The 288,358-nt window shown below is 39.9% G+C and overlaps 2 protein-coding genes, 1 long non-coding RNA gene and 2 pseudogenes across 36 annotated transcripts; 2 read left to right on the top strand and 3 right to left on the bottom strand.

Annotated features, from left to right (window-relative positions):
* Positions 1-71,969: 71,969 nt before the first annotated feature.
* On the top strand, positions 71,970-166,889 carry MET (MET proto-oncogene, receptor tyrosine kinase). 2 transcript variants are annotated; one of them, XM_023544579.2, is made up of 20 exons: positions 71,970-73,182; positions 103,053-103,244; positions 118,372-118,506; positions 119,266-119,439; positions 124,191-124,351; positions 125,975-126,077; positions 126,193-126,329; positions 126,986-127,147; positions 127,931-128,030; positions 131,744-131,962; positions 140,478-140,624; positions 142,605-142,761; positions 142,962-143,102; positions 146,256-146,486; positions 149,867-149,947; positions 151,830-152,011; positions 155,014-155,123; positions 156,541-156,706; positions 166,433-166,569; positions 166,679-166,889. In XM_023544579.2, exons 1-20 carry the CDS (start codon positions 71,980-71,982, stop codon positions 166,887-166,889), a joined length of 4,149 nt encoding a protein of 1,382 aa, XP_023400347.1. In that variant the 5' UTR covers positions 71,970-71,979. The 2 variants fall into 2 exon arrangements, with proteins under 2 accessions (XP_023400347.1, XP_023400348.1); XM_023544580.2 differs by having other exon boundaries at positions 126,986-127,157; positions 127,887-128,030.
* Positions 119,435-240,551, bottom strand: LOC111749740 (uncharacterized). 33 transcript variants are annotated; one of them, XR_010322611.1, is made up of 8 exons: positions 212,162-240,452; positions 198,756-199,821; positions 191,791-196,825; positions 183,717-183,773; positions 166,812-166,906; positions 154,771-154,855; positions 125,853-154,338; positions 119,435-121,217 (listed from the first exon to the last, which is right to left on the bottom strand). It is a non-coding gene; the product is annotated as an uncharacterized LOC111749740 (long non-coding RNA). The 33 variants fall into 33 exon arrangements; XR_010322612.1 differs by having other exon boundaries at positions 154,221-154,338; XR_010322617.1 differs by lacking the exon at positions 125,853-154,338.
* CAPZA2 (capping actin protein of muscle Z-line subunit alpha 2) lies at positions 240,440-286,977 on the top strand. Its single transcript, XM_023544660.2, has 10 exons — positions 240,440-240,549; positions 254,997-255,060; positions 262,990-263,041; positions 266,493-266,556; positions 273,317-273,523; positions 275,082-275,161; positions 279,511-279,589; positions 281,598-281,669; positions 285,022-285,084; positions 286,053-286,977. The coding sequence occupies exons 1-10, from the start codon at positions 240,511-240,513 to the stop codon at positions 286,191-286,193; spliced, it is 861 nt and encodes a 286-aa protein (XP_023400428.2). The 5' UTR covers positions 240,440-240,510; the 3' UTR covers positions 286,194-286,977.
* Positions 248,087-249,483, bottom strand: LOC135232276 (RAB11-binding protein RELCH-like; annotated as a pseudogene).
* Positions 249,950-250,630, bottom strand: LOC135232275 (RAB11-binding protein RELCH-like; annotated as a pseudogene).
* Positions 286,978-288,358: the final 1,381 nt, after the last annotated feature.

Below are 288,358 nucleotides of genomic sequence, written 5' to 3'. Positions count from 1 at the left end.
TCAAGCAACCTTTTCACATCTCAATTTTACATTTTCCAGAGGAATAACTGGAAATATTAAGAATGTCCAGGAATCTTTTCCTGCCTCCCGCGCACCGGGCGTGGTACCTCGTGCCGGAGGCTCCCGAATGGCGCGGCTCGGGACAGGAGCGCGCGGCCGCCCTGAGCCTGGTGAGGCGGCCCGGCCCAGAACACGAGGACAGCGCCCTGGGTTTTCTCGGCCGCGTTCTCCATATGATCTCTGGAGGCCCGGGGCCGGCCTCCAGACTGCGTTTCCTTACCAGGAAAATGGGGACGTTCGTTTCCTGTGCTTTAAGTTAACTGATCATCGACTGCATGCCAGGGAGTTTGTAATATAAGCAGGGATGTTTTCGTGAATGAGAAGGGCCTTACTCCAATGTGAAATCAGTTACTGTAGAAGTAAAATGTGCCATTTAGGGTTTAGATCATTACGGCTTCCTACCATAGGTGCGGAACTTAACCGACAGTGAATGAGTTATCGTGGAATTCAGGAGGAAAATGGATGTTTGAAAACGGCTGCTGCTAATACCATTTGCACAAAAATGACTTAAGGATGACCTTTGTGGTGATTTTGAGTTTTTGATCTTCAGAGAAGTTACTTGGATCATATAAAATTTCAGGAATCTGAGGAGTACTGAAATAATTGCCTTTGGACAGCCCATAATTAGGTGTTTAAAGCAATGGGGAATAAAAATAGTTTACTGTGGAAAAAAAAAAAAATGTCCAGGAAAGGACCAAAGGAGAATGAAGAACACCAAAGACACAAGGTAATTATGAGCCCAGGAGACAGAAAGGGCCACATAAATCAGGGACTACATCAGCCTGAGACCAGAAGAACTGGATGATGCCTGGCTATAACCGATGACTGCCCTGACAGGGAACACAACAAAGAACCACTGAGGAAGCAGAAGAGCAGTAGAATGCAGACCTTAAATTCTCGTAAAAAGACCAGACTTAATGGTCTGACTGAGACTAGAAAGACCCCAGAGGTCATGGTCCCCAGACCTTCTGTTAGCCCAAGACAGGAACCATTCCCAAAGCCAACTCTTCAGTCAGGGATTGGACTGGACTATGGGATAGAAAATGATACTGGTGAAGAATGAGCTTCTTGGATCAAGTAGACACATGAGACTATATGGACAGCTCTTGTCTAGAGAAGAGATGAGAGGGCAGGGGGGAGGTCAGAAGCTGGCCAAATAGACACGAAAACAGAGAGTGGAGAGAAGGAGTGTGCTGTCTCATTGGGGGGGAGAACAATTAGGAGTATATAGCAAGGTGTATATACGTTTTTGTACAAGAGACTAACTTGATTTGTAAACTTTCACTTAAAAAAAAAGGAATGTCCAGGAAAGACTTCCTGTAATTACCTTCTCCAATGAATGCAAGAAGTTGGGACCCTGCAACAACACATTCAACCCTCTCCATGACGACGCTGTTAGGGGACTAGGAGGGAGGAAGGGAGAGGGGAAGAGAAAGAATAAATATGAATGAATGAAGAAGACAAGAGGAGAAAGAAATAGACTCTACACCTTGCTTCAAATACCCTGAAAACAAAGCAGAGAGAGGAAGGCAATATAGCAGAAGTACAAACATCCAATCCCCACATTTATTTGCTGTGCAATGCTGGGCATTATTCACGTCCCTTAAACCTCTTCATCTGTAAAATTGGAATAACAGTCCCTACTTTATATGGGTATAATGGTGATTAAAAGACCTAATGGATATAGAAAACATTTTCTAAAGTGTCTGGCAATAAAAAATAAAAAAAAAAATTGCAATTGAGTCTATTCCAACTCATAATGACCCTACAGGACAGAGTAGAACTGCCCCATTGGGTTTCCAAGGAGCACCTGGTGGATTAGAACTGTCGACCTTTTTGCTTAGTGGCCATAGCTCTTAACCACTACGCCACCACGGTTTCCTGTCTGACAATAGTACTCAGTAAACATGAAGTGCTATTATTATAAGTAAATCAAACAGCCCGTCTCTATCCACTGCCTAATGGATGGCCATTACATTTGTTGTAATCTACAAAATGCGTTCTTCCTTAAAGGGACTTACTCTTTTATAATTGTTTGGAGTCAATTTTTCCACCCATCGCTTATACAATGTTTACCACCCTGTTCATTCATAGGGTACTCTTTCACAGTTTCCGCCTCCCCATGCCTGCCTCTCTCTGACCTGAACTTGCTCTGCCACAAAGGAGGTGGTGCCACTCCACCTGGCCCTCTGCAGCCCCCTGCAGCCCTTGGTTCAGCATCGCTGCTTTCACGGGTTCATTGAAGGTGCAGGGGCCAGTTCAGCCAGCGAGTCTGTCAGCCAAGTGAGGGTCACAGCCTCGGCCTGCTGGACATGCCCCTTCCTTCCTTCCGGTGACTCACGAGTCACAAGCCTACAATGTGCCCACTTACGGAAAGGAGAAGCCCCCTGAACTGGGTTCATCCACAAACCTCTTCCTTCCCCTCCAGCCATATCAGAGTCCCGTGCTTACAAGTTTCTCCTCAGGCAAAGAAAAGTTGTCCTGTCCTGGGATGAATTTGCTACCTCACGGGTCTCCTCCCAGTGAAGATCCAAACAAATTTTGAGCCTATGAATGTCACCTCTCCGAATCGTAATATTTTAGCATTTTAGAGCTGAAAAAAGGCTTTGCTGTTGTGAGCTGCTGTCAAGTTCCCTCCCCGCTGCACTCCTGGCCACAATGGAACAAAACACTGCCAGGTCTTGTACCATCTTCATGATCAGTTGCAGATCAGACCATTGTGTTCCATAGGGTTTTCATTGGCTGATTTGCAGAAGTAGATTGCCAGGCCTTTCTTCCTAGCCTTAATTAGGAAGCTCTGCTGAAACCGGTTCAGCATCATAGCAACATGCAGGCTTCCAGTGGTCAGGAATCTAACCCAGGTCTCCCATATGGAAGACAAGAATTCTACCACTGAACTACCACTGCCCCCGAAAAGTGCTTAAAGAGGCTGATGGCTTGTCTGAGGTCCTCTTTCCATTAAAAAAAAAAAAAATCCAAAGCCATTGCCATGGAGTCGATTCCAACTCCTAGTGACCTTACAGGACAGAGTAGAACTGCCCAATTGGGTTTCCAAGGAGTGACTGGTGGATTCAAACTGCCAACCTTTGGTTAGCAGCTAAACACTTAACCACTGTGCCACCAGGGCCCCTATCCTTCCACTAGGTCCTACTATTTTCTTCCTGTTTGACCCAGGAGTGAAAAGAGAGTGTTGGATTAGGTCACGCAGGCAGGCCACTTTAAATAATACAGTCCAAGTAATTGTCATATTGTAGGCATTGTTGACAAAAGGAGGGAACACCCTCCCTCCATGAGATGGATGAATATTACAATAAGCAAATGTTTTACATTTAACTTGTCATTGCTGTTGTTAGGTGCCATTGAGTCAGTTCCAACTCATAGTGACTCAGTCCTGCAGCATTTAACTTGTCTAAAAATTGGGTTATGTAACTAGAAACATATCCAAAATTATGACGGGAATAATACACACCGAAAAGCATGACTCTTATCTATAAAACTTACTTTTTGGATCCTGAAGAAAGTCAAGAAAAATTCCAATATGTTCAACTCTCACTCACCTGGGGGGTGTGGAAGGTGTTTATCCTGACAATGTATGACAGGTCAAAATTGTCAATTGGTGAAGTTTCCTGTGAACAAGGAAATGGCTGGCCCTGTTGTGAGTCTGCCTTAATGACTGACTGCTCCTTTCTCTCCAGCTGGAACTAAATCCAGTAACATGGGGCCCTAAAGTTGATGTTGCTTAGGCCTAAAACAAACTATCGGGACATAGCACTTATCTAAACATAATATACAAACCAAAACTCATTTACCTCAAGTTGACTCTGGTTCATAACAACCCCATAGGACAGGGTAGAACGGCCCCAAAAGGTTTCCAAGGCTGTAATCTTTATGGAAGCAGACTGCCACATCTTCCTCCACGGAGCTGCTGGTGGGTTCCAACTGCTGACCTTTCAGTTAGCAACTGAGTGCTTAAACACAAGAGTTGTAATAAAGAGGAAGGCTATATCATGTCAGGTCTGGTCAAATCTAATTCAGCTCTAACCTACTCAGCATATATATTCTAAACTGTGAACATTAGCTGACTAATGATTGCTCATTTTCAACACTGAGTAAATAATAGAACAGAGTTACTGTGAGACCTGGAGTGGAAAATCTTTAATTCATTCCCCTAAAACAATTTGATGCAGGGTAGAAATAGGCGCAAAGATGGTTCAGGGGCAGAATGCTCCCCTTTCAAGTGGGAAGCCCAGGTTCAATTCCTAGACAGTGCACTTCATACGGAGCCACAACTCATCTGTCAGTGGAGGCCTGCGTGTTGCTATGAGGCTGAACAGGTCTCAGCAGGGCTTCCGGACTAAGACAGACTAGGAAGGAAATCCTGGAGATTTACTTTTGAAAATCACCCAATGGACACCCTATGGATCACGAATGCTCCAATCCAAAATCCATCACAGGGGTAGTGCAGGACCAGGCAATGCTCCACTACGTGTGGGGTCATCATACATTAGGTGCAACTTGGCTGCAGCCAACAACAACAGAATAGAGAAACATATATAAAGTATAAAAGAAGGCTATAAAATAAATGTCACCAAAGTTGGTGAGGGGAAGAAAAGGAGACTGATGATTTTATCAAACACTTCATATGAGATGCTTGCCATAACTGAACACTACTCTGGACTTCCTAGCTACAAATACTATTGGCTAAACTAAATGTTTTACTTTTATATATTTACTCTTCCATAAACAGCAATTTGCTTATCTTATTTAATTCCTTTTGGTTCACATATTTCGAACCAAAAGGAATTATATATGTAAAGGGCCTCTGAGTTGCATGGTTTTAAGCCAACACTGTCTAATTTAATGTAATGAAATTACATAATGGACAAATAACAAGGTTACAATCCCTTATTCAAAACTCTTGGGACCAGAGTTCAGAATTTTTCAGGGTTTGAAAATGTAATAAATTATACACAGCATGGGCTTTGTAACATCCCCAACTGAGTCTGGGGCAGCACCCGGTAATCAAACATATCACCATTACGAAAGTGAAATACACGCAGAGTTATACTTGTCAGAATACATGAAGTCTGAAAATAGCCTCTCATCATCAGTTCAGACCAGATTTTTCTGCCAACGGAGTTTGTCACAAATTTTCAAAAAAAAAAAAAAAGCCTTTCAGTTCTCAGAGCTTTTTGGATATGGGAATAATAGTTGAGGGACTGTGCACACACACTCACGTGTACACACATGCACACACACATAACAACTACACATGTGAAGTATGAGTAGTAAAAAGCTTTGTCTTGTTCCTTAATACCTGTTTGACCTGTGGCAAAGCACACCACTCTGGGCTATTTTTGCACCCACACAAATAGGAATAAATGTTGAAGTAACCAAAACATACACTCCGATTCAAAATTGTAAACACTGTTTGAAGCATTCTCATTGAATGAGCAGGGTTGGGTGGTTAGGAAGCCTGAGTGCCATCACAGCTCTGCCATTGGCTTTCCATGTGACCCCACAAAAGTCACTTTGTTTCCCTGATCCTCAAATTTCTCCCTCAGCAAATGAAAAGATTGGAAATGATGGTCTCTAAGGCTCTTTTCAGTTCCACAAGCTATGACCCTAAGCGTGTTCATTTTGCTCACATCAACAGGTTTAATTTTTTTTAAATATCCAACAATATGTATTAAATCAACTCTTGATGTAATGTATCTATTTTTACACAATTGTATATGTCAATCACCCTTTATTCATTCAATTACAAGACTTTGAGGCCAATCATTTCCCTCACCATTTCAAAATACATTGTTTTACATTTCAAGCAACATGGATCAACTGAGCATAACTTAAAAGCAGGATGCTCCAACCCTACTCAGCTGCAGTCTGCAAAGTTCTCTGTTATTACTTTACATGCCTGGTGTCCTTAAAATAAGAACAGAAAGTGCCACAAGATTATTCCTCAACTCTGAAAATATTTGTGAATAATTTTGCCAAAGTCTTAGTCAGAAATGCTAATTGAAAACTCCAGATGGCAGTATCGCGGTTACCTTGCTTTGCTAATTTACCTCTTTGAAATCTTGCCCTCCTAAGAAAACACGTTGAAAAGAAATCTCTTTGAAACATTATCTTCAGCATGGAAATTAGTGTCTCCAGGGTTTTAAAAAGCCCATTTATACTTAGGCCTCTTCGTACCATGTCATTTTTGTAAAGTCACTGTTTTCAATTTACAAAGAGTGAACTTTAGAATAACCCAATGGTAGGAAACAGTAAATTTGAGTTTCTATAAAAAAATATTTATTACTTTTGAATCTTACTAAACTTCTGGCACTCAGGGAGACAATTACTATGTTATCCTATGTTCTCCTGGAGTCAATCCAAGTTCAAAGTTTCCAGTGACCTTGAATGGGACTTTATGCTCATGTCAGCTACATGGTTATAAAGAATAAAATAAGAATCTGGGTCAGTATTGCTTGTGCTATCACAACACTTTTTAAATTCCTGTCATATGTATTTCTCCACAATCAATATAGTCTTACTGATAGATACTTTCCCCCTTATCTGCAAAACAGGTCTCTAATAGTCAATAGCCACTCCATCCTGTCCTCAAAACTGGCAACTTACATCATTACAATTACTTAGTTCATGGATTAAAATGCTAAAGAGCCTAAATATCTTAATTCATTTTATTTTATTTAATAGTTTAGGACCAAGTCCTCTAAATCTTAGCTTGACTTCTCATCTTCTAACATGCATACTTCCTGCCCTATTCTTATTTCCTCTATAGGTTCACAGTAAAGATTGGAAAGAAAGTATAAACGTTAGAACGTTTTATCTTTTCACCCCTTTTTGCTATCATTGAAAGCCTTGCCCTACACTCTTACTGTGTCCTGAACAGTGACATAAAATTAATATATCAGTATATTTTAGTACATATTTAGGACTACAGAGACACACTTTGATATACAGTATATCCAAATACATATTATTGTGGGAATCTACTTGTAATTCTTCTCATCTTTCCCCAATTAATTAATGTGTCCCTTAATATATGTAAGAAATTATTTTATGGCTCTTTTTTATATTTTTGCACATTGCAACTCATTTCCTAATTCAGTTTATCTAAGCTTTAAAAAACAAAAAAATGCCATCACTGTTTCTCTCCTTTTTGGAGCCATAGTCCAACTTTGTTAATTTCTTTTAAAGTTTAGTGACCAAAGTTTTTGTATAATTTCTCCACCTTTTCTTCTAAGTGTGGCTTTGAAAATACAAGCAAATTTATATATACATAGGATGACTATAATGAAAATACATGAAGAAACATTTTGATAAGTTCAGAGTTTTAAACGGGGGGGGGGGGAAGCTCCACTCTCAGCAATACATACCACTCAGATAGCTCTCACCTACCTCCCAACACTTGCCACTTCTGCCTGCCACTGTGGGGGTAAGGGAGAATCAGGGAATTGCCGCTAAGCAGACATGCTCCTTGGAAGCAAGGATGGCAAGGCTGCATCTTACATACTTTGAACGTGTCGTCCGGAGGGATCAGTCCCTGGAGAGGGACATCATGTTTGGCAAAGTACAGGGCCAGTGGAAAAGAGGAAGACCCTCAACAAGGTGGACTGACACAGTGGCTGCAACGAGCTCAAGCATAACAAGGATTGTAAGGATGGCGCAGGACCAGGCAGTGTTTTGTTCTGCTGTGCATAGGGTCGCTATGAGTCAGAACCGACTCGATGGCACCTAACAACAACAACAACAGACATGGAAAAGGGGGTAAAATAGAAAAGGAGCTAGAAGAGTGAGGTTTGGGTGGAAAGCATGTGAGTGCTTGAGTTGATATGATACTTAACTAAAAAGTAGTGTACAGCAGTAAGGAAGGAAAACCAAAGAAGAGCACTTTCCAGCCTCTGCTAGTCCTTCCCCAACAATGGCCTCCCCTTCCCTACTGTCTTAGTCATCTAGTGCTGCTATAACAGAAATACCACAAGTGGATGGCTTTAACAAAAAGAAATTCATCCTCTCACAGTCTAGTAGGCTAGAAGCCTGAATTCAGGCTCTGGGGGAAGGTCCTTACCATCAATCTTCCCCAGTCAAGGAGATTCTCAGCACAGGGACCCCCGGTCCAAAGGATGTCCTCTGCTCCTGGTGCTGATTTCTTGGTGGTATGAGGTCCCCCCGTCTCTCTGCTTGCTTCTCTCTTTTATATCTCAAAAGAGATGGACTCAAGATACAATCTAATCTTGTAGATTGAGTCCTGCCTCAGTAACATAACTGCCTCTAATTCTACCCCATTAATATCATAGAGGTAGGATTTACAACATATAAGAAAATCACATCAGATGACAAAATGGTGGACAATCACACAATACTGGGAATCATAGCCTAGCCAAGTTGATACACATTTTGGGGGGATACAATTGAACCCATAATACCCACCAAACTTAAAACACTCAATTTTTTATATAAACTTTCCAGATAAGTAGCCAGGAATAAGATCTAACTGGACTACCTGTCTTTATGAGTTAGGCTTATAGATCTACCCAGGCTTGGCTGCAGCTGTAGATTTTGATGGAAGAAATTGTGTCTTGCTAATAATTTACAGTCTCTCTAGTATATTTTTTTTCCTAGTATATACCTAATAATAACAGCTAACACTTAAGTGTAGTTCTACGTGCCATGCACTTTCATGTATTCTAAATACATACATTAAATCAACTTAATAGGCACAAAAACAAAACAAAAAAAAAAACTCATTCCCATCAAATCGATTCTGACTCACAGCCATCCTATCGACAGAGTAGAATTGCCCCATAAGGTTTCCAAGGAGCAGCTGGTGGATTCGAACTGCCAACCTTTTGGTTAGCAGCCAAGCTCTTAACCATTAAAAAAAAAATCCAAACCTGTTGCCATCGAGTCGATTCCAGTTCATAGTGACCTATAGGACAGAGTAGAACTGTCCCATAGAGTTTCCGAGAAGTGCCTGGTGGATTTGAACTACTGACCTTCTGGTTAGCAGCCATAGCTTTTAACTGCTATGCCACCAGGTTTCCTCTTAACCATTAATGCCCCTATTTTGCAGATAAGAAAAGAGACAGAAAAAGGTTAAATATCTTCTGTAGCTCCTAAGTGGCAGACACAGCTCAGGAGTGGCAGATCCAAGTTCACACACGTACAAGAGAAATTTTCACTAACACGAGAGACCCATGAATACAGATAATTATGCAACCAGAAAGATAAGCAGCAATATATTTCATTCATTGGCAACTGGTTTCACATCCCATATTTAAAATTAACCCCATTGGAACTGCTGGGAGGAAAAGCAGACAGTAATCAAAAGAAAAAAGAAACTTCAACCATATAATAAAATAAACAGTCATGGAACAACCATTTTGTGTCAGAATTATCCTAAGGAGTGAAATATTTACACGATTTCCTTAAACTGAGACAATAATATTAGCTGAATTTCTTAATGCTTCGCCAAAGATGCAAAAAAAAAGTGTGAGCATTATATTTAAAACTGAAGCTATATTATGTCTTAGGATACTGAAAACATGTATTAGGAATGCACATTAATGCTCAGGTGTCCCTTGTCAGTAGTATAATAAAATTACAGCCCTTCATGGTTTTATATTGAGAATTAAAACTACACGTGCTAATCCCACCACCTCAGATGTTGTGTTTGTAAAGTTATACCTCCTGGTTCGTTTTATAGGGTGCAATTAAATGGATAGCTGCTAAAGGCTGTGACCCAGTAGTATATTTTAGCATGGTAGTTTGATTTAAAGCTATTGACATGTTTGTTCAAAGGCCTGAAGACTGAGCGTTTTGCTCGATGTGAAAAGTGGGGGGAGGGGTTACCAGAAAATCAGTTTGCAAAAAGTACAATGGTCTATATGTCTATCATAAATGCTCAGCCTTACTGTTTATTCTGAAGAGCTAAAATAACTGGCAGAAGACTTGACAGTATCATTCTCCCTGCAAAGCCAAACTGTACTAAAACAAACCTTTGATTAACATTTTAAGCACAATATTGGAGTTTAAACTCCTAAACAGAAGCACTGCGATGAAGATATAAAAAACACCTTTTAGGAATATTTCAAAGGATTTAAGAAAATAATATAAATACAATACATAAGAACAAAATGTATCCCACAAAACACTAAAAGACTGTTACAAAAAAAAATTATTTTGCAATCAAATTATTTGGTGAGATGCAAAGTTTCTTCACATAGATTTTCTTTTCTGTAACTCACCTTGGTAACTTTTACATGCTCATTGCATTATGACTCTACAAGAAGAGGATATGGCAGACAGTAATTCCTAACATATTTTACTATAAAACCCATTTTACAAAATATCTTGGGGAACTTGAATTTCACAGAAATAATTTTGAAATTTTTTGATTCAAAAACAAGGGACTCTTACACAAGGATATTTGTTGTTCTCTAATGGAAAGACAAGGAGCCCTGGGGGTGCACTGGTTAAGCACTAGGCTGCTAACCAAAAGGTGAGTGGTTCAAACCTACCCAGTGGCTTCATAGGAGACAGACCTGGTGATCTGCTCCCATAAAGGTTAAACAAAAAAACCCAAACTCATTGCCATCAAGCTGAGTCAATTCGATTATGACTCATAATGACCCTACACGACAGAGTAGAACTACCCCATAGGGTTCCCAAGGGGTGGCTGGTGGATTCAAACTGCGAACCTTTTGGTTAACAGCCAAACACTTAACCACTGCACCACCAGCGTTCTCCCACAAAGATTACAGCGTAGAAAACCCTATGGGGCAGTTCTACTCTGTCACATGGGGTTGCTATGAGTTGAAATCAACTCCACAGCACCTAACAACAACGATGGAAAGATGCTTCCCAGTCCTTTATGTTCTCCTCTCTCAAGATTTCCACTTTACTCTCAGCTCCTTGAAGGTAGGGACAGCATCATTTATTATTGACTCCCCAACCTAGCCCATTGCTTCATGCATATTAAGGACTCAATGAGTATTTGTTGAACGTCTCTATTCAAGATGTTGCTATTAAGCTCTTGTCTCATTATCCTTTCCCCTTTTTTTTCCCACTCAGCTCTCTGAAGTTAGATCCACTGATTTGCTATAGGTCTCAGCCTTCCTGGTCCTTGATTCACATGTTCCCAGAGCCAGGATCTGAATAGGGGCCCTCCAAAGCTTCCAGATACCCACAATCTCCTTGATAGACCACCAGATCTATGTGCCAGAAGCCAGAAGTGTGTACGTATAAGAACCTCAGTAGTGTCTTCCCAGTCTCCTTCTCTGTTGGTACAACCCAGACATATGGTCTTCTTCCTTGAAATCTTTTTTTCTTTTATATAAAATGTTTAAAATATACAGAAAAATTAAGAGAATGATATTTTCTTAAGCTGTACCCAATACATGGCTTAACAGAATGTTAACATCGTGCCATACTGAAAAAAAAAAAAAAACAGATACACCTGAAGCCCCATTAGTATCCCTCATGATCCTGTTCTTATTCCTCCATTCTAAAAGGTAACCACTATCCCAACAAAGTCGGCATGAATCCACGTTTTAATACCTTTACCACTGTTGTGGATTGAATTGTATCTCCAAAAAATGTGTGTCAACTTGGCTGGGCCATGATTCCCAGTATTGTGTGGTTGTCCTCCTTTTGTGATCTGATACAATTTTCCTGTGTGTTATAAATCCTTATAATCTCTGCCTGTGATTAATGAGGCAAGATTAAGTTATGTTAAAGAGGATTAGGGTGGGATGCAACACCCTTACTCAGGTCACAGCCCTAATGTGAAGTAAGGTGAGTTTCCCTGGGGTGTAGCCTGTACCACCTTTTATCTTAGATGAAAGGAGAGAGAAGCAAGCAGAGGTATAGGGACCTCATACCACTAAGCAAGAACCTGGAGCAGTGCACGTCCTTTGGACCCAGGGTCCCTGCCCTGAGAAGCTCCTAGGCCAGGAGAAGATTGATGCAAGGACTTTCCCCAGAAGTGACAGAGAGAGAAAGCCTTGCCCAGGAGCTGGTGCCCTGAATTTGGACTTCTAGCCTCGTAGACTGTGAGTGAATAAATTTGTTTGTTAAAGCCAACCACTTGTAGTATTTCTATTATGCAGCATTAGATAACTAAGACAACTATATATTATGCAACCATAAAAAAAGCAACACATAAATATTGTTTTGTGTGTTAATATGCACAAATGATACCATATTATACACACCACTCTTCAGCTTGCATTTTTCACCGTTAAGTTTTTAAGATTTATCCCTATAATATACGTAGATCGAGCTCATTCATTTTAACTTTATGTACAATTCCACTGTATGCACATGCCACGCATTTTTACACTTTCTTCTACCGATGAGTACTAGCTTTTGTTGTGGACCCTCAGTGGCTCAGTGGTTAAGCACTCACTTGCTAACCAAGAGGTCAGCAGTTCGAATCCACCAGTCACTCCTTGGAAACCTTATGGGGCAGTTCTACTCTGTCCTATAGGGTCGCTAGGAGTCTGAATCGACTTGACGGCAATGGGTTTGGTTTTGGTTTTGTTGCATTGCCCTTCCTACAGTAATCATAATGCCTCACTCAAATTCCTTTTATCACGGCAGTGGATCCACTTACAGTGATTCTGAGTGTTGGCTGCTGGCGGCTCACAGTTGCTCTTTTATCAAGGGGTTTCCCTTGTCTAACAGAAGTTGCCTTGCCCTGAAAGTGATACCTCCTCACCCCACACATACAGCTGTGAGTTGTGAGTAACTGACTGATATGTGGTATAAAACACGCCCTTACCTCAAGGGGGCAACCCAACCCATTGATTTCTGTACCAGGCATCCTCATGGATCAAGCCAAAACTAGAATTCTTTACCTGAGACCACTCGCTTGGCACCTCTGCATCCCTAGCCTTCCTTACAGGTTCCCCTGAAGAGCACACCCTCAATAAATGGTGTACATCCTCATCTCTGTCACAGGCTCTGCTCCCAGGGAACCCGACCTAAGACAGGGTCACTATTATAAACCATGCTATGCCCATCTTTGCCCGTCTCCATGTACAAATTTACCAAGGGGTTGCTAAAAAAACCAAAACCAAATCTGTTGCTGTTCATTCGATTCCAACTCAAAGTGACCCTATAGGACAAAGGAGAACTGCCCCATAGGGTCTTCAAGGAGTAGCTGGTGGATTCAAACTGCCAACCTTTTGGTTAGCAGCCGAGCTCTTAACCACTGCACCTCCAGGGCACTAGGAGGTTGCTAGTGTACGTAAATTGCTGCCTGGTTGAACAGACTTATCATCTTCAATTCAATTAGGTGTTGCCAAGTTCCTTTAGAAAGTAGCTGTGTCGAGTTACATAACTGCTCCCACTATATGAGAATTCCCATTTCCTAGCAATATCTTCCCCACTTTTTGTTGTCAGAAATTTTACAGTTTGCAAATCGGTTGGGAGTGAAATGATCCATCTCTCCCACTCCTTCCTTCTGGATTGTTTCCTTTTTGATTTTATTATTTTAAGAACATTTATATAGCACTTTCTATGTGATCCGTAAATGCCCTAAGCACTTCACAAATACTAATTCATTTTATCCTCATGAGAATCCCATGAGGTCAGTACAATCTTAGTTATTATCATTTTACAGATGAGGAAACAGCCATAGAGAGGTAAGTAGCTTGCCCAAGGTCGCACAGATAGTGAACCAAGGCAGTCAGGCTAAAAAAATCCATGTGCTTACATCAGTCACTATGTGAATGCTATGCACTAACTACAACCTTTAGTAGTTCTTCTAGGAAGTCTGTTGGATTTTGAGTCTCTAAAAACAGTTCTTGCTAATAAAAATAAAACCCTACATAATAATTGTGGCAGGCTGAGTAATGAGCTCCCCCAAGATGCCCATGTCCTAATCCTCAGAACTTGTGAATTTTACCTTACACAGTAAAAGGAACTTGGCAGATATGATGAAGGTAAGGATCTTGAGATAGAGAGCTTATCCTGGATTACCTGGGTGGGCTCTAAATATAATCACAGTTGTCTTTGTTATCCAGTGCTGCTATAACAGAAATACCACAAGCGGATGGCTTTAACAAATAAATTTATTCTCTCACAGTCTAGAAGCCTAGAAGTCTGAATTCAAGGTGCCAGCTCAAGGGGAAGGCTTTCTCTGTCAGCTCTGGGGGAAGGTCCTTGTCAATCAAATCTTCCCGGGTTGAGGAGCTTCTCAGGGCAGGGACCCTGGTCCAAAGGACATGCTATTCTCCTGGATCTTGTTTCTTGATGGTCTCAGGTCCCTGTCTCTCTGCTTCCGTTTCTCTTTTACATCTCAAAAGAGATTGACTTAAAACACAACCTAATCTTGTAGATTAAGTCCTGCCTTATTAACATAACTGCCGATAATTCCATCTCATTAACATCGTAGAAGAAGAATTTACAACATATAGGAAAATCACATCAGATTGAAAAATGGTAGACAATCACACAATACTGGGAATCATGGGCTAGCCAAGTTGACAAACATTTTGGGGGGACACAATTCAATCCATGCCAACAAGTGTCCTTATAAGCAAGACATAGAGAGAGATTTAACTAGAAAAGTACATATGACAATGGAAAACAAGAAGTTGGAATGATGCAAGGAAAAGGTTATGAAACAAGAATGCAGGCAGCCTCTAGAAGCTGAGAAAGGCAAGGAGATAGCTTCTCTCCTAGAGCCTCCAGAAAGAACCAGCTCTGCCAATGCTATGACTTTAGCCCCATAAACTCATTTCAGATTTTGACCTCCCAAACTGTAAGAATAAATGTCCATTGTTTTAAGCCATTAAATTTGTGGTAATTTGTTACAGCACCAATAGGAAACTAATAATCCACCCTAAAACTCAGTGACTTAAAGAACAATGGCTTATTCTTATGCAAATGTGGGTCAGCTGATCTACCCCACACTCAATTCAGGAGACCACTTTTCATGTCCCAGCATGAAGTAGCCTGGTATATTCCTAGGCAATGGCATATGCACAGGAGAGCAAGCAACTGAGGCATAGGTTTGAAAATGGCACGTTGTGGTTTCTACCTCATTCTGTTGGCTAAAGCAAGTCACATGGCAGAACCCAGAGTCAAGAGGTGGGAAAATATATCCCAGCCCTTTTGTGGGAGTTACAGCATGTGACTTTGCAGTTCTCCAGCAAAGGGGTTGGAGAATTGGGGGCTAAAAATGCAATCAACCACAATTTGTACCTATTGAATACAGTTTAACTGGCTATAGAACTCTAAATTGGTGGGGGCAGCCCTTCAAGGCTCTTGTTTACGCAGGAGACTCTGTCCCACCTCTGCCTCACACAGTTGAGGCCTCATCGCCTGTCTCTGAACTGGACTGTTGTCCCAGCCCTCAAATCCCAGTCTGGTTTAGAAACGGCTGTGAGCCTCCATGGCTTTACCTTCTGCTTGCAGATCTGGCTTTATAATCTGTCTTCATTTCTGGTATCAGGAATATTTACTTTTTTTCTTTCAAGTTTTGCTATGTATTATTAAAAATAGGCATATTTTCCAGTATTTCTACAACTAGCTGCAGGAAGAAACTGCTTCCTTCATCATCTACTTTGACCATGTTTACAGAAGCTTCTTCTGTCTCATCTACATCTTGTGATCCTATTCCGTTTCCCAGTCCCCCTTTAAGACTAGGAAACTCTTCTAAATCCAGCTAATACCTATAGACCCTAATGCCTCCTTCTAGACTTCCTTTCCCAGGTTGAATACTCTACTCACAAGCACCACTATGCAAACATCTTCCAAAGGCATCCAATCACTAACCACTCAGTTAGAGTTCCTGGTTGTAGCAGCCCCACCACATTTGAACTCCTAGTTCCAAAATCAAGCCAGAGATTGTAACAGTGTTTGGACACTAAACAGACTACCCTCAATCAAGGCCCATCTCTACATCCAGGTTACTTCCTCCTATCCATCCCCCAATTGTGACCTACACTCTGGTGAGTCAATCATTGCCAGCTAGTGGAACAGGCCTCAGCAGACCACCTCCCATCCTCACTGAAGTCCAGTCACCAATACAGTAAAAACCTATTCTAACAAACATCTAACTAAATAGAGCCCTCAATCAATCATTTCCATTCCCAAACCACTGCTAGAACTCTATTTTGAGGGAAAGGAAACAGAGGCACATTTTGAGTAAGTAAGTTTATACCAAGGATGGATAGGAGGAAGTAACCTGGATGTAGAGATGGGCCTTGATTGAGGGTAGTCTGTTTAGTGTCCAATACTTTAGCTATGTGCTAAAGTCATGCTCATTCATTCTAATCCCTTACTGTACAGTGATTGTTGGCATTCAGAAAGATCAATCCCATACACTGGAAATTCTCAGTGGCCAAAAGAAAGATTGATGCACTTTTTGTATTTATCATGACAGAAGAGACTATAAATACACTTTTAAAAGATTTTCAGTAAGAATTGAAAATGAAACATTCAATCTTCAGTTAAACAGAAGAAAGCGATTAAACAAAACAGCATGTTATCAAAATGTTTCCATTAATTGAGGTATTTCTGTATGCTATATCTATCAAAATGTCATTATTTAATGAAAATTTTCAGTTTCCTATAGATATCTTTAAATTAGATTATAGATTTAATTCACCTTGTGAAAACTTGCAGTAAATATTGTCTTTGGACATGGTAAAAAAAAATCAACAATGCAATTTTGAAGTTGACTCTTTAAGAATATTGTGACCTACATCCGGATAGGTACTATTGAAAAATCTTTGGGAATTATAAAAAAGAAGACTATAAGTAAATCCTAATAACATTCTTCTTGCATGTAACAGTTTTTGAAAAACGAAAGCTTACCTGCCTAATAATAATTAACACACACGAATAACCTATTCTTTAGCTTTTTCTCCTAGACTGCATTAGAAACTTTTGCTTGCTTTTGTATCACTAGTCATTTCAGCTATATCTCTTCTGGGAATTTTGTGTGAAATTTTTATTAAAACTCCCAAAGTAACTTTATAATAAAGAAGCCCCTTAGGTGTTACATGCTATGTTTTCTATTTGACAATTTTCATAAAGTTATTCTGTGAGATTTTCTAGGGAAAATTTTCCATAATTAGAACTAAAAGATTTTCAGTATTAAAAACAAAAATAAATAAATCCCTCTGTATTTTTTTTATGTCTTATAGATGATTTGTCTAATGTTAAATATTTCTGTCTGCAGCTTAAGGTGGCTAAAAACATGATTTGATACATGATATAACTAAACCATGAAGTGTTAAAAAAACTTTTAAATAGAGATCTATGTTATTCTGAAAGATATGTGAAGAATATCCCTGGGTGGCACGAATGTTAAAGTGCTCAACTGGTAGTCAAAAAGTTGATGGTTCAACCCACCCAGAGACAGGTCTGGTGATTTGCTTCTGAAAGGTCACACCCTTGAAAACCCTAAGGAGCAGTTCTACTGTGTACACAGGGGGTCGCCATGAGTTGGAATTGACTTGATGGCAGGAAACAACATTACTCTCAAAGAAATTGGAAGGAGAATATCATCTTAATATAGGTACAGTAATTAATGAGGCACCTGTTATAATATGCCTAAATTAATTAAAATTCAGCTACCTAACTATCCTAATTTCTAGTCTTTCTAGATTGGAAAACATCTAATATAACTCATTCTTATTATAGAATAAACTATGTTTGCAGATCATGAATATTAATGAACCAAAAAAAAAAAAAAAGACTGTAAAGCATACCTAGATATGCTTTGCTTTTAACGGCAACATTTCTAATGCTAAAATAGGACGGGATTTGTTTAGGAAAATCTAGAGGTTGATTTGGATTGACACAGTGGTTGCAACAATGGGCTCAAACATAGCAATGATTGTAAGGATGGCACAGGACTGGGCAACAGTTCATTCATTTGTACGTAAGGTCGCTATGAGTTGGAATCGACTTAATGGTACTATCTTAGTTATCTAGTGCTGCTATATCAGAAATACCACAAGTGGATGGCTTTAACAAACAGAAGTTATTCTCTCACAGTCTAGTAGGCTACAAGTACAAATTCAGGGCACCACCTCCAGGGCAAGGCTTTCTCTCTCTGTTGGCTCCGGAGGAATGTCCTCGTCACCAATCTTTCCCTGGCCTAGGAGCATCTTAGTGCAGGAACCTCAGGACCAAAGGATGAGCTCTGCTCCTGACACTGTTTTCTTGGTGGTATGATGTTCCCCACGTCTCTCTGCTCCTCTCTTTTATGTCTCAAAAGAGACTGGCTTAAAACACAACCTAATCTTGTAGATTGAGTCCTGCCTCTTCAACGTAACTACTGCTAATCCCATCTCATTAACATCATAGAGAAAGGATTTACAACACATAGGAAAATCGCATCAGATGACAAAATGGTGGACAAGCACACAATATTGGGAATCATGGACTAGACAAATTGACAGATATTTGGCAGGGATACAATTCAATCCATGACAGGTACCTAACAACAGAGATTGGTCAGGTGTTTCCTTCTGGGGCAGTTTATTGTAGAAATTTCCATTAATGTTAGCATTTATTTGTGATTCATTAAATTCGATTCCAAGAGTTTAAGTTGCTTGCAGCAATAGTGCTGCCCCTCAGACTATTCAGACCTCTGGAAGTCAAGACATCAGGATTCTCCCCTTAAATTGAACTCAGAGTTCCCTCATTCATTTTCATATTCTAGTGGATGTTCACATTACATAAAAAGACATTTCTGTAGCTGGACTTTGCATTTTACAATGTGACGTTCTGTCAAAAACAAAATACTTTTTAAGGAAGTTTTGCCCTTTTTTATTCTCTAAATACAATCAATGTTCCAACAGATAGTACCAAATAATTTTAAACAATTTCACTGATATCATTTTGCTTTTTAAGTGTTTTCTGAACTTCCAAATCAAGTACACGTTAATTTTAGAGTGATCAAGGGTAGGTTTCTCAGAAAGATAACTCCATGAAGGTTCTCTTGTCATTCATGAGTGGTCACTCTGTAAAAATAATCAGAGGGCATTTGACATAGAAAAACAACTCAGGCTTGGAGCCAGAAAAACTTGACTTCAAATCCATACTTATAAGTTGCTTGACTCTCTCAGACTCATTTCCCTCATCTATCAATTGGGGACAATAATTATTAGCTCTTATAATTAAAGGGGACAAGAAAGGTAAGGCTGTCATTAGTTATTTTCTCTCTTAGAATCTAAGGATGACCATATTTTTTTGCTTCTGACAAGAAATAATAATTGACATATCATATATGACCAGTATGTCTTCTAAAGCAGTAGCATTTTATTTTGGCAAGCTACTTCTAGCAACAGGAGTCATCAGGAGCAGATGGAGACAGTTTATAACATAAACCGAAGAGAAAGCAGACCTTTTTCAGCCTTATCTTAAATTAATCCATGTCAGTTACCAAGTGCTGGCCAAGCCCTTAGATCCATGTTGTGCCCCCCGAAAGGTGTCCGCACCTCAAAGAACACGATGGAAATAAGAACCCAAAGAAGAAAGAAAGCTTTAAGAGAACCCTGGTCTGCTTTGGTTCTACACTGCCATCTCTTTGATAGGAATCCATCTAGCTCACTGAGATTTTTCCAGGAGATGAGGAAGTTTTTTTTTCTTTAAAATTCTCACAGTTTGCCAGGTTTAGGGAATTGCTGCCCTTCATCAGCCACACAGAAGGTCTCTGGCTTTCACAGCATGTCTTAAGTTGGCTATGCTGAGACTTATTTTTGCAATGCTTCCAATGATCTTAGCCAAAGCTAACCCATTCCACATCCTCATAATTATTATTATCCCTATACTGTTTAAGCCATAGCCCTCTTATACCCCAATACCTCATTTTCAACCTGGACCTCATCCCAATAAGCCACAGGTAAATATTTTAGTAACTGTGATGCCACTGTATGTCAGAGGTTATCACCATCCCACTTACCACCAAAAATAGGGTCCCTATTTTTTTCAGATAGGATAATTCAACCCCAAAATTTCATCCTGGGGTTCTTCTGACACCATCTTAGCCCCGGTTCTTCGGGAGGTAGACTCTGAGCTTTTGCTGTATGCTGCTACTTTACTAGGGAGTAAATCCCAGGGACATAGAAGTTAAAGAAAACAGGGACCAACTAATACAAGGGCATGTTCCCAAGCTAACCACCACTTGGTATCAGGTACAACTGGTTACTCAATCCTGTAAGACCATCTTCCAAAAATTGATATGAATGATTGTATCTCAAGACAGTAAGAGAGTGATTCAGGGAAGCAGCGGATATTTTATTTGCTGGCTTCCATCTTCCATTGGTCAAAGGATAACCCCATAGGGTGTTAGCTTCTTCTCACTTCTAGGTTGCACATACGTGGGCAGCTGGCACTTCCCATACTGTCTCCTTCCTCACCCTCACCAACAGGGAAGCTCCAGGGTAGAGGGTGAGTGGTGCATGGTGCAGGCATGAGGAGAGATGCTGTTGAGTTGTACTCTCTTAAAGTCAGTTGAAGCCTTCACTGAGCTGGTCAGTGTAGTGGCAGCCGGAGTGGAACAAGTGACCAAAAACCCTTAGAGACAAATGACGTCAAAAGGATCTAAAAATGGTACAGAAGTGTCTAACACTTCCAGAAAATAAGGTGGTAAGAGTCCAATTTTTTCTTAATTTTCATTCTTAATCTAAAAATAGTCTGATCACTGAGTTATTTTTCTTTCCTCACAAAGTAGGAATGAGTAGGGTAGGTGGACCACAGAGCCTTTTGCCTTAACTAAGTAGTTGGAGATGGTGGTCAAAACATTGCACTCTATTGTCTCAGATGACTCCCGTGATGGTTAAGGTTGTGTGTCAACTTGGCTGGGCTGTAAGTCTCAGTGACAGTTATGCAATGATGTAATTTGGCAGTTATCTAATGATGTAATCAGCTCTGTGATGAGATCAGTTGAAAGGGAGTTTCCTTGGGGGTGTGGCCTGCCTCCAGTCTATAAATGGATGTTCCACCAAGGCTCTTGCTCTGGATCCTGTATCTGATTCATCATCATCTGATCTCCAGTTCTTGGGACTTGAACTAGCAGCTTACATGCTGATCTTGGGATTCACCAGCCTCCTCAGCCCGTGAGCCAGGAGCCTTCTGTCTGACCTGCTAATCTTGGTTTGTCAGCCCCTGCAGCTATGTGAGTCAGGAGAAGCTTCCAGCCTGATGCTTGACCCACAGACTTGGGACTTGCCAGCCTCTACAACCACGTAAGCCATTTCCTTGAAATATATATATATATATATATATATATATATATATACACACACACACATATATGTATATATTTCATTGGTTTTCCTTCTCTAGAGAGCCCAGCCTAAGACAACCCATGAAAAGCTTATTTACCTAACTTATTTTTGCCTTGACTCTTCTTAAAAGTATTTGAAATGGCTTATACCAAAAAGCAGACCAATATGATAGACATAAAACTGGGCCCAAGGAAAAGTGGAAAATACAAAAAAGTTAACCATAATTGTACTGATAGAGCTGTGAATTTGGCTTGAGTTATATGGTTCAGAAAACATGATAAGTTGCACAGCTCTTGTTATCAGAAAGTAGGAAACACGTTTTAGGAGAAGCAAAGTTTTTTCTGGCAATGAAATCTAAAAGAAATTTCTGATGTGGGGCTTCATACAGAGGAAAATGGGTGATGTAATGGGCAATGTCCTCAACAACATTTTACAACAAATGCAGAAGCTGATTTCATTTTATAATGAGGTATGGGAAACTATTATATCGACAGCTGGCACTAGAATTCTTTTTAGGGAGAAAATAACTTTTTCTGGGAATAACACTTTGGGCAGAAGGGGAACCCACTAAGGGTCTGATTTGGGTGTGAAGTCTTGAGAAGAACAGGCAAACAGATCTGCATAACAGAGGAAAAGGAATTTGGAGGCCCATGGGACAATTTGGGAATGAGTGGTTAAAGAGTTAAGCAGGAATGGAAAAACAAGGGAGAGTAAAAGCTACTGAGAAAGTACATGACTTTGTGAACAAGTGATCTCTCATAACAAACCACCATCCCCCCAGTCTTCAGTTAAGTTTGCTGAACGATGCTTGCTTTGAACTCATGTTCCTTCTTTGGTATATATATCTATGGAGCTCTGGTGGTACAATGGTTACATGCTTGGCTGCTAACTGAAAAGCTGGCAGTTCAAACCCACACATTGGCTCTGCAGGAGAAAGACCTGGTGATCTGGCCCCATAAAGATTGCCTAGAAAACCCTTTGGGCAGTTCTAGGTTGTCACATGGGGTCGCTGTGAGTCAAAATCAAGGCAACGGCACCTAATAAAAACATATACCAAATCAAAGAAATTCTGAGTTTAGGTCAAGATGGTAAGACGTTGATCAAATATGAAGAATCCAGAAGCCAAGAAGCAGAGGAAGTCAGGAGATTGTAATCAATCTGGTATTGATTAGAACTGGACAGCAAAAAAAAACAGTACTTATTGAGGACAGGTCTACATGCTTTCAAGACCAAATGAACAATTTTTCAGTTTGATAGCCCTTTATAAAAGCCAAGAAGCCTAACAGCAACAACATTATAGACCATCCCTACTCTGACTGTGGATGAGATACCCATTATGTAAGAGGCAGCCGACTGTCATCCCACATCCATTTCCCCCTTAATTTTAGTAATAGAATCTCACCATTTTGAATTGGGCACATTGGATTCCAACTGAGCATTTCCTAATAGACCGTTCACCTGGCTGTAACTTATTAACAAGTGGCCACTGGGATGTAAAATGTGGGCAATTTCTGGATTACACTCTTATGGCCTATTTGCCCTTTGCTTCTTATTTCCCCATACCTGCAACCTAGAATGTGGACACAGTGGTAGTGAGCCAGCTTTGACCATGTGGATGAGGACAACACTCTAGTCTAGGAGACAGCCTAGCAATGACAGAATATACCTAGATTTCCTAGTTGAATAGAGCTACCTATCTCCTCTCACCCTCATCTCTAGACTATCAACTCAGACTTCTACAGGAGAGAAAAAGAAACTTTCTATTATGTTTAAGTCATTGTTGTCTGGTCTCTACTAAAGAAACCGAACTAATATTTTTTACTTCAGATATATTGATACCATCTATTGATACTGTGATATTGAACTCTGGTACTGGCAAAGAATACTAAATATATCATGGACTGCCAAAAGAACAAACAAATCAATCTTAGATGAAATACAACCAGAAAGCTCCTTAGAAGTGAAGCTGGCGAGACTCTGACTCACTTACTGTGAGCATGTTATTCGGAAAGGCCAGTTCCTACAGAAGGACATCATGTTTGGTAAAGTGGATGGTCACCAAAATGAAGGGAAATGCTCAATGAGATGGACTAATAGCTATAACAATGGACTCATACCAATGATTATGAAGATATCACAGGACTGGGCAACATTTTGTTCTGTTATACATAAGGTTACCATGAGTCAGAGTCAACTCGATGGCAACTAACAACAATTGAAACCACTCTTTGGGTATAGCCCTTAAAAATGTGTAGTATACAAATTTCTCCCAAATTTAGCCAAAAATACACCTCATGGATTATAACAGTTGTTCCCTCACTCACTGATACTCTGTAAGCATTTCATGGGTGAGCTGTCCCATTTTGAGGAAAATTTATTTTTGCTATAACCGAGTGCAATACTGTCTGTCAGATGGAATACTGAGCTAAGTGGACCTGCTGCCCATTACAGAGCAGGGTTCAATAAGCTGCAAGCAAGAGGTAAGAGGCATGTTATAATGTCATGCAAACACAAAGAGCCCACACTTATTGGACATGCCAAACCTTTGTCTCACGTGTATAGGAGACAGGATGGTCAGGGCAGAAACAGCTCTACTCTTACATCGACACAATGAACAAAGGAGAATCTGTGGATGCTTCTACAGATCCTGTGATCCATTGTTAGTATCTAGTAGTGATTGTGTTATAATTACTACTGACTTTTGCAAAGCAGTAATTCAGTTAAAAAGTGGACTGGACTTTATGTGGCAAAAACTCAAATTACTATGGTTTATCCACATAGAGGAGCATTGATGTCATGTTTCAAGAATTCTAGAGTAGATAGTATAAGGTTTCTATGGCGATTCCAAAAGGTCATCAAGGACCCAGACTTCCACCTTTCCTCTCATTGATCCTTAACATTTAGACTTCCTTCCTGTGATCTTAAGTTGGCTGTTGCACCTCTAGACATCACATCCACAATCCAGACAAGCAGATGAGAGAAGAATGAAGAACAAAGAAAAACCTGAACACGGCCTTTTAAAGCATTTTCCTAGAATTCCTACCTAATTACTTCTGTTTACACTGAATTGGCCAGAACTGTGTCCCATGGCAATTCTTAACTGCAGGAGAGGCTAGTGAAGTGAGAACGTTTAATTGGGTACGTTGCTGACATAAACAAATTCAGTAATCTCTTAGTAAGGAATAAGGAGAGAGTGGATACTTGGGAGGCAACCTTCAGTGTCTGCCACATATTGTCACTAAAAGTTCTACTACTCGACTGGATATCATGAGTCCTAAAAGACTAAAGCCACTAGAATAGAAGGTTCCAAACATTTCTGAAACACTCATAAATTCACTCTATTACCTCGTTCTTTTCAGGGATTTCTGTCACTTTTTCATAGGAAGGATAACTCCTGTTGCTCATTATCTTAACTCTTTGTTTTTCTTTCTATTACTGTGGCTTCATTATTAGTTGGACAGTGTTTCATACTGGAGAAGATTAAAGATGGTCATACATTTTTTGACATTCCTCTCATTAGGAGGTGGGATTTTTGTCCCCTCTTCTTGAATCTGGGTGGGCTCTGTGACTGCTTGACCAGAACAACATGGTGGATGCTGTGCCAGTTTCCACGTCCAGATCATAAGAGACTAACAGCTTCCTCTTCCTGCGTCTTTGAATACTTATTCTTGGAAAATAGTCACCATGTTGGGAGGAAGCTCAAGCAGCATCATGGAGAGGCCAACAGGAAAAAGAACATAGACCCTTAGCTTATAGTCTTGGCTGATCTCCCGGCTCAGAGATTGCACTAACTCAACGGCCACATTAGTGAGTCATTTAGCAGTGGATCTCCCAGCCCCAGTAGGGCTTGCCCAGCTGATGCTTCATGAAGCAGAAATGAGTTGTCCCCTCTGAGCACTGCCCAAATTTCAGATATGTGAGCAAAATAAATGGCTGTTATGGTTTTAAGTCATTAAGTTTCCTGACACTTGTTGCACAGAAATAGATAGCCAAAATGATTACTTTCATTGAAAGAAATTAATAATGCCTTAATTAAATGTAAATATAGCTGAATTTCTAGTGATCAAAAACTGAATATAAATATCATGAACATACCACTTGTCTTTATTTAGTACAATAAGTCAGTGATATACTTATTATTAATACTTGCATTTGCAATTTATCGGGTGTATACACAGAACCATTAACCTAAATATTTGATCCAAAATTGGGGAGGGTGTGTCCTCTGTTTCCATGAAAACAAAAAGTATTTTAAGAAGTAAATGAAAACTATACTTGAAAAGCACCTCATATAGTGGTACCAACTCCCTGAGCTCTGAATAAATTGTGGACCCTGCAGGAATTTAGAGTAGAGAGATCTCCCTTGTCTTTTTTTTAAACAAAACACCAAAAAAAAAAAAAAAAACCTGCTGCCGTCCAGTCGATTCCAACTCATAGTGGCCCTATAGGACAGGGTTTCCAAGGAGTGGCTGGTGGATTTCAACTGCTGACCTTTTTGGTTAGCGGGCAAGCTCGTAACCACTAAGCCACGAGGGCTCCATTTAGAGAAATTCATTTCCTGCCATTAAGCCTCTCAGCTAATAAGCACAAGAACGAATTAGGGTAGGGCACAGTGCATTGGTCAATCAGATGGTTTATCTAGCTAGAATATGCAAATTTAATTATTTTAGTTATAACATATTCTTTTCAGTTTTTCTACTTTCAGAATGTTTATGGCTTTCAAGAGGATTAAGTGGTTCCCAAGTAGAGGTCCCCAATCTGTTAGGAGGTACAACTAAAGAAATTTTTCTTTATCCATTTTAAGATGGAGTCACAACCCAAAGTTAAAATATTTTAATGTACCCAGCACACAAAGAAAATTTACAGTTGATTTTTAATGAGACCTGGTCCATAAGCAGGCAATTTGGTATAAGATCTGAAAAAGGAATCATCTCTTCTTCTTGCTTTCTGTAGAGATAACAATCTTGGGATATAGTCAGTGGCTTATAACCAAGACTCAAAATAACAGTGGTTTAAATATACTCATAGGTAGGCAGTACACGACTGGTATGGCAGCTCTGCCCTTGAGTTCCTTAGGGACCTAGGATCCTTTTGTCTTGTTGCTCTTCCATCTTTAGGTTGCTTCCTTCACCCACATATGCAAGATGGCTTGTTACCACACCTGTATTTCAGGCAGCAAAATGGGAAAAAAGGGGGGAAAGAAGGGCTCACTTCTCCCTTTAAGGATGCAATCTATAAGGTTCACCAGTCAATTCCTCTTACATATCACTGGCCAGAACTTAAGTTACCACAGGGCCACATCTAGCTGCAAGAAAAGAAGAAAACGTAGTTTTCATTTGGGATGGCCAGGTGCCCAGAAAAAAGTAGGTATACTATTGCTATGAAGAGAAATGGAGATTAGATGTGGAGGAACAGCTGGAGCACCTATCACAAGATGCACTCACTCAGGAGCAATAATGAATCATCAGACTAACGTTTTACTTTGAATGAGATCCTTGATTCGAACGTTCTGCCCTCATGAGCACCAGACAAATGCTTTACCTAAGGCCCTTTGGCCAAAATTTCATAAAGAATTCTGCACTACAGAGAGATGATGTATCTTTAAGTCATCATTATGCACCAGCCAGAAAATACTACAATGAATTAAAGAAACCAGAAGTCATTCATTCAGGCACAGCTAATAGATAGCCAGGACACTTTCATCTCTTCCAAGCAACAATTTCTAGAGTGCTCTACACGTTTGCTTTTTATACAATTTTAATTCATGTAGTATCTTTCAGCAGACAATCTCAAGAAGCTTTTATAAACATTAATTAACTGAACTTCACAACTCTCTCGAGAACTAAGTATTAATACATTCATTTTACATGGCAGGGAGCCAGACGAATATTACAATTCAGCAATATGGAGTTTACTTGGTTTCAGCCATGTAAGTACATCAAACAGGCAGCACAGAAAAGTCAATGTTAATCTGAAAATTAGGTATTTCGCTACTTCTAGATTGGTTACTGATTATTATCCCATGTTCAATGCCAGCAAAGTCATATTACTCAAACAAACATGAAAAGAAAGCCTTTATTTCGAAATGCTACTTCAATTTAAAAGTGACGGCTGTGCAATCTTCTATCTATAAATCTAAAGATAATAATAAAATTGGAATCATTTTCATCAGATAGACTTTCAACACCAAGCTTGATGCAATGTTTCTAGATTAAATTTGAAAATGCAGCTGCTAAAAAAGTCATTCAATTCATGTGTCAGGAAAGGATAACACATATCAGATTTCTTTGAATAAAATAATCAAATTACATGTGAATGTATATGATGTGTATTTTCTGAACCATCTTAGGGCTGCTGTGATGAATAATAAAAGCAATGGCAGAATATATGATCACTATGAATGCTCTGTCAAAAGAGCTAACTTCTTTCATACAGCATGAAACTTATCTTCATAATATTTTAAATCCCAAGGTTTTTTTTAATATTGTTGTTATTCATCACAGAAATCCATTATATATGTTTCATATGTTCTAAGGAATTTTTCAAATATACAAGGGGATATAACTATAGGCCCTTACAGAGACACATAAACTTATTTCAGTTGCTAAATAAGAGTTTTAATATTCTACTTCTTTCAGTAATCTGATCTGTGTCTGAAGAAACAATGAGGTCAAGCTTCAGCTTAATGGAAGCTAAAACACAGGAATAATTAAAGGCTAGAGTGTCATATTCACAGAAACGGACAAGTGTCCAGTGCAAAGTTTATGAATAACAAACAGCACGGGGACTAATGAAATACGAACCAATGACTTTTAGCTCAAACTTTCATCAGATTTTTTTCAAAAAGCTCCTTAAGTACATTTTTTTAAACCTTCACGTAGGGGTGATCTAAAGTTTCAACACAGGACAATATCCTGAAAGACCTTTTGAAGTTGCTGCATTTTCAAATTATAAGACACTTAAAATACATCTTTGGAAAACATTCTCCTAAGACATTTATCCTGGCTAGGTTAACAAAGAAGGGAAATCTGCTTCCTTTCTACCTGGCTCACCCTTTTTGGTGGACTGATGCACTCAGAACGTTACAAAGCATCTTAAAACTTATCGAAGCCAATACAAAGCTAATAATCTAACCTCAGGGGTTTCTGTTGTTATTGGGTTGGGGTGGAAGTCAAGGAGGGTTCCAAAGAGATGTCAAATTTAACTTTACTTACCCAATAAAGAGAATTCTGGTCATCAAACATGCTAAACATGGGAAGTCTCTTGGCTACTAATGAAGGTGGAATAAAAAGATAATAGTCATTTATGGTCGAATGGGAAACGACTTTATTCAGGGATACAACTCTTATTAAGAACACGTACATGCATCAACTCAATGGCAACCTATTTTTTTAATGTTGTTATATGAAATCCATTTCAACGACAGTTGTTGAGTCTTCTACTAAGTATAGTAAGAGGTATACGGAGGAATGGGACATGATCCCTGCCCTCAAGAAGCTTACAATGTAAAAGGAAGATTAAAAAAAACAGATCTGTTGCCGTTAAGTCGATTCTGACTCATGGTGACCCCTTTTGTTACAGAGGATAACTGTTCCATAAGGCTTTCTTGTGTGTAATCTTTACGGAACCAGATCGCCATGTCTTTCTTCCATGGTGCCACTAGGTGGGTCTGAATTGCAGCCAGGGCTCCTTTAGGTTAGTAGTCCAGTGCAAGCTGTTAAAAAAAACCTGTTGCCATAGAGTCCATTCCAACTCATAGCAGCCCTATAAGCCACAGTAAAATTGCCCTATAGGGTTTCTAAAGTTGTAATCTTTACAGAAGCAGACTGCTTTCATCTGTGGAGCGGCTGGCTGGTAGGTTCAAACTGCTGACCTTTTGGTAGGCAGCCAAGCATTTAACTGCTGCACCACCTGGGTTCCTTTGCAAACCATTAGGGAGGTATATCTCCAAGAGCTGCCATAACAGTGTACCATAAAGTGGGTGGTTTAAATAACAGAAATGTATTTTCTCACAGTTCTGGAGGCTAGAAGACTGGATTCAGGGTGTCTCTAGGACTATGGGAAACCTTGGTGGCACAGTGGTTAAGAGCTATGGCTGCTAACCAAAAGATTGGCAGTTCAAGTCCACCATGCATTCCTTGGAAACCATATGGGGCAGTTCTACTCTGTCCTATAGGGTTGCAATGAGTCAGAATCGACTCAACAGCAACAGGCTTTTTTTGTTTGTTTGTTTGTGTTTGTTTCCAGGACTATGTTCCCTCCAAAGTCTCTAGAGGAAAAATATTCCTTATCTCTTCCAACTTTCTGGTAGCCCTAGGCGTTCCCTAGCTTGTGGTACCACAACTCCAATCTCTGCCCCCATCTTCTCTTGCCATAGTCTCTCTGTCTCTTCTTCTTCTAAGGACACCAGTCATACTGGCTTAGGACCCACACTACGCAGTATGACCTCATCTTCACTCCACTAATTACTGTGAAGACCTAAATTTATGATTCAAAACCTATTTGTGGCTACAACCTGTTCAAGATTTATTTAAGGGCTTAAAACAACACTCATATATGAACTTACATACTAAGTATCATGAGGGCATGGAATTTGACCCTTTCGTTCACTGCAGTGTCTTCAAGACCTAAAACAATTACATGAATGAATGAATGATTTGTAATCAAGACTTGTGAAATTCAAACATACTCATAAAAAGCAAATACACACTCATTGGTAGTTGTCAATAATGCAAGAACAAGAGTGAGGCTAGAAGATAACAGAATTCTATGTCCACCCAAACTACTAATCAAGTAATAAGGGTAAAATAAAAACACTTTCAGGCTTACAAAGTCTCAAAACATTTCCATCACATGCACTATTCTTCAGGAAGCTACGGGAGGTGGAATTCCACCAAAAAGAAAGGAGTAAACCAAGAAAGGAGACCACAGAGGATCTGGGAAACAGGTGAGAGGTGACAGAAATGTCAATCATCCTAGCTTCATACTGTGGCTGTGCCTCATCCCTCAGCTCTGACACAGAGTGCTGATTCTTGACTTTGACCTTTTACTTCCCCTATCACCCTAATTCCGATACTCTGGCTATGCTACCATGCTATCATGAGTAAATGATAAACCTTTCATTTGCACTGTCCTAGTGGTTAAGATTTGATGTTCACCCAAGCCCTTGTGGGTTGGCCTCTGTTGGGGTTACTTTGGCTCAGTGATCCAGCCCCAGACAAGATCCATGGGACTTGGCCTCACATGGAACTCATACAACCATAGAAGACTTTGCAGCAATCATGCATTAGCACTCCTCCAGAGGAATTACGCTGTCTTTCTAAAACCGAGGCCTTGCTATGTGGTTTAGAATACTACTAAAATTAGGGATCTTTCCTAGGTCAGGTTTCATTTCACTTCCTTTAATTATGACAAAGCAGTTCCAGGAGTCCAAGAAACAAACTCAGGCTGACAGATGTGTAGTCTGATCTGCCAGAGCAGTCCCAGAACTCTAGCTGGCATGGCTCACTTGATCTTAGGGTGGCAGTGAGATGCTCCCCAGCCTAGAGTCAAGGTCATAGGCATGGTCACCAAGTGCTTCCAAGGGGAGAGGTGAACTATGAACCCTGGGTAACACCCAGGCACAACCCTCCTTCCTCAGGTACATGAGAATCAGGCCAACTGGTACTCTCGAGTCACACATTGTACCTCACTTGTGTGTGACAGGTTTCATGGATACATCCAATCCCAACTTTCTTGCTTTATTTGAGGACTAAGCAGTGGGTATCTTTTGATTATTTAATAGGAAACAGCTAGCAAACATGCTGTCTGGACAAGGAAAATCTGTTCGCAAGAATTGTGTACATATTACATGGTCTCTTCCTTTGTGTAATACGTAGAACACATTCTTTAGGGAAAAGACAGAGATCTCGGTGTGACTTAATAATAGACATTGTCACAGTTTGTTAATCTTATTTGTTTCCCATGAGTAAGGCCAGATTATTGATTACACAGTAAAGGTCAGGGGTTATCAGGTCCATAAAGTGAGTTCAACGAAGACTACCTCAGGACACTAGCCAATCGGAAGCTGAAGCAGAGCTACTGGCCCTGAAAGCTCTGCCCCTGATTCAAGTTCTGCCCCAGAACACGATCCCTAGCTCCTGATGTACCTGCAGAGCAGTTTGTAGAGGACACTGCCCAATTCCCAGACTTGCTTATGAATTTTTAAAACTTTCAAGTACACAGATATCAAAAGTTTTCAGGCAAACTGATTGAAAGGGTGGTATTGCTGGTGCCTTGCCTAACCAAGCAAATGGAGAGCTGGGTCATCCTGTATTTGCAGCAAGGTAGCCCCTTCTGAATATACAACACCCTAAAATAGATGTAAGATCTCCTTCCTTTCCCTGCCCACCCCCTCACCCTCACCCCGTGGCAGCTTTTCTCCTTTTCTTTGCCTTCATGTTTTCTGATTCACAAAGTAGAAGACAGAAAAAAAAAAAAAAATTATGTATCATTGAGTTTTTTCTAACACAAAAAAGCTAATTGTAATAAGGTGTGAGATATGCTAAATGAGAGGTATGAAGTGCCACAGGAAAACAGATGAAGTAACTTGTCAGCCTGCTCAGGATGTAGGACAGGATGAGCTGGGAGAAGACCAGTCATGGAAATCTTAAAGGACGGGTTAGAGTTTGTTGTGCACATACAAGAAGGAAGGCCATCCCCATCGGATGAAATACGCAACGCAAGGCCATTGCCTTTTCCCGCAAGGTGGCCAACACTGCCTCTCTTCTCTGCATGGGAGAGAGCCTCCTCTGCTGGCATTGGAGGAAAGGCAAAAAGCAAAATGAAAACAACAAAGAACTCCCCAGGGCACACACTTCTCTAGGTCAAATCTCATTTCTCAGTACTGAGAATCAAGTCAGTGTTACCAACCTTGGACTTAAACTCCACCCTCTCCCCCAAGCGGGAGCGGACTGAGAAGAGCAACCCAATTGTTTATTTTAGAGTTCTGTATAGTATCCCCTCTCACATCTGTCCTTGACCTGCTCATTAGGGGATCCTCATCAAGCCAGTAGCATCAGGACCTCTGTTCTACAGCTGCACTTTCAACAAAAGGCCCACACTTCACCCAAGAATGACCTCAAGAATAACTCCACCTTCAAGCAGGAGGGAAATCTCACTCCCTGCCACAATCCACTCTTGTTCTCCCCTCCTGTCTTGAAGGCACCTGAGATCTTTCATGCTTGACTTCTCTATGGCCTGGATAGTTCTGATGCACTAGATTACATGGAAATACTCACACACACACAAAATAGACGATGATTCTGTTCAACAGCATAAGAACCCAAAATTGAATTTTCTTGAAATTCCTTTTAGCCATTCTGAAAATGTCTCCTATTTGGACACACTAAGATCATCATTCTACATCAGTGATCACTATCAGGAAGTCAAGAAAGAACCAGACTCTCAAAATGAAAACCGTTTCAAGATAAAAGTTTTTTAGCGTAAAATACATTATTCTTAAGAGATTCTATTCAAAAATCCACTTCAGTTGTGTCTGTCATGATTCAGTGACAGAACAGAGTAAGTGATAAAAGTAATTTATTATAGAAATTAAAGTTTACACAATTGTGGCAAGCGCAGGGAAGGCAAAGATCTGACAGATGGAGTTGAAGGACCAAAGAAAAGTCACCAATGACTCAGAACTCGTAGGGAGCTCTAGAAGCCAGCCTGTCCAGCTGCTGGAGTGGACCACAAGGTCAATGGAAGATTGTTGGTTCTTCCTGGCTACCACCTCTGAGTTCTCAGCAAAGTAGCCAGTGGAGGACACGGGGTTACCATTGGTGAGCAACGACAGCATCAGTAAGGAGGGAACAGAGAGGACAAACTGGAATCTGCCAGCACCTCTGTGTCTGTCTCTTACCACCTCTAGGTGGTAACCTTCAGAGCATAACTTACTCCAGAGCATTTAACTTCTGCCTCCCAGAACTCACACAGCTTCCTTTTTGGCCAACTCCAGTCTGGAACTGTATGGGAAAGAGGATTCTGGAAAATGTAGTTACCGACATAACCCAATAGTCAACAGAACAATCTGGCACATTGGCATTTTGACTTAACTTCCAGACCTCCAACTGCCTATTGTGCGTTGGTGGTGGTGGTGGTGGTGGCTGACGTCGAGTCAATTCCAACTCATAGCGACCCCGTGTGTTGAAGAGTAGAACTCCACAGGCTTTTCTTGGCTGTAATTTTAATGGAGGCAGATTGCCAGGCCCTTTCTAACACGGTGCTCCTAGGTGGTTCCAACTGCCAACCTTTAGGTTAGCAGTTGAGCGCAAATCATTTGCACCACCTAGGGACCTTCCAGACCTCCAACTGCTTATTGTGTAGGTCCATATATGTAAATATTCTATCTCAAACTCTATAGTTCCAGAATGAGCTCATCATTGTATCCTGGGTTTCCATTAAACAAAACAAACCAAAAAAAAATCTGTGTCCTGTTTCGGTAAATGTCTTTGCAATTCACCTAATCAACTAAAACAGATATTTCGGAGTATCCATCACTCAATTCCTACTCTAAGTGGTCCTGTGTATTCTACGTCCTACGTATGTATCAAACTTTCCTCCCAGCCCTCCATCCCAACAGTCACTGCCTTATATCCAGCTCTCACCATTGCTCCCCAGCATTAAAGGAATACCCTTCTCTCATGTCATGCTGCCTCCAATCTCATCCTGCTCCAAGCCACCTTCCATTGAACCAGTGAGATCTTTCTAAAATGCAACATTTTAGTTATTCCACTTAAAAATATTTTAGTGACTCCTTATCACTTACCATATATATATTTTCTTTTTCGCTGGGGTATTACAAGTCTCCTCCCTCCATGTTCTAATCCCAAGCATTGTGCACCCCGGCTATTCTGAGTGACTTGCAGAACCCTAAATATATTATCGTTTAATTCCTCTGTGCCTACTTCCTCTGCTAAGAATTCATTTCCTCACCTCTATCTCCCTGCAAATACAGTTGCCTGGCAAACTCCTGCTCTTCCTTTAAGATGTGGTTCAACTGTAGGCTCCCTTGCAGTGTCTTCCTTGTCTCGTCACCTCCTCCCAATCCCATAACAGTGCTCAGCATTTGCCACATTGTACCTGGTCTGCTTACTTACGTGTTGGTCTTCCACGCTACACCTCAGCTCCTCAATGGCAGGGACCACATCTCATTTATCTTCTTAGTCCCAGACACTAACACTCTCCTGGCACATGGTAAGGGCTCAATAAACATTTGATTAAGAAATTAATTGATGGATAACAACATATGACATGTTTAAATATTTTACTCTGGATTTATAGCTGCTTACATACAAATGATGATGCCCATAATAGGTTTTACAAAAAATTGATTAATTTGGGGGTAATCTGATAAATGTAGATGGTCAAATCCAAAACTCAGTTTAAATCTTGAAGTGGTCCTAAATCCTATGACCTCACTGATCAGATTAATAAGATTATTTCTAAATCTCAATTTCACTTGGTGCTGTTTAAACATGCTCTTGATCCGCCCTTCAAATACAGAACAACAAAGGAAACATCTGGTTTTCCTTAACTTGTGGGTGACAAATCCATTTGTTAACAGTAGCAATGGCAGAACCAACAGAACTCGATAACAGCTCTAACATGGGGAGCTCGGGCCAAAACAGATGGACCACACACTCCAGGGAAAGCTTTAAAAAGATGTCTTCTCTAATTCAGGTTACGCTCCTGGAACTTCCCTTCAACATAAGCACAAAGTTTACAGATGATTTTATTAGATCTTACAGTTCTGTCTAGAGGTTCATATGCAATTGCCTCTAGAGGATAGTTTGGTTTGGATTTTGTTTTTCAAAGTAAAGGCAGGAATGTTTATAACAGGCACTGGGTAGGGAGTCCTAAGCAGTCTGCATCACCACTAACCTTCTGAGCGTGACCTTTGGCTGGTCACAGTCTGTCTTTGCTGTCATTATTTTCATTCCTCATCAGCAAACCAAGGCTAATTCAGAATTATTGCCATTTCTTCTACATGCTTTGAAGATAGGGTAATAGCAATTATGTTTAGACTCTAAGGTCTAAACACAACATCAATAAAATTTCGAGATGTGACCAATTCAAAAGTGTTGAAATGCATAACCATCTTTATCATATTTCAGAACATATTGTCATTGTTGGTATTGTGTTGTCGATTTGATTCCGACTCATAGTGACTCCACAGGATACAGCAGAACTGCCCCATAGGATTTCCTAGGCTGTAATCTTTACCCGAGCAGATTGCCAGGTCTTTTCTCCTGCGGAGCCGCTGGTGGGTTCGAACCACCGATCTTTTGGTGAGCAGCCAAATGTTCAACTATTTTGCCACCAGGGCTCCTTCAGAATATATTAATCACATATAATAAGTACAGCGGGAGCCCTGGTGGCACAATGGTTAAGCACTGGGCTGCTAACCAAAAAGTCAGTGGTTTGAACCCACCCAGCAGCTCCATGGGAGAAAGACCTGGTGATCTGCTCCCATAAAGATTACAGACAAGAACACCCTGTGGTGGTCTATGCTGTCATATGGGGTCGCTATGAGTGGGAGCTGACTCCATGGCTCCCAACAATAAGCACAGTAACTCAAATAAAGCTTTTCAAACATTCTATCATTTTTCAATACCTCTAGAATCTATATATCCCCTCTTAACTGTTCGATCTTGTTAGCTAACTTAACACTTCATGCTTTATATTTAGGAAGTCCAGCCCCAAGTTAATGACCAATATAAATCAACATAAAAACCGTTATATTTAAAATGCCCAGTTGGAACACTCTGATGCTGGCATTTCCATTCTTTAAGGAAAGTACATTATCAGTAAAACTAATTTTAAATTGCTTAATTTATTTTTGGACTCACCATTATATCACCCCTCAGTTGATTATTAAATCATCCTTCCTGGGATAGAAAAATTTGTAATGATATTTGGACAAGGCAGTAGTTAATAAGAACCATGTACTGGAATACATTCTTTCTAAGAGATTGTTTCCTAAAACAATGCAGTTAGGAAATTGCCTGGAATATTTGTTCCAAAATGGACTGGTTTCAGTAAAACTCTGGTTGGTAGTTTATATTTTCTAATCATTTTCATCAGACTTTGGAACTGCTTTTATGGCAAAGAAACTGATCCCTGAGAGATTAAATGCCAAGTTACTCAAGTTAGAGGTAAAGCCCAAAATGGCAGTTCTCTCTCTCTCTCACAAAGACACACACACATACACGCGCGCACACACACACACACCTTTTAAGGGCCATTCATAAAGAAACGCTGATCAATGAAGAAAGCGCACCATCTTTGTTAGGCAAATCCTCTTGTATTAGTGCCAAACATTCCTAACTGGAATGGATAAGCTCGCCATGAATAATGCTATTCTATACTGTACAAAAATCAAAGATTTCCCCCGTTTTCTTTCTCAGAATACATGCTTTCCCATCTACAAGGTAAAAGACACTTCTTTGTTAGCTACTGTCCAGTCCATTTCAACTCATGGCGACCCCATGTGTGCAGGGTAGAAACCAGAGGGTTTTTCAAGGCTGTGAACTTTTGGAAGCAGATAGCCAGGCCTGTTTTCCGGGACACCTCTGGGTGGGTTCGAACCATTTGGCTAATAACCCAGCACTTAACCATCTGTGCCATCCAGGGATTCCAAAGACAGTTTCAAAAAAAAGGAGAATGTGGCTTTAGGGACGGGGTGTTGGTAGGACAAAGAATCATGGGAGCAGCCTTCTAGAACTTTTTGCAAGTTTACCTATATTCCTCATCTTCTGAGAGGACAGAGACTCTCCAGAAAACCCTTTCTTAGGACTCTTGACTATCTTCTGTCTGGTGCTTTCCATTTCTCTCTCACCTTCCCCAGGCACACAAAGCAGAGGAGTGGGTGAAAGGACGTTCTGGTTCCTTTTCATTCTCCGGAGGCCTTGCTCCTATTTCCCTACACTCTCCACCTAGGCTACCCTTACTGTCCAGGATTTGCCACCACCTGTGCCATATTTTACAGATAGCCAACGTACGTAGTGTCAGCACCCTTATTCTGCACCACAGTACCCATTCCCTGAAGGTGAAGCAAGCAACAGAGTGGCCATGCCTTAAGTTGAGGCTGATTGCGTGCACAGAGAACAAAGAAAAATCAGAGGAAGCCTTAAGTTCTGTTTCTCCAAGTTACATGTATCATACACCAAAGGACCAGACACAGTGTATAACCACTGCAATGAGAAGTATGTAAGTTCTGGAAAGAGACAGACTTAGGTCAGTTGTGTAACCTTGGATAAGTTATCTGACCTCTCTGAACCTCCTTTCTTTTCATGTAAACTGAGAATGGAGTCCCTGGGTGGTGCAAATGGTTAAAGCACTCAGCTGTTAACTATCCAAAAGGTTGGAGGTTCATGTCCACCCAACGGTGACTCAGAAGAAAGGTCTAGAGATCTACGTCTGAATAATCAGCCATTGAAAACCCACTGGAAAAGAGTTCTACTTTGACACACATGGGGTTGACTTGACAGCAACTGGTTTATACTGAGAATGATGATACCTACCCTGAAGTTGTGTTATGAGGCTATGGTAAAGTACCACACATGTGGTAGACATTTAATAAATGACAGCAAAAGCATTATACATCTGCTTAATTTTAAGTGAGAGAGGTAATAAGCTTGATGGGAAAATGAGTTAAATCACTAATATAATTGTAGCACCTTGTTGGAGATGGTAATTTATTTTTAATTTTTCTGCCCACTTTCCTAAGCCTTCTGATTAAAATTGTGATACTTAGAGCATCAAGAGCCTAGCAATCTTGTACTTGTCCTCAATATTGAATATGCTTAGTCATATTTTTAGATAACTTAACATTTCATGTTTTCAGAAAGTCCAGCCCCAAGAAAATGACCAATACAAATCAACATAAAAGCAGTTAATATTTAAAGTGCCCAGTTCTAACCCTCTGAATTTGGCACTTCCATTCTTGAAAACAAGCAAAGTATGTTACTGGTAAAACTAGTTTTACCAAAAACTGATACTGAAAACGGTAAGAGAAAAAAAAAAAAAAGATTCCAAGGTGGACCAAGTTTAGGAGACGGTATGATAAGCAAAGTTAAGAAAGGCTTTTATTTTTGTTTTTCCATGAATTCTCAGAATCTTCAATATTCTGATGTGCATGATGTATCCATAAATGGTAACAGGAGTCTTCTATTTCCAAATTTATTTGCCCACAGAAATAGTTTGAGGAACCATCACTCAAATTAAAATTTGTTTCTGTGAAGATACTTTCCATAGGCACCATAATAGGGGCAATGGGACAGGGGGAAGGGAGAGAACACACAAGAAAGAATCCAAGAATAAATATGCTAAGAAAACCAAAAACCAAACCCACTGCTGTAGAGTCAATTCCGACTCACAGCAATCCTATAGGATGGAGTGGAACTGCCCCATAGAGTTTCCAAGGAGCACCTAATGGATTCGAACCGCCAATCTTTTGATTAGCAGCCGTAGCTCTCAACCACTACACCACCAGAGTTTGCACAAATCCTAATGCCTATAGGCGAGAACGACACGGAGATCAGAGGTGGGTTGGATGCGATATAAGAGAACGTGGTAGGACCGTGGCAAATTGGAAGACTCATGTTCTGTCTAATTGTGATGCAAATTTATTTAAAAAAAAAATCCTGGGGGCCTACGTCTGTCTGTGGGTCCTGTCACCATAGGACACTAGTGTGAAGTCCCTGTTACCATAGGACACCACTGTGAAGTCCCTGTTATAAGGAGACTGCTTTCATTTTTATTTCAAAAACGGCACCATGTAAATGAACTTAAAGAATAACTTCAACTTTTTCCAAAATGTAATGTTTTGAAGGGAGAGCAAAAGGGATGTGGCATATTTAGAGAAGGAGGCTGCAGCTCCTCTCTTTCCTGACCATGGCCACCAGGAGGCCCATCTCAGGGTTAATGGATGGGACCTTGTTTACAGTTTAGTACCATGTGTCATCCACAAATATGTGGCTATGGATAGCTCATGACTTTTCAGCACTTATATTTTACCAGGCACTGTTTCATGTGCTTCACTTATAGCTCCTCTTTTAGTCCTCATTTGTTATTGTTGTTGTTAGGTACTGCCAAGTCGGCTCCGACTCATAGTGGCCCTATGTACCACAGAATGAAACACTGCCCAGTCCTGTGCCATCCTTACAATTCCCATAATAACCCTATTATTATCCCCATTTTGGACCCCTGGTGGTGCAATGGTTAAACGTTCAATGGCTAACCGAAAGGTTGGCTGCTTGAACCCACCCAGCAGCTCTGGTGATCTGCTCCCAAAAAGATTACAGCCAAAAAAACGCTGTGGGGCAGTTCTACTCTGTCATACGGAGTCAGTATGAGTTGAAATCAACTCGATGGCACCTATCAACAACATCCCCATTTTAAAGATGAGGTAGGCACAGAAAGTTTAACCAAGTGGCCTATAGTTACATAGTTAGCAAGCTTCAGAGCTGGGATTGAAATCCAAGTTGTCTGGTTCTAAAGCCCACACTCTTAACTACTACACTAAACTCAGTTTTGGTGATGTTTTGCTGTCCATCCGAGGGGTATATCAATTTCTAATGCTTCTGGCCAACCCAGCTAACTATGTATGGAACTAATTTTTTTTTTTTTCCTCCCATAAAATAAGAAATTCAGAAGCAGGTGACTACTGGCATGGGTGCTACAGTTCAGCAATGTCAGAGCCAAATTCTTTCCTTCATGGTCATAAGAAGCCTCTCTCTCCAGTGGCCATTGTATATGAAAGAAAGAGAGCAAGAAGGCAGGAGAGGTGGCACCAGCTTCTTAGGTTCCTTTAGTCAGGGCAGTGGTGATTCAGTAGAATTCTTACCTTCCATGATGGAGACCCAGGTTCAATTCCCAGCCAATGCACTTCAGTGCAGCCACCACCCATCTGTCAGTGGAGGCTTGCATGTTGCTGTGGTGTTGAACAGGTTTCAACGGAGCTTACGGACTGAGACAGATTGGAAGAAAGGCCTGGTAATCTACTTCCGAAAAATTAGCCAGTGAAAACCCTAAGGATCGCAACAGTCCAATCCCAGTGAACACGGGCTGGGAGCTGACCTGAGAGCGGCTAACAACAACAAACCCTTTCTCAGAAGGCCCCATCGGACTTAGTTTACATATCATTGCCAGAATGTCATCACATGGCCATGTCTGCTGCAAGGGAGTCTGGGAAAGCAAATAATTTTGTTTTCCCAGCCCCAAGAGTGGAGACCAAACCCAAGAGTGGAGACAGGCAAGTAAAAATCTGGTTGGGAACAGGTGCTGGGTCACGCTAGCCAACATTGTCTGCCGCGAGGAGTTTGGTTAGGAAAATACCAACACAGCTTCATCATACAATGCGTCACCCATGCCACGGACCTGAGGAAAGCTAAAAAACAACAACTAAAGTCTGCTACAAAACCAGAATTGAATTGTAGATTTTTTATTGCTTCCGGAAACTATCTGTTTCTATTCATTTCCAAAAATGTGAAATTACCTCTAACCCTTTTCATGTTCAAACTTATTTAGGTAGTGGATAAAAACTAATCATTTGATTTTCACACTCAAATACTTTTAGTTATACTATTCTTAGTTATGATATTTTTCCAAAGTGTTATTTCCTTATTAATGGTTAATAAATCAAAGTGACAATTTCCAACACAGTTTCAAAATTTAATCGAAAATTGTCAGTAACTGGAAACTAGGAAATTTCAGTGCTGAAAATATGTAGTAGATTGTTTACATTTATAATCTATTTTATCTTCTAGTTTGCTTTGATTCTTCTGAGTCTTTCTACAACTTTAATTGTAATTTTTTTCTTTTATATTTTTATCATGGCATACACACTCAGAAAACCTGTTAAGGCAACTACATAATGCAATCTAAAAATCCTGTTAACACATTGCTATGGAAACCAGGAAATAGCAACAGCGCTCTAATCATTCCTTTAGATGACTATGGCTAATTGTGTGTGTGTGCATTTCAATTTAGTGCTTTATTCACCTTTTATTGAAAGCTGATACTGAATTCCAAATCCGTAATTGATCTATCCATAAATAGGCCCAGTGCCCTTCAACCAGTACATTAGCATTTTAATATGAACCATTCAAAAACTCCAAATTCATTGCCATCCAGTGAATTCTGACTCATGGTAACCCCAGAGGACAGAGTAGAATTGCCCCACAGGGTTTCCAGGAAGTGGCTGGTGGATTCAAACTGCAACTGTCGACCTTTTGGTTAGCAACCAAACGCTTAGCCGCTGTGCCACTAGGGCTTTAGTATGAACCACCAAACCAAAAAAAAAAAAAAAAACCTGTTGCCATTGAGTCGATTCTGATTCACAGCGACCCTAGTCATTGTTAAATTATGCCCTGCGATATCAGGAAACTTTCAGTGGGGCTGCTTTGTTTATTTAGCCTTGCTGTGTTGAGGCCTCTTGGCATGATATAAAGAACACCTGACTGGGATTTTAGAGCTGGGTTCTAACCTTTTCTCTTTTACTAACAAGCTGTGTGGCCCTTTTAGGAACTCAGAAGGACTCAGTTTCCTTATCTGCAAACTGGTTCAGTGCAGGACTCGAGTATAATATTAACAGGAACTTTGCTTTTCCATAGAATTAGAGAATCATGAGATAACCACTTTTGACGACTGAAATAGCTCTTTATCGTCTCTGGTAAAAAACACTAAGTTCTCAGAAACTGGTAATCGTTACTACTATATTCTTCTATTTTCATTCCGTAGTAAATAATTCCTGAAATGGCACAGGAAATTCATTTTGCCCCATGACTGTCAATAATGAACAGATTCATGTCGCATATATTGTTATCTGAGCAAGCCCTTAGAGTAGTTGGAAAGGAGAACACACAATGCTGATCCTTAGATCCTGTTACCCTGGAGTGTTTATTTACTCTTGAAGGTCAATGTCAATGTTCATACTCGGCCATCATGAAATATAAGATACCCAATACAATTAGTCCTGATACAATTCGTCAAGCCCCCAAAACCTTTTTAAATTTTTTTTCCCCAACAAACAAGAACTAAGCTTTTGTTCTCTTATACTTGTTCATTACTATTTTCCTAGCTATTTAATCGGCCTGTTTCCTCTTACTAAAAAAAGTTACAGAGACTGAAGTCTCCTCGGGGTTAAACTCTGTGTTATTCTTCCTTCCAGAAATCCGAGTTATTACAGTAGGGGATAATCGTTGCATAATGAAATCATCGGGGCAATTCGTCCGTCCACTCCTACCTCCGTCTCTCACAATGAATTCCTTGTTTCTGTGGTGCCAAAATCTGTCTCTACCCGGGTAGGTGGCCAGTGGCTAACAGAGAGGTGGGAGGCTCGAAGCCGGATTCGCCCGCTTTCCCGCGGGCTGCGCGCGGCCGGGCGCAGAGGAGGCGCGGTGTGTGCGCGCCGTGCGCCCAGCGCGCCGGGCAACCCTCGGCGCCCGAGCACCAGGAGGGGGAGACTCGGCTCCGCTCTTCTCCCGCCGCGCTCGCTCCAGCCTGCCAGAACTGGGGGAGGAGAGAGTGCGCAGCCCGGGCAAGAAACTTCTCCACCTAGAAAGTTTCACCTTATTGCGAGCGGGGGAGGGGCAGGAGGAAACGCGACCCCCGCGGGGCCAGGCGTGGCGCGGGGCGGCAGGAAGGGTGGGGGCCGATTTCCCTCTCTGGTGGTGCCAGTCCTCACCTCGGCGGTCCTCGGACAGGCGAACGGGGCGGGCGGACAGCGTGTGAGAGAGACAGACACGTGCTGGGGCCGGCGGCGAGAGCCTGGAGCCAGCTGCCTCGCCGTGCCTCCCGCCTGGACGCGCCAGGCCGCGCGCGCCGATGCCCGGCTGAGTCACCGGCCGGGCGGCGCGCGGCTGCTGAGGGGCGGAGGGAGCGCGGCGGGCTGGCGGGCGGGGCGCTCGGCGCCGTCGGGCCGCAGGTGACCGGAGGCTCTCGCCGTCCGCAGCGCCCGGAGCGCTTTGTGCCCAGATGCGGAGCCCGGCGGAGGGCGCGAGGCAGATGCACGGCGACAGCTGACTTGCTGGCGAGAAGGCGCGGAGCGCGCGGGTGGTCCCTGCCCCGCTGACTTCGCCGCTGCGGGTTCCTGAGCACCGCAAGGTAAAACTAGAACCCCCCGCCTTCAGATCCCACACCCCAGCCCTCGCCCTAGCACGTCTGCTTTCTTTGTTCCCCTAAGAGACCTGTCTGCTGTTCCAGAGGGCAAGACCAGGGAGGTGGGCGAGAGTTTAAGATCTTCTGCAACTGGAGAGATGTGGCTAGGAGGCGAGGTGGAAACTAGAATTGGGCTTTTCGTGTTAGGGTCTTGCTTCCGACGGCCACCTGTATGACTCAGGAGGGAGAGGGGTGCTCCGGTGAAGGGTGATGTATGGCTGTTATGAACCGGCAAGTTTCAAGGCTGTGATCTGACTCAGCCCTTATAAAAGGGATCTGGTCACCCTGTTCCAGGGTGATGCAGCCGGCAACATTTGAGCCAGGCTATTTCCTTGTTCCCAGCTGCTTTATCTGTAATATGTGGGGGTCTTCCCAAGGGGCAGGTGGTTCTGTGAAGGTCTGAATTCTTAATTTTGCCGAACACGCAGGGCTTGTGATCTGTCATTTCCAATCGTACCTTGTCTCTTTGCTGGGGCTCTGTGGAGAACAACTATCTTAATAGGTGAAATAGATTGTAGCCAGAGGTCGGGCAGTCTGGCCAGTATTGGTACTGACCCAATAATTAAACCAACAATGAAAGTAGTTGCACTGACTACCACCAATGCAGAATTTGCGGTAAAGTGTGGTTTCTCATTTCAGACCTTTTATGTTTTAAAAGAGCCATTTGCTAATTTGGCAGCTAGAGAGGGTTCCCGTGGATCCAAACCAAACCTAGTGCCGTCGAGTCGATTCCGACTCATAGCAACCCTATAGGACAGGGTAGAACTGCGCCATAGAGTTTCCAAGGAGCGCCTGGCGGATTCGAACTGCTGACCCTTTGGTTAGCAGCTGTAGCACTTAACCACTACGCCACCAGTATTTTACCTTATCACAGTTTTATGTTCAAGGAGCCCTCTGGCAGAATGAAATATTGTCAGCTCTCTTAGACAAAACAATCAGGATACTTTAATTGCCAAGCTATGACGGTCGATCAATATGAGAGATTGTAAAAACCGACATTAGAGAGCATATAGTCTATCTGGACCCTCTCCTGAATTTTAAGAAGACTGTTCATATTTCGTAGTGTTGTGTGAAGGTTTATTCTGTCGTTTCCATCAGCCAGACACATGCACATTGCCATGCAAATAGATTCAAGAAAACATAATTTTCTTTATAGCTGAACTGCCATAGCTGACTAATGATTTTTTTCTGCATGAAGATGATCTGAATATGATGTACCTCGTGTTTCTCTGTGCTACTGGGACATAAATTGTGCTTTTATGTAAACACTGTAAGTGGCACTTGGATTATTTACAGGTATATGGCTTTCCTTTCTAGCTCTAAGCTTATTGCGCTTTATTCTGAACGTGTAAATTTCCATGATAGAACAGAAGAAAGACTGCCATTTACATGTTGCAAGTCTGTGGTATGTTCAATATTCATTCTTTTTGAACTGCTGAATAACACAGGTAAAATTTGCATCATTCATGGGAAATTTCTTAAGTACCCGTAACTGTCAGTCTATAAAAGGTACTGGTGTTTTTCAAATTCTGTTCAGTTTTCCAACTTAGCAGTGTGTAAGTCTGTAATTATTGACTTGAGTACATTTTACTGTTAACATGATGGAATTTGTGGCATATAGAAGATGACCTGCATTTTTCAAAGATTGCTTTGTTCTTGATACATTGCACTAGGTGTTTTCCTTAGATGCACACAACATGCCTTCAGTATTAGTGGATGAGGTTTATTATCTGAATGCTAAAAATGTACAAAATGAGGCACAGTCACTCAGTGTGAAAGCTCACAACTTATATTTTCACTACTTATCCCTACAATAAGAGAAAAATGATACTTTTCTAAACAGGAAAAATACCAGAAATACCCATATTTGATAAATTCCTTTTAGGATTATATAAGTACATGTCGCACTTGAATCTCAATTGCCTTAGTTGTTGGCAAAAAAAATAGTTTAAAATAGTCTTTTTTTTTTTTGCAAATGTACATAATAGCCTCAAACTTTTGCTCCCATGTGTTTATCTTAGCATACGGTGAATAGCTCAGAAGGGCTCCCACCTTTCAGGGCACACACTCCGTCTTTGTGGCTGCACCAAAGCACGTGGTGACAAACCATTTAGAGCACCTCCATCTGTCTTCCCCCTTTATCCTCCTCTCTTCTCCTTTGCTTTGCCAGAGTTTCTTCCAAGTCTTTCTGTGTGCCCATTTCTCCACTCCATCGTCATGGCTTGTTCTTCACTGTCATCAGGCTTTATGATTCTCTCCAGAACCATCTTCCTTTCTTTTCCCCATTGCCCCTAAGATTTTCCTTGGTCTGCTTTGTTTGTTCTTGGGAGACCTTATTTCCGAAATGTATCCCTTAAGGGCAGAAACTGTAAGCAGAAACTCAGGTACCGGGAAGTTAACCTCCTTTTCCTGGCTGGTGTATGTTGAAACCAGTATCTTTGACACAGAGCCCTGAGGGCAGAGTTTCTTCATGAGCTTTGCTCAGTGCAGAATAAACAGTCACCTCTCAGTAATAACTGATAGGTACACTGACTAATATCAATTCAGGGCCTCTCTAACTCTGTGTTAACAGACACTGAGTTGCTGCCAGACCCACATTTGCCTCACCAAAAATAGCTGTGAACTCTACGTTGAGCATCATAGCCGCTGAGTAATGGGGGAAAAAATATGAAGAAATGAAATCTCTACCCTCAAAGCATTTACAGTCCAGACATACAGACAAATATCACACAAATAAATGGAAAAAATGTCAGAAAACAGCCCATTTGCTACTAAATAGAATTTTTTTAAACACCAAAAGGCCTGAATATAAAGACCACTTAAAATTTTCAAGCTGCTTCTGAGTATGTCATCTTTCTGATGCTACAACAACATAGGCAAGGCTGATATTAATATGTTAACATTGCCATGATACAGGCAAGGGAACTGTGCCCTGGAACTTAGCCCCCAACCTCTCTCAGCAGCACCTCCTCACCCCTCCCCAGCCGTCGGTGAAGGTGAACTACTTGTAGCATTTCCACTGAGGCACAGGTTGGGATCCTTAAGTAGTAATAGATGATGAATATGACATTTCTCACCCCTGGAGTTTTTCTCACCTTCTCAATCATGAGTTCTTCCCTTCTCTTTTCGTAGTAAAGCATATCAGATTAGGAGCTGTGAGTAATTTCATAATCTATCGTTCTATTAGAAAGCCTGTGCTCAGATATCTCTTCAGCTGTGTTAAACAGTTTAGTATACTCCCCCATGGGATTTGTTTCAATAAAAACATACAGTAAAATCTGACGACTTTGCTTTTCAAGGGACAAAATGAAGGAAGTGTTTTTATAAGCTGTAAAATGTAACTGGGAGAAGAAGCACACATCTGGCATTTGTAGCCGGAGGTGTAAGCACAGTGAAATAAGAGTTAACTTTGTAATCACGTACCCAGGTACTCGTATTTCTTCTGTGATTGTGTAAATTTGTACATACATGTTTATGCAGGTTACTTCTGTTGTTCTTTATTACTGTAAAAGATGATCTAGCCGTAAGGCCCACAGAAATATAAGGGCCTTTAGGTGGTGCAGCTTTAGTGGCGTAGTGGTTAAGAGCTGTGTCTGCTAACCAAAAGGTCAGCACTTCAGATCCACCAGCCACTCCTTGAAAACCCTGTGGGGCAGTTCTGCTGTGTCCTCTAGGGTCGCTATGAGTTAGAATCGACTTGACGGCAATGGGTTTGGCTTTTTGGTTTCCTTGGGCCATATAAATTATATTATGTCCCAAAAAATTTTTAAATATACTTCTCCTAATATAACAAAGGATAAAACACCAGTGCCGTCAAGTCGATTCCGACTCATAAGCGACCCTATGGGACAGAGTAGAACTGCCCCGTAGAGTTTCCAAGGAGCGCCTGGCAGATTTGAACTGCCAACCCTTTGGTTAGCAGCTGTGGCACTTAACCACTATGCCACCAGGGTTTCCATATAGCAAGTATGAAATGTGGCCAGAGAATCACAGGTTCTAGGGAAGGTCAGTTCCTATATTCTGTGAATGGGATTGAGATTTTAGTCATTCTTTCAAAATAGTTTGTTGAGCATCTACCAAGGAGAGTTCTACACTGTGGCTATGCAATAGAGAACAAAACAGACAAAAGTCTCTGTTCTTGATGCCCTGCTCTATTTTGTGTGTGTGTGTGTGTGCTATAAGTGAAAGTTTACAAATCAAATCGGGCTTTAATATAAAAATTTATAACCATCTTGCTGTATACTCCTAATTGCTCTCCCCCTAATAAGACAGCACACTCCTTCCCTCCACTCTCTCTTTTTGTGTCTATTTGGCCAACTTCTGACCCCTTCTACCCTCTCATCTCCCCTTCAGACAGGAGATGCCAACATAGTCTCATGTGTTTCCTTGATCCAAGAAGCTCATTCCACACCAGTATCATTTTCTATCCCATAGTCCAGTCCAATCCCTGTCTGAAGAGTTGGCTTTGGGAATGGTTCCTGCCTTGTGCTAACAGAAGGTCGGAAGAACATGACTCGGGTCCTTTTAGTCTCAGTCAGACCATTAAGTCTGGTCTTTTTATGAGAATTTGGGGTCTGCATCCCACTGCTCTCCTGCTCCCTGAGGGGTTTTCTGTTGTGTTCCCATCAGGATGCCCTGTTCTATTGAAAGATGCAAAGAATACAGAAATACATAAATGAAGTGTGTTGTGTGTCAGGTGGTGGTAGGAGCTGCAAGGAAGAATAAAGTGGCGAAGGGAAATAAGGACTGTCAAGAGGGGATAGGATGGTGGTTGAAAAATTCAGTAGTGGAGTCAGAGAATGCCTGACTTTGAAGGTGGCCTTTGAGCTAGAGCCTGAAGGAGATGAGGGAGTGAGCCGTGTCGATATCTTGAAGCAGGACTTAAGAGGATTTGTACAGTGCACAGCCTGCCCAGCAGTATACAGAGGCCCTGGCTTGTTATAGGAGGTACCTGGACACTGCTTGCCAGAGCTCACCACAGTCTCAAAGAAGATGCGGGAGTAGCCCACGCCCCTTGGTTTATACGGTATGGAGAAAAGAGGACCCATGGTATTTGCCTGCCTTCGTCTGGTCCCCTTCTTAAGCCCATCATCACCCTATCCCCAATTAGAGATATTGCTCCATTCTGACAACTTTCCTTCTCCGGACTTCCCATGCTGTGAGCCTGGCCAAATGAGATTTGTTGACAGTAATACCCACTGCCTTCATCGCTGATCCGTTCCACAGTGTAAACAGCAAAGGAGACAGTTGCTGATGGTGTGCAGCCTCTGTCTGCTGTAAGCACTTCTTTCTTTTTTCTTTCCTTTTCTCTCTCTCACCTTCTTCTTTTATCTCCAGTGTTACTTGTTCCGCTGTATTTGATTTTCTTGCACTTTTCTTAGGGTCGCTATGAGTCAAAATTGACTACAACAGGTTTGGGATTTTTGTTTTTTTCTTCTTTCTGTTCCCTGTTGATACCCTACATCAGTACTTGCAAACTCAGATAGCCACAGGGGCCAGACAGGTAACCTCAATGAGTAAAATGAACCATTCCAGTAGAACTGATAGTGTGCGAAGAAAATGCTCACCTAAGTGGGGGCAGCCACAGCTTGGTACCAACAGAGTTGCTTTGAGGCCCAGTATGTGGTATGAGCCTATGTCATGATATCTTTCAGAGTTTCACAAGAAGCTGGAAATCTCCCAGTTTAAGATGTTGACTCACTGTCTTTAGAACCCTGTGCAGCTAGAGAAGCAAAAAGTCTGGGAGCCAGATTTTGCTGCTGGTAGTCCCATATGAAGGGGCCCTGGTGGAGCAGTGGTTAAGTGCTCAGCTGCTAACCAAAAGATCAGCCGTTCAAACCCATAAGCCGCCCTGCAGAACAAAGATATGGCGGTCTCCTTCCATAAAAATCTATAGCCTTGGAAGCCCTATGGGGCAGTTCTACTCTGTCCTATGGGGACACTGTGGGTTGGAATGGATTTGACAGCAATTGGTTTTTTCTTTAGTCCTATCTGCAGCCCTTGGTTCTGCCACATGGTCCCTTGTCATATTTTCAGGCACTGTCTAATTCAGCAGCGCGTGTGGCCAAAGAGCCTCAGAACTCCTTCTGTAAGGTATTTTATTTTCTGGAATTTTGGCATTTTCCCCCTCTGGAAAAGTGGCTTAGCCAGTTTTAAAAAAAAAAAAATTATAATTCATTACCTATAGGCACATGCTTATTTTTCTAAACTCATCAGCCCATGTATTTCATATCAAGCTATGTGTATTCCTAAACTAAAGGGTAATCTAATTATTTGTCTTAAACAGAAGCAGTCGTTGTCTGAAACCTGAATCCATAACTTTATACCTAGATTTTATTTCCAAAGATCTCTCATTCAGGATAAACTCTCTCTTTAGAATATTGGCTCTTTTTTTTTTTTTTTAATCTTCCTGAACTTCATCCATGTTGCTATTCCCCTCCCACTGAAATCCAAAACCTGCAGTGCCTTGCTGGTTTCTAGTACCCTTTAAAAGCAATCAGATCATGGTTGCAATCTATTTCTCTAAAGAAAGAAAAACTCACAGGTTGTGCGCTAACTTGTTTCCTTTAATCCTAAAAACTCTGTGAAATGCCCAGGCTAGTGGCCTTCCGGAAGGCCATTGTGTTAGAAAGGAAGGTTATGTACTATATTTCTTCCTACTATTTTAAATGCAAATATAATAATGTATCATGAAACAGTGCACATATTAAGACCAATGGCCTTTTCCTGTTTTGAAATGATCTTGGCCTCCCTGATAGTTGGAAATCTGAGACAGCACCCAGGGTCTTGGGTCCAATTTTTAAGCTGTATGTGAAAAAAAGAGTAACTTGGAGGAATAAAAAAAGTACCCCAATTGCTCAGTAAGACCATGGAAGTTTTCTCGTTTTTAAAATTTTATTGAAAATACAAGTAAGAGCCTTCAAAGCTGGAGACCTTTGAGATAAAGTAGGCTTCACAAGTCAGAGAAGGAAGAAAGGGGAGTAAATTTATTTACTAGGAGTTGAATTACCTTCTTTGGAGCCTAAATCATGTGGGAAAGGAATACCCAACCAAGCTTTGGGTCCATTAGACAACTCAAACTATCTTTTAAAGCAAGTTTGGCTTATGTGTAGTACTAACATGTGTTTGGAAACCCTGGTGGCGTAGTGGTTAAGAGCTATGGCTGCTAACCAAAAGCTTGACAGTTCAAATCCACCAGATGCTCCTTGGAAACCGTTTGGGGCAGTTCTACTCTGTCCTATAGGGTTACTATGAGTCAGCGTTGACTCGACGGCAATGGTTTAACAAGTGTTTGGATCAGCATTTTAGCTCTTAAATTTTAAACTTAGGGGCCTTTTAAGGGAAATTTAATTTAAATTTTTGATTCACCAAATCTTGACTCATTACCCATAAACTGTATGTCTCTCTAAGCACTCTGATGTCCAAGAAATCTTTGAAACCATGCAAGGCTCTTTTTGTTTCTGAAAAATAATAAGTTGGTTTTGTTAAGAATCAGTAAATAACATCATCAAAAATCTAAGTTAGGTCTAAAATCCTGCAGCCATGACAGAGTGGATTTTGAATGAATATTAATACATTTTTCTGAGGCAATATGAAAAATATAAGTACTTTTAAAGACCTTGCTTACCAGTGGCATCCAGTTGTAATCCTTACTAATCTCAAGGAAATTATTTTGGCACAACTCCTCTTTCTATTGCAACATAAAGTCCAAATATCTATCATTTTATCCTGGCACATAGTAGGTGCTCAATAAATATTTGTTGAATGTTAAATGAATGCTTTTTTCTTCTGCCCAGAACCTTCTTTCTAATGTCAGTCTTCCTGTTGAATATCAATATCCATCTGTCATGTCTTGGAATGAGATCTATTCTGAGTCAGTGACCTGGTTTGATAAATTTTAAAAATAAGGCATCTAACTAAATATATGACATTTATTGAAATTTATCCTGTACTGTGAAGTAACTGCCTGGCAAAGAGTGCTGAAAATAGTAAGGAATTTCTAGGCTAATTTGATTAAATATTCAGTTGTTAACATCTGCTTTCTGAAAATTGATTTTTTCCTTTTTACAGTTCCTGTCATCCTTCCTCCCACCTTGACGTGCTTACTGATTGAAAGCTATGCACAGGAAAGGGCAGGTTGTGGTCGCTTGTATCTATATCAGCAGCAAGCTCACACAGGCTTAGCAAATGCAACGCTATGATCATAAGTTGTCACGATCTAGGAAGGGGACAGAGAGGAGTTAGTATGTGTGCTCAATAAGAAGAGCGGTGTTGGGTTTTGCTCTCGATTACATGGATGACACATCTCTGAACTCTATTGTGTGGAGAAAAACACCTTCTTACTCCAGCTAGATTTCCTGTTTGGGAGTGTGTATTTTCTGGTAACTAGACTTCCCATATGGACCCGGCACAAGTTGCCTAGCCTTAAGTGGAGTTGAAGTGCACGTGATTAGAGTACTGACTGCTTTGGAGACAGCAACACCTTCTCTCTTAGAAAAATAAGTAATATTTAGAAGAAAAAGTGAAATGTGGGTTGCGAGCTTTCTAGATACCATGTTGTGGATTTCTAAATGCTCCTTACATTCTGTCCTCACGTGATCAAAATCACGTGTCCTTTTACATGATCAACAGTGTGTTGTTTCAGTGTGGCACGTGGGGTGACAGAATTTGGTGATCTCTCATCTCTTGGGGGAGAAAACGGAAAATTGTGTTACTGTGGTCTTCAAATAGAGGTTCTCTTAAGTGAATCTGAAGGTGTGCTGAATACACACATCACTGTTAAAGCTTGCTTTGGTATTTAATTATAGATAACGCTGTATAAGGAGTGGAGCCCTGGTGGCACAGTGGTTGAGCATTAGGCTGCTAACCAAAAGGTCACCAGTTGGAATCCATCAGCCATTACTTGGAAACCCTATGGGGCAGTTCTGCCCTATAGAATCACTGCAATAGGTGGTATAAGTTATGTATATAGTTTAGGCATGCCTGATTTTTATTTTAATGCTTGACCAAACTGTCAGTAATAGTCATGTATCAATGCATTCGTACACATTAATATTTAAATACTTTTAAGACTTCCAAATACTTTTAAATAATTTTAAGAAATAGAATGAAAAGGTCTCACAGTTTGAAAAATGAACGTCAGATTCCTCTGTATTCGTACATGTGGAAAAATGTAGTTCAATTTAAGAAATTCTTTTGCGATAACTCTCATGCCACAGCTGTGGGAAATAAATGATGGAGAAGACTCAGGGTTTGACAGGGCATCGGATCAGTGAGGTAAATGGAGGGCAGAGGTGGGGGAACATGTGGAGAGCCGTGGACTTGAGTGAATTGTTAAGTCACAAAGAAAGTGTCCCATTAGGAATCAGGCTGCCTGCCTTCTAAAGAGGAAGGAGGCTGGTCAAAACGAAAGCTCACAGGAAAATGATAGGACGCTTGGTAAGCCAAACCTCAACTGCTTCCAACTTTTGTTACATGTGGTTTTATTCTGGGAGGTGATAGACTATCTGTCCAATCCTGAATCTGGCCTCTGAGTTTATATACCCTCAGCTACCAGTAAGAATAGCGGGAATATGCAGCAGAAGCAAATGAAATTTTAATCTGAGTATCAGTGTCATGTCCTAAGCATTTTATTAACTACTCTCTAACGCTCCAAATGAAATTCCATATTCTTAGAGGGAATCAGAGTATTAAAAGAAAAACCAAACAAAGTTTTAAAAATTTTGCACCATTTTCTAGCATTTCAGCTCATTATGATACATGAATTACTGTTTGGATCAAAGCTTATGGCTCTAAAAAGTATATGTGTAATTATTTTCCATTAGGATATTATCCATTGTGAATATATATTAGCTTTCCTTGAGAATATTATCTGGAGGCCATCTCTTTAGACCTTGACTGTACTGAGTTTGTGCTAGAGTGCGCGTAGGAATTGTCATGTTCTAGACACGAGTCTGAAGATTTGAGGAAAGCTCATGTGGAGGCCTGCCTTCACTTCCTATCTTTTAGCTCCTCTGAGGTAGCAGCTGCCATCTGACCCTGGCCTCACATTTGGGCAGAATCCCTCTAGCTGCTGCCGATGGCTGCACTGTCCACAGTGAGCCAGTGGTCTGACCACTATCTGGTTAAGACAAAGACAGCAGACATACAGACATAGGTGAACCTTTGGGCCTAAAATACTACTTAGGCTGAGCTGATTTTACTAACATTCTAAGTCCTACTGGATTATATAAACATTTTTCACTTTTAAAAAATTTACTTTCTGTCAGGTCAAAATTAAGATACTTGAAATTTTATTTCAGACTCACTAACATATACCTGGATTATTCACTGAAATTGTGAAGATTCGATGATTTTAAACATCCTTCTGGTCTTCAAAGGGCTTACCAAAAAAAAAAAGAACCTTGTTCTTTAAGTGCAGATAAAATGCAGTTTTATTAATGACAATGAAAGGTGATAGCATTTGAATCTATGTCATAAGTTGATTAATTACTTTCCAAATGTTATTAAAGATTCTAAATGAATAGCTAGACTGGTATTCAGGATGAAGGCTCTCTCACAATTCCTAAATGGGTTTTAATTTTCAGAGTTAGATGATTATTACATTTGATTCATTTCTTTAACATCTTTAGACTCTTGGTTTTGTTGAAAGGACAGTAGAGTATCTGTTTCAATATGTTTTCTTTTTCCCCTGAAGTTATTCCCTACAGATTTCAATAAAACTGGTTTTGAAATAAAAATAACCAAATGCTGGCATTTCCTCTTAATAAAGGCCCATCAGTCTGATGAATTATATAAACATTACAAGGAATTGACTACAGAGGTCGTGATTATGTAACCATTAATTTCCAAGGCTCCCTTGCTGACTGTGTAGACACTCACTGGGAATGGGTGTTGGATATTAGGGTGAATATTAATTACCTCAAGTGGATTTTTATTCTTATTTTGGTCACTTTCCATTTTGGCTAATACAAAGCACCTGTTTCTCTTAACAGTAAATCTGTTTGCTTATCTCTAGTCCTGTTTCTCCTCATCCCACTACGATTCCAAGCTCTTACCGTTCTCTCAAGATCTTGAATCTTTTTGGCTCCCTTAAATAAGATCTTATCCTATGTTTTAGAGACTAAACAGATGCCCAACTGGTTTCCATGTCCCCCATTATTACTTGCTTGCTTTCTGTCTCAAAAGATGAAACTGTCTTCCAGTGGTCTTGATCCCATTCTTCCCCACCTTTTGGGCACCTTGCTCCATCTCTCCTGCTCTCCCCACCAACTCTTCCATCTTTACACTCTCCCTCACTGCTAGAAAAGAATGGAATAAAACACATGTCTGGCATCCTGATAGGATTGCTAGTACGTGATTGTCTTAAGTAGTCACTCCTGTTTCTGTCTTGTCCTTTTAAAAAATTTAAAGAATTTTTTAAAATAAATTTCTAAACTCATTTTCTCTACTTTCTCTATTCCTACTCACTACTTACCTCATTCAACTCCAGCAGCCTGTTCTGCACTCCCAAGAAAGTGTCTTTACTCACCAGTAACCTCTTCCAGAAACCCTGGTGGCATAATGGTTAAGTGCTGTGGCTGCTAACCAAAAGGTTGGCAGTTCAAATCTACCAGGTGCTCCTTGGAAACCCTATGGGGCATTTCTACTCTGTCCTATAGGGTCGCTATGAGTCAGAATTGACTTGACGGCAATGGGTTTGGTTTTGGTTTTTAACCTCCTCAAAACCAAGTCCAATGGTCATTTGTTTTTATCCCTCTTCACCTCTCTCTGGCGTTTGACACTATACACTTGACTCCTTCCTTCTTGAAATTTCTCTTTTAGCTTCTGAAATACCGCTCTTGAACTGCTTCTCTTGCCTATCCACGTTTTCTTTGCTTACAGTTCTTCTGTTTACCCTTTAGAAAGTTTAGATTCTGGTCTTCTTTAGGGTTCAATGAGAATCCCTCCTTTCTACTTCCTGAATGTGATCTCACTTTCCCCCATGACTCCAAATCCACCTATGGACCTATGGTTCACAAAGTGCTTTCTCTTTTCCTCACACCAACCTGTTGTTGTCAGCTACCTTATAGGCACTTAATACAGTTGAATGAATAACAGATACCTCAGCGTTGTTAACTGTGCTAACTACTTTTGCTGAAAAACTCTTCTCTTCCTATTGTCCTTACCTCAGTTTATAGATAACAGTTTTTAGGTGTCCTTGACTTCTCAATCTCCTCTGTGATTGAAATCCATGTCGAATCATTGTCACATAAATTTTCTCTCTCTAACACATTTCTAATTAGTCCTTCCTTTATCCCTACTGCCAGAATATTCATCATCTTCCCCCTGGGCATTCTTTGATCCCACAACCCTGCTCTTTTTTCCCCTATAATACTTACCAACTTCTAATACACTATATGATGGACTTACTTGTTATATGTATTATTTGTGGATGGATCCCCCTGCCAGAAAGTTTTCACAAGAGCAGGAATATTTGTTTTATTTATTGATGTATCCCAAATACCTGGCAGATAGTGGCCTCTCAAAAAATATTTGTTGAATTTAGTTTTAAATAGCTGTTAGATACACAAAACTGATGTTTGAGAGATGGATTTCTGGACTTTCTGGAGATATAAAGATGAAGATACAGATCTGGGGGGTGTTCAACCACTCATTAATCCTCCACCTCTGTTGCCTGGATAGATGCAATGATCTTCTCTTGAGTCTTCTGGCCTCTGTGTCCTTCCACTCCCAATCCACTCATCACATTGTTGCCAAAGTTGTCTTCTGTGTGTAAAACTGAGTCGATTCTGACTCATGGCAACCTCGTGTCAGAGTAGAACTGTGCTCCACATAGTTTTCAATGGCTGACTTTCCGGACCTACGTTGCCAGGCCTTTCTTATGAGGTGCCTCTGGGTGAACTCAAACCTCCAACCTTTTAGTTAGCTGCTGAGCACATTAACCACTTGTACCACCTAGGGACTCCTCTGCTATGTATGTAAGTATGCGGATTTCCACCTCCTGCTTAAAACCTTCCAGACTTCTCAATAGAATGGATAAGGCCTTCAGGATGTGGTCCCATCCTAACCTTCTAGCTTCATCCACTCCCATCCCAGCCCACACAGTCTCTGTGCTAGATTCAGCACTCTGAACATCCCTGCACATTCTCCCCAAGGGGCCTGTGTGTGTGTCCTTTCTGGCCAAACTATCTGTTCCCTGCCTCAGCTGTACTTGAGAAACTCCAGCCAATCCCACAAAACCCAGCTGAAGTTATACCTCCCTGAAACAGTCCTCCACCGCCTGTCTGCTGCCCTGGTTACCTGTTCTCCCCTCTGCGCTCCTACACAATGTGTGCACATCTCTGCCTCCCAGTCTGCTGGGGTCGGGGACGGAGACTTAGACAATGGGCAAGGTCTGTATGGTTGAAAAAGTAATTTTTAAGTCTCTTGCCCTCTTTTCTCTCTCTGCTTTTCCCTTTTCCTCCCCCTTTTTTTCTCATCCTCTCCCTATCTTCCTTTCTCCCAAACACACATACCCCCAGACACACACACACACACACGCTCACGTGGCCCTGAATTATTTTTTCCTTGCATCGATCAGTTATGTAAACCCAATCCTGAGCACAGTTGTTTTTAAGTTGTCCTAACCTTTGGGTTTATTGATTTTTCAAGGATCCAGCATGTTTACTGGGTATTAGAAATTGGAATCTGTACTTATTTTTCTCTACTATCCTATTTTTAAGGAGCCCTGGTGGCACAGTGGTTAAAGCAATCAACTGCTAACTGAAAGGTTGGTGGTTCAGAACCACCAGTGGCTCCATGGGAGAAAGATGTGGCAGTCTCCTTGTGTAGTGATTTACAGCCCTCGAAAACCCTATGGGGTTTCTAAGTCGACAGCAGTGGGTTTGGTTTTTTGGTTGTTGTTTTGTATCCTATTTTTAGCCCTGGGGACACAGTAGTTAAATTGAAAGGTGGGTGGTTTGAACCCACTGGCCGCCCCGCAGGAGAAAGATGTGGCAGTTTGCTTCCGCAAAGAGTACGGCTTTGGAAACCCTATGGAAAAGTTCTCCTCTTCTCCTATAGGGTCCCTATGATTCAGAATCGATTCAACAGTAGTGCATTTGGGTTTTTTGTATCCTAGTTTTACTAGGATAGCTTTGCTTGACATTCCATGTACATTTAAAAATATTTAAGATTTTTATATAAAGTTTCGTTGGTTCTTTTTTTCTGATTGCATATTGATCTCAAAGTAACGATACTTGTATGCTTTTAATTTTTCTCCCAACACTGTTAGAATTGCATTATTTATATACTTTTAATTTTCTTCCCGATAATGTTAGACTTGCATTACATTCATCCCAGGAATCCACATCTATACAAAATCTGTCCGGGTTTGGCTACTCCTTGCATTCACAGTATTTACATGACCTTGAAAGGTTCTTTTCTACTTTGCCTGAAAAAGAAAATATATCATATACTGACAATACCTGCTTTGAAAAAAGAGAGCCTAGTTCACTTCAGTGCCAGAGAGTCTACTTTGCTGTCCTTGAGTTTAAAGACATGGTCTCAGGTTGTGAGCAAAATAAAATTCAGACTTACCCTAAGAAAATATGGTAAGTGAAAATAGGTTTACAGGATAATGCCCACCTCATTTGATCACTCCATGTTTTGGGGCCAAAGCCTGCCTTTGGCAACCTCGTGCCTCTCCCCTTTGCCTCCCATTCCCTGGATGCTGATCTCCTCTGTTTTTATGACATCCACCATGACAAGAATGGGGTCCACTCATCATGTGCATTCCTCTGCATTAGGTGATGCTAGAGACCTGACCCAAGGTTGTCACAGTGACCATCACCAAAATCAGAGGACAGCAGGTGTGGCCCCCCCCTTTTGGAATTGTGCCATACCTAATGCCCAGGATGTTTTCAAGCACCGAGGGGGGGAAACGTCTGATTCGTTAGTGAGTCATGTACCAGCTTCCTCTCCCACTTGTCTCCTTTCTGTGGTTCACATTCTGACTGTTCAGTCTGGTGTATCCTCTTGAAACCCAGTATTTGAATGCAGCTGGAAGAGGTTGCTGCTGTTGTCTCCTTTCTGTGGTTCACATTCTGACTGTTCAGTCTGGTGTATCCTCTTGAAACCCAGTATTTGAATGCAGCTGGAAGAGGTTGCTGCTGTTGTCTCCTTTCTGTGGTTCACATTCTGACTGTTCAGTCTGGTGTATCCTCTTGAAACCCAGTATTTGAATGCAGCTGGAAGAGGTTGCTGCTGTTGTTAATTGCCATTGAGTGAATTCCGACTCATGGTAACCCCGTGTGTTACAGAGTAGAACTGCTCCTTAGGGTTTTGAAGGCTGTGACCTTTCGGAAGCAGATCCCTAGGTCTGCTTATTAGTTGCTTCTGGGTCAGTTTGAACCTTCCATCTTTTGGCCAGCAGTTGAGTGCTTAATGGTTTGCACCACCCAGAGACTCCCCAGAAAATGTTGCTAGGCTTATTTTAATTTACATACTTAGAAGATGTGTTTCTCAAATTTGATTTGTGGATTTATGCTATTTACTGTTCCTGGATTAATTGAACAAAATCTGTTAGCACTTCTCTACAATCTGAACTGTAAAATTACATTTTTTTTTTTATCCATTAGGCTGAAACAGGAAAAAATATTTTTGTAGGATTTCAGACATTTTAGCACTTTCTTAACATTGGGGAAATTCAACCTCTACACTTTCAAGGGTGATGAAATGTTCTTGTCTGACCTGCAACTTATTAGTGGGACAAAAGCCTGTCCATCAGTCAGAACTCTTGACAGTTCAATGTGTTTTCTGAACAGGAATTTTTATGATATGCACAGTAATAAAACAAATGTCCATTTATTCCTCTTGCCTAGAAATTGAATATTTCCAACCATTCTTAAAAGAACAAAGATGTTTGCTAACAGATTATGAATTTATGAAGAATAATCTATAGATTGTAGTGGCATTCTATTCTCTTTATCTCTGCTCTCGCTGTTTCAGAGTTGGGCAGTGATCTCAATCATATGTTACAACTAGAAAATGCACAGTTGGCTTTTTCTTACACCACGATTCAGCCATTTTCAACTTTTAAAATGATTATTGAAAGCAGAACGGATGCAGTATTGGATAAGAATCTGAATGAAAGCAGTGTTTATCTCTCTTCAAAAGAAACATTTGTGTAATAATCAGGAAAATCGTGTTTAGAGCAGCCCCAGAGACCTACAGATATGAATTACAACACATACCCATTATTCTTGTACCAAATTTAACTTGTTTTCTCCTATAGCCATCTATGTTTGAATTTTTGATAGGCTTGTGTATTATAAAATTAGATATGCAAATCAATCTAGGAATCCTTTGTTCCAGAAACTTCCTGTCAGTAACAGGCTGCCATATACAATACAACTTTTCTCCACTAGCACACAAATAGCCCTTTTTTTAAAAAAAAAAAAACAAGCTCTGCTCCCTTTCTCATAGTTATACCTCCACATATTTAGGACGGCCTAGTAATCCTACTGATCACTTTGAAAACTGTTAGTTCAGCTGCATGTTTTAGATATGCAGCAGCAAATCCCCAATATTGTGTGCATTTTTGTAAACTGTATTGGCTACCCAAAAACCATACCCACTGCCATCGAGTGGACTCCTACTTCACCCTATAACACAGAGTAGAACTGCCCCATGGGGTTTCCAAGGCTGTAATCTTTACGGAAGCAAACTGCCACATCTTTCTCCCACAGAGCAGCTGGTAGGTTCAAACCACTGACCTTTCAGTTAGCAGCCGAGCACTTTAACTACTACACCATCGGGGTTCCTGTATGTGCTACAAAACAAACAAACAAATCCATTGCCATCAAATCAATTCCAACTCATAGCAACCCTGTAGGACAGAGTAGAACTGCCCCATAGAGTTTCTAAGGAGTGGCTGGTGGATTTGAACTGCTGACCTTTTGGTTAGCAGCCAAGCTCTTACCACTTCACTAGCAGGGCTGCAGAAGCATTAAAAAACTGTTTGACCTCAACAGCTGAATAAGTTTCACTCAGATCTTTTCAATCTGAGTTCTATTGGTAAGAAATGGTGATTGTTCTCCTTATTTTGTTCTGTATGCTTTCAACTAGGATTGCCACATAAATGTATACATGGGACATACTTACGCTAAAAGAATGATTCATAGTTTATCTGAAATTCAGATTTAACTAGGTGTCCTGTATCTTTATTTGCCAAAGCTCAGTGGGGATACAGACTTACTCTTTGCTAAGAGATAAAGTGATGTTTCCTTGTTTGTTGTTCTTCCTTAGCATGGGAGGCCCTTATCTTGGAGTACAACTTAAGAGGGACTTGAAGAGCTTGGAATGGTTAAGAGGAAAACCACAAGATGGCAAAAGGTTGGAAAAATGGGAAATAGTACTATTTAAACTGTAGGAGAGAGCTAAGGTGTGTGTGATGGAACAGTCACCAAGTGACTTGTGGAGTGCTCTCAGCCGGTGGAACAGTGCCAAGTTCCTCATTTTTGATGAAGACAAGCATAAACTAGCTAAAGCAACATTTAGGAGAATAAGCATAGTAGCTAGACTTATTCAATGCCAGTGGGTGTGGTACGTTTCTCATAATTCATCTGTAACACACTTAACAAAAAATAGCCAGCCTATGTGATACATACCATTATCCCCACGTTTTGGATGAAGAAACTGACACTCAGAGGGAAAAGGTATATAAATGGAAAAGTCCAGGTTCACATCACATCTAAGTCTCTTGGACACCAAAGCCCATACTCTCTACACCCCACCTCTTCTCCAGAAGCTTTTGTGAGCCATTGGGAAGAATTTTATAAAATGTGTTGTCCAGCAAAACCGGTCCATAAATATTAAAAATAGGGTTGCCTCATGGGTATTTGGGATCATTTAAATACAGTCTTACAAAATAGCATTTGAATGGGCTGAAAAACCCTGAAGATTTCTTCTTTCATTTCCACTTTTAGAAATTGCTGCCAAGTTCGTGTCTGGCAGTGCTTTTTGACTCATTGTGTTGTTTTATCTTTTTAAAGCCTGTTTAGACTCCATCGATAATTATAATAATAATAATTAAAAAAAACCATTGCCGTTGAGCCAGTTCTAACTCATGGTGATGGTATAAGGCAGAGTAGAACTGCCCCGTAAGGTTTCCAAGGCTGTAATCTTTACAGGAGCAGATCGTCAGGTCTTTTCTCCCACAGAGCGACTAGTAGGTTTGGACCACTAACCTTTCTGTTACGCAGTCAAGCGCGAAACCACTGTGCACCAGAGCTCCTTGATAAATTATAGTACTAAGTGTTAAATCTTTAAATGTAAGGAATCAAAATCTAACAAGGGCATGTTTTAAGTTTTGCTTTCTCCACAGCCCAGTGGATCCATTTAGGTGTTCTTTCGGATCTTAGAGTTTATCCTCACATCTTCAAGTCCACAGAGTGTACACTTTTTGCAGCCAGGAACCCTCAGTGTCTGAACAAGTGCATGACATGCAGTGGTGCTCCCAAATATTTGGTTAATATATGTGATATAATGTGACAGAATATGACTCTTCATGAGCAGTGAGTTTTCAAATACAGTATTTTAGCTGTCATATTGGAATCTGCTTTTCTTTGTTTTTGTGAACCTATTTTCAAAACTAATGGAAATGATATAAATGTACCGAAGGCTAAGAGTTTTCCCTCAGATTTCATTCTGGCAAGTCTTCCTGGAGATTTTGCCATGACTATGTTTTTATGGCTATAATTTCCTAAAAATGGGACCTCAGCCATTTTCCATCATCATAAATCCCTCATACACTTAAAAGCAGAATTGTTTTCCAGTTTTTGTATCTTGACTCTTCACTTAGGTACATTAGTTCCATCATGAGATTATGCTATGTAAATATTACAGTCAATTTTGGAATTATGTAGCAGAAAAAAACTAGTATATCACCTCAAAAATCTTAACTAAAATGTTTTCAAATGCAAAGTGAAATATTTTAAATAATAAAGTATACAATATTGAATATTCTATTGGAATTGACTAGATGGCACCCAACAACAACTACATATTTAAGTAAATTAAAAAAAAAAACCTGTCTTCATCCCAGTTACTTGAATATTTTACATAAAGATGCCTTTGTGCACTTTATGTCTGAACAGGTTTATAGTATCTTCTATTGGAGATTTTTTGATCCGGAGTTTTTCAAAAGCAAAGGAAAGAAATGACAAACTGCTGATGAAAAGGAAAAAAGAAAAGAAAGAAAATTTTACTGGCTTCCATTAGGCTTAAGACATGGTGTATATGCTCAAACAATAACATCAGAATCCTGTCTCTCTCCTGCCTTGGGTCAGTTTCTTGCTCAGGCAGATTATCTCCACATAGCAGCAAAGATGGTCATCAGACTGACCAGGTTAACATCATCTTCAGGGCTCATGATCTCTAGAGAAAAGAGGTACTCTCCCAGCATCCATATTAAATCCCAAAAAGGACTCTGCCTGCCCTGCTGGAGGTATATGAAATGGTGGTCACTCTGACCAAGCACTTTGTCCAGCGGGTAGAGTTCATCGAAAGGCCAGCCTGGTTTGTATGCTCACTGGTGCTGAGGGAGGAAGGCCATGTGACTGACCAACAGCCCCATCAGGTCAGGGAGGGAGAGCTTTCAGAACAGTTACCAATAGAGGAGACAGTGGAAGCTGGGCAGGTAAAACAGGTGTTTACTAAAATACTGTGCCTTTTGAACGAAAACCTTCTCTAGGAAATGCAAATAATTCAAACAAGCATCCTACATTTAAACACACACACCCATTAGAAATGTACTCAGAAGAACTGGATTGCAGGTTTAGTACAGTTTGCATAATCTCATTCCCTTTGAACCTCAGTTTTGTCATCTCAAAACACAGGGATAATGCTGACCTTATAAGATGCAGATTAGGAGAGACAATATAACTAATTAAAAACAGTTGCCATGGATTTGATCCAACTCAGGGTACCTGCATATGTGTCAGAGTAGAACTGTGCTCCACAGGGTTTTCAGTGGCTTATTTTTTGGAAGTAAATTGCCAGGCCTTTCTTCCAAGGCACCTCTGGGTAGACGCAAACCTCCAGCCCTTCAGTTAGCAGACAAGTGCATTAATCATTTACACCACCCAGAGGTGCTCTGATATAACCGATGGGATCTTGCAAACTATAAACTGCTATCTGTATAGTTATAAGGAGCCCTGGTGGCACAGTGGTTAAGAACTGTGGCAAGCTACGGCTGCTAACCAAAAGGTCCACAGTTCGAATCCACCAGCCCATCCATGGAAACTGTATGGGACAGCTCTACTCTGTCCTGTAAGGTCACTATGAGTTGAAATCTACTCAGTGGCAACAGGTTTGGTTAGGTTTTATATAGTTATAAATTATTATGACTTCTATGAAAATCCGTTCCAAAGGAAAGCAGTTTCCCATGTCAAAGTTTAGACAGTTTCTCTCTTAAAAATGTATTCTCTTACATGTGTTGCGGTTTTTCCTAGTGAATCATTACTTGACTACAACACACATATGCTTTGTGATACTTTTTTTTATGACGATGACAATAATAAGGACAGTGTACTGCTAGTTTATTGGGCAGAGGGGTAAAAAGACCAAAGTATAGTTAGTTTAATGAGAAAACTGGAGGTAGATGGCAGACAATCAAATAGCTAGTCTTAAGGTTAGGCTGAGCTGATATTCTGAACTAACAGAGCAGTCCTCTTTAAAGGAAATACTTCTGCTAAATACAAATGGTTTAATGGCTAAGGTGCCATTGAGCTGATCACTCCCAGGAAATGTTTTCCCAGTGAGATTATCTTAACTACAAACTGGAAAGAAATGAAATGTTTTATGAGTGATTCAGTTCCACCTGATATGTGTACAACATTTTAAGAGAATGAATTAGTCAGTCAGTTTGAATCATCTTTATATGTTCCTTTTAGTAAGGAACTCAAAGTTGGTTAAATGGCTAACACTCTTTCAGGGAGAAAAAAAAAGAAAGAAATGGTAAAAAGACATTCTATATTAAAAGCCTGATCCAAGCACGTCACAGGAATAAATGTATCAAGACAGAAATATGAAAAGTGAAAGTATTTGTGGAGTCACTACCAATATAAATATATAAGTTGCTCACATAGCCAGATCTGGGAGATGATATAGATGGAGAAGTGAAAGCAATATATACAAGTCAGTGGCATTGGGGTAAAATGTAATTGTAGAAAAACAATGTTGAGTTGAAAATTGTTAGAGTTGAAAAATACTTTGGAGTCCATTATTAGTTCATTCCAGGGGCATGCTGGTCAATGTTTCATAATCATGCTTGGGGGGCGGGGAGGAAGCCCTGATTTGTAGTTGGCCAATTTCTATGGTATAAATACTCCCACTACGGTAGATTTGAGGTATCAGTGCGTGGTACAAACAGTTAAGCACTCAGATATTAACTGGAAGGTTAGAGGTCCAGATCCACCCAGAGGCACCTCAGAATAAAGGCTTGGCGATCTACTTCTGAAAAAACAGCCATTGAAAACCTTATGGAGCACAGATCTACTCTTGACACATATGGTCAGGGTCACCGTGAATTGGAGTCCACTCCATGGCAACTGTATGGCTGATTTCAAGCTGCCAAATTGAGGTCACTGAACTCAGTTGGAAAGAGATGTACACAATAGGCTCTCATGAGCCACTGCCAGAGGGCTCCAGCACATGACTGGCTCAACAGCATATTTTACAAATAAGAAAACAGCTGAGTCCTAAGGAGCTGGGTGACTTGCTTTGGGTCATACGACTAATTAGCTGCCCTGCCGCAATAGAAACTCATGTTCTTCCCCTTGCTGTGCCTCAGGATTTGTGAATGTACTGTGAAGAAAGGACCATAACTGATTGTATCAATTCCTGTGGTAAGCCCACCTGACTCCTCCATCTAGATGCATCACCCCTTAGAGGTTCTTATAGACCATTCCATATTGAATTTAAACCTTCGTTTGTTTGTCTATCTCCCCTACTGGTCTGAGATTTCACTGACAGTTGGAAAGTGTTTTATTTATCTGTCTTCACTGTGCACCCTGTCAAGCACATACTAGATGCTCAAGAAGTATTGAGGGACTAAATAGAAAACAGTAGAGAACATTCATTGACCTACTGTGTGCCAAGCACTGTTCTGAATGGTTTATATGCATTAACTCACTGCATCCTCACAATAACCCTCATAACAAAGGAAGTAGATTCTGTAATCACTCCCATATTTTAGATGAGAAAATAGAGGCTCAAGGAAGCTATTTGCCCAAGGGTACACACTCAGTGATTGGATTCAAACCCAGCCATCTGCCTCCAGAGCCAGCACTCTGGACCACTCAGCTGTCACTCAGCTGACAGTGTCATCAGGATACATCACTCAGCAACAGGTACTTCTAAGAGGTCTCCCTCCATTCCTTATGAACAACACAAAACACTTCCTGGAGAAGAACTCATCTGACCAACATATACACCCCTTTGTTAACAGGGAAGGGACTAGATTAATTGGAATGATCAGGGAGATGGGGTGTTCTAGGCAATTAAGTTTTCTCATTGTCTGAAAGTTAAACAGCAATCCTTATTTTAATTAAAAATCCTTGTTGACAGTGCACCCTTGCCCCATTTTATTGCTTTAATTAAAAAAAAAAATTCAGTCTTTGTTTGATTTCTCAATCTGAGAAACAGCATCACAATTCTCTATCAGAGAATAGAAAGAAAATGTAGGAGACTGGGCTACTAACTCTAGGATGTATTTTACAAGATCTTTTCTTTCAATAGAAAAAGTATCCTCCTTCCCTACTGATTTTCTTATCACTTGCCATTTCATCAAGCAAGATGACAAAAAACCCCGTTTGTACATTTTTACATTCTCTTGGATTCTAGTTAATTAAGGTTTAGTACAGTTTAAGTGACTTGTGTACTAACTGTACAATATGAACCTTATTTTAAAAACATAATTTAATGTAATACCGCATATTTTTTTAAAAGACCTATAATGGATGCTTCTTCAAAAAGCCCAGAAGAGAAAAAAGCCATTCACCATCCGCACTGCATTAATGGACGTCGACTGCAATGCAAATTAGTTGTAATGCCTTTTTTTTTTCTTTTAGCAGTAATGGCTCAGTTATTTCCTTCCTTTATTATTTTTCTTAGAGGGACTATGTTAATAAATTATTTAGTAGGCCAATGCCCCCAATTTTGGCCAGTACATAGATACCACATTGAGAAGCACATTTAATTTCTTGCATGATGTGCACGAGAAGGTGTAGACTTGTATTTGCAGTTTGTTGGCAATTTACATTTGTCCCAAATCCTCCTCATTGACTGCTCCTTGGCATCCCCGCCAACACCAAAAATTTTTCAATACATTTCAAAACAATGAGAATCGTATACGGAAACAGTGAGTATAATCTTGTTCTTAGTTGTCATCAAGTCATTTCCAACTCCTGGCGACCCCACGTGTGCAGAGTGGAACTACTCCATAGGATTTCCAAGGCTGTGACGTTTCAGAAGCAGATCGCCAGGCCCCTGTTCTGAGGTGCCTCTGGGTGGGTTTGAACCGCCAACTTTTCAGCTGGTAGTTGAGCGCTTAACTGTTAGTGCCACCCACTAACTTACCTGTGAGTTCTATAAACCTGTTAAAGTGCTTTCAAAGATGAGATCTGTGTAATACTTCTAACAGTCACGTGAGGGTATTAGACTCTGAGACTCAGAGGTGGATCAGTTGCCTGAAGTCACACAGCCCAAGGGCAAGGGCCAGAATCGGAGTTCAGTTTTCTGACTTCTGCTGGAGTGCATGTTCCCCGTAGCTCAGGAGGCACTTAAGAGCACAGGTGGGTTCTTGTCAGCCACACATGGGATTGAATCCTGGTTCTGGCTGTGTGACATTTAGCGAGTTTTCTCATCTAAAAGAGTAAGATAGTAATATTACCTGCTTCACAGGCTGTTTCTGAAGAGATCAGAGGACTTAGCAGAATTCCTGGCACATTGTACAGACTGAGTACATGCTGCTGCTGGTGGGGTTATTGTCATTATGGCTTGTACCTCTTCCAGTCCTTTACCTGACTGAAGCTTCTTTGCCTCCTGCCCAACTGCATTTTTGTAGCCTTTCTGTATCCCCAATCTGACACCTCCATTTGGGCCCTGAAAAATCACTGTGCCTTTGTCCTTCTGCCCAGGCTTCTCCACCTCTCAGGAATGTGAAGAGGAAGTCACAAAACATTGTATCTTATAGGAGCCCTCAGAGCTTCTAAGCAACCCTTGTATTCATTTCTTACTGAGCTCAGTTTGCGTGCCCTGCTATAACTACTAAACCTCTTTCAACCTGAAGTCCCACCCAGTCCATTGTCTGTATCCATCACTTTCAGCAGATGGGTCATGTCATCCAGTTTACTTTAAAAATATTGAGGTCATATGCCCCAAACTCCTTCAACGCCCCTGTCCCTTCATCTGTTGTCTTAGCCTCTCCTACCGTCTCAGAAAAAGCAACCACTTTTATGTTTCAGGGCCCTTGGAAACGCTTCTCCTTGTTCCCTTAGAATATTGCTCTAATAGTGTTTTACCTGTCTCATTTGCCTCTTTGGTTTCCCCTTTCTCCAGGCTCAACTGCCAGCTCTCCTGACCATGCCATGTACTCTCTCCTGCCTCTGTATCTTTGCACAAATTCCTGTACATGCTAGGAATTTTCATTCCTCACCCTCCTTCAAGACTCTGCTCCTTCAAGACTCAGCTCCTTCAAGACTCAGCTCCTTCAAGACTCTACTCTAGTGTTATTTCCAGTGTGGTGGGTCACCCTTCCTGTGTGTTCCCATGACTGTTTGTGAAACCATTTGCTTCCATAAAGTGGCTGTGACCTTTCCAAGGAAAGGCACCATGTCTTAATATTTCCAGTGCCTACTACAGTGCCTGGTCCTTAGTAGTCACCCAGTAAATATTAATAGAAAGAAAGAAGTCCTACTAATAAGCCATGTCTTTCCTATAATTTAACGAATAAACTCCTTTTGACTCTGCTGTTGCCTTTTGCTTGTCCTTCCTTTCACCAACATTCTACTTCTTCATCACACATTCCCTTGTAAGTTAAGGTCTGATACCGCTATTGACCACCATCTGTCTGTCAGTTTGTCATACTGTAATGTAGGGACAGATTAGCAATGGGCAAGGTAAGCATGATGCTTACCTTGCTTAACCAAATCATCTGTAGTGAACAGTTACACATTTTTTCACCACATCAAAGATTCCACTTCTAGGGACGGCTGGCATCTGTCTCTTTCCCAACCCCACAGTACCTTCCTACAGAATCAAAGCCTCTTTTCAAATTCAGAATCCCTGACAGGGACAGGTGACTTAGTAAGCAAGGTAAGCACTACAGATTAGTAAGTAAACACAAGCCTGTGCTTACCTTGCTTACTGGGTCATCCGTCCTGCTATGGTGGCTTGTATTGCTGTGATGGTTGGAACAATGTCACTGGTATTTCAAATACCAGCAGGGTCATCCATGGTGGGCAGTTTCCAGTGAAACTTCCGGACTAAGACAGATTGGAAAGAAAGGCCTGGCAGTCTGCTTCCAAAAATTAAAAAAAAAAAAAAAAATTAGCCAGGGAAAATTCTATAGATTACAACAGAATATTTTTCAATATAGTGCTATAAGATGAGCCCCTAGGTTGGAAGGCACTACATAATAGTCAACAACAGTAGACTCAACCATACCAACAACTTTGAAGATGGCGTAGGACAGGGCAACATTTTTTTCTGTTATACATAAGGTCACTATGAGGTGGAGGCAACTCGATTGCAACTAACAACCTACATAAGGTCACTATGAGGTTGCTATGAGGTGGAGGCAACTCGATTGCAACTAACAACCACTATTGAATCAGTTGAAACTACTCTCTTGACACTACTCTCTTCCGTGTGAACCACATCTTCCGTGTGAACCACATCTTCCTTTTCAGACCCTTGCCTGGCTTCTGTGATGCAGTGCAGAATCAGCTGTCTTGATGCCTCACTGACCTTACCTTCCTTGTGTCTTGTGTGGGCATTACTCAAGATGTGGTTCATTTGCCTCCAGTTTCTTCACCTTGTCCCTCCATGCCCATGCTCACACTTGGTTTTAACCATCACTTCTATGCGTGTAACATTCAAAGTTTATCTCTACTCCAACTAGAGTCCCAGTTACTCCGCCATGACTGAGTTCTAAATTCTCATTCCTCCTACTTCCAAGATGGCAAATATCTTGCATTCGTGCCTCCACTGTCTCACCCGAGACAGACATTATGCATCAATCCTGCCACTCTCCCAGTAGCAACAAGCTCCTGCTCAGAATCCTTCTCAGAACCCTGGCACAAATGCTCTGTCTGGAAGTTTTCATTCTTCACTCATTCTAGGTACTTACTTCCAGTCCATCAGAATTGATGAACCATGTGACATCTACTAGTCATCCCTGTGGTAGAACATTTTCACTCATTTTCCAGTGACGCATCAAACTCCACATGTTTAAAACCAACTTATTATCTGCGCCTGTCTTCAGCTTAACTTCCTCCTGCTGACTACCCTACTTTGGAAACTTGTCACAGATTGCTTATCAGCTTTACCCTCTCCTATGTACTCCACCCTTTTAGGCATCAAATCTTATTTCTTCATATATGTCTCTTATTCATCCCTCCCTTTCTATTCTTGGGGCCACCATTCTGATTCTGGCCCTTATCACTTCCTCGTGGTCTATTATCATAGCCTGTCAACTGGTCATCCCATCACCAGGCTTTCCCTGCTATAGGCCACCTTGCCTCCAGATCTGTCTTCCTAGAGTATTCCCTTGGGTTGATATGTGACTTTTCAGCTCAGAACCCCTCAAAGACTTTCTGTTACCTCTTAATATAACTAAAGCCCCCAAGTCTTAGCAGTTTAGTACAGCAAATGATCTTTTGATTTGGAGTCAGAAAGATTTGGATTCAAATTCTGGCTATTCTACTTACCAGCTGTGGGACTTTGAACTAAGGCTTAATTTTCATTTAATCATTTATCGTGTATGTATATATAACACATAGTATGTCCTAGGCTCTGTGCCAGGTGCTTGGAATAGTGGTGAGCCAAACAGACATTGTTCTTACCGCTTGAACCTCACAATGTAATGGTCCCTATTTCTAATAATCCTAGTAACCCTAAACGCAGATGGGTCTTATCTTACTCCCTTGATGCTTATAGCTTTTGGTTTGTGTTATGTAGGGTGTTATGATGCAGGGAAGTGTATATATCTGCACGTGTGTCATCTCTCAACCATATTGTAGACTCATTGAAGGGAAGGGGCCATGTTCCATTTCCCATAGTGCAAGCACAGAGCCATGCCCATAATACTTACTCAGTGAATTCTGTTGTGGTTTTGTAGACTCTGTGCTAATCTGTAGCATAGTGGTGACGCCTAGTATGTTATAAACCCTTTGTCCTAACAGCTGCATGATCCTTTAAAAAAAGGGAGAGGGCTGGGGGGAAGCAATAGTTATTTAGTTTCTATTTGTTCTAAGGCCTTTTCTTCCCAAATTACTGTTTTACCTGTGTCTGTTATAAATAGAATTCATAATGTTTATACTTGTGCATTTTAAGTTTTAAAAAATTGAACAACAAATCCACTCATGTTTCTTAGTAGAAATATTTTCCTTTTACTAAATTTTTTTTGACTTGGTAATGAACAATGTGTTGTTTTTCCCTAAGAAATAGTTCTACGACTTTAGTCCTGGAGTTTCTATTTTATTTTACATGTTTTCATCTTGTTTAATTTTAGGCTCCCAGGGATCTTACATTAAATATTTGTCTATCTGAAATAATAGCTTGACTATTGCCAAATCACAACCATACCTTTCCTCCGCGACACTAAATCCCATAAACAGTATGTGATCGTATTGCTTCTAGAATTTATGATTGTTTTCTTCCAAAAGGAAGCTAAATTTAGCCTAGTAATTCTACATGCTCCCAAGGAAACAATGCCTGCTGTGATATCTAGAATAAATTAATCTGAACCGCAATTCCTTTACTTGACTGAGAAAGTTTAAATATCAACATAGTCATTAACCACAGATACTATACCACATTCAACAACTGGCAAGTGGTTAAGAAAGAAACGTGTTATGTTACTTATCTGATGGCTGCATGAGTCTCACTTAGTTGCTGTATGGTCTTAATACAGAACATTGTTTGCATCACATAATGGTTCTCTAAAATTACTCGTTCATGGCTTGAGTTCTAAATTTAAACTATGTGGAGTCATGTCCAAGTGTACAATGCATCTTTATGTGAACCCAGCTAGAGTTTTTTGTTTTCACCCTAAGTAAAAAAAAAATCCAGTTAGGAAGCTTTATTCCTAATAGCTTAACTGGTATAGTTCTACAGTTTTTACCTCTACTGACAACTAAACTGCACTCACCTTGAATGTATTTTGGCAGATAACCTTGTCACAATGAAGGCCCCTGCTGTGCTTGCACCTGGTGTCCTTGTGCTCCTGTTTACCTTGGTGCGGAAGAGCCATGGGGAGTGTGAAGAGGCACTTGCCAAGTCCAAGATGAATGTGAACATGAAGTATCAGCTTCCCAACTTCACTGCAGACACACCCATCCAGAACGTCGTTTTGCATGAGCATCACATTTTCCTTGGTGCCATTAACAACATTTATGTTCTAAATGACAAAGACCTCCAGAAGGTTGCTGAGTACAAGACCGGGCCCGTGTTGGAGCACCCAGATTGTTTGCCGTGTCAGGACTGCAGTAGCAAAGCCAATTTATCAGGTAGTGTTTGGAAAGATAACATCAACATGGCCCTGCTTGTTGACACATACTATGATGACCAACTCATTACCTGTGGCAGCGTCAACAGGGGGACCTGCCAGCGGCACGTCCTACCACCTGATAATCCTGCTGACATACACTCGAAGGTGCATTGCATGTACTCCCCACAGGCAGACGAGGAGCCCAGCAAGTGTCCTGACTGCGTGGTGAGCGCTCTGGGAACCAAAGTCCTACTTACCGAGAAGGACAGGTTCATCAACTTCTTTGTAGGTAATACTGTCAATTCTTCCTACCTTCCAGATCATTCATTGCATTCGATATCGGTGAGAAGGCTAAAGGAAACGCAAGATGGATTTAAGTTTTTGACGGACCAGTCCTATATTGATGTTCTACCTGAGTTCCGAGATTCGTACCCCATTAAGTATGTCCATGCCTTCAAACACAACCAGTTTATTTACTTTTTGACTGTCCAACGGGAAACTCTAGAATCTCAGACCTTTCACACAAGAATCATCAGGTTCTGTTCTGTAGACTCTGGATTGCATTCCTACATGGAAATGCCTCTGGAGTGTATTCTCACTGAGAAGAGAAGGAAGAGGTCAGCCAGGGAGGAGGTGTTTAATATCCTTCAGGCTGCCTACGTCAGTAAGCCTGGGGCCTATCTCGCTAAGCAAATAGGTGCCCTCCCAGATGATGACATTCTCTATGGGGTGTTCGCACAAAGCAAGCTAGATTCAGCGGAACCAATGAATCGATCTGCCGTCTGTGCATTCCCAATCAAATATGTCAATGACTTCTTCAACAAGATTGTCAACAAAAACAATGTGAGATGTCTCCAGCATTTTTATGGACCCAACCATGAACACTGCTTTAATAGGGTAAGTCACACAGATTCCCCACTTACAAATTATGGAATACAGATCAGAATAAGTATCAGTCTAGAAAAGATTATCAAGGACTTTTTCATGCCTGATAAAAGATCTTCATCTAAAATGTTTATAAATTCATTCCAAAAAATTTTAGAAATTGAATCTTCCTTAAAAAGTAAATCACAGCTTGATAAAAGTTAATGTGATCACTAAAAGAAAAATGAAATATTTCTTACAGTTTGGATTTGCAAGTTTGCAACACTTCAGATTTTTAAAGTTATTTCTCATATAAGCATTAGTAGTTCTGGTCAGATTAACACAAATTTTAACACAACGGTAAATCGTATAAGACACAGTTTTTGAGATCCTAATGCAATCTTTGCAACGTTTAGAAGGAGATACTCAAGTTAATTGTGGGTTTTGACGGCTTTTTCTTTATGAGACCTCATCTGTTCACTGATATACAATGACTGATTTGTAATCTGGGCATTACTGAAAGAGACGTAACTGAAAATAATCTCTTCTGAAATGTTGGTAAATTAAATATTTTTAAATTAGCTAATATACTTCTCAGGGACAGTAGTGATTCAGTGGTAGAATTCTCACCTTCTATTTATATATATATATATTATGCAGGAGACCCAGGTTTGATTCCTGGCCAGTGTACCCCAGCACAGCCACCACCCATCTGTCAGTGGAGGCTTGCGTGTTGCTGTGAGGCTAAACAGGCTTCAGTGGAGCTTCCAGACTAAAACAGACTGGGAAGAAAGGCCTGGAGATCTACTTCCAAAAAATCAGCCAGTGAATACCCTGTGTATCACAGCAATCCAATCCTGTTGTAGATGGAGCCACCATGAGTCAGGGGCCAACTCTATGACAGCTAACAACAACAACAATATACTTCTCTAAATAACCTAGAAAAGTAGGAAGGAGATTTTTGCTCCCAAATCCTTCCTTTGGATCTTGAATTTAATCATGGGCTTCCTTCTTGAATAGCCATGTATCTACCAAGCTCTAGTTTGGTACTCTTTACCTAGTTGGTATTTGATATTTATAAATGTAAATATACTTGATTGATGATTATTTGTTCTTATGTAAAATGGCATTTTCACAGGAAGTGTTAGGAAAATTCTTGGTTGCTTTTATTTAGATATACTAAAAGCCTTAGACTGATTGTCTGCTGGCTATACCCAGAGAGTTTATACTGCTAGTTATCAGATCACTTGGTATCAGAGGGAGAGCACCAAATTCAGAGTTATTGTAGCCATGGGCTTCCTTAGCTTGGACCCAGATTTGAGGATATGGACCTGGTTGTACCTCCTAACTTCATGGCCTCTGGCGATCATACCAGGATGAACAACTAGCCTAGCTTTTCTAAAGACCATTTGACTTTGGAAAGGTATGTCTCACTCACTATAGCACTTTTCAATCTAAGTAATAAAGCTTGTAACTGCAAACAGGAAGAACATTAAACGTGTTCTTGATAACAGAAAGTATATGTAATTTGCAGAGGGGTGCCAAGGGCATATGAATTTAGAAACGTGTGGTTCACTTTTGCTGAGTTTAAATGTCTGGGATACTTCCCGTGGATGGAAATTTTAGGAAACTGTTTTGTGAAGCTAGAAAAATATTTCAGAGAAAGTAAATTCATCTTCTAGTGAATTAAAGAAATAATCCCTTCCTTCCCCCAAGGTCTGTGAATGTACATAATATAAATACACAGATATCCCAACTAAGACTTATTTCTCCCTGCGTGAGTTTAATGTATGTCACAAACTCTGTAATGGAATTCTCATGAGGCTGACCTTTTTCTTCACTAGAAAATTCTAAAGAATGAAAGGAAAACTAGGACTTTCAGAAACCTGGAATTAGGAAATGGAGGTGTAGTATTAATAACATTACACAGAAAATACTTTTCCTGCATCCAATAAGTTGCTTCAGAAACACAAGTTTAAAAGGTGTCTTTTAGGAATTTCCCTGGGGCTCTAGAGCACATGGCTTAGCTATTTAAATCTTGTTCTGTTAAAAATTAAAAGACACTTTGCTTATGAGGGTATATTGATATCTTATCTCAGTGTTTTATTTTGTACATTTCAGCCACCAGATGTAAAAATACTTATCAATTCTAGAAATTTCAAAACATGCTTGAACTTTATCCTGCCCTTTTGACTTCACTGTTCCAAGGGGAATAATGAGGCAAGATTTCCCGGTGAAATTCAGGTCAGTTTTTTCATCCAGAAAAAAATACCCAAAATGAACTAGCCACACCTGAAACCATTAATCACTCCCATCGCAAAAATTCTTGTGGGAAACAAGATGGAAATTGCCAACATAGTCTTCTTACAGGAGAAGCCAACTTTTGCACTGGCCCAATTCCCCAGAGGCAGATACCTTTAAATCTCCTCTATTTGCCTGTTTATCTTCTCTGGTTACTAAAGATCAAAATTCTTCTGAGACTGAGACTACGCACATTCTCTGTTTTCATATGCCCCGTCCACAGAAAGACATCAGATTGTTCCAATAATCAGCATATAATTATTTCCCAGCTTCCTCTTAAAATGAAGGCACCTAGAGCCATAAAGCAAAAAATCAAACCCATTGCCCTCAAGTCGATTCTGACTCGTAGCAACCGTATAGGACAGAGCAGAACTGCCCCATAGGATTTCCAAGGAGCGCCTGGTAGATTCGAACTGCTGACCTTTTGGTTAGCAGCCATAGTGCTTAGCCACTACGCCACCAGTGTTTCCAAGTCACACAAAAACGGAGTGATTTACACAATCAAACCAGTTTGGAAAGACTAAGCAATGAGACAACTCCATTTTGTCTTGGCAAGTTTATTTGGCAAGACATCAGGCGACCCTTCTAGAAATTTCTTGGAACTGAGTCTTTATTTTGGCATGAAGTTTGGTGAACAGACCAAACTTTGTCGTAGTTTTGTTATTGACATCTAATCGGTCAAATATGTCTTGAGGGACTGCAGTGTGCTCTGTAGACAAGATTGAGAAAGCCACAGCAGTAACTTTCCGTTTGTGCTTCTGCCAAGTCCAGTGTGTGAGCACAGCCACAGAAGGGGTTTTCTGACCCTCCGTGAGCTCCCCGCCATGTGCAGAAAACCTATTTGTGTCACAGGAACAGACAGTGAGAGTACCTGGAAAGCACCTTTTAAATTATGGGGGTCGACCAGGTGTATCAGTTCTGACTTTGCTCTCTTTGCCTTAATTGTAAAGGCTGCTGGAGCTGCTGGAGAAACTAATGCTGTGATCCTTCCCAGGCTGCTTAACACCCCAGGCAGAAAGGGGTCAGCTGCATCAGCCATTGGCCCAGCAGCTGATGATGCCCTTGTTCCTTTGTGCGCACACAGACACCGAGGGCCAAGCATCCGCCACCAAGCCCATGTTTGCTCCCGGAGCTGTGGTGAGTGAGCCAGCTCCTCATCTTAGTCCTAGCCCCAGGTGACCTAGTCAGCCTTCTGCAGCCCGTCTCCCTCAGTGGACGTGGGGAAATTTCTTTTTACTCTGAAAATGGGAAAACAAAGATTTTTTGAAGATTTTGGATAACTGTGTATCCGTGAATTTAACACAACCGTATATATAATAAAGCTATCCCTTATTTGCTTGCTGAGATCTATAAAAAAAAATTTTTTTGAATAATTTTGGGATATAGAGGAAATAGTCAAATGTCAGCTTAAAAAAAAAAAAAAGAACCCCACAGGACAGAGTAGAACTGCCCCATAGGGTTTCCAAGGAGCAGCTGGTAGATGCGAACTGCCAACCTTTTGGTTAACAGCCAAACGCTTATATCCTTCTTATTTAAGATGACAGATTATGTCACTTTTCCCACTTAAACGTTTCATGAAACAGTTCTGTGCAAACTTTTCACACATTCATCTTCTCGTGTTGTCGCCAGCATTAAAGAAGCCCTTGAGTCATCTGATAGTTGTGCAGAACACATCGTATTCACTTATAAGTCATTTGAGTTTCACAGCTCTGACTCCACATATGATGCCATCTCTGGAAACTATGGCAAGCCACTGGCACTCCTTCGTGTCAGATTAGTATAGCGGATTATACCAGTTGTTCTGTACGTGTGTATGTTCTTGATCTTCATGATGTAGCTATTTACTGCATTGCTTCTAAAAGTGATTCTTGAAAGGTTTGCTTACAGTAACTTCCAGCACTTAGGACTATGAGATTATACACGCAGGAGTAATTACTAAATCTGCCTTAAATTTCTTTACCTCCTTCTTTAACCATTCATCAGGCAACTTCTATAAGCATCCTACATTAGTATTGGTTGAAGTTGTTTCAAGCTAATGCATATTTCCAAATCAGCATGTTGTTCAGAATAAAGTAATTTAGAAAATGTCCCATAATGTGGAGATTTTGTACAGCCCCAGATTTGGGGGGAAAAAAAATCTCACCTTATATTAGGAGCCCTGGTGGTACACCAGTAAAGAGATCAGCTGCTAACCAAAAGGTTGGCAGTTTGAATCCACCAGCTGCTCCTTGGAAACCCTGTAGGGCAGTTCTGCCCTCTCCTATAGGGTCACAATGAGTCAGAATCAACTCGACAGCAGTGGGTTTATATTTGGGTTTACATAGTATTAAAAATACAGTTAATTTTAAACAAATTAACTGGAATTTTCAACTGGAGTTTCATATCAAGGGATTTATTAACATGACAATTATTCTAGGGAAAAAAATACAATCAGTACACATTGGCCCAATTTCCTGCGAATGAAAATCAATATTGAATAGGGGAGTTTTTTTTTTTTGAAATCTTCAAATCAGCAAAGATCCTGCTCCCTAAATTATGGTATACTTACTAAGGGAAGTAGGATAATACATTTTAGAAAGATTTTTAATCAAAGTGGAAATAAAAAAGGACTCTTGAAATATCTTTTACCCAGAAGATATGATTATCACATTAGCCCAGTCTTCTTGCAATCCTGTTATCAAGGTTTTGCTCTGTGCGTGAGCATCTGAAAAGAATAAAAGTACACTTGTAGCAGATATTTTCACAGATAGGTTTTAATGACCAACCATTGATCAGTGAAGGGGGTAAGCATGCAATTTGGGCTTAGACAGAGCTGGGTTCAAGCCCTGGCTTACTGTATAGAAACTGTGTAGTTCCTTCCACATTCCTCAACTTCTTAAAGCCTCAGTCTCCTCATTTTAAACATGCAGATCATAATACCTACTTCACAAGGTTTTGTGAAAGTTTGGAATAATGTATTTAAAATACCTAGCACAATAAGAGCACCATAAATAAAGCTGTTACGGAGGCATCATGGCCTACCAGAATGAGAAGTCAAAGAGATCTGGGTTTAAATCTGGGCTCTACCATTTCCTAACTGTGTGGCCATTTCTACCTGTAGGAGCATGAGAGCATTATTTAACTCTCCTGGCTCATTTTCCTTCTTGCAGGACTATTGTGGACAACTGGAATAATGTTAGTCCTTGGTACGTAATAAATAGCAACAATTTCTGTAAGGAATACTAGTGTAAAGAAAGGCAAACTCCAATTATTAGGTGGTTTTCTGGAAGAGGCACATTCCGGTTCTGTTGCTTGTGAGGGCCTTTCACTTCCATCCCTACTTGTTATGAGTTACCCGCCTCCGTAATGCTTAATATGTGTAAAACCTTCTTAAGATGTAAGACTTCAGAAAAAGGGGTGGGGGGGGGAGTGTTGGGGTAGAGTGAGGGCAGTTGAATCAAAATAAAATGTATAAGATGTGCTCTTTTCCCCAGTTTTCTATTCTGACTGCCTATGGCACTAAAAGATACTATGTTTATGTACTTAAGTCATATTTTGCATTCATTTAAGAATTTGTTGATAACGCAGCTTTAGAAAAAGTTCACCTCATAAGTTGTTTGTATCAAACTTCCTTCTTTTAAAATATCATTTATACTCAAATTCAAAGACTAGCCAACTGTTTCCCAAAATAAAGGAAACTAAGTAGTAATTTTCCATCTTTGTTTCAAACAGCGCCAAAGTTAAAAGGTCACCATAGCAGAGCCATCAAAGGAGGAGAGAAAAGTGATTAGAACAGTTTTAAATGAGAACTAAAATCCAAACAAGATGCAAACAAGAAGTAATAAGAATAGACAGAAAAATAAACATACAGTGATGTTTCTTTATTACTATTATAAAGATGATAGATGAGTAAAATTGGGTTGCATTGAAGTTGTAATGGAAGAAAATAATTGCAGTCTTCCATCAGGAAACCACAAGGATCATTATTGATCTCTCATCCTCAGGGCATGTCTCGCAATATTTAATAAAATAAACAAAGATTTATAACTCTTTATAGGCCATGTATCTATAATCTCCCACACCATTTGAACTGTGAATGTGGAGGCAATGTTGCAAATAACATCCATGTAATTATACTGTTTTGGCATGTCTTATTTAAACAATCTAGCACTCTCAAGAGAATATATTGGTTATTAGGGATGAAAAATGTGAAGTCAGATTTCAAGGATTTTATTTTAAGTCCCCCTGCCCAGAAATGAGAAAATATTAACCTGTATGAAAAATGCTATTGAGGATTCTTTACATTTGATATTAGACAGCCCTCCAGTCCTAAAAATTAGATATCTTGGCCATATTCCAAATGTAATAGCTTCTGAAGCAAAATCTTTTAAGGAAGAAAATCCTCGAGGTATAATGATTCAATATAATACTTTTTTTTCCCCCCCAATCTAAATAGAAATTCATTGGTAATTTTACACTTGATTCCTTTTTCTACAGACTCTTCCTTATTCTGTCCCAGGCATGAGGAGTCAGTGCACCCTCATTCATTTGTTTAAATACTCCATGCTACCCCTTTCCCATGAAAAGTGGCAGATTGCATTATTTTCTTAAAATAATTTAAAGTTGCTTTCTTTCCAGAATTTTTTAACACTCTCTGAGATCATTGGGCACACCCTGGAGTATTGGAAAACATGTTACGGAATGAACCATTAATGCCTTTTGCCTTTTTCCCTTCCTCCTGCTAACCCCATCGTAAACCATTTCGTGCTTAGTCACAGACCCACCCCAGGAAAAGGATGGAAAAGGAAAGGCATGAATAAAGTTACTTATTCATACCCCGCCCCCAGTAGAGAGACTGAGACTGTCACCAAAAATGTGGTTCGGCTTTACCTGTGGGTTATATTGATTCATGATATGACTGATAGTACCTCCCGCTTGTGTGAGTAATTGCGAGTTAACTCTGTGTCACTTGCATTTTAAATTAATTCTTCATTCGTCTGAATGTCTTTTAAGCAGGTGGTATGACCTGTGTTTTATTTAAGTAGTTGATTACTAGACAGGGATTTGTTTGGTAAAAGTGTTGTAGGAAATACAGAGTTCATGCAAAAAAAAATAAAAACTTAAAGTTGGTTATGGAAAAGCCAAAATGTTAATAAAAATTTAAAGCAACTGCTCTGATACATATTTTCATTACCATACTACATGATTAGAGACTCTGGAACCACGTGGATCTTGCATTTTGATAAGGATATTAATCTCCTTGAATAAGAATGGATTTTTTACTCATAATAATATTTCACATTTGGGGTGTTACATTCATATCTTATCAGTAGCCATCCCACCCTAAATTCTTATCCCCTCACTCTAAGAAGAAGAATGAGGACCTGTCAAAATTTGGATAGAAGACCCACTAGGAATTTCTGCCGTTGCTTATTCATGGGTTGGCAGAGACATTCATTCAGTGGGCACACGGAGCCCGAGATGACTCAGTGCCTAGATATGTGCTGCAAGTCACATCTCCAGCAGCCAGTGAGGGCTGAAAAAGGACCCGTTTATCAGGGCTCAGCTACTCTTGAAGTCATTAAAACTCCCTTGATTTCTTTTTTCTATAAAAGTGAAAGTAGTAAGTGGTTCTAGGATCCTGGCTACAGTCCAGTCTGCTAATTTTTTCTAACTAAAATGTTCCAAGTAGGTTTATTTGCATATGAATTACTTGCTGAGCAGTGTTGCCTTCCTATCCTAAAAGCCCTGGGGAAGAGCTTTACTGCATTTCATCCCAGGCCTAGGCGAACATTGGAGCAGATGAAGTGTGTCTACCGTGTATACTTCAAAAGCATTCCTTAGTCTTTCAGCAAGAGGACAGAAACATGTCTTACAAACGCACACTAATGTAGGATAAGTGTTTGTTTTAATCACTCTTGATGTTCATTCACAAATGGGAGAAAATGGTTTATGGATGACATAACTATGTTATGAATTCAGACTGAAGTCTGACTTCAGTTGTCTCTTTTGAGTAAATCACCAAAATATTCATCCATCAAAGGACATTAAGATGGTAGGTGATATTTCAAACAGTGCCCTAGGTAAAAAGGGTAAATTAAGGTCAGTTTTGATTTGTAAAGCATTCTTTTTAGAGATGATTTTATGGAAATTAAGTTTACAGAGTTGTCAACTCAAAATACGTGAGTTCTTCATGATTTGTTAGAATTTGTATTTGTGTACCCGAAAAGTGTAATCTGTATGATATTAAATTTTCTAATGGCATTTTAAATTTAAAATCAGATTAACACTTGCATTTAGCCACCGGTCCACTAACTAAACTATATGTGCAGTGGTGCCCAGGAAATGGGAAAAATGCAAAGATTAAATTGGTACGTTAGCTCTGAGTGAATCAATAATATTTAGCGCTAATGCACTAAGCAGATTACAAGCACTGATGCAGTGGCAGTCAATAGCAAAAACGAATATCTCTAAAAATTATCTTGACAATAAAATGTGCAAGATTTTCCATTTATTTTAAGCTAATTACATTACGTGCTTATTCTTTCTTCTTATTACTTTAAGTCAAGGGCTAGAAGCCTGACCATTTTATTTAGTGCATAAAATGACCAGAAATGTGTAATCATTGTTCAGCAAGAGTCAGAAGGAAAGGCTTTATTTAGACAACCAAGATTCAATAAGAAATTCAACAGATATTTATTAAGAGCCTAACCCTGCTGGTATTATAGTGGTGAACGAGATAGGCATGGTTCTTGTCTTCGTGAAACATACAGAAGATGGAGGAGATGACAATAAACAATTACAGTGACAAATACATGATAACTTATGAAATATGTTGTGACGGAAATAAATATCTGTGAATACGAATGAGCAAAAACATCTAAATTCAGCAGTATGGTTAGAAAAGGCAGCCCTGAGAGGTGAGATTTAAAATTTTACACAAAGCTGAAAGTTAACTTTTGACATAAAGTTTGAAATTTCAGAAAAAGCAATATGTCTTTAGTATACGGGCAAGCATACAGCCAATATTTATTAAGCTAAGAAATGTTACCAATTTCAAAAGCTTTCTGTCTTAACTGCATGGTGCTGGGTTTAAGCAGCATTTGAAAGTGTTTTCTAGCCATGATTGTGTATTATTTTACACTTTCAAAAACATTTTACAAGAGATAGCACTTGGGCTTTTTTTTTTTTAACAGTTCCTGTTTAAAAAAACAAATAATGGTCAATATGTTTAAACTTCCCTGGTTTATTTTTTGATTTCTAAAGGAATTAAGTTACTTTCCATGATGTGGTTCTTATTATGAAGAAGGTAGTGTGGACATTGTGAGGTAGCTGCCAAGGACCTAATTTAGGTAGCACTTCCCCTCACTGCCTCCCATAGCTTGTCACCTTAATCACCTCCTCTGAAAATAGGTATTTCTCCGATCAGTCCACGTTGTTTCTTTATTGTCCCCTTCTCCCTTTTTCTGTGGCCAACAGCTAGGTCCCTGTTGGTCGGGAAATCATTTTTTTTCCCACTTGGGTGTGGAGGGTATTGTCCTGCTAACAATAAGTTATATGGCAAATAGAATAATATAATAAAAGGTATTAATCAATATTTGCAAAACGACGAGTAGTGGTTACTAATAATATGTAAAACTGTAAGATTGAAAGGTTTTTGACATGTACAGAGGACTGAAATATATGTGTGCTAAAAAAAATGATGTCATATTATAGTGAATTGTGATCATAATTCTGGTATTTTCTATCTAGATACCTTTTAGAATCAAACGTAAAAAGAATAATATAAATCCAAGAACACACAGAATAAAGCTGTTTTGAAACTATCAAAATTCTAGAAGTTAGTAGAATCCAAGGGAAGGTGATGCTGAGGTGGCCCCAAATCACATTGTCTCTCTGTATCTGTTGACTCTACTCTGCACAGTTGTGTCCATTTTTAGACCATTTCCTTCTCATGAGAGTCATGTGGCATAAGGGCCAAATGAGAAGTGCTCCTGGGGACTCACAAGATTGTCATGGGCATCTACTGAGTGTACAAGTGTGTGCTGACTAGCTAGTGCCATCTTTATATTGTGCTAATTTTTTTTTAATTTATAGGCAAGTTTCTTCCCTCTAGCTGCAGGCATATTTTGCCTTTCTCTTTAATTTTAATCGTGTTTATATACACATACACACAGGGCCTCTGGGTGGTGCAGATGGTTAACGCGCTAGGCTCCAACAGAAGAGTTGGAAGTCCGGGTCCACCCAGAGGCACCTAAGAAGAAAGGCCTGGCAGCCTTCTGAAAAATCAGCTGTTGAAAGCCCTATGGAGCACAGCTGAACTTTGACACTCATAGAGTTGCCATAAGTCAGAGTTGACTCCATTGCAGCTGGTTTTGGTTGTGTGGGTATGTGTGCATGAAAAATCACGCAAATGTCTAAATAAGCTTAAGTTCTTAGAGGGCAAGTACTTTGTCATGCTTCTTTGTACTTAAGCATATGCTTTGCAGATGCTGATTTTCATTTGATAAAAAATTTTGTCTTCCAAAAGAAAGCTATGTATTTACACAGTAAATGGAGAACATCTCAGTTGCTGAAGTGTTTAGATAAAAGTTCTTGATAAAACTACGGATGCATTTCTCTGACTGGGTCTTAAAAAACAACGTTTTTGCCATCTCCACAAATTGTGAAGACTTGAAATCCAGGTGTAACAATATGTATGAGGACTTCTCTGGGAACCGAAAGAAATAGCCACCTTCTCTTTGTTCACTTTCCTTTGGCCAAGAAAGAGGTGGCGTTTGCCAAGGAAAAAGACAAGGTCAGGGAAGAGGAGGCATTTAATCTTCAGGGCTTACTATTCATGTGCCTACAAGTCAGCGAGGTCACTGGCTTGCCCCTTCCTGAGGCTGTAATTACAGGCAGAAGACTATTTATTTTCCAGTAAGGTGACCAGAAGCTGGAGTGCAAGAGGTTGTTTATAAGAGTACAGTGTATGCAGTGGTTATATAAAACAAAGATAACCCGGGAGGTAAGATTGTTTTTCTTCATATATTCGGTAATATGAGAGGGCCCAGGACTCTGGAAATGTCCTAAAATACAATAATAGGGGAGAATATGCGGTCCAGGCAGGTGATTCTGGTACTTAAGGAACTGGATTAAATGGATAAAGAGGAGGAGTCTATAATAGCATATAATGTAGCTGATGGTTCAATAACGTAAGCTTATTTGTGGCCCCAACATCGTGGCAAACAAGAATCAGTAACTGTATTAGTAAGAGTAATTGAGAAGTGTTTCTAACTTGAAAAGCGTCTGTGGCGTTGGGTTTATCTAGAGCCAATGTGAGAAAAAAATGAGCAGTTTTCCTCACTCTCAACTAAACTCGCTGTCATATTCAGAATAGTCATAGGAAAGGTGTTGATTCCAAGCAGAGTTGGACAAACCCAAGATCAATTTCTTAGTGGCCGAATATTAAGGATGTTAATGAATATTTGCAAAATGATGAGCAATATATAAGTAATGGTTACCAGTAGTAAGTAAAACTTTCATAAGGTTGAAAGGCTTTGACATATACAAAGAGGATTGAAATATATGCTTGCTAAAAAAAGTAATGTCATACTATGGTGAACTGTGATCGTAATTCTGATATTTTCTGTCTAGATTTTTTAGAATCAAATACTTATGAACACATGAGTAACAATTTCAGGTTTTTAGGCTGAGCATGTGGCATGATGGTGTGCTAATTGCCACATGCCTCTTCTCCTGTCTCCATTTGTTTTTAGTAGATTCTGTACAGGACAACATGTTCACCTCGGCATTCAAAGTCTGAAGTTCCCTATTTGTGGCACAGTTATAGGTCATAGAAAAATACAGACCAACACTTGACTACATCTGACAGGAGAAAAAGTTCTCTACTAAAAAAAAAAAGAAAGAGAAAGCACCAAATTATTCTGGGATCTAGGGTAACTGTGGTGTAACTATATGATATTGGGTGTCTTATGACCGTAGCGATAAGAATTCAATTGAATGCAGATGAACTCATGCGAAAGGATTATGAAATGTTTGGAAAGTAAATACCCAAATTTTTACAAGTAAATATTAATTTAGTATTTGTGTGAGCTTTAGATATTAAAACCTGAAGATGTTGGCTTTCCCTTCACTTGCTGCATGCATGGACCCTGCTATTATAACTCCCAGCCCTTATTTAATACTATATGCTGGGGGTCATAAAATAGTCAAGAAACAGATTTCCTGTTTTTTCTACCCATGTATAATAAAATCTCTGTTCCAGTGAATGGGTGGACAATTACTTTAATAACAACATTGTCATAGCCTCATTTTACCTTTTTTGTCAATAGGCTTTTGTTCTACACTCAGAGCTATGGGTAGATCACAAATTAAACTGAACCATTGTTTGTTTAATATTCTGTTTCCTTCTAACCTTATTCTTGCCTGTCAGCCTCAACCCAGTTCCCCAGTGGCTCAGAAAACCCTCAATTGAGATTAAGTAATAGTTTACACAACCTCTCTCACTCATTAACCAATGTTGATGTTCTTTGCACCAGTCTTATTTAAGACTTTCTTAAGCACCTTACTCAGCTGCTGGTTTGGATGCAATTAACAACACCTATTTAATCAAGAAATTTAATATTGCCAAGGAATTCTTCAGCCTATATCCAAGCCTTCTTCTTAGCACACTCTAGCTCAGTCTCTCTCTCTTCCTTATTCAACATAAAACCCCGTTTTATTTATGGTATGTATGAATTTTTTTTTTTTTAAAGTCTTTACTGCTCCTGTATACAGTATACACAAAGCAGAAACACAAAGTTGGATGTTATTATTCCAGACAGGTTTTGCTTTATTAGCTATTGAAAATGATGCCAGTAAAAGTAGATGTCCCTAGCTCAATCCTCGTCCCCAGCCAATCTAGTTGTCTCCATACTGCTGCCAGAGTGAGTAATCTTTCTCAAAAGTAAACCCATTCGTGTAACTGCCTCCCTTAAAATAATTTGAGGCTTCCTCAGTGGTTTCAAAGTAAAATCCACTCTTTGGTATGATATTCAAGAACTTTCCTATCTTGGCTCTGGGTGTCTCCTGGTCCTCTCTTACAACCAGTGATATGCTTGCTGGTAAATGAATCAACTCGATGGCAGTGGGTAAATGTTTAACTCGAGGAGGAGGGAGGGTAGAAACCCTGATCTGTAGTGTTTACCAATTTCTGCAGTGTAAATACTTCCATGATGCCAATTTCAAATTATCAAGGGGAGGTCACTGAGCAGGACTGGAACAAGACGTTCACAATCAGCTCTTGCAAGCTGGTATGATCTAGCTCCAGCACGCCACTGCCACCCTTCTCCAATCTCAGCCTGTCATTCCTAAAGTTTCCAGAATTCATCAGCCTTCGTCTTGACTCTACCTTAACACCTTTTCCCTTCAACTGCCTCAAATTTCCTTTCATGCTCATTTTGTCAAGTTTTGTTCTTTCCTATCCTTAAAACTCCACTCAGCCATTTCCTTCCCCGGGAAACCTTCTCTGGATTTCACCTCATCCCCCATTCTAGGTTAACTTCCTTTCCTGAGTACTCAGTAGCATCTTTTGCTCATTTCTGCCATATCATTTACCACACTCGGTTGTAATCTGCTCACTGGTTTCCCTCATTGGCTCCTGTTATGTATTGAATTGTGTCCCCCAAAATGTGTGTCAACTTGCCTAGTCCATGATTCCCGGTATTGTGTGGTTGTCTACCATTTTGTCATCTGATGTGATTTTCCTATGTGTGGTAAATCCTACCTCTATGATGTTAATGAGGTGGGATTAGGGGCAGTTATATTAATGAGGCAGGACCCAATCTACAAGATTAGGTTGTGTCTTTAGCCAATCTCTTTTGAGATACAAAAGAGAGAATCAAGCAGAGAGATAAGGGAACCTCATACCACCAAGAAACAAGAGCCAGGAGAATAGTACATCCTTTGGACCCGGGGTCCCTGCACTGAGAATCGCGTAGTTTAGAGGAAGATTGATGACAAGGACCTTCTTCCAGAGCCAGTAGAGAGAGAACGCCTTCCCCTGGAGCTACGTCCTGAATTTGTACTTGTAGCCTACTAGAGTGCAAGAGAATAAATTTATTTTTGTTAAAGCCATCTACTTGTAGTATTTGTGTTATAGCAGCACGAGATGACTAAGACCAACCCAACAACCCACTGCCATCGAGTCAATTCTGACTCATAGCGACCCTATAGGACAGAGAAGAACTGCCCCATAGAGTTTCCAGTGAGCGCTTGGGGGATTCGAACTGCCGACCTCTTGGTTAGTAGCTGTAGTACTTAACCACTACGCCACCAGGGTTTCCATGACCAAGACAGCCCCTTAAAAATACGGACTGGGGCAGGGGTAGATTAACCAGTAAGCAAGGTATGCATGGGCTTAATTGTGTTTACTTACTAATCTGTAGTGCACAATTTCACGTGGGTTTATTGGGTGAAACCCATGTGAAATTGTGCACTACAGATTAGTAGGTAAGCACAAATAAGCCTGTGCATACCTTGCTTATCGGGTAATCCATCCCTGGACTGGGGGATTTTTATCTCCACATGCCCCTTTCTTAACACAACAGCTTGAACAAGATATATATTTATCAAATGAATAAATAATATGACAAAACCCCATAGTTCAAGTAGTATAATAGAATGCTGACTATTACAAATAATTTTTCAGACAGAACAGTCTTCCATGCTCTCCCCAAAATCTCTAAAAACTAATTTCTGGAATTGGGGAGTTTCCAGGAATTAAATTAGCATTGAAGAGAAGCTGTAAAGTTCCACTCACCGTCACCTATGCCTTCCTTACACACACACTTAGAAACACAACCACCACCACCCCCATCCATGAGCTTGGGATGAAGATGAAGCAGAAGAACAAAGGGGTATACAAGTCAAAGGAGAAGAAAATATCAAAATAGTAAGGATGAATAGATAGGAATCCCAGAGCTTTGTGCTTAAAATTGGGAAAATAGAATTAAAGCCCTGAAAAAAGGAAAAGAGGGACCAACTTCTCTGCTTCTTAAGGGTTTCACCTTTGAGTGGGTGATACTGTCTGTATGAGGTAATTTAGGCAACACCTTCTGTGACGTGATCAAGCAGCGGTGGCAGTAAAGACACCCTCCTGTAACGTTTCCGTTTGGAATTCTCAGATTTCCACTTTCACAATACATGATCGCCAACTGAAAATGGTGCATGGGTTAAGGAAAAAGAAGGTAAAAGAAAGGCCTTTTCAATACCACCCCTACTGTGGCCACAGGATTGTATTCCTCAGTGGCATCACCAAGTGCATGCTTTGCTCCAAGAGCAATTTTCCTGAGCTTGACCTTGACGTGGATACAATGATGCAGGAAAATGGCTTGGTAAGGTCTTCAGGGACCTTGGTCAGTGAGAAGGTTGCCCTTAGACCGAGGTTTCTGATGAGCAGTTCTGGTCAGGAACAGGGGAAGAAGATAAAGATCATTCTGCAAGGGTGAGACGAAAAGGAAGGATAAGAGGGGATGACAGTGATGGCAGGCTGGAATGTAGTCATGGGAATAAACAAGGTATTGAGGCACAATTGAAGGATTCTCATTTCATCCTTCTCTCACCTCTTCTTTCCTAGCCTCCTCTCAGCAGCCATCACCCTGTTTCCATTGAGCATGACACTGTTAGGCACATAAACAGACCATAGCTCTTACCATCCACAGGAAGAACAACTTCTTGACTGGTTAGAGCAGGTAGTCAGTGTTGTCTTCTGGATATCTCTTATGCTTCTGTGAGTAAGTACATTAAAATTTGTTTTCATTTAACTAAGTATAGAAAAGTTAAAAGCCTCTATACACGGAGCTTGAAAATCTGCCTCACTTGGAAAACTTTTCTTTATGAATCACTGTCACTCTTGGCTGTGATGGAAATGCAGTGTGAATACTGCTGACCGAAACCACACGGACGCAGTCTGTTTTAGATCTGATTCACCTTAGGAAACGATGAGAAAAGACGAAAAGTTTTAACACTTAGAATTCCAAAGTCCAAATCATTGTAGAATTCTGAGTCTTTTGAATCCTCCTGATAATTTCAGAGTGATCTATATTTACTTCATTTATATGTAAGCGTATCTGTACACAGTAAGTATAAATCCATACACATGTATACATAAAATATACTCTGCTCCAAGTATTTCTCTCTTCCATCTTTACTGCTCCAAGTTTTTGAAAGATCTGCTGTGGGTGGTACAAATGGTTTCCACTTGGCTACTAACCTAAAACCCCCACGTGTCTGTCAGTTTGTCGTACTGTGGGGGCTTGTGTGTTGCTGTGATGCTGGAAGCTATGCCACTGGTATTCAGATACCAGCAGGGTATTCAAATTTATGCACCAACCACTAAGGCCAAAGATGAAGAAATAGAAGATTTTTATCAGCTGCTGCAGTCTGAAATTGATCAAACATGCAATCAAAATGCATTGATAATTATAGGCGATTGGAATGCGAAAGTTGGAAACAAAGAAGAAGGATCAGTAGTTGGAAAATACAGCCTTGGTGATAGAAACAATGCCAGAGATCGAATGATAGAATTTTGCAAGACCAACGACTTCTTCATTGCAAATACCCTCTTTCACCAACATAAATGGCGACTGTACACACGGACCTCACCAGATGGAACAGAGAGAAATCAAATTGACTACATCTGTGGAAAGAGACGATGGAAAAGCTCAATATCATCAGTCAGAACAAGGCCAGGGGCCGACTGTGGAACAGACCATCAGTTGCTCATATGCAAGTTCAAGCTGAAATTGAAGAAAATCAGAGCAAGTCCATGAGAGCCAAAATATGACCTTGAGTATATCCCACCTGAATTTAGAGACCATCTGGAGAATAGATTTGACCCATTGAACACTAGTGACCGAAAACCAGAGGAGTTGTGGAATGACATCAAGGACATCATACATAAAAAAAGCAAGAGGTCGTTGAAAAGACAGGAAAGAAAGAAAAGACCAAGATGGATGTCAGAGGAGACTCTGAAACTTGCTCTTGGACGTCGAGCAGCTAAAGCAAAAGGAAGAATTGATAAAGTAAAAGAACAGAAGATTTCAAAGGGTGGCTTGTGAAGACAAAGTAAAGTATTCTAATGACATGTGCAAAGAGCTGGAGATGGAAAACCAAAAGGAAAGAACACACTCGGTGTTTCTCAAGCCGAAAGAACTGAAGAAAAAATTCAAGCCTCGAGTTGCAATAATGAAGGATTCTATGGGAAAAATAAACGACACTGGAAGCATCAAAAGAAGATGGAAGGCATACACAGAGTCATTATACCAAAAAGAATTAGTCAATGTTCAACCATTTCAAGAGGTAGCATATGATCAGGAACCGATGGTACTGAAGGAAGAAGTCCAAGCTGCTCTGAAGGCATTGGCAAAAATGAGGCTTCAGGAATTGATGGAGTATCAATTGAGATGTTTCAACAAACAGATGCAGCGCTGGAGGTGCTCACTCGTCTATGCCAAGAAATATGGAAGACAGCTTCCTGGCCAACTGACTGGAAGAGATCCATATTTATGCCTATTCCCAAGAAAGGTGATCCAACCGAATGTGGAAATTATAGAACAATATCATTAATATCACACGCAAGTAAAATTTTGCTGAAGATCATTCAAAAATGGCTGTAGCAGTATATCGACAGGGAACTGCCAGAAATTCAGGCCGGCTTCAGAAGCGGAAATGGAACCAGGGATATCATTGCTGATGTCAGATGCATCCTGGCTGAAAGCAGAGGATACCAGAAGGATGTTTACCTGTGTTTTATTGACTATGCAAAGGCATTCAACTGTGTGGATCATAACAAATTATGGATAACATTGTGAAGAATGGGAACTCCAGAGCACTTAATTGTGCTCATGAGGAACCTTTGCATAGATCAAGAGGCAGTTGTTTGGACAGAACAAGGGGATACTGATTGATTTAAAGTCAGGAAAGGTGCACGTCAGGGTTGTATTCTTTCACCATACCCATTCAATCTGTATGCTGAGCAAATGATATGAGAAGCTGGACTATGTGAAGAAGAACGGGGCATCAGGATTGGAGGAAGATTCATTAACAGCCTGCGTTATGCAGATGACACAGCCTTGCTTGCTGAAAGTGAAAAGGACCTGAAGCACTTACAATAAAGATCAAAGACCACAGCCTTCAGTATGGATTGAACCTCAACATTAAAAAAAAAAAAATTTTTTTTTTTTTTCACAACTGGACCAATGAGCAACTTCATGATAAACGGAGAAAAGATTGAAGTTGTCAACGATTTTGTTTTACTTGGATCCACAATCAACAGCCATGGAAGCAGCAGTCAAGAAATCAAGAGACGCATTCCATTGGGTAAATCTGCTGCAAAGATGTCACCTTGAAGACTAAGGTGCACCTGACCCAAGCCGTGGTATTTTCAATTGCATCATAAGCTTGTGAAAGCTGGACTATGAATAAGGGAGACCAAAGAAGAATTGACGCCTTTGGATTGTGGTGCTGGCGAAGAATACTGAATATACCACGGACTGCCAAAAGAACGAACAAATCTGCCTTAGAAGAAGCACAACCAGAACGCTCCTTAGAAGCAAGGATGGCGAGACTGTGTCTTACATACTTTGGACATGTTGTCAGGAGGGATCAGTCCCTGGAGAAGGACATCATGCTTGGCAAAGTACAGGATCAGCGGAAAGAGGAAGACCCTCGAGGTGGATTGACAGTGGCTGCAACAACGTGCTCAAGCATAGCAACGATTGTGAGGATGGCTCAGGACCAGGCAGTGTTTCATTCTGTTGTGCATATGGTCGCTGTGAGTCGGAACCAACTCAATGGCACCTAACAACAACAACTCCTAACCTAAAGGTTGCTAGTTTGAACCCACCTAGTGGCACTGAGGAAAGAAGCTCTGGCGATCTGCTTCTGTAAAGATTACAACCATGAAAACCCTATGGAGCAATTCTGCTGTGTAACACATGTCACCATGAGTTGGAATCCACTTGACAGCAATGTGTTTTTTGGTTTGGCTCAAGTTCAACCTCTACCATGAACCTTCTCCACCTGTTTAAGCCCATACTGCTTTTACTGCCTGTACCATTCTTTTCAAAACGGAGCTATCAACTGAGCTCTTTGTACTTTGTATTATTATCCATTTTGAGTGTATGTCTTTTGTCTTCCTGTGTGCATGATGCCTTTGAGGGACACTGGGAAGAGACTGGACCACAGATAGAAGCATTTGCTTTCGAGCAGGAGTTGGCAAACTCTGGCCTGTTTGTTTGTGTACCCAGCACGTTAGGAATTGTTGCAACATATATGAAAGAAAACAAGCAAAAATAAGCTATGACCTTCAAATCCAAGGGTTTTACTATCTGGACCTTTACAGAAATAGTGTAGGGAAAAATGAAAAGTGATAGTGGACTGATAATAAGGCCACAAATTTTGGAGGGCCAGAGAAGACCTCATTAGAATTTTGGGCTTTGTCTTTATAGATATTATGGGGAGTCACTAGATCAACAACAGTAATAATAGTAATGATAACAACTCATTTTCTTTTAATTGTGCTTTAAGTGAAAGTTTACAATTCAAGTCAGTTTCTCATACAAAAGCTTATACACACATTGTTATGTGACCCTAGTTGCTCTCCCTACAATGTGACAGCACACTCCTCCTCTCCACTCTGTATTCCCCAAGTCCATTCAACCAGCTCCTGTGCCCTTCTGCCTTCTCATCTCACCTTCAGGCAGGAGCTGCCCATTTAGTCTCATATATCTACTTGAGCTAAGAACCATACTCTTCTCCGGTATCATTTTATGTCTTATAGTCCAGCCTAATGTTTGTCTGAAGAGTTGGCTTCAGGAATGGTTTTAGTTCTGGGCTAACAGAGAGTCCGGGGGCCACGTCTTCTGGGATCCCTCCAGTCTCAGTCAGACCATCAGGTCTGGTCTTTTTACTAGAATTTGAATTCTGTACCCCACTTTTCTCCCGCTTTGTCAGGGACTCTGTTGTATTCCGTGTTAGGGTGGTCATTGGTGGTAGCCAGGCACCATCCAGCTCCTCTAGTCCCAGGATGATGGATAACAATTCTTTAAGTTGCACAAGGACAAAGATTTATGTTTTCTTCTGTATCTCTTCAGCTCCTAGAATAGTGTCTGTCATATTCAATAAATATTTTGGAATGAATAAATAATGAAAGTAGTGACCATTTAATATGTTCCAGGCACTGGGTTTATCCAATTTAAACTTCAAAACAATTGTATTAGATAGGTATGACTTTTTCCATTTTATAGATGAAGAACTGAGGCTTAGAGAGCTAAGTGTGCTGTCTTAAGTCCACACGGCTAGTAAGAGCAGGACCACTCTGGAGACCATGCTTCCATCCGCTAAATGAGAGTGATTAACACTGGAGCAACTGAACAGGCACTGAGGAACTTTAAGCTAAAAAGTTGTAGAAGTGGGCTTGAGGAGGGAGATTCTAGAATCAAGGAAATCAGATTGTAGGAGCCCAAGTATGTGATTTCCTTAATTCAGTAGAAAAATTCATAAGAATGGGTGACTGGATATGAACAATAAAGGAAAAGGAAGAGTCAAAGGTAGCTGAGACCTCCAACTGGGGAGAGGGTGGCTCTTGATGCTGTATTGAAATAGGAAGCTGGGAGAGGGAACCAGTTTGGAAGGAAAAGTGATGAGTTTGAGTGTCATCAATGGCATGTTCAAAGATGGCCTGAAGGTAGTTGCAGAGACAGGGCTGGTCCTCAGAAGAGAGTATGCCACTGGGTGTGTACTGTCAGATCACCACCACGAGGCTGTGAGGGCAGTGACTGCAGCATCCGCACCTTGTGAATCACCACAGCTGAGCTGGCAGTGGGCTGGCCAGGTGCCTGAGTCTACTATGTTCACAGCCGCCGCAGGCTATACACACAGCCAGGGAGGATGCCAGCTGACCTGCCTTCCTAGAGAAGAAGCACCCCTTCTTTAAGTTTTCTCCCCTCTAGATCTCCTATTGAGGTCTCAGGTGTCATGAAGCTATGGTTACTGATGCCATAGGCAGGATTACTTCATTGGGGGGAGTCTGTGGTAGCAGAAGTATTGAGGAAGCATCTTTTAAACGGCACTGAACACAGCATCAGACTGCATCCTCTTTGTAGCGCAGATCAACACATAGGCAGACTGTTAGGGTTTGACCACACCATCTGTGATGGATTGAATTGTGTCCCTAAAAAAATGTAAATCCTAACACCTGTACCTGTGGAGCAGCCCTGGTGGTGTGGTGGTTAAGAGCTACAGCGAGCTACGGATGCTAACCAGAAAGGTCAGCAGTTCAAATCCACCAGGCACTCATTTGAAACCATATGGGGTAGTTCTACTCTGTCCTATAGGGTCACTGTGAGTAGGAATCAGCGCCACAGTAGCGGGTTTGATTTGGATTTATACCTGTGGATATAATCCCATTTGGTAATAGGGCTTTCTTTGTTAAGTTAATGAGGCCATAACAGTGTAGGGTATGTTTTAAGCCAATTACATTTAAGATATAAAAGAGTAGGCTAGGCACAGAAGAAAGCAAGCATGAATGGGGGAAAGATAGTTCCAAAGGGAGATCTCCGAGGAACGCTAGAGAAGCTGAGAAAAGGATTTTCCCTCAGAGTGAGCACAGAGAGTCTTCCCCTAGAGCCATACCCCTAAACTCAGACTTGCAGCCTTCTAAACTGTGAGAAAATAAATTTCTGTTTGTTAAAGCCACCCACTTGTGGTATTTCTGTTATAGCTGTTAAAAAAAAAAAAAAAGTTGGTTCCAACTCATAGTGACCCCATAGGGCAGAGTAGAACTGCCCCATAGGGTTTCCAAGCAGCAACTGGTGGATTTGAAATGCCGACCTTTTAGGCTAGTGCTGAGCTCTTAACCACTATGTTAGCAGGGTTCCTCTTTGGAAACCAAGACTCCTTCTTAACAGTGTGGCCTTGTGTTAAAGGCCCCCAAAGAGAAGGACCTGCTTTGTCAAGAGAGCTGACTATTCTGCATTCTTCAGATAATTCAGGGTTCAGTGTTGACATCTGAGACAATTTGAGTACAGATTGAAAGAAGTTTAAATACACGTATGGGGTGGATTATCCAATAGGAAAGGTAAGCATGGTGCTTACCTTGCTTACCAGATCATCTGTAGTGAACAATTGCACATGGGTTTCACCACATCAAGAACATGAACCCATGTGCAATTATTCACTACAGATTAATAAGTTAGCACAAGTAAGCTCATGTTTTCCTTCCTTACTTGGCCATCGGCCCCTGTCAGGGATTGTCAGTTTGAAAAGAGGCTTTGATTCTGGAGGAAGGTGCCATGGATTGGGAGACAGATGCCAGTCATACCTAGAAGCAGAATCTTTGATGTGGTGAAAAAATATGAAATCGTTCGCTACGGATGATCTGGTAAGCAAGGTAAGCACGACGCTTACTTTGCCTATTGAATAATCTGCCCGTGTGTGTGAAGCAAACATAGGCCCAACCAAAACCCACCACCTTTGCATGGATTCCAACTGATAACAACCCTATAGTACAGGGTAGAACCACCCCATAGGGCTTCCAAGGCTGTCAGTCTTTAGGGAAGCAGGCTGCCACATCTTTTTCCCATGGAGCACCTGGTGGGCTCAAACCACTGACCTTCCAGTTAACAACCACATGCTTTAACCACTGTACCACCAGGGCTCCTACACAATAAGGTTCTGAGGTTCAAAGCTGTATGCAGCCACCTACTACGAGCTTCACAACAATCCCCTGACAATCCTATGTAATAAAGAGAAGAGAGCATGTGAAGGAAATTTAGGAAAATAAGCTAAGTGGATCCCTGAAATTAAAGCAGCTGAATTTTTAACCAACTGTGAAAGGTCTAAGCAAAGGGGGCTTTCTGTTTTGAAATGTATACCCTCCAAAAACAACCACCCATCTGTCTGTCTTATGTGGTGGTTTGTGTATTACTGTGATGCTAGAAGCTATGCCACCATTGTGTCAAATACTAGCAGGGTCACTCATAGTGGACAGGTGTCAATGAAGCTTCCAGCCTGAGACAGACTAGGAAGAAAGGCCTGGTGATTTGCTTCTGAAAATTAGCCCATGAAAACCCTATGGATCATAACAGAACATTGTCTGACTCACTTACTTTGGATGTGTCATCAGGAAGGATCAATTACTAGAGGAAGACATCATGTGTAGGGAAGTAGAGGGCCAAGCAGGGTAAGAGAGACCCTCACTGAGATGGGTTGGCCTAGTAGCTGCAACAATGAACTCGAACATGACAGTGATCATGAGGACGATGCAGGACTGAGCAACGTTTCATTCCATTGTACATGAGTTGCCATGACACGAATGAACTGCACCTATCTGTGCACTCTCCAAAAACCATTATTATATCTAGAAAAGGTACAAAGTGTGCTTATGAATAAAGTTTGTATTAAAATGCTTCTGTTAATTTAGTTATGAGCAAAGAGGGAAGAAAGTTGGTGTAACTAAACTGGCAAAATGTTTTGCAAGATAGTACATTTTTAAAAATCTACCTGCAAAAAAAAAAAATTTATGCTAGGCTGATTTAAATTATCTATAGATGAGCTAAATCCGTCCTTCAGGTCAATTAGAAGAATCACTATTTTAAATATACCATATCCTTAATTACACTGAATTAAACGTAATTGCATATTCACAGCATGCATCGTAATGTTAATTAGGGGAAACATTCTGAATCAAATATATTGAGGTCTATAGCACTTCAGTTTTCTTTTTATATTAAAAAAAGGCTGTATGTCTGAGTCAGGTAAAAATCTGACAAGTACTCGTAAAAAGGTAAAGGAAGGCTAAATTAAAGTGTTGCATCGAGGCTTACAAATTGCAGAGTAATTCCTATTATTTAACTCTGTGACAGCACATAAGACTTTAGGTTAAGGAAGCAAGTTGGCAAAAAGTTAAAAAAGGTGTTTACCATTGGTTCTCAGAATTGATGCCATATAATTAATTTAGAAGATAAACTATGCTAAATGCTTTTCAGAAATTTTTATAGAATAGGCATATGCATCTAGAATCTATTAGCAGACTGGATCTGGGCCCCTTTGGGAAGCAACTAGGTTTTGAAGAAGGGGGGGCTGTGCGCATGACCACTTCAAGGCAGAAGAGACTGGAGACTGGGAAGGCCAGTGAGGAAACACCCAGCCTGGGGCAGGGATGTGGGTGTAGCTGGGAGGGCTGCGCAGGAGAGATCTAGCTGACAGCGCCAAGATGTGGGGGAATCAAGAGAAGGAGGAGTTGGCCGTGACTGAAATTTCAAAGTTACGTGGTTGGAAACATGGTAATGTCTGTTAGCCGGGCCAGCAAACAAGGAGAACTAGGTTTAAGAGTCAAGTTGATTAGTACAGCCCCAAATGCTGGTTGTTATCTCTGTAGCAGTTCTCCAGAAAATAATGTGTAACCTCAGCCTTTCTCTCAGGAAAGAAACCAGGGGTGCGTGAATGTACATTCCTGCTTTGAAAAGTTGCAAATTGTTTATATGTTAAATGATAACCTTTGTTTAATGATTCTGAATCTCAGTTTCTCATATGTAAAACGAGGGGCTGAAGTAAGATCCTGTGGAAGGCCCTTTCCATTTTTGTATTTGTGCGATTCTCTGAACATTGTCCAGAATAGTAAGTCATAGAAAAGAAAACCAGGAGAATCTGAGAGAACTGGATACTGAAGCCTGTTCCCATGTGACTTGGGCAGCTGTGGCCGAGTCCTTGGCTGCCCTGAGTCTCCTCATCCTTAAGACTGAGTGTGATAAAACTCACGGGGCTGCTGTGAGTCTTGTATGTGGAAATACCCAGCTTGGAGCCTGGCACATGGTAGGTGCAGCGTAAAGACTGATTTCCTCCCTCCCTTCCTTCCTTCCTTCTTCCTCCCTTTGTTACCAATAGGAGAGAGCTAGGTTGGCTTCCCTCCTGGTGGGTGGAACCTTCTCTATAGACCCTTCGTGGTTCCCAAATCAGCCACAGTGCCAGAGAGCTGCTTTCCTCCAACTCTGCTCCATTTAAGGAGCCCATCTGGTGCAAGTGGGTGAAAAAAGTAAGTGCACAAAAAATGAAGAAGCTTTTTGTGTATTAATAAGAATACTTCTAAGATACATTTTTAAGTGAAACAAGCAAGATATGCAGTGGTTACACACTTGGCTGCTGACAGAAAGGTTAGCAGTTCAAACCCACCAGCGGCTCCATGGGAGAAAGATCTGGTGACCTCCTCCCGTAAAAATTACAGTCAATAAACCAGAAGCTAAGAAGTTTCCTGAAAACAACCAACTACTTTGAGGGGTAGAGTAGCAGGGACAGGGTTCTGGGGACCATGGTTTTAGGGGACATCTAGGTCAATTGGCATAACAAAGTTTATTAAGAAAATGTTCTTCATCCCACTTTAGTGAGTGGCATCTGGGGTCATAAAAGCTCGCAAGCAGCCATCTAAGATGCATCAATTGGTCCAAACCCAACTGGAGCAAAGGGAGAATGAAGAACACCAAAGACATAAGGAAAATATGAGCCCAAGAGACAGAAAGGGCCACGTAAACCAGAGACTCAGGCTGACGGATTGTCTGTTAGCCCAGAACTAAAACCGTTCCCGAAGCCAACTCTTCAGACAAACATTAGACTGGACTATAAGACATAAAATGGTACTGGTGAAGAGTGTGGTTCTTAGCTCAAGTAAATACATGAGGCTAAATGGGGAGCTTCTGTCCAGAGGCAAGATGAGAAGGCAGAAGGGGACAGGAGCTGGTTGAATGGACACAGGAGATACAGGGTGGAGAGGAGGAATATGCTGTCACATTGTAGGGAGAGCGACTAGGGTTACATAACAATGTGTGTATGTTTTTGTATGAGAAACTGACTTGAATCATAGATTTTCACTTAAAGCACAATTAAAAAAAAATTAAACAGTCAAGAAAACCCTATGGGGCAATTCTACTCTCTTACATGCGGTCACTGTGAATGAAAAATGACTCGGCAGCACCTGACAACAGCACTCAGTTTTACCTAGAGACGCAAGACCTCAGCTTTGAAGGAAGCGCAAGTAGCAAGGAGACCCCTAAGAGCAGGTCTATAGTTAGTCTCCCATCCCAAATGATCACTCAAGAACTGTGTGTAAAGTGGTGAGTAGAAGCAGTGCCATCTTCCCTGCACAAATGGGCAGCAATCATCAAACACATTCTCTCATTATCTTTAAGGGACAGTGAGACGGAGATAGAGTCATATTCGCACAATGCTTTACCTCTGCAATGCTCAGAGCTTAAACTAAAGCTCCCTAAAAGTGAAATTCTGCTGTTAAAACTCGAGACTCAGTTCCTGCCACCCTGGCCCCAGTGGTTGAGTCTATCAGGATTCTCAGCAAGAGAAGACAAGGAATAATCCCGTCGCCTGCAGTGGGTGCTGGCATGTTACTTTTTCCTGGAAGCTAGCGACCTACCCCGTTGATCTTTCCCCAGCTATGGTGAAAATGAAAAAAGCTGGAGTCCCCTGGTTTATGAAATTTGAATGCCATGCCACATGAACTTGACATGATCTTTGTTTTTTGCCCTGGAATTGCACAATTTTTCAAGCTCAAGAAGCTCTCTAGATCCAATTCCAACATTGTGCAGTGTTTCCATTCTTAGGAGTTTGTTTTGGGGGGCAACAGATACATAACTTAATCCTACCAGTCCTTGAGGAGGCACCAGATAGAGATCTTATTATTTCCTGAAGGATAAGCCTCAAAATGCTCAATATATTAACCCTGATGCAGAGTTCTACATCTGTTCCTGAGTTGGTTAGGAATATGTGTCAATTTGGCTAGGCTATTTAAAAAAAAAAAAAAGTTACTGTCATCTATTCCAACTCATGGCAACCTCTAAAAAAGCACCCAGTTATTTAATCCAACATTAACCTAGGTGTTGCCGCGAAGGTATTTTGTACATGAAGTTAACGTCTGGAATCAGTTGACTCAAAGGAGATTATTCTCAGTGACGTGGGTGGGCCTCACCTAATCAGCTGAATGCCTTAAAAGAAAAAACTCGTTTCTGGGAGAAGAAGAGATTTTCCTCGAGACGGTAACATAGAAATACTACCTGAGTTTCCATCCTGCCGGCCTACTCTACAGATTTTTGGACTTGACAACCCCACAATCATGTGGGCTAATCCCTTAAATCTTCTTAAAATTTCTTAAAATAAATATATATCTTATTGGTTCTGTTTAGCGCCGTCACTGATACAGTGCCTATCATGTGAGGAAATAGACACAGAGGCTACAGTTCTGGTCACGTTGCTCCCTCTTCTGCAGGTGTACGGCCACTTCTGAGGAGACGCTTGTAGGTCGCTCTCACCCCCGCTCCTCTGCTCATCATGCCTTTTGGCAGGGCAGACCACAAAGCAAGCTGGCTGGAAGGGCGTTATCTCTGGTCACTTTGCAGATCCATTCATTTATTCAGCAAGCTGTTTTTAAATGCCTTCTATGTGCTGCTGGGCATGATACAGGGCACCAGGGGTAAAAGAGGAATACAATCCCTGTCCTCTGTGGGTAGAAGACCACTAATAATTTACAGCAGTCCCTGGGTGGCACACACGGTTAACACATTCGGTTGCTAACGGAAAGGTTGGCGATTGAGGTCACCCAGAGTCTCCTCTGACGAAAGACCTGGCGATTTACTTCTAAAAAATCAGCCAGTGAAAACCCTTTGGAGCATGTTCTACTCTGATAACATTTGAGGTTGCCAAGAGTCAGAATTGACTCCACTACTGGTTTGGATTTTGTTTTGTTTTTAAATAATTGACAATCAAACACTAAACTCCACACACATCAAGTTATTTTTAGATCCCAGTGAGTTCATCATATCTCCACCAGTGCCAAATTCCAGTTCAAATTTGAGGCTTTAAAGTTCCCGGATGCCACCTAGAACTAGAGAATAAGAGTAAGAAAGAGCCAGAGAGGGAACCGAACCAACACCGAAGCCTAGCCCTGAAGAGCAGCCACCTGTACAGTGGGATCCTTCAGATGGCCTTCGATTTGAAATGGGTCTTTGGCTCTTTAAACAGCTTCCCTTCGTTCTGGCTGTCTGCAAAATGGATGATTGATCACCAATGGAAACCTAATTACCCATTAATTGGTTACTATTGAATTGCTGGTACATCTCAGTTATCTGCTCCTCCTCAGAGTAATCTATAATAGTTTAGTGAAGAAAAGCTTTTAATTAAATAGCAAAATAGAATTCATTAATATATCAAAATAAATGTCTAGAACTAAAACATTGCATTAATTACAGAAGTCAATCTCCTAATTTATCACCATTTAAAATGAAGAAGTAGTTAATATATAGAATATTTTAGGTGATTTTTAACCATAAAAGGCACTAAATTTGAGTAGGAACTTTGTACTTCGTGTGACAGAAGTTTGACCTTAAGGAATAAAATCCTTCAGATGATATCAGCGGTTGGCCAAATGAAGTAATTTAGAGATTCTGTCCTTGCTCTGGAAACCCTGGTGGCATAGTGGTTAAGTGCTATGGCTGCTAACCAAAAGGTCAGCAGTTTGAATCCGCCAGGCACTTCCTGGAAACTGTGGGGCAGTTCTACTCTGTCCTGTAGGGGTTGCTATGAGTTGGAATCAACAGCTATGGGTTTGGTTTGGCCCTTGCTGTACCTAATTCTCGGAATCAACTCGACAGCACTGGTTTTTTTTTTTTTTTTTTTGGTACCTAATTCGTATTGTTAAATGGCGGTCAAGTCAGCTCCCAACTCATGATAACCCCGTGTACAACAGAACGAAATGCTGCCTGGTCCTGTGCCATCCCCTTGTTTAGTTACAGATCAAACTGTTGTGACCCATGGGGTTTTCATTGGCTGATTTTTGAAAGCAGGTCACCAGGCCTTTCTTCCTAGTACATCTTAGTGTGGAAGCTCCACTGAAACCCATTCAGCATCAGAGCAACACGCAAGCCTCCACTGACAGGTGGTAACTGTACGTGAGGAGCATTTTTCAGGAATCAAATCTAGGTCTCCCACACAGAAGGTGAGAATTCCACTGAGCCACTGGTGCCACCATCAGTAAGCACTAGGGACCAGGATCTGATACAAGCGCTTCGGCCAGGGGCCTCTACTCTGCTTCCTCCTCATGAATTATCTATCAAACACCCCTCCCCATCACCTTTCTGCATGCAAAAGCACAAAGACACACATTTTAAAATGCATGTTTTGGTATGACTCTAACACTTATTATTCCCGTTGAAATTCACCTGATTGACCTTTGTCTCCTTCGTGTCACTGCCTTCATGTCAAGGACTGAGACATTTAAAATTTTCTTTTTCTTTTCGTAACACTAGCTACGTTCTATATTTATGTGAACACATATTGAACCACTGTGTAAACTGTGATAAGTTTTGCCCCCAGTTTTAGATTCTACTTACACAGCAGCACCAAGTGAAACTTGGAGTCATTTCGGTCACTATAAATATTTCTTGTCTATCTGGAGCTGTTTGTCTGTTTGCACAGTTATTCTTGCCATTCCCTTCCAAGCTAGAGAAGACACACTGAAAAGTTTCTTGCCAGCTTATTTGTATCTGGACTCACATTAATTCTATGACCATATTTTCTTCCAGACGCTGTTGAGAAATTCATCGGGCTGTGAAGTGCGCAGGGATGAATATCGAACAGAGTTTACCACAGCTTTGCAACGCGTTGACTTATTCACGGGCCAGTTCAACCAGGTCCTCTTAACATCCATATCCACCTTCATTAAAGGAAACCTCACGATTGCTAACCTTGGGACCTCAGAGGGTCGTTTCATGCAGGTAAATGCTTCCTGAGAATGACTGTGGCTGTTTTATCTAATTAATTTGTTTTTGTTTTTGCAGTAAGGTATTTGCAAATACTGCAAAGTGAAAATCACAATAGAAACTAGAGATACAGACTGAAAGCAAAACAGTGAAGCCTGGTCTTCTTTTTATGAAGTGCATGCCCTATTCTTGTTAAGTTCTTGAAGCTTTCAGTTTGAATGTGGTTGCTTTAATTTTCACATCCGGAATGGTTTGGGATTTTTTTGCCTTTTTTTTTTTTTCCATTTATAATTTCTATCACATGATTGGAAAATAAAATGAAACAATTAAAGCACTTCCAGGCGATGTTTTCCTATTTCAAGGGAAGCTACCGATCAAAGGAGAGCTATTGTGTGAACCTTGCGTCTCCATGAGACGAGTCATTCACATCGTTGAGAAGTACTGGCAGGAGTTAGGAAGGGGCATTATCATCAAAATCCCATTGTAACTCTAGCACTTCTGAGTTGTGCAAAATGATGGGGTCAGACACAAACAAGTTCAAATACTTAAAAAAAAATTCTAAACGAGCTCACATTTCAGACTTGATTGAAGTTACTGTATTTCCTAGATACAAGAAGCCAGCACTTTGCAGAAATTAAAGTGCTCTTGTGCTGGGTCTGTTTTACTGCTTTAATAGTTATTGGGTAGTGCTTGAACAATGGCATCTATGGAAATGTTGAATTTCTACAAATCTTGAAAAATTCTTCTAAAGATGGATGCTGATTTCATAATCTTCTGGTAGAATTAACATTCTACTCAGTGACTTCCGGTAAACCGTGATGGTGATGATTCCCTACAACTTGTCTATTTGTATATCCTGTATCTGTATGCTTTTACAAAACATATTTTCTTAATTATCACTGTCTTTCTATAATGGCGGAAACGCTGTAGCATACTGGTTAAGAGTTACAGCTGCTAACTAAAAGGTCGGTAGTTTGAATCCACCAGATGCTCCTTGGAAACCCTATGGGGCAGTTCTACTCTGTCCTATAGGGTCGCTCTGAGTGGGAATCAACTTGAGGGCAAGTTTTTTTTTTTTTTTAAATCATCTAATGGAGCCCTGGTGGCAGAGTAGTTAAAGGGCTTGGCTGCTAACCAGAAGGTTGGCAGTTCAAATCCACCAGCTACTCCTTGGAAACCCTATGGGACAGTTCTGTTCTGCCCTAGAGTGTCACTGTGAGTTGGAATTGACTCAACAGCAATGGGTTTTGATCTTCAAGTCTGCATTGCCCGTTGCCATATTTTAAAATCTGTAAATTACGTTTTTTCTTGTATTGGTGGGCATGGTGGGATACTTTCAAAGTCATGAGACATGTAAATAAAACCTTCCTAGCTCAAAAGTCAGGAGCATTGGCAGCACAGCGATTAAGCACTTGGCTGCTAATCGAAAGGTAAGCCGTTCAAACTCCCCAGCCACTTGTGGGAAAAAGATGTGGCAGTCTGCTTCCATAAAGATTTACAGCCTTGGAAATCCTATGGGGCAGTTCTACTCTGTCCTGTGGGCTTGCTATGAGTGAGAATCAACTTGACAGCAATGGGCTTGGGTTTTGTTTTGTTTTGTTCTTTAGCTTAAAACTAATCATATAAATCCCATTACCTGAATATTTTTCCACCAGTCACCTATACTCCCGTTGCTTCACAGTTAACTACTTTTTCTCCCTTCCTCACTCTCTCCATCCCAGCATCAGTTATATGGGCACCTTATCCATCTTGACCCTTTAATTCTGTCCTGAAATTCTCAAAATCCCAAGGAGGGATGCTCAGTCCCCTCACCACATAAACATGCACTCAAATGTGTTTGAAATATGGTCATGAGTATCTAAGTATCCTTGTAAAATGTACAGTATTATTTTTGTGGTTCTCTGTGTTTTTAATTTACATTGATGGTATTCTATAGAATGCAAAAGAAATTGAAGGAAGATGAGCGAAGCTAGCAACTATTGATTCCTAATGTCATGTGCTCATTATGTTGCTTTCCTTCCCTTTATCTTTACTTCTGCTTTTCTCTTTTTCCAAATTGTCTGTTACCTCGCCAGTCCACTTTCATGTGAATAAGCTTTCTACAGTCACTTTAGGTCTGACACATTTTTACATCAGAAGATTCCTGGCCTCGTTCCAGACTCTAAAGTTACAATAAAACCCTGTTTCAAAACAGGTTGCTCTAATAACTGAGTAACTTCTCCTTTATGACAAATTTCACCACTTAAGTGATATATCATGCATTAGTCTCACTAGAATAGAAATGCGGCAGCAACTGTTTTATTCTTGTCTCCCAGCATTTTTATAACAGAACTATATTATGCCATTACCTGTGCTTCTAAAGAAACCCTGGTGGCGTAGTGGTTAAGAGCTACGGCTGCTAACCAAAAGGTTGGCAGTTCGAATCTCCAAGGCACTCCTTGGAAACTCTCTGGGGCAGTTCTACTCTGTCCTATGGGGTCACTGTGAGTCGGAATCAACTCGATAACGATGGGTTTGTTTTTTGCTTTTGGTGTTTGGTTTGTGTATCCAGAACCTTAAAAGTGAAAATAAGTGGCTCTTCATTTGACAAACCTGTATTAGAATCCTACCAACTTTGCTTTACTAGGTAAATGAAGAGAGCAAAGGAAAAAGTGACACAGAATCTGCCTTAAAGGCACTAAAATTTTAGTAGAGGAAAGAAAACATGTGCTGACAATAATAATCCATGAGATACACACAGGGCTGTTGGAACCCACAGAGGATCTATTTATCTGACACTTGCCTCAGAGAATTCCATTCAGTTCCACTTTATATAAACAAACCTAAAGCATTTGAAGGATCAAACAGAATCCACATCGCTGAAATCCAGTTTGTTTACAGCAAATAATGGTGGGGGAAGAGTCAGGAGTGGAGTGAAGATGTGGGACCTTCCAGCTTCCATCAGTCAGAGCAGTTACTACCTACCAAGCTCTGTGAATGTTTTGACTGCGCTAACGTGCTAAATCTTTGGCCAGGCTTCAGTTCGTATTCTAGTAAATACTATGGCGTTTCTGTTACAAAATAGAATGGACTTTTTTTTTTTTTTTTTCCTCGCAAAGACAGCTGCCATACATGAAAAGGAACAGAAAAATGATTTTACTTCCTTCCTACTCTGAGGCCTAAAGCCAGAGTTGCTTTGCAGGTTTTTTTCTCCCAAGAGTTTGCAGCTGTTTCTGCCTCTCCTATTGTGTTTATGTTCAGCTTTGGCTGGGAACACAAGCGACAACCCCAGCTGTTGGGCACAAAATGGATCAGGTATTTCACAGTGGTTATTTGATTAGGAAGAATTATATTGTTTAGCTAACAATATTAAGTGTATGGAAGAGAAGACATTTTTTACATGTTTCTAACATTTAAACATATGTAACTTATACAGGTGCAGCTATGTCTAATTATTCTGATGTGCACATCTGTTTAATTCTCTATGTACCCATGTCAATATAGATACATATTTCTAAAACACTTTTTTTTTGGTATGATCATTCTCTTGGGCTATTTTGAAGGAAAACAGTATGAAAAGCAGAGTTCCAGATAGCATTAATTGGAAGTAAAGAGTGAGAACGAGTCTTCCTACAAATTTGGGGAGAAGTGGATGTAGGCAACACCAAGACTCGGGAGGGAGCATTAGCACAGTGTGCACAGCTACGTGGGAGAGGGAGAAAGAGCCTCATGAAGATCACAGGACTAATCACAGGGATTGCCTACATCTCCGCTTCTCAGCTCCTCGTCTCATCTACATCCAAAAACAATGCTTGGTTGATTTTTTTTTTTTTTACAGCACTTGTGTAAGGCCTTTAATCTCTAAATGCAAAGCATTGCTATTAAAATATTTGTGCATGACTGTCAGGCTAGGGAAAGGGAGTGGATCAAGGTTGGCGATGCGGGTGGGGAGGCCCTTGCAAGAGTCACTGGGTAGCTACTCTGTGCATCTCACTGTGCCTGCTGACAGTGGCCACTAGGCTGTTAGGTCATCTCTGCTCTTCCCCCACCTCCTTTTTCCGTTCCCCCTAATTCCTTGCTGCTGTTACCACTCATCACTCGTCTTTCCTCTTCTGCCTCTCAACTGGACTGGTGGTGTTATCTGGTGCCATCAAGTCAGTTCTCAAGCATAGCAACCCCGTGTGACAGAATAGATCTGCCTCGTAGGGTTTTCTTGGCTGTAATCTTTACTGGAACAGATCACCAGGTCTTTCTCCCATGGAGCGGCTGGGTGCGTTCGAACTGCCAACCTTTCAGTTAGCAGCTGAGTGTTTAATCATTGTGCCACCAGGGCTTCTTCCTCACCAGGGCTCCTTGCTTAAGTTGGGTCTTAAGCAAGAAACTTAAGTAGGTGGAGATCATCTACAAAGGCATGCTTTGCTCTTGACCATTACTTATGACCATTACTTAAAAGCTTATGTTAGTAATCAGTGAACTTGAGAATAATTACTCATTTCCAATAAGAAGAATCAGTTCATCCATCTACCTCCTATCTTCGTATTACCTGGGTTCCTATGCCACCATCATGACATGTCAATGCCAGGGCTAGAAGCCTGTAGCATACCTGGCATTTGGGCTTACAGCTACTTCAGCATATGTAGACACAGGTCATCAATTCATTGATGCTATGAGTGTCAGACACATAGCCGAGTGAAGCTTGAACTTAAACAACATTTCTCTTTAGAGATTGCTGACTTCTCTGTCTCCTTTATAAAATGCTCAGATAAAAATATCATCTGCCCTCCCCTTGTTTTTTTAATGTTTACATGATTGATTTGAGTTAAATCTCTGAAGAAAGGTAGCCTTGGTACATTTCTTTAGAAAAAAATATGCTCATAAGTACTGAGATATCTTTTGTTTAATAAGAACCTATTATAAATAATAATTTCAGAGTATGTCCATGACTAAAAATTGACCCCAGTTCACGTATAGTCTCTGAAAATTAATTAATGCATGCTTTTGAACGACATATATTTTACACACTTTGAACTGTTACATGTGTAGAAATTTTAAACATCTTGTTTTTGCAACTATAAGCTTTTGTTTTGCTTTGTTTTTGGTGGGTACTTTTTAGGAAGAGTAGAGGAACTTTTTTTTTTTTTTGGTACTTTAAATGAAGGCTTAAAGAACAAACTACTTTCTCATCAAACAGTTAGTACCACACATTGTTCTATGACATTGGTTAACAATCCCATGACACGTCAACACTCTCCCTTCTCACCCTGGGTTCCCTATTACCAGCTCTGCTGTTCCCTCCTGCCTTCCAGTCCGTGCTCCAGGGCTGGTGCGCCCCTTTGGTCTTGTTCTGTTTTATAGGCCTATTCAGTCTTTGGCTGAAGGGTGAACCTCAGGAGTGACCTCATTATGGAGCTGAAAGCATGTCTGGGGCCATACTTTCAGGGTTTCTCCAGTTTCGTCCAGGCCACCAAGTCTGGTAATAGAGGAACTCTTTTTTTTTTTAATTGTGCTTTAAGTGAAAGTATACAAATCAAGTCAGTCTCTCACATAAAAACTTATATACACCTTGCTACATACTCCCAATTACTCTCCCCCTTATGAGGCAACCTGCTCCCTCCCTCCACTCTCTCTTTTCGTGTCCTTTTGCCAGCTTCAACCCCCTCAATCTTCTCATCTTCCCTCCAGGCAGGAGATGCCAACATTGTCTCAAGTGTCCACCTGATCCAAGTAGCTCATGGCTCACCAGCATCCCTGTCCAACCCATTGTCCAGTTCAATCCGTGTCTGACAAGTTGGCTTCAGGTATGGTTCCTGTCCTGGGCCAACAGAAGGTCTGGGGGCCATGACCACTGGGGTCCTTCCAGTCTCAGTCAGACCATTAAATCTGGTCTTTTTATGAGAGTTTGGGGTCAGCATCCCACTGTTCTCCTGTGCCCTTAGGGGTTCTCTGTTGTGTTCCTTGTCGGGGCAGTCATCGGTTGTGGCCAGGCACCATCTAGTTCTTCTAGTCTCAGGATGATGTAGTCTCTGGTTCATGTGGCCCTTTCTATCTCTTGGGCTCATAATTGCCTTGTGTCCTTGGTGTCCTTCATTCTCCTTTGATCCAGGTGGGTTGAGACTCATTGATGCATCTTAGATGCCCACTTGCTAATGTTTAAGACCCCAGACGTCACTCTTCAAAGTGGGATGCAGAACATTTTCTTAATATTTTTTATTATGCCAATTGACTTAGATATCCCCTGAAACCATGGTCCCCAAACCCCTGCTCCTGCTACGCTGGCCTTCGAAGCATTCAGTTTATTCAGGAAACTTCTTTGCTTTTGGTTTAGTCCAGTTGTGTTGACTTCCCCTGTATTGAGTGTTGTCTTTCCCTTCACCTAAAGTAGTTTTTATCTACTATCTAATTAGTAAATACCCCTCTCCCCCTCCCCCTCCCTCCCCCCTCTCATAACCCCAAAAGAGTGTGTTCTTCAGTAGAGGAACATTTTTTTTTTAATTAATTTTTATTAATCTTCAAGTGAACATTTACCATTCCAATCAGTCTGTCACATGTAGGTTTACATACATCTTACTCCCTTCTCCCACTTGCTCTTCCCCTATTGAGTCAGCCCTTTCAGTCTCTCGTTTCATGCCAATTTTGCCATCTTCCCTCTCTCTCTATCTTCCCATCCCCCCTCCAGTCAAGAGTTGCCAACACACTCTCCAGTGTCCACCTGATTTAATTAGCTCACTCTTCATCAGCATCTCTCTCCCCCGCACTGACCAGTCCTTTTCATGCCTGATGATTTGTCTTCGGGGATGGTTCCTGTCCTGTGCCATCAGAAGTTCTGGGGAGCATTGTCTCTGGGATTCCTCTAGTCGCAGTCATACTATTAGGTATGGTCTTTTTATGAGAATTTGGGATCTGTATCCCATTGGTCTCTTGCTCCCTCAGGAGTTGTCTGTTGTGCTCCCTGACAGGGCAGACATCGATTGTGGCCGGGCACCAACTAGTTCTTCTGGTCTCAGGATAATGTAGGTCTCTGGTTCATGTGGCCCTTTCTGTCTCTTGGGTTCTTAGTTGTCGTGTGACCTTGGTGTTCTTCCTTTGCCTTTGCTCCAGGTGGGTTGAGACCAATTGATGTATCTTAGATGGCCGCTTGTTGGCATTTAGGACCCCAGACGCCACAATTCAAAGTGGGATGCAGAATGTTTTCATAATAGAATTATTTTGTCCATTGACTTAGAAGTCCCCTCAAACCAAGTTCCCCAGACCCCAGCCCCTGCTCCGCTGACCTTTGAAGCTTTCATTTTATCCCGGAAACCTCTTTGCTTTTAGTCAGTAGGGGAACATTTTAAGAAATGAAATAATATCAGTAGTATTTGGTACTTTTATCACTTTGAAAATTCAGAAACAGATATACTATATGTATAGGCTAGCTAATCCTAGAGTCATTGTATTTGGAATATTGATTTGAAAGTATAGATTATTTTTAAATTTTCACAAATTTACTAGCTTATTTGGGTTTTATGTTTGACTTTATTTTCTTTAAACAAAGAACCCAATCTGGTAATAAATTTTAAGGCTTCTCATTTCTGACTCATTTTGACTTCGTTTTGACTCATGTCAAAAATCTGAAACACCCACAAATCTTAGTATTGTAGTAGTAAGGAAAATTGTTTTGCTTTATGGAGTCATATGGCCTTGCAGTGTCAAGTCAGTATAGAAGTACTCACACACATCTATCAAAAAAAGTGAAGAAAAGAACACAGTAGAGCTTCTTTTAACTCAACTTTTGCCACCTGCTACTTTGTCTTCTGACTTTTAATTCTGAGCTTTTCATTACAAGTCAGCAATTTGTACTTCTCATATTTCTTTTTTTTTTCTGTTTCAGAAAACTAGATCTTTACCTTGATTGAAACCAATAACTCTACCGTTCTTATTCTGATTTCTGTCTAAACAAAGACCAGTCTCTCTCTCATACTAAAGAAGGTGGTAAACCGAAAGTAGGCAAGCAGCAAGAGTCATCAGAAGGCATTTCTTGAAAATGCAGATTAAATTCTTAAAGGTTATCTAAATACCTACATCAAGGCTTAAGTGAGCTTCTTATTTCACAGCCCATTCATGTATTTATGCAATAGATATACCTTTAGATCTACTGTGTGTCAGACTCTGTACCAGGAACAATGGGGACCACAGACACACTCCCTAGCTCCATAGGGATAGCCCAGTCCATTTATTAATAGTTCCATCCTTTTCACTCATGTTTTTCAGTTGGAGCCTCAAATTCAAATAAATTTCTGTCATCTTTCATTAAGAATGAAGCATTCATTGTTCTTAACAAAACTTCTCTATTTTTCTTACCTTTTAAATTTGGAACCAATCTAGATGATATCAAAGCTCCCTTTCTGTTGTATTTGCCAAAAAATAGAACTATATATTTTCTGTTCTTATAAGAGGAAGTTTTACTTTGATCTTCTTCAAAAATAATAGATTTTATGTTGGCCCTTGTTTATACTTAATCTACTTTTCTATATGACTGAGGCATTCACAGCAAGGTTTACTGTGTTATTTGATCCCAGGATAACCACATGAAGAAGAACTGCATTAAATATCTTCCAAAAGCCTGCCATCTGGTTTAAATGCACTGAAGGACAGCTGAAAACAGTACATACCAAACTCTTATCCATAGAGTTGAGACCCACAGCAATGCCTCATTCAAAGAGGACAAAGCAAACAGGAATTCCAGTGGTTACTCGTGTCTCTCAAAGAATATTAAAGAATATAAAACATTCTTAGTCCACAGCAATTCTGATTAAACCCCCTTCCTGCCATCCTCTCTAGCACCCTGTAACTTCCAGTGACTTCTCCTTTGAGATGTCCACCCTTACACACTGCTCCACTCAGCCAGGCTGCCCTTCCATCGCCTCCATCACCTTTGCTGCCAACCTTTGCTTCCTCTACTGAGTGCAGGCCTCTGAGGAGTGTGCTTCATCTTCCACTCTGACTGCTTCTCTTTGTTCTTCCTATCTTTCCGCCTTCCTCCAGCCTCTCTTGGACTCTGTTTTACAAAAAGCCAGTCTGATCAGGAACAGTCTTCCAAAAGCTGGTTGAGTGGCTGAGCAGGTGATATAGAGTACTCAGTGTTGGCTGCCTCCAGCCCTGGAAGAAGGCTATGAATCTCCAGACATAAACCTTCCTTTTACTTAAGAAAACATTTGGTAGGAAAATGCAAACACAAAACCACAGTGAGGTACTACTTCACACCTACTAGGTTGGTTACAATAATAATAATAAAAAACAGTAAACAACAGGTGTTGGCAAGGATGTGGAGAAATCAGAACCTTCCTACACTGCTGGTGGGAATGTAATATGGTACAACCGCTGTGGAAAACAGTTTGGCAGCTCCTCAAAAGGTTAAACATAGTGTTATCATATGATCAGCAATTCCACTCCTAGGTATACACCCAAGAGAAATTAAAACAGATACTCAAGCAAAAACTTGTACACGAATGTTCATAGCAGCACTATTCACCATAGCCAAAAAGCAGAAACAGCCCACATGTCTGTCAACAGGCGAATGGATAAATAAAATATTGTATAGCCATACAGTGGAATATTCTTCAGCAACAAAGAGAAATGAGGTACTGATACACCCTACAACGTGGATGAACCTTGAGACCATTACTCTAAGTGAAAGAAGCCAGTCGCAAAAAAGCACGTATTGTATGATTCCATGTATATGAAATATCCAGAATAGGAAAATCTATAGAGACAGAAAGTAGATTAGTGGTTGCCTAGGGCTAGGGATGGTGATAGCTGGGAGGAACTAAGCAATGAGTGCCAGTGGGTACAGAGTTTCTTTTTGGGGGTGATGAAAATGTTCTAGAACTGATTTTGGTGATGGTTGCACAACTTTGTAAATATGCTAAAAACTACTGAATTGTTCAGTTTAAAAAAAAAATTGGGAGGAGTGAAGACAGAAAGTCACTACCAATATCTTATGTTAAGTTTTATTCCCCATTCTTAAAGAAAAATTAATTCTAAAACAGTTTATAATTAAAAATAAAAAGCCTGTATGTAGGTTGGGGAGATCTGGCCTTTACATATTTCAGATATTTCATAAAGAATTGCTTTTTTCAGGTTTATGAGTTTGGGCCCTCGTTGCAAGACTTTTGCGCGTCTACTTCTTCTCTGTCCTCTCACAGATAATTTGAGATCATAACCACAACAGTCAAGTACATTCAGAATCTCCCCTTTCCTCTCCTCCAAAAATAAAAAGCACTGGTCTTGTATTTTCAGGAGCATTAAGGAAAAAGATTTTGAGATCTGAATACCAAAGGTCAGTCACAGACACAGTAGAAACTCAAAAGATAATTGCCAGTCTTCCACTTCATATTCATTGTTCTAAGATTGCCAGGTGATTTATCCCAATAATTAAATGTAGATGCTAAATTCAGTTCTGACAACCAAAAGAAACTCCTAAGCTCTTGCAAACATAGCTTCAGAGGTATTTTGAGGGTTAAAGTGGTTACTCAATTATTTAGAATTCCAGCCATAAGAAAAAGTGAGGCATTAACAACAGAGAAGCCTTCTTGGCATTTTATAGCCGTAGGTGTACCTGCAGAGAAAGGGCTAATGATCTTCAACTAAAAAGGTATTTGGGTCTGTGGTATGACCTCTGCTCAGAATTCCAAACCGTCATCTCACTTTTCCACTCAGCCTCCCTGTCTTCTCTGGTTTGTCCCATATTCTGTACCAAGCAACACTTATCCTGGCTAATTATCAAAAGTAGAGCTTGGTTAGCTTTAGAGCTTCGTTAGCTGTGCTGGTCACATTTTCCCTCTGTCATCAAAAACTGAGATGCTGGAGCTTTCTCCTTAGGCACACTTAACCTGCTCAGCCACGATTACTGAAAGAAGGAGTATTTGGCAAGGCAAATGTATTGTGAAATTTATTTTAATGCTTTGAGTCATGAGTGGCTCTTGGGAGCTCAGAGCTGAAGTTTTTTATTGGTATTTACTCTTGAGTGTTTAGGGAAGGCAGTGTTTTCCTAGAGGTCAAGCCACAAGTTCTGGCATTAGATAAAGCTCCTTGGAAACCTGACTCTTGTACCTTCTAGCTAAAATTCTCTGTCAAATTTTCTTTGAGGAAAATAGTAGTCCTACCCCATAGGATTATTGTGAGGTGCAAATCAAATATGTATTTAAAGCATTTAGTACAATATCTGGCTTAATTACCTATTATTATGAAAGTACTATGTGTGTGTGTGTATATACACACACACCAAAAAAAAAATACTCAGTGCCATCGAATCATAGTAACCCTGTGAGACAGAGTAGAACTGCCCCATAGGGTTTCCAAGGAGTGGCTGGTGGATTCAAACTGCCGACTTTTTCGTTAGCAGCTGAGCTCTTAACCACTGCATGGCCAGGGTGCCATATGTGTGATGGATACCCTGGGTGGTGCAGATAGTAATGCTCTTCACTGCTAACCAAAAGGTTGGAGGTTCAAGTCCACTCAGAGGTGCCTTGGAAGAAAAGCCGGGTAATCTACTTCTGAAAAATCAGCCTCTGAAAACCCTGTGGAGCCCAGTTCTACTCTGACACACATGGAGTCTCTGTGAGTTGAAATCGACTCTGTGGCAACTAGGTGATATATATATTCTCCAGTCAAAAAATCTTAAGAAGGGATGTATGTATGCAGTCAGTCGATCAAACGTGAAGTTCCAGAGGTGCAAAGAGCTTCCTTATAAAAAGAGAAGGAAAAGTTAATCCTTGCTGAGAAATGATTATTTGGATGAGCTTCCGATCAATACTTGATCAAATCAAAGATAAACCCTTTGCCATCTAGTCAATTCCAGCTCATACTGACCCTATAGGACAGAGTGGAACTGCCCCAGAGGGCTTCCAAGGAGCAGCTGGTGGATTCAAACTGCTGACCTTTTGGTTAGCAGCAGAACTCTTAACCACTGTGCCACCAGGGCTCAATGAACTAGTAATTAAGAGAAGCCTCCCGTGTTCTGACTCATAGTGACTCCAGGAAACGTGGGTGATAAATCTTTACGAAAGCAGACTGCCACATCTTTATTCTGTGCAGCGGCTGGTGGGTTTGAACCACTGGACTTTCGGTTAGCACCCGAGTGCTTAACTACTGTGCCCCCAGGGTTCCTTAGTAAGAAAAAAAAAAAAAATTAAGAAGGGGTTGCTTATTATAGATACAGGAAGTGATCTTAAAGAGAGCAAGCAGTTTGGAGAAAAAGGGCACTAGGAGGTGATTGTTATATAGCAGGTCCAGATAAAATGGGAGACCCAGGAGAGAACCGTAGAAAGGTTCATAGTGATGAGTAATCTGCAGTGAAGTGGAAGGCATCGGATGAGGCAGAAAACCGTCAGAGGTTGTTTTTGTTTTGTTTTTGATTTGTGCATAAGAGAAGGAGTTTTTGTTTAATTGTTTGTTTTGTTTTTCACCTTTAAAGTGATTGGCAACAATCAGGGAAATAAAAAAATAATAATAAGGGGGGGTAGAAAAAGCATGAGATGGTGAGCACTTAGGAGTAAGTTGAGATTGCAGAATCGGATAACTGAAATTGAGGTAATTTGGAATAGGGGCTTGGAAGTCTGGTGCCCCGATATTCTGCTTGTACCCAGCACTCAGAGGGAGGCTACCTGTTGTCGTCACGTCGATTCAGACTCCTAGCGACCCTATGAGACAGAATAGAACTGCCCCATAGGGTTTTTAAGGCTGTAATCTTTACAGAAGCAGACTGCTACATCTTTCTCCCGCAAACCAACCTTTTGGTGAGACCCGAGTGCTTAACCACTGCACCACCAGGACTTCTTTTAGAGGGAGGTAGGACTGGTAATGAACTTCTCTAAAAAAAAAAAAAAAAAAATTTTTTTTTTTTTTTTCACTTTGCTGGCAAAGGTCACAAACACTTACTTGGCCCTAAATTTAGGAATAACAATAGTTTCCATCCTTTCCCATCCTGACCAAGTGACCTTTGACCTATCATTTAACTTCTGTGTAAATATAGCCAGCCAGCTTAATGGAGATGTTTGGAAAGTGTTGAGTGTTTGGAGTAGAACAAATGTGAGAGCAGAAGTCACAATGTTTAACCTTTATGACTCTGTGTGAGCTCGCCCAGTTTCCCTATCAACAGTCCACTCTCTGGGAGTAAATTAGGTACTTTGGGAAGCTTCCCAAATTGTTTCAGGCTACAGGGCGCCTTTACTGTCCTGAAGAAACTACTGCTGGTTCCCCAGAACATTTACGTGTTGATGTGAGTTTGTTAAGGTACTTAGCAGTCAGTTACTACTGTGGGTAATTTTCATTCTCATTTTTACAGATGAGAGAAAGCTGAGGTAGAGGAAGTGGTTATTTAACCCTTTGGTGACCCAGTTATATTCTGCTTTGATTTTTTTTTGTTGATACCATGTGTTCTCATTAATGGAACCATGCTGAATCACTGATTTTCTCTGAATTTTTGGTAAGCAGTATGGATTTTTTTTTTTCTTGCCCCCTCCCACAAGCCTACCCTAGGTGTTTAGTGGTACATATGAAGTACCACTAATTATACACCAATGTCCCCACCAGGGTCTATTGGTACATATGTGTAACCAATAAAAATTTTCAAAGTTTATATTTTTCCTGCCACAAATTCAGACACCTCCTGCAATATCCTGTAATAAGAGTAATTTGCCGCACACCCCCATTTCTTCAGTTTCAAACAGTCATAAAGGCCCCTGTCTTGCAGCACCATGCACTGTCTGTAGTACAGCACCTTCCCAATAAACCCCAGAGGCTGAAAAACTTCATGGTCACTATATGTACGGCCAGACAGGAAAGGATTAACCAATCCTTAATCTCACAAATGCCCGTTCTTGTCCAGTGGTTTCATACCCACGGCAAGTAAAGGCAGTTTTCAAGGCAAAAGGTTATTAGGGATGTTGGGCAATTTCACAAAGTTGATTTCAGGCCCAGAGCTGTGCTTAGCCTCCTGTTCCCTCCTGTAGATGCAGCCTGATGGCCTATGTAAATTGAGAGCCCCTCTGCTGGCTCCTGTTGTTTGTTGTTAGGTGCTGTGGAGTCGGTTCCAACTCATAGTGACCCTATGTACAACAGAACTAAACACTGCCCGGTCCTGCGCCAGCCTCACAATCATTGTTACGTTTGAGCCATTGCTGGCTCCTGGTCATCTTGAATTTACTCTAGTTGTCGCTGGTCACAGGAGTCCCTGGGTGGTGCAAACAATTAAGCACTCACCTAATAACTAAATGGTAGAAGGTCTTGGCAGTCTACTTCCAAAAGATCATAGCCGTTGAAAACCCTATGGAGAACCCTTCTATTCTGACCCATATGGGGTCTCCAGGAGTTGGAATCAACTCAGTGGCAACTCTTGGTGTTCACTGATCACAATTTCTGAACAATAAAAGTAGTGCATCTCATTTTTCCTGGGTGTTAGGAACAGAGCAAACAGAAATTATACAGCTGGGAAACATCCAAATGAGAAATACCTGAAAGCAGAAGTGATACAAGGCATCAAACTTTGCTTCCAAGACATTGTTAAAACCATGAAGCTTTATCATAAACCCAGGCCAGGAAGCAGAACTTTATAATAGAAGTAATAACTGATCATGGAACAATGGTTTATAAAAAATACAGTACATCATGTCAAATAGCTGGGGGCCTATTTTGATCTCAGAAGATCTATAAATATGCAGAGCAAGAATTAGACCCTCGTCTCCAGTCCCCCGTTCACTACCCTTTCCATTACGTCAAGGGAAACTGGCCGATGGGGAGAGTCAGGGAAACAGATTAAAAAGAATCCAGAATCCTTATAAGCATAAATGGTGTCTTCTGTTCTGGGAAGAGTTTCGGTTCCCCCAGTTCCCAGTACAGTTGTGAGCATTTGTCTGCACGTGTTGGCTGATGGCTTGAAGGATCTTCTTCCCTAGGAAGCGGTAGAAGATCATAGGCAAAAGTCTGTCTTGAGGGCTCAGATAAATTGTCTTCAGGGCAGGAGATTAGAAAATACTGTATGATTTACAAGGAGATGAACAGTTAGATCTTTAATTCAGACACCCGTGAGCTCTCCTAATCTGTTATCACCATTATTCTCCAAGTTTTCCACTTTCATTTAAATTGAGCTTGTTGGAATAAGAGTGTTTTCTTTTTTCTTTTTCAGGTTGTGGTTTCTCGATCGGGATTGACGACACCGCATGTGAACTTTCGCCTGGATTCCCATGCTGTGTCCCCTGAGGTTATTTTGGAACACCCATTAAACCAAAATGGCTACACGCTGGTTATCACTGGGAAGAAGGTAAGCCCCGTTCCCACAGGGAGTGTCCCACAGTGTCATTTGGCCCTTTATAACTTCTCTCTTCATCTTGGATCCACCTTTCCTTGGTTAACTTCTTTCTTAAGTATTTCAGAGACCTTTGATATCAAATTAAATTTTTATTCAAGGAATAAGGGACCTCCTTGGACCTAAGGGAGATTTTCTTCACAACAGGCACTTTGTCCTATATTTCTCAATGAGAAAAACACACATGGAATGAGAATGACAGACCTAGTGGTAGAACTCTAGTGCAGGCAGATAAATCCTGGAAATGTACATTGGAATCTGACTCCAGCCACTAATCCCTTTTCTCTGAGAGAAGGAGGTACATCTTGATGCCAGAATGATATGTAAACTTACTTAGGATTTCCTGGGGGTTCAAGTGTGTTTTCCAGCAGCTGAAATTATACTCTTTTGTTATTTTAAATGCAGCTCAGACAGGACAGAATGTCACTACTAAACCTCTGGTGAATATCATTAGAACCTCTAATATTGCAAAGATAGTGCTGTGTTGGCTGGACAGTGATGTTCACTTTTATTACACGTGCCAACAATGGAAAGAATTTGATTTTTTTTTATTTCAGTCATTTAATCATTACTACATGATTTGCACCCATAGATCCTGTCTACAGTAGACTCCATAAAAGAGTATTTACGTGAACCTTTTGTCTTTTCAGTTTTTCCTTAACAAACAAACCAAAAAAACCCTCCAGACGCTCTTTCTCTCACCTTTCTTCACAGATCACCAAGATCCCGTTGGATGGCTTGGGCTGCGACCATTTCCAGTCCTGCAGTCAGTGTCTCTCCGCCCCTTCCTTTGTGCAGTGTGGCTGGTGCCACAATAAGTGTGCGCGAGCAGAGGAATGCCCCAACGGGATGTGGACTCAAGAGATCTGTCTGCCGACGATTTATGAGGTGAGAAATCTGTCAGTTGGTTTATGTGCGTTTTAGTAAACACAGATCCCACTAATGAAAAAAATCCAAAACTCAAAGTTTACTCATCAGCCAACACACTGCCTCCGTCCTGGTTCTACCTCTTGGCTGCTGTTTGGCACCTACCCCTCCTTCTGCACCTGAAGTGTTTGCGTCACACTCATTGATTAGACTCCGTTGGCAGCTACTCACCCTGCAGTGCTGTGTGAATGAAAGAGTGTGCCAGATGGGCAGCATTGGTCCCCACTTCCTCACACAGGGGCCTGCTGATTCCAGAGTCACCTGTCCTCTAATTCCTCAGCACCTACTTTATCTACCAGGTGCCTGGACTTTAGCCTTCCCCACACAATGACACAACTGGGAACCCTATGCTGAACCCTGCAAGCCAGTGATCCCAGGCATGCTGAGGCAGACAGGACAGGAGGTTTCTTCCTGTCAGAGGCATAGTTGGTGGCCTTGGAGAGGTTACTTCCCAGAGGGATGTGGGAGTCAAGTAGGTGGTCGACACCCATGAGTATCTGAGCCGTTTTACAATGTTCCTTGAAGTAAAGGCTCCACCAGTGACCGCGTTAACACGTATACTTCTGTGAACCATTTCATTCTTTAATTCATTCAAAAATACTTTATTGAGTGCATACCATGTGGCAAGCATTCTTCTAAGACTAGGGAGATACTGCCACCAACAAGACAGATGTACCTCCTGCTATTAGAGAGCTTGGGTTCTAGCAGTGACTTCCGCTACAACATTGAGGCCATGCTCTCAAACTCCCTGTTGCCAAATTTGCTTACGCGTGTATTTGGTGCTATGAAAATCTCCAGGGCAAGTTTTTACAATTTCTTAGTCCAAATGCATTTTGCTCACTTCCCTGGTGAAGACCAGTATGTATTTTCTCTGCCTGCATTTCAAACAGTTGGACTTTAGTAAATGGTTGTTGTGAAAGATTCAAGTTAAATGTCCCCGTGGCCTGGTTCAAGCCCAAGTAAACAAAGTATGTGAGTGAGAGCAAGAACTGCCCCGAGCGCGTGGCTGGTTTCATTTAGTTACGGTTTCTACTGGGTTCAGTGGGCTTTAACTAAATCATTTTCTGCTAGGTGTGACACAGTTATGAAGACTGAGCTTGACCATCCAGAGAATAAGCTAAAAAAGAGTAAAACAAACAAATCTGTACTGTAATATTTATGGACCTTTTTTTTTTTGTTTTACTGTGTCTGTAGTATTTATAGAGTATTTAAAAAAAAACATGCAATTTTATATTTTTTATAAACACACAGTCTTGGCAATTTGAGACCCTGGAAATCTGAACTCAGCTATTCTATGAAAGAGATATGGGAAGTGTGTGAATGTGTGTGTGTGTGTTCAATTAAATCACAACAATTTTATTTCAAAAATAGCCACGATGGTATTTTAAATAAAGGAAGCAAGTTGATGACCTATACAAATGAAACGTTTAATTTTCACAAATGTGCTTCCTTTTGTAAGCAATATTAAAGTGGTTAGAAACAGAGTAAATATTTTCAGATTTTTCTGGAACCAGAGACTCTCATAACTCGCTTTTATCTCCCTCCCCTCTCACTGTTCATAACTCCAGCACTCTATGGTTGATGATTTTGAAAGGTTGCATTGTACCATGCACAAGTCTGGGAGGCTGGGCCTATACAGTTGGAAGGAAAGTGGTACAGCTGAGTCCATAAATCCCTTTTGGTTCATAGTTGTTAGGAAGATTTCATGCTGCACTGGACCGTGACATTTAGCATTCTCGCTGCAAAAAATAAAAATAAAACAGATTACTCATGTTTTTCTTATCTGTCTTAAACTCTACAGACACAAAATCCAGTTAAGGTACAGTTTCACTTTCCAATAAATGAAAGTTGAAAGTTAACCTGCTTTACAAGGTACATAATGTTCAACCACTGAAATTCTTTGCAGTTCCACATACGAGCGATTTCAAGATTGCAAGGGCATTTTTGTTTGTTTGTGTCAAGCATGTTATCTGATCTCATACTTAAAGAGCAATGAGAAATGCTTCTGAAAAGGAAGAGCACTTTCCAGTGTATTCTGAATTTACTGGGATAAAATTGTTCTGCCGTGTGGGATTGAGGATCCCCAGAGGCGCAGTGGTTAAAAGCTCAGTGGTTAAGAGCTACAGCTGCTAACCAAAAGGTTGGCAGTTCAGATCTACCGGGCACTCCTTGGAAACTCTGTGGGGCAGTGCTGTTCTGTCCTATAGGGTCGTTATGAGTCGGAATCAACTCGATGGCAGTGGCTTTTGGTTTGACTAACCAAGAGGTTGGCAGTTTGAACCTACCTGCACCTCCTTGAAAACCCTGGTATCCATTTCTATTGTCAGTGCCCCAGATGAACAATGCTCAATGTCTTCTCTCCAAAGCATCACTTAACCCCTTTGCCTTACATAGAAATTGGTGATGTGTGTAGGGTAACAGACTTCGACTTTTATAGAGAAACACAGATCCAGACAATGGGACCAGGCCGACCTCAGCCTTGGGCAGCTGTTTCCAATGGGGATGCCTCCACTTTAGAAGAGGAAGCAGCAGCTGTGTGACTGCCTCAGGCCGAACAGAGTACCGGGAGGGTTGGATGTCTTGTTCTCTCCTACTGGATTTCTAACATCATAATAAACAGATTTTTTTTTTTTTTTAGCAGTTCTCATTTGGTTAGATATGGATGAGGTAAATTTTCATGAAAGGCACAACTGTGTAATGGATTTTATGGGTAAAATGGCTATCATAAAAGCATTAAGCTAAGACCGTTAGGGGGTTTGGTAACAAGGGTAAGTAAAGACTTTGGTTTGTGATAATTTACTCAGCAGGGAAGGGAATGTTTGCAAATTTGACTCTTGCTAAAAGCCCTTCTAAGCACTTTGAGACTTTGACTAACTGGGCTTTAGCAAACACCTTTACTGAGTTTTGGGTTGAGTCTAGAGTGGTGTGCTGTTTTCCCACCATTGTACTTTACAGCACAATTTACAATATGTCCCCCCAAAAGAGCATTTCCTTTCTCAATTGTCCAAAAGTTGCTGAGGAGAAGCTTATTTTTAACTTGGAAATTTGTTTTGTTTTTAATAGCTTTAATAGTTGTTGTCTTACAAACTTCCTAACAGAGTTGCCGAAGTTTTATTAATAAATGCAAATTTTACTCTTACCACACCAAAAGTGAGCCTGTAGTAACAAAATGGGTCTATTATTTAACATTGAACATGGGGAAAAATATCAATCTTAGAAACAAGATGTAAAATAATGCCAAGGGATATAATTAGAAAAATTGCTACAGTGCATATCCCATATCCTTGTAAACCCTATAGGGCAGTTCTACTCTGTCCTGTAGGGTCTCTATGAGTTGGAATCAACTTGACGGCAACAGGTTTGGTTCTCTCCAGTTTAGTTTTTGTCTGTTTCTAATAGAAATAATATATTGTGTGTATTAAATATTACATAATTTTTTAAAGACTGAATCAACTACCAGCTAAACCAAAAATACCAAACCGGTTGGCATCAAGTCTATTCCTTATGAAAGCAGATCACTAGGCCTTTCTTCCTCAGTGCTGCTGGGTGTGTTCCAACTGCCATCCTTTAGGTTAGTAGTCAGGCACAAACCATTTGTGCCACTCAGGGACACACTGACCAGCTACCAAAAAAAAAAAAACCAAACCCGTTGCCGTCAAGTCGATTCCAATTCCTAGGGACCCTACAGGACTGAGTAGAACTGCCCTATAGGGTTTACAAGGAGTGGATTGTGGATTCAAACTCCCAGACTTTTTTTTTTTGTCAGCAGCCAAGCTTTTAACCACTGTGCCACCAGGGTTACTAAAGAAAAACAGCTAGTATGTATCAAATAAGAACAGGAAAAAAGATAAATCTTAAATGAGTAATAAACATGAATTCATGGGTATGAAAAATAGATTGACTTATTTATTTATTGATGCCTGGCACATACCACCAGTTACTGTGGGGTCAATTCCAACTCATGGCGACCCCACTAAAACTACGCTCCATAGGATTTTCAGTGGCTCATCTTTCATGGCACCTCTAGGTGAGCCCAAACTGCCAACCTTTCAGTTAGCAGCTGAGCACATTAACCATTTGCACTACCCAGGGACACCCCTGGCACATAGTAGGTGTTTTATAAAGAATGCATGAATGAATGGTTTTATAATGAATGAATAGATGCAGAAAGAGGTATTTTTAACTATGGCTTTGTCCTCTGGATTGGGTATACCATAGCAACAAGGATCTGGCAGACTCCAGCTAGTGCACAGAGGTATGCTGGCCCTTGGCTTCTAGGGGCCCATGAAGCAGTTTTGATGGGAGTTTGATCTGGAGGGCCATGAAAGACTTATAACCCATTTGAGTTATAAGCATGTAAAAGTCTGGGACCCAAAGTGTGCCTACCCAGCCCAAAAGAACCCTGGGAGACATAATTCACTTCGGAGTGGCCCAGGAAGGCCTTTCTCTCCCTGCCAGGCTAAATCCTTTCTTTGTCCCTTCTCTAGGTTGCCTGTAAACAACTTGTTTCATCTGCAGGTTGGGTAGCTTTAATGTTTGTTCCAGGGACTCTGAAATTTGTTACTCTTTTTCCCTTAATGGAAATAAAATTTTACTTGGTAATGGGAGAACGGAAGAATTTCAGCTATTTAAGGGTGTGTATTTTGTTTGTTTATATGAAAGATAATAATATATTAGGTGTTTTAAGTAAAAGTTCTATGTTGTCCTTGTAGGTTTTCCCAACTAGTGCACCCCTTGAAGGAGGGACAACGCTGACAGTATGTGGCTGGGACTTTGGATTCAGGAGGAATAATAAATTTGATTTAAAGAAAACCAGAGTTCTCATTGGAAATGATAGCTGCACCTTGACCTTGAGCGAGAGCACAACAAATACGTAAGAATCTTAGAATGCTTTGCTGGGTGTGTGCTCGGAAACCAGGTTTTTTGTTGTTTTTTTTTTTTTAATGAATATTGTAAAAGTCTAATGAGAGACTCGATGGCAGTGTTTTGTTTTTATTGTAAAAGTCACTCAAAAAAGTCCAACTCTTGAATAAAAAGTATCTTGGCCTGTCAGATCCCTTGTGGAGCTTATTTAGTTTGGCTTTTAATCCTTATTTACTCACCAGGATTAAGGATGGGAAAGGGTGACATTGCCTACGTGAAAGCAAGAAAGAGGAGGAAGAATCCAGCATCTCAAGAGTTTTTTAACCAACAATATAACAACTGTTCAGAAGGGGTCTGGGTAGATCTGAAAGAGTGGCACTAGTTGGGGTCACGCTATCTTTAGATTCTGAATATGGAGAGTCTCCAAAGGCTTTTTTTATAAAAATCAATAACCACTCAATATGGACCCTCTTCTTCTCTGAGTTCACCTTCTAAACCTTGAAAATGTAGTGAAGCAACTGAATCACATTTTCGAGACTTGTTTTTTAGGTGAGTTTAGATTTGTATTCAGTTAATATTTATTGACACCATTTATACCATGCATCTCATTTAGAATCTCAAGCAGTGATACTATTCCTATTTTGCAAAGGGGCTACCCTCAAAGGTGGAGAGTGGCGTAGCAGAGGTAATCCCGAGAGTAAGAGCTGAGCAGGGCTTCGGACTCAGCTCTCCTAATCCAAGACCTGTGAGCTTTTGATACATTCTACATGTACCTTCTAATTTTCTGAATCCTTTGGTGAACAGTGGGTCCAGAAATTATTAGTTATCCTGTAGTAACAACAATCAAATACTTAAAGCTTTATAGTTGAATCTTCATGGTTGACACGGTCATTTTATATCTAGTAGAGCTGATCCTAGTCCTAAACCTATTCGTTTTGCTCAAACCAAAATAGCAATTTTATATTTGTTTAGCTAACTGGCAATATATGTATTTATTTATTCTAGAAATCTCCCTTGCAAGTTCTCTAAAATTCTTAATCATTTCATTAAGAATTGACAATAGTAAAGCATAATTCACTCTCAAAAAAAATTTTTTTAATGAAACAATACTTTTTCAAAACTATAATCTTACTAATTCAAAAATAATTCTATGGAAAATTCATCACAATTTCATTATTTAAGTAATTTAAATAAACATGTGACAGATGTAACTACAGAAAGGTACCTGTTGTCATACTTTAATAAAGAGATTTAGATCATTTATTATTATCCCGTTGTTCCAGATGCTGCCAAAATACCATTTCCTTATCTTAAATGTGCCAAACGTTACCTCTGACAATTCTGTTGACTTAGATTTATAATTATTATAAACTTTTCAATTGGTGAGGTCTGCATCAATCAGGTTTAACATTTCCTGTTTTGTTTGTATAAACATTTTAAATACAGTCAGTATAGAGTTTGGCATAATAGTACAGAAATAGGATTATAAAATTTTCAACCTTAATGCTTACCAAGAAACCATGCTTGCTGTTCGTAGTAGTTAGCTCACAATTTAATGTCTGATCATATAATCAGCCAAGCCAGAAAATAAATGCCTTCGGAATTGTAACATATTCAACTTTGCTTTTTACAGGTTGAAATGCACAGTAGGTCCTGCAATGAATAAGCATTTCAATCTGTCCATCATTATTTCAAATGGTCGAGGGACAGCACGATATAGGACATTTTCCTATGTGGTAGGTCAATTACTTTCCTTATGAACCAGGATATGTGATTGTTATTTAGTTTATTTAAGTAAGTTACAAATTAACAAGCTGCTTTGTTTTGTCATTTTTTCTCTCTCTCATGCAGGAACCTGTAATTACGAGTATTTCTCCAAGTTATGGTCCTAAGGCTGGAGGCACTTTGGTTACTTTAACTGGAAAGTACCTAAACAGTGGGAACTCTAGACACATTTCAATTGGTGGAAAAACGTGTACTTTAAAAAGGTGCTGTACATGTATTTTCTGTTGAATGGGTCAAGTTGGATTAGTGTCTGTACCTACCAAATCGAGCAAAGATTGTTCTTTTTTTGTGGAGAAAAATTAGGATGTTTATTATTTACTCTTCTGATGACAAAATTTCCTCCTTCCCAAGTCCACCTGTACTCCCTTTTACTCATTTTTTGTAACTTTTTTTATTGTTTATTAATACATTTTCAATTTTGTCTTCCTATCCACCTTCTTAAATTTTGCACTTTAGTATCCTAGCTATACTGTGAGCTTTGAGATTCTGGTAATTGACAGTTACTTAAAATGAGCATTCTCATCAAGATTTACAATTACTAAATCATTTTGGGGCAGGAAAAAGCAGGGAGGAAAATGGGTTTACAGGGGAGTTACATATCTGCTTCTTAGAATTGAAGAAGCTTGGTTAATCACGTACCAAAAGAATACTTTTTTAAAGTTACAAATGTTTTGAAGTAAAGGATGGCTTGTCTATAATAAGCCTAAGTTTGGGATCTAAAACAGGCTTTTCTAGACTGGCAGGTCAGAAAATTTCCATTTACGAGTCATTGAATGATATCCTTTTGATTTGTGGGTATAATTCTGAAGTATGTTTATCTCTAATAACTAAGGTCCATTTTCTTAATTTTTTCATTCAGTGTGTCAGATAGTGTTCTCGAATGTTATACCCCAGCCCAAAGCATTTCAACTGACTTTCCCGTCAAACTGAAAATTGACTTAGCCAACCGAGAGGCCTACAGCTTCAGTTACCAGGAAGACCCTACTGTCTATGAAATCCATCCAAACAAATCTTTTATTAGGTATGTAAAAGTTTCCAATGGGTGTAAGAAAATGAAGAACATAAGGATGATTTCACTCTAGAATAGTCAAGAGGAATTGTAGCTTTATGTCTGGCTTTCACGCTGTTGCATTTCTTTTGAAGGCTGCCTTTCCAATTCAGAAGTGAAAACCTCATTCAGTTTCTTAGCATACTTTGACTTTATCAATGCTAGTTCATGCCAAGAAGCATTTCATCCTATTCTATTGTGTTTTAAATGGATTCCAGTAAAACAGTTTAATGTGGCAACATAGTATTTTTGCATTTTATTATATACATGTCGATGCTAAGCTAAACTCAGCGCCCAGAAGTGGAATCGTCTTCTTTTCTCCACCTGTCAGTGTATTTTCCCTGCCTGCTTCACACACAGATTTTCCCTGCACCAGACTCCTTTCAGTCAGTATCTCATTGGACCCTGTTCAGTCTGCCTTGTTTCCTTTAATTCTATAAATGGAACAAACAATAGTCAAGTTCATTTTCCTCTGTATTCCTTCAGAGAGAAAAATATATATATATTTCTTTTGTATTTTTGGTGAATAACAAAATAAAATGCATTTCTCTAGCTTATTAACTATAAGTTTTTCTGTTAATATTTTCAAGTTAATATAAATTATTTCCAAAGAAGACTTATCACTGAACTTCATTTGACTTTGGCCATGCCTCTAACTTGTAATCACTGCGTGTGATTAAATTGAACTTCTCTTTTAAAATACTTAGTAGAGAAAGAACGTCTCAATATTGCCATTTTTCTATTTTATTTTGCCAGTGGTGGAAGCACAATAACAGGTATTGGAAAAAACCTGAATTCAGTTAGTGTCCCAAGGATGGTAATAAATGTCCAGGAAGCAGGAAGGAACTTTACAGTGGTAAGTCCTTTGAGTGGTGGGTGTACTCAAAGCTCTGCATCTCTGCCTCTTCCACCTGGCTTTCAGGGCACATAGGACATTTTAGTTTTGCCTCTAATGTTTTCTAGTTACCGTCCTTGTACTTAAGTCAAATAGCATTTTTAATTCAACAACAGAAATTATCTAGAGTCTTGGGCTAACATTGTTAAAATATGTATGTGTATGTGTGTGTATATATATATATATACACACACACACACATACATACATACACACGTGTACCAAACCAGTTGCTGTTGGGTCAGTTTTGACTCATGACAACCCCGTGTGTTTCAGAGTAGAACGGTACTCCATAGGGTTTTCGATGGCTGTGCTGAGTCAGAATCGACTCAATGGCAACAGGTTTGGTTTGGTTTTTTTTGTGATCTTTCAGACGTAGATTGCCATTCCTTTCTCTGAAGCCATCTCTGAGAGAATTCACCCTACCAACCTTTCGACCAGTAGCCAAGTGCTTAACTGTTTTGCACCACCGAGGGACTTCATATATATATGTCTATATTGTATATGTGTGTGTGTATTAATACAAATATTGCATAAAATATTTAGACATCGATGATGATGACCCACTTGAGTCAGTGTTTTTAAAGACAGTACAAATGGAAATCACATCATTCTCCTCTCCCCATTCTTAATGCATCATAGAACATCAGCCTTTGCTCTGGTAAAACCCTCAGCTAAAGCCTCTAGTCTTGCAGCAGCATCCTTGTCTTTCTAAGTGGAAGGCACACAATGCTTGCTTACAGCCCCTCTTCTTGCCATTCCTCTTGTTCTGTTATCAGGCAACAAGAACATTAGAATATTTATTTTGTGTCCTAGAGTCTGTGTGTTATTTTATGTTTCTTTGCCTTTTCTTATTTGTAAGGTCAATCAAAATTAAACTTGAATGCCTCCATAAAAGCGGTGTTGTTGTTATTGAGTGCCATCGAGTCAGTGCCATTGAGTCGTTGCCGTTGAGTTAGTTCTGACTCATAGCAACCCTGTCTACAACAGAACAAAACATTGCCCGGTACCATGCCATCCTCACAATCGTTATGCTTGAGCCCATTGTTACAGCCACTGTGTCAGTCCATCTCGTTGAGGGCCTTCCTCTTGTTTTACTGACCCTCCACTTTACTGTTAAAAGTGACCGACCTGTTTTATGCTAAACAGTCTATATAGGTCACATTGTAATGGTCATTTCAGTTAAGACTTTAGGAAGATTGGAGTTATTTACAAAGATTCCAAACTTTAGGTTTATCTCTAATATAAAATACCATATTCAACCCGAACTAGTGCACTCAACTTGGAATGAAAAGTTCTAAGTGCTCCCTCTCAAGAAAGGTCTTCGTTGGGCAGGTGATAGATTGAATTACAGCACTTTCTCTTAGATTCTCATCCAATATTTCTTGAAGACTAAAGCCACAGTGTTCTTTAATTACAAAAACCAATTTTGTGCTAAAAATGTCAAGCCAAATCACCAAACAATAAGGGCATCCCAAATGAGATTTTTCTTGACCTTCTCAATCAGCCATATTGCATCACCTCTAAAGAGTCTTATTAGATTTTTATCATATTCCTGAGAGATTCTACTCTAGGGAGTCATCATATGAGGTAAAGGGCTTTGAAACCAACCCACACACACAGCCACAAACAAAGTTAGAATACCACTGCTATTAATTTAAAGGACATCAATACCCGACAACCAAGCATAACAGTTTTCATTAACCAAATAAAAATTACAGTAATGCTCCTTGGTGATGGCATGTGACTTTGAAAACAAAAATCTGAGAAAGTATTAGTTTATCTAATAGCACCAAACCTACATTATTAAAATCATGACTAAATTCCCTTCCTTCGTCTTGGATAGAGTTCCTCTTGGCTTTATTCTTTCGTTATCAGATATTTAGTAAAAACCTCCTAGGTGTCAGGTTTAGAGTTGCATATCCCAAAGAGAATTTAAACAATGGGAAAAGATAAAAATCTTATCTGCGTGCATCTCTAGATATGTAAACTTCTATTATTTTAGCCACAAAGGTGTTAGTACAATAGAACTATGCATTAGAATTGGACAGGAGTGAAAAATTCAGTGGGTCTATTTTACCATTGTTTGTGAAAACTATGTCATAAAGAGATATGTGTTCCTTCCATGTTCCCTGCTGCTTAGAGAATTTGAGACTGACCAGGATGAATCGAACCCATTCACTATTTAACAAAAACTCTTGATCAGGTCTGATTCTGGTTTAGAGATATACATCTAGCCACAATCATTCTAAGTCTAGTAAATGCTAATCATTTAAAATAAAACTAGTAATCACCTTCTTAAAAAAAGTATGTTAATCTGTTAACGTCCATCATATTCCAGAAGTCAGCCATTTGTTATGTAGTTTTCAAATTTCTTGTTGTTTTGCGGAGAATTATTGTGATGTTAGTACATTTCCATTCTTCAAGGTGTGATAGGAATAAATAACTTTTAGGATTATATTAACTTACTGTAAAACTAAATAATATTTTATTCATATCAAATCTAAGGATTGGTTTTCTTTATCTGTTTACATTTATTTTTTAATGTAGGATAGTCTTTTAATTTTTTTTTTAATTATCAAATACCAAATTTCATGTTTGTGCTTTTTATGTATATCCTGAGTCCTTTTGCTATTGTGGGCATAAGTAATTGTTTCATATCCAGCTATACTGGTCAAAGCAAAGGAAATCAAAGGGATGCTGTTGCTTGTTTGTCTTTTCCTTGGGGGGAAAACTCAGCCATTTAACCTCACATGTCCCACTTTGTGTTGCTGGGTTAGTCCAAGCACAATCAAAAGGAAATCACATTTTCCAAAATTCCATAAATCAGAATTCCAGAGGAGAATATTTGAACTGGGAGGTGAAAGAACATGAAATAATAATAGCACACACTTTATAAAATAGAGAACACAGAAAAGGGTTTACTAATATACAATAAGGTGTAGAGAACAAAAAGCAATATAGTCTGAGAATGAAGACAGTGAGTTTTGGGGTCATATGGCCTAGGTTTTTTGTGCTCAGTTCTGCCCAACTCCGTGACCTGGTGTAATTACATAAGCTTAGGAGCTCAGTCTCTCTGTAAAATGTGAGTAATCATAGTACCTACCTCATAGGACAATTCTGAGAATTCAATGAGACCAACCTGGTAAAGCATTTTGCACAGAACCTGGCTCAGTCAGTAATCAATAGCTTAAAACATACTAATAAGATTACCTAACTACAAAGTTAATTATAATGTTAACTGTATGGAGCTTGGCAGTTTACGAAGCACTTTACCACAAAATATCCCATATTACATATAGTATTATAATCTTACTTTCTAAATGAGGAAACCAAGTTCCTAAGTACAGGCTTTGCCCCAGTTTCCATAATTTGGTTTAAAAATAGTATGTGAACCAAGGTCTTCTTAGGGAAAATGAAATGATTTAGGGAAGGCCAGCTTCGGAGACATCAGCATGGCTTATTCAGGGCGAGTGAAGCTCTGTGTTCCTTTGAAGACTGGGTTCTTTGGATAATTTAACATCTATCATGTTGCCAGAAATTAGGAAAGTTAAATGCAATTTTTTTTCAAAAATTATGTATTTTCAATTGACTGTCTGAAATTGTGAACTGTAAAAGTTGCTACTGATGTCAAACTATTCTGTTTATAGTGTATTAATTGTGTCTTGCTGCAGGCATGTCAGCATCGCTCTAATTCAGAGATAATCTGCTGTACAACTCCTTCACTGCAACAGCTGAACCTGCAACTCCCCCTGAAAACCAAAGCTTTCTTCATGTTAGATGGGATCCATTCCAATTACTTTGATCTCATTTATGTACATAATCCTGTGTTTAAACCTTTTAAAAAGCCTGTGATGATCTCAATGGGCAATGAAAATGTACTGGAAATTAAGGTAAGAAATGCTTAAGTGTTCTCTTAAATGATCAGCTTAAACTTAATTGATTTACAGCTATGCGAATAGAATTGTTTTGTCATTGTATCTTATGCTCCATCAGCAAATATCTAAGCTCCAAGAAACAAATCTTTTTTGGCATAAGACTAAAAGATAAGTATAATCATGGATTGCTTTTTAATGAAGCATTTAAAAAAACCCTTTCTTCTGTATCTATTAAAAAGTAGCAAATGTAGAACGCAAATCCACTGAACAGTGAAGGTATTATCCTGCAGATGTATACATTTCCCTGAACACTTAATGTACTCACTACAAAGTAAAAAGTAAGACTCATGAAAATAAATGCATCAACTGTAGTTCGGTACATCCTTGTAATACTTGGAATTTTGTATCTAGGTTGGTCATCTCTAAGCTGGTTCATAAATGGAACTGGATTTCTACCACCTGAGGAATATATTAGTCTCTAAATATAGTTTAATCAGAGAATAATAGATCATCTTTTCTAACCCCTGCCTGTTGCCAGTGATGAACACTACAGCTATTAAGTGGTTAACTTAACTAAAGATGTTAAGTGGTTTAATAAGCAGTGAAATAGTGGCAGAATCGAGACTGTAATGTTGCTTCAGTCATTTTTACCTCAACTAGTAATAAAACAGGCAAAACCACCAAGACTTTGATTATCCATCCACTAGAAACAGCAAAAAAATCTCTCAACACTTACAACCCAACACTCACAGCTTAACAAACACAATTGTTTCAGACACTCAGAACAAACACAATATGAACACACACAAAGCAATAAAATAGTCCTTATTTAGATGTAATATTGGTTCCCATAGGTTATCTTCATCTAAGCAATGATTTATTTCTACTAAAATGTTTCTGCTTTTTCAACAAGATATAATCTACAGCCCAACCCATACACACATTCACATTCACAAGTGTACTAACTTCACATTTGCGTTTCGTACAATAGTTAAGCAAGCCCAGCATGAAATTAAATGGAAGCTTGCTTCAATGAACAACATGTTTACCACAGCAGAGTTCTTTCATCTGCTTCTTTAATTAGTTTTAGAAAGGGAAAGAGCTTTTATCAAGTCTTTTTTTTTTTCAATAAAACTAATCTAGTGTGACCTTTTGCTTTCAACAATTACTGTGTTTGACGTTTAAAAGATTCCATTTGGTTTTTCTTAATAAAAACAAAGGTCTATGTGCAAATATTTTTATGCCCAGAAAAGCTCTGTTTCTGTATCTGTGATGGAGGGATTAGTGTTAAATGGCTCTTTATCTGCCCTTCCAAGCACAGTCTTACATACAAGAGAAAATTTCTTTTTCTATAAATTAAATACCCATTATTCAACGTCCTACAAAATTGTTGGACCAAGAAAAACATGATTTAACATCATTCTCAGTCTGTCAATGCTTTTCCCAACATGGCCCAAGGGGTGTCTAGAGACAGACACAAAACACTTTCTTCTCTTGCCACATACACACTAACCCTTCTCTCTAACAAGTGTATATAGCACCTGTCATGTCCCAGAGTAGGAATCTGGTGGAATTGGAGGCAGTTTAAGGGGATTATTTTGATATCATGATCCCAAGTTTTCCCATACTCCATTTTTCCTTACGTATAAGAAGAAATCTAAGGGGCAGGGGAATATTTATTGTGGCAGCAATTTAACCCTTTATCAGTGTCCAGATTTGATCAAATTAAAACCTCTGCCTCTCTTAGGCAGAAACAAAAGAAAGCAAAGCATGAGAAATAAAAAGATAAATCCTAATCCGGACAAGCTTTTTTTTTTTTTGAACTGTTTTTATCCAAAGAAAGGCTAGCATTTTACTTCATGCTATGCTTGTTCAATTACCATTCAAAACATCATGTGAAGCATGTTTGTGTCCCATCAATGAAAGTGCTATGGATAGAATCGTGTGTTTGGAGTGAGATTTACTCCTCATTGCCAGGAACAGTTCATGCTCCTCAAGCAGCCATGCATGCAAGAATTCTTTGGCTATAAAGAGATTGCAATCATTTCCAGCCCCAGCCTCAGTCAGCAGTTGGCCCCATGACTACACCGTGGCCAAAAACGGGTCAGCCAACTTTGGGTCAAGAGAACATAATAAGGACCAGGGGTGGTCAGTCACTCCTCACAATGAATCAGAAGCCCCATTGACGTAGTTTATGGCCAAGCCTTCAAGACAGCCAGCGCCAGTTGTGGACAGTGCTAAACAGAAGGAGACATCTCTTTGGGAGTATAGGTTAGGGTACAATGAGCATATCAACAACAGCTCACATTTGTATGGAATTTTATATGTGACACAGTACTTTGACATGTATTATTTTATTTGAGTCTCACATGGACCTATAAAGTTGGGAGGTCAGTGGTGATTATCCCCATTTATAAATAAGTAAATGGAAGTTTAGAGAGTTTAATTTCTCTCGGGTCACCCAGGGAGCAAAGAGCAGAGCCAGTGCTCACACTCAAGTTCCTTGATTCCAAATTTGTTCTTCTTTCCACTAAATCATATTGCTTCTCATATTAACTTTCATTTAACATGCACCAAAATACCTTTCATAATAGAGAAATTTTTCTAGCATAGGGTATGTAGCTGTACACACACCCACACAATTTTTAAGTGAAAGGTCTTTAAACTCTTTACAAATAATCTGAAAGTTAATTCTTTCTAAAGAAACTCTATTTTTTTCCTGATTATTTTATTATCTGACTTTTGGTACATGAGTATATTTTATGGAGAGTAGAGAAATACACTGTATGATGCTGGAACTCTGGGTGGAATAAGACTGGTCAGAGACACTGGCCTGGGAGTTGATCTTACCCGGAGCATTTTGTAATACACAGTAGTAGAGATGCTTCAAAAGTCCTGTCTAGAGAAGTCATCTAAGACAGGAAGACCAGCTAATGCAGAGAATAGGGACTCAAGCTCTGACACTGCAAACATAAGAACAAAGGTTTGGGAACTCAGGTAGAGGCCAGGTGGCAGTGTCTGGGGATCAGAAGGATCTAGAAGGTAGCTTTGTTCTGACCCAGGAGCCCCTGAGCCAACCCAGTCCACCTACTGCCCAGGAGCCAGCCAGAGGTTGTCTTTCTCCTCTCTCTGACTAATTCACCTGCAACCATAGGCTCAGTTCCAACCCCAGCCACCATGAGGCTATTTCTAACTCCAGACAGGATGGAAGTGAAAGGTTCTTTTCTCAGAGGCCGTTTGAGAAAAGACCTACTGGCCCAGTGTCAAAACCTCTTCTTGTTAATGGCGCTCATATCTTAGTCTCAAAGTAGTATTTCCCAAACTGGGCTGCACACGTTAATAGACATTCTGTGAAAAACATATTCCAGGACATACAGACAGCACCTGTGGTCTCATAGTGCCTACAAGTTGTCAGTGATTTCATTCTACTTGATCAAGAATCAACATCAAGAAATCAACCTACATATTGCATTGGTGAAATCTGCTGCAAAAGTCCTCTTTAAAGTGAAGATGTCACTTCGATGACTAAGATTTGCCTGATCTAACCCGTGCTCTTTTCAGTTGCACTTCATATGCATGTGAAAGCTGGACAATTAAAAAGAAAGACAGAAGAAATGATGAATTTGAACTATAGTACTGAAGAATACTGAATATGCCATGGACTGCCAAAAGAACAAACAATTTAATCTTAAAAGAAATACAACCAGAATGCTCCTTGGAAGTGACATGGCAAGACTTCAACTTGCTTACTTTGGCCACACCATCGGGAAAGACCATTCGCTAGAAAAAGACATGACATCATTTTTGGTAAAGTAGAGGGCCAAGAAAAATAAGAGAAACATTCAATGAGATGGATTGACATAATAGCCACAGCAATGGACTCAAGCATTCCTACGATTATAAAGATGATGCGGGACTGGGCAACCTTTTGTTTTGTTATACATAAGGTTGCCATGAGTTGAAGCCAACGCAGTGGCAACTAACAACAATAGTAAAGGCCTCAAGTAGCCAATTTAGTTTTTGTTCACCAACTTTCTCAAATGCCCAGGGAACTTTTTCCTCAAATGCCTATTAATGTCCTATGGAACTCAGTTGTGGAACCTTCTGTGAAGGTTCTTTGGCCTGGTTCCTGATCTGAAGAATTCATATTCTCTGGATAGGAGTAAATCCCACCACTACCACCACTGACTCTCTGCTTTTCTGCTGCTCTGCATCTCTGGGCTTCAGACCCTTGCATGACTGGGCCCACCTACCAACGTTCCCCTCACTGCTTTAACTGACTTTCCCAGGCTCAGCCTTGTGGCCACTTGGGTGTATGAGAACTCTCAGGACCCTTCCTATTATAATGCTATTTTTCAGATCCTACCCCCACTTGCACTGCTCTATAACCATCAAAGACACGAGGCCCCAGGCCTGAATCCCAGGTGGAAACATTATGTCACACTTGGCCAGAGCTGAGAGGAAAGGGGTGAGGAACATCCTGATGTGACATTGGGAGTAGTTTTCACTTTAGAAATGTATTCATTTTAACATTACAGTGACAAGAACAAACTGCTATTGATCATTGTATTCCCAGTAACTAGAACTGTGTTTAACAAACCAAAACCAGAAAACCAAACCCACTGTTATCGAGTCACTTCCAGCTCATAGCAACCACAAAGGACAGGGTAGAACTGCCCCACAGCATTTCCAAGGCTGTAAATCTTTAGGGAAGCAGACTGTTACATCTTTCTCCCACAGAGCGGCTGGTGGGTTTGAACCTCCAACCTTCCCATTAGCAGCCAAGCGCTTCACCACTGTGACACCAGGGCTCCCAGCTCGAACAAACAGTAGATGCTAAATAGATGGAGTATCTAATGGAATTTGATTTTCTCTGTGACCTTGAGCAAGTCTGTCACCTGTGTGAACCTTAGTTCTCCATGTGTATAGCAGGAATAACAATAATACCTGCCTCAGGGGGGTGACTGCACGATAAAGATGAGATGATTATAACTCTAAATTGCTGTATGTACCTAGGGAATTAAAGATGGGAACGTTCCCTCTGTTGCTTTATTTAAAAATCCAGATATTACCAGCTTAATGTCTGCAGAACTGAGCAAATTTTATAAATATTTTCTTCTATTTAATAATAATTAATAGAAGTTTTGCACAGTTCAGTAAAGGTATATTTATTTCAAATGAGAACACAGTAGCCTGTACCTATTTTTATTTTTCTTGACTTGGGCCTCTCTGTTGTAATAGTAGTGAACTGCCAGTACCACTTTTATGATACCCGTTGCCATCAAGTAGATTCTGACTCTTAGCAACCCTACAGGACAAAGCAGAACTGCCCCATAGAGTTTCCAAGGAGTGCCTGGTGGATTCGAACTGCCAACCTTTTGGTTAGCAGCAGAAGCACTTAACCACTACGCCACTAGGGTTTCCCACTTTTATGATAGCTTAGATTTTTCCACTTCTTCATTTTAGGCCTTCAAGACAATTACACACACAAATCAGACAGTAATTTCTTATACAGTGAAAACTGTGAAAACCGGAACTCAATGGGACTGCCTTGTTTTTCTGTGTCTCACAAGTTTTCCACCTTTGACAGGGTACAGTCTTACCCCTTTTCTGTCACATTCTACTTGTGGAAAATATTTGAGTTTTCCTTCTCGCACAGGTTTCCGCCTTACACAGGTTCCAGCTTTCACAGGTTTAGCTGTATAAATCACTACTTATGTGTTCCTTGGTAGGCACTTAAGAAAAGGGGTTTCATTTTTCAGGTTGTGTGATCTGTTTTTGCTCCCGAGAAACCCTTGTGCAACATCCAAAGAGATTCTGAGCCGGAAAGAATGAGTATCGGAAGCCTGAATACAGCATGTTCGTCCCTTCCCCCAACCTTAGTTATTATCTAAGCAAGCAAGACACATTTTAGTCCCTCCCTCATAAATCAAGCCCTCCAGCTCTTTAATCTCTTTCGTTGTCATTCCCTGAATTCCCTCCAATATGTGAGTGAATTCAGACCTGCCTCAGACCCAACCAACAAGTTGTCATCTGAAGCCCCAAAGTGACCTATTAGATTTATGTGCTTCTGTGTTGAATTGCCCTGTGTGGCTGACCTGGTTCCATGACGGCACATTCTGCCTCTAGAAATATCATAAGGAGAAGGTTTGTCCATATGCACTTTTTCTTAAGCTCCAGTTTCATGTTATAAAGAAGCATTTTCTTCCTACTTCTTTGCCCAGAATAATATCTGACCTACCAATCTATTGGCATTCATCGAAGACCATGTATATGAAAGCAGTTTGCACGTACAAAGTGAAGTGGCATCACTATAGTTACTGCTGGCTGTGCTTTATCAATAAGAAAAATAGTAATATATTTTGATCTGTCTCTTTTCAATGTAATGGCCTGTTTAATGAATGACTGTACTCATTAGGGCTGATATGAGAAATTGTACCTGTGTTTATACTTCTTTCCCAAAGCTAATCATTGGTTTGTCAATGAAACATTGATGTTTTTAAAATAGCCTAATGGGAACTTCAGTTAACTAAATATGTCAAATTGAATAATTTTTCAAAAATCCTCATGTACTTATATATCTGACCCAGAGACTATACTCATGCTTTCAAGTCAGTAATGAAGATCATATGGTATCTTCTAGGAATTTCTTCAAAAGTGAATTCATTTCTGTATAGGATTCAAGTGTAAAGGATTAATGAAAAGAAACTGCCTGACTCAAACAGAAAAGGGAAATGTTAGCACAGAGGCTCAGATCTACTCCCTGCAGTGGTTCTCATCTTGACTATGTAATATCATCTCTAGACCAATTAAATCAGAATCTTTGGAGGTGGAACCCAGGCATCAGTACTTTTATTTTTTTTAAGTAAAGCCAAGGGGTTGAGAATCACTGCCTTTAACAGATGTTAGCGTTAGGCAGTGTGGGGCATTGGTGGTTCCGAGGTAGAATTCTAGCCTTCCACATGGGAGACCCAGGGTCATTTCCCAGCCAATGCATCTCAGAGCAGCCACTACCCCTCTATCATTGGTCTCGCATGTGGCTATGATGCTGAACAGGTTTCAGCGGAGCTTCCAGTCTAAAACAGACTAGGAAGAAAGGTCTGGCAATCTGCTTCTGAAAATCAGCCAATGAAAACCCTATGGATTACAAAGGCTGATTTGCAGCCAATTATGGAGATGGCTTAGGACTGATTAGCATTTTATTCCAAAGTACATGGGGTCCCCATGAGTCAGGGGTCAACTCTAAGGCAGCTAACAGCAAGCCTTAGGCAGCACAAGGGCAGAATCTCTACATTGCTTAGTTTTGGCAGCCGTCATTACCACCTGAATATAATAATAAGGTGATTTATGTTTCAGCCACGTGGAAATTGGGTGAGATGTCATTCAAATATAAGGTTGTGAAAAAAAAGAATCTCTTTCCTGTTCTCTGATGTCCAGTTGGAAACCCTGGTGGCGTAGCAGTTAAGTGCTACAGCTACTAACCAAGAGGTCGGCAGTTCGAATCTGCCAGGTGCTCCTTGGAAACTCTATCGGGCAGTTCTACTGTGTGCTATGAGTCAGAATCGACTCGACGGCAGTGGGTTTGGTTTGTTTGTTTGTTTAATCCAATTTGATAGAAAAGTTATAGGCTGTGATTTCTAACTAATTAGTGCCTTGAAAGGATCATGCTCCCCTTCGGCCATCCAAATTCCCATGAAAATTAGTATCAAAAAATCATGTGCCTTGGCAAATAAAAAGACCACAGCCTTTAGTATGGATTACACCTTAACATAAAGAAAACAAAAATCCTCAAAACTGGGCCAGTAAGCAACAGAATGATAAACAGACAGGAGATTGAAGTTGTCAAGGATTTCATTTTACTTGGATCTACAATCAACACCCATGGAAGCAGTAATCAAAAAATCAAAAGACATATTACATTGGGTAAATCTGCTGCAAAAGACCTCTTTAAAGTGTTGAAAAGCAAAGATGCCACTATTAAGGACTAAGGTGCACCTGACCCAAGACATGGTGTTTTCATTTGCCTCATACGCATGTGAAAGCTGGGCAATGAATAAGGAAGACTGAAGAATTGATGCCTTTAAATTATGGTGTTGGCGAAAAATATTGACTATACCAGGGACTGTCAAAAGAAGAAACAAATCTGTCTTGAACAAGTACAGCCAGAATGTTCCTTAGAAGCAAGGATGGCGAGACTTGTCTCATGTATTTTGGATATGTTATCAGGAGAGACCAGTCCCTGGAGAAGGACATCATGCTTGGTAAAGTAGAGGGTCAGCAAAAAAGAGTAAGGCCCTCAAAGAAATGGATTGACACAGTAGCTGCAACAGTGGGCTCAAACATAGCAAGGTTTGTGAGGATGGCGCAGGACAGGGCAGTGTTTCGTTCTACTGTACATATGAGTCAGAACCGACTCAATGCCACCTAACAACAACAACAACGTTTACTGTGTATTTATATTCCTTCACAATTGTTAGCATTCCTGGGAAACTGTGAAGTGTTAACAACTTTTTTTTTCTTCTTCTTCCAGGGAGATTATATTGACCCTGAAGCAGTTAAAGGTGAAGTGTTGAAAGTTGGAAATAAGAGCTGTGAGAATATACACTTACAGTCTGAAGCTGTTTTATGTACAGTCCCCAATGACTTGCTGAAATTGAACAGTGAGCTAAATATAGAGGTGGGATTCCTGTATTTCTCTCATGATATAAATAAGGATGCCAGTGTAATTTTGTCACTCACAGGCTCAAAATAAGTCATTAAAGCTCATTTGTGTATTGGCTTTGGCTCATCAACTCAGCCTCGACTCGGAGTTGTAATTTTAGAAGTAATAAGTTTTTATCATACTAGCTCCTTCCCCAGAGTCCCTCAGTGGTGCAAACAGTTAACGCACTCAGCTGCTAACCAAAAGGTGGGTGGTTCCAGTCCACCCAGAGGCCCCTCAAAAGAAAGGCCTGGTGATCTACTTCTGAAAGTCAGCCACTGGAAACCCACAGAGCACAGTTTCACTCTGACACTTACAGGGTCACCGTGAGTCAGAATCAATTTGATGACAACTGGTTTTATCTCCTTCCCAAGCATCAGAAGGGAGATCTCAAAAATCGCTCCTACCCATACCTCCTTTCGGTCATGCTTTACTCCTGGTAAAATTTGCTATAAGTCTCAGGAGAGATAAGCACACATCTAAGAGTGTCCCCTCCCCCCAGGAGCCAGAACCAACATACTTCTGTCCTACATGGTGATCACAAATGCATGGAACCCCATAAGTAAAAGAGCATGTATGCATTGAACAAATTAAATAAGAATTAAACTATTATACAGTAGCTTCTTTGACATAAACTCTTCAATCAGATAACCTAGAACTAGAATGAGTTTAATGGCGCCTGGGTGGCACAAGTGGTGTGCAACCAACTGCTAATCAAAAGGTTGGCAGTTGGAACCTACGGTGTGGTTCCACCAAAGAAAGACCTGGCAAACTGCTTCAGTAAAATTATTGCCGAGAAAACTCTGTGGAACAGCTCTACTTTGTAACACATGGGGCTTCCATGAGTCAGAATCGACTCAGTGGCAATGGTGTTTTTTAAAAGGTTCCTGAAGTCTTCTAAAAATTATGAAGTGGAAAAGTACAAAAAAATTGGAAAATCTAAGACTGCCTCATGAGATCAGAGTTTGGAATTCAGAAGAACCAAAAATCATAAAATGTTGCAGCTGGAAGGGACCCCAAAGACTTCCTCTAGGTGTCAAAATGGAAATAAAAATATTCTGAAACCATATTACCCCGTAATAATATGATTATTTATCACCCATGGGAAGTCTCTGCACTTCTCTCTGCCTCCTCTCCCCCCAGGATAAAATTAATGTCCCGTTGGCTCTGTTTCTTGCCATTTGTTCATACTTCTGTGGCACATATCACATTGTATTATAACCATTTATTCATGCATCTGTTTCTCCCCTTTATACCCCAGATCTGGAAGAGTAAAGATGGTTACTTGTCTTTTTACCCCTAATAACCAGTTGCTGTCAAGTCGATTCCGACTCATGGTGACCCCCTGTGTGTCAGAGTAGAACTGTGCTCCATAGGGTTTTCAATGGCTTATTTTTCAGAAGTGGATTGCCAGGCCTTTCTTTCAAGGCACCTTTGGGTGGACTTGAACCTCCAGCTTTCCAGGTAGCAGCCGAGCAGGTTAACTATTTGCACCACCCAGGGACTCCTTACCCCTAATACCTAATTGTTAATCCAAATGACTAAGTATTATATTATGCCATAGACTAAACCAAAATACTTTGGGATTTAGTACCCACTTTTTTAATTAATTACTGGCAGTTCCAATCCACCAGCCACTCCTTGGAAACCCTACGGGGTAGTTCTCCTCTGCCCTATAAGGTCACTGTGAGTCGGAATTGACTCAACGGCAACAGGTTTGATTTGGTTTTTTTTAATTACTGGAACGCTGAGGCAGAATTGAGGAATGTCTTATTATCCTGCAGGCAGTTTTGCCACTGCTTGAAGGGTAATAACTGGGTGGTATTTTTGGCACCAGGGGAAAGTGATTAATCCCATGTGCTATATTCTGTAACTATCTAAAAAAAAAGAAAAAAATTTTTTTTTCCACTATCTACCGTGGCTAAATTCCGACTTGTCATTATTTGTCATTTTTAGTGGAAGCAAGCAGTTTCCTCAACTGTCCTTGGAAAAGTAATAGTTCAACCAGATCAGAATTTCACAGGATTGATTGTTGGTGTTGTCTCGATATCAATAATACTCCTATTATTACTCGGGCTTTTCCTGTGGCTGAAAAAGAGAAAGCAAATTAAAGGTGCATTTTTATTTTACTATTTCTTATTTTAAGAAGTTACCTTAAGAATATGGTCATTATAGTGTAAAATTGTCAGAGATATGTGTATGCTGTCTTATATGTGATCCATAAAACCATGAGTTCTTGACACTGGGTCAGGGTCTCCTGGGACCCATGATAGCCACGTCTTTAACAAGCTCTTTCTTTCTCTCTGTTTTAAGATCTGGGCAGTGAATTAGTTCGCTATGATGCAAGAGTACACACTCCTCATTTGGATAGGCTTGTAAGTGCCCGAAGTGTAAGCCCAACTACAGAAATGGTTTCAAATGAATCGGTAGACTACCGAGCTACTTTTCCAGAAGGTATATTTCAGTTTGTTGTTCTGAGAAATACCTATACATATTCCTCAGTGGGTTATAGCATTGGTGTCTTTTTTGTTTTTTTTGCCTTTATATTTTTATAAAAACATGAAAGAAGTATTTACCTCTGGCCAAAGAAGTATTTAAATTGGCACAGAATTACATGCCTCATTTTAAAATGGGCCCATGTATCTTATATTTTTAGAGACTTTAAGCTCTCTTCTCACAAAAAGGTTAATTTTAAACTCATTTGAGCGAATATAATGTGTTTATCATCTGAGTGCAAATATTAAGAAATTGTGAAATTCTTTAACAACCCAGGAAGAGTTAAGATACAAAACTTAGGCTTATCTAAATATAAATTGGCACTGCTACATTTTTTACCCGTTGAACCCCAAACTTTACGTTGTGCTTTTAGTGCTCCTTCGAAGCACTCTCAATGAACTATTAGTACACAGCCTTTTACCCACAACATTCCAAGACTTGAATACATTTTGAGCCTTATCCAAGAAAAACCTTCAATTATGCTATTAAAAAAAAGCAGGGGGGGTTGGCCAATGTCGTCTGCTTTGCAAAACACTTGGCCAAATAATCATCAGGTTAACTGGAGCATTTCTCATTGTTTCGTTTCAAGTCTCCCGGTAAAAGCAAAATGTCTGTATTGTATCAGGTCCATTATCTTTAGAAGTTACAGGACGTGAGTCAAGTACAAGCATTTCCCTAGTTGAATATTTACCATTGGACAAATAAAATGAGTCACAGACAGTTGAGGATACTGGAAAAGTTAGAAGTTGCGCATCAAAACAAGTACAAGAGCAAAGAGGCACTTCACATTTTAACTTTTTCAGCACTCACTGCCTCTTACTTTTGGAAGCTCATGTTAGTTCTACAGGGATACATGTTGTAAATGTTCTTTGTCCACATGACTCCATTTACCTTTAAAAAGCTGTGCCCTTCAAAACATGGACAGATCAAATCCAGTTTATCATTCTGAAATTTAGATTCTAGTTATTACATTATATACCCATATAATAGCTCTAAGCTGAGACAACTAAAATTCATGTATGTTTTTTTAAAATCTTACCTAATCTTTTAACCTTCTGGTTCATCAAACTTCTGTCGTCATTGCTAAGATGCTTGAGTTTCATCTCTTTTCTAAACTGACCCTACTCTCTGGAGACATGGAAAGGTAAAACAGGCAAAAGAGGGCTATGCAGAGAGAAGAATGAGGAAAACACAGCCAGCACCTAATGAAGAGGCAACTACAGAGCTTGTTTCTTTACCTGGTGGGGACAGCCTTCTTACCAGTCTTTTAATGTAGACCTAGAATTCTCCACAGTGTTACACCAAGGCCACACACTGATGGGTTAGATGGGTTTGTGTGCATGTTTTAACTCAGCTGAAGGGTCAAGCAGGACTTCCCATGCTGGAAGACTTTTCTGAGTCACCCCAAGGATGTCCTCCATCTCTGCACCATTAAGAATTTAGAACCCTGATCTCCAGGTGCAAGGGACTAGAAGTGACAATAAAGGAATTGTGCTTGGCATAACTTATTTGCATTTTCATTCCCCTGGGAAAGGTTTGGGAAACATGAATCCTTGGGATTGAAGGAACAGGCACCCAGCTAGGATCCCTCATCCACCTTACATTTTATGTTCTCACCTGACATTCTCTAGCCTTCATTTAAGGTTACCGCTCATGTATTTCCAGCTAGTGACTCTTCTGACAGTAGGGGGTCCCAGATGCTTTTGTGGAACTGCCATTGGTATTTACTGCCCTGGCCAAGCTGATTTGTTATTAACTGAAACGCCAGCTGCGGAAAATACTAAAATGATTAAGTGGGGCTAGAGATAGTTAAGGTACCATGAACTATCTCTTTATGCCCCTCTCAAGTTCTGATTTCCCTGCTTATTTGCAAACAAACAGTATTATCTATTGGTGCCAATAGGGACCTCTCCCACGATCCCCTCCACTTCCTCACAGTACATATTAACACCCTGCCTAGGCTTGCTTCTAGCCGGTCACTGCTGTGAAGTCCTTTCCTTGACAGCCGTGGATTCCTGGTGGAAAGGGCAAAGCAACTGGTGCCTTCTCTGCCCTATATGGTATCAATTCGCTGTCACCACCACAATTCCTTACCCACAGTGGAGATACCAAATCTTCAAAGAAATGAAAAGACTACTCCTTGGCAAAGGAAAACCTTTCCTGCAACTCTTACAGAGCTTAGGTTGTAAAGATCAACCTATAAGGAATGCCCATCACTTTCCAACTGCCCTTCATGAAGCTATGGGGACGTCACACTAGCCCAATTCTAACCTGCGTTCTCTAAACAGCAATAACACTATCTGGTACCATTACCACATGATGGAGAATTTATCACTATGTGAAAGGTTTTCAGTTCTAGAAGTCAGCCATTATATATTTCTAACCCTGTCTAGCTAGCAACGTATATATATATTTCACTATATATTTTTTCTTTGACCAAGAATCCATATAGGTTTTGAGCAATACTAATAAATTCTATTAATAAACACTAGTCTCTCAAGGGGCCTCATTTTCATTTCCTTATATTGAGCTGTATTTTTGTGAGATAAGGCAGTTGTTTGACCGCCTTGCTGCTGCTTATCTTAAGAATATACTATATGCAGATAAACCTCAACCCTGGCTATTTCTTGTTTATAGAAAGTAAAAATTCTAAGGAACTGTACAGAGTACAATGACTTTCAAAATTAATGCTTAACCCAGTGCCGTCGAGTCAATCTATTCTGACTCATAGCGACCCCATATGACAGAGTAGAACTGCCCCACAAAGTTTTCAAGGAGTGCCTGGTGGGTTTGAACTGGTTAGCAGCTGTAGCACTTAACCACTATGGCACCAGGGTTTCCAATGCTTAGTCTTCTAAAAAGAAATTTTACAAATACTTTTTTTAAAACACTTGTACATATAAGCCAGTCTGTTTTTCCCAACTTACTGTCTTTTTTCGTTAAACCAGTTCCCTTGTGAAGGCTCTCGCTAGCCTTGTTCAGTGACATAACGGCCAGTTCCTTAATTTTAAAATTTAGGCTTCATTATTAATTCAAATTGCTGCCCTTGTGGCAGTCCCCACTAAGTAAAGTCTCAGTACGGTTTTCTAATAATTTTGCTTTATCTCACAGACCAGTTTCCTAACTCATCTCAGAATGGATCATGCCGACAAGTGCAGTACCCTCTGACGGACATGTCCCCCATTCTAACTAATGGGGACTCTGATAGCTCCATTCCATTACTGCAAAATAACGTCCACATTGACCTCAGTGCTCTAAATCCAGAGCTGGTCCAAGCAGTCCAGCATGTTGTAATCGGGCCGAGCAGCCTGATTGTGCATTTCAATGAAGTCATAGGAAGAGGTAAGTATTTCCACTCAGCCTTTTGTTAAATAAAGGTTTCCCAGTGAGCATTTTATCTTCTGCCTTTGCAGATTAGGAATTTAGACAATGGCAAAAGCCACTGACAGCAGTGATAACAAGTGCGCTGGGTTTCTGTTCTGCAGAAATGCAGCCCTGCAGCCTAGTTTGCTGTTTTTCCCCCCCCAGACTATCGCCCTAAGATACCCTTTGAACTTGGAATTGAAGCTACTTCTGTAGGTCACCTTTCAGCCAAATAATAAATTGGCTTATAAAATAAACAGTATCACCTGTGAGTAATGTGCTTCCTTAGACCATGAACTATATGAGACCAAATGGTCAACAGTTACCCAAAGCAAAGATGAGAGGGCAAGGAGGGAAAGGGAAACTAGACCAGTGGAAACAGAACAAACAGAATGGAAATAATGAGAAGGCTGACACTTTGTAAAAATCATAACCAATGGCAGAGAACAATTTGTATAAAAATTGTTAAAGGGGAACCGAATTTGCTGCGTAAACGTTCGCCTAAAACACAATAAAATATTATTCAAAAAAAAGAAAAGAAATGCAGCCCTGCAAATCCTACTTATAGGGACTTGCCCCTGTGCAGTTGGGCAATTTGATAATCTCCCTAACATGTTAGGAATAAATGACATTCCTTCCCCACCTTTTTCACAGTGGCAACTCTAGTTTCTTGGAAAGTGCCATGTGTTCCCTTTTAAAAATCGTTCTTTTAAATTCCAGCATTTTCCCTCATATCTCCCTCCAGTCTTGCTTTACCCTGAGAACAGTGGCTGACGCTGTGCAGTCCTGGCTTATAGCAGCTTGTGCACTGCTGGACAGCATCAGAAGACGGGGAATTTATAGCATTGCCATGATCTGAAGCAGCATATATCATCCTACAAAGCACTCTCATTTCTTCACACGGGGAGAAATGAATATTTGTAATAAGCCCTCTAGATCAGCAATAACAGCTAGCATAAACAGTATTTGAGAAAATATTTAGCAGGAAAAGAAAACCAACCAGAAGGGAAAGCTGTAGCTAGGAAATGAACTCCAGTCTTCCCTTTTTCTTCTAAAAAGCTTCTACCCTTATTACTGAATAGCCCCTGATCCATTTTATTCTGTGCTGGCTGCCAGGGGCGGCATAGCATCTGCCATCGTGATGCCCAAAAAGGCGTTGGGATGATTCGCCTTCTGTGAACACGAAGCCTTTTTGTTTTCCTGTGGTCGCAGCCACGCGTTCCTCCACCACTCTCTCCAGATCTCAACCTTTCACATGCTTCTCCTTCACTAATACGGGGTCACTGTTAACAAACAGTTTTCCATGTCTGACATCAGAGTAATACATGGATCCATTACCAGCCTATAAATCCTAGTAATTGCACCAGTTTTAGGGTGCATGACCTCACTAATTACATTCTAATTCTACACATTGTAAAATTAGAGTTTTTTGGTTTTGACCACGAAAGGTGCAACGATGACAGTTATTTCTTAATGATTCTCTTCTTAGAAATATTAACTATTATTATATGTGTTTCCCCAGTAGAATGTGAGCACTCAAGAGCAGAGGTCTCATTTTATTCATATTGCATTACAAAAGGGTAGCCTAGTGCTTGACACACATACCCCAGGCACTTGGGGAGTCTTGGCTGGCTGGCTGGCTGGTTGGCTGGATTAATGAATGAATGACTTACACAGCCATCAGACATTTGGCACCTCTGGGGAAAATTATTGCCACTGGGTAGAAGGCTGCCACTGGGAAAGTGATGAGGCTAAGGCCAGAGAGAACTGTATGAAATAAGTCAGAGTGAATTTGCTTCGTGTGGGCAACTTCCTTCCCATTTCTACCCGTCCGAATTACATATTAACCAGTGACTAGTGGGGGCAATCCTTATTCTATAATGTTAGTCTTATTTCTAATAGTAACATTTATTATTTCATCTCAGTTTATTGGAATAATAGGGAGGTTAGTTTCTTATATTTCTTCATCTGAGTAAAACTTTACTTTCATTTTTAAAAGGTATTAATTGATCCTTAAAAATAATAAATTTCTTTTATGAGACTGTTGTTAGTCCTATTTTTAGGGTTCCCACTGCGGTTGGATATTTTATCGTACACCCACTCCTCACTTATCGACGTGGCTAGGTTCCAAAGACCAGGTCATTATGCAAAAATTGGTGTTATGCAAAAATGGAGGACGACCACATCAGATCACAAAATGAAGGATGACTACATCATTACGTAGCTAGCTGCTAAATTATGTCAATACACAACTGCCAAATCACTGAGAATCATGGCCCAGGCAAGCTGACACATCACCCTAACTATCACAGCCAGCCTTACTCTCGACTCGCACCTCGGTGTTTGTTACCACCAGATGTATGTCGTTAATGTGCAAAATAGTGGGATAGTAAATGTTTTACTATTGTCATAAATGCAAAATGTCAGATAACAAGATAGTAAGTAAGAAGTAGGTGTATTAGCCTTTAATAGCAGTCATATCACTTATAGTTTTTACCATGTATTAAAGAATCATATTGCTTATATTTTGGGGTGGTAGGTATGTAATCATTTACATACTTTCACAAACACACACACACACAGTTGAATTCTTAATCAGAAAGTATGAAAAATAATGTACTTTTTTATCATATAGAAAATTAAAGAAAACGATCATAAAGGGCTTAATAATCATTGCATAATTAAATGGTTAAGCAGTAACTACTAGTCAAAAGGTTGGCAGTTCGAACACACCCAGAGGCACTTCAGAAGGCAGGTCTGGAGACCTGGTTCCAAAAGATCATAGCCTGGAAAACTGTATGGAGTGCAGTTCTACTCTGCAGACGTGGGACCACCACGAGTCAGAATAGACTCCATGGTAAAATAACAACAACAATTAAAAGTAATGCAACAGATATCTATACAATGGAATATTATTCAACCATTAGAGAAGTGAAGTTTTGATACAACATGGATGAATCTTAAAAACATTATGCTGAGTGAAATAAGGCAGACACAGAAGGGCAAATCTCATAGGATCCCACTGATATGAAATATCCAGAAGAGGCAAATTCATAGAGTCAAAAGTTTATCAGTGGTTACCAGGGGCTGAGGAGGGGGCAAGCAGGGAGTTATTGCTTAAGGGGTACTGAGTTTCTCTTCAGAGGGATGGAAAACATTTGGAAATGGATAGTGGTGACGGTTGCGCAACACGGTGAATGTAATTCCTGTCACTGAATCGTACCCTTTAAAATGGTTGAAATGGTAAATGCTCTGTTATATATATTTTACCACAATATTTAAAAGAAAAAAAAAAAACATTTTAAAAAGAAAATAAAAACAAGTAATGCAACACTAACCAAGTTCCCTCTTTCACATAGGGCATTTTGGGTGTGTTTATCATGGAACTTTGTTGGACAATGGTGACAAGAAAATTCACTGTGCTGTGAAATCCTTAAATAGTAAGTTCCATTTTGTTTAGCAGTGGAGTACACTTCTGTGGTTTGCAAACTAATAAATAGTTTATAATAAAATGTTGATTTACACTTTCCCTTGAGGAATACTCAGCTACTGCTGGAATTACAGGTCTCACCCTGAAACCTCATGTGATCTAAATTGTTATTGAAATGTTTTCTCTGAAGTTATCCCTCAGAGTCCTCACAAGTCAGGGTGTAGGAAAAATGAGGTTTTTGGATGAGCTGAGTATCATTTAATTGTGTTTGGCTTATAATATTTGTTTTGCAAATGACATTTCTGGAAACTATTGGAAGCATGTTGGCACATAACAGTAGTAATGACTCATTTTACCCAGAGGCATTACTATAATTATTTTTTAACCACAATCCCCATTAAAAAGATAAAAAATGAAATAAGACAAACAGGAGAAAAATACGTGGGCATAAAATTGAAAAACAGCGTGGCAGTACCTCATTTATCCTCATTTTTGGGGGAATGAGGTATTCCACGTAAGTGAATTTCCTAAATAACTAAAGCTTACCCCTTTTAATGTTAAAACATTTTTAAAAAGTTGCATACTCTGTCTAAGAAAGAGGGAATGCTTCTAAGCATAAACTAAGTCTTTACTGATGACCCAGAGCTGTAATTATGGCCATAAATTACTATATTGTACAACCCAGTGGACTCCATTTACTGACATTTTCCTGTCTCCACCTATGCTAACTGGTCTCCCATGTCAAGTCAGTGTGCTTGCTTTTTCCACCATTTCTAAATTTCTGCTTATAATGTGCCCAGAAACGTACAGCAGCCTAAAAATGCTAATCAATTATGTTACAAGTTTGTGTAACTTAGAATTATTAAGCTTTAAATACATTAGTGGAAGATTTTCTTGCAGGATACATTATCACCAGAACTATTTCAGCCTTTCTTTATATAAATTTCCATGCCGAACACTGTTGTTATATGATTGATTTTGTTGGAAATCTGACCACAAGGTAATTAAAGGGACAATCTGTATGAAATCTAACTACACACTGTGATGAATTAAGTATGATTGTCAATAAATTTGCCCCAAGAAAGAACAACACTCTGCCAATTATATCCAGGACGACCCTAACACTGAGAAATCTTTCGCTGTCCCTGGTCTGCATTGATATCTACTTGGTCCGTATGGACCTCTGGTGGCTTTTCCAGGTGCAGAATACCTTGCATTTGTAAAAAAAAAAAAAAAAGAAAGAAAGAAAGAAATACCAACACTAGTAATATTGCCAGAGAGATACTGGTCAGATTAATAAATCATAATTGGTTGACTCTTCATCAGTGCTGACTGTATCAGCCCCCAGGTATCGCTAGCTAGAAACAATTGTAACAACAACAACAGAATCTATTTAGGTACCATATGGTGATGAGTCTCCAAATTCTCCTGATCCAGGGTTGACAAACAATTGCCCACTGCCTGTTCACAAATGAAGTTTCCTGGACACAACCATGCATTGTCCAAGGTTGCTTTTGTACTACAATGGCAGAGTTGAGTAGTTACAACAAAGCTCATATGGCCTGCAAAGCTAAACATATTGACTATCTGGCTTTTTCCAGGAAAAAAAAAAAGGTTTTCCCTAGACAATCGCTGCAGAAATGGACTGGCCTGCTTCCCTGTCACCTTTCTGTATTAGACAAAGTGTGGTTCTGCATAAGACAAACTGATTGCTAGACTCTGTCTTGATGGCGATGGGTGTAGATGTTGACCTGAAAGGCACAGCGCAGGGTGACTTCATTCACTCAGATGTACTGTAAAAAGACACTCCAAAGATGAGGTCTCAGGGTAATATTTAGCCCTGTGGTTTAGTTTCATAATAAAGCTAATATCGTCACCTCTGGATTTCTCAGGAATCACTGACATAGGAGAAGTTTCCCAGTTTCTGACTGAGGGAATCATCATGAAAGATTTTAGCCATCCCAACGTTCTCTCGCTCTTGGGAATCTGCCTTCGAAGTGAGGGGTCTCCCCTGGTGGTCCTACCATACATGAAACATGGAGATCTTCGAAATTTCATTAGAAATGAGACTCACGTGAGTATATTACCAAGATTACTAACTGGTGAACTAGCTGTATGTTTACCAGCCTGCCTTTCAAAATATGTGTCCCTTGAACCCTCGCAAAAGCTCTTAGCCAAAAACACCCATGTAAAAGTTGACATTGTTGAAATGTACAGAGGCTGATTCAGTCCACTTTACTTCAGAATCCTCTGGCCTGGTGGGAAAATAAGGATCCTTGGATGGCAGCAATGATTCTTACCTGTCCTGCAAGCAGCCTTGCTCTACCTATAGGTACATTTAGTCATCCTTGAGTGCCTGCTATGTGCCAGAAATTGAGCACAGCACAGGAAAAACAGAGGCAGAGCCAGCCTCAGCTTACATGGAGTTTTACTCTACAATGGAAGACCCTGAGCCATTAATTACAAACGAGCCGCTTACTATTCCTTGAACTTGCCATGCACTCTCCTACCACAGGACCTTTGCACGTGCTATTCCCTCTGCCTAGAACACTCTTCCCCCAAACATCCACCTACCTCATCTCCTTCAGCTTTTTGCCCTAATGTCAACGTCACAGTGAGGCCTTCCTGACCTGCTTAAAATTGCAGCTGACCCACCCCACTCCCAGGCCTTCAGGGTATCTCTTCCCTGCTTTATTTTCCCCCGCCACACTTACTCTCATCTGATACACTAGGCCTGCACACTACAGTACTGTGGCCACAGGCCGCATGTGAAGTGTGACAAGTCCAAAGTGAGATGTGCTGGAAGTGTAGAGTGCATCCCAGGTTTTGAATATTTAGTGTTAGAAAAGGAAGACAGTAAACTATATCATCAGTAATCGTTTATATTGCTAACTTGTTGAAATGAGAATATTTTGGGTATGTTGAGTTGAAATACATATTATGAAAATTAATTTCACATGTTTCTTTTTATTCTGTATGTGGCTGCTAGAAAATTTGAGTTATATATGTGGCTTGCATTATATTCCTATTGGACAGTGCTGCAGTAGGCAATAAACAAATAATAACTATATACGTGTGTAGGTATATGTGTCTATGTGTATACACACACACACACATCCCGTTAGAATGCAAGCTTAGGAGAGTGGGGATTTTTCTGCGTTTTGCTCACTTCTGTAGCTCCAGTAGCTAAAACAGTGTTCAGTGTCTAGGCCCTCAGTAAATATTTGCTGAATGCATGAGCTCAGTGTTACACAAGAGGTTCTCAGGCTCTTGCGAGTAGTTTTCTTAGGTGCCATTTATACCAGGACCTAAAGGGCGAGCAAGCATTGGCAGAGCCAGGGAGGGCGAAGAGAGGAGCCTCAGGCTCTTTCTTGGCCCCTGCTGGCCAGATCTCTGTAGGGCTTAAGTAACTTTACTCTTGATGAGAAACAACTTTTAAATTCCTCAGAGAAAATAAGCTGTAGAAATGTAAAGAAATATCTTGTGCTCAGCCAAAAGGCTCAGATAATTCCTGGCAGTAGATTTTTGCAAGTAAGGTCAATTTTCCAAAGCACAGAACGGCCCTGACAAACCCCACTCTCCCACTTTGACTCTTGCCGTTATCAGATAAGTTAATTTGGTTGGATATGCTCGTTCTCTGCTTTTGGAAGCGGGTATTATCCCCCCAGGGTTAAAGCATGGTAGTATTCTGTACCATGCCTTTCATAACCCAAGGAGTTGGTAACTGATAGCCAGCAGTAACGTGTTGTTTGTGGCCATCAAGTCACCCCTGACTCATGCAGACGCCATGTACGATGGAACAAAACGCTGCCAGGTCCTGCGCCATCCCCACAATTGGCTGTGGATCGCACTGCTGTAATCCGTAGGGTTTTCATTGGCTGATTTTTGGAAGTAGATAGCCCGGCCTTTCTTCCTAGACCGTCTTCGTCTGGAAACTTCACTGAAACCTGCTCAGCATCATAGCAACACCCGAGCCTCCATGGTGGTGGCTGTGCATGAGGTGGATTGGCCAGGAATCGAATTCCCACATAGGAGTCAAGAATTCTAGCACTGAACTACCCCTCAGCACTAACACAGATGTGTCTGAAAGGGAAGCTTGAAACACAAGGAACTGTCCTCTCTACGTGCTGGGTGCATTAGGAGGGCTGCAGCCCTTCTTGCAGGGCCCCACAGTCTGTGTCTCTGCTTCTTGGGCTCACAGACTCAACAGTAACTGCTGAAGAAGAAACACCAGGTTCCTGATGCCACAGTGACATCTATGCAGTGTCAGATATTGTCCTTACCGTTGTTAAAGGCATCCCTCTGTCCATCCAATTTTGTGGCTGGAGTTTGTGGAGAATAAGCTTTCCTGTTCTCTGAGTGGGTCCAAGCCCCAGGAGTTGTGCACTGATACTTCAGCACCTGTAGAAGAACTATTGTGGATTTCCGTATCTTGCCAGTCAATGTGATTGTCGTCACTACAATGTGGGCTTTGGCACTTCACAGACTTGAATTAAAATCCTGCCTTCACTACATACCATCTGTGTGTTTTGGGGTGATTTATTTCCATCTGGAAAAGGGAGCCAGTAATACCTGCCTTACAGGAGTAGATAAAGATTAGCCATAATATATAAAAATATCTAGCCTTGGGCTTTGCATACAATGACCAACCAGTTGCCATTGAGTTAACTCCAACTCCATGTGTGTCAGAGTAGAACTGTGCTGCATAGGGTTTTCAATGGCTGGTATTTCAGTAGATTGCCAGGCCTCTCTTCCAAAGCACCTCTGGGCAGACTCCAACCACTCTTTGCACCACGCAGGGACTCTTTTGCATGCCCATACCCAACCAGTTACCGTTGAGTTGATTCCACTCATGGCGATCCCAGTAGAACGTGCTCCACAGGGTTTTCCGTGGCTTATTTTCAGAAGTAGGTCACCTCTGGGTACAATAGGAATTTAATAAATGGATGATGTTATCAAAGGGGGCACAAGTTATTATTTAGACAAAATGATTCTTTTAAACATTTCTGAATTCTGATATCAGCATTAGCACAGTAAATGCTTAGTTTATGCTTATCCAACTCCCTGTGATTACAGAACCCAACCGTGAAAGATCTTATTGGCTTTGGTCTTCAAGTAGCCAAGGGCATGAAATACCTTGCAAGCAAAAAGTTTGTCCACAGAGACTTGGCAGCAAGAAACTGCATGTAAGTATACTACTCTGTGCCCACAGTCCAAGTTAAGTGACAAGAAGGAACCTTTTCCCACCGTTCCATGCTAGTAAGGATGCCTCTTATGCAAAAGTCCTTTATTTCCATTAACAGTTTTAAATGGATGTGTGAGCTGTGAATGTAGGCGGGGCTTTCAGGCTTCCTCAAACAGAGATTTTAAAAGGGGTTCTCCACAGGGGGTCTTAGCCAGCTGCTGTGTACTTTTGCTTTTCTGGGTCCTTCCCACCAGCAGCCCCAATGTTGTGGTTTCACACTGCATTAGTGTTTGGGAGGGAAAATTCGATCTTCAGCATTTTACAGTGAAAAAAAAGAGGGCTGGTAACACAAATACCAATATATTGTAACAGTGGATCTGAAGTCAGCCTGCCTAAGCCCTACCAAAAATGGTATTTGGGAATGAATATACAAAGAGCTTTATTTGTGTCTGGCTGCCTGGGCTGTATAATACAACAGTCAACAGTTTGTAATTGATTCAGTGCTTTTCCCTTGCATGGCGCTGATTCATGACTTATGGTATGTGTGAATGAAAGTGCTGTGCTTTTAATTTCCTACCTTGGTTTTGGGCAAATGGAACAACATGGAAGCCTGCTTAAACAAAGGAGGCAAGCACTAGATAGAGGAAATTGATTTTTTTTGATCCTTGCTGTTTTTCTTAGATGTTTTACTACATATCCTGTTTCTCCATTACCTCAGTGATGAAAAATATAAATGTTATGCCCTAGCTTAGCCAGTGAGGAGCCCTGGTGGTACAACAGTTAAGCACTTGGCTGCTAACTGAATGGTCAGCCGTTCAAACCCACCAGCTGCTCTACTGGAGTCAAGATCTGGTGATCTGCTCCAGGAAAGATTATAGCCTAGGAAACCCTATGGGGCACTTCTGCTCTGTCCTATAGGGTCTTTATGAGTTGAAATCTACTCAACAACACACAACAATAGCCTAGCCAAACAGAGAATTAAAAAAGTAAGATAACAGCTCCCTACCATGTCTCTTCCCACAAAACTGATTACTACTAATAAAGTGACTAGGGAAGATTGGTGATTGCTTTGTGTAGTCAGTTGGCATACTCGATTCAGCAAACAAGGGAACACTAGGAAGAGAGCAAGTTTTACAATTTCCCCAGATCTACATTAAAGCCAAAAGGACTTTCTTACTCCGTGTCATTCATGATCCCTTTCCTGGGCCTGTTGAATTTGCAATATAAACGTCAAGTGCTTTTTTTCAAGAACTCTATTGTAATTTACTGTTAATCAATAATAGAGGCCAGATAAAACCTTCCTTTCAGAAGTTATGGATTTCAAATACTGAAGTCACTTGTTAAAACCCATAGATATTTAGAATTGCTGTAAATTATTCTATTTCAACCACCAGTAATCATTTTTGTCATTTCTGTAGGCTGGATGAAAAATTCACGGTCAAGGTTGCTGATTTTGGTCTTGCCCGGGATGTGTATGACAAAGAATACTACAGTGTACACAACAAAACCGGTGCAAAGCTGCCAGTGAAGTGGATGGCTTTAGAGAGCCTGCAGACTCAGAAGTTCACCACCAAGTCAGATGTGGTAACGTATTGATCATCCCTGACCTTCTCTTTTACTCTCTTTCATTGTTGTCAGCTGTCATTGAGTCAGCCCCCAACTCATGGCGACCTCATACACAGTGGAACGAAAAACTGCCGGACCCTGTGCCATCCCCGTGATCAGTTGAGGATCAGACCATTGTGATTCATAGGGTTTCCATTGGCTGACTTTCAGAAATAGATTGCCAAGTCTTTCTTCCTAGTCCATCTTAGTCTGGAAGCTCCATTAAAACCGGGTGAGCATCATAGCAACACAGAAGCCTCCACCGACAGATAGGTGGTGGCTGCACTTGAGGCGCATTGGCTGGGAATCAAGCCCAAGTCTCCCAAATGGAAGGTGAGGATCCTATCACTGAACCAGAACTGCCTCCCCGTCTCTTTCATACCCAACTTCAATTAATTTTTTTTTAAGGTCAACACCACTAATATTGGTTTTCTTTGCATATGAAAATGAACTTGATTGTCTGACAAGCATCCATAGTATGTTTTCATAAATACATTTATTTACTCAAAAATAAATAAGAGGGGCAACATGCTGGGTACTTAAGAAGTCCAGAGCAGAAACAGGCATGAACCTTATCCTCCAAGAGCTTAGGCTTCACTGGAAGAGAAGACATGTCCATCAATAACTATACACAAAGTAGACCAGGATTAGCTGTGCCCCTCGTAGACCAAGGGCAGGAGGAATTCCAGCTGGAGAAGTCAGGAAGGCGGCACTAAGGGCAATTATCCTTGCACCTTGCTAGAAAAGTACCCTTTTTTATCTGTAAAGGCCAGCCTCCTCTCATACCCCAGGCTTCAGAAGACGTGCTGGAACACTGAGGAAGGAAAAGGCAGCCAGATCCACCAGCTCACCCTTAAACCTTGTGGAGGAGGCAATGTTTACATAGGCCTTAAAGGATAGCAGATTTGGGATTGGGTAGCTGCAAGGATGGGAAGGGGCATGAAATAAGGAATACCAATACAGGTGAGAGAAAGGGTCAAGAAGGCATAAAATATCTTTGGCATTCTACAGAAATGATAAGTAGCGAAAGCTGTAGAGTGAAGTTATAAGAAATAAGCTGAGAAAAAATATATACATATTCTATCATACAGGTCCTTGAAAACCACAATAAGGAGTCTGGAATTTATTCTCTGGCGTGTAGAAACACTGAAGCATAATTAGATTAGATTATGGTCTTTTCTTGTTCTGTAAGATGATTTGAGAAGAGTGGAAGCAGGAAGATCAGTTGGGAGATGAAGTGAGAGGTAGAAGAGCTTGAATTAATACAGAAATGGTGAGACTGGAGAGGAAGAGAGGGAAGGATCTCAGAGGTAGAATCATCAGTATTTAGCAATGGATTGACAGAGGTCAAAGGTGAGCAAAGTTATATGGCAGTGTAATAACAGATGTATGAAGCACAGGGAAACCCTGGTGGCGTAGTGGTTAAGTGCTACAGCTGTGAACCAAAGGATTGGCAGTTCGAATCTGCCAGGCCCTCCTTGGAAATTCTATGGGGCAGTTCTACTCTGTCCTATAGGGTCATTATGAGTCAGAATCGACTCAACGGCACTGGGTTCGGTTTGGTTTTGGATGAAGCACAGGGGCAAAAGCAGGTTTAGGAGAAAAAAATAAGTTGAGCCTTGAACATACTTAGTTTGACTTGAGAGTGGGAATTCCAGGCAGAGAGGTCCAGGAGGCAATTTGGAATGTGGATCTGTAGCTTATAAAAGAGATCAGGACTGGAAATATACAGCTGAGGGTCCAAAAGCAATTATTTGGAAGAACCTACATATATGAAGCGAAGGAAGAGAATTTGAAAAGACAGAGGAGTAAGCAGAGAAGGAAAAGAGACTATCACGAAAGCTAGAGGAAGAGAAAGTTTCAGGAAGAAATGGGATGGTCAGCAGCGTCCACTGCTACTAAGTGCATAAGAAGGGTCTTGGAAGCTGGGTAACTTGAGTGATTCAGGGGTCCGGAGGATGCTGGGTGCTGAGTGGAATGCAGGGTACACCACTCATTCTGTTCACGTGTAGTAAGAGGACTATAATGTCTGGAGGCAGAGGAAACATTGGTATTTCTGGCCTTGAGGATAACACAGGAATAGGGAAAAGAGCAAACAAGGTGGGCAGAAAACAGTGTTAATGGATGGCATGGACTTTGAAAGAAAAAGGGTTGGCAGCTATAAAGAAAAGACAGGAAGACAAGGATCTGAGTCTCACCCTCCTCATGAGCCAGAGAGAAAGAAGGGGGAAGGGTGGCCTCTATTGGTAAGAGTTTCAAAGAAATTGCCTTCAAGGGAAGAGGTGGAGGAAACAACAGAATAAGTTGAGGGTGACTGGGAGTTTGTTTTGAGCAAATAAGTGAGTTACAGGAGATGGTGGAGGAATGGGGCTTGAGGGTGGTGTGGATAAGACTGATAAGAGAAAGTGATGAAAGAAGTGGGTGCTGGAGAGGTAGGCTGGGAACTTAGTGATGGGGACAGGTGAGGCCATTAAAAAAAAAAGAATTAACCCATCCTCAAAGGACATTCTGTTCCTTCAGACTTGATTGCTTGTCTACTGTTAAGAACCAGAGCCAACCCTTAGAACTCAATAATAAGACAAACAATCCAATTAAAAAAAAATAGGCAAAAGGTTTGCATAGACATTTTACCAAAGAGATGTACAATAGCTAGTTAATAAGCACAGGAAAAGATGTTCAACATCATTAGTCATTAAAGAAATGAAAACATATGTCTACACCAAGACTTTGTACTTGAATGTTCACAGCAGTATTATTCATAATAGGCAAAAACTAGGAGCGTTGCAAACGTCCGTCGGCTGTTGAATGGCCAGGCAAAACGTGGTATATCCATACAATGGAATAATACCATTCAGCGATATAAAGGCACTACTGATGCTTGCCACAGCATGAGTAAACCTCAGAAACTTCATGTTAAGTGAAAGGCAGCAACCTCAAAAGATCACATGTTGAATGATTCCATTTATAGAAAGAGGCAAAACTATAGAGACAGAAAACAGATCAGTGGTTGTCTGGGGCTGGAGGGTGGGACTGACTACAAAAGGGCACAAGAGAACTTTCGGAGGTGTTGGAAGTGATCTAAAATCGGATTGTGACGATAGCCGCACAACTGCATAAATATACTAAAAATAATCCACTGTACACTTAGCATCCGTGGATTTTATGGTATAAACTATACCTCGGCCAAACTGTTAAAAAAGAGAGACAGCCTGATAAAAATTCAGATGTTCAAGGCAAAACATGGGATTCTGAGCTTTTTGACACATACCCCACACATGCACACCCTACCCCACCTCCTCACACACACACCACCGTTCCAAGACCAGGGCTTCTCACCTAGCAGCAGTCACTCAAATACTGGACTGGAAATCCCTGAGCTTCTGCAGCTATGACAGTGCCGTTTCTCTTTCCTGCTCCTTACAGGACATCATATTGCACTCTGTGAAGGGGGAACCAGAGTGATCCATACACAGTGCTGCTTTTGCCAAATGGCTATTTATTGCATGGATAAATTTGCATCAGGTTTTATTTCCATGACAGCCCAATCTTTTGAATGCTGACCTGGAGCATTTTCAGAAGCATGTAATAAGCTGTACATATGTTAAGACCTACAAGTAAAAACTTGCCTGTCTGTATATAGGTCTACTTAATTGCAAATGCCCAGATGGACTTCAGCAAAGTCTAAATACTCTTTAATCCCATTCAAACACAATTACAGTGTCACTGCATTTGAAATTACTCATACCCTGTGTTGTACAAGGTTTCACACTGAGTACAGGTGCTTTCGTTAAAATCAGTGTTGATTTCTCAGTTGCTCAATCCAGCTGACTTTGCTATCCTTAATCTGCTTCATCATTCTGCAGCATTTAACACTGTTGACCATACCTTCCTTCTTGAAATTTCATCCTCTTTTGGCTTCTGGGACACGGCACCATCTGGTTTTCCTCCTTGTTGTGTTTTCTCTACCCTTGACTGGGTTCTCTTCCTTCACTCCCATTCTACATGTAGCTGCCCCCCCAGGATTTCTGTCTTCAAGTTTCCACCTCCCTCAATAATTGCAACCATTCTTATCAGCAGTCACCTTTGAATCTCTCTACCTGGATGTCTTCATCATCATCATAAATTTACCATGTCCAAAGTCAAATTCCTTCCGGCGAAACCAGCAATTTCTCACTTCTTTATTTCTATTAATGGCATCACCGTTATGCAATTTACCTACACTTCACCCTTTTTTGGAAACCCTGGTGGCGTAGTGGTTAAGTGCTACGGCTGCTAACCAAAAGGTCAGCAGTTTGAATCCACCAGGCGCTCCTTGGAAACTCTGTGGGGCAGTTCTACTCTATCCTATAAGGCCACTATGAATCAGAATCAACTCGACGGCAACGGGTTTTTTTTTTTTTTTTTACCCTTAGTGTACGTTCCTGCAAATTCTGACAGATGCAAACCGTTGTGCAACCACCACCACAATCAGGATACAGAACAGTTTCATCACCCCAGAAAATGCCCTTCTGTCCTTATGGCGTCGCCCCTGCCCTATCCACCACCCCTGGCATCCACTGATCTGTTTTCTGTCCCTAAAGTTTTACCCTTACTAGAGTGCCATATAAATGAAGTCATATAGTAAGTAGCATTTTGATTCTAGCTTTTTTCACTTAGCGTAATACATTTGAGAGTCATCTATGTTGTTGAATGTATCAGTAGTCATTCCTTTTTATCGCTGAGTGGCATTTCATCGTACAACGTACCACATTTTGTTATCCACTCACCAGTTGAAGATGCTAGTTGGGATCTTTTCAGTCTTAGGCAATTACCAATAAAACTGCTATAACAGTTGCTTAAAGGTTTTTACATGAATATAAGTTTTTATTTCTCTTGGGTAAATACCTAGGAGTAGGATTACTAGGTCATAAAGTAAGTTTATGAGAAACTGCCAAATTGTTTCCCCAAGTGGCTGTATCATTTTGTATTCCCACCAGTACTACATACGAGTTCCAGTTATTCAACATCCTTTCCAGCACCTGGTATTCTTGCATAGTGGTTAGGTGCTACAGCTACTGACCAAAGGGTCAGCAGTTCGAATCCGCCAGGCGCTCTTTGGGAACTCTATGGAGCAGTTCTACTCTGTCCTGTAGGGTCGCTATGAGTCGGAATCAACCCGAGGGCAGTGGGTTTGGTTTTTGGTTTTTAGTCACTGTAATAATTTGTAGTCATATCTGATTTTCTTTATAATTTGCATTTCCCTAGTGACTAATGATGATGAGCATCTTTTCACGTGTTTATTTGCCATCCTTATATTTCCTTTGGCACCCTGGTGGCACAGTGGTTAAGAGCTCGACTGCTAACCAAATCTATTCAAATCTTGTGCTCATTTTTTTTAAGTTTTAGAATTTGTTTTTGTTGGTGGTGTTTTTCTTTCTTTTAAATTGGGTTGTTTTTCTTAGTGGGATTTTTTAGAGTTCTTTATATATTGTAGATACAGGTCTGTGTTATCAGATACATGTTTTTGCAAATATTTTCTAGTCTGTGGCTTGCCTTTTCTTTTTTTAACAGTGTGTTCGAGAGAGCTTTTTTTTTAATTTTGTTAAAAATGTTATCAGTTTATCAATTTTTTTTTCTTTCGATGTCTGATTTTGGATTTTCTTTTTGATCCTAGTCTTGGTGGCCTATCTCAGTTTACCAACTCTTGAATGCTCATATCTGGCTGGCGCCACTCCTTGCTCGCCTCAGCAGCAACAGCAGCCCTTCTTATCATTTTTATAGCTTTAATGATCTCTCACACTGAACAACTGGTTAGATCTTCAGCTGTGGTAAACGTAGGCAGACAGAGATTCCACAGATGAGCTCACCGGTGTGGTGCTCAGGTGTTGAAAATGGCTTGACCCTGTCACACAGTCAGCATGAATGGCAGAGCCATGTCTTAAAACTAAAACTGACTTCTCATCATGCCTAATGCACACACATTGTGCACTCTCCCTCTCCCAAACACACACACACACACTCCAGCCTCTCTTTTTGGTCAGCATCATTGTTCGCCGCCTCTCCCTCCACGTCCTGTCAGCCCGGAGCTGCTAAGGGGAGTTTGGGATGCAGGCAGCAACTTATTCCTGTCACCTCTGCTGTCCCATAAGCCCTCTGACTCCCCTTTATACCCAGTTATTACCCAAGTTGTATAAATCCTCTGAAATTTACCCAACTCTGCTCCCTCTTTTGTGAATTTGATTCCAAACAGACTTAAGCCTGGGCTACAGGTTAGGGAGGCCTGATCTAGACACATAATCAGCCTCTCAGAACCTTGGTTTCCTCGTGTCTAAAACATCTTACAAAACCAGTTATATTACAGGACTGTAAAAAGGATTAAATAAGATAGTTTTGTTTTTGTTTGTTTGTTTAAAAAAAAAAGGGAGGGCATGCCATCCATTCCTGGCTCATTATGTTGTTGTTGGGTGCTGTCAAGTCAATTTCAACTCATAGGGACCCCATGGGACACAGCAGAACTGCAGTAATCTAGGCTGTAGTCATGTCTGGAGCAGATCGTCAGGTCTTTCTCCCTCAGTGCGGCTGGGTGGGTTCAAACCACCAAACTTTCAGCTCACTATATTGACAAACATACCCTCCCACCTCCCTAACTCAGGAGTTATATCTCATAGGTTTCCGTGTTGCCAGCATGCAGGACCACCCCTCACCTTCTCATTCAGAAACCTCCGAACTGGTGTCCATGGCTCCTTCTCCTTCTTAAGTAGAGCATTTACAGATGCAGTCTCCTGGAGCAAAATCCAGGCATGTCTCCTCTCATTAAAACTACTGAGTGACTTCCTGTGCCCATCGATTTCAGTTTAACCCACTCAACATTTAAAAAACCTGACAGCACAGCCCCAGGGCAACCTTATCCCTTCATGTACTTCACATATCAGGCAATGCGACCTGTTGTACCTGTGGCTCAAAAAAACACTCATGTACTCTCATCTCTGGGCCTACTCCATCCATCCGGAGCACCCTTTTTGCCCTCAATTAATTACATGCGCCTGTAAAACAAATTATCCCTGTCCTATATGTCTCCCTTTACAGTCACTTTCTCCATGAAGCTTTCTCCCGTACCCCAAAGCTATCTCTTTGATTTTCACAACACTTTATACCTCTTTTATATTATTGCTTTATTTAAAAAAAAAAAATTTATTATCTTATTATTTTAAGTTAGTTATTTACATAATACTCTTAACTCTGTAATCCAGCCTCCTAACCTATCCAGTAAGTCGGACAGTAAACTACTTATATATTACCAAAGGTCAATAGATACTTGTTCAGTTGATTTAATTTTAATGCAAATTTTAATGTAAATTCTAGAGTATAAAGGTTGACACAAAGTTGTTGAGAGTAACCAGTAAGATTTTCAGACATTGAAAACTTTGATCTTGAAAGGCTGAAGAGGACAGCAAAGTTATCTGGTTCGCAGCCGGCGGGGACAGGAAGGGGGAGTTCTGTTTAGATCAAGGCAAACAGTCAGTTCCAACTCATGGCAACCCCGAGTGTCAGAGTAGAACTGTGCTCCCTGGGGTTTTCAATGGCTGATTTTTTAGAAGGAGATCGCCAGTCCTTTCTTTTTGAGGTACTTCTGGGTGGACTCCAACCTTTCAGTTAGGAGCCAAGAACATGGACCATTTGCACCACCCAGGGACTCCTGGGCAAAGGGAAAGAGCCGTTAATGGAAATTTGTATCAGCCACTACAGTATCTTCCTAGTTTCTTCCAGTGGCAGCATCAAAGACATGCTTTATCCTCCTTGTCACTGAGTACTAGAAGCTATACTTGCTTATTGATTGATTTTATGTTTTCCTGCTCTACTTGAGGAAACCCTGGTGGCATAGTGGTTAAGTGCTACGGCTGCTAACCAAAAGATCTGCAGTGCGAATCCGCAAGGCACTCCTTGGAAACTCTTTGGGGCAGTTCTACTCTGTCCTGTAGGGTCGCTATGAGTCAGAATCGACTTGACAGCACTGGGTTTGGTTTTGGGTTTTTTTACTCTACCTGTGAGGAGCCCTGGTGGCTCAGTGGTTAAAGCGCTTAGCTGCTAACCAGAAGGCCAGCAGTTCAAATCTTATCACCCACTCCACGGGAGAAAGATGTATCAGTCTGCTTCTGTAAAGATTTACAGCCTTGGAAACCTATGGGGCAGTTCTGCTCTGCCCTACAGGGTTGCTATGAGTCAGAGTCGACTCGACAGCAACAAGGTTTTGGTTTACTCCACCTGTTTGTTTTGCATCCTCCTTTCTCTGCAAGCTATTTTTAATCAGGGCCTCATTTCACCACCCCCCCGCCACCACACACATGCTTCCCAGTCTGTGAGTGACTGAGAAATGTTAAGCAAGAACTGACCTCCTGGGTCCTCTGCACAGGGGCAACCTGCAAATGGTGCCCTCTCTTGTATCATTGTCACCTTGGCACACATCCAGGGGAGAGAATACCTATGACCTGATGCAGTCTGAGTAAAACCCAAAAGCCCATTGCCATCAAGTCTGTCCCAACACATAGCAGCCCTGTAGGACAAAGTAGAACTGCCTCATAGTGTTTCCAAGACTGTAATCTTTACAGAAGCAGACTACCGCGTCTTTTTCCCGTGGAGCGGATGGTGGGTTCGAACCACTGACCTTTTGGTTAGCAGCCAAGCACTTAACCACTGCACCACCAGGGCTCCTCTCCTATTCTCATTAGAGTGCTTTAAACCAAAAAATCGCATATTTAGTGGAATTCAGTAGACCAAGCAAGAGCCAAGAGTTAAGAACTCTTAAATGTTTATCCCAGTGTGAGTCCAGATTTATTGGGTTGTTTTTAGCAAGTCATTTAAGCTCTCTGTGTCACTGTGCTCCTCTCTATGAAGTACTGATACAGCTATTTTATATTACTTAGGTATGTTCACATTTTCAAATTAAAGTTATTTTATTGACATTATTTTTCAACAGAGAACCTTGGTGCCTAGCAGTTTTATTATTTCTGATTTTTAATATGGATTTTTCATTTACACTGGCTTAGATCTTCACTTTTAAAATTAGCATTTAGATACAGTTACATTTCTTAAACAGTATTTACATTCATTTTGAAGTCCCACAACTATAAATTTTTAAAGACTTCCTTTATCTTCTTCTTTTACTAAATAGTCTAAACATGAAGCCCTTGGTAGAGAGAAGGAGAGAAACACATTAGTGCTTTGACCCTACCAAAGGGAACTTGGAAAATGCACTCTACAGATTACAGAGGCATTTTAATCATCATGTTTGTGGAGACTTTTTTTTTTAAAGATATTTTCATTTGTAATCTAAACTTTGTCCAATTCTAGTTTAAACAGGTCATAAAATTCATAGCTTAGCCCAAAACAGCAATAATGTTGCATACGGTAAGCCAAGTTTGGAGTCCCTGGGCAGTGCAAATGGTTGATGCTCTCGGCTGCTAATCAAAAAGTTAGAGGTTCAAGTCCACCCAGAGGATTCTCAGAAGAAAGGCCTGGCTATCTACATCCAAAAAAATCAGCCATTGAAAACCCCTTGGTGCAGAGTTCTTCTGTGACACATAGGGGGTCACCATGAGTCAGGGCCAACTCAACAGCAGCTGGTTTCTTAAACCAACTTTAATTACCGAGACCTACTGAATAAGATGACATTTCTATTTGTGTGGTCATACTTCCTCACCTGGCTTCTTCATTACCTTGTTTTACTAGTGGTCCTTTGGTGTGCTTCTCTGGGAACTGATGACAAGGGGAGCTCCACCTTATCCTGATGTAAACACCTTTGATATAACAGTTTACTTATTGCAAGGAAGGAGGCTTTTACAACCTGAATACTGCCCCGATCCCTTGTAAGTAGCAGTTCTGACCGAATCTTCTGTATCTCTTATAGTCTTTACTTTTACAGAAATGCTTGCCTTTAAGGCGTCTCTCACAGCATTTCTCTTTTTTCTGAAACAGGTATGAAGTGATGCTAAAATGCTGGCATCCTAAAGCTGAAATGCGTCCATCCTTTTCTGAACTGGTGTCGCGGATATCAGCGATATTCTCTACTTTCATCGGGGAGCACTATGTCCACGTGAACACTACTTACGTGAATGTGAAATGTGTCGCTCCATATCCTTCTCTCTTGTCGTCACAAGATAGCGTGGATGACGAGGTGGACACATGATGGAGACACCACCCCTTCTGAAGAACATCATAGTAATAGTTCAAACAACAGTCCACACTTTGTCCAATATTTTTTTCACTGCCTGGCTTTTTTTTAAGGCCATCAGATATTTTTTGCTTTTGCCAAAATTGCACTATGATAGGATTTTCTATTGTTATTTAAAATGACTGGAATTTCTACTCTGACAAAGCATCTGAATCGGCTAATGGAACTGGAGGCTGGGTCCCACTGGCCAGCGCTCAACACCAACACTGCTGCTGTGATGATGCTCCCATTGCATGGGAGGCCAAAACGTGGATTCCACGTTGAAATGTGTATAACTGGAAAATCAAAAAAAAATCAGGACCCCACCTGATTTTCTGTCAGCAACTGAGGCAATGAATTGTGAGGGCTTCTTCGTCAACAAAAATTCAGAAGAGGTGACGATGCCCAGGATGGACCTGGCAGCCCATGGACCAGGCCACTTGCTTAGAATTCCAGTGTTTCAAAGACCTTGTGCATATTGTGTGGTCACTAACATTTTTCATTGTTAATATTGTCATTTGCCCATTAGGCAAACATTCCCTTTTAAATTTTCATATACACATTCCTTCTATTGGTGGAATACCCATAGACAATGTGCAGATTTTCAAAACAGCATGACACGAAATGTGTTTTTATAAATTAGGAGTATTTACGTATATATTGTTCATAGAAGACATTAAGAAGATGTTCATAAAATAGCTTAGTCACAATGAAATATTTAGTTGTCACTTAATCACCTGTTTGAGAAATGATACTGTTGTTCTGATCTAGCGACTATGGACATTTATTTTATCTGCCTTTTTTTTTTTTTTTCTTTAAATGATGATTCTGAAAATAGAACAAGTAATTTGTGATAAATATTTTTAAAGGTGACTCAGCATGATTTTACAGCAGAATACATCTGACTGAAAGGCCTGTTGATTCCAATCAGGCCCATATGTAGAGCAAAGGAAGGACTGATGGACTAGAAATACTAGCGTCTTAGGTCGTATCTTCCCACCATACAAACAAACAGTAAAACTTTGAGTGAGTTCAGTTGTACATTTGGGACATGTTTTGTATTAAGCAAAACATATTTGAGAAACAAACCAAAAAATGGCAATACAATGTTCTGGCCATTTCACTTGGATACAGAGTTACTCTAGGCAGGACTTTTGTGACATTTAGTTCTGTGGAATTTTGTGCTTACTACTGTATAGTGCATGTGGCATGGGATACTCCACCTGGTTTTGTCAATGTAAACATTTAAAGTATTATATTTTTATAAAAATGTTTATTTTTAATGATATGAACAAAGTTTTGTTAGGCCACAAAAATACAGCACTGTGAACATTTCAAAAAGGTATGTCAGAGTTGGATTAATAATGGAGTGATTTTAAGTGGTTGTACATTGTGATAAGGAAACGTGCTGATTGCCAGTACACTCCACCCTCATTACACCACCATGACTTGAAGCCCAGGGTTAACACAGCAAGCTAGAAAGAGGGTGTGTTACAGTGAATCCAAGTAGGCGAGTTTGCCTGTTGTTGGAAAAGCATGATTATGACCAAAAGCTCTTTGACAACGGAGGGGCTTACCAGAAGACACAGGAATTGTACTGCAGAAGCATTTCAGTTTAAGTGTTACTATTTCATAAGTGTAAAGGGTAATTCTTTGATCAAAAATTCCATAGAAGAATCCTGATTAGAAGGGGGAAAATGCAAAATGGAATTTCAAATTCTGAAGGACTCTAGACTCTCTGGAGCCATAGAGGGTGGATGAACCCCTGAAACTATGGCCCTGAGATAATCTTTAAACCTTAAACTAAAAATACACCCTAAAATCTTCTTAAAATCAAACAACAGTTTAGCTTTACTAGTGAAAAAGGTCTGCCTTTAATATTATGGAGCCCTGGTGGTATAGTCGTTAAGAGCTACGTTTGTTAACCAAATGGTTGGCAGTTTGAATCTACCAGCTGCTCCTTGGAAACCCTGTGGGGCAGTTCTACTCTGTCCTATGGGGTCTCTGTAAGTCGGAATCAACTCAACAGCAACAGGTTTGGTTTGGGTTTTGAGCATTATGCTCTTTTAAGAACTATCCATATGGGATCAAACTGACAACAGCAACTCAAAAGATTAGATAGGAGCCTTAGGGGCAATGAGTTTTTGCTAATGAGGGAGGAACAGCTTAGAAAAGGGTGCGAATGGTTGTACAACTCCAAGAATGTAATCAATGTCAGTAAATTTACATGTAGAAACTGTTGAATTGGTGTATGTTTCGTTGTGTGTATTCTCAACAACAACAAAATAAATAAAATTTAACAAAAAAAAAGAGTAATACTAACTCAGAAAGTAGTGTAAATTATGAATGATTTAAAAAAAAAAAAAAAAAAAAAACCTGCTCTCCAGAAAGAAATAACTGGTCTCAACTGATGTCAAGAGGATGCACGCATCCAGGACAGAAAGAGCTTGTGGAAACAACCCATCAACAGGACTACACACCTGTATATCCGTGCTTGAGAAAGCAGCAATGTGAAAGCCATGTTTGCTGTTCATAAACTTTTCCTTAGGTTAATGTGTCTGGACAGACTGTGGGAGTCAGTGATTCTTCTAAGAATTAGCTACTTGTCACTGCCTATACCTGCAGTTGAGCTGAATGGTACTTTGTATGTTAATAGTTCTTGTTCTGATAAATCATACAATTGAAATAAAGTGATGTAACATCTTGTATACTAAGAGTCAGTTGTCGTTAGTCATGCTTCATCACCTACATTTACATAATGACAGAGGAAGCCTACCACTGATTTCAACTGGCTGCATCGAGATAATCCATATATGAGAGCCTTGGTCAAGTTAATGCATGAGCAGTAGCTAAAAGAACTTGCAAGCCCTGACTCTCCGGAAGTCTGTAAGAGTGGTTTGTCCTGAGTCGCCAAATTGCCGGATTTCTCTGACCATCTACTTTAGGATGATGTTCTTATCCAGAGCTGCAACACCCCAGTGGACAAGGAATATCTAGTGACCCTGTAGGACAGCGTAAAATTTCCCCATAGGGTTTCCAAGGCTGTAAATCTTTATGGAAGCAGGCTGCCACATCTTTCTCCCTCCGAGTAGCTGGTGGATTCGAACTGCTGACCCCTTGGATAGCAGCTGAGTGCTTTAATCACTGTACCACCAGGGCTATTTCTACAATATACTCAGAAAACCAAATCTATTGCCATCAAGTCAATTCCGATTCATAGCAACCCTACAGTAGGGGCTAATTCTTTGCTGAAAGAGAATGCAACCCTGTACACAGCCAAATTACCCTCAGCCAAGAGATGCATTTTCATAGTAAAGTAGGGTAAGAACTTGTTATATTTAGGGTCATAGTGTCTGGAACTTAGTAAACTCTCAAATAATCGCTGAACCAAAACAGCATTTTCTTATCCTCAATCATCTTAAAACAACTGCGAGCACAGTTATTGCCTATGTGGCTCCCATGATGTTTGGTGAACACCTAACACTGACATGGAGGGGGGTACTTTCTAGAGTGGGAGGGATAAAGAGTCCTTCACAAAGTTTGGCTCAATGGTCTCCATTACTAATACAGGATTTTTCACTTCGCTCTATAGGCATCGATTGTATTCTTGCTCTCTTTCCCTCACACAGCAGATTCCTTCTTAAGGAAATATGGGGAAGGGATATAAAAACTTGTAAAAATACATTGGAGGCCTGGTGGTGCAGTGGTTAAGAGCTTGGCTGCTAACCAAAAGGTAGGCAGTTTGAATCCACCAGCCGCTCCTTGGAGACTATACGGAGCAGTTCTATTCCATCCCATAGGGTCGCTATGAGTAGGAATCAACTCTGTGGCAACCGGTTTGTTTTTTTCTTTTTGGTAAACTACGTCAAATGTTTGAAGGCTCATGTCTCTCACAGTTAATCCACCAACTCAGTTCAGGAGACAAGTTAGCATTTTATAAAACAACTTGATTTGTATTTTATTTAACTCAACAAATATTTATTAAACACTTAGGTGTGCCAGGCACTGTAATAGGTAATGAGGATATAAAATGAGCAGCCCTCTCTCTTCAAGGAATTTAATGGGAAAGACATCAAAGTTGCACAACTAGTGAATGGTAGAACTATTATGCATTTCTTAGATCTGTGAACTGTCTTGAAGAGGCAGCTCAGTTTAATACAAAAAGTCCAGGCTCTTAGGCAAATAGACCAAGTCCTGATTCACCTTGTTGTTGCTAGTTCTGTCAAGTCAATTCCAACTCCCGGCAACCCCACGTGTCGTTCGGCAAAATACTGATCCTTTCTAAACCTTGGTTTCCTCATCTGTAAAATAGGTTAATCCTGCTTACCTAACAAAGTTCTTGAGAATGAAGAGTAGTATGTAACGGCAGATGGCATACCATGGTTGCTCAATAATTACAATATTGTTATTATCTTCAGTCGTGGACAATAAAAGCCCTGTAAAGGTAGTCATGTGGTTGGCTAATAGGGCAATTAAGCTAAAAAAAGGGACCTTAAAAATGTTTAAATCCAACTGCACACCCCACCTCCTACCTCATCTCTGCTTTAAAAAAAACGAAAACCCATTGCCATCAAGTCAATTACAACACATAGCGACCCTATAGGACAGAGTAGAACTGCCCCATACAGTTTCCAAAGAGCACCTGGTGGATTCAAACTGCCGAATGGATTCAAACTGCAAACTGCCGACCTTTTTGGTTAGCAGCCGTGGCACTTAACCACTATGCCACCAGGGTTGCCACCCTTCAGCCAGTGGAAAATGAGAGCTGTGATTCCACTTCTTCGTGGAGCTTTGATGTGGCAGTGAAGGTGGGGGATGAGAAGAGTGACCAGGAAGTACCGCCATTCCCCTGAATGCAGGACACTGGAGAAGTACCCCAGCCCCTTTTTCTCTCCCTAAACGCCCAACAATTCCTTTTAATCACCTCTCCGATGACTAGTTCCCTTGTTTCTTTATTAGCTTTATTTCTTTATTAGTGTTCAGATCTAGAAAACAAACCAACATCTAAATCACAGGAAAGTTACATGAAGGAAAAAGGATAGGAGACAATTCTCTGTATTCCTGTCTATCAATGAGTACAGTTCCTTTTGCCCAGAGAGATGGTTAATGATTATTCAGATTCAGGAAAATGTAGACTAAGTACAGTATTGTTTAGTTATATGGTGTGTGTTTGAAAGGTAAGAAATACACATCATTCATATCCTAGTCCATCCGGATGAACAAACTCAACAGGTAACTACACAGACACACACAATTTTCTCTTGTGGCCATTTAGGTACTTTGAGGAGATTGTTAGGTATGCAGACATTATGCCCCAAAGAAAGAAATGTTTATTGCTTTTAATTCCATACTTTTTTTTTTTTTTTCCTTTTCATACTTGATGTTTTTCCTTCAGGACTATCTCAATACCCTATCTATCAAAAAATTCAAAATAACTTCAGTCATAAACCAGTGAAACGTTTCACTTGGTGAATTGAAGGTCATAAAACAGAGGCTTGCCCATACTGTCTTTTGTTGTAAATTACACCAGAGGTCTAGATTACGTCAGCCAAAGGTATTGATCCCAACGTTGAGAGGTTTATAACTACTATTGACTTACCATGTGACCCTGGAGCAGAAATCTAGGAAAATTGCAAAAGCATATCTACCATAATGAAAAGCCTATCATTAATACGACTTACTATCCTGTCATCAGACTAGTGCTGTACTGGCTCCAAGGCAAATACTTAACAAATACTGGAAACAGTAGGAAGGTCTGTCTTCTACCTTTTCTCCATTGGATGCATCTGAGCTATTCTGATGAATGTTTTCCTCTTTTATCAGTTAAAACCACAGGTTAAAAAAAGATGAGTAAGTTAGCTATTAGTCCAGTATAAAATTAGCATCCAAACATCCAAACAGCTCCTAATCCCTAATTATTTTTTTTAATAAAGAGTTAGGTCCCCAGATAAAACAATTTAGAATGAGGCTCAGGGGTCCCAGGGTAGTGCAAACGGTTGACTCGCTCGGGTGCTAACAGAAAGGCTGGAGGTTCAGGTCTACCCAGAGACACTTTGGATAAAAGCCCTGGTCATTTACTGCTGAAAAATCAGCCACTGAAAACCCTACAGAGCACAGCTCTGCTCTGGCACACATAGCGTGACAAGCGGTTTTGGTTTAGCCTCAAGTCCTATTCTCCTGGAGAGTTCAAACCCCACCTAGTGCATTCAGGAGACAAGGTAGCATTCAAGGAGCAATCCTGAGGTAAAAATGGCCACATTTAGGATGCATACTGTATTTTTTCGCAAACAATGCACCGCATAGCACGCCTACAAAAATAACGCGGGGAGGGGGTAGTGTATGTGCGGTTGGCAAAAACGTATTAACACCCTCATTATTAGCTAAAAGTACAGTAAACAAGTGTTTCATTGAAGTAAACCACTAATTTAACATCACTTTGAAGCACTGGACCCAGACTGCAATGATAATTAATTTTTATCCTTTTCTTGAAAAAAAGCCTTTCGTTTTGATGCATTTTACTTTCTCACTGTCACAAATACATTCTTTTTACCACATGAGTCCAGGCTGCAGAAACATCCACTAATCCTCAGACCTCTCAGCTGGAATGACAAAAATGCATAAAATCTTACCAGGCCAAAAGACATCAACTTTAGAAATCTTTGGCATCCAAACATGTCAGAACTGTTTTTCACGAGCTCCCAAACCATTTGTGCTCCTCATTACGGTCCATGGGATCTGTCATATCGCTTCCTGTTTTTATTGGGCAGCCTGGAATTTTTAAAGCACTGTAATTTCATTTACCTTTCTTGGTCGTTTAAGATTTCCACAGTTGTTTTATGAGTTTTCTTTCCACCTCTGAGAGTGTTGGAAAGTCATGATGCACAGTCTCGGCCAGCCGAGGCCCTCGCTTTTACACTTGCTTCTATGTCCCAGTGACATCTGCTCTTTCCACTAGAGTCAAGCTGTAGAACTGTGACTAAATAACCCCATATTCGACAGTGGCAACAATTCTTGTAAACAAGAAATGCCGAATTCAGAGCCTTTGTGAAACCCTGCCCCTAGAAACCGCTAGTCTGAAGTCAGTCACGTGATCTTCAGAGACCAGTTCGGAAGTACCAATGAAGAAAAATTACAGAAACCCAAATATCCTATTGTGATACTGTTGCAAAGCTGCTTCTAAGTTTTTGTTAAACCTGAATTCTTAAATAACAGAGAGTTTAAATTAGCTTCAGTGGTGGCCAAAGGGTCTATGAAATACTTGGGCAAAGAAGGAGCAAATCATTATCGCCAAGATATTAAAAAACATGTTTCAGAAAGAAAATATCCAGCGTTAAAACTACATAAATTAAAAGAAAAAAAAAACACCTGTTTTTTAATAAACTTAATTGATAATAATAATGATGATCTCATTCCAGGATATGTCACGGGGAATTAATGACGCGCTAGAAGCTAATGGTCTAAGGTAATGCCCTCAGTCTGACTTAATGCAATGCTGTTAGTTTAGTAAAAATGAATGTTTAAAATGCCAAAAAGTACAAAATCGGGGCTGACACCATCAAGCCTGGCCGAGTCACAGGATAACAAGGCTTAGGCAAAAAATGTGTCATGTGTCACTTTTTTTTTTTTAATTCATTTGTGATTCAGAAAATATATATATCCTTTATAATTGTTTTCTTTCATACATCTAGCTCCTATGTTTACTCTGAGGATATGTTTCAAAATCTGTTTAATGGACAGAGAATGAACTTATTGATAAAAATCTTTCTCTAGTGTGGGCATATGGAATTTCCCAAAATTACGATTGCCTTGAATTATTTTATTTTAAATACTCTGATCTGAAGAAAACGTGGATCCTACATGCAGGCTTTAGAATATTGTCTCCAAATTAGAGTTGGCTTAGAAGTCATTATTCCACGTCTTATTCCAGGATTAGCCTAACAGCTGACCTCCCTGATTCTGCTCTCTGCATATTGCCTCTTCCTTACAAGCTCAAAACAGCTGCCAACATTATAGATCTAATTACATCACTTTCCTGCTTGAAAATCTATGTCCATTCCTAGGTGCTCCCGGCATCCATTCTTTGCATTGTTATGTTTTCTTATGTTTTGTTTTATTATAAAATAAACCCTCACAGAAAAAAAATTTTAACTGAACAAAAGGATATAAAGTAGACAGTAAATATCCTCTAACCCCCCTCCCTCACCTTCCATCCTCACTCCCTGGGAGTAACCCCTGGTAACGCTTTCTTGTATATTCTCCCATAAATGTCCCACTCTGCATCAGATCTAAACTAAACCAGACACTTCAGTGTGTTCTTCAAAAGCCCGCATCTTACGGCCAAACTGTTACCCAGCATGACCTTTTGTTGTGTGCCATCCAATTGATGCTGACTCATAGCAATCCTAGGTGACAGAGAACTACCCTACAGGGCTTTCTTGGCTGGTGGCGCAGTGGGTAAGAGATAGGGAGAGCTACGGCTACTAAGTCAGCAGTTCGAATCCACCAAGCGTTCCATGGAAACCTTCTGGGGCAGTTCTATTCTGTCCTATAGGGTTGCTATGAGTCGGAATCAACCTGTCAGCAGCAAGTTTTTAATCTTTATGGAAGCAGATCGCCAGGTCTTTCTCCCTTAGAGCCACTAAGTAGATTTGAACCATGAACTTTTTGGTTAGCAGCCACTGCTTAACCATTGTGCCACCAGGGCTCCCAGCATGGCCCACCCATCAGGATGGTGTATCTCTACCTCTGTGACTGTGAACTCCCACCAAAAGCAACCACTTTGGAACATGAGCTATGAAAACAGGGCTAGACCAAGCTATGCAGACCCTCTTGCAGGCTTTAATTTGGTGTCTCTTCAAACTGACATTCTTTAAGTATTTGCTCAGCTTTTATTCAAATGCAGAGCAGACTTAAATTGACTTTCCCTTAATAAAGAAAATTAAATAACTTTATTTCCATTTGCCAAAAAAAAAAAAGTTGCCAAAGCAAGTTCAAAATACTAAAAAAAAAAAAAAAAAAAGCAAAATTTTAGTCAATGTTCTAAAATTCCTTTTCTCTTTTGTAATATTCTCAACTATAACTTGGAAGTTATAAAAGGTTTTTTTTAACTTGGGTAATAAAAATATATCACCTATTCCTGATAAGCAGCAGTATTCCCTGAGGCAGTATTTCAGAATTTCAGCTAATGACTCTTAGCTGACTACAACGGTACATTAAGTGTGGCAAACATGCTCAACATAGATGGGTTGCTTAGTGTTACAAGTTCCTTTACTTCACTCCAACTGCCTTTTTGGCAGGAGCACACCAAATCTAATTTTGTCAGTTACATAAGAGCTACGTGTGGAAACCTGAATCTCCTAACATCATATTACTGACTTAATCCAGTCATAACTCAGTGCCCAGCGACCTGCCTGGCAGGCCCCCCTTACTCTCACTCTGGATAAAAGTGATATAGCATAGAGGTTAGGTGGACACACTTTGAAATCTAGGTTTGAATCATTTCTACCGCTTATCGGCAGTGTGATTTTAGACCAGTTGCTAGGCCTTTCTAAGCCTGAGTTTTCACATCTGTAAAATGGAAATGCTAATAGTGCCTTCTTCATAAGATAGTGCAAGGATTGATTGAAACAATGTTTGCAAGGCTCCCAATAAGTGGCAGTATTTATGGAGACCTAGATTATTACTTTTTTGTAATTATTATTTATAATCTGTCTTGTTCCAAAAAAAAGATTCAATGTGGAAGACTCTCGAATAAAATTACCTAAAAGCAGGTCCAAAGTTTGGCACAATCCAGAAAAATGTGAAGATAAATCAGGAAAACAGACATTAGTTTTCTTCATCCCCTTTAGTAGATACCACCTGATCTGAGGAATAGGGTCCTAGTCTAGTCTGATTTTGTTATCCATATGAACCTTAAATGTGACTTCATCTTTTAAGCTGTACTTTCCTTGTCTATAAAAAATAAAGATAATCATACCCCGCAGTGCTTGCTGTAAATATTCAGTGTTATAGTGAGGTTTTACACAATATAACCTGTTGTTATGACTATTCAGTGAAACAAATAAACCAGTTGCCATTGAGTTGATTTTGACTCATGGACAGTCCATTTGTGTCAGAGTAGGACTGTGCTCCACAGAGTTTTCAAGGGCTGGCTTTTCAAAAGTAGACCACCAAGCCTCTCTTCTGAGGCCCCTGTGGGTGGACTCAAACCTCCAAGCTTTCAGTTAGCAGCCGAGTGCTTTACTTTTTACTTCAAAAGTCTTCTTAAAACTTATTCATAAATGTCCCTCTGACCAATCTCATCACTTGATTTGTGCCAACATAATTGCTAGAGTTGTTTACACAAATCTGCCCTTAGAATCAAAGAGCTCTGGGCTGGAGAAGGCTGTGAGTCTGACCACAGACCTCCGCTCCAGGATTCTGGGTGCACACTGCTAGGTGACCCTTAAACAACCCCACGTCCTCTTTGGAATTCAACATTTGGGGCTGGAATCACTGCCCCTTCTCAAAGGCAAACACAACACAGGTCCGAGGTGGTGTCCTGTGCTGAGACATCGTAAGCTTAAACCTCATCAGGGCAGTGTTTTTCCAACATAATCCATTGCCCTTTGTTCAATGCAGAAACTGAATTCACTTTATTTTCCAAAATCAGCCCTGCCAGGTTTCCTCGATTTAATTGTATCTTTTTTGTCTGCTGACAATGGAAAGCAGAAGAAAATAGTCTTGCTAAGGAAATGAATTATTACCAAGAAAAACAGGCATTCTCACACTGTATGAGGTAGAGGGCTGGGTTTTTTTTTTTTTTTTTTAACATTCAATTTTTCAGTAAGCAAAAAGTTCCCTACCCTTTGAAACAACAGTATTATTGCAGTTACTATTAGGTCATATCTACACAGCCCAAAAGAAAATGTTGGAAAGAAATTAACTAGTTCATAAGGGTATGAACAACATTATTTTTAAAAGGAAATGGTTCTTCATACATAGAAAGAATAATAAATAACAGCAAAGAAAAGTGAGACTTGAGGCAATTATTTAAATAATTCAAATTTAAAAATACGTGGTTAACGAAAGCATTTGTAGCGCTCAGGTAAAACCATTTAGGGTGAACACAAACTACCCAAAAAATTAGTTTAATTCTTTATGTAGCTAAAATAGTCCTTGTTTTAATGCCAGAGAAGAACTCTGAGTCCTGGTTGACTGGTAGGGAGGACTTGTAAAGAAAGAACCAGGGTTTACAGCAAAACAAGGCCAGGGTCCTATCTTAGCTCTGCCACCTACTCACCATTTGCCTATGGAAAATTTGGTTTTTCATTTATTCAATTAGGAAACATTATTGAAAGTCTTCTACATGACAGGTACTGTTCTAAGCAAGGAAGATTCAATAGGGAATCAAATAGACAAGACTGTTGCCCTCAAGGAGTACTTAGTCCAAAGCAGGAGAAACATAGAGATGGATGGATAGATAGACAGACAGATCAATAGATAGATGAAGGAAAGGTAGATGGTATGTAGATATATAGATAGCTAAATGGATGGATGGATATAGAGAGTAAGAAAAAATCAAACCAAAATCCACACCCACTGCTGTCGAGTTGACTCTGACTCCTATCAACTCTAGAAATCTTTATGGAAGTAGACTGTCACATCTATCTCCCTTGGAGCAGCTGGTGGGTTCGAGCCACCAACCTTTCAGTTAGCAGCTGAGCACTTAACCACTGTATCACCAGGGCTCCTTATAAAATGTATAAATAGAAAAAAGGTATTTTCAGATTGTGATAAGTGCTATGAAAGAAATAAATAGAACAATACAGTAAAGATTAAAATGGCCACTTGGCATCTGGGGATCAGGAAACAATCCTCTAAGACAGCAAAATGTGAGTTGAGAACTGAAAGCTGAGAATGAGCCAGTAGTCTGAAGAGCTGGGTATGGAGCAAACCAGAACAGAGAGCGCCAAGTGCAAAGACTGATTCTGAGGTAGGAAATGGCTTTGCCATTGAAGGCACACGTGGTAGTAGTATATTGAGCTGAGGGGAGAGCAGTATGAGACAAAGCTGGAAACATAAGCAAGAACCAATTAGATCTCTATTCTAACAGCCACAGGAAGCTACTGAAAGGTGTTAAACAAGAGAGGACATGATTTATTTTTTAAAAAAGAGCAGTCTGGCTGCTGAGTAAAAATAGATTACAGTCATGCAAGAGAAGCAGGGAGGCTATTAAATAACTCATGACATAAGATCATGGTGGGCTTGAAATAGGATGGAGACAGAGAAGATAAATGGACAGATTTGAGATGCATTTTGGAGGTAAAATAAATGGAACATGCTGATGAATTGTATGTGGGTGAGGAGGAAACGGAAAGGTTCAAAGATGAAGCCTAGATTTTTGGCTTAAGCAATTGGATGGATGGTGTCACCACTTGCTGAGAGGGAAAGCTGGAAAAGTCACAGGCCAAATGAAGGGTTCTACTTTGAACAGGTCAAGTTTGAGAGGCCTTTTAGACAAAGAAGTGGAGATGCCAAGCAAGCATTTGAATATGGAAATCTGCTTGTAGGGGAGCAGAACCATCAGCTTTGATGGTATAAAGCCATGGAACAAGATGACACCCTCTTAGGATGGAAGCCTAAGACATTACCATGTTCAGAGGTCAGGGAGGCGAGGTTGACAAGGAGTTACTGACCTCATCATAACCTGCAAGGTTATCATCTGGAAGGATTAAATAAGATAATGTGTGTTTTGCTCCTACTAACCTATTAAAGACACTTGAAAAATGTTAGTTCCCTTTTTTCATTTTTATAACCTCTTACCTCACACACCCAAATATAATTGATCTGTGGTTCTAAAAAAAAAAAAAGAACTAAGCCATTGCATACACTCAGGAATAAAAAAAAAAAAATGAACATTTATTTTAACTCAATCTATCTACACCCAAATAGAATGCAATGGGTAAACAAAAACCATCCACTAAGAAATATTTATCCATCACATCTAATAATTCCAAAAAACTGGTCTCTATCCTTCTAAAGAATTCCACTTTATTCAAATTGTTCTAGCATTCACATCACTAAATTAACAAAAATGATATCGAAGCTTGTCTTCTTTCACTGTAAAATAGGAACTTACTCGTCCTCGTTTACCTGTTAGCTTTGAATATCCTAACTCCTGCTCACCCTTAGATGACAGCTTTATGATTGTTATCATATTTGCAGAAAGTCCTTGAAGAGAAAAAAAGTCACGGCCCACAATCAATCTAGAGTATATGTATCAGGGATTAGGTTCACAATACCTCCAAAACAACTGTGTCTTGAGTGAGATAGGGGTTTCTTTCTCTTATGCAAAAAAAGTTGGGAGATGGGCACTCAGGGCCGATGAGGAGGCTGCAAGGTGTCTCAGGGATCCAGGCTCCCATCTTTTTGTTCACCATACTAGAGCATGGCTTCTATCCTCAAAGTCACCTTAGGGTCTAGAGTGGCTTCCTGAGTTGCAGGAAGGTGGAGGAAAAATTGAGTCAGCATCCTTTAAGGGGCTTCCTAAAAGACCTGCAAAACTCTTTCACTAATCTATTTGACCAGAATGTAGTCTTAAGAATCACACCTAGATGCAAAGGTGACTAGGAAATGTAGTGCTTTATTCTTGGCCAAATATGCCCAGCTAAAAATCAGAGTTCTGTTAAAGGAGAAAGGATGTTGAGATAGGCAACTAATAGTCTCTTTCACAGTTGTATGCCAGACCAATATCAAGCAGTGTTTTCTATGAAACAAGCCATTTAAGAATCTCCCTCTGTAATGAATGGTCCAAAAAAAAAAAAAAAAAGAGCTGTCCCTGACATTGGGTGCCAGGCTTCTTCCTGTCATCCATCCCGGGTTATTTGATCTTGTCTTATCCTATCCAGTAAATCCAACATTTGCAGTTCCATCTGTGTTGCATGAAGCATGTTGTTAGGCAATGGAGGGATATGCAGATTCACAAAAATCCTCATATCATTTACACTTTATTAGAATAGAAAAATAAGGACAGAAACTCTAATTGTAACAGGTTATTTTAACAGACATGTCAATTGAGAAATTTGGGAACTCAGCAGATAAAGAAAATCATGATGGTCGAAGGGGTTGAAGAAGGTTTCGTGAAGGAAGATGCTTCTGAGTTGGACCTAGATGAATAGGCAAGAACAGAACATTCTACATGGAGAGAATCACATCAGCAAAGAAGTCAGAAAAGTACAAGAATTGTTAAAGGAACAAGAAAGGTCAATTTGAATATAATAGTATTTGGGGAAAAACAGTAATATGTCTCTAATGGTAATGAGCCTTGGTGTGCTATCTACTATGAGTGTCCGCGCCTATAAAACATTATCTGTCCTACTTTCTCATGATCTGGGGAAGTGGGTTTGGCCATGCTGGGATGGGTTGGGTGATGGGAGGATATAGTTGGGATAAAGAGAGTGAAACCTTTGCCCTTTTTGGCTTCCATCCACTCAGTTCTGGGACACCACCCCACCCCTGTCCTGGGAATGAGTCCATCTAGAGCCCTCTGCGCCCCTACATATGATACAATACCGAAGCTGCTCTGGTTCATTATCTGTCTTGGAAGAACATAGCACTCAATCTGGCATGTAGTCAGCACAGAAAAAGTGTTGTGGATGAAGAGCTAGGGTGAATGGTCCAGGAGTATAGAGAGGGCCCACATCATAAGGGGCTTTAATATCACCCAAGGTGCTAGACCACCACTCATCTGTCAGTTTGTTGTCCTATAGTGGCTTGCACGTTACTATGATACTGGACGCTATGCCACCAATATTTCAAATACCAGCAGGGTTGCCCATGGTAGATAGGTTTCAGTTGGGATTCCAGGCTAAGACTATGAAAAAAGGTCTGGTGATCTACTTCTATAAAGTAGCCAATGAAAATCCTATGGATCACAATAGAATATTGTCTAATATAGTGCTGGAAGGTGAGTCCCCTAGGTTAGAAGGCACTACACAATAGCCTCAACAATGGACTCACACTCATGGAGATGGCTGAGGCTGGGGCATTGTTTCATTCTGGAGTCAGAATGAATTCGATGACAACTGACAACAAAGTGCTAGGAAACGGGAAGAACCAAAGGCTTTCAAAACAGCAACAAAATCAGAACTATTATTTGGAATAAAACTCCAATAGCATTGACTGGAAGAGGAAAACATTTAAAAGATCATTTAGGAGGCTACTCCGATCATGCAGGGTCTAAATGACCAAAACAGAAACTACAGCTGTTATGAGGAGAGTGGCAAGAGGTCAGCACCCCGTGATCACGTTGCACAGTTACTTTATGATTAGCAATGACGGTGTTTGACGGCACAATTGTTTACAACCCTTGACTTTTTTCCCTGACTTATCATTAGTGTTACTTTAGAATAATGAAGCCTGTTCCATCCATTAACTCTACTAACGTTTGATCTCCCCATGGATTGAGGTTAAAAATTAATTGCTCTTCCAACATATTGATTACATGACTATAAATATAAAAACAAGGCTACAGCGCAACTACAGGGACCCTTTGTTTAAATAGCCTGTTTGCTCTTTCCAGGAGGTAATTAATGTTGAAGGGACTTTGAACTAGAGAAATGTATTAGCAAGACAACCCGAGAGTGCCATCTAGTGTTGATAACATATTTAAGTGCGTTTCACAGGCTGCATGCAAGTCCCTCCTGTTAAATTAGGCAATGTCTAAATAGCAAAAACCAAGGTCTAAAACTGCCTTTATTTCTTGCCATTGGGTATAGTTATGAATTTTAAACAAGCAAGGTATTTATTCTTGAGCTGCAGCGGAAGGAAGACTTCCGCTCAACTGTTCGGTAGCAGTGAGTTAACAGAATTGGAAGGCGTCACTTTAAAGGGCTTTGCATCACCCTTCATACGATTCCTTCTTCTTATCAATTCTAGGAAAAGTTTGCCCTAAAGTCAAACTAGCTGGCAACCCTTTCTTTTCACCTCTTTTTCCAGGTAGTTCCAGACTATTTCACCTAATTAAAAATGAGCTCAACTATTTCATGAATTAAAGGATGGATAGCATGGAAAAGGTTAGGAGCTAGTGTTAAAATCTCCCACCGTGGAAATTCATTGTTACTGGGGTGGCTCATATATCAGAGCCCTGCCTTCGGCAGACATTAAAATTCACTTTGTTTCTTGTCCCTAATACTGCCCAGCCCTTGGGAAGCACGGATCTGACATTATATGAGCCAATTCATGCTGACCTAGTAACTCAAAGCACTCATCACTGGTAACTTAAAGTGACTCTGCTCCAAAAGAAATCGAGCCTAAGGTCACAGCTGTAAATCTTGCCACAGGAAGGCCAAAGATTAGAATCTTTATGCCAAGTGCTGCGGATTCCTTTCTGCTAAGGGAGAGTCCTATTTCAAAGACTTTACTAATCTGAAACCTATAGGCAATTGTGACAATAGCAGATACAGCTTAAACGGCATCAAATGCGCATTTTAAAGAGCACTGGCAAATCAGTGGGAAGGAGCAATGACGTTTATTATCTGAAGCTGAGGTTTTATATTTTTAACTTTACAGTATGTTGAAATTCGAGTATCATAATTTTATGAATAGGCTAATATAATTTAATCATAGTTAATTAAGGAGATACATGATTCTGTATCTAGACAAAGAAATATAATTTGCAAGCCAAGTCTGAGCCCACTATGACTATATGCAAGGAAGGGATATGCGTTCAGTTGGAGTTTTGAGCTAATGAGACCAAGGTCAGAGGTTTGATTCCTAAACGGGATAGACCACTTCACTCTTGGGTGCCTCAAGGCATCTTACCAAGATTTCCTCAAGACCAAGGCACTTCAGGGGAGTGAATGTGTACACTGGCCACTTCTAAAAGAACAAAAAAAAAAGTTTGATTTTTCTTATTAGGCTTTTATTACATAAGCAATACCTGCTTTCTATATGTAAAATCTGTAATCATCAAGGTTTCATTTTTAAAAACCAGCATTCTTGCAGACACTAACAAGTCCCTCCAGAACCACCGCTGTTCCAGCAGATCTCCCACCTCCATATTTACATGCCTTATAGGAAGGTAAGCGGCTGATTTCAGGGGTTTTTTTTTTAAATAAAAATAGGATCATGCTGTATACATAATCTGCAACAGGATTTTTTTCACTTAGCAGTATGTCATGGGTTTTCCTCCAGTTTCTAAATCAATCTTTTTGATTGTTGCCTAATATTTTACAGAATGGGCATTTCAAAATTTAATCCCCTTTTCATGAACATGTAGGTTGCTTCCAGTTTTGTTTTGTTTTTTTTCCTTTGTTTTGTTTACCATTTAAAAACAATGCTGCAATAAATAGCTTCTAAATATAATTTTATAATCTGGTGCTTCTATTTCTCTAGGATGGACTCACAAGAGTGGGATTACTAAATCAAACATAACTGTGCATTTTACGTTATAGGCAAATTGTTTTCTACTGAGTGCAACTTTTCCCACTCCTAACAATATATAAAAAAACGAAACTAAACCCACACCCGTTGCTGTTGTGTTGATTCTAATTCATAGCAACACTAGAGGACAGAGTAGAACTACCTCATAGGGTTTCCAAGGAGTGGCTGGTGGATTCGAACTGCCGACCTTTTCGTTAGCAGCTGAGTTCTTACCCACTGTGCAACCAGGGCTCCACTAACAATATATGAGTGCATACTTCCCCATTCTTCACATTTTTTTAAAATAATTTTTATTGTGCTTTAAGTGAAAGTTTACAAATCAAGTCAATCTCTCACACAAAAACCCATATACACCTTGCTACACACTCCCAATTACAATCTCCCTCCACTCTCTCTTTTTGTTTCCATTTTGCCAGCTTCTAACCCCCTCCACCCTCTCATCTCCCCTCCAGGCAGGAGATGCCAACATAGGCTCAAGTGTCCACCTGATCCAAGAAGCTCACTCCTCACCAGCATCCCTCTCCAACCCACTGTCCAGGCCAATCCATGTCTGAAGAGTTGGCTTCGGGAATTGTTCCTGTCCTGGGCCAACAGAATGTCTAGGGGCCATGACTACTGGGGTCCTTCCAGTCTCAGTCAGACAATTAAGTCTGGTCTTATGAGAATTTAGGGTCTGCATCCCACTGCTCTCCTGCTTCCTCAGGGGTTCTCTGTTGTGTTCCCTGTCAGGGCAATCATCGGTTGTAGCCGGGCAACATCTAGTTTTTCTGGTCTCAGGATGATGTAGTCTCTAGTTCATGTGGCCCTTTCTGACGCCTTATGTCCTTGGTGTTCTTCATTCTCCTTTGATCTAGGTGGGTTGAGACTCATTGATGCATCCTAGATGGCTGCTTGCTAGCGTTTAGGACCCCAGACGCCACTCTTCAAAGTGGGATGCAGAATGTTTTGTTAATAGATTTTATTATGCCAATTGACTTAGATGTCCCCTGAAACCATGGTCCCCAGACCCCTGCCCCTGCTACCCTGGCCTTTGAAGCATTCAGTTTATTCAGGAAACTTCTTTGCTTTTGGTTTAGTCCAATTGTCCTGACCTCCACTGTATTGTGTGCTGTCTTCCCCTTCACCTAAAGTAGTTCTTATCTACTATCTAATTAGTAAATACCCTCTCCCACCCTCCCTCCCCTCCCGCTCTTGTAACCACAAAAGAATGTTTTCTTCTCAGTTTAAACTATTTCTCAAGTTCTTATAATAGTGGTCTTATACAATATTTGTCCTTTTGCAACTGACTAATTTTACTCAGCATAATGCCTTCCAGGTTCCTCCATGTTATGAAATGTTTCACAGATTCCTCACTGTTCTTTATCGATGTGTAGTATTCCAATGTGTGAATATACCGTAATTTATTTATCCATTCATCCGTCGATGGGCACCTTGGTTGCTTCCATCTTTTTGCTATTGTAAACAGAGCTGCAATAAACATGGCTGTGCATATATCTGTTGTGTAAAGGCTCTTATTTCTCTAGGATATATTCCGAGGAGTGGGATTGCTGGATCGTATGGTAGTTCTATTTCTAGCTTTTTAAGGAAGCGCCAAATCGATTTCCAAAGTGGTTGTACCATTTTACATTTCCATCAGCACTATGTAAGTGTTCCAGTCTCTCCACAGCCTCTCCAACATTTATTATTTTGTGTTTTTTGGATTAATGCCAGCCTTGCTGGAGTGAGGTGAAATCTCATTATAGTTTTGATCTGCATTTCTCTAATGGCTAATGATCATGAACATTTCCTGATATATCTGTTAGCTACCTGAATGTCTTCTTTAGTGAAGTGTCTATTCATATCTTTTGCCCATTTTTTAATTGGGTTATTTGTCTTTTTGCAGTTGAGTTTTTGCAGTATCATGTAGATTTTAGAGATCAGGCGCTGATGAGAAATGTCATAGCTAAAAACTTTTTCCCAGTCTGTAGGTAGTCTTTTTACTCTTTTGGTGAAGGCTTTGGATGAGCGTAGGTGTTTGATTTTTAGGAGTTCCCAGTTATCTAGTTTTTCTTCTAGATTCTTTGTGTTTTGTATACTGTTTATGCCATGTCTTAGGGCTCCGAACGTTGTCTCTATTCTTTCTTCCATGATCTTTATCGTTTTAGATTTTATATTTAGGTCTTTGATCCATTTTGAGTTAGTTTTTGTGCATGGAGTGAGGTATGGGTCTTGTTTCATTTTTTTGCAGATGGATATCCAGTTATGCCAGCACCATTTGTTAAAAAGACTGTCTTTTCCCCATTTAACGGTTTTGGGGCCTTTGTCAAACATCAACTGCTCAGATGTGGATGGATTTATGTCTAGATTCTCAATTCTGTTTCATCGGTCCATGTATCTGTTGTTGTACCAGTACCAGGCTGTTTTGACTACGGTGGCGATATAATAGGTTCTAAAATCAGGTAAAGTAAGGCCTCCCACTTTGTTCTTCTTTTTCGGTAATGCCTTATTTATCTGGGGCCTCTTTCCCTTCCATATGAAGTTGGTGATTTGTGTCCCCATCTCATTAAAGAGTGTTGTTGGGATTTGGATTGGAATTGCATTAAATGTATAGATCGCTTTTGGTAGAATAGATATTTTTGTAATGATAAGTCTTCCTATCCAAAAGCAAGGTATGTTCTTCCACTTATGTAAGTCTCTTTTGGTTTCTTGCAGAAGTGTACTGTAGTTTTCTTTGTATAAGTCTTTTACATCTCTGGTAAGATTTATCTTCTTGGGCGCTACTGTAAATGGCATTGATTTGGTGATTTCCTCCTCGATGTTCTTTTTGTTAGTGTAGAGGAATCCAACTGATTTTTTATGTTTATCTTGTATCCCGATACTCTGCTGAACTCTTCTTTTAGTTTCAGTAGTTTTCTAGAGGATTCCTTAGGGTTTTCTGTGTATAAGATCATGTCATCTGCAAATAGAGATACTTTTACTTCTTCCTTGCCAATCTGGATGCCCTTTATTTCTTTATCTAGCATAACTGCTCTGGCTAGGACCTCCAGCACAATATTGAATAAGAGTGGTGATAAAGGGCATCCTTGTCTGGTTCCTGATCTCAAGGGGAATGTTTTCAGGCTCTCTCCATTTAGGGTGATGTTGGCTGTTGCCTTTATATAAATGCCCTTTATTATGTTGAGGAATTTTCTTTCTATTCCTATTTTCCTGTGAGTTTTTATCATGAATGAGTGTTGAACTTTGTCAAATGCCTTTTCTGCATCAATTGATAAAATCATGTGATTCTTGTCTTTTGTTTTATTTATGTGGTGTGTGTGTCTGTATTTATGTGGTGGATTACATTAATTGTTTTTCTAATGTTGAACCATCCCTGCATACCTGGTATAAATCCCACTTGGTCATGGTGAATTATTTTTTTGATATGCTGTTGAATTCTATTGGCTAGAACTTTGTTGAGGATTTTTACATCTACATTCATGAGGGATATAGGTCTATAATTTTCTTTTCTTGTGGTGTCTTTACCTGGTTTTGGTATCAGGGATATGGTGGCTTCATAAAATGAGTTTGGTAGTATTCTGTCCTTTTCTATGCTCTGAAATACCTTTAGTAGTAGTGGTGTTAACTCTTCTCTGACAGTTTAGTAGAACTCTGCAGTGAAGCCCTCAGGACCAGGGCTTTTCTTTGTTGGGAGTTTTTTGATTACCTTTTCAATCTCTTCTTTTGTTATGGGTCTATTCAGTTTTTCTACCTCTGTTTGTGTTAGTTTAGGTAGGTAGTGTGTTTCTAGGAATTCATCCATTTCTTCTAGGTTTTCAAATTTGTTAGAGTACAATTTTTCATAGTAATCTAACATGATTCTTTTAATTTCAGTTGGGTCTGTTGTAATATCGCCCATCTCATTTCTTATTCGGGTTATTTGCTTCCTCTCCTGTTTTTCTTTTGTCAGTTTGGCCAGTGGTTTATCAATTTTGTTGAGTTTTTAAAAAAAAACACCTTTTGGTCTTGTTAATTCTTTCAATTCTTTTTCTGTTTTCTCTTTCATTTAGTTCTGCTCTAATTTTTATTATTTGTTTTTTTCTGGTGCCTGTGGGTGTCTTTTGTTGCTCTCTTTCTATTTGCTCAAGTTGTAGGGATAATTCTTTGATTTTGACCCTTTCTTCTTTTTGGATGTGTGCATTTATTGATATAAATTGACCTTTGAGCATCGCTTTTGCTATGTCCCAAAGGTTCTGATAGGAAGTGTTTTCATGCTCATTGGATCTCTGAATTTCTTTATTCCATCCTTAATGTCTTCTATAATCCAGTCTTTTTTGAGCAGGGTATTGCTCAGTTTCCAAGTGTTTGATTTCTTTTCCTTGCTTTTCCTATTATTGATTTCCACTTTTATGGCCTTATTGTCAGAGAAGATGCTTTGTAATATTTCAATGTTTTGGATTCTGCTAATGCTCGCTTTATGACGTAATATCTGGTCTATTCTAGAGAATGTTCCATGTGCACTAGAAAAGAAAATATACTTGGTTGCTGTTGGGTGGAGTGTTCTGTATATGTCTACGAGGTCGAGTTGGTTGACTGTAGCATTTAGATCTTCCGTGTCTTTATTGAGCTTCTTTCTGGATGTCCTGTCCTTCACTGAAAGTGGTGTGTTGACGTCTCCTAGTATTATTGCGGAGCTGTCTACCTCACTTTCAATGCCGATAGAGTTTGTTTTATGTATCTTGCAGCCCTGTCATTGGGTGCATAAATATTTAATATGGTTATATCTTCTTGGTGTATTGTCCCTTTAATCATTATATAGTGCCCGTCCTTATCCTTTCTGATGGATTTAACTTTAAAGTCTATTTTGTCAGAAATTAATATTGCTACTCCTGCTCTTTTTTGTTTGTTGTTTGCTTGATATATTTTTTTCCATCCTTTGAGTTTTAGTTTGTTTGTGTCTCTAAGTCTAAGGTGTGTCTCTTGTAGGCAGCATATAGATGAATCTTGTCTTTTAATCCATTCTGCCACTCTCTGTCTCTTTATTGCTGCATTTAGTCCATTTACATTCAGGGTAATTATGGATAAGTATGAATTTAGTGCTATCATTTTGGTGTCTTTTTTTGTGTATTGACAGTTTCTTTTTCCCACTTGATTTTATGTGCTGAGTAGATTTTCTTTATATATTGTCCTTTCCTCATATTTGTTGTTGTTTATTTTGTTTCTGCTGAGTCTGTATTTTTCCCTTGTATTTTATTTTGATGAGCAGGATAATTTGTCTCCTTTGTGGTTACCTTACTATTTACCCCTATTTTTCTAAATTTAAAACTAAATTTTATTTCTTTGTATCACCGTATCTTCGTCTCCATATGGAAGGTATATGATTACATTTCTTAGTCCCTCTTTATTATTTTAATGTTGTCTTCTTTTATGTAATAACATTGCTGTTACCCTGTTTGGGGCTTTTTTCCTTTATATATACTCTTGCTTTGTTTTTTTGGATTTCCCTGTCTGGGTTGACTTCTGGTTGCTCTGCCCAGTGTTCTAGTCTTGGATTGATACCTGATATTATTGATTTTCTAACCAAACAACTCCCTTTAGTATTTCTTGTAGTTTTGGTTTGGTTTTTACAAATTCCCTAAACTTGTGTTTATCTGGAAACGTCTTAATTTCACCTTCATATTTAAAAGACAGTTTTGCTGGATATATGATTCTTGGCAGGCAATTTTTTTCCTTCAATTTTTTAAATATTTCATCCTATTGCCTTCTTGCCTGAATGGTTTCTACCAACTAGTCTGAGCTTATTCTTATTGGCTCTCCTTTGTAGGTGACTTTTCGGTTATCCCTCGCTGCTCTTATAATTCTCTCTTTATCTTTGGTTTTCACAAGCTTGATTATAATATGTCTTGGTGACTTTCTTTTAAGATCTACCTTATGTGGAGTTTGATGAGCATCTTCAATAGATATGTTCTCATCTTTCACAATATCAGAGAAGTTTTCTGCCAACAAATCTTAAACAATTCTCTCAGTATTTTCTGTTATCCCTCCCTGTTCTGGTACTCCAATCACTCGTAGGTTATTTCTCTTGATAGAGTCCCACATGATTCTTAAGGTTTCTTCATTTTTTTTTTAATTCTTTTATCTGACTTTCTTCAAACATATTAGTGCCAAGTGATTTATCTTCGAGTTCAGAAATTCTAGCTTCTACTTGCTCAATTCTGCTCCTCTGACTTTCTACTGAGTTATCTAATTCTGTAATTTTATTGTTAATCTTCTGAATTTCTGATTGCTGCCTGTCTATGGATTTTTCCAGCTTATTAAACTTTTCACTATGTTCCTGAATAATCTTTCTAACTTCTTCAGTTGCTTCATCTGTGTGTTCCTTGGCTTGTTCTGTGTATTGCCTCATTTCCTTCCTGATGTCTTGAAGGGCTCTGTATATTAAACTTTTGTATTCTGGCTCTGGTAATTCCAGGAATGCACTTGCATCTAGAAGATCTCTGGATTCTTTGTTTTGAGAGCCTGTCGAGGTGATCATGGTCTGGTTCTTTATGTGACTTGATATCGACTATTGTCTCCGAGCCATCTTTAAGTTATTGTATTAGTTTACGCTTGCTTACTGTGTCGTAGCTGCTTGCTTTGTTTTGTTTTGGTATACCCCTATGGATTGCTTGAGTGGGCTAGCTTGATCATTTTTGCCTTTGCAGCTCTGGTGTCCTGTTTCCAGGTGGCTAGAGCTGTTACCAGGTATATCAGTCTAGGAGTCCACTCAGTTTTCTTGTATGAATTCAGCTCAGGTTTCCAGGTAGCTGATACCAAGTGTGTGGTACAGACTCTGTCCTACAGTCTTAGAGGGGCAGGGGTGATTGGCGTATATACCAGTATCTGATTGCAGTAGGGGGTCACGCTCTGAACAAGGCAGGGGGCTGAGAACTGACCCCCAAGTGTCTCTGAGGAAAATGCATCTTTGTTCCCTAGAGCATGCTGGTGGGTGGGTTCTGCAGAGGGACCCAGGGCACCCAAAGTTTTTGGTTGTAAGGACTGGAAGGTACCAGTTATCTTTGGACCCCTGTTGAGGGTGGCTGGGTGACCTGAGTGGAGCTACCAGTCCTTAGGTCCCTGTTGTGGGTAGGTGAGGACATTGTTTAATAGGCAAAGTGATGTCAAATGTCAAACACCCACCTCTCCACCACACAGCTGAAATGGTTGGAGTCTACCAACAAGGACCTATTCTCCTAAAATAGGCCCACACAAGTCCATGTAGAAGGGAAAGGTGCTCAAGGTCCATGGACGGTTGATGCCCCCAGGAGCCACTTCTGTCCTGAGCTCCCCCGGTTAATGGAGCTAGGAAATTATCTTTCCCCTGCAGTTGCAAATTTTTTCCTTTCCCATGGCCGGGAGGATGGCTCTAGGTGCTCACCAGGGTCTATCTCAGGCCCAGGGATTCAGCCGCTGAAGCCGGCTTGGGGGGGGGCGCGGTAAAATATACGCAAGTACTTACCTTTTGCTGAAAGTGCCATTCTTCTCAGGTTCTGGAGGTGTGAGTGGGCTTTGTGGCTGGCTGCTTCTCCCTGAGGAAACTGCAGCCGCACGCTAGTAGCAGCCCACCACCACCGCCGCTGCTGCTCTGGGAATGGTGCCCGAGGGCTCCCCGCGATTCAGGTCCAGTAACTCCTGTCTACTTCTGAATGGCCTCTTCCTCCCCCTGCCCCTCAGTTCATTGTCTAAGCTTGCCTTTGATGCTCAGGGCTCCCAGCTTGTCACAAATGTACTCGTTTTACTTGTTTTTTCAGGTCTTTGTTGTAAAGAGGGCTTGATGGAAGCGTCTGTCTATTCTGCCATCTTGGCTCCACCTCACATTCTCCACATTTTAACCAGCACAGAACATTATTGTTCTTTTAAATTTTTGCCAATTTAATGAGTGAAAATGGTTTTTCACTGTTGTTATAATTTGCTTTTCTAAGATTAACAGGAAAATTGACTATCACTCCGTGTGTTTAATATTAGTCATTTGCATTTCCCCTTCTTTGAATTGCCTTTTCATAGCTTTTGCTCCTATTACATCCTTTCCCCAATTTTTTCCTGGATTGTTTGTGTTTTTCTTATCAATTTGTAAAATCTTCTTGTCTATTAGGAATACTAACCTTTTATCTTTGAGCTCATATATTTCATGAATTAAAGGATGGATAGCATGGAAAAGGTTAGGAGCTAGTGTTAAAATCTCCCACTGTGGACCTACCCAGTCAATCATTTGTCTTTTGACCTTATATCTTTTGCCATACAAAATTTTTAAACGTTTATGTAGTTCAATATGTCTGTCTTTTTTGGCTTTATAATTTCTTGTCTCCTCCACTCTTAAAGGATCTTAGAAGGTCTCCCCCATTCCAACATTATAAAACAACAATTTTAAGTACATCCCTAATGATGGTGGGTCCTTAACTCCAGGAATCCATGAAGCAGGGATCTCCAATAAGCCTCCACAGGAGCTGGCAAGTAATAGAAAGTGAGTGAAGCCCAACCAATGAGAAAGATAGGATATGACAGGAGCAGGGTGCACAGCCCGTCTAAAAGAGGCAACTAGTACTAAACTCCAATCAAGGTTTGCCTTTTGGTAATGCAAGCCTGTGCTGTCAGATCTCCTTGGTCTCTATTTCCTTTGTCTTCACCTTCTCCTCCTCCATCTTTTCCTCCTTCTCCTCATTCCCTTTCACCCTCCCCTCCTTTCTCCCCACTCTTCCTCCTGCTTCTCCCCTTATTTCTCTTCACTTTTTCAATAAAAGCCAATCAGTTTTTTATATAAAAATCTTCCAATTTTATATGTGTTAACTCCTTTTTTTTTTTTCTAAATAAATTTCTCAGGCCAGACCAGATGCATCTGTGATCCTTTGATACGAAGCTTAGCTCCTTCACAGTACTTTCACTGGTAACAAAGGCTCGGGATTTACTGAAGACTCACTGTGTGTCTAGTATGGAACCTTACATACAACACTTTGTTTAACCTTCAAAATATCTTACCAAGTCGATATTAGTATGCCCATTTTACAGAGGAGAAAACTGAAAGTAAGGATGGATAAAAATTCACTGATGTTCTTCAGCCAGTAGCAAAGTCAAGATCTGAACCCAGTTTTTCTGGCTCCAAAGAATAATTCTTTCAAACTTATCATCCTGCTAAAGGGATCCATAATACAGCCCTCACCAAATTTTGAGAGGAAGATAATCTTAATTTTCTCATTTCTCAAAAGGTAAGCCATAAAGATGGTAGACTTTCTGGAATTGTTTGAAAAATAGAACAGTTGTCAACTAGATCAGATTTACCCACATTTCAGAAATGAAAATTGCTACCCAAACCAGAACTAACCTCAGAATAAAAATGATCAATTGACATCTGGAAAGACTTTCCTAATGTATGGTAATTGCACCATTTCTTCTAATGCTGCCCTCATTCTTTGATTGCTTGGGTTATTTGGATAAAGAAGTAGCTATAGCTGAAAACTCTAACTAGTGCCAATCCCATAACCTTGGTGCTGATGCTTTACCCCTTAAACTCATGATCCTCTAAGAGATCAATAGAAAGAAGTACATCCAGATAAAATACAGATTGCAAACCAACTAAAAATTAGAATAGAGTAGTGATCACAGAAGCTCCTTAGAGAAAAGAATCTCACTTCTCTCCTTCTTGAGAAACTGAAAAACCTTGGTAAAGATTGGGTTTTTGCCAACCATAGAAATTTAATTTAGGACTTATCTGCTCAATTGAGCCTTTTGTCTAAATGACATAGCCTGTTAATAAGGACCGATAACATCGATCCATTATATCTGGGTATGCCTGAGGAGGTAACCACAGCCATAATAATCTATGTTTCTTGGTTTCAAGGGCAGTGGCTTCTGTTCTTGGCATCACTCACATTTTTTTATCTTGATTAATTAATCCAGGTCTTGGAATAATATTTTCTGTGTAGAAATCTAAGGGGACAAAAAAAGTAATAAATAATTGATGCAGCCTCTAATGTCATGTTAAATATCTGAAGTTAAAAGAAAGGCTTCTCCTTTGACACACAATGAGTCAGAGCACATGTCCTTAAAACAAAAGACTTGGCCACATTTGCTCGAGGTTTGAAATTCTGGAAAATAAAAATGAAAGAGAACAACTCTTTATGATGGTAATATGATCTCCAGCATACTCTCTGCCAAAATTAAATTTTATGCAGTGATTCCATAAAGTGTATTAACATTAAATTCCTACCTTTGCCCTGTAATCCAGCTGTAAGTTAAGGAAAAATCTAAGCAAGACATCTTTGGCCTCAAATGCTCCTGAAAAGATGAATGTAAAGGAAATTATTTTAATTGTTCTTCTAAGTACAGAACAAACTTGAATGTTATAAAGATGCCTGGAGTTGGACCTACAAGAACTAGGTCACTTACTAATAAAACCCGTTGCCGTCGAGTCAATTCCGACTCATAGCAACCCTACAGGACAGAGTAGAACTGCCCCATAGGGTTTCCAAAGAGCACCTGGTGGATTCGAACTGCTGACCTTTTGGTTAGCAGCCCAGCTTACTAATAGTCAGCATTTATTGAGACTTACCATGTGCCAAACATTATACCAAATTCTTTACATGGATTAACACATAATATCCCCACAATATCCTGAGAAGGTATATACTATTTTTGTCCCCATATTAAAGATGAGAAAACTGAGGCACAGAGAGCTATGCAATTTCCCTAAGATTACACAAATAGTAAATAGGGGAACCATGAATCAAGTGAAGTCTTTCTCCAAGAGCCCATGCTTCTAATCAATGTTCTTTAAGTGGTTGACCATGAGCTCTTTACTTCCTAGGACTCAGATAACTTATCTGGTACTTGAGGATAACAAAACTTATTCTATTGTACCTATTTCCCTGAGTCATTATGAGGAGGAAGTGAATCATTTTATATAACGGTCTCTGTGAGTTCTAAATCGTTAGTCTTCAGTCTCTTCCCTTGTTTTCAGAAATTAGCAAGATGAACCTTAGGTTCATTCTAACATAGATGACCCTTTTCAACAGAAAGGTTTGTGCCTAGGCAAATCACCTGGCATTGATCTTAAAGCATTCCTATACTTTCAAACAGGTCTGATGTCCTTTTGATTAGAAAATATAAGTGGACTTGGTGAAAAGCAAAGTAGATCTGGAGTCAGGGATGTAGGTCTGACACTGGTTTCAGCCCTTACCAACTCTGTGACATATCCCCTTATTCTTCAGACTCCCCATCTGTAAAGCTCAGGCCCCATCTTGCATGTTATTAAGACAACATATATGCATTTGCTTTGTAAACTACCAAACAATAAGCTGTTGCCTGTATATCTGCTATGTCAGAGAAGAGTAATATGCAGCTTACCCAGGAGAACAAGAGGGACAGAAGGCCACTGGCAGGTAGCCAGTCCTATTGGCCAGTGCCTCAAGGATTATGGAAAGACTGACCTTGGTGACCATGGGTTTTGTCCCTTCAGGTGTTTTTTTTAAGGCACAGTTGACTGGGGCTATTCACTTGCATTGAGCGCCTGCCTTCCCCAAGGGAAATTATTTACTCCTTAATCCTTTTATTCAGGTGCCAGTATATTTGTTGAGCATCTACAGTGTGCCTGGCATTGTGTTAATTACATTAAACACTGATGATATAACTAACCAAAAAAAAAAAAAAAAGAGTCCCTGCCCTTATGGGACTTACATTCTAGAGGGAAAGACATGTCACGAATAAAGAATTAAATCAAAGAATTTGTTGTTGTTAACTGCCAAATGAATAGGTTCTGACTCATAGTGACCGTATGTATAGCAGAACGAAACATTGCTATACATAGCAATAAGAGCTAATAAGTAAATTAACAATAGTAGTTGAGATGACAGAGTGGGAGAGACCTACTTTTGACCGAGTGGCAGTAAGAATGGTGATGCCACAGATGGAGAAGGGCAAACAAATCTGAGGTCTCAAGGCAGACTTGACATAACTTCTTAATGAATTTGATGTGGAGGGTAATGAAAAGAGAGGATTAGAATACAACTACTGGATTTCTGAATAAACAACTAAAAGGACTGTGTCACCATTTACTCAAATGGAAAACAGAAGAGGGACATGTGGGAATTGAGCACCATTTGGGATATGTTAATTTTGAAATGCCTGCAAGACATTCAAATGTCAAGCTAAATATATGAAAATTCTGGATTAAAGAGAAAAATTGGAATGTCATCAGCATATAAACCAGTTGCCGTTGAGTGATTCTAATTCATGGCAACCCCATGTGTGTCAGAGCAAAACTGTGCTCCATAGGGTTTTCATTGGCTGATCTTTTGGAAGTAGGTCACCCGGTCTTTCTTCCAAGGTGCCTCTGGGTGGACTCGAACCTCCAACTTTTCAGTTAGCAGTCAAGAGTGTTACCCATGTGCGCCACCCAAAGACTCCATCATCAGCATATAGATAATACCTGAAGCCATGGGAATTCACATTAAGCTGTTGGCTGTTTCCTTTTCCTCCGATATTAGCATCTTAATAACAGAAGTCTAAAAAACAGAATGGAAGCAAAAAAACAAACCCCTATCAGTAAAACTTCAGGAGCACTATAAATTGTGAGAAAAACACACCTGAGCAGAAGTTGAGAGAAAATTCTCAGATCCCTGCAAATCATGCCAATGGAATGATGTGCTCCTCTGGTGGGAATGTGGCATAACGGAGTAAAACAGGACCCCATTACTAATTGTGTGGCCTTAGGAAAGTTTCTTATCCTTTTGATCCCCTGTTTAATTATCTATACAATGGGAGTACAAATATCCTCTAGGATTGTTGTGAGAATAGTAAACAATAATATGCAAAAATGCCTAGTACAGGATTTTAAAAAACCAAACCCATTGCCATCAAGTCGATTTCAACTCATAGTGACCCTAGAGGACAGAGTAGAACTGCCCCAAAGGATTTCCAGGGAGCAGCTGATGGATTTGAACGGCTGACCTTTTATTTAGCAGCCGTAGCTCGCAACCAGAGCACTACCAGGGCTCCAATACAGGATAAAAAAAAGATAGCACTCAGTAAATAGTAGCAACGTTAAAATTCTCCCTCTGCTAGGTCACTCCCTCTAGCAAACAACCATAATCTGGTGTCTCCCATCTTAAAAGAAAAAAAAAAAAAGCAAGCAGCTCCTTGACACCAGGCTTCAGCTCCATTTCTCTTCTTCCACAGACAGCAAAATGTCTAGAAAGAAACCACCTCTACTTCCGCACCTCATCCTCTCCTCACTTCACTCCAGTCAGGTTTCCTATCCCTCTTCCACTGGATCTATTCTTGTCAAAGTCACCAATGACATTGATTCTGTCCTCAATATTATAACACTTCTTAGCAGCATTTGACCCTGTTGACACACCCTCCTCAATTAGCTTTCTTATCTTGGGTTCAGTGACACCACACCATCCTGATTTTCCACCTTTGTCACAGAAAGCTCCTTCTTAGTATCCTTTGCTGGATCCTTTCCCTCAGTTCAAGCTCTAAATATTGGAGTATCTCAGGTTCAGCCCTAAAACCCCATCTCTTTTCTATCTTCACAACCTCCATGGGTAACATTATCCAGTCCTATAGTTTTCAAAAACATTTAAAAAGACTCCTAAATTTGAATCTTCCCCTGAACTCCAAATTCATATGTTCAACTGCTTTCTTGACATTTTCAAGTGATAAGCACTTCAAGTTAAACAGATTTAAAAAAAAAAAAAAAAATTCAACTCTTGACATCCTCCCTCTACTCCTCAAGTCTTCCTCCATCTTGGTAAATGGCATCACCATCCACTCATTGGTTCAGGACAAAAGCACTGATACCTCTTAATCCAAAATCCTACCTATTAGCTTGCCTTGACTTCTAAAATGTATCTACAATCTGCTTCATCTCTGCTACCAAACCCCAAGACCAGACTACCATCCTTTCTTATCTGAACTACTGCCAAACTGGTCTCCAAGCTTCCGCTACATCCCAGTCTTCCACGGCAGCTGGAGTGAACTTTTAAAGACATGAATCAGATCATGTCACTTTCATGTTTAAAATCTTTCAGTGGCTTCTCATTGCAAGTAGAATGAAATCCAAATTGTTCACTATGGTTCATTAAGGCTTACATGATAAAGCCACAGCTTACTCTCCAATCCATCTCATTCCCTCCTTCCGATTGCATGTTACCCTCTCCTCTCACCGGCCTTCCTTCTTTCCTCTATGCTTTTTTTTCTTTATTTTCCCCTTCAGGTCTTGCCCTAGCTGTTTCCTCTGCCTGAAACTCTCTGCCTCAGATCTTCTCATGACAAGTCCCTTCTCATTATTCTCCAAGAGGCCTTCCTAGATCACCCAGTCTAAAGCAGTACCCACACCCTTGGTTATGCTCTATCTCATCACCCATCTTTATTTTCTTTGTATCCTTTATAATTATCTAAAATTACCTGTTTATCTATCTGTTTACTTACGTATTATCTTTCTCCCCTCCACTAGAATGTAGTTCCATGAGAGCAGACACTGATCTCTCTTATTCATCTCTGTATCCTTTCCACCTGGGCAGTGTCTGACATGCAGTGGTGGTGGTGGTTGCTGTCAAGTCAATTCCAACTCATGGCAACCTCATGTGTATAGGGTTTTCAAAGCCTTTCAGAAACAGCTTGCCAGGCCCATCTTCCAAGGCACCTCTGGGTGCATTCGAACTGCCAAACTTTCAGCTAGTAGTTGAGTGCATAACCTTTGACATCACCCAAGGACTCCTTTGACACACAGCAGACACTCAAAAATATTTGCTGAATGAAGGAATGAACAGTAGCTGTTATTGCTCTGTCTATAGGTTCTTTTCTTCTCATTCTATGCTCTCCATCCGTATTTTAAATGTCAGTGTTTCCCAAGGCTCAATTGGTTATAAGGTTCCTTCTTTTATACATCCCTTATTTTGACCTTGTCCTCTCTTTTCCATGTCTACTTCCTTCCTCAACTTCTTAGTCTCCTAATTGGTCGTCTTCTCTTCAGTCTCACTGTTCTTAATTCCAGTCTCTAATTTTTCTAATATAGAAATTTTCAGTTAACAACCTCCAAAGTTTCCCCATTTTCTAAAGACTTCTAGGTAGGATTGGAAACAGTCCCCTGAGATTGGACACCTGCCTTCTCTTAGGATTACAGCTCACAGCTCCACTATGGGCCCCTATGCTCCAACCATTCCAGAATGTCTTTCAAATTCCACCTGTTTCCACTTCTTTGCTCTGGTACAGAATGCTGCTTCTGCTGGAAATGCCCTTCCATCAGTGGCCCCTCCCATCTGTATGTTAAACTCACATTCTTCCTTCAAGACCTAATTCAAGGATCTCTTCCTTGATAAAATCTCCAGTTCACCAAGTCCAAATTGGTCCTTTTTTTTCCTGTGCTTCACTTTAATACGTACATTTGTTATTGTGCTTTTCAAGCTGTGTCATAATTATTTATTAGCTTGATACCATATTGTGAGTTCCTTGATGGCAGGGACTATCTTGAACCTTTGCATCTCCAGCTCTCTGCCTGAAATATAATAATATGTTGACAATAAATATCTGTTAATAGAGAAAAATACAGTAAAGCCTAGAGTGTTCAGCCACTAAATAAACATACATTGTAACGAATAAGATAAGCTGCATTTCAAAATCATCAGTTAAAAAGTATCAATGAAAGATCAAAGTAATATGCTACCACTCTTCAACATTTACCAGAAAGGAGTGATAGAAGAATAGAAATTACATGTTCTGGGAATACATAATTTAGGTCAGAGCTCAAGGATTTTGAAATCACAGTTTTGAGAACCATTCATTACCACCTGCCTCAATGCTCCATTTGCCACTTTTAAAAATGATCAGTTACAATTGGTCTCAACCCACCTGGATCAAAGGAGAATGAAGAACAACAAGGTCACACGATAACTAAGAGCCCAAGAGACAGAAAGGGCCAAATGAACCAGAGACCTACATCATCTTGAGACCAGAAGAACTAGTTGGTGCCCAGCCACAATCGATGACTGCCCTGACAGGGAGCACAACAGAGAACCCCTGAGGGAGCAGGAGATCAGTGGGATGCAGACCCCAAATTCTCACAAAAAGACCATACTTAATGGTCTGACTGAGACTAGAGGAATCCCGGCAGTCATGGTCCCCAAACCTTCTGTTAGCACAGGACAGGAACCATTCCTGAAGACAACTCATCAGACATGAAAGGGACTGGACAGTGGGTAGGAGAGAGATGCTGATGAAGAGTGAGCCAATTATATCAGGTGGACCCTTGAGACTGTGTTGGCATCTCCTGTCTGGAGGGGGGATGGGAGGATAGAGAGAGTTGGAAGCTGGCAAAATTGTCACGAAAGGAGAGACTGGAAGGGCTGACTCATTAGGGGGAGAGCAAGTGGGAGTATGGAGTAAGGTGTATATAAACTTATATGTGACAGTCTGACTTGATTTGTAAACGTTCACTTGAAGCTCAATAAACGTTAATAAAAAAAATGATCAGTTAGACAAGCTATGGAAGGGGAGAAAGTGGTTTGCAATTCATATATCTGATGAAGGTCTAGTATCCAAAATACATAAAGAACTCTTACAACTCAACAACAAAAAGACAAACAGCCAGATTAAAAAATGAGCAAAGGACTTGAATAGCCATTTCTCCCAAGAAGATACACCAATGGCCAACAAACACATGAGAAGATGCTCAACATCATTAGTCATTATAGAAATGCAAATCAAAACCACAATGAGATAACACTTCACAGCCAAGAGGGTGGCTATAAAAAATGGAAAAAAGAAAGTGTTGGTGAGGACATGGAGAAATCAGAACCCTCATACTTTGCCGATGGGAATATAAAATGATATGGCACTGTGGAGAACAGTTTGATAGTTCCTCAAAAAGGTAACATAAAATTACCATATGACCCACTAGTCCTGCCCTTGGTGTATACCTGAAAGCAGGTACTCAAACAGATGCTTGTACACGAATGTTCACAGCAGCACTATGCACAATAACCTAACAGTGGAAACACCCTAAGCATACATAAAAGGATAGCTAATAAGCAACTTGTGTCATTCAGCCATAAAAAGGAATGGCGTACTGATACATGCCACAACACGGATGGATCTTGAAAGCATTAGGCTAAGTGAAAGAAGCCAGGCACAAAAGTTTACATATTGTATGATTCCATTTACATAGTGAATCCATACATTTATATAGTAAATCCACAGAGACAGAAAAGTAGATTGGTAGTTGCCAGGGGCTGGGAGAGGAGGGAAAGGGGACTTGCTGCTCAATGGGTACAGGGTTTTCTTTTGGAATGACAAAAATATTTTGGAACTAGATAGAGGTGCTACCACCACTACACTGTGAATGTACTAAATGCTCTTGAATTGTACACTTTAAATGGTTAATTTTCTTTTATGTGAATTCCACTTCAATAAGAGATAACTGCCAGTCAACAAGATCTTTTATTTTGTATGCGTCTTATCTTGATTCCAGAAAACAAAAATAGCCAGCAGCCTCCTTATTATGAGAGCTCTGGATTATATTGAAATTTCTGGACCATGTACACAAATCAGTTCTTTTAATAGTCCTTGGAAATACAGATCAACTGTGCAGATGCCAAAGGGAAGAGGGATGCATGATGTTCTTTAGATGGGCCCTGAAAATACTGTGAACACTAATAACTGCACAGAACTGTTGCACAATAGCCCGTGGTAACTGCAGAAGTGCAGTATAAATATAAACCTTTTTTTTTTTTAACGTTTAGTTCCTAAATTATCTGAAAGACCAAAGTAGGATGTACATCTCAACTACAACATAAGGCCTCTCCTGCCAATACAAAACTATCCTGAGGCCTGGTTTTCCTGCCATTAATGTTAGCACAGAAGTCCCTGAATGGTGCAAATGGTTAAGCATTAGACTACTAACTGAAAGGTTGGTGGTTCGAATCTACCCAGAGGTTCCTTGGGAGTGGTGGCTGGTGATCTTTTTCCAAAAGGTCAGAGCTTTGAAAACCCTGTGGAGTGCAGTTCTAGTCTGCACACATAGGATCACCATCAGTCAGAACCAGCTTGCCGACAACTAACAACAACAAGAGTTAGCATTTCATCTTTATAAAATCTCTGTTAAAAAGCACCTGAGGTTTCTCCCATTCAAAAATTAATTCTCATTATTCTGCTGGCTGTGTTAGTTCTTAGATCAACCCAGATTTAAAATCATTATGTTTTTTCCAGTGGATTGCAATTTTCAAAGAGAGACCAGTACTCAATGGGGAAGGAGAAGACACAGGAGGCCAAGTTAGAGGGGAAGTCTGAAAAGGGAAGGAAAGGACTGGAGGCAAATTTCAGTCTGCTTTTGACTAAGGCAGGCCTTGCTTTTTACACAAAAATGTGGGGATGGAAAATTGTATATGAAGAAACCAGAGCAATCACTTCTTAAAAGACACGGAGCTTTTTTCATAAGAGTTAACATTCAAATTTGAGTCTCTAGCACTCAAGACTACTCTCAGTTCCCTAAAGATAAGCAGTCTTTGTTTTCTGCTTACTTTACAGAGTGAGGACTCATGAGCTAATGCCCTGCAAAAGTGTTGAAGTTTAAAAGCAATACATAGGCCTCCTAGCTTGGGGTGGACTTCATTTACAGCATTTTATATGAAACTTGATGGGGGCATTGGTGGTTCAGGGGTAGAATTCTCACCTTTCATACGGGAGACCCCAGTTTGATTCCTGACTAATGCACCTCATGCATAGCTGACCATCTGTCAGTGAAGGCTTGCATGTTGTTATGATGCTAAATTGGTTTCAGTGAGGCTTCCAGACTAAGACAGACTAGAAAGAAAGGCTTGGTGATCTACTTCCAAAAATCAGCCAATGAAAAACCTATGGATCACAAAGGTCTGATCCACCAACTGATGACAAAGTTGGTCCAGGACCAGGCAGCATTTCATTCCACTGTGCATGGGGTCACCATAAGTTGGGGGCCAACTCCATGGCAGTTAACAACATATGAGTTCTAATTGAATGGGATTACCCTACATTGCATCTTTAATGAAAGTGCGAGAAAATCTTAGAAAACCAAGACTCCTGCCAAAATGTCAGAACTAGGGGAAAACCCCCACAATAATGAAATGTTTTTCTTGAAAAAGAGCAAGAAAGAAGATGAACCCAAAACTTCCTGTACTTACCACACCCAAGCAGAGCAGATTCTAACAGCCAAAAGTATGAAATTAACAGGAAGATCGATCACTCCTGAGACAGAAACAAATGGCAACATAGGATGCAGGAAATGGAGAGATTATGGTAAAGTCTGATCAGCAGATGGTTGTTATACAAAATAAAGTTCTCTTTGCCAGATACAGGATGTTGTTGCTGTTATTGTGTGCCATGGAGAAGATTCCAACTCATAGCAACCCTGCGTGACAGAGTAGAACTGCCCTTTAGGGTTTTCTTGGTTGTTGTGTTTACAGAAGCAGATTACCAGGTCTTTCTCCCAAGAAGCCACTGCGTGGGTTTGAACCACCAACCTTGCAGTTAGCGGTTGAGTGCTTAATCATTGTGCCACCAGGGATACCTAGATACAGGATAGATTCCAATATTGTTATCAAGTACAATGATTTACTGAAACCTTCGTTTTATAAAGGGCACATATAAGGTTTTAAAAAGCTATGACTTACTGCCTGAAAAATACTCTTGAAGAGTAATTTGATGGTAACAATACTTATTACCATCAGCATATCCCAGGGTCCTTTCCTCTGATCCAGCCTCCAATGGTATCCTAATACAGGCCAATCCTTAAAATAAAATGGACCCAAGCTCTGCCACTTCCAAGTGAGAGCTGACTGCTGCCTTTCACATAACCAGTAGCTGCATGGTCGTCTTAAGTCCTCAGTGTTATGGGCTTCCATTTCTAAAGTACCTTTACCTTTGATTTAGACCTGATGTGAATGAGTAAATACCTTATATATTCTTACATATTCATATTTTCTTTTGCTCCATTTACCACTTTTAAAAATGATCAGTTACAATTGGTCTCAACCCACTTGGATCAAAGGAGAATGAAGAACAACAAGGTCACACGATAACTAAGAGCCCAAGAGACAGAAAGGGCGAAATGAACCAGAGACCTACATCATCTTGAGAGCAGAAGAACTAGTTGGTCGTCTTAAGTCCTCAGTCTTATGGGCTTCCATTTCTAAAGTACCTTTACCTTTGATTTAGACCTGATGTGAATGAGTAAATACCTTATATATTCTTACATATTCTAAAGTACCTTTACCTTTGATTTAGACCTGATATGTCTTTACTTATAATCTATCTTTGATTGTGAGCTCCCACAAAGCAGTGACTGACTCTACGTAGAATTCACAGAATTGATTAATGCTTCTCAAAGATAATAACAAAGATGATGATGGTCTTCAACATCATTTCCAATGCACCTAATGAAATAGTAATCTGGTGAACATGTAAAATATATATTAACTAATTCCTCAAAAATATATGTTATACATTAGAGAGAGAGAGAGAACCCTGACTATTAGAAACACCATGGAACATATCAAAGATACAGAAAGACTGGCCATTGCCGTCTTGAAACTTGCAATCTTCTTGAGGAGATGAGAATAATATATGTGAAATAAATTTTAAAAACACTGTGATTTGACTGTCTCTGTCTTTACCACCCAGTTCATAGATTTCATCCCATCAACATTAATACCTAAATCTTAAAGACTTGAATCCTATATGGACCGGACTGTAGGAAGTCAAAATTTAGCAGGATGTTACACTGGGACTCATCCTCTCAAGTTTATTCACCAATCTAACAGGTATCATAATATAAAATTTAAGTAAAATATATCCCGCTCCACCCCCAAGGCAGAATTTGCAACTAAAATTTAGAACACGTTCCATTATTCTTTATATCTCTGAATATAATAAGTGGTCAGAGAAGGGAGGAAGGGGAGAAAATTGGTAAATAGCTTTATTTGAAAAGAGCTGTTGCCTTTTAACCGCAAACCCAGTGAGGGGGGTCCTCAAGGAGAGCCCTCAGACAGCTTTGAGATGTGTTTACTGCAGCTGGCAGACTCAATAGGCTGCTGCCTGCCTCAAGCCTGAAAAAGCTAAAGCAGACTTCGGGCAGCAGTCTGACTTTCTCTAAGGGATATCTAGAGGTCAGAGTTCCCAGCTTTTACAGAGTCCCAATGGCATATATTTCCATGTAACCCCAAAGTCCACTAAGTGTGTGCTGTTTAAACTTATTTTTCATCACGGTACTCTTAACTCTTCCAAAATCTTAAGTAGAAGCCTAACATGTAAAGCAGAACTACTCTGGTTGAAAATAGAAGTATAAGTCAGGCACTTGGCACTTCTGCTACTCTTTCTCCCTCCCTCCCTCCACCAGGCCCTCACCACCCCTCTTGCAGCCAAGCTACTGAGAGATCCACAGAACACAGAGGCCTCAATGGAACACAGCGTGAAACTCATTGCTCCAAACTCTATCAATTGGTTGAAACTGGTAAGGTCCTTCAGTGGTTATGCTTACTGAACAAATAGCCTTCATCTGCCTAGTAGCAGAACCTCAGCTTTTTGTGTTTGCGTGTGTGTGTGTGTGTGTGTGTGTCTGTGTGTCTGTGTCTATGTCTCCTTGGGAATTTCCAAGGATGGGGAGGTAGACACCTGCCCGACACTCCATAGTGCCTGTGTTCCCCAACTGAATTTTTTCCCCCAAAATATGTGTTAAAATCCTAATCCCTGTACCTATAATGGAGCCCTCGTGGTGTAGTAGTTAAGAGCTTGGCTGCTTACCAAAAGGTCAGCAGTTCGAATCCATGAGGTTCTCCTTGGACACCCTATGGGGCAGTTCTACTCTGTCCTATAGGGTCACTACGAATCGGAATTGACTCGACTGCAGTGGTTTGGTTTGGGTTTTTTTTGGTACCTGTAATAAATACAGGGAACCCTGGTGGTGTAGTGGTTAAGTGCTACTGCTGCTAGCCAAAAGGTTGGGAGTTCGAATCCACCAGGCGCTCCTTGGAAACTCTATAGGGCAGTTCTACTCCGTCCTATAGGGTCGCTATGAGTCCGAATCGACTTGACGGCAACAGGTTTTGTTTTGCTTTGTTTTTTCTTTTATAATAAATACAACCCTGTTTTGGAAACAAGGGTTTCTTTTTTTATATCAGTTAGGTCATACCAGAAAGGGTGGTATAACTTAAGAGTTACAAAAAGCAGAATAGATACAGACACACAAACAGAGGGAAGACAGATGCCAAGTGAGAGCATGTCTACAAGCCAAAGAACACCAAACATTATCAGAGATGCCAGAAAGAAGGAGAGAGGCCCACAGAAAGAATCAACATGATCAAGACCAGGATTTAGACTTCTCACCTCCAAAATCAGGAAAAAATTAATTTCTGTTCTTTAAAGCCACCCACTTATGGTATCTGTTACAGCAGCACTAGGAAGCTAAGGCAGCGCCTCTGCTCAGCCCTGTCTTCCTCTAGAGTCTGCCCCTGCTCAGCCCTGTCTTCCTCTAGAGTCTGCCCCTCTCTGTTGGCCACATGACACTGCCTTCATCAGCTGACCATGTTGCCAACACTCCACTCAGGCCCCTGTCCACACCACTGTCGACGCTTCTGCATCACCGTCACCATTCTGCCTGTGACTTAGTGACCTCATCACCTTTCCAACCAGGTCACTCGCCTGCTCACAATGACCTCCTCCCACCCTCCAATGCATCCTGGGATGTGTGGTTTCTCCTCTGGCACCACCTGTACCTTATTGGATCTCTGACAGTTGGCTCTCTAATAGGAAGGAAATACCTCTCTTTTTTCTGTTAAGCTCTTGTAGCAAAATCCCTACAACAGAGTTTCTGGGGCCCTAAAGATAAGTTCTTTCATATACAGCAAACTGGTGAGCTAGACAACGAGTCAGGGAGGGTTCACATTATATTTGAAACCTTTTTCTCCCTTCTAACTCAGACTTCGACCTCACTGTAGCCTATCATAATAGACTCCCTATTCCCTTATAAGGACTTTTATTTCAGAGATCCTATTGTCTCCCTTTAACATGGCTTCCCTAAACACATCCTCTACACAACTGAACACCAAATATGGTCAGAGACCAAGTTCTTTCCACTGACACTTATGGCGTCCAGGCAAATAAGAGAGATATTTGAAATCTGTTTAAGTGTTCCTGACCATTTCCTGCATCATCATCATTTTCATAATCGTCATCATTTATTGAGTGCCATTCTGGGACAAGCATTTTTCTGTGAGTTTGACAGGTATTTTCTCATTAACAGCCTTATAAGGTAGGTACTTTATCATCCTCATTTATGGATAAGGGAAACTAAGACACGTGGGCATTAAGTAACTTCCCAAGGTCATGCAGTTACTAAGTGGAGGACCCAGTGTTCCATGACGTTTAAGGAGCTTTTATCTGCTTACGGACATAGGACTTCAGAAGGCTGTTGTCTAACTTCACCCTCATGCAGCTGGTGACTCAGGGCCATTAAGATGCCCTGTTGTAAAGATAAGTTACATGTATAGAAAGGAAAGCTAAGTAGTGTGGTACGGACCATAGGTTACATGGGGGTTGATATATATGGGAATATATGGGAAATTGTGCTTATGTGGAAGTAGCTGAGAGACAAAGAGAAATGAGTGACCACATATGGTCCTCTGAAGGCATACTCCTTCCTCCAGACAACTCTTAACTATTCCTTAGTTTGCTCTTTTCCTAGTTAGATGAACTTTTTCTTGTCTTCACTTTATTTCTAATGAATAATTTAGATACCTAATTTTACTAAAAATTTCATGGGCAAAATGAGGAGAAAGGTGGGCAAAGTGTGAAAATAGAAGCAGTAAGTTTAAAAAATTAATAATATAGGGAGCATAGATGAACCTTGAAACCATCATTCTGAGAGAAACAAGTTACTCACATGATTCCATTTATATGAAATATCTAGAATAGGCAAGTGAATACAGACCTAAATTTATTAGTGGTTACCACAGGTGAGTGGGAGGGAGGAGGAAAAGGGAACTCATGCATTAGGGGACACTGAGCTTCTACGAGGGGTGATGGAAAAAAATTGGCAATAAGTAATGGTGTGGGTTGCAGAATATGATGAACAAAATCAATGTCACTAAATTGTACGTGTGAAGAACGTGTAAATGGCAAATGTTTTGTCCCATATGTATTTATCACAATAAAAATAATACTACTGGTAGAGAAAACTAGACAGAGACAGGAAGAGGTAAAGAGGAAAGCAGCTGCCCTCTACCCTCACTTCAGGAAGTGAGAAACGACGTGTAGAATACAAGAAGCACATAAACCAAACATCTCTCTATTACAAGCATGACATGAGACTACAGATTCGACCTGTGTGCCTGCATCTTCTTTGCAAGAAGCAAACTTTTGCTAATGTCTTGGCTTTTTGTTATCAAGGACTTAGCAGATTCTCATAGCGATTTTTCTGTAAATCAGTCATTTAAAGTGAGCATGAATTGGCCCTCATTCAAGTCAGTAGGGCTGCTTTCCCTTCTGTTCCAAAAAAAGAAATATAATTTACTGACATAAGGCTTCTTTTGCAAAATCTATTTGTGATTATATAAGATAACATGAAAAATAGTATTTGCCACATAAAGTCAAGAGGGATGGACTCTGTAACCCTGACTAAAAATTTCATTTCAGTTACAAGTTTTTATCATTTCTCCTTTCTTCTGTTCTTCCTTTTCAAAGGAAGTTATTGATACTGTTTACACAATGAGCTGGCTTAATGCAAGCTTGGAAAGCGAGAAGTTTGATTTTGAGCCCTCACATACCTCTCATCTTCACTTCACGCAGTCTTTTTTTTTTTTCCATCAGTTTTTCCCTCAATTTCTTTGTATGTGTATATATTTACAAAATCGAGATCCTACACAATTTTGCATCTTGCATTTTTCATTTAACATCATATTCGAAGTGTTGTTTTCATAGTGCTATTTGAATTTTTTAAGTGGATTCTGGGAGATGCAATGCCTAAATGAGGATTTTTACCAGTGCAGAGTGGTTATCACAGTGGTTAGTAAGAGGCTTTTGGTGAGCGAAATCTTTTGGTGCTCCTCAAACCATGAAGCATTCATTATGCCACTCTACCGCCCTTCCTCTCTCTACTTCAGGCAGGACTAGGTTAAACTCAAGGAGCTCTGGTGGCACAATGGTTAAATGCTTCACTGCCAATTGAAAGGTTCGAGCCCACCAGCCACTGAGTGGGAGAAAAGACCTGGTCATCCACTCCTGTAAAAATTACAGCCTAGGAAGCCCATTGGGGCAGTTGTACTGTGTCCTATAGTGTTCCTATAAGTAGGAATTGACTACACAGCACACGACAACAACTGGTTAAACTTACAGTACATGACATACCAGGAGTGGGCCTGTCATCTGTCATGTCCAACCATGATAACAGTAGTTTGTCTAAATTGTGGTGTCCCATATTCAAAACTTGCAGAGAAAATAGTGTTCCTGAATGATGACTGATATATACTGAGTGCTTACTAAGTGCCAGGCATGTGCCAAGCACTTGTCATTATCCTCTCAAGAACCTTGTGAAATAGGAACTACTAGGTTAACTATAAGAAATTGCTGATACTTGTTTGGTTTTGACCTATAGAAATGGCAATTTCATATTTCAGCCTGATATTGTTATCCCATTCTACAGATGAGTTAACTGAGGCTGGTAACATTAAGGAATTTGCCCAAAATAAGTGATGGAGCCAAATATCTGAATTCAGGCAGTGTTGATTCAAAGACTCCTAGTGGTCTTCAAATCATAAACAGAATGTATATGGGCAGGTATCATACACATTTTTACATGTGTAGAAAGTCTCAGAAAAGTATTCTTCATATTCTTCATTAATAATAGTTTCTCTTCTTCTGGAATGAAGAATATTTTTACTGTTGCTGCCAAATTCTTAATAAAAAAAAAAAAAAACAGGGCCATAGAGTCGATTCCAACTCATAGTGACCCTATAGGAAAATTCTTAATAGAGAGACAAAATTCTCAAAAGAAGCCCCACTGTAATGAAATTGTTCATTACTTTTCCAAAGGTTCTAATATCCTAGTAATTGCCCATTAATCACACTGCTGACCTTTATCACGGTGGTTCTGAGGATTGTAACGGGACTCCACTACCTCAGAAATGATTCACCTGCTTAGTCTGGTTTAATTTGTTGATTTGTTCAGGAGTGGAGGTTTAGTAAGACGATACCTGAGAGAAGGAGACATGCATACTGAAGGTAGCCTAGGAGGGAGCTGAGTTGTTTTCTTGTGTTTTGTTTTCAGATAAATATGAGATGACCAAAAACCTATTACACTAAAATATAACCTAATTCGATGAAAATTAGAGGAGACGGTCTGGACATGTATAATTCACTTGGTCTTGAACCTATCATGATTGCACATAGAATGCTAAAGAACATAGAAAGCTGTAGAATATGGAGATAAGCTGAGAGAGTATCACCCTGAAAAATGAAAGGGCAGATAGCCCTGCTGAGGAATGGACTGCTATTTATTTTCAGGATCATTGAGAAAGGTGATCTCTCGTTGGATGAGACAACCTCTTCATAAAGAGAAGCATCTGAAATAAGGTGTGCTTTACTATTTCCTTCAAGTTTATTGTTATTTTATGTCTTCCTTGATTTCAGTTTACCTTGATGAACATATAAGCAATCAATTTAAAACTATTCCATTATACAATATAAAATTATAATCACGTGGACCCAAACAATCACCACCTAGTTATAACAGTGATTCTCGGTTCTACTGGCACATTGGACTCACTTGTGGACCATTTAAAAAACAGTTATGCCACATCAAATCAATTATACAGAATTTCCAGGGACGGGTAGACACTGATATTTTTAAGAGGTCCCTAAGTTATTCTAATGAGCAGTCACAATTGAAAACCCCTATTCTACAGGAATACATATTCATGTCTATGGAAAGAAAAACTGCAGGAATCAAAAACTCTGTGAAATTTTAGTTGCTTTTCCTTCCATTTGTTTTTCCAGTAGAAATACAACTAATCCAATAAATAAATCACTTCATAGTACCCCTTTTTTCACTGGCCTAGAAGAAGCTTAACTTTAGCCTTAGGCCTTATCCAACATAAAGTTAGAGAAAGCAGTAACCAAAAAATCTCTCTGCACAACTAGCACCCAGATCTTGCATTCTAATACCATTCTCCAGTACAAGTTGCTGGAGCTCCTTGGAGAAATCGCTGATTCTAGAACTGGGTCATGCAATATATAGATGAGCCAGGAGTATCTTATAATGCCAAAAAGTAAGAAAATACTAAAAACAGAAAACCCACAATGATGGGTGTATGTCAAAGGGACACAGTAGCCATCTGAAAGAGCTCCCAGTGACCAATGCTGTAACAATTTGAGCAATACAATAAAAGAAGTGGTATTGGATTTTAGCCCAAAGTAAAAAGTAAATACACATAAATATAAGTAATAATTGTAGAAGTGATTATAAGTAATAATTGCATAAATAAATAGGGGACAGGAGACAAATCTCCTACGCAGAAGAATTCCAAATAATTCATGCAGCTACTCCATTCCTTAAGAGTAAGTGGAATCATCATAGGGTCTCACTACGGAAGAGGCAACAAAGGAGTAATCCTACAGTAGGAAATCTGACAAACCTCCAGGTTGACATTAGCAATGATCAGTCATATTGATAGTATGTACCCTTGAAATGATATGATGAAAGGGCACTTTACCTCTGTGTTCTTCCTCTCAAAAACACATAGCCCCATTCTATCATGAGAAAGATATTATACAAGTTCCAATTGAAAGACATTCTAAAAATACCTGACGAGTACCTCAAAACTGTCAAGATCATCAAAAACCAGGAAAGCCTGAGCAACTGTCACAGCCAAGAGGAGCCTAAGGAGATGTGATGACTAAGTGTAATGTGGTATTCTGGACCCTGAAAGAGGAAAAGGACATTAGATGAAAACGAAGGGCATCTGAGCAAAATAAGAACTTCAGTCAATAATAAATGCATCAATATTAGTTCATCAATTGTAACAAATGTACTGTACTGTGTTGAGGGTCCCCGAGACCACCCTCCAGCTGGATGATTCACTAGAAGAGTTTACAAGTCTTAGAAAAGCTGTTATACTCACAGTTACAGTTTATACAGTGTCATGGATTGAATTGTGTCCCCAAAAAATACCTGTCAACTTGGATAGGTCATGATGCCCTTGTATGATTGCATGATTGTCTACTATTTTATCTTCTGATGTGATTTCCTTATATGTTGTAAATCCTATTACTATGATGTAATAAGATGGATTAGTGGCAGTTATATGGATGAGGTCTACAACATTAAGTAGTATCTAAAGCCAATATCTTTTGAGGTATAAAAGAGAGAAGCGAGCAAGAGACATAGAAATCTCACATCACCAAGGAAGCAGTGCTGGGAGCAGAGCACATCCTTTGAACCTGAGGTTCCTGTGTTGAGATGCTCTCAGACCAAGGGAAGACTGATGACAAGGACCTTCCTCCAGAGCCACCAGAGAGAGAAAGGCTTCCCCTGGAGCTGACGCCCTGGATTTGAAACTGTAGCCTGCCTACTAGACAGTGAGAGAATAAACTTCTCTTTGTTAAAGCCATCCACTTGTGGTATTTCTGTTATAGCAGCACTAGATGACTAAGACATACAGTGAAAGGATACAGATTAAATTCTACAGAAGGAAAAGGCATATGGGGCGAAGTCCAGGAGAGACTAGGCACAAGCTTCCAGGTGTTCTCTCCCAGTGGAGTCACACGGACATGTTTGATTCCCCCAGCAATGATGTGTGACAATGTGGAAGTATTACCAACTAGATAAGCTTACCTGACCGTTGGTGTTTAGGGCTTTTATTGGAGGATCAGTCACATAGACATGCAGCACCTGCATGTCTGGACTCAGCTACTAAGACTCTAGCCTTCCAGCACAAAAACAGGGACTCACCATAAATCATATTGTTAGGCATAAACTATCTGATCAAACCGGTGCCTTGTGGCCCAAGACATCAGGCATACAAAAACATTTATCAGGCACAATATTCCAAGGGCTCAGAGCTCATCTCCTAGAAGTCAGAAGGGCCAGTCCTGAAGGCAGACCTTTCTTGAGAATGTAGAGAGTTTCAGTAACCCAGGTCTGCTAAGTTAACCCTTTCCTGTACATATACTAATGTTAATAATAGGGGAAACTGGGTTTAGGGTATATGGGAACTCTTAGTACCATTTCTCAATTTTTCTGTAAATCTAAAACTATTCTAAAAAAAAAAAAAAAATTTTTTTCTCATCTATCTGCCAAAATGGAAACCCTGATGGCATTGTGATTAAGAGCTACAGGTGCCAACCAAAAAAGAATATTTATGGACCATACTATGTTCCAGGTTCCATGCACCCTGGGAAAGGGACCTGACCTGGGGCAAAGCAGCTCTCTTCAACTGAGTCCATCCACACAGAGGGCTACGACTGAGGGCTCTTTACCTGCCAAGCCCCCAGCAGCTGGGATTAAGCTGTTCACTCCTGGAGGGGATCCGGGCAGCATACCACAGTGTCCAGTACTGTACCATTTTATGTATGATATTTTCACAATAAAATTTTTTGTAAAAGAAGAGGAAATGGGTAGGGGAGGAAGGCCAAGCTGTAAGGGGAATCATTTAGAAATGATACAGAAGCTCAGTCAAGACAAAGTCCAAGTATTACCTGGTGGAGTATGGATGAGAAAGAAAACTGAGCAGAGGGGTGGGAGTGTCTATCTGTGGAGTAATAAATGAGTTTTCAGATGATGGAGTTGAAACCAGTGAATCAGATGTGATTTGGTAGTATAACCCCAACCATTATGATTAACAGACATAGTGGAGTCAGCTTCACGGAGTGAGCTAGTTTGACAACTCCCAGGAAATTAGTATTGCAAATCAGGCCTCTGCTTTGTCCCCACCCAACTGTCAGGGAGTATGCGTGGATGGGGACTTTTATCCTGGGTCCTAAAAGATTTGTGTTCCTTGGATTAAACAATGGAAGGGGATCCACTAAAGTGGTAAAAGATACCACAAGAATTCTAGCATTGATGTATGCCCAAATGATATTTAAAAAAAAAAACAAAAAAAAAAACCCATTGCCATCGAGTCAATTCCAACTCATAGCAACCCCACAGGACAGACTAGAACTGCCCCATAGGGCTTCCTAGGAGTAGCTGATGAATTCAAACTGCTGACCCTTGGTTAGCAGCCATAGCTCTTAATCACTACACCACCAGGGCTTCCAAATGATAATAGGAAGTCACTTTGTCTTCTCTCCTGCTGCCAACCATATCATCATAAAAAATGCACTGCCGTCGAGTTGATTCCAACTCAAAGCAACCCTATAGGACAGAGTAGAACTGCCCCATAGAGTTTCCAAGGAGCACCTGGCAGATTTGAACTGCCGACCTTTTGGTTAACAGCTGTAGCACTTAACCATTATGCCACCAGTTTTGGGTTTTTTTGATCATCGTGAAAGCTACTATTCTTCCCTATAGACCAGGCACCGTTCTAAGTTTTACATGTAATATCTCATTCACTCTTTACACAGCTAAATGAGGTTGTCGTTAGTTGCTGTCAAGTCAGCTCCCACTCATGACGATCCCACGTACAACAGAAAGAAATGTTGCCTGGTCCTGCATCATCTTCACAATTTTTGGTATGCTTGGGTTCATTGTTGTGGACACTGTGTTATTTTGAGTACCTTCAAACCTCGGGAGGTCATCTTCTAACACTTTATCAAACAATAGTCTATCGTGATCTTTAGGGTTTTCATTGGATAACTTTCTGAAGTAGATCGCGAGGTCTTTCTTCCTAGTCTGTCTTAATCTAGGAGTTCCACTGAAACCTGTCCACAATAAGTGACCCTGCTGGTATTTGAAATATGAATGGCATAGCTTCCAGCATCACAGCAACACACAAGTCACCACAGCAGGATAAGCTGATAAAGGAGTGGTGGAAATGAAGTAGGTATTATAATTATTTGCATTTTATTGATAAGAAAACTGAGGCACGGGTGATTTAAATAACTTACTCAACGTCTCCAAGCTACTAAGTAATTGGACCTGTATAGAATCAAAGCAGCTTGGCACAGAAACATGCCAAGCTGCTTCTCTATTCCAACACTCACTGCCTCCCATAGATGGGGAAGGTATCAACAGGTGGTGTCGCACAGCTGTCTGGGCGGGGTTGCAGCTTGACTTACGGGTCAAGTTGGGTGCGCTCAGTACTGGATGCAGGCTATAGTTTAGGCATGGTGAGTGGGCCTGAGTGGGGAAGGCTATGGGGTGATAGACAGCAAGGGCTCTGAGCACTAGAAACAGCCTTAATCTGGCTCCAGCTCCGGCTCCGGCTCCGGCTCCGGCTCCGGCTCCGGCTCCGGCTCTGACTTGACAGCAGCCCCCAGGAACTCTGCTCTGAGGCCCCCAGACAATTGTATAACACAGGTCTCTACCCATGAGCACAAAAATGGGGAGCAATTAGGTGGTCTATGGCCTGAAGTTCTTGTCTGAGGATGTAGTTTGCAAGATTAAGGGGACCAGTATCACTACACAACAAAAGATGTTGAAAACAGCTGAATTCCTTGGAGAGGCAGCAGGAGCTGAGTGAAAGAAAAAGGAGAAAAAAATCTGTTTTCCAAAGGAGAAAATGTTGATACTGGGATGGGAACTTTTAGAGCTAGTCCCATAGCAGAGGGGTTAAGAGCCAGACATGGAGGAAGACTGGTTGGGTTCATGGCCTGACTCCACAACTGAGGACCTGGCTGACCCTGGCCAAGGTGCTGGAACTCTCTGTGCCTTAAGCACTGATCAGATGACACCCACCTCATGGCACTGACATATAGAGTTAACATGTGTCAAGTGTTTACCACCAAGTCTGACCCATGTTCTCTGTACATATGTGCTATTATTATCTCTCCCAGGGTAGCCAGATATTGTTCGCCTTGACAATTCCATTCCGGCCTTTCCTTTTTCTCCAGGAAATTGAGGCATGGTTCTGGGATCAAAACCATTCATAGTAACAAAATGAGTCACCTTTCTGTCTGGAAGGAAGGCAAGTAACTGTGCTATTCAGCAAGCCTGCCTGTAAACACATCAAATTTTACTTGATTTAAAAAACAGAAGACACAGTCACACTCACTGGCCCTCTGACTCCTTACCTGTAAAGTGTGATGGGGACTGTGGATCCGATCCTTACAAATTAGGTTCCCAGGAGCCCAGGTATTCCTCAGAGGTGTCTGTCTTAGGCCTCTCAGCAGGTAGCCAGGAGAAGCTGTGCAGGCAGGACCCCGGCCCTCATGGCACCTGTCTTACGTATTTTTTCATATTTGCATCTGTTTTACATATTATTGTAACTATAAGAATAAAATACCTGTAGATGGCAACTGAGCAGAACTACATGCTTTTGACTAAAAAGGTAATCAAGTTCTTCCTGGAGTAAGAGTGTCAAAGCTTCTCTTTTTGTAATGAAGGCTGCAGACATTAAAATATTTTCCCCTTTTCTTTTATTCATGACAAATCCAAATGAGCATAGTTTGGAAAGCAGCAGGGAGGAATGAACAAATTAAATGAATTCCAGTGCCGAATATTAACGTAGCACCACAGAAAGGGGGATGCTTTGCAATTTTAAGGCCTTTAGGAAAATATTTTATCCTTCTTAGAAACTTAGCACTGTCTGTGGAAAGGCTTTTCTCATAGCAGATGTGTGTGTTTGGCCCTGATGCCAACAACTCACAACTAGCAGAAGGTCACAAGGAGGCCCAGTATGTAGAGCCCAAGCCAACCTTGACCCATCTTGAATGCCAAATTCCCTATGTGTGACTTAGTTGAGCAGCAGCTTCACCACTTGTCCTGATGAATCTCTTGCCTGGGTGTTAGGAGAAACTTGCTGTTCAAACAGCGGTGGCAGGACAACAGGATGGGCATCAACTTGAACTTGTTAGAAATACAAAAACTCAATCTCCGCCCAAGACCTACTGAATCAGAATCTGCATTTTAAGGAGATCCTGTGTGATTTATCAGCATATTAAAGTTTGTGACACACAAGACTAGGCCAAAAAATTCAGACTTAGAGAACCATGGACTAAGGAGGGAAAGGCTGAACTTGGTCAACTCAGGAAAAGGTTCTTTAAGCTTTCCTGTCTGTGTTCTAAGTCTGAATACCTGACCATGTGGCCTGACAGTGCTCTGGTGGCTGAAAGGACGGCAGGGTAGAAGCACTATATTCTCCTCTCTCCCTGGGCCCAGGGCAAGGGGACCGCATCCCACCAGGGTCCCTGTCCAGGCCTTCAAGGAGGTGACCAGAAGCAGAGTGAGCCACAGTGCACGGTGGAGTTAGAATCAATACAGAAGGGCAGGAGACACCAAAGAGCAGCTTCAGAGGCACCAGCTTAGTAGGGATGTAGGATCAAAACATCTGCTTTCTCATTATGTGCTAAGGAGGGAGGTGGACAGTAGTTCTTAGATATGTTAAGGTTTCACCTCAGTTTTCCTCTTAAAGTGGTATCAGTCAAGCATCTCCAGAGAACCAGAAACAACAGTATACAGACAGAGAAAGAAGTAAATTTATTTTAAAGAATTGGTTCATGCGATTATGGGGACTGGCAAGTCCAAAATCTTTGCCAGTGGTGCAGGCCAGCAGACTAAAAACTCAGGCAGGGTTTCCATGTCACCGTCCTGAGGCAGAATTCTTTCCTTCTTTGGAAAACCTAAGCTTTTGCCCTTAATGCCTTCAACTGATTAGGTGAAGCCATTTCCTTTACGGAGAATAATCTACTTAAAGTCAACTGATTATAAATGTTAATCATATCTAAATAACTTTATAACATCAAGACTACCAAAAAACAATTGAGCACCATAATCCACCCATGTTACACATAAAATTAACCATTAAAAGTTTTTTTTTTTTTTAATGTTTGCAAACCCGCTAAACTGAACTAATTCTCAAGTTTCTTTCAGCTCTAAGGCAGCCTATGTCAGTCCCACCCCTCCCTGTCTGGGGAGGTTTGGGGACACTAATCACAGCCTTCCTTTCTCTAGGGTCTAATCAGCTGATGCCAGAAATGATAAAAGGACAATACCACCTTTATTACCGATGAAACTGAATGGGAAAATATAAACAAATTTCCGTACTCCTTGGAAAACCCTCTGATTGCCTTATAATCATGGCAATAAGTCATCCTCAGAACAGGTTTGAAACCCGTTTACTCAATCAACAAACAACTCACCTTGGTGAGCTGCTTTTCCATGCCAACCAATCAGTTTCAGCCCCTCATCTGAGAGTCAGCCAATCACAGACTCACTCCAATGAATACAGTGAGAACAAATCTCACCTAAGTAACCAGGCTTCTACAGATGATGCCACTGCCCTTAACCGTCTGCAAATCTGGCAATCCCCAAACCCCACACTTCCCAAAAACCCTATATAAATCGGCAGTCTGCTCTGCTCAGAAATCCTTCCTTAAGGGTAAGACAATACACAATACCGGGTAAGCCAGCACAACCTGTACAAGGCAAGGTCATGGTAGCTCCACAGACACATCCGAAATCCCTGAGGGACCAAATTGCGGGGCTGAGAGCTGTGGGGACCATGGTCTCTGGGAACATCTAGCTCAAGTGGCATAACATAGTTCATAAAGAAAATGTTCCACATTCTACTTTGGTGAGTAGCGTTTAGGGTCTTAAAAGTCCCTGAGTGGCCATCTAGGATAATCCACTGGTCTCACCCCTTCGGGAGCAAGGAAGAATGAAGAAAACTTAAGATACAAGGGAAAGATTAGTCCAAAGGACTAATGGACCACATCTACCATGGCCTCCACAAGATTGAGTCTAGTACAACTAGATGGTGCCCGGCTACCACCACAGAGTGCTCTGACAGGGAGCACAATAGAGGGTCCCAGGCAGAGCTGGACAAAAATGTAAAACAAAATTCTAACTCAAAAAGAAAGCGCAGACTTGCTGGCCTGACAGAGACTGGACAAACCCTGAGAGTATGGCCCCAGACGCCCTTTCACCTTAGTAACGAGGCCACTCCTGAGATTCACCCTTCAGCCAATGATTGAACAAGCCCATGGAAAACAAGACTAAAGGGGCGCACCAGCCCTGGGACAGGGACTGGAAGGCAGGAGGGAACAGGAAAGCTGGTAGTAGGTAACCCAAGGTTGGGAATGGCAAGTGTTGACAAATTGCGGGGTAGGTAACCAATGTCATAGAACAATGTGTGTACTAACTGTTCGATGAGAAACTAGTTTATTCTGCAAACCTTCATCTAAAGTACAATAAAAAAAAAAAAAGAAATCCTTCCTTAATCAATTCAGTTTTGTTTCAGATATTGAGTGATGGTCTCATAATCTCATTGAACTTTGACATCCTAGTGCTAGCCCCAACCAATTGTAGGTGAAGTTTATTCTGCTAACTATGTGGAAAAAGGCCAAGGGAGAGCTCTGGCATCCTTTTACTAATCTGTGCAGCAGGTAGAAAAAAAAAAAGAGTAAGGGGAATCCTGACTTTCACTATCCAACTATCGGTGGAATGGAATGTCTACTGGACTCTCTCCAGCTCATCAATCATATTAGTTACTTCTCAGGGGAGGGAGGACAGGGAAACAAATGCAGGGCACAATAGTCATTGGAAGTAACGTGGTAAGGAAGGATTTCAAAGACAAGATGGAATTTGAGATGACCTGGGAATGATGGATCAAATTCATCAAATATCATCGTGTGTGTACCACTGTGTCAGGCACTAGATCCTGGGCTGTATAAACAAAGACAACTCACCATCTCTACCCTCAGGAAGCTCACAGTCTGAGTCCAAACCAAAAAACCAAACTCGTTGCCATCAAGTGAATTCCAACTCATAGTGACCCTACAGAACAGAGTAGAGTTGCCCCATAGGATTTCCAAAGGAGCTGCTGGTGAATTTGAACTGCTGACCTTTTGGTTACCAGCTGAAGCTCACCATAGCTCTTAACCAGTGCACCACCAGGGGTCCCAGTCTAAGTCAACAGTTCTCAAACTTGGCTGTACATTAGAACCACCTGAGGAGCTTTTAAAAAATACCCATGATCCTGAATTAATTTTCTGGGATGGGTCCTGGACATAAGTATCTTTTAAGACCTCAGATGTAGGCAAAGCATTCTTAAAGAGGACAAGAAAGAGATAACCATAAAAGAAAAAAAATAAATAACTTGGACTTTACTAAAATTAAAATCTTCTGATCATTAAAGGACATCATTAACCGGTTGCCGCTGAGTCAATTTCAACTCATGGCGACCCTATAGGACAGAGAAGAACTGCCCCTTAGGGTTTCCAAGGAGCGGCCAGTGAAATCAAACTCCCAAACTGCTGACCTTTTGGTTAGCAGCTGAGCTCTTAACCACTGGGGCATTAGGGCTAAAAGACACCCTTAGGCGAGTGAAAAAACAAGCCACAGGCTGGGTGAAGATATTACCAATGCAAATAACCAAGAAAGGACTGATATCTGGAATATAAAAAGAATTCCTATAAATCAATAAGAAAAAAAATTTAAGTGGGTAAAAGACTTGAATAGTGTCACAAAAAATTATATCTAAAAGGCCAATAAGAATATGAAAAAGTGCGCAGCATAATTACCCATCCAGGAAATGCGCAGTAAAACCACAAGCAGATACTAAAAAGTGAAACTAATGACCACAGCACGGGTTGGTGGAAAATTGAATCAACTGGAACTCTCATACATTTCTGGTGGGAATATAAATTGGTACAACCACTTTACAAAACTGTCATATTCCTCTAAAGCTAAATATATACCTACCCTACATTTCACAGTTCTCCTAGGTATACACACAAGAGAATGAGTACACATTTCCCCAAAAAGCACATAAGCAAAAATATTCATGATATGTCCAAACTGGAAACAACACAACTTACATGTTCCTTAAAAGGAGAATGCATAAATAAATTTCAGTATATTCATACAACAGAATACTACATAACAATAAAGAAGAATGAACTATTGACACATGGAACAAAATGGATGAACCCCACAGACATTTTGTTGAGTGAAAGACACCAGATATAAAAGAGGACATACTGAATAATTTGATTGTTAAGAGAACAAGCAAAACTAATCTTAGATGACTTGACTGGAAGGGCATGGTAGATCTTTCCAAAGAGCTAGAAATGCTTTGTTCCTTGAGCTGGGTAGAGACTGGAGCCCTAGTGGCACAGTGGTTAAGAGCTTGGCTGCTAACCAAAAGATCCACAGTTCAAATCCACCAGCTGCTCCTTGGAAATCCTATGGGGCAGTTCTACTCCATCCCATAAGGTTGCTAAGAGTAGGAATTGGCTCAATGGCAATGGATTTGGTTTTGGGTTTGGGGTAGAGGTTACAAGGGTGTATACAGGGGCATTCTCAGAGAGGCATTAAGCTATGAGCCATCAGCAGATGGAAGCAGGAGTACCTTAGTCCTGGAAGGGAGAACTGGGCGGAGCATCATAGCAAGTGACTCTAAAGTAGAACTCAGGGCCGAAAATTATTGGTCTAAGTCAGTGGTTCTAAAACTGTGGCCCCCAACCAGCATCATCAGCACCACCTGGGAACTTGTTTGAAATACAAACTATCAAGCCCTGGTGGTACAGTAGTTACTTGCTTGGCTGCTAAACAAAAGGTTGGCAGTTCAAACCCACCAGCCACTCTGCAGGAGAAAAATGTGACAGTCGGCTTCCGTGAAGATTTACAGCCTTGGAAACCCTATAGGGCAGTTCTACTTTGTCCTGTAGGGTCACTATGAGTCAGATTCGACCTGATGGCAATGGGTTTGGGGTTTTTTGGTGCTAAATAAGAAACTCTGGGGGTAGAGTACAGCAATCTGTATTTTAACAAGCTCTCCAGGTAATTCTTACAGGCACTGATATTTGAGAACTACTGGTGTAAGTGGATTTCATTTAAGAGTGAGAAGGAAGGGTTTTGGGAGAAGTGGGAAGAAACAGCAGTGTCACAAAGCATGTCAAGTATAACAGGAACAGAAAGCACAGCTTAGAGAACAGTGAAGAAGAAACTTGCTTATTTCTAAAGACTAGTCCCATTTCTAGGGACTAGTTACTGGGGGATCTTATTTATTGAAAATATCTCTTAATCTGAAAGATCATTAGAAAACGGTGTAGAGCCTTAATATGGCAGAGGAGCAAGGTAAAATGGGGGAAGAGAAACCCCATGCAGTGAAAATCCCAACAGGAGATAACTGAAATCTTCTACACGTAACGTAAAAAAAAACTACAGTCCCTAACAGTAAAAACGGCCAGGGAGAAACAGCTCTGAGGGACTCAGCAATGCTTGGTAACAGAATTTGAATCTCCTGCAGGGATGAGGAAGCAAAGGTTACTACAAGGTTTTGAGGCTTACATAACTAGGGCAATGGTCATCACCAACACAAATGAGGAAGTCAAAAAGAGAAAAAAAAAAAAGAGAGGAACCTTACTGAAAAACTGGATAGGAACATGAGTTTTGTTTTCTACTTTGGAGAGTCAGGCTAGGGCATCCAAGTGAAGGTGTTGTATAAACAGCTAGATGTGTGGGACAGGAACTGATCTAGAAATGTAAATTTGAGAGTCAGCATACGGTTTTTAGATAGAACCTGAGGAAAGACAAGAGCAAAGGTCAACAGCTTGGGAAAGGTGTTCAGGGCCATTTGTGAGATTTGGTCACAACTTTACCCGCAAGTAGAACTAGATTCCTTCCCTGGGACTGTTTTCTTAAATGAAGTAGCATTTTGCCCAGAATTACACTTAACAGAATTAAAATATATATTTGTGGGTGTTCACTAAGGCAGGTTTTCTAGATCAATGCTTTTTATACTATTGTTTATGGAAAACAATTCTAGGTGAGGGAGCTCCTGGGTGGTATAAATGGTTAACTGAAAGGCTGGAGGTTTGAGTACACCCAGAGGCACCTTGGAAGAAAGACCTGGAGGTTTACTTCCAAAAAAGACAGCCATTGGAAACCCTATGGAGCACAGTTCTACTCTGACACACACGTGGTCACCATGAGTTGGAAGTCAACTCAATGGCAACTGGTTTGTTGTAGGCGAAGCTAAGAAAAACATCTTTCTTTCACTAATGAGTCCATTTGTTTAGTTGTTAAATGAAATGTAAAGATTCTTTTATAGATCACTACTTCCTTGAGTTTTTGATATCCTAGTATGGGTTGTGAAATGCCAAGAGGAGAATTTGAGACAGTTTCTCAAGATTATTTAATAAGATAATCCTTTACTCATGGGGGACTGATGACTTCTCCTGGAACCAATGTTCTACTTAATAGTCTGGGAATCACTGGTAAACATTATGGTGCTAAACCTGCTGCACTGGAATCACATGGAGTGCATCAAAATGCAGATGCCTGTACCCTGCCCAAGACCTGATGAGTCTTTGTTTAACAAGATCCCCAGGTAATTGTAAATTGTAGTCAGGTTTGGAAACAGCTGGTCTAGATAATTTCTACGGCTCCTTACAGGGGAAAACAAAGTGGAAAAGAAGTGTCTGGAAGAAGGAAAGATGTAAGAAATGTGTTTGGTAGAAATTAAACAAAATAAGGCATAAGAAAATATCATTGAATGTTGACTAAGACAAGGTCACAAGTGACCTTATTGCATATTTTTGTCCAAGTACACCAAATTCTACCCATTTCTCCAACATATAACACATTTTTACAACTGTTCACTTTTCCACTTGTATAGTAGCTATAAGGGAAAGTTACTTAGTACTACCAAAGTTAAAGCAGAACCTAACCCAGTTCTTCATTTTGTATTTCTTTCCTTCTTCCTGGCAAGCTATTCCCAATCCCCATCACATGGCTGGCTCATTTTCACTTATCAGGCCTCAGCTTAAATGCCATCTCTTCAGAGAAGCCTTCCCTGGTCTCCCCTAGTCACCATCTCATTCTCCTGTTTATGCTCTTCATAGCACTTTTAGAGGAAACCTTTTTAAAGGTAGACTGTAAAATACAATGGGGCATGCCCGACCTTCATTTTAGTCGTCATCTTACCTCCAATATTCCACCATCCTTCACTCTGTATGGAAACCCTGGTGATGTAGTGGTTAGGTGCTACGGCTGCTAACCAAAAGGTCGGCCATTCGAATCCAGCAGGCACCCCTTGGAAGCTCTATGGGGCAGTTCTACTCTGTCCTATAGGGTCGCTATGAGTCGGAATCAACTCGGTGACAAGGAATTTGGGTTTTGGTGTTTTTCACTCTGTATCTTGGAGACAGGTTGAGAAACATCTCCCAGTGTTTGGACATGATTTCCCAGGTGGCTAGGACTCATGTCAACCTGGAGTTAAAGACCTTTCTGGCTGCTGGCACCTCTGCCTGCACCAGCAAGAGGTTTGCCGTAACCACTGAGATTCTGGCTTCCCCGCAGTTTCACTCACTCTGCTGATGAAACCTAGTTTCTCTTTTCAGTGAGCTGCTGAGGGAGAAAAAAAACTGCCTTTTCCCACTTCCTGCTTGTTCTTTTCCCTCTACTTATCCAGTTTCCATGCCCAAGGCTCCCAGCCTTCTTGTCCAGCCCAGCCAAGGGGAAGCCTCAGAATCTTCTTGTCTCCCAGCAGGCTCTGCATGCCAATGCAAAGAATTCTGAATGTGCAGTCAAAAGACACATGTATGAGTCCTGAATGCACAGACTTTTAACTTCCTCAAAACTCCCTGTTCACCTCACAATAGGATTTTATATGTGAAGACAAACACAATAAAATGTAGGGTGATTTACAGTAGCATAAAGTGATTCTAATAAACAGAATAAAGTTTATCTGAAGCAGTACTGAATACATTCAACATATCTCCATAGATAAATTTAGCATTCAAAATCATCAAAGATACTTTAAGGATTACCAACATTGAAACAATATGTATAACAGGGTAGTTTATAAACTTTTCAAGTATAAAGATATATTTTTAACATCAAAAAATATTTTCAGAATGTTACCTCATAGTAGGTGTCATTTATTATTCATTTATTGAGAAAAATATATCTAATAGTAGATTATTAGGCCACGTGGGATGAGATCTTTGCCTAGCAGAGATGATGGGTACTGATTCTACCAATCAGATTCTCCTTCTTGCTAGTTTGAACTGGAGACACAGACAGTAATAACATAGCAGGGATCCTAAGAGAGCAAAAGTCTTAAGTAACCAAAAATCTTTCAAGGTTTGAACACTTTGTTTGAGATGCCTATAAACTATCTGGAAACCCTGGTGGTGTAGCGGTTAAATGCTATGGCTGCTAACCAAAAGGTCAACAGTTCAAATCTGCCAGGCGCTCCTTGGAAACTCTACGGGGCAGTTCTACTCTGTCCTGTAGGGTCGCTATGAGTCAGAATCGACTTGATGGCAGTGGGTTTGGTTTTTTGGTATAAGCTATCTAAGAGGATGTGTCAAGAAGACAATTGAATATGTGAGTTTGGAGCACAGGGTAGATCTCCTCTTATACTGCGTCTGCGATTCTGCCCTACTTTGAAATCAGTAAGTTAGCCTGCTACAGTTTCATGGATGCTGGCAGAAAACAGGCCCTGTGGCAGAGACAAAGAACTCTATTACTCACAATACATCAAGTATCAGAAGCATCAGCATATTTGTGTTAGTTTTCCTTCTCTCCAAGCTAGGGTTACTATGAGTTAGGAATCGACTCGACGGCAGTGGTTTTTTTTCCAAGCCCCATAAGCAACATAGACAGTCATACGGAAGCCTGCACATACAGTGGGGTGTATTACGAGAGAGAAACACTGAGCTTCAGGACCTGAGTCTTTTATAATGGTCAGTAAACATGCTTGTGCTTTGTTTTGGAGGGAAAAGCTATTTCTTTCAGGGTTGTCTGCTATGAAAACTTCCTTAAAAAGATAGTCCAGAACAAAGGGTAGTCAGTTCTGTTTACAATATACACAGAAATATGAGACACCCATTGAGAATTATTTCCCAACATATGTACTTTTCCTTCTTTGTACTTACTAAAATTGTAATTATATAGTTATTTGGATGATTATTTATTATCTGTGTCTCAGTAAATTCTATGAAGGCAGGGACCATGTCTGTTTTGTTCATTGCTACATTTCTGATGATTAGCAGAGTGTTAATACATAGTAGGAGCTCAATAAATGTATTAGACAGCTACACTAGAGACAACAACCATAAGAAAATGAGTGACAGATTGCTGATGTCACAACCACAATGTACTTTAATGATATTTCTTTACATTCATTTGGCACTGTTTTATTTTACAAAGTATCTTTCATACATTATCTCCCGCAAGCTTCACACAAAATTTAAATTAGATGAAAAGCTGAAAAACTTTTCCAAAGTCACTGGACTTTTTAAATGAAAAAAGCAGCCCTAAAATATGGATATTCTAGGTCAATACTTTCTCTTCTGTTTCGTAAGGCCTTTTTATCCATGACAATTACTGTATTTTTACAAAAATAACACACACCTTCCACGTTTGTTTGCCAACCACACCCTCCCCCGGCCCCATATTTTCCTAAGGGCTGTGATGACAATGTTTTTTACATGTTGCTTTGAAAAAAAAAAAATTAGCATAGTGTGTATACAAAAATACCTTGAGGGGGGAGGGCTCAGTTGGCAAACAAACCATAGAAGCCATGCGTTATTTGCATAAAAATATGGTACAAGATAGGACACTTCAAAGCAAACTGTGGGAAATCTATTTTTAATGTTTAATTTAAATAAAAACTTAAATATTTGTGGAGACATTTTATTTATTCATTACTGTTATCACAATGTAGGTGAACAAATAGGATTCAATTTCCTTCTGACTTTGAATTTAAAAGCAACTCTCTATATGTTTATAAAGTATGCAACATTTATACATAATTTTAGTCTTATAAAATACAATGAAGCAGATACTACAGCTTCTTTTTTAACAGATGATGAAATCAAGACTCGGTAATTCACGGAAGTCACACAGCTAATTCTCCTGTGGGTTAAAATATAGAAATGTTAGACTGAAAATATGAAGCCTTCTCACAAAGGGAAACGACTCCCAAAGAGGCCAACATCTCTTTCTTCAACACCACTCAAGACAGTCTGCTTTAATACGTTCCTCTTTATACTAGTCCCTTACTTTGTCCTACTATGTCAAATATTGTGAAATTAGAAAACTTTCCTAAAAAAATAAGCCAATTCTTCTAAAAAGTGGTTGACATTAACCTCATGGAGGGAAATATATGTTCATTCATCTTTAGATCTCGATTTTTTTCTGGAAGTATAAAGAATTATATAAATATTAGTAGTTTAACACTGTAATATGCCTTAAAATTCACACTCAGCCATAAGATTGGCAGTGCGGCTGATTATTAAGAAACACATAAGACTAGCAGAATTTAAAAGACTACCATAGCCCTCAACATATTTTCTCCTTTCATCTAAGGCTTATCCTTCTTTCCTCCATTATTTCAAAATGTTGCATCTAATCTCATGTGTATAAAGAAAATACTTCTCAGTTGGGTCATTTATTTTGCACTTAATACATATCGATTTGTGACATTATCTTTTTATATCTTTCCCAACTGAAATACAGATTAGTACATGGATTATGTCCTATAGTTTTAAATTTTCTCTCCTCTGTTTGGCACAGCTTCAAGCTCAATTTAGGTAAGTTCCTAACTCTGCTCTACTTCCTCTGCATGTTTAATCTGCAGAATTAGCCCTACTCTATTTCCAAGCCTAATCTTATTGAGGCAAGAATAGACATACGTCCTTCCAAATCAGTATTTTGGGGCTTATCCTCAAGTCTGAGCTCCAGTGGCATAGTGGTTAAGAGCACAGCTGCTAACCAAAAGGTCAGCGTTCAAATCCACCAATTGCTTAGAAACCCTATGGGGCAGTTCTACTCTGTCCTATAGGGTCGACCTGAGTCAGAATCAACTCAACGGCAACGAGTTTGGTTTTTGTGTTTTGGTTATCCTCAAGCCATGTGCCTTAGTTTCCTAGTGCTGCTGTAACAGAGATACCCTAGATGGATGATTTTAAAGAACAGAAGTTTATTTTCTCACAGTTCTGGAGGCTAACAAGTCCAAATTAGGGTCTCAACCATATCGATTCCTTCCATGCTGGTAGTCCCGATGTTGCTTGGTTCCTTGGCGAGCCTCAAGTGGCATTTGTCTTCCCCAGTTTGTACATGCATCTGTGTCTCAACTGCTCTTTTTATAACTCAGAAGTGATTAGGTTTAGGACACACCCTACACTGGCATTGCTATAACAAAGAAAACCCTATTTCCAAACAGGATTACATCCACAGGTATAGGGGCCAGGATTCCAACACACGTTTCGGGGGCGGGGGGGCCTAATTCAATCCATAACATCATGCTTGCAGCTAGTCCAACCTAACGAAGCTCTCCAGGTGTGATAACTGGCCTCCTACCTTCCCCATCTGGAGCCCCAAAGTGCCCCTTCTCATAGCCTACTCTCTATTCTATTGCTGCTCCCATGTTCCTGGTCTTACAACTCGTTTCATAATAACTCAGTCACTCCCAGAAATGGAGCCATACCTTGCCAGAAAATAATTTCACCCTGCCCTGAACCTCAGCCCTTGGGGAAGTTTTCTCTGCCTATAAGAAACTGGGGATTAGTTCTTAAATTGGCAGACAGGGAAAAGGAGAAAAACACATGCGCTGTCCATAAATATCTGACTTATTCCTGTCCCTGTGCCCTTGTTCATCCTGCTCTCTCCTGCATTTCTCTTTTCTGTTGTTTTTAAGTGCTATCTAGTCAGTTCCAACTCCTAGCAACCATACAACAGAATGGAATATTGCCCGGTCCTGTGCCATCCTCACAATCTTTTTTATGATTGAGCCCATTGTTGCAGCCACTGGGTCAATCTTTTTCATTAAGGGTCTTCTTTTCCACTGACCCTCAACTTTACTAAGCATGATGTCTTTCTCCAGGGACTGGTCCCTCCTAATAACATGTCCAAAGTTCGTCAAAGTCTCAAGATCCTTGCTTCCAGCATCACAGCAACACGCAAGCCACCACGGTATGACAAAACTGACAGATGTGTGGGGTTCTCTTTTCTACCAATCCCTAAATATTCCATCTTCCAAGTGAATTTAATGTACCTTCTCCAGAAAGCCCTTCTGGCCACAACTACTACCCTCTGATCCCTCCCTAACTTTCACAGCCTCCTTCTTACTTTGAGCTTATATAGTTGTAGAAAAGTGTTCTAAACTATAGCTGTTAGCTTTTTCAGGACACAGTCTGTTTCTACGACTCTTATATTCCCTAAATCTGCTTGTATACTGTGGGGAACTTGTTCAATTCATTTCGTATTGAACAAATGATGCCCCATGTTTATCTGTAAGATGTTATCATGTATAGGGAGCCCAGTAGCGCAGTGGTTAAGCACTCGGGTCAGCAGTTCTAACCTGCCAGCTGCTCTGCAGGAGAAAGACGTGGCATTCTGCTTCTGTAAAGATTACAGCCTTGGAAACCCTGTGGGGGCAGTTCTACTCTGCCCTATAGGGTCGCTGTGACTCAACAGCAACAGGTTTGGTTTTGGTTTTTTAGCATGATGTAAATGCTCAGGCAGTCCAATAGATCTTGTTTTAGCCTGTTATTCCTCAAATATTTAAAGTGATAAAATATATATCATAATATATACTATGAGTACATGAAGGATGATCGATCCTTTAACAGTTAGATATTACAGCATGCATCATATATGGGGGGATGTGCATGCGTGCGTGTGTGTTTAAAACTGGCTTGACTCCTTCAATTTGTTCTTTTTTTTTCCAATTTCTTTAGGTTTCAAATGATGAGAAAAAATGTATTCTTCATTTTCAGTCATTAAATTAGTGTTACAGCAATTGATTTCCTGGGCTTACTCCAGGCCAATTGAATCAGAATCTCTGGAGATGGAGCCTTGGTAACACCATTGTTCACAAAGTTTCTCAGAGGATTTTAATGTGCATAAAGGCTGAGAACCCCTGGTGTGACTCCTTTGGACATTTGAACTAAGTACTTCCAAGTTATAATATAGTAGAAGTTCCTAAAGAAGGATCCAAGCAATTACTGTCTAATAGAAATATAATGTGAGTAACAAATGCAAGTGGCATATGTAATTATAAATTTTCTAGGAGCCACATTAAAAAAAAGTAAAAATAAACATATTTTATTTAACTCAGTACCTAAAATATTATTTCAGCATGCCATCGACATAAAATATTCCTAATGATATATTTACATTCTTTTTGTTTCATATGAAATCTTTGGTATTTGTTGTGTATTTTTACATTTAAGCATATCTCAGTTTGGACCAGCCACATTTCAAGTGCTAATTGCTATTCCTACTGTTCCGGACAGTGTTAAGGATTGAATTGTGTCCCCCCAAAATATGTGCTAGAATGCTAACCCCTATATCTGTGAATGTAATCACATTTGGGAATAGGGTTTTCTTTGTTATGTTAAAAAGGCCATATCAGTGTAGGGTATGTCTTAAATCTACTCACTTTTGAGATATAAAAAGAGCAGATCAGGCTCACAGAAGCAAACACACAAAAAAGGGGAAGATATATGCCACGTGGAGTCTTAAACAAGCTACTGAGTTTAAGACTGGAGTTACAGAGCTTAGATAAGTATCTGCTCCCAGAGCCAACAGAGAAAGAGCCTTCTCTTAGGGTCGGTGCCCTGAATATGGACTTCTAGCCTTCTAGAAAGCTAGACAATGAATAAGGAAGCCCAAAAAAGAATTGATGCCTTTGAGTTATGATGCTGGCGAAGAATATTGAATACACCATGGACTGCCAAAAGAATGAACAAATTTGTCTTGGCAGTACAGCCAGAATGCTCCTTAGAAGCAAAGATGGCAAGACTTCATCTCACATACTTTGGACATGTTATCAGGAGGGATCAGTCCCTGGAGAAGGCCATGATGCTTGGTAGAGGGTCAGCCAAAAAGAGGAAGACCCTGAATGAGATGGACTGACACCGTGGCTGAAACAATGGGCTCAAGCATAAAAATGACTGTGAGAATGGTGCAGGACTGGGCAGTGTTTCATTTTGTACGTAGAGTCATTACGAGTCAGAGCGGACTCAACAGCACCCAACGACCACAACAACAAGAGATATAAATATTTGTTCATTAAAGCCACCTACTTGTGGTATTTCTGTATTTATGTTACAGCAGCACTGCATACTCAGCATAGGTGTAAGCTATGTACCTACAAGGTCCTTTCTATGACCCTAACTTTGACACTTAATTCTATCATTTCCAGTCAAGTCTGAAGCACCAGCGAGACAGTTTTACAGGAATCTCTTTTCATGACGAACCAGTTCTATATCTTTACAATCTTTACAATTTAACAAATACTTATACTCACCTAATGATCCTCTTTCTTAGTGTCAAAATATAACCATGAATACGATACAGTCTATAACCCCAAAGAGCTATAAGTAAAAGATAGTGTTCATGGAAAGACATTAATATCAAGAGAAGGGTCAATGTACACAAACTTTTTAAGAGGACGATGGTTGATCATTGTATTGGTTTGCTGTGGCTGCCGTAACAAATTACCATAACAAACACTAAAACTTATTGTTCTAAAACAACACAAATTTATCATCTTACATTTCTATAGGATGAAACCGAAAATGAGTTTCACTGGGCTAAAATCAATTTGTCACCAGTGCTGTGTTCCTTCTAGAGGTTCTAGAGGAGAATATGTTTGCTTGCCTTTTCCAGTTTCTAGAGTCTTTCCACATTCCTTAGTTTATGGCTCCCTTTGATCTTTAAAGTCAGCAATGGCCGGCCAACAACTTCTCTCACATCACACTTTGCCACTGATCCTTCTGCCTCTCTCTTCCATATTTTAGGATGATTGTTATTACACTGGATGGACCTGCCCAGCTAATTCAGGTTACTCTCCCTAAAGTCAGCTGATTAGTAATCTTAATTACATCTGCTACTCTAGTATTTCTTGTAGTTTTGGTTTGGTTTTTACAAATTCCCTCAACTTGTGTTTATCTGGAAATGTCTTAATTTCACCTTCATATTTAAGAGACAGTTTTGCTGGATATATGATTCTTGGCAGGCAATTTTTTTCCTTCAATTTTTTAAAATATGTCATACCATTGCCTTCTTGCCTGCATGGTTTCTGCCAAGTAGTCCGAGCTTATTCTTATTGGCTCTCCTTTGTAGGTGATTTTTTGTTTATCCCTCACTGCTCTTATAATTCTCTCTTTATCTTTGGTTTTGGCAAGTTTGATTATGTCTTGGTGACTTTCTTTTAAGCTCTACCTTATGTGGAGTTCAATGAACATCTTGGATAGGTATCTTCTCATCTTTCACGATACCAGGGAAGTTTTCTGCCAAAAAATCTTCAACAATTCTCTCAATATTGTCTGTTATCCCTCCCTGTTCTGGTACTCCAATCACTCGTAGGTTATTTCTCTTGATAGAGTCCCACATGATTCTTAAGTTTTCTTCATTTTTTTAATTCTTTTATCTGATTTTTCTTCAAATATATTAGTGCCAAGTGATTTATCTTCGAGTTCAGAAATTCTAGCTTCTACTTGCTCAATTCTGCTCCTCTGGCTTTCTACTGAGTTGTCTACTTCTGTAATTTTATTGTTAATCTTCTGAATTTCTGATTGCTGCCTATCTATGGATTTTTCCAGCTTATTAAACTTTTCATTATGTTCCTGAATAATCTTTCTAATTTCTTCAATTGCTTTATCTGTGCGTTCCTTGGCTTGTTCTGTGTATTGCCTCATTTCCTTCCTGATGTCTTTAAGGGTTCTGTATATTAAACTTTTGTATTCTGGCTCTGGTAATTCCAGGAATGCACTTTCATCTAGAAGATCCCTGGATTCTTTGTTTTGAGAGCTTGTTGAGGTGATCATGGTCTGTTTCTTTAAGTGACTTCATATTGACTGTTGTCTCCAAGCCATCTATAACTTATTATATTAGTTTATGCTTGCTTACTGCGTCGTAGCTTCTTGCTTTGTTTTATTTTGGTATACCCCTATGGGTTGCTTGAGTGAGCTAGCTTGAGCCTTTGGAGCTCTGACATCCTGTCCCCAGATGGCTAGAGCTGTTTTCAGGTATATCAGTCTAGGAGTCCATTCAGTTTTTTTGTATGAATTCAGCTCAGGTTTCCAGGTAGCTGATCATCAAGTGTGGTACTGGCTCTGTCCTACAGTCTTAGAGGTGCAGGGGTGATTGGTGTATATACCAGTATCTGATTGCAGCAGGGGGTCACGGTCTGAACAAGGCAGGGGGCTGAGAACTGACCCTCAAGTGTCTCTGAGGAAAGCACATCCCTGTTCCCTAGAGCGTACAGGTGGGTGGGTTCTGCAGACAGACCATGGGCACCCAAAATTTTTGGTTGTAAGGACTGGAAGGTACCAGTTATCTTTGGACCCCTGTTGAGGGTGGTTGGGTGACCTGAGTGGAGCTACCAGTCCTTAGGTCCCTGATATGGGTAGGTGAGGACCTTGTTTAATAGGCAAAGCAATGTCAAACATCAAACACCCACGTCTCCACCACACAGCTGAAATGGTTGGAGTTTGCCAAAAGGGCCTATTCTCCCAAAATAGGCCCACACAAGTCCATGCAGAAGGGGAAGGTGCTCAAAGTCCACGGATGGTTTGTGCCCAGAAAGGAGCCGCTTCTGTCCTGAGCTCCCCCAGTTAGTGGAGCTAGAAAATTATCTTTTCCCGGAATTGCAAATTTTTTCCTTCCCCAAAGCCAGGAGGATGGCTCTAGGTGCTCAACTTTGCCTATCTCAGGCCCAGGGAATTCAGCCACTGAAGCTGGCTTGGGGGTGGGGGGGCATGGTAAAATATATGCAAGTACTTAGCTTTTGCCGAGAATGCCGTTCTTCTCAGGTTCTGGAGGTGTGAGTAGGCTGTGTGGCTGGCTTCTTCTCCCCGAGGAAACTGCGGCCCGACACTAGTACCAGCCTGCTGCCGGTGCTCCAGGAATCATGCCTGAGTGCTCCCCATGATTCAGGTCCGGTAAGTCCTCTCCGCTTCTGAACGGTCTCTTTCTCCCCCTGCCCCTCAATTCGTTTTCTAAGCTTGCCTTTGAAACTCAGGGCTCCGAGCTTGTCACAAATATACTCGTTTCACTTATTTTTTCGGGTTTTTGTTGTAAAGGGGGCTGGCTGGAAGCATCTGTCTGTTCCCCCATCTTGGCTCCACCTACATCTGCTACTCTAATTCTCCTTTGCCATGTAACCTAACATATTCACAGGTTCCTGGAATTAGGACATAGACATCTTTGGGAGATCACTATTCTGCTTACAATCGTGAAAGGAAAGGAACTGTTTTGACTCCAGAATAACACCAATTGGATTCAGCCCACATCCACTCTCCTAGGGAGAAAAACTGATGGCCAAGATCAAGCCTCTGTAAGAAAATGAGAATAAAAAGTAGAATGTTTTAGAAGACATTTTTTTCCCCCATTCACCTAGTTTCCACTTCCCCTGCTTTTGGCAACACACCTCAACTCAGTTTCCCTTTGGAGAAATACCTGTCCCGCATTCTCAATCTGTGGGGTTTGACTTGAGATAGGCATGGGGCCTAGATCTGGCCAATCACTGTAATTCATTTCTTTGGCCACTGTGAGTGGTTCAAGGGTACATATGACCCAAACTGACCCAGTTAGAGTCAGTTTGGGAGATTTGAGGGAAGTATTAAGAAAGTGAAGGGCTCTTTTACTAGGGTTGTGGTCTTAAAAAGCTATTCCTGCCTGTGAGTGAAGCCAGTTCAAAAGAAAATACATTTAAATGATGGAGAGAAAACAAGTCCTGCAATTAAGCTTGATCCCCAGAATCTAGCCATGCCTGCAATTCCTCTTTGTGAAATTTTTAGTTATGCCACCCAACACATTTTCTCTTCATTCCTTTCTTCCTTTCCTTCCTCCTTCCTCCCTTCCCTCTCACCTTCCCTCCCTCCCTTTTTCCCTTCCTCCTTCCTTCCTTCCATCTTTCCTTCCTTCTTTTCTTTCCTTTGTTTTTGTTTTGGCAATGCAAATTTCTGTCACTTACAACCTAAAAACCTTGACTTAAAAAATTATGACAGAATATAATACAAATGAGAATGGAGGGTACTTTCACCACTTCAGGAAGATGGCTGCTATAATATATTGCAAAATGGAATGACATAGGTGCTTGTCTTACATACAGAAACAGACCCTGAGATGAAGAAAATTTTCCCGGGAGAAACCAGAATAAGGGAACAGACAAACATAAAAGGGTATGGGAAAAAGACAAATAAAGTTGAGATTGGCCTACTTCCTCAGGGGAAATCTGGAATATAAATTATATCTCAGAGGTATCCTGATTTGAGGCTAGGGAACTAGCTTTCCTACTTTAGCATCTGACAGTCATTGCTTAAGAACTGCCCCAGGGGACCTAAGCTCCCAGCTCTGGGTTTAGCAAAGCAGCCCCAGTAACAAGAGAGCAATTCTCCAAAGACTAACTGCAGGTACTGTTAAGTGGGGGCCAAAAGGCTGTGAAGCACAGAAACAGTAAAAGAGATCTGAGGGGATATGCTACAGCTTGTCCATGAGAAAGAGCTTACAGAAGAAGACTGGAGAAAAAACGAGTGCCCCACCACAGAGCCTGGGACAGTGGCTGGGGATGGTCCAGGGCTCCTACCTGTGATGGATGCAGTTAATGTCACAAGAAGGAGAGGATGTGGTGACATGAGCACTGAGTCATACGTCCTGGGAGGGAGCGCCAGGGGAGATGTCAGAGATGCAACACTGGGAGAGGTCTGATGAGATAGGAAGTGGCAGAGGTGATATAAGTCGATGTCAGAGGAAGGAGGAAGGCGGCAGAGTAAGCATTTCTGAATGTACATGAATGACTGCGGCACCCCCAAAGAGCCAAGAGTAAGGAATTGGGGCAGGTATTCCTGCAATTCTTTGATTAGACCTGAGTTGGAGAAATAATTATTGTAGGTTGGTAGGGCTTGGGGAAACACAGAGGACACACTTGTTGTTCTGCTACATTATAATTACTGAGTGCAAATGAGAGTGACAAGCACTATCAGATATTAAAGGTAAAAAATAAAAGACATCAGATCTGTCTTCTCACTTATTGCCAGCAAATTTGTCCCTTGTGCTGCTTCACCTTTCCAGGTCAAGAGCCTGAATTAAGTTTTCATTCATGCTTCCATAAAGGGAGATTTTTTAAAAAGTCAGACATTAGTCTAAAATTCTCTATCCATGTTGTTTAAAAGACTATTCAAAGAGATTATACTCATTAGTTCATTCCATAAATATTTTTTAATTAGGTACAATATTGCTGTTGCTGTATGCCACTGAGTCAATTCTGACTCATAGCGACCCTACATGACAGAGTAGAGCTGCCCCATAGGGTTTCCTAGGCTGAAATCTTTACAGAGGCAGATCACCAGGTCTTCGTTCCCACAGAGTGGCTGGTAGGTTCAAACCGGCTACCTTTTGGTTAGCAGCCAAAAGCTTGACAATTTAGCCACCAGGGCTCCTTGGTACCACATAAAACCCAAAACTAAACCCATAGCTGTCGATTCTGACTCATAGCAGCCCTGTAAGACAGAGTAGAGCTGCCCCATAGGGCTTCCAAGGCTGTAATCTTTATAGGACATGGAAACTCTGGTGGCGTAGTGGTTAAGTGCTACAGCTGCTAATCAAAGGGTCGGCAGTTTGAATCCGCCAGGCGCGCCTTGGAAACCCTATGGGGCAGTTCTACTCTGTCCTATAGGGTTGCTATGAGTCGGAATCGACTCGAGGGCACTGGGTTTGGTTGTTTTTTTTTTGAATCTTTATAGGCAGCCCTGGTGACGCAGTGGTTAAGAACTCAGCCACTCCTTGGAAATCAGTTAATGGTACCACAGGAGGCGGATAAAAAGGAGAAAAAAAGAAATAGTCATGGATTGAAGATGAACCCACATATGTGGGATTAATAAAACTGTGATTCTGTGAAATTAGGTAGACTCTGACCTTGGCAAACTTAAAATCTCATGAAGGATGCAGAGCACATCCACAAGAAAACAGGTTAAGAAGTGCGCATGAGACTTCAAAACAAGCATTATAGAAGAAAAAACTTGAAAGAAAGAGGGAGACGGAGAGAGAGAAAGAAAGAAAGAAAAGATCAGGTTCTGGTGCAGTTAACCGTAAAGGCCAAAGTCACACCACTAATAAGTAGAAGGTAGGTGAGTTTGGAAATTAAATAAGAAAAGGGTAGCAAGTTCTCACTTAGTAGGTAAATCGTATGTGAGAGAAATACTTTGTTCTTTTTCTCTTTATCATTAAACAACTGATTATCCAGAATACCAGTATATCTCTCCCTGCAGTCACATAATGGTCATCCCGTATTTAGATCAGTTTTACACGACTGCTTAAAATCTTCCCCAATTCCTAGGTTATGTGAATTTTATTCCTTTTAACTGTATCAAGAGGGTGGTATTGGGAGGTTACTGAAAGGATTATCAGGAATTAGACAAAACTGCTGGTTGTGTCATCATGGGAAGCCACATGTAAACTATCACCAAGGTTACAACTGTAAACATGCTCGGACAAACTGTTGCAAACCATTACCAGATTTGGATGAGGTTTCCAGAGGAAGAGGACAACCAGCTAAACAAGCAACAAATCAAGCAACATTTACTGAGTACTTGTTTGTACAGATTATTGCTAGGAGGTGTTGCTAAACAAAACCAGAAACCCCAGAAGTACTGTTGATGTGTCAGGTGGTGGTGAACAGAACTGATGGGAGAGGTGAGTAATCACCTCACCAAGTTCCGTTTGGGGGAAAGTGCTCAGACCTTAGGGAGAGAAAGAAAGATCTTACAGTGGAAAGAACGTGGGATATGGAATAAAATACCTGGGTTCCAATCCCAGCTTTGTCACTTAGGAGCTGTGCAACTTGGATACATTAGTTTTTTCTTCGAAAAACAGTTCTAACAATATTGATGAACACCTTACTTCATGAGGTTGCAGTAAGAAATCCTTGTAAACTATAAAAGAGTAAACATGTTCTTTATTTACATCCTGTGAGGTCCTTGGCCAAACTGTGTGATTTACACCCTCTCAGGTCTTCTCTGCACCTTTTATCCTCAACAGGACACCTGTTTTTCCCTGTAGGGGTCAGCATACTTCCTTGTCCTGTTCTCTCCCCAAAGAGATGGTAAGCCTCTTGATAGCACGGCCTCAGTTTGTTTTGCAACCACAGGTAACAGTGATCCCTACGCTATGAAGACTCAGCAAATTACTTAATGATAGCGTCTTGCCTCTGAATAGTTATTTGAACTCCTTAAGATACTCTCACACGTGTTTTTTACATGCACCCGTCAGATTCATTTTGTTAGACATATTTCTGATCATGTCATGCCACTGCAACTTTTGTAAACAGCTTCTCAGCTGAAAAAAAGTCCTGACTCCTTTCTAAACTGTAAGGCCTTGCTACTCAGAGTGTGATCTCCAGACTAGCAACATTGACACCACTTGGGAGCTTTTTACAATAGCAAACTCTCCAGCCCTACCCCAGAGCGATTCCACAGGAGAAAGGCATGGCAATCTGCTTCTGTAAAGATTACAGCCTAGGAAACCCCAATGGGCAGTTCTACTCTGTCAAAAATCAACATAACGGCACCTAACAACTCAGACTTATTCAGCAACTACATCTTAACAAGGTTCCCACTGAATTACATATACAGTTTCAGAGGCACAACTGCTGGTGGCATAGTGGCTAAGAGCTACGGCTGCTATCCAAAAGACTGGCAGTTCAAATCTCCAGCCACTCCTTGGAAACCCTATGGGGCCGTTCTTCTCTGTCCTGTAGGGTCACTATGAGTCAGACTTGACTCGAGAACGGGTTTGGTTTGATTTTACTGCTGGGAAAAGACCCTCAACCCTTTAGCAAAAGTCTTCTTTCCTTAGGTGCTCTTATCTTTAATTATACTAGACTCCAGTTATTCTGAACTATTTACTATTTCTCCAACAAACTTTGGACTCTCCCATCTCTATGCCTTTGCTGATTTTGTTCTCTTTACCTTGAAACCTTCCTTCCTATACACCAAGTCTTAATTCTCTCCGACCTTTAAGGTGCAGCCTCTAGCAGAACACCATTCTCAGGATACAAGCCCCAATATTGTCCTCCACCAGAATGATTTATGCCTATTCTGAATTCTCCATGATATTTTATTTGTATCTGCTATTTTCTATCCAGCATTACTATTTGAGTACCTCTTCACTGTCTTGCTAAACTTGAAGCTACAGGGGTAACCCAGTGCCATCGAGTCGATTCCGACTCATAGCTACCGGGGTAGGAGGGCCATATTTAGCAAATAAAAAGAAAAGACGTCCAGTAAAATTTGCATTTCAGAAAATAATTTTTATAAGTATGTTTTATGTGCTTCAAAGGATATACTGAAAATATTTATTCTTTATCTGAAATTCAAAGTTTACTGGAAGTCCCGTATTTAATCTGGCAATCCTGTTGAGGAGCATAGGGTCCATGTTGTCCCGTATTTAATCTGGCAATCCTGTTGAGGAGCATAGGGTCCATGTCGTCCGTAACTTTATACAGTGCATCCCCCAACTGCTCAATTTGTTTAATGACCAATGTATATACCCAGAGACTAACCCAGTGCCTGGCACACAATGAAGGCCCAATAAAGGGCAATCTTCCAATTATGGATTGGGTTGTGTGCGCGTATTACACTTAACGCTGCATGTTTTTTCTAATGCTTAGGGGAAAAAAACGAATGCTTAAAAGCGTCCATTCGTGCAGTTTTTCACACTTTAGCTGGTAGAGTTCAGCACTTGATAGGAAAATATTCAAGGGCTCGGAACGTACTCGTTGCAAGATGGACCCAGAGGGTTACCGGTGGAGAGAGAATCTTATGCCCACGACGCTGACCAGCCTGCGGCAGACGGCGGTAGGCGCTGACTCCTTCCCCCCTCCCCGGGCAGGCTTCCGGGATTTCCGCGCAGGCGCACAAAGCGCTCCGGCCCCGCGGGCCAGGATGAGGGAGGCGGAGCTCCCGGGGCGCGTGCGCGGCGGCACGGACGCCCTTCCCTCAGCGGGGGCGCGCGGCGCGAAGGACTCACGGAAAGGGGGAAGTCAGGTGGCCGCTGCCGCCGCCGCCGCCGCCGCCGCCGCGATTTGTCGCCAGAAGAAAGATGGCGGATCTGGAGGAGCAGTTGTCTGATGAGGAGAAGGTAAGAGCCGTGGGGGCGGCGGAGCCTGTCCGTCGGAAGCCAGCACAGCCCCGGCGTTATCAGTCCAGTGTCTGGCCGCCCAGGAGGGGCATTGGCCGTCGCCTGTGCCCTGGGCTGCCCTTCCTTCCCCCTTTCCTCGCTGCGCCCTAGTGCCTGCCTCTGTCAGTCACCGGAGGCCCCGTGCGGGCGGCAGAATCCAGCCAGGCCTGCTTGCTCCGCTCCTTGTAGGGTGTGTGCTTCTAAAATAGGAAGCGGGAGCCGGCGGCTGCGACACCCGGCGCGGCGGGCGGGCGGGCGGGGGCGGGAGGAGGGCGGCGCCGCGGGACCTCGTCTTCGCCGGGGACCTTCTCCTGCCGCAGGGACCCTCTCTCTCCGCCGGGGCCCTGCGGGCGAGGGTGAGGGCCGTGCGCCCAGGTCTGGTGACTGCCAAGGGGTCTGTGTCCAGGCCTGGGAGCGGCTGACGGGCAGTGCCCAGCCGAGGGGCTGGCCTGAGAGTGAAGCCGGGATGAGGAGGAAGGGGAAAAAATCGCCTAGAAAGCAGATCTTCCACTTCTCGCTTCTCCTCCCCCCTTCCAGAAGCAAAATGCTTCCTTTTCTAGTTCTCTATGATTTTTTCTTTTCCCCGGTGGAGGTCTTTTCCTTTCTTTTTTTGGTTTTAGCTGTAGGCTTTGCACCTCCCCTGTTCCTGAGAAGCTGCAGAGTTGCTCACATAATGACTTCGACACCCCCCCTCCATAGTCGTTTCCTGCCCAGGTTGGCAGCAGCCCCCCAGGGAGCCGATTTGGTGGCGTCCCATCTTTCTACTAGGACTTCTGCCGAAGGGAGAGTGGATTGTGCAGCTCCTTTTACTGTATCTTAGATGCTGTGACAACGGTGGAACCAGATGAACAACTAAATTCTTAAACATTTAAAATAAGAAATCTGATCATTGAACTAGTTCTCTCTTACTCGTCGTTCCTTTGGCTACTGTGAGGCCTCATTCCTCAGTGGGAGGGTGGGGGACACTAATTTTAAGTATTCCCGGGAAAGGACCTTGACGTTTCTCAAACTCAGAAGTAACTGACGTCACATGTGAGTAACATGAATAAGGTGATTATAGTGTTCAGAAAGCCCACTTTTAATTTAACAGTGCCTCGTTTTTTAAGTTCCAATGCAGTACCGTGTAATAAAGATAAGTAGTTACATTATGGTGTTTAAAAAATCCTAACGTCAACCTAGGGATATTTTCAGTTGGAAACTCTGTGCTCCAAGTGTTTTTATATCCTTTTTTTTTTGTGTTGTACTGAAATGTAATGCTTTATCTCCCTACCCATTTGAATGAGCAGAAGCCAACCTCATCTTCATTTTTGGAAATCTTTTTTTTCTCTGTGCCCTTTGGTAGAAGCGATAGTAAAACAACAAAATGGGAAGAACTACAAGATGCTCTATAATCCACAGACGGGGTAGTTGCTGTGCAGTATTCTCGTGTGTTTTTGGTAAATAATCGTGAGCTGGTAACTGAAAGTGTATATGCATGCACACACACATTTAAAATTAAGTCATGTTAAAACGTTTTTAGAGAGATTGTCATGTTTTTATTTTACTGGGCCTAACTGGTGGTGATTAGTATCTGAAGTGGCTAGAAATCTAGCTGAGGAGAGAGTAACGCTGCAGGAGTTAATATAGGCCTGCCATGTGTTGTAAAGGCCTAAAATAGCGAAGTTATTTTTTTTTAGTGAGATAAGATTCTTTATTACTTCGGGGCACTAAGCTCCATAGAGGGTGGGGTCTTATTCTCTAATCTTGCCTAGCACAATGTTTTATGACTAAATGAATGAAGAAAATTTTAATTTAAAGGAATTTGGTGTTTTAGTTTTGGGTTTTTTTTTTTGTAATTTTTTATTTTAGTTTTGTAAGAATATTCTTTTGGTATTCTGTATATAGATTTCTAATTTGAGAAAAACACTGACTAAACTTATTTACTAATTTGAGAAAAACAGCAAACTTTTGGGTTAAATTTAAATAACTAGTTAAGTAAAATTTTAAACTGTCACGTCATGTTATCTGAATGTTCTTTTAATCTTTTTGGAAGAGGATGTTGGGTATAGGATCAGAACTGGAGAGAATTTAAAGGTGGTATTTTTTAACTAATAGCTAAATCATGTTACTCTTCTGCCACCTTGTTTGCAGTTTTCAAAAATATGCTTTTAAACTTTGGGATTTTTCATATTGATTGCAGATCTAAGGAAGGGAGGCTGTTAAGATTTATATAGAAATGTACTATATGCCGGGCTCGGTTAGACGGTACATACATCTCTTAATTTGTTGTAAGTTTGAGGTGCGTAGTTTTATTGTTGCCATTTCACAGATAAGTAAAGTCAGGTTTCAAAAGCTTTACCTCACCCAAGGACACATAGGTAGGAAGTGGCAAAGGTGGTATTTGTACCTGAGTTTGGGTTCATGCTTTTGTGGCTTTACTCCACCTCAGACAGGTGATGATAGAAACCTCTTCTGGGTTTGTCTCTTGTTTTAAATTTGTTGACAGCTTATTTTGAAAAAGGAGAAACAATGGCTGTTTTTGTTTTTAGTAAAAATTGTAAATGCCAAACATTAAATAGTGTTGGGTTCTAAACTTAATTTGCACTTTGATCATTTTAGAACAAAGTTTTTTATTGTTTAACACTTTTAAAAGTTCTGTGTGACTGGAAATTCAAAAGACAGAAAATTTATTTCTGCCTAGACATCAGTAGGGGTTCAAGCTCGTGCCAGAGAACACAACATAGGAAGAAAAACAGGAAAGTGGGAATGAGCAGGGAGTGTGAGTTATGTATACAATGAATTCATTTAAACAGTTGAGTGCTATGTGTCGGGTGCTTTGCAAGTAAGAGATGCAAATATGGCTTGCGCTGTTAAGCAGCTCATTGTTTAGACCAGTGTTTCCGAACCTCAGCCCTGTTGACATTTTGGACTGGATAATTTTCGTTGCATGGGGTTGTCCAGTGCATGGTAGGATGTGCTACCAGTAGCACACTCCCATCCCCCAGTCACAACAATCAAAAGTGTCTCTGGGGGACAGAATTGCCCCTGATCGAGAGCCACGGATCTACAGATTGGAGCTAGCGAGAACAGTTGGGAACCTTGGTTAAAGGCTAGGACTTGACTTAAAGAAATAGAGAAAAACGATTGCTGACAGATTGCAGAGTTGGAATCAACAGGACTTGATGAGTGACTATAGGGGAAAGGGAAGAATCAGATATAACTGAAATGTTAAAAAGCCCTGGTGGCACAGTGGTTAAGAGCTTGGCTGCTAAGCAAAAAAATCAGTAGTTGGAATCCACCCACTCCTTGGAAACCCTATAGGACAGTTCTGCTCTGTCCTGCGGGGTCCCTGTGAGTCAGAATCTACTGGACAGCAATGGGTCTGGTCATGGTCTGAGAAGAGGTACCACCATTAACGGAACTAGAGAACACAGGAAAGTGGGTACACAGCTGGAAGGAATAATGGTGAGCTTAGTTTTGGTTGTGCTGAGTTTGAGGAGTGCTGGTGGTTCAGATGGTTAAGCCCTTGGCTGCCTGCTGAAAGGGTGGTGGTTCTGCAGAAGAAAGACTTGGCTATCAGCTTCGATAAAGATTACAGCCAAGAAAACACTGTGGGGACATTTCTGCTCTGTCACATGGGGTCACTATAAGTTGAAAGCGAACTCAGTGGCAACTGACAACAATGCCAAGTTTGAGATGCTAGCAGGATAAATCAAACCAAATCTGTTGCTGTCAAGTAGGCTCTGACTCATACAGAGGAGAAATGCCCAATAGGGTTTCCAAGGAGTGACTGGGGATTTGAACTGCTAACCTTTTTCTTGGTTAGCAGCTGTAGCTCTTAACCATTGTGCCACCAGGGCTAGCAGGATGCCTGTGCAAAAATGCCTTGCAGATATGGAAATGTAGAAATGGAGCTCAGAGAAGAGGTTAGGCCAGAGATTAGATTTAGGTTTGGGATCCTCTGTTTATGGAAAATAGTTAAAGCCATGAGGTAGGATGAGCTCTTAGGAGAAAAAAGTATAGATACAGACAGCAAGAAGGAGAGGATGGAGAGCAAAACTTTTGGAAATATTTTCTTTTAAGAAGTAAGAGGAGGAAGAGAGAAAAAGGCAAGAAGTGATGCTTGAAATAGAAGTGTTGTATACCTAGCACAGAGTAGGTGCTGTGTCATGGAAGCTGAGGAGAATTTCAGGAAGGAGCAGTGCCTGGTGTTGCAGAGTGATTAAGAAGGACTTTAAGATTGAGAAAAGCCTTTGGTTTTATGAGAAAGGTATTAGAAACTTGTTATATCTACTCTATGCCAGGCAGTTTAACATATATCCTTTTTAATTCATTTCAGAATAATCTTGTTATTGATATCCCCATTTTACAGATGGGAAAACTGTGGTGCAGAAAAGTCCAGCTTGAGCGGTGGGACAGGGGTCATTGGTGGCTTTCAAGAGAGCAGCTTCATTAGGGTCTGGAGCGGGGATGAAGAGAAAAGCCACATACCAGGGTCTGAAGAGTATGTATATGATTTCTCCCTTCCAGAAATGGCTCTCAGTCTTGTCTGCATTGTAAACTGCTCATCTTTCAATAACCAGACGAAAGACTTCCCACGTCCTCTGTTGTATCCTGGCCTGTCTCTGCTCCCTTTGCAGTTTCTGCTTACCTTTACTATGTTGTTGTTAGGTGCCATCAAGTCAGTTCTGACTCATAGCGACCCTGTGCGCAACAGAATGAAATACCGCCTGGTCCTGCACCATCCTCACAGTTGTTGCTATGTTCGAGCCCATTTGTTGCAGCCACTGTGTCAGTCCATCTTGTTGAGAGTTTTCCTCTTTTTCACTGACCCTCTATTTTACCACATTTACCAATACCCATTGGTTTACCTGATGTTCTTATTCCCTGTGTTCTTCAGGTCCAGGCCTTGTGCCTTACTCATCTTTGTAATTACAGCAGAGTGCTTGGCATATATTAGATGAGTGGTTTTCAACTCTAGCTGCACATTAGAATCAGTTGGAGAGTTTATAAACAAATGCGTATGGGCATAAGACTCCACTCTTGAGTAAAGCCTGGAACATGTTGTTGTTAGCTGCCAGCAAGTCAGCCCCCAACTCATGGTGACCGCACGTACAACAAAATGAAAAGCTGTCTGGTCCTGTGCCACCACCTGGATCACTTGAGGATGGGACCGTTGTGATCCATAGGGTTTTCATTGGCTGATTTTCGGAAGTAGATCACCAGGCTTTCCTTCCAAGTCCATGTTAGTCTGAAAGCTCTGCTGAAACCTCTTTAGCATCACAGCAACACAAAAGCCTCCTGATGGCTGTGCATGAGGTGCATCGGCCAGAAATCGAACTCCGGTCTCCCTCGTGGAAGGCAAGGATTCTCCCACTGAACCACAATACCTTTCTTTTTTTTAAGTTTTGCAGATGATTTTAGTGTAACCAAGGTTGAGAACCCCTGTATCAGGCAGGCACTCAGTAAATGTTGACTGACTGATAAGTGGGGACGGTAACTGTAAGTTATGGAAAAAATTTGGTAGTGAAGCAAAGGAAAAAAATAGATGTTACTACTTCATTTTTTCCTTTCTGTTTCATTGTAGGGATTTTTTATGATACAGAATATTTAGGGTATTTGTGGGCTGAGGGGCATAACTCAAAGCAGAGAAAAATTGTAAATATAAGATAAATAATAGTTTATGTAACCTTTGCTTTTTCAGTTAATGTATCACCTACTTTACATTCATCACTTTATTAATGTTTTAAATAAGTGACAAAAAAAACATATTTAAAGAATTGATGTTGAATTCTGTAGATGACCTAGTTTTTATGTTAAGTGAGTCAGACTCTGTTTTTAATTACTATTCAAAATGATAATTATAAAGGAAATTTTTAAAGGAAAACTTATTAAAATAAGTGCCCACTCTAACTATACTTGTATTAAAATAAATTAGTCCCTAACACAGACATGAAATAGTAGTCACTTGGTCATCAGCTACTTAAGCTCAAAAAAGTGTTTTTCTACTCTTATTTTACGTGTAACTGTCAATGAAGCATGGGCAAGTTTTTAGAGAGTTGTGGGAAACAACTTTAAATACTTTTTATAGTTGATGTGGAAAAATGAATAACAATTCCTTTAACTTTACTTCTGGTCTCTAAGACGGTGACCATTTTTGTTATCACGTTACTTGAGAGCCAAGTGAAACCTATGATTCCCTTTCTCCATAAGACCACTGTTTCAACTTGCTACGGCTGTCATAACAGAAGTACCACAAGTGGGTGGCTTTAAAGAACAGAAAATTATTTTCCCACAATTCTGGAAGCTAAAAGTCCAAATCAGAGTCGCAGCCATGTCCCTTCCTTCTATGGGCCTGTTGTAGTTTCTGGTAGCCACTAGCATTCCTTCGCTTGTAGATGATCCTCACGTGGCATTTGTCTTCTCCTTGTGTGCATCTCTGTGTCTATTCTGGTCTTTTTATAACTCAGAAGTGTTTAGGTTTAGGACCCACCCTACACTGGTATGACCTCATTAACATAACACATGAAAAATTGTTTCCAAACAGGATCCCTTCCATCTGTAGAAGGGCTAGGAATTCAACACGTATTTTAGGGGGACACAATTCAATCCATAACAACCATACACCTCAAATTTTGCACATACAGTTCCATCTAGGGCAGTAGGTACAATATCTGGCCACCATCCCCATCAGAATCACCTGGAGAGATGTTCTAAAATATAGATTTCCAGGTCCCAACTCTATGGCAGTGGATTCAGTAGGTCTAGAATGGAGCATAGGAGTCTGTATTTTTTCAAAAGCTTTCTAGGTAGTATGATAGGCATCCAGATTTGGGAAATCCCTGCCTTTATGTTTCCTGCTGCTTGATCAAAAAGAAGACTTAAAAAAAAACCCATCGCCATCAAGTTGATTCCAACTCACAGCAACCCTGTAGGACAGAGTGGAACTGCCCATAGGGTTTACAAGGGGTGGCTAGTGAATTTGAACTGCCGACCTTTTGGTTATCAGCCGAGCTCTTAACCCCTGTGCCGCCAGGGCTCCAAGAAGGCGGTAACTATATGGAATGATGCATACGGGACGTACAAGGGATGAGGGAGGATTGTCAGAGAAAATGCATGATGCCTGGTTAAATTTGAACTTAGTAAACAATAAATAATTCTTAGTGTAAATATTTCACATGCAGTATACCTTCCAACTACCGGGGAGTGCAGAGCTGTTTGCCTGTAAATTTAATGGCTCTAGATGGCTGTTTATTTTTTGTAGTGACTGTGTGTGTGCTGCCGTGCACATGTGTTGTCTGCTTTTTATACTTTTGTCTCCTTCACTTTTTTTAGTTGCTGAAACTTTTTTTTTTTTTTAATACCCCAAATTCTCATGAAAAGAACATACCTAATGGTATGATTGAGACTAGAGGAATCCCAGAGACAATGCTCCCCAGAACGTCTGATGACACAGGACAGGAACCATCCCCGAAGACAAATCATCAGGCATGAAAAGGACTGGTCAGTGGCGGGGAGAGAGATGCCGATGAAGGGAGAGCTAATTAAATCAGGTGGACACTGGAGAGTGTGTTGGCAACTCTTGACTGGAGGGGGGATGGGAAGATAGAGAGAGAGGGAAGATGGCAAAATTGGCACGAAACGAGAGACTGTAAGGGCTGACTCAATAGGGGGAGAGCAAGTGGGAGAAGGGTGTAAGATGTGTGTAAACCTACATGTGACAGACTGATTGGAATGGTAAATGTTCACTTGAAGCTTAATAAAAATTAATTAAAAAAAAAAAATTTAAGCATACTATACACACACTGTAGAAACTAGAGAAAATGTCTTAACAGGTCATCATGTAGATCGTTTGGCAGATGAACAGTACTAATCTGAAAACCTGAGTTCTGCATTAGGCCTAACTCTACCAAATGTTTTTATAGCCTCTGTATGCAAAGAATGCTGGTTTTGATATTGAGGGTCTTTCAGGAGCCAACTGCATTTTCACTGTTTCTGGCAGCTCTCTTTGAATAACTTTCCATAATAGTGCCAAAGGCCAGAATTGTAACAATCCTGACAATTCAGGATCACTGGAGAGAGTAAGGAGCCTTGGTGGTGCAGTGGTTAAACACTCAGCTGCTAACCAAAAGGTCAGCATCTCAAATACACCAGCCACCCCTTGGAAACTCTATGGGGCAATTCTACTCTGTCGTTTAAGGGTCACTATGAGTCAGAATTGACTTGACAGCAATGGGTTGGTTTGTTTGTTTTAATTTGGAGAGACTAATGAGAATAGAAACAACCCTTTGAGCTATTAGAGTTTCATTCACTCTCTTCACCAATAGTTAAAAAATCCTAGCAACAGTGTACTTCACAAGTGCATGCTTATGGACAGCACCATACCACATACTGCAAAACAGTTAACAGTAACTCATGGTAGGCTAGGTTTGCACTCAGTCCCACAAAAGAAGCTTTCAGGCTATCGAGAGGAGCACGAGATAATGAAAGCAGGGTTATATCTTCTAAGAAGCCAACAAACAGTTTTCAGCCTTCTTCCTGAATATAACATGTAAGGACTCCTGTTGCATAAATGGGGGCTGTAGCTTTAGTGAGGGCTCCATTTCCTGTGAGGAATCAGTGTTTCCTTCAGTCTTAAAGGCTCTTAGACTAAGGTGTTTCCTTAGTGTTTGTAATTTTGCCAAATATCCAGCAAAGGCATCAGAAAAATCTGGAGAATTCATGGACACAGGCAGTTGAAATACCATTAATTTTACCAACTATTTCTATAAATTGTGATAATTCATTGACAACCCATAGTAAACTCTCCCAGTCTATTTTACCCTCATGTTCCTGCTGGTAATCATAAAGTTCGCCTTCGACTGGGTTCTCTAGAGAAGCGAAACCAGTAAAGCGTATAAATATAGAGAGAGATTTATATCAAGGAAATGGCTCATGCAGTTGTAGAGGCTGGAATGTCCCAAGTCTATGGGTCACGCTTCTCCTGATGCACGTAACCACGGGCTGGCGAACTCAAGATCGGCAGGTCAGAGAGCAGAGCTCTTGTTCACAGGCTGTGAAGATTGACGAATCCCAGAGATTGGCAGGCAAGACCTCAGGTAGGTAAGCGCTAGCTCCAGTCCCAAGAACCAGAGATCAGATAACAGGAGCCAGGTGCAGGATCCAGAATGAGCAAAAGCCTGCAAACCTTGCCAGAGTATTGTCTTATATTCAGTGCTGGCCACACACCCAAGGAAACACCCTTTCAACTGTTTGGCTACTCACAGCAGATCCCATCATAGAGGTGATCACATAATATCAAATATCTTCATGGACGTGATCACACCATCAGACGACTATCAAATCACTGAGGATCATGGCCCAGCCAAGTTGATGCACAACCTTAACCATTACAAAGTTGTAGTAGTGCTGCCAGTTACTCAAGACTTCCAATAATAGTAGACATATCTTGAAGAGACAATATAGGCCGAGGGAACTTAGTCACTTCTATCTGTGGCACTTCACCATGAAGCTTGTCTTATATAAAGAGTGATGGAATCCAGGACTACAAAGCAGCCCACGTCCTTCCTCACTGAGAAGTTTTTCAGTCTTATTTAGCAGTGTAGGTATGAAATTGTAAATTTCCAACTTCCGGAGTGTAGGCAGCATAAACTCTTAAAAAATACTTGATGTGTAGTACTAACTACGCTTTCTGAGAGATCACCCGAGACCAAGAGCAACAATTCAAAATCCTGTTGATATTTGTCTCGGTCATCAGTGTATCCCATAATGGTACCAAGGCTTTTGATCATAGCTTTTCATATCAAATCTGCCTTCCTTTAACATCTGTTGGAATTTGTAAAGAACCAAGGAAATACCAATAACCTTGGGAATGAAAGGCACCAGTGCATCTCAGGATTCAGCCACAAGTAGTTTTTTTAGGTTTTTGTGATTAAGCTGTCCCCAACACCGTGGGAAAAGTTTGACTTCTGCACACATTGGTTCACCCTGACACACAAATGCCACATGTGCCAGTTATCATTTGCCTTTGCTCATCATCTGGCCTCTTGATCAAATGGAAACATATGTAGAGAAGTTAATCTCTCTCTTCAGGTTCAGAACGTAAGCCTGCTCTACACACTGAGGGGGAGCAACTCCTCTCTGTTTGCCAGCAACACATCAGCAACCATGTGTGGCACGCAGTGTCCCAGCATTACATGAGGTTTTCATCTGTAATCCAACACATATCTCTGATCTTAAACCACTGTCTGTTGACATTGGACAAAAAGAAAATACTACTTGATGAAAAGCAGGGGCAATTTACTCTGGGGTTTATCAAAATGAACTGGGTTTTTGCTTGATGAAGAAGAAGATGGCATTCTCTTGGAGAAAGAATTTGATGCTGAAAGATGAGTATCTGTTTTTCTTCCTTGTTTGGCCTATTTAATCTGTACACTGTAGAGTCCCTCTGGGGAGACTGATACAAAGAAGGTTGAACAAAGTCACAAACTACTGGAATGGCATAGAGTTCAATTTTGAGGAAGTCCCTTCCACTTTCCAGTCTTCTGATTGGCTCCATCAAAGGCTATTTCTCACTAATAAGCTAGTTTTATCTTCTAATTTCTGTACTGGCAAGGAGTTCTCTGCCGACCGAGAAGTAGAGAAGACTGGAGAAAGATTCTAAAAAATTGGTTCAGGAGACTAATTTTTTACTCTTTGGTCACATCCACAAGATCTTTTGCAGTTACTTGATCGTTTCTGAAATCTCAGTAGAGTTGCAGTAAGTCTGGAGGTTTTGAAATGTTTAATCCTACATCATCCCATAATCTAAAATCTTGATTACTTTCATCTGAAAAGGTTATTGATTTATAAGATTGTAGTTACTCAGTAAAATCTCGTTTAAGAAGTTTAGAGCCCTCTTTTTAAGAGGTTTGACTGGCTCCTGAACTTCAGGACTCAGTTTGTAATTTTTTCATTCATTCCTGTAAAGGAACTTCATTTCCTACAGCCTTTGTCAGGTTGGTTCAGATTCTGCCCTTTTTTTTAATGTTGTAAGTGTAACTGTCAACCTTTTCCTCCTCTCCTTTCAAGTTCATTACGGAGTAGATAATCACACAGAAGACTGTCTGAAATAAGACTAAAGATCTCTGAAGAATCGTTCATGCCCTTTAAGTGTTTGGACTGTGTAACAGCTTATTTGCTGGCCTAAGCTAGATTTTAAACAACTGACCTGCTTGCTTCCTAGTACTCAATTATGTACCTTAAATTTAAGCTTCCCAGGTAAGCAAGGCCTTGTTTTAATTGCCTCACTAACACAACTGCAGCCCATCCTCCCTCATTGACATCATAGAGGCAGGATTTACAACATGTAGGAAAGTCACACAATACCAGGAATCAGGGCCCAGCCAATAGATAAATATTTGGGGGGGGGTGGTAATAATTCAGTCCATGACAGCTATATTCCTTGATTCTGGATAATCAGTAAATGGGAGTTTTTGTCCTTGCTTATAGATTTATTCAACATGTAGTGAATAACTGTCTATTTTAAGCGCAGAGTATAGGGTAGAGGCTACAGGAACCATGCCTTGAAGACAAATAGAATGTTTATTCATATTTTTTCAACAAATACTTGAGAGCCTGCTATGTGCCAGGCACCATTCTAAGCATTCACATTTGGAAGTATTTAGGCAAAAACCCATTGCTGTCTAGTCAGTTCCAACTCATGGCAACTCCATCTGTTACGGAGTAGGGTTATTCCATAGGGTTTTCATGGCTGTAAACTTTACAGGGAAGGAGCCCTGGTGGCGCAGTGGTTTGGTACTTAGTTGCTAACCAAAAGGTCGGGGTTTGAACCCACTAGCCGGTCCATGGGAGAAAGATGTGGCAGTCTGCTTCTGTGAAGATTTACAGCTTTAGAAATCCTGCGGGGCAGTTCTGCTCTGTCCTACAGGGGTGCTTTGAGTCAGAGTCAACTCGACAGCAGTGGGTTTGGTTTTGGGGTAACCTTTACAGAAGCAGACAGCCAGGCCTTCCTTGGTGCTGTTGGATGGGTTTGAACTGCCGGCATTTAGGTTAGTAGTCAAGCACAAACTGTTTGCACCACTTAAGGACCTCAGATATGGCAGTATATAGGGAAAAAAAAACTCTTCCTAATAGAAGAGATCTTGCATCGTAGTAGGAAGAAAAATCGTAGTGAATTATATAGTAATGAGAACTATAGAGGAAAATGAATCAGGGAAGGGGGAATTGGTTGTTGTGGGAGAGGGGGGAAAGGAAATGGGGGTGCTTTAAAAAAAGAAAGTGCTATCGCAGTTTAGAAGGGAGCTGGTGTTACTGTTTTTTATAAGGGGTATAACATTTAGAGAATGTGCCGTTAAGCTGAGCCTGAAAGGACCCCTACTTGATATGGGGAAAGGACATTCCCATGACAACATCATAATTAAGAAATGGAGTGTGCTTGGTATAGGTCGAAGGGGGATTGTGTCAGGCCTGTTTGTGATGTAAGGTAGTTTTTGACAAAGAGTAGGGGGGAGTAATTATAGTAGTACTGCCAGGAAGAGTAATCTGATGATGAGTAAGATTGATTGGAACAGAGAAATTGGAGGCAGAATTATAGCAGGCTGAGCAGAAACAGAGGCCTGCATGTTAGGGAAGTCACGGTGGGAATGATCACTAGGTGGTTATTGCCAGAGAGGTCATTTCGGAGGTTTCAAGAATGGATGGTTAGGAGAATGGTATTTTCCTTAATAGAGAAGAAACACGATGGGAAGAGCTGGTTTAGCAGGAAAGATAATTAGTCCACTTTTGAGCATCATCATACTGAGGTACTCGTAGATACTTAGCAAAATGGTACTAGGGCTCAAAGGAGTGATCAGGACTGAGGATAGAAAACTGGCACTTTGTTGAATAGAAGCCATAGTTGAAGCCAAGAGACTGCTTAGGCAAACATAGAAAACAGACAAGAATGCCTGTATTTAGATTTGTGGAAGAATAACAGTGACCCCAGAAGTTACTTAGGTTATCTAAGCAAATAACCTAGAGCAGTGGTTCTCAGTTCTTACTACCCAATAGAATCACCTGGGAAGCTTTAGGAAATTACCAATACCCAGGTCCTACCCCAGAGCAATTAAAATGGAATCTTTTGATGTCACTTTAAAATTTTGCCAGTTGATTGTTGTAACTAGGGTAAGAATTACCTGTTTGAAGGAATCCAGGCAAAGAAGAGAGTTGAAAAAAAAAAAAAATGGAGGTGGTAGGTAGTGGCAAAATATAGGTTATTTTACTTGGAGACTAGGCTGTCATCTTTGAGGAATAGTTGAGCAGATGGCAGACAGGAGATTACAAGAAATTAAGAACATGCAGTAAGAAAGTGGGGACCCCAGATGTGGCTCGGTCAACAAGATCACTGGTGCTACCGATGCTGCTTGTCTGAGGACCACACTTTTAGGAATACTGCTTGAACTTATTGAAAGGCCGTAGTATATGGGTTGGAATACTATTATAAATGCTCAGGATTCTTTCACAGAACTAATTATGTAATACTGGCTACCGTTTGGAGCCCCGATGGCGCAGTGGTTAATAGCTACGGCAAGCTATGGCTGCTAACCAAAAGGTCAGCAGTTTGAATCCACCAGCCGCTCCTTGGAAACTCTATGGGGTGGTTCTACTCTGTCCTTCAGGGTCGCTATGAGTCGGAATCAACTCAGTGGCAGTGGGTTTGGTCTGGGTTTGAGTCTGAGTACCATTTAGAGTTCCCAATAGTTACATTAGTGATTGTTTTATGCTATACCTGCCATACGTCTGTTGATATTTTATCTCTCACTTACCTTTGAACTAAAATCTCCTAAGATCCAGTCAAGTCTCATGTTAAGCCTTTTTTGAACTTAGATTTTTCTTTTCTTCTTCCTTTCTACATTTTTCACTAATTTGTGGCTTTATAAACACATAAAGACATCTGTTTTCATCATTGTACCTAAATGTATCTTGTTTCTTCACGCATACAGATTTTCTTGAATAATAATTTTTTCCATTTTAGTTTAAAAGAAAAAAATTGCTTGTAAGAAAATGGTTATCTTTAGGCAACTTTGCATTTTTAAGCGTTTTAAATATTTTATTCTGCATTCAGTCAGTGTGTTGTGATTATATTAAATGATTGAGATAGTAGTAAACTTAAGGTGTTTGGAGCCCTGGTGGTTCAGTAGTTAGGAGCTCTCTTGCTGACCAAAAAGTTGGCAGTTCAAATCCACCAGCCGCTCCTTGGAAAACCTATGGGGCAGTTCTGCCCTGCCCCATAAGGTCACTATGAGTCCGAATCAACTCGACCGCAATGGGTCTTGTTTGGGTTAAGCCATTTTCAGTAAAGCTTTGAAGTGGTATAAGTTTACATGTGTTTTGGTAAGTGTAGCAGAGGCCTATGCCATGGAACATTTATGTTTTCATTTCTGTTGTAGGTGCGTATAGCAGCAAAATTCATCACTCATGCCCCTCCAGGAGAATTTAATGAGGTGTTTAACGGTGAGTGTTAAATTTATAACGCCAAGGCTTGATATATCAAGTGTTCATTTAAAAAAAAAAAATTTACATAACCAAAATAATTGAGTTACGAGAACTGTACAGAAATGTACTTGCTGTATTACAATGAAAATTTTTGTCAGTCTGAATTTTGTAATGGCTGAAATAAAATGTACTTGTGAAATAAGTGATAATCGTGTTTGAACAAATTAACCCTCATAAAGTAATAAATACAATATTAGACATTGACTGTAGTCTCATTCCTGGAAAGTAGTATCTTTTTTGATAAGCTTTTATTTAAATGAAACTACAAGCACATACAGTAGATATTTCTTCAATGGAACATTTAAATTTAAAAAGACAAGAAATTTTTCATTTTAACATTTTTTAGAACTATGATATGTATTTTTGTCCTTCTTTTAAAGAAAAACCTGCTAGGTCAATCTGCACAGCCAAAAATGGGGAAGAAACGTTTCACCATGCTTAGAAGATGACAGAACATGTAAAAACAATTTGTTATTTAAATTATATCTAGTAAATCAGTTCACAGCATGTCTTTCTTGAAACCTCATTGGCAGGCGTTTTTATTATTAGTCACCTATAGACCAGAAATTTAAATAGTCTCTTGGTTGCTGTTTAACAGTAAATCCTCTTTGGCAGTAAGATTGATATAGTTGAAACAATTGCCAGGAAAATAGCCTGTAGTGATCTTTTAGAAAAATTGAAGCAGTTATGAGGATAAGTTAAGGAACCCTGGTGGTGCATTGGTTAATCGCTTGGCTGCTAACTGAAAGGTCAGTGGTTTGAGCCCACCAGCAGCTAGCCCCTCTGGAGAAAAGACCTGGCAGTCTCCTCTCATAAAGATTAATGCCGTCAAGTCAATTCTGACTCATAGTGACCCTATAGGACAGAGTAGAACTGCCCCATAGGGTTTCCAAGGCTGTAATTTTTATGGATGCAGACAGCCACATCCTTCTCCCAGTGAACGGCTGGTGGGTTCAAACCATTCATCTCTTGGTTAGCAGCTAAGTGCTTTATCCACTGCACCGCCGGAACTCCTTCCATAAAGATTACAGCCTGGGAGACCCTATGGGGCAGGTTCTACTCTATCATATAGGGTTGCTATGAGGTAAAATTGACTCAGTGGCACACAACGACTTCAAGGATAAGTTACCACAAATACTTTAAATGTGTATTTTTACTGCATATATATATTTGACCCTCGCCATGTCTTAAAATTGTTTCTACACAGGGCTCTTTGGTTTCATTTTTTTAAGATTTTACTCAATAGTAAACTATTTAAATATATTTTTAATATATATATTTTTAAAGAAGTTTAATCACTCGTTTTCATTCATAGTATTATAAAGGAACCTCAAAAAGATGAGGCAGAAATTGTATAAAGTTAAAACTACCCTTGAAAATCCCTTAAATCATCAGCAAACTGTAATAATACATGATATAGTACATAAAATTACATATGGTAGTTCTTATGCATTCTAAAATTACAAAATCTGAAAATTACAATAATTCTGCCTTTTAAGACTACTATAAAATCTCATTTTCACTGCTATTTCTGTTGATAATCTTGGCATCAGAATGATTCTGAGAGAAGCCATACAATTTCACTATTGAGAAGTCATAAAATCTTGCCAGTTCAGTGGTTCTCAAATGCTGTTTCCTAGACTGCCAAGTTAGAATTACTGAAACTTGTATTTCTGATCTTTCTCATAGACTGATGTGACACATTTGGTTTGGGACTCTGAAATCTATCCATCTATGTTTTTGAAGTCTCCCACTGTTCATCTAATCATTGTGATACTTAATCCTGACTTGGGACCCATTATTTTTCCCGTTTGGAACTGGAAAAGATACCCTGCCATGCAATACCGTTGTTTATTATTATGTTTAAAATACTGAAGATGAAAGAATAGTGTTTATCAAATAGATCCTCCTGGTTTGCTCTGTGGGATAGAAATAAGTGTGATTGTAAAGTTGTGCACTTTAGTAGGTATTTAGGCAGAAGATTCCATTGTTTAAAATCAGTTAATTTTGAGATAGTACCATTTTAGTCTCCTGCGTGTCTGTCAGTTTGTCGTACTGTGGGGGCTTGTGTGGTGCTGGAAGCTATGCCACCGGTATTCAGATACCAGCAGGGTCACCCATGGAGGACAGATTTTAGCCAAGCTTCCAGACTAAGACAGACTAGGAAGAAGGACCCGGCAGTCTACTTCTGAAAAGCATTAGCCAGTGAAAACCTTATGAATAGCAGTGGAACATTGTCTGATATAGTGCTGGAAGATGAGCCCCCCAGGTTGGAAGGCACTCAAAAGATGACTGGGGAAGAGCTGCCTCCTCAAAGTAGAGTCGACCTTAATGATGCGGATGGAGTAAAGCTTTCGGAACCTTCATTTGCTGATGTGGCATGACTCAAAATGAGAAGAAACAGCTGCAAACATCCATTAATAATCGGAACCTGGAATGTACGAAGTTTGAATCTAGGAAAATTGGAAATCGTCAAAAATGAAATGGAATGCATAAACATCGATATCTTAGGCATTAGTGAACTGAAATGGACTGGTATTGGCCATTTTGAATCAGACAATCATATAGTCTACTATGCTGGGAATGACAACCGGAAGAGGAATGGTGTTGCATTCATCTTCAAAAAGAATGTTTCAAGATCTATCCTGAAGTACAACGCTGTCAGTGATAGGATAATATCCATACGCCTACAAGGAAGACCAGTTAATATGACTGTTATTCAAATTTACGCACCAACCACTAGGGCCAAAGATGAAGAAATAGATTTTTATCAGCTGCTGCAGATCTGAAATTGATGGAACAGGCAATCAAGATGCATTGATAATTACTGGCGATTGGAACGCAAAAGTTGGAAACAAGGAAGAAGGATCAGTAGTTGGAAAATATGGCCTTGGTGATAGAAACAATACCGGAGATCGAATGATAGAATTTTGCAAGACCAATGACTTCTTCATTGCAAATACCTTCTGTCACCAACATACACGGCGACTATACACATGGATCTCGCCAGATGGAACACACAGAAATCAAATTGACTACATCTGTGGAAAGAGACAATGGAAAAGCTCAATATCATCAGTCAGAACAAGGCCAGGGGCTGACTGTGGAACAGACCACCAATTGCTCATATGCAAGTTCAAGCTGAAACTGAAGAAAATCAGAGCAAGTCCACGAGAGCCAAAATATGACCTTGAGTATATCCCACCTGAATTTAGAGACCATTTGAAGAACAGATTTGACGCATTGAACACTAGTGACCGAAGACCAGACGAGTTGTGGAATGACATCAAGGACATCATCCATGAAGAAAGCAAGAGGTCACTGAAAAGACAGGAAAGGAAAAAAAGACCAAGATGGATGTCAGAGGAGACTCTGAAACTTGCTCTTGAGCGTCGAGCAGCTAAAGCAAAAGGAAGAATTCATGAAGTAAAGAAACTGAACAGAAAATTTCAAAGGGCTTCTTGAGAAGAGAAAATCAAGTATTATAATGACATGTGCAAAGAGCTGGAAATAGAAAACCAAAAGGGAAGAACATGCTTGGCATTTCTCAAGCTGAACTGAAGAAAAAATTCAAGCCTCGAGTTGCAATAGTGAAGGATTCCATGGGAAAAATATTAAATGATGCAGGAAGCATCAAAAGAAGATGGAAGGAATACACAGAGTCATTATACCAAAAAGCATTAGTCGATATTCAACCATTTCAAGAGGTGGCATATGATCAGGAACCGATGGTACTGAAGGAAGAAGTCCAAGCTGCTCTGAAGACATTGGCGAAAAACAAGGCTCCAGGAATTGATGGAATATCAATTGAGATGTTTCAACAAACAGATACAGTGCTGGAGGTGCTCACTTGTCTATGCCAAGAAATATGGAAGACAGCTTCCTTGCCAACTGACTGGAAGAGATCCATATTTATGCCTATTCCCAAGAAAGGTAATCCAACCGAATGTGGAAATTATAGAGCAATATCATTAATATCACACGCAAGCAAAATTCTGCTGAAGATCATTCAAAAACGGCTGCAGCAGTATACCCACAGGGAACTGCCAGAAATTCAGGCCAGTTTCAGACGTGGAAGTGGAACCAGGGATATCATTGCTGATGTCAGATGGATCCTGGCTGAAAGCAGAGAACACCAGAAGGATGTTTACCTGTGTTTTATTGATTATGCAAAGGCATTGGACTGTGTGGATCATAACAAACTGTGGATAACACTGCGAAGAATGGGAATTCCAGAACACTTAATTGTGCTCACGAGGAACCTTTACATAGACCAAGAGGCAGTTGTTTGGACAGAACAAGGGGATACTGATTGGTTTAAAGTCAGGAAAGGTGTGCATCAGGGTTGTGTTCTTTCACCATACCTATTTAATCTGTATGCTGAACAAATAATCGGAGAAGCTGGACTATGTGAAGAAGAATGGGGCATCAGGATTGGAGGAAGGCTCATTAACAACCTGCATTACGCAGATGACACAACTTTACTTGCTTAAAGTGAAGACGACTTGAAGCACTTACTAATGAGGATCAAAGACCACAGCCCTCAGTATGGATTACACCTTAACGTAAAGAAAACAAAAATCCTCACAGCTGGACCAATGAACAACATCATGATAAACGGAGAAAAGATTGAAGTTGTCAAGGATTTCATTTTACTTGGATCCACAATCAATAGCCGTGGAAGCAGCAGTCAAGGAATCAAACGCATTGCATTTGGCAAATCTGCTGCAAAGGACCTCTTCAAAGTGTCGAAGAGCAAAAATGTCACTCTGAAGACTAAGGTGCGCCTGACCCAAGCCATGGTATTTTCAGTTGTGTCATATGCATGTGAAAGCTGGACAGTGAATAAGGAAGACCGAAGAAGAGTTGACGCCTTTGAATTGTGGTGTTGGCGAAGAATATTGAATATACCATGGACTGCCAAAAGATCGAACAAATCTGTCTTAGAGGAAGTACAACCAGAATGCTCCTTGGACGCAAGGATGGTGAGACTGTGTCTTACATACTTTGGACTTGTTGTCAGGAGGGATCAGTCCCTGGAGGACATCATGCTTGGCAGAGTACAGGGTCAGCGGGAAAGAGGAAGACCCTCAACGAGGTGGATTGACACAGTGGCTACCATAATGAGCTCAGGCATAACAACGGTTGTAAAGATGGCGCAGAACCGGGCAGTGCATAGGGTCTGTTGTGCATAGGGTCACTATGAGTCAGAACCGACTCGACAGCACCTAACAACAACACCATTTTAGTGATTTGCAAAAGAGATTGTTTTTAAATCAGGGACTATTGCTGAAAAGGGATAATGTGAATAGGCAAAATTTTTTTCTTTTGAAACAGATAGCTTTATTTTTATAAAAATGATCCATAGTCATTCTGAAAAATGTTTCCAGAATGCAGAAAAAAACCTAATGGGGAGAATGCTGACACCTTGAGGGGAATGAAACCAAGGCCATGAAACACTTTCTGTACAAACTATTGAATGGGATTCTAATTTGCTTTGTAAACTTTCAGCTAATGCACAATAGACAAAAATAACCTAAAGATTACACAGAATTCTACCACCTAGTTCGCCATTATTTGCATGAAGTGCTTCCAACACCTCTCAATTGAGACACAATACAGGTATGATAATACTGTCTATGCCAAATTTCTACCTCCTGTTTATTATATGATGGACATATTGCTATATTGATAACATTATTTCTAATGGTTGCCCAATTTTACACTGTATATAAGAACTGTAACCTTTTTATGTTATGTTTAATCAGTTCCTTAATGGGAGATGAAAGAAAAAACCAGACCCATTGCCATCAAGTCATTTGCGACTCCTAGCTACTCCGTGTGTGGCATAGTAGGAGTGCTCCATCAGTTTTTCTTGACTATAGCATTTGTAGAAGCAGATTGCCAGCCTTTTCTTCCACAGTGCCACTGGGTCGGTTTGAACCTCCAACCTTTAGGTTAGTAGTGGAGCACAAACCATTTGCACCACCAAGTGACGTTTAATGAGAGATAGGTTAATATAAGATTATAAGCAATCTTTGTGCGTATGATTTTTTGTATCTGGGCAGCAGTCATCTGAGGGTAAAAAGAAAGTGGCATTACCTACTCAAAAGGTCTGGATATTTTAACTTTTTTTTTTTTGCATATTGCTAAATTGCCATCAGAAAGATAATATATTACCATCAGCAATACATAAAAGTACTCATTCTTTTAGTCCTCCCCTCGTCACTCACTGACAGTTGGTTATTTGGAGGTATTTTAATCCTGAACATTTTAATGAGGAAAATGATTGTTTTTATTGCCTTTTTTTATTTGATGAGGTTTCAGGTCTTTTCATCTGCTTATTAGATTTTTGGTCAGTTCTATAAAAGAAATGCATTTGTGCAATTTGCTTATTTTTCTTTCAGTGTGGTTTTTATTGTCTTTTTCTTTGTAAGATCTATATTCACTGTCATATTGCAATTTAACTCTGTCTATAGTATTTTGGGAGCCCTTGGTTGCGTAGTGGTTAAGAGCTTGGCTGCTAAACTAAAAGGTGGGCAGTTGAATGCACCAGCTGCTCCTTGGAAACCCTATGGGGCAGTTCTGTTCTGTCCTATAGGGTCGCTGTGAGTTGGAATCAACTCAAGGACAATGGATTTGGTTTGGGTTTTTATAGTATTTTGGAAGTAGGCAGGAAATTAATAAAAATGACAGTATCGGTGAATTAATATGTCTTCAGTCAACCTTTGTAATAATTTAACATCTATGAATAAAAAATATTACCATACTCATAAACAAAATGAAGCAACTGTATATACTAGGAAAAATATATGTAGGCAATATGCATCCCATTAGATGTTAAAAGACATGACTCAACGATTTACTGAAAGAGGAATAATTAGAAAACATGTGTTTTAAAAATAACAAAATTCCTTATAAAGAAATGAAAATGTTTAAAAGTTATTGATTTTATTAAAATAATTAAAATTTAGAATATTAGCCAATATTTATATGATAATAACTAAAGGATTTTTTTCTATAAATGTTTGTTAAACAAGTAATTTTTTTTTTCATTTAATGGACTGTTTATATGAAGTCATTCAAATCATGAAGTAAAAACAGTAAAAACTTCAAAAGGCATTTACTGAAAAAGTTAGGGTTTTTAAATATACTTTATGGTAACAATTATGTAAAGTAACCAAGTGAGAGGAAATACACCAAGATTAGGATAGAATTTTGTTTGGTGAAATTATGGGTGATTTTTTCTTTTATATTTACAAAATGCTTTGATTTTCCAATAAAAAATGTTATTTTTAATGTCAAGTTTTAATGATAAATAGCCAAATGTCTACATAATAATTGAATCTAAAATTAGGGCAGAATTAGGAATCAACAACCAGTAACACCAAATCAGATAAGGCTGAGTTATTTGATTGGATAAAGTTATCCAACTTAATAAATTCATCTGTTGCTTGAACACAATCATCCTAAGGACAGAAAGAGCTACATCTAGAGTCTGTTTACAAGCTCTTTCTTTTCTGGACATCTTATCGCACCATCTTTCTGGCGTAGCTTATCTCCACTTTAGTACTCTGGAGATAACAGCCTGCCTCATCTACTGTGAAGGGTATGAAATAACATGATTTCATTCCCTCTCCTAGTTCTTAACCAAAATCTATTTTGTTTTTGTTGTTTATTTTTTAATGCAGTGGTGTGTGCTCATGTGTGTGTGGTTATTTTAGGCATCTGGGTGATATTTTGATGTTGCTTGCATTTGGGGGAGGTGGGTATTAATATAAAAAAAAAAATTTATATATAACCCAAATAATCAGCTTTTGTTGCATTCTTCAAACATAGAAAAATTTATACAGAAAACAAATAATTTTTTTTTTTTTTTGGTTATAGATGTTCGGTTACTGCTTAACAATGATAATCTTCTCAGGGAAGGAGCAGCCCAGTAAGTAGTGTATATAACATTAACATAACAAAAGTTACATAGGGGAGCAAATGTTTTCAAAGTGGTTTTTGAGCACTAATCTTTGAAACATATTTGCACATCAAGTTCAAATTATATAGTTATGTAAGCCTAGTATAATATTTTTGGTAACGGGGACATAGAGACACAACTATAATGAGAGATTCTCTATTCTGTGCATGTGTATTGTATGTGTTTGACAGTGACTTTATAGACTCTGTTAATGCTATTCTGACATTTGCAAAATTGGATGAAATTATTTTTTTAAAGCTTTGATTTTTGAAATTGTGATTGCTTTAACTTTTATGTAGATTTTACATTTTTGTTACATTTTTGACCCTAGTAGATTGATCTTTGAGGACTGGGAGTTTATTTATTCTTGAATACCAAACATAGTACCTCACACATGGTACTTAATTTAAATGTTTTCCGAATTTGTGAGTGATTCAAAGACTAGCCAAACCCATTGCCCTCCAGTCGGCTCTGACTCATAGCTACCCTGTAGGACAGAGTAGAACTGCCACATAGGGTTTCCAAGGCTGTAAATATTTATGGAAGCACACTGCCACATTTTTCTCTTGCCAAGACCTTATCCACCGGGCACCAGAGTTCCTTGATTCAAAGATCAGGCCGTTCTAAATCCTGACACATTGTCTTTGAACAAGCGACCACAGGTAAGACTTCCTACAACTATGTTAGGATTTCAGAGAAATAATTGATTCTCTCCCCACTCCTATCTCCTAAAATAAGGCCTGGGGTCTCATATTTTAGGCTAACCATTAGTTATTTGAACAGATTTTTGGTCCTTACGAAGAGTGTTTAGTATCCGTTCAGCCAGCTAATTTTCCTCCTAGTATATATGTATATACTACCCAGTATGCGAAATCCAAACTAACGGGGAAACAGGATTCTAATAGTGAATAATCGAATAAGGAAAATGATGAGGCTAAAGTGTGGGAAAAGCCAAACCAAACCTATTGCCATTGAGGCGATTCCAACTCAGAGCAATTCTATAGGACAGAGTAGATCTGCTCAGTTGGGTTTCCAAGGAGCAGCTGGTGGATTTAAACTGCTGACCTTTTAGTTAGCAGCCTGAGCACCTAACTACTCTGCCACCAGGGCTCCTGAAAGTGTTGGAAAGACGTGATGAAAAATGTAAGATATGACTTGGTGACTGATTAATAGTAAATGGTGTAGAAATCTAAATGTAGGAACCAGGTAGCCTAGAAATGGATGACTGGGCCACAGAACTCCACAGGGGCAGGGAAAGCATCATTTTCCCTTTATCTAGTGGAGTGTTGGGCATACGTAAGAGCTTAATAAATATTTGCATGGATGGTTGGGGGAGTGAGTGAGTGGATGCTGAGTAGGTGGGTAGGGTGAGTTTTCTGAACTGCAAGGGGCTTAGCAGTCATCTAGTCCAAACCCCTCTTTTTGTAGATGAGGTAAGTGGGGCCCATACTAGCTAATAACAGGGCTGGAACAAAATACAGATATTCTGACTCCTAGATTAGTGAGTACCAAGACTTTTGGTCCAGCATGGAACCAAATTACTATTTAACTATTTAAATTTACCACTTAATCATTGCTTTTACTGGAAGATGAATCCTAAATTATAAGTAATTTAGTTTACAAACATAACTTTTGAGATAAAGCTCATTTAAGGCCTAGTAACTGCCTAGCTATGTGGAAGCCATTCCTAGGAAAATGATAGTTTTAATGAATTAAAGTCAATAGTGAATAGCTCCTTCTTTCCATCTCGCCCTCCATGCACCTCTGTATTCATCCCCATCTTTTTTGAGCATGCGGTGTCAAGAATTTGACAGCTAGCAATTTATTTCTACCTTGTTTTTACATTTTCTAGTCCCCTGCTAACTCATCAGTAGCGCTTTGCTCAATCAAACATTTCTTTCTAGGAATGACTTAGTAGCTAATTAAATACCCGAAAATTCAGTGTCATTTGAAAAACTTCCAAATAGATTAAGGTTAGAGATGTTTTCCTAAGTTTTTAAATTCTCAGTATCTTCTGTTAAGTAAAAACATTTCCAGGTTGTACACTCAACAAAATACAATATGGTTTTTATGTAATTTTTTTCTATTAGGAAGATTTTTCCTACAAATATGTATTGATGTTATTATGTATTACCCATGTAAGAGTAGAGAGAGGCATTATTCTTGATCATTTCCTCCATGTATGACATGTGAGATCCATCTGGGGCAAATATTGCTTCCAGCAGCTGTATCTCAATATTTTTTAATCAGACTGTTAGCAGTTTTCACATGGATGTTTGTGATAGCCTGCCTGTTTTTCCTGACTGGTTGCTTCACTGCCCAATTCCTCATACACACTTTTGTTGTTGTTGTTGAGTGCTGTTGAGTCAGTTCCAAATCATAGCAATCGCCATGTGACAGAGTAGGGTTTTCTAGACGGTAATCTTTACAGAGGAAGATCTCCAGGTCTTTATCCCTCAGAGCCGCTGGGTTCAGACCACCAACTTCTTGGTTAGCAGCCTAGCACTTTGCACCACCAAAGCTCATTTCATGTATACACTACTGCCAAATTAATCTTCCTTAGAAATAGTTTTCCTTTCTCAACAACTTCTGTGGCTCTGCTTTGCTTCCTAAGTAAAATAATTATCCCATCATTCCGAGCCTTGCAATTTTTTTGAAAGCTAACTGAACACCTGATATATGCCAGGCATTGAACTTGATGCTTTCTCTGATGTTGTATGTAGCCTATGCCTCCATCTTAGTTTCCCAAATGTCTCATTCACCAAAACTGTGCTCCAGCCAACTGCAATATTTGTTATTTTTCTATGTGCTTTTTTGCCTATATGGTTCCCTCTAATTGAGATACACTTCCAGTTTTTCAAGCCATTTCTCAGTACCCCCTTCATTATGAAATCATCCCTGATTTTATTTTCTTCTTTTTTTGCTTCAACAGAATGTAATTCTTTTTTTATATTTTTCATGGTGCTTTATTAGTAATTCTCTTAGGTTAACTTTCTACTTTATTTTATAGCTATGTGTGTCCATTATTTCTTCCATTCACCTGTAAGCCCTTGGATCATGGGATGTGTCTGATTATTCTCTCTCTCACAGCACCTAATCTTGCCTGATATGTTGCATACTAAATATATCTTGAATAAATGGATATATAGGTGTATATCTTATAGATAGCTAACCTTTACTTTCTGGGTCCTGAATGAAAAGGACAGTTATACTTACTGATTTCATTTTATGTTGCAAAAAGATAGCCATAGCCATATAATATTTATAGCTAGTATAAGATCAATAATGGAGAATTATAAATTTTACTTACTTTGTCACGTGCAATGCAGGAGAGTTTTATCGACAGATGAATTGTTTGAATGTCATTTTTAAAAAAGCATTAAATGTGTATTTTAAGTAATTGACCTTTTTATTTTTTTAGTGCATTTGCACAGTATAACTTGGACCAGTTTACTCCAGTAAAAATTGAAGGTTATGAAGATCAGGTATGTTGCATGTAAATACAACATACATCTGGCTATGGTTTTTTTCATGTAAAATGACTAATGTCTCCTGGAAGAATTGTGAAGTGGTATTAAAAAAAGAAAATATTAAAAAGAGAAAAAAATTGTTCATTGTAGTCATAGCCACTGATAGGGATTGAATTGTGGTATTTCTGTTATAGCAGCACTAGATAACTAAGATAGAATTTGGTACTGGCAGAGTGGGGTGTTCCAACAGATACCTAAAATGTGGAAGCGGTTTTGGAATTGGGTAATGGGTAGAGGCTAGAAGAGTTTTAAGGTACCTAACAGTAAAAGCCTAGATTGCCTTGAAGAAACTATTGGTAGAATTATGGTTGTCAAAGGCAGTTCTGGCAAGGGCTCAGAAGGAAGCGAGGAGAGCTATAAAGTATCATCTTAGTGGGCACATAAGGCACCAGCAACAGAATGTTGCTACAAATGTGAACATTAAATATGCTCAGTTGAGGCTTTAAAAGAAAATAATGAACATGTGATCAGACATTGAAGGAAGAGTGATGTTTTTTAGGCAGTGGTGAAGAACTTGGCTGAATGTTTGGTGGAAGGTAGAACTTGTAAGTGATAAGCTTGGATATTTAGCTGGGGAGATTTCTTAGCAAGGTCTTAAAGAAGTCACATGGTTTCTCGTTAACACATGTAGTAAAATGTCAGAGGAAAGAGATGGACTTTAAAGTGAATTGTGCAAAATGAAAACAGAATTATTTCGAAAATTCTTTTGTACATAGTAAGGACACGTGTCCTAGAATGTTCACCAAGGACATGGCTGCACATCTTTTGTTAAAGAGATCAGGCCTGTGACTAATGGATCTAACCAACTACCACAGCAGAGAACCCATCAGCTTAGACTGAAGGGAACAGAGAAGGAACGAAAGAAAAGAATGCTGTCCCACCTGGAATTCTACAGGCAGGAAACAGGCTGAAGGAACTAAATTTTTTGTTCTGCAAGAAAAGGACCATCCCTGGAGCAGCTCAAAAATCGCAGAACTGTTAAAAGGAGCACAGGAAGCAGTGCTTTCTCAGCTTCAAAGGGTTGGGGCCATGATCTCCTGGATCCCAAAGGGGTGGGGCCGTAGCCTCCTAGGTTTCAAAGAGTCAGATATTCACCAACTTGGTTCCTTAGTGTGAGGCTACCATTAAGGTGTGCCAGGGGATGGGGCCGCCACCCAAAAGTGAGGGGCCAGGCTGCCATGCCCAAGGGCAGAAGAATGGGTCCTGCCAGAGCTGAAGGGGTGTGGTCTTCACTCAGATGGACTAGGAGAATGGTGCCACCTAAAGCTGGGGGAGCAGAGTTGCCATTCCAATGGGCCTAGGAGGTGGAGCGGAAGCCCAAGGCCGAGGGCAAGACCACTGTCCAGATGGTCTTAGAGAGCAGAGGGTTATTTTCAAGCCTTGAGAGCTAATGTAATTTGTTCTGCAGGGTTTTGGACTTGCTTGGTGCCTGTTATATCCCTTTCCCTCCACTTTCTCCCATTTGTAACGGGAAAGTCGACCTTGTGCCTGTTCTACCATTACACTTTGGAAGCAGACAACTTGTATTCTAGATTTCACAGGTTCACAGATGAAGAGGAATTTTGCCCCTGGAGGAAGTACGCCCACAGTTTCACCCGTATTTGATTTAGATGACCCAGAAGATGCGATTTTGGACTTGGAGTTGATTTAAGACTTTTGGGATGATGTGATGGGTGAATGTGTTTTGCATGTGGCAAAGACATGAATTTTGGGGGGCCAAAGGATAGCATCTTATGGGTTGAATTGTGTCCCCCCAAAATATGTGTTATGAATCTTAGCCTTTATACCTGTGGCTATAATCACGTTTGGGAATGGGTTGTCTTTGTTATGTTAATGAGACAGGATTAGTGTGGAGTGTAACTTGAGTCAGCCCCTTTGGGGTTAAAAGAGATTAAACAAGCAAGCAAGAGAAGCAGAGATAGAAGAGAGATGCTGAGCCGTGTGAAGATTGCCCAGGAGTAGAAGCTCAAAGAGATAAGGATCTTCCCCCAGAGCTGACAGAGAGAGAGAGCCTTCCTCTAGAGCCGGCACCCTGAGTTCAGATTTCTAGCCTCCTGAACTGTGAGAAAATAAATTTCTGATTGCTAAAGCCACCCACTTGTGGAATTTCTGTTATGGCAGCACCGGTAACCAAGACAGCCACTTATGGGAAAGTAATTGAAAGTTTAGTTGCTATTGTTGAGACCAATAATTTCTGTAAGCAGAAAGTTCCTTTTAGAAATACTCAGATATAGTTTAAGATTTTAGAAAATAATTGCTTTAAATCTACTTTCTTGTTTTTTATAGGAAAAAATATCAATCCTATATTAATCCAAAATCTAAAATATATGTTAGTAAGATTTATATCATAATTTGGTTGCTCTGGAATTCTTCAGTTCTTCATGTGAGTAACTTAGCATTTAGTAGTTATTAAAACTTTTCTTTCCAAAATGCAAGTTAGAACTTTGCTCAGCTAAGAAAAACCACAAAATGTCATTAGCATTGTGTTTTTGTTTTTGAGTTTTTGGTTTAGAGTTACTGATAATTGAATGGCGATTGTTTTAACTTATAATACGCTTTCACGAAGCACAATTTATATAAAATAATGTACGAAGGAGTTGGTAGTAGGGCATAGAGAAAAAGTGGTGCCAGTTAGTCCTTAGTGGCTAATGTCAAAGCTTGCATTTAGCATTATTCATTATATACATAGTGTTGGAGTTACAGGGAGAGAGTGAGACTAGACAGAAGATGACTTGTAATTGAAGGAAAAATATAAGCTTACATATTTAGATACGTGTGTATATATATATGGATATATATATACACACACACTGCACTCATTTTGTTAATCTCCTGTATTTTATTCCTCTCAGGAGGTTTTGGTTTTATGAATTTTTAAACTCAAAAAATTTCTGAATTTTTTTTTTTTAGCTATTGAAAAATAGTGAATACTGTGATAATACTGCTGAATATCTTTGTACCTCTAGAGTATTGAGTATTGCTTTCTTAGGATAAATTTCTAAAAGAGGATTTGCCAGATAGAAGAAATCAATTTTTTTTTAAGTTGAGTGATCTAAGACAATCTATTAGTTCATTCTGTTAACCAGTAAACCAAAGAAAAAGTTTATGGTGTATCAGTAGATGGCAAAAAGTCCAGCAGCCATGTTTCATTAAAAACAAAAACCGTAAGTAAAATAGGTATAGAAGAAAAAAACCTCTTAAATATAAATAGTACAAACACAAACAATTACAAAAAGGTAAGAAAATGAAAATTTGTGAAGCATTGAGAAAGAAGAGAATACTCTGGTGATGTGATTTATATATTTGGGAATACCAAGAGAGTCTAGTAAAATTAACCCCCCCGCCAAAAAAAAATACTAGGCTTAATAGATTAATTTTGTAAGATGCCTAAATTTAAGGTAAGTATACAAAATTCATTAGCTTTCCTGTACTGCAGCAGGTAAGTACTTAAAACTAGAAATGGTGAAGGGGGATTACCATTTGAAATAGTGGTGAAAATGACACATTAACCTAGGAATAATCTTAGCAAGTAGAACTGCCCCATATGGTTTCCAAGGAGCGCCTGGTGGATTCGAACTGCCTACCTTTTGGTTAGCAGCTATAGCTCTTAACCACTACACCATCAGGGTTTCCAGAAGAAAATAATAGACTTATTGAAACATAAAACAGTATCTAAACAATGGAAAGACATACCACATTTTATTCTTAGAAAGGCTATGTTACTGTTTTAATAGGTGAATTTAATGTAGTTTCAGTTAAATTTGTCAAAATTATAAAGTTTATATGAAAAAAATAAAAGCTCCAAATGACCAAATAGCAGAAGATACTTTACATCCAGTGCAGTCAGATCTATGGTATTGTATAGAAAACTAGATCAGTAGAACAATCATAGACAAAAAAAACCCAACCAATTGCCATGCAATCATTATCGACTCATAGCAACCCTAAAGGACGGAGGAGAACTGCCTGATAGAGTTTCCAAGGAGCGCCTGGCGGATTCAGACTGCCAACCTTTTGACCAGCAGCCAAGCTCTTAACCACTGTGCCACCAGAACAAGCATAGAGAACTAGATTTTAGTCCCAGAATATGTGAAAATGTTTATAAATGACCGTTATAATTTAGTCAGACATATAATAAGAAACATTGGCACAACTGACTTCCAAGAAGAAAGTTAAGTTGAGGTCTCACAATATACAGAAATAAATTTCAGATGAAGTAAAAACTTGTGAAATGACTAAAGTTTTAGGAGAAAATTATACCCTATGTTCAATATAGGCCCGGGGAGACCATCTGAAACAAGACTGGAAATCCAGAAACAATGAATGGAAAGATGGACTTTTTTTTTTTTTTTACTAGATAATAATTTTTTAAACTGTGGTATAAATTTTTTGTTGTTAGGTGCCATCAAATTGGTTCCAACTTACAGAATCATAGTGATCCTATGTACAACAGAAAGGAACGCTGCCTGGCCCGGAGCCAACCTCACTATCGTTACTATGTTTGAGCCCATTTTTGCAGCCACTGTGTCAGTCCATCTTGTTGAGGGTCTTCCTCTTGTTCGCTGACCCTCTACTTTACCAAGCATGATGTTTTTCTTCAGGGAGTGGTCCCTCCTGCTAACATGTCCAAAGTACATGAGATGAAGTCTCGCCATCCTCGCTTCTAAGGAGCATTCAGGCATACTTCTTCGAAGACATTTGCTCATTCTTCTGGCAGTCCATGGTATTCAGTATTCTTCACCTACACCATAATTCAAAGGCACCGATTCTTCAGTCCTCCTTATTCATTGCCCAGCTTTCACATGCGTATGAGGCGATTGAAAACACCAGGGCTTGGATCAGGTGTACCTTAGTCCTCAGCGTGACATCTTTGCTTTTGAACACTTAAAAGAGATCTTTTGCAGCAGATTTGCCCAATGCAATGCATTGTTTGATTTCTTGACTGCTGCTTCTTTGGGCGTTGATTGTGGATCCAAGTAAAATGATATCCGTGTTCTTATAAGTTGATAAGGGAAAAAAAAACCCAGGTGAAATATTAAAATATATTTGCTCACAGAAGCGCAAATAGCCTACAAATATGAAAAGATGTTTAAATTTACCAGTAGTTGGAGAAATGTAATTCATGAGATGCCATTTTATACCCGTGATACTAAAGTAAGAGCTGTAATGGCTGTTGATGGTGGTGATGTGGAAGAAAGCATACTCTGATAAGTTGTTTATGGAATGTGGATTTTCATAGTCATTTTTTGGAGCATAATTATGTATTAAAATTTAAGAATATATAAACCCTTTACCTACTACCCCCACCCCCACTGCTGGCAATCTAGCCATTAAAAATAAAAGCATTGGTACGTTAATATATGTACAGTCATCCCTCTGTATTGGTTCCAGGACCCCCATGAATACCAAAATCCATGGGTGCTCAAGTCCCGAATATGAAATCGCATCGTATATGCATATAACCTATGCACATGCCCCCCTTATACTTGCCTAATACAATGTAAATGCCATGTAAATAATTGTTATACTGTATTGTTTAGGGAATAATGACAAGAAGAAAAGTTGTCCTTTTTTCCGAAGTATTTTCTATCCAAAGTTGGTTGAATCTGTGGATGTGAAACCTGCGGATATGGAGAGCTGACTGTACAGTAATAGTTTTTCAGCATTTTTAATGTACCCCTTCCCCCCCAAAAAACAAAAGAAAACAGCCTGGAAGTGAAGAGTGCCCATCAGTAAGGGAATGGCTGAATAACTTATGGTGTATCCACATCATGAAATATTAATCTGCCATTAAAAAGAAAGGTGAGAGGTATGCTAGTCAGCTTTCCAAATGTGTTTATGATGAAAAAAGCCCAATGCAGGAAAGTGTGTATGTATCTGTTTTTATTCCATTTTTATAAAATAATAACCCAAACACCCTGTACATGTGTGTATGTATATATGATATGCCTATATTTTAAAAAAAAAAAATTTTTTTTTTAATCTATGTAGAATTATGATATGCGTTTGAAAAAATTTTGAAAGGATTCATACTATGTTGATAGCATAATTTACAGCAGAAGGAGAAGAAAGTCCTAGCATAGACAGGTGAATTGGGAGAATTGCAAGAGAAGGAGAAAAGGGAAATTTTAAAAAATTAAGGCACAGAAATGTATATTATCAAATTTATGCATGTACATAAATGAATAAATTATGTTTCAAAAATATGAAAGTAAACAACTGACAGTGATTAGTTTATAAGAAACAAGAAGCAGGCACCTCAGAGTAGAGATTGTGGGCCTGAGAACAACGTAGGAAGCACTGAAGAGGATTCTTACTGAACCTAAATCATTCTTGTAACCATGCTGGTTAAATGTTATTACCACTTCCCTAGTTCTGAGGAGCTGGAGACTGATATTAGAAATGATAAACTGTTTACTCTTCTCAAGAGAAAAAAATACTGGCTCCAGTAGTTTATTAAAGGAAGCATTTTTTTTCACTAAGAAGCTGGAAGTTATACTGGGAGAAAATCTACGCTGAATGGGAGTAGTCTCATTTTTCTTTATACTCAACTCATTTGAAGTATTAAAATTGTACCAGTATAGTTAAACCTGTTGCTTGGAATACAACTGTTTTATAGTTTTAAGGAAAACTCTTACGTGAATATATATTAATATGTATCAGTATTTGCATACTGTTTTAAATCCTTTTTTTCAAAATTATTCCATCATTGAAGGTATTGATAACAGAACATGGAGACTTGGGAAATGGAAAGTTTTTGGATCCAAAAAACAGAATCTGTTTCAAATTTGATCACCTAAGAAAGGAAGCAACTGATCCAAGACCCTATGAAGCAGAAAATGCAGTTGAATTATGGAGAACTTCAGTGGAAACTGCTCTGCGAGCTTACGTGAAAGAACATTACCCAAATGGGGTCTGCACTGTGAGTCATCAGTGTGCATCAGCTTCTGTTTTGTGTAAATGTGACAATGTTTTTATGATCTCCTGAAATTTACATTAACTTACAGAACTGACGTCTTATAACTTGTCACCCCCCGCCCCCCGGAGTTTATATGAATGTTTACTTTTTTTTTCTTTTTAAGAAGCTCTAAATAGTAAATATAGATATTTTATGATAGTCTAAAAGGGAAAAATGGCTGTATCTTGAATTAAGTCCATAGGAATGCTAATACATGGATTAGAAGAGGCAGGATATGATGAGATTCTTTAATCTCATGTTCATGACTCTGTAAGCTTAGATCAAATTTCCTTTTATTTAGTTATAGAAATCTTGGAGCAAATAAAATTATTTAGGTGGAGAATCATGTCCTCATGTGTTTTATAGCCAAATTTCCTGTGGTTTTTTTTTTTTTTTTTTCAATATATGATTCTTTCAACAGCGTAACCTATGTTTACATTTTTGGGATAAAATGAACGGAAAGTATGAGTGCTTTTTTCTTTTTATTTCCATAAAATTGTACTCAACTGAGCTTTTTAGTCCTCCAGTTTATTTGTGTTCCGTGGTCTTTTCTATAGCAGAGTGGCCTTTCAGTCAGATCGTGAAAATCACCTACTTGAAACCCTTCAGAGATTTCCCATTGTACTTGGGACAGAGTCTAGACTTTTGAACATGCCCCTGTGGACCTGACTTCTGCTTACCTCTCCAACCTAAGATGACCCTGCATCTTGATTTATACCTGCTGACTCAACTTCATTATTAACATCTCCAGTTACACCTGATTTCATTCTCAGACGTTTCTCACTTAGGACGAAAATTCATATGGTCCTCTTAAGTATCTCGCTCTCAGTAATTATTTGAGAAATACAGCAACATAGCCTAAAATCTCTTAGGAGTTCTTTGAATTACAACCTTGTTGATTAGGTTTATTTTGGAAGAATAACTCAACAACATAAGATGCTTACGTTGAGTTAGAGTCCTTGTTTGTCCTGAAAGGCTTGAAAGGCAGATTAGTCATAACTTTTAAAGCAGTACGCGGGAGGTAAAATAACATTGTCATCCATCATAGACATTCTCTTAAAGCCCCTTCTCATGTTTCCCATTGCTGTCCTAATACTTTTTAAAACGACAGAGAAATGGTAGCCCCAAAGATTGTGAACAAAAATTATAAACAGTCTAGGTTCTCTTCTTATTTGTACGGAGCAGCTAGATTGGTATCTAGATGCTTAAAATAAACTCTTTAGTTATGATACCTTTATTTTGGAATGGAAAGCATTATATGTCTAGGATGTTTATGAATATCTTAAGAGCACAATTAGTTTTACTCAATAAATTTTACTTTATTAATTGAGGTCTGCTGCGACCCACTCTTGAATCTGTGATTAGATGCACATATTTGAGTACTGTTTTTTTTAGCTCCTATGTTGGAATGATGACCTATTTTGTATTTTTCATTTGTTTTTTATGTGTGCCAAAATACTACTGATACTTAATGTTGGACATTCTGTGGCCCTAAATTGTGCTTGTTTTCTTTGTTAATAAGGTATATGGTAAAAAAATAGATGGACAGCAGACCATTATTGCATGCATAGAAAGCCATCAGTTCCAAGCAAAAAACTTTTGGTAAGTTATAATTTCTAGTTTTGGGGAATTTTTTTGTTTTTTATATTCTTTGTGCTTCTTGCTTTAGTGATGAGGGCTATACCGTGTTTTTGTGTAATTGTCTAAGAACAGTGTTAATCTGTCCAGTCATGTAAAGGTAGCATTAAATCCATTGACCTTCAGTGAAAAGTGTGGGAGAATGTAGGGAGTTTTTGGAGACCAGCAAACAGTATCCTAAGGGAGCATGTGTGCCTGGGAACAGACCAGTTGGCGGGCCCATATGCTCGTTCTGAGAAGGGGTTTTTCCTGAACAAAACTTACACGGCGGGAGGCGGGGGTGGGGGCAGGGAGGAGGTAATTATAAAGTGAAGAGCGATGATTCTTGTGTGAACTGCTTTGAGGGGCTCTGAAGTAGATGTTTTTATGGAGATTGCTTTGTGGTTGGTTGGCCAGTATGAGAAAGTAATGACATGTTTTATACAATGAGGCAGATTAAACCATGCCTTGTAATTTTGTATGCAGTTATTTGATTATTCCTTATAAAACTCTACCCCCAAAGCACAAACTTGTCCTATTAATCTTGATAAGTTGTTGGCCCTTTTGTTCTTAAACAAGACGATTTCTGAGATATCTCCTGTTATAAAATTCTGGAGTGTTTTTCAAGACTTTACAAGTTCAGAATTGAGTGAATTCTTTCCCTACCTTTATCCTCCTTTCTTGTTAAAACGTGCTGAGACTCATCAGAAAAAGTACAATTGTAAAAATTACCTTCTAAGTATATTAGTCTTTGACTCATAACTAAGTTGGTTGGTGGTGCTATTGCAGGTAAAGTAACAGGTATCAGTAACCCCTATAGACCAGTTGGGTCCATGACCCAGGTTGCTGTACTGCTTAACCATTTCAGAAATAAATGCAAGCGTAAAAGGTTAGCCAAGAACGTTGGGAGGAGTGCAGATCCATCATCACTGAAGGAAAATCAATTCCATATGGGAATATATGCCTTAATGAAAATTGCAGTCCCTTAAAGCTTCTAGTGTACAGAGTTACTTTCATGAATTTAATATAAATGTAATTCCTATATTTTACCCTTAAAAACATGCAGCATTAATCTACCAGAATCCTAAAATAAAAAAATCTTCACAAAATTATTATTAATTTATGCTACTTGTGCCAGGAGATTTATAATAAAATCAATCTTATTGAGACTAAACTGCTAAAGGAAAATTCTTGTTATTCAGTTTTACCTTAATATATATTGGAGATGTTACAAGAAATTTACTAAATAGTTTTTAAAAATAGAATTCCTTTGAACTTTAACATACATAAAATTTTAAAAATGTGTCTCTGAGTTTTCTATTCTCACTGTTTCACTTTACATGTCTGAATATTTTATTTCTAAGCCACCACTATGAACATTGTATCCTTGAAGTTAAAAATTTCTACTCTGGAAAAGATAAATTTTACGTGATTTTCTAGAGTGCAGAATATCGTGCGTCACAGTGTTCTCAGTAAAATCTAAGTGTTTTGATACAAAGAAATATGCTTCAGTTTACCTAAAATATAGAATAAAATCAGAAGGCACTAGTCTTGGATGTTTTTTGGATTTCACTAGGAAGCTTGCATTCTTGGTGTTTACTGTTTCCCCAGTGTCTAACAGCCCTAGGGACTAAAGTGTTTATTAAACGAATACATTTTTGTAATTGTAGGATTAATAAAAGAGGGGGCAGAATATAATTACTTTTCTAAAAAATTACAGCATCTTTACTATTTATTCCATTAATGAAAGTATACTACTCAGCAGCATTTACTGTCACTATTATTATAGTAATACCTTTGGAGGATCTTTTAAAATTGTCCTCAAATTGGTAACATTACTTGGTTTACAATTCCTTTTTTTTTTTTTCTTTTTTACAATCAGTGATATATGCATATCGTCGTAATAAAACAGTAATGTATATGCTAACCACTCACTATTTTTTTTTCTACTAATACCTAAATAGAATGAAAACTTTCGTTTGGAATCATGAAATAAAAATGAATAGACTTAGGTATTTTTTTCCAACCATGCTTTATTAGATAATCTGGGATGAGTCACTCCAAATCAATGCATTTTATGAAATTCTCTTATTTGTAAAGTATATATATATTTCTAATAATAGTAGTTATCAAGTGTTGATATTCTTATGCCTAATGTTAGTATCTGTCATTCTGTAGACTTTTTTTATTATAATATACACACAACACATAAAACATTTCAGTGGTTTCTATATATACACTTCAGCAACATTGTCTACATTCTTCAAGTTGTTTATCAATTTTTTCTTTTTCCAAACTATCCTTCCACCTTTAACATACCTAAAGTGCACTCTAAGCAAACACCCCCTCTTTCTCCCTCCCTCCTCTAACCAAAAAACTAATTACTTTTGTTACTACATATTTGCTTATTTCATATAAGTGATATCACACAGTATTATCCTTTTGTGTCTAACTTATTTCGCTCAGCATAATGTCCCCAAAGTTCATCCATGTTGTGGCATGCATCAGGACTTTATTCCTTTTTATGGCTGAGTAATATTCAATTTTATGTATATACATCCTCTCCTCACTTACTAACATGGTTAGGCTTCAAAGACCAGGTCATTATGTGAAATTGGCGTTAACACAAAAACGGAGGATGACTATATCAGATCACAAAATGCAGGATGACTACGTCATTACAGAACTGCCATCTTACATTATTACAGAACTGCCAAACCACTGAGAGTCATGGTCCAGCCAACTTGATACATGACCTTAACCATCACAGCCAGTGTTACTCTTGCCTTGCAACTCAGCATTCGTTACTGCAACATGTACATCATTAATGCACAAAATAGATAATAGATTTTTTACTGTAGTCGTAAACACAAAATTTCAGGTAACAAGATAGTTGATAAGTGAGGAGAAAATATACCACATTGTGCTTATCCATTCATCGGTTGATGGACATTCCAGTTGTTTCCACCTTTCAGATAATTGTGTATAGTGCTGAAATGAACATTGGTATACATATGTCTGTAGGAATGGAATTGCTGGGCCATGTGGTAGTTCTGTGTTCAACTTTTTGAGGAACTGCCAAACTGTATTTCCATATTGGCTGCACTATTTTACATTCCTACCAGTAATGGATGAAGGTTCCAATTTCTCCACAGCCTCACCAACACCTAGTGTTTGCCTTTTTTTTTTTTTTAAATCATTACCATTCTTATGGGGGTGATATGGTATCTCATTGTGGTTTTGATTTGTATTTCCTTAATGGCTGGTGACTGAGCATTTTTCCATGTGCTTGTTAGCCATTTGAATATCCTCTTTGGTGATGTCTGTTCAAGTCCTTTGCTCATTTTTTGATTAGATTGTTTGTCTTTTGTTGTTGTTGTTGTTGAGTTGTAGAAGTATTTTACAAATTTTGGGTATTAGATCTATAGACTTTAATTATTGGGTAGACTGCATGAATGTTGAAGAGAACCTAGAAGTTTTATAGCAAGAACAAATAATAATGATCCACTAGCCTTGTGACTGTTTTAGAAATATATACACTCCAAAAAAGCTAATAGGTATTAATTTGTATATGAGAATACGTTTTTAGTATGCAAACAGCAAATAAAGGCAGAAAGAAGAGTTGCAATGAAAAATCCCAGAAAAAAATAGGATAAAATTCACTGTCCAGGAGACAAAAATGAAAAATATACCTGTTGCTTGTTTATATGTTCTCAATTTCCTATCATGAATATATATTAATTTATGTAACAAAAATCATTTGGGTGAGCGGGAAGTGATGTGCCTTTTATATGGAAACTGACAAACTAAAATTGGAAAAAGGAAAAACAGTATGACATTTATAGTTCTTTGTGGCTTTTCTCTTTCTAGATATCAAGACTTCTGAAGACTGTAGTGTAACAGTCATTAGTCATTCTTTTTAAAAATTTTGGTACTTTTTATCATTCAGTAGAAGTGAAACCATCAACTACATTGATAATCTGGACATTTGTTCTTAACTGGAGAATAAGTGATTCAAATGAAGAAGTAACTTAAACTTTTTCTCCTAGAAGTAGCTTGTATGATTTAGTTTTGAACTGTATTTTAAGCATTACCTTTAGAATTTTGAAGTTGCATACATTATTTAGGCCATTTTTTTTAAGCAATAAGGTAAATGTAGCTCATAACTAAATTTAACCTTCAGTTCTTTTAAATATTTCCTGATTAAAAAATTAATGCCTAGCATTCATCGTCCTCACTCTCTCACACTGTAGCATTAAATTTAAATCTGAAACTTAAAATTTATTCAAATTATTTTCCCTACCTTATTTACAGCTGCTGTTTTTATTTTTAAGGAATGGTCGTTGGAGGTCAGAGTGGAAGTTTACAATCACTCCTTCAACCACTCAAGTGGTTGGCATCTTGAAAATTCAGGTATGAAATAAAGTATTTGTTTACTGATCTCTAATGATTCTGAACAGTGAAATAACTAATTCCTAAATTGAGGTTTTTCATAGTACAGCAAAGCCATTTTACTTCCAGATCTTTGTTTTGGGGTAACGGGAGAAACAAGTAATCCTAATTCCGTCTTTTAAATAACCTTGCGGTTCATTGCCTTAGTAATCAAAAATCTGCAAGGATAGCTGACAGATTCTAAAAACAGCTAAAATTAGATGCTACCATTTGGTCTGTTTTTCATACAATTTGTTCATCCAAGCATCTTCTGAGTTTGAATTGTGCTGTTCTGCCTTCTGGGTTCTGTGAAGTATAATATTAATGTGTATATGTGTGTAGATGTATAAATACGTATTTAAATATGTGTGTATATTAACTTACATATATCTTTTAATTGTATTCTGTACTCATATTTGATTTTTACATGAAACCCATTAGAATTCAACTTAATGTAAGTTCAATGTTTAAAATAGGAGAACATTTGATACCTAAGACCATGTACTTGAAAATAAGTATTTCTAAATAAATTAAAGGCAAATATTCACTAATCTTTTTCTATCATGGGTCACTTATTTATTCAACACATTTGTTGATAACTGTCATGAAGGGTGTGTATGCTGAGAGCTGTAAAGGGATACAACGAATCAGACACTTACAGCAGTATACATTTTTAGTCTTATGTAGACTGCCTGAGTTTGAATCCCAGCTCTGCTTGTTACTACTTGCATAACATCAAGATGTCATGTAAGCTGTTTCTGTTTGTTTTCTTGTTGGTTAAAAAAGCAAAACAACAATAAAAAGCGCATATGGTTGTTTGAAGAATTAATTCGTTAATAGGAATAAAATTGTTAAAACTGAGCCAGACACAAAGTGCTCTCCGAAGGGTAGCCATTATGGGTGATATCGTTTGTCTTCCAGTTAGGCCTCATTACCTCTCAACTGGACCTGAATAATTACAGCAATTTCTAAAATGGCTCCCCTGTTGGACCAAAGCTTGTTGAGAGCAAGGATCGTCTGGTTCAGTTTTCTCTCCAGCACTTAGCATGGCACCTAGCATGTAATAGTTATTTATTTTGTTGAATTACTGAAACCTTTGCCATCCCCTAATCCATTTTTCACAATGCCATCAGAAAGGTTGTTGTTTATTTTGTTCTGTTTTATATTTAAACCCGGATATATCACTTGCCTACTTAAGACCATTTAGTGGTACTGGTCACTTACCAGATAGTCCAGACACATATGCGTGGCATATAAGACCCAAAGTTGACTTGTTCCTTACCTATATATTTCTCTAGCTGTTCTGCTCTCTCCCCCCACCTCATATATATTTCAATCAGAAGTGCCTCCTCCAGTCCTTTCTAGTCTCCCTTGGTTTAACTGTTGTCCTACTCATTCTGCTAAACCCAAGTCCAGTGTTGCCTCATTCCCGAAATATTTTTTCAACTCTCAGAGTCTGGAGTATTGCTAAGTACCTTGTCCATACCTCTTAACATGTTGTGTTGAAATATAAGGTCAGGGACTATGTCTTTTTAAAAACCATATATTCCCAGAACCTTTTACAGTAGCAGACATTTATAGTACTCATTCAGTTATAATGTTTGTTGAATAAATTCATGTCTTTGAATTTGTGGAATTAAATGATTGGTGGAAATACATAAAAATAGGAGCAGTGTTTGGGAGGGAATATTGGGAGTTCAGTCTTGACCACCCTGAGTTTAGGTACCTGTGGACAGACTGTGAGGTAGAAATGTCCATTAGTCGGGTCATTTCAGGGCTTGCCTGGATAAATTGCAGGAATCCCTAACTAGTCTCCTTACTAGACTGAAGGTGGAAAGAGTTGTCTGCATTTGAAAGATCTACAGCTTAGCAGAGAAGTAAGTCTAAGCTAGAACTGAAATAAGATGTCGTTTGCTTTGATGTGATTGTTAAAGCTATGAGGATCTTGATAATTGCTGTAATGTCGTTCCTGTAATTTCTTTTTCAATAGGTTCATTATTACGAAGATGGTAATGTTCAGCTAGTGAGTCATAAAGATATACAAGATTCCCTAACAGTGTCTGTAAGTACTTAATTCCAAAATAAAATGTAAACATTAATCCAGTAATTCTGTAAAACCAGAGCAGTTTTGGAATTAACATTTCAAGTAATATTTCTGCCTTGGATTAAAGTGTTTTCAGGGAGATTAAAGAAAGTAAGTAATTGGAAATCTGTACCTAACTTTTTTTTAGCAGCTTTGTTGTTGTGTGCCATTGAGTCAACTCCAACGCATAGCTACCCTGTAAGACTGAGTAGAACTGCCCCATAGAGTTTCCTAGGCTGTAATCTTTACAGGAGCAAGTCGCCTCATCTTTTCTCCTGTGGAGCTGCTGGTGGGTTCGAATCACTGACCTTTCTGTTAGCAGCCAAGTACTTAATCATTGTGCCACTGGGGCTTCTTTTAGCAGCTTTATTGAGATACAATTCACATACCATTCAATTCACCCTCTTCAAGTGTAAAATTCAGTGTTTTTTTAGTATTTTCAAAGGGTTGTACAACCATCATCAATCTAATTTTAGAACATTTTTTTCCTCCTTAAAAGAAAACCCATACCCATTAGTACTCACTCCCTATTCCCCTCATCCCTTCCCTCAAATCTCTGCCAACCCTAGGCAGCCACTAATTTGTTTCTGACTATGAATTTGGCTGTTCTGGACATTTCATATAAATGGAATCTTTTATGACTTCTTTTACTTAGCATAATATTTTCAAGGTTTATCTATTTTGTAGCATGCATCAGTACTTCATTTCTTTTTTATTGCCAGATAATATCCCTTTGTTTGAACATACCACATTTTGTTTGCCATCAGTTGATGGACTTTGGGTTATTTCTACTTATCGGTTATTATGAACATTCGTGCACTAGTTTTTGTGTAGACATATGTTTTCATTCCTGGTGAATATATACCTAGAAGTGAAATTGGTGGGTCATATTATAATTCTGTTTAACCTTTTAAGGACTGCCAGACTGTTTTCCAAGCCGCCTGCATGATTTTACATTCCTACCAGTAGTCCTATGAGTCCTCCAATTTCTCCATGTTGTTGACAAAACAGCATTTCCTATCTTTCTGACTATAGCCATCCTTGTGTGTGTGTAGTGGTATCTCATTGTGGTTTCACTTTACATTTCTTTGATGGCTAATGATTTTGAACATCTCTTTGTGTGCTTATTGGCCATATGTGTATCTCCTTTGGAGAAATTTCTGTTCAGATTCTTTGTCCATTTCTTAATTGGGTTATTTGTGTTTTTATTGTTCAGTTTTTAGAGTTTTTCTGTATATTCTGGATGCAAGTCCCTTAACAGATACAAGACTTGCAAATAATTTCCGCCATTTGATGCGTTGTCCTTTTACTTACTTGATGGTATAATGTGCAGCACAAAAGGTTTTAGATCTGATGCAGTCCAATTTATTTTTTCCTTTTGTGCTTTTTGGTGTATTTAGTAGAAATCATTGCCTAACCCAAAGTCACAAAGATTTACTCCAGAGTTTTCTTCCAAGAGTTTTATAGTTTTAGCTCTTACATTTAGTTCTGTGATCCTGTACCTAACTTTAAACTGTATCGTGTGTTTTCTTTCCTCTAGCTGTTTGGATTATGATTTAATGGGGTTTTTCTTAAGTTCAGCTTTCAAATTCAACCATTTTTAAACTCGGTTTTATTTTCCTACAGAGTTCTTTCACACATTCTACTCATTGCATATGCAACTGTTTCTTTGTGGAATTTTTTGCCCCAAGAACATTAATAATGTAACATCAGCAATGACATTTTTCCATAGGCGTTTGTGCTATGTACTAAAAGTATCAGTGTATATAAGCATCAAATTGCTAATACACAAAATTATCTAACACGTAAATATTAAAGAAAAGTTAATTTTTAATTCAAGAAAGTGTTTGATTTAACTTTAAGAAACATGTATGGAAGTGTTAGGTCCCTGGGTGGTACAGCTTTTTGCTCTTGGCTTCTAGCTGAAAGGCTGACAATTCAGACCCACCAGCATCACATCAGAAGAAGGTTCTGTCAGCCTGCTGCCACAAAAATTACAGCCAAGGAGACCCTAGGGAGCTCAGTGCCACCCTGTAACACATAGGGTCGCCGTGAGTTGTAATGGATTCAGTCAGCAACGTGCTTTTGTTTTGTTTTTACCTTTTAATGAATATGTTAGGTCAGATGCTACCTAAGTAGGGAAGGAAGTTGTATTTTTTTCAATTTTTCATTAGCACTTAAATGATTTCTGCTTTTATGGTAAGTGGTACTCTCCTTGCAAAAGAGATTTGTCAACAAAATATAGACTGAGTTGTGAGAGGTGGTCATAGTAATTAAACTTTTTTTTTTAATATGCTAGTGGAAACCCTGGTGGCTTAGTGGTTAAGTGCTACAGCTGCTAACCAAAAGGTCAGCAGTTCGAATCCACCAGGCGCTCCTTGGAAACTCTATGGGGGCAGTTCTACTCTGTTTTATAGAGTCTGTATGAGTCAGAATGGACTCAGTGGCAGTGGGTTGGATTTGGTTAATATGCTAGCTTGTGCTGAGTTTTTTAGGAATGCATTTTGAACTTAAACCATTTTCATTATTGTTTTTGTTTTCATTTGAGAAAAAAAACTTTCCATCTAGAAAAGTAAAGTATTAGAAGTTTACATTGACAGTATTTTATAGAAAATTTGAGGTTTCCATTAACTTTACTCTTACGGAAAAAACAAACTCATTATATTGGCATGTTAAAAAATCTTTTTTTCCAAAAAGTATGTAAACACTGGAGTAAAAATTAACCTTAAACTTTAAGGTCTTCGTAATAGGTAGTATGTTTTTTAATGTATCACTATGGTGGTAAATATCCAGTAAATATTTTAAAATATTTATAGTCAATTAGAAATCCATGTCTAACTTCTTACTTTTAAAGATTGTCTATTGGAATACATATTAAGTGTAATAATTGAATTTTTTATGAATGTGTGTTATTAAAATTTTACTTGCCTTAACCAGTTAAACACTGAAACCAGGCTCATTCTCTGGATTTTAAAAATTTTTTTCGTGGTTCCCCTTGAACTTAGAATAGTTGATCTTATAGTATTTTTTCTTTACTTGCTGTAATTTCCATCTGTGTGTGTGTTAGTTTTTTTTATTGGACTTTAGATGAAGGTTTGCAGACAAACTAGCTTCTCCTTAAACAGTTAGTACACATATTGTTTTATGACATTGGTTAACAACCCCACGACATGTCAACACTCTGTCTTCTCAACCTTGGGTTCCCTATTGCCAGTTTTCCTGTCCTGTGTTATTTGTTAAATTATAACATCTCATTAACTATACATATGTATTTAGAAATAATAGTGGTTTAATTTTAAATAGCTATTTTATTTGCATTATTTATTTTCAGAATGAAGTACAAACAGCAAAAGAATTTATAAAGATTGTAGAAGCTGCAGAAAATGAATATCAGGTATGATTTTCAAAAGTACTATGTTATATAATCTTTTGGTATACTTTTGATATTTATACTCACTTATGAATAATAGCAGTGAAATTTTTAATTACGGCCATAAGTCTGAATTTTTCACTATTTTGCTGTAATAAGAAATAGTCTTCTTGTTTTTGGTACAAGGCAAACTTGCAAAAATGTCACCAAGAAAAGTGACCCATGAATTGAATTCAAGTAAGATTTTTATATTTTAAAAACACTAAGGGTCAGTTCTAGCCAGCCATAATTTCTAAGTATTGATGAAAATAAGCCAAGATACTGAGTGACTGTGGTCGGGAATTTTAATTTGAGAGGTAATTCTTAAACCATTTGGATTATGTGTAATCTGCTTAGATCACGTTTTGTGCTCTTTTTATATTGTCAGTAAGCTTCTAAACTAGTCTTCAACTCAAGCATTTAATTTGTGATTTGGACAAGCTTTTACCATTTGCAAACAGTAATGTATAAATTGCACTGAGTGAAATAAAATAGATCAAAATGAGAATACACAAATGTTTAATTTTTTAATTTAATTTCATTAAATTTAATTATTCAAAATGATAAGCTTTCTCTTTTATTTGCTTTTAGACAGCTTTTAGAAGCATTTTTATTTATTTATTTTGACTATTTAAAAGCAGTGAAAGAAACTCGAAAAATTAGATAGGAACCGTAGGGGTGCAGTGAATTTACGTTAATGGGGAGGAGCAACTCAGAAGAGGAGAGTAAAAATAGTTGCACAACCAAAAGATGTGATCAGTGGTGTACATGTACAAACTGTTGAACCGGTGTATGTTTTGCTATATATATTCTCAACAACAACAAAAATATTTTAAAGAAAAAGCTGTGAAACATAATGTGTAAGTAAAGGTTTTTCTAAAAGCATCTATGTGTTTTATAAATTGTCCCGTTCCTTCCACTTACTTCAGACTTCTAATTACTGTTTTCCATAGACTGCCATCAGTGAGAATTACCAGACGATGTCGGACACTACTTTCAAAGCCTTACGTCGACAGTTGCCAGTTACGCGCACTAAGATTGATTGGAACAAGATCCTTAGCTACAAGATTGGCAAAGAGATGCAGAATGCATAAGATGAACATTGCATGACTGGATCATTTTAGTGTCTGCCTTTATTAAAAAAAAAAAAACGTATTCAGAACTGTCAGGCTGCCCAGTCGGATGGGCTATTGCCATTTAAATCACTGTAATTAGTTAGTTTGGTTAGAGCACAAAGCTTAGCTAATCAACCATGATTTTTCATTTCTTTTGTTCTAAGAGGATTGAAAATCAGTTTAGTTTAAATATCTTTTACCTTCTGTTAGACCTTTCTTTCTTAAAATGAGATGATTTCTCTAGTTCATGGTTAAAAGTTTTTGAAGTGTTTCAAAAATATTTTACTTACTGTAACCCTAAAATTGTTGTCTTTTGGTTTATGAAGTGGGTAACTTTTGATATTTGCCCAGTTCTTTTTAATGGGGTCAACAGTGAACATTCTAGTTTAAGGCGGTTAATGGATTTAGCCATCTATGCTGCTAAAGAAATGTCTACCATTTCCCGTCACCTCTTCCATGTATGTAAGATTGAGATTAGAGGGAAAGCATTTTCTATATCAGTTGTGTTTAAATCTTACAAGAGGGTTATTTAGCTAGCTCAGTGTTTAACTAAACATTTTTTAAACAAGGCCAAGGTCTAATGCTGTTTTGAGATTCTGAAATTAAATGAAAATACTTATTTCAGAAATGCATTTAATGCTTTTTTTTCTTGTGACCGTTATGCAAATTAGCTTGAATTTCATATGTCCCTGAGTTATTTTTATCATAAAGCCACAAATGTATTATAACAAGGCAAATTGTAATATATATAATCCTGAACTCATGACCATGTCTCAGTTTATTTTTTTTTAACTGAAAAGTACTGAAATTCAATGTGACATTAAAATGCAAATTTTCCTATTTATTTGAGTAGAAAATCACTTAACAGTGAGTCATATACTATTTTAAAATACTTTCTTTGGATATTGTGATTCTTAACTGGTTGTAAATTAGACAAGCAGGGAGTACATATGGTGTGCAGTAACAGTCTAAATTTTTCCATCTTCCTATGCATAATAAGCATGTTTGTAATATTTAAAAAATACATTTACTGATGCTACAGGAATTTCAAGCCTGTGATGAACATTAGTATTTAGTATAGGAAGTGGGGTGGATTTATGGCTTCATTCAATAGAGCATTGCTTACTATACTCGAGTGGAATCCTTTCCTCACATACTCCTGCAGATGTCTGGGTCTGGAAATGTTTTTAAAGAAAAAAAAAACACTTTTATTATGTATAATAAAATATTTCATTAGCTTGAATTGTATAGATTTTAAAAGATTCTTTCAACAAAAGCATGTTGTTTAATTTCTTCTAAAGTCCTATTGGGCTTTGAAAGGTTTGAGAGTGTAGTGTGAAATTATGACATTTTTAGTTAAATCATTTTCTTTTCAGTTTTAAATTACAAGTTTTATCATATTGGAATTCCTAAAGAAATGAATTGGTAGCATTAGATATCTGTTCTCTTTTTTAAAAGACGAAGTCTGGTGATGATTCTGAACTAAATACTAGATAAATAATGGCTTAGCTCAGTTTTATCAATCTGGCTGTCATAGGTTTGCATCCTGACAAGATCAATTACTTTGATTCTGTTTTGTGGCCTAGAATGTGTTCTTCAAAATACATGCAATTGTTTTTAAAGTGTTTGCATGTGAAAGGGAAGACTTGTCACAGTTATTCAGAAAATCTGAAATATTGGTTGTACAATACACTTACTTTTTATAATCTAAAAATAGTATTTTATTAAAGTGGAAGAATGGAAACCCAAAATATCCCAAAGCTCAGGGATGTAGTTTCAATAGGAACCATATTGCTACCGTGTTGAACAGACTGAAGTGTTGAGGCAAAGGCAGAATCAGGGAGACCAGTTAGGGGGCTATTGGAATGTCTACATTGAGAGAGAATGGTGACTTGAGCTGAGGTGGGAACTACAGAGGTGATGAGAAGTGGTGAGTTCTGAATATATTTTAAAGGCAAAATCAACAAGATTTGCCAAAATACAGGTTGTGGAATGTGAGATAAAGAGAAATGCCACAGACTTTTAGGACATTAGGCTTCAGGAATTGGAAGAGTGGAATTGGGGAAGATTCTGGGAGGAGCAGATGGGGGTTAGTCAGGAGCTCAGTTTTAGACTTCAAGGAAAATATTCCATAGCAGTTAGAT

Source organism: Loxodonta africana, chromosome 8 (genome assembly GCF_030014295.1).
Source record: "Loxodonta africana isolate mLoxAfr1 chromosome 8, mLoxAfr1.hap2, whole genome shotgun sequence".
NCBI lineage: Eukaryota > Metazoa > Chordata > Mammalia > Proboscidea > Elephantidae > Loxodonta > Loxodonta africana.
Note: the sequence above shows the minus strand (reverse complement) of the source record. Positions and strands in the feature narration are given on the sequence as shown.

What these genes read in the sequence shown, in the direction of transcription:
- MET (XM_023544580.2), top strand. Translation starts at nt 71,980, where the DNA reads ATGAAGGCCCCTGCTGTGCTTGCACCTGGTGTCCTTGTGCTCCTGTTT. An exon ending in AAAGAGAAAGCAAATTAAAG is followed by an intron (nt 142,762 to 142,961) that starts GTGCATTTTTAT and finishes CTCTGTTTTAAG; the next exon opens with ATCTGGGCAGTGAATTAGTT. An exon ending in TCACCACCAAGTCAGATGTG is followed by an intron (nt 156,707 to 166,432) that starts GTAACGTATTGA and finishes TTGTTTTACTAG; the next exon opens with TGGTCCTTTGGTGTGCTTCT.
- CAPZA2 (XM_023544660.2), top strand. Translation starts at nt 240,511, where the DNA reads ATGGCGGATCTGGAGGAGCAGTTGTCTGATGAGGAGAAG. An exon ending in ACCCAAATGGGGTCTGCACT is followed by an intron (nt 273,524 to 275,081) that starts GTGAGTCATCAG and finishes TTTGTTAATAAG; the next exon opens with GTATATGGTAAAAAAATAGA. An exon ending in AAGATTCCCTAACAGTGTCT is followed by an intron (nt 281,670 to 285,021) that starts GTAAGTACTTAA and finishes ATTTATTTTCAG; the next exon opens with AATGAAGTACAAACAGCAAA.